At 53.0% G+C, this 279,053-nt stretch overlaps 6 protein-coding genes and 1 non-coding gene across 9 annotated transcripts; 6 read left to right on the top strand and 1 right to left on the bottom strand.

The window, feature by feature from the left end:
• Nucleotides 1-4,588: 4,588 nt before the first annotated feature.
• On the top strand, nt 4,589-31,600 carry ULK1 (unc-51 like autophagy activating kinase 1). Its single transcript, XM_064379540.1, has 28 exons — nt 4,589-4,699; nt 5,234-5,326; nt 5,409-5,450; nt 16,687-16,719; nt 17,489-17,525; nt 18,608-18,781; nt 18,860-18,933; nt 19,426-19,527; nt 19,839-19,897; nt 19,970-20,052; nt 20,240-20,290; nt 20,688-20,776; nt 21,552-21,690; nt 22,760-22,820; nt 23,030-23,119; nt 23,589-23,714; nt 24,241-24,389; nt 24,493-24,579; nt 24,914-25,182; nt 25,419-25,612; nt 25,952-26,061; nt 26,137-26,280; nt 27,132-27,307; nt 27,529-27,701; nt 27,802-27,920; nt 28,273-28,430; nt 29,597-29,732; nt 29,801-31,600. The coding sequence occupies exons 1-28, from the start codon at nt 4,589-4,591 to the stop codon at nt 29,854-29,856; spliced, it is 3,135 nt and encodes a 1,044-aa protein (XP_064235610.1). The 3' UTR covers nt 29,857-31,600.
• Nucleotides 31,601-37,505: 5,905 nt separating this feature from the next.
• On the top strand, nt 37,506-55,737 carry PUS1 (pseudouridine synthase 1). 2 transcript variants are annotated; one of them, XM_064379538.1, is made up of 5 exons: nt 37,506-37,727; nt 41,348-41,485; nt 47,856-47,958; nt 53,425-54,116; nt 55,220-55,737. In XM_064379538.1, exons 1-5 carry the CDS (start codon nt 37,506-37,508, stop codon nt 55,265-55,267), a joined length of 1,203 nt encoding a protein of 400 aa, XP_064235608.1. In that variant the 3' UTR covers nt 55,268-55,737. The 2 variants fall into 2 exon arrangements, with proteins under 2 accessions (XP_064235608.1, XP_064235609.1); XM_064379539.1 differs by lacking the exon at nt 37,506-37,727 and adding an exon at nt 38,912-40,064 and having other exon boundaries at nt 55,220-55,734.
• Nucleotides 55,738-62,686: 6,949 nt separating this feature from the next.
• On the top strand, nt 62,687-197,891 carry LOC105705166 (E1A-binding protein p400). The gene is made up of 53 exons (XM_064379537.1): nt 62,687-62,755; nt 72,325-73,694; nt 99,187-99,277; nt 100,772-100,879; nt 101,368-101,753; nt 103,974-104,270; nt 105,493-105,678; nt 107,966-108,106; nt 108,622-108,700; nt 109,387-109,436; nt 109,817-109,874; nt 114,730-114,819; nt 123,342-123,449; nt 125,497-125,687; nt 126,071-126,248; nt 130,696-130,832; nt 132,192-132,361; nt 132,636-132,810; nt 132,924-133,060; nt 137,090-137,276; nt 137,763-137,929; nt 140,121-140,290; nt 141,169-141,411; nt 144,184-144,348; nt 145,957-146,115; nt 147,731-147,825; nt 148,267-148,538; nt 149,988-150,190; nt 150,278-150,447; nt 151,929-152,125; nt 157,430-157,541; nt 157,726-157,869; nt 163,098-163,256; nt 163,443-163,526; nt 163,901-164,035; nt 164,405-164,449; nt 164,534-164,687; nt 164,978-165,219; nt 165,374-165,547; nt 168,722-168,858; nt 168,998-169,054; nt 170,814-170,892; nt 171,010-171,264; nt 172,533-172,578; nt 172,658-172,767; nt 178,996-179,209; nt 179,348-179,520; nt 181,372-181,590; nt 183,853-184,048; nt 184,432-184,556; nt 186,862-187,008; nt 193,696-193,773; nt 194,570-197,891. The coding sequence occupies exons 2-53, from the start codon at nt 72,360-72,362 to the stop codon at nt 194,840-194,842; spliced, it is 9,303 nt and encodes a 3,100-aa protein (XP_064235607.1). The 5' UTR covers nt 62,687-62,755; nt 72,325-72,359; the 3' UTR covers nt 194,843-197,891.
• LOC135276273 (small nucleolar RNA SNORA49) lies at nt 151,504-151,639 on the top strand. The gene has a single exon (XR_010343849.1). It is a non-coding gene; the product is annotated as a small nucleolar RNA SNORA49 (small nucleolar RNA).
• Nucleotides 197,892-203,873: 5,982 nt separating the features above from the next.
• On the top strand, nt 203,874-221,659 carry LOC105705170 (putative EP400-like protein). Of its 2 annotated transcripts, XM_064379535.1 has the most exons (6): nt 203,874-206,327; nt 212,942-213,115; nt 213,308-214,240; nt 218,310-218,420; nt 219,557-219,617; nt 220,888-221,659. In XM_064379535.1, the coding sequence occupies exons 2-6, from the start codon at nt 212,966-212,968 to the stop codon at nt 221,055-221,057; spliced, it is 1,425 nt and encodes a 474-aa protein (XP_064235605.1). In that variant the 5' UTR covers nt 203,874-206,327; nt 212,942-212,965; the 3' UTR covers nt 221,058-221,659. The 2 variants fall into 2 exon arrangements, with proteins under 2 accessions (XP_064235605.1, XP_064235606.1); XM_064379536.1 differs by lacking the exons at nt 219,557-219,617; nt 220,888-221,659 and having other exon boundaries at nt 213,497-214,240; nt 218,310-218,636.
• Nucleotides 221,660-249,924: 28,265 nt separating this feature from the next.
• DDX51 (DEAD-box helicase 51) lies at nt 249,925-255,520 on the bottom strand. Its single transcript, XM_064379472.1, has 14 exons — nt 254,921-255,520; nt 254,002-254,152; nt 253,575-253,720; nt 253,249-253,320; nt 252,980-253,086; nt 252,631-252,739; nt 252,407-252,552; nt 251,981-252,170; nt 251,776-251,891; nt 251,581-251,697; nt 251,408-251,509; nt 251,183-251,246; nt 250,959-251,093; nt 249,925-250,681 (listed from the first exon to the last, which is right to left on the bottom strand). Exons 1-14 carry the CDS (start codon nt 255,518-255,520, stop codon nt 250,655-250,657), a joined length of 2,082 nt encoding a protein of 693 aa, XP_064235542.1. The 3' UTR covers nt 249,925-250,654.
• A 165-nt stretch (nt 255,521-255,685) lies between these two features.
• NOC4L (nucleolar complex associated 4 homolog) lies at nt 255,686-261,472 on the top strand. The gene is made up of 15 exons (XM_064379534.1): nt 255,686-255,830; nt 256,081-256,201; nt 256,743-256,849; nt 257,843-257,950; nt 258,188-258,337; nt 258,431-258,530; nt 258,623-258,657; nt 259,167-259,217; nt 259,297-259,408; nt 259,854-259,914; nt 260,241-260,351; nt 260,457-260,617; nt 260,716-260,798; nt 261,043-261,156; nt 261,319-261,472. Exons 1-15 carry the CDS (start codon nt 255,714-255,716, stop codon nt 261,436-261,438), a joined length of 1,551 nt encoding a protein of 516 aa, XP_064235604.1. The 5' UTR covers nt 255,686-255,713; the 3' UTR covers nt 261,439-261,472.
• Nucleotides 261,473-279,053: the final 17,581 nt, after the last annotated feature.

Raw genomic sequence — 279,053 nt, 5'->3', positions numbered from 1 at the left:
CCGCCTCCTGGGTTCAGGCAATTCTCCTGCCTCAGCCTCCTGAGTAGCTGGGATTACAGGCACGTGCCACCATGCTCAGCTAATTTTTTGTATTTTTAATAGAGACAGGGTTTCACCATGTTAACCAGGATGGTCTCGATCTCTTGACCTCGTGATTCACCCGCCTCAGCCTCCCAAAGTGCTGGGATTACAGCCCTGAGCCACCGCGCCCGGCTTAAAGAGTTTCTGTACAGCCTACCAGGCCCGAGGCTGAGTGCTGGCAGCCCAAAGATGGGTAAGACTCAGTCCTTGCCTTGGGAGTCTGGAGCCTCAAGGAGGACCAGGAGTGAGTGCTTCCAGCTTCACAGACGGCCTGGCTTAAACTCAGAGGGGCCACTTCTCAGCTGTGTGACCTTGGGCAAGTCCCTTCACCTCTCTGGCCCTCAGTTTCTTCTGTTAAATGAGAGTGAGGAGAGGAACAGGCCTCCTAGGATTGATGTGGGTCTAAGAGTTGCTTCCAGGCCGGGCGCGGTGGCTCACGCCTATAATCCCAGCACTTGGGAGGCCGAGGCCAGCAGATCACCTGACATCAGGAGTTTGAGACCAGCCTGGCCAACATAATAAAACCCTATCTCTACTAAAAGTACAAAAATTAGCTGGGCATGGTGGCAGACACCTGTAATCCCAGCTACTCGGAGGCCGAGGCAGGAGAATCACTTGAACCCAGAAGGGGGAGGTTATGGTGAGCCGAGATTGTGCCACTGCACTCCAGCCCGGGTGACAAGAGGGAGACTCTCTCTCAAAAAAAAAAAGAGTTGTTTCCTACGAGAGTGTGGGTTGGTGCACAGCAAGGACAGCTGATTCTCATCAGTTGCGGCAGATGTGCTACGAAGCTACGAGGTTTCCAGGAACGCTGAGTCGTCCCTGCTCCTGGGGAAATACAGGCTCAGGTTCCAGCTTCCAGCGGCACCCCCGACCCCCATCACGTTCTCATAAACCCATCCATATAGAACCTTGTTCTGTGCGTGTGTATCTTTGTAATTTATTATTCATTTATTTTTTATTATTTATTTGAGATGGAGTCTTGCTCTGTCACCCAGGCTGGCGTGCAGTGGCACAATCTCAGCTCACTGCAAACTCTGCCTCCCGGGTTCAAGTAATTCTCCTGCCTCAGCCTCCCGAGTAGCTGAGATTACAGGCGCCGGCCCCACACCAGGCTAATTTTTGCATTTTTAATAGAGACAGGGTTTTACCATGTTGGCCAGATTGGTCTCGAACTCCTGACCTCAGGTGATCCACCCGCCTCAGCTTCCCAAAGTGATAGGATTATAGGTGTGAGCCACCATACCCACCCTCTTTTTCTTTAAATTTTAATTTAGTTCCTACTCAGTGAAGCCAGGTATGCCTATTTCTATTCAAAAACACATTCTGAGGCAGGGCGTGGTGGCTTATGTCTGTAATCCCAACACTTTGGGAGGCCGAGGTGGGAGGATCACTCGGGCCCATAGTGAGATGTCATCTACACAAAAAATACAAAAATTACAAAAATTAGCAGGGTGTGGTGGCATGCTCCTGTAATCCCAGCTGCTTAGAAGGCTGAGGCGGGAGGATCGCCTGAGCCCAGGAGGTCAAGGCTGCAATGAGCCAAGACTGTCCCTGCACTCCAGCCTGGGTGACAGAGTGAGACCCTGTCTCAAAAAAAAAAAAAAAAACGTGGCACATATACACCATGGACTACTACAGAGCCATGTAGAAGAGTGGGGCCGTGTCCTCTGCAGCATCACGGTTGGCTCCGGAGGCCATCAGCCCTAGTGAACTAACACAGGAACAGAAAGCCAGACACTGCATGTTCTCACTTAGAAGTGGGAGCTAACTATTGAACATATATGGACACAAAAAACAGGACAAGAGACACCGGGTCCCACTGCAGGGTGGAGGATGGGAGGAGGGAGAGAGAATGGAACAACTACCTATCAGGTGCTATGCTTCTTACCTGGTGGTGATGAAATAATCCGTTCACTGAGCCCCTGTGAGACATCATTTACCTATATAACAGACCCGCACATGTACCACTGAACCTAAAAGTTAAAACAAGAAGAAAAACTTAAAAAGACCGGCCGGGCGCGGTGGCTCACGCCTGTAATCCCAGCACTTTGGGAGGCCGAGGCGGGTGGATCACGAGGTCAAGAGATCGAGACCATCCTGGTCAACATGGTGAAACCCTGTCTCTACTAAAAATACAAAAAATTGGCTGGGCACGGTGGCGCGTGCCTGCAATCCCAGCTACTCAGGAGGCTGAGGCAGGAGAATTGCCTGAACCCAGGAGGCGGAGGTTGCGGTGAGCCGAGATCGCACCATTGCACTCCAGCCTGGGTAACAAGAGCGAAACTCCATCTCAAAAAAAAAAAAACACATGAAACAAAAAAGAAACGCCTTCCTCCCTCAATGGGCCTAGTCGCGTTCCTGTCTTTCCATCCTACCCTCTCCTAAACTCTTCCTGGTTCTTTCACTGAGTTTGGGGTGAAGACCCTCTTGGCCTGGCTCTTCAGGCCAGGGCGGGCTGGGCTGGGCTTCCCTGGGCCTTTCCAAGGGCACAGGCTTTGCCACCTCTAGCAATCTCGGCCGTCACGGTCTGCCCTAATCACCTCAGCACTTAGTCACCTGTTCACACACGTTTCTGTTGCAGTTTTGCCACGGGTGGTGCAATTGTTGCTCCCCTTGTCCCCCACCTCTGACCGCTGGAAGCTCCTGAAGGCGGGGCTTGCCCTCGCTGTGGCAGGCCGGCTGCAGTAAGCGCTGGCTCAGCAAACCAGGACGTGAGTGAACGCTGTGGCTGACCACAGGGCAGCGGGGACCTCCTCATTCGGAAAACACGTGGTGGACCAGGACACCTCTTGTCCCTTCCAGCTCGGCGGCCTCTGGCCCCCGTCCAGGGTTGGGCACCCGTGTGTCCTGGGGCCTGGAGGATGAGCTGGGTGCAGGTAGAAGGCATCCAGGACTTGCTGAGCCAGGTTCCACCCAGGGCATCAGGCTGTCCCGTGCTGGGCTGCTCTGGGAGGCAGCATGGAGGCTCCTGGCTGAATGTTTCTGACCTGTTACTTTAGGTGTGTGCTGAAGGCTGGGGTGGTGAAGATTGTTTAGAATTCTGCATTTGCAAAAGCAGTGCTTGCACGTGCTGAAAGCCATTCAAACTAGCACACAATGTGTACGGCGAACAAAACTCTCTTCCTCAGTTCTCTCTCCCAGCGCCATCCCTGGACACATCTCTAATTTTTCTGGGCCTTGATTTCCTCATCTGTAAAATAGTGATAGAATAGCAAGTGCCTCGCGGGATCACTGAACGAACGCACTGATAGCTGGAAAGCGCAGTACTTGGCTGTTGCTCTAGGTAGGAATGACTATGTACACACAGGCATCACACACACACACACACACACACACACACACACACACAACTCCGACGGCTTTCTGAAAACGACAGACGGTACAGTGCGCCGTTCCACATTTTGCTTCCACTTAATTGTAATCTTTGGAGAACTCGCCCTTGAGTCCAGGTATATTTATCTCTGTGCGCCGTTTCCTAGGACCGAGGCCCGGCGATCAAGCTAACCTTTCCTCCCTAGCCGATTTATGGGCTATTTCGTAGGTTTTGGTGACAACTTTTTGGTCTACAAGTTTTTGGTTTTGTTTTACAATTTGGCATTATGGAACGCAACTAAGAGTGTAACCTGTAACGTAGCCATTCTGCTTCTAAGTATTAATTCAACGCAGTCCCCCGTTTTGAGTGCATTTCTCACGTCTGGTCTCAGTTCTCCTGCAGAAGGGGAACGGAAGCGTGGTGGGAGGGAGGGGAACGGGCGGGGGGCGCAGCAGGGGGCGGGAGGGCAACAGAGAGGGGGGCACGGAGGGAAGGAATGGGGGGGCGGAAGGCGGGGGAAGGGGAAGGGAGGGAGGGGAACAGAGAAGAAGCGAGGCGGGGGAGCATCGCGGCGCCCCGTGGCCCGCGCCGCAGTCAGCGCGGCTCTCTGCTCTCACCGGGGCGGGTCCGCCGTTGGCCCCACCCACTTCCCGCCCACGCCGGCCCCGCAATGGCCAGGCCCAGCCGCCCAGCCGCCCTCCAGGCCCCGCCCCCTGCCCCGCCCCCGCCAGCTCGTCACGGCTGGGCTCTGCCGCCTCGCCCCGCCCCGCCCCTCAGGCCCCGCCCTCATCCCGCCCCCGGCGCGGCGCGTAGTGCGGCTGCGCCGGCGTCTCAGGCTCCGAGGCCCGGGCGCCGCGGCTCTTTTGTTTCTCCGCCGGGGCCGAGTCCGGGCCTCTGTTGGAGCCGGAGTCGGAGTCGGAGTCGGATCCGGAGTCGGATTAGCAGCCCGGGGAGAGTGCCGCGGCACAGACGCCACAGGGAGCGCGACCCTCGGACCCCGCCTGGCCCGCGGGGCTGGGACCCGGCCCCGGCCTGCCCGATGGGGCGCGCGGCCCCGGAGATGCGCCCTCGCCTGGCCCCGCGCCCCCGGCCCCGCGCGCCCGGCCCGCCCGCCCCGGCCCGCGCCTCCGCCTGAGCCCCTCGCGCCCCGGCCCGCCGCCCCCCGCCCCGCGCCACCAGCCCGCCCGCGCCATGGAGCCCGGCCGCGGCGGCACCGAGACCGTGGGCAAGTTCGAGTTCTCCCGCAAGGACCTGATCGGCCACGGCGCCTTCGCGGTGGTCTTCAAGGGCCGCCACCGCGAGGTGAGGCCCGGGATCTCCTGCCCCGGGACCCCAGCCCCGCGATTCCCCGCCTGTTCTGGGACCCCCGCTCGACCTTCCAGGCCGACCCCCACTCTAGGATCCCCACCCCGGGACCCCCGGCCCGAATTTCCAGTCCGTATCCCCGCCCCTGGACACGCCGCACCCTGAGACCCCCAGTCCGGCTTTCCAGTCCATACCCCCGCCCCGAGATCCGCTGCTAGGCTTTCCAGGCCGACTCCCAACTCAGGACCCCCTGCCTGACTGCAGGCCAGGTCCCCACCCTGAGACTCCCAGCCCGGCTTTCCTGTGCAAATCCCCACCCTGGGACACCCCGCACCCGGTCCCCCAGCCCGGCTTTCCAGGCTGGATTCCTACCCCAGGACCCCCCAGCCCGATGCTCAACCTTGCTCCTCCCTCGGCCTTCCAGTCCCGTGACCCCCAACCGAGATCATCTCAGGGCCCCACCTGCGTGGACTGGGGTCTGGGGAAAGCCTCGAGGGCAGCCTTGGCTGAAGGGGCACGTTTGGCTTTCAGAAGCACGATCTGGAGGTCGCCGTCAAGTGCATTAACAAGAAGAACCTCGCCAAGTCTCAGACGCTGCTGGGGAAGGAAATCAAGATCCTGAAGGTGAGCTGGTGCTGGGGGAGGGGCGGGGGCAGGGGCGAGCCCCTCTCCCCACACCGTTAAGAAACTTGGGTTTCTGTCCTAGGAACTGAAACATGAAAACATCGTGGCCCTGTACGACTTCCAGGTAAGGTCCCTGGGCTGCTGTCTGCTGGGATGGGGCTGGAGGCCCGGCCCCAGGTGCTGGATACCCTGGTCGGTAATGGTGTTGAGCCTGTCCAGGCTGGGGTCTACTGGGCTCCTGGAGACCCCACCCTGGTTCCAGGCCTGGGCTGGGCCGGCTGTTGGCAGTGGCTTCTCCAGCTGTGTGACTGGGGAGGGGGTGTCTAGGCCGCAGGGCAGACTGAGGGCCAGGCATCTCCTCCCCCGCACTGGGGCGCCAGCCCTTGGGGCCTGCCTGAGTCCCCGGCAGGCCCGGGCAGCACTGCTGGCCTGGCCCACCTGTCTGGGCCGTGTGTTTGTTGACATTGCTTCTGTGGCTGGCATTGGCCAGCCTCTCTCTGCGTCAGACGGGGCGGGGGAGGGGCCGCCGGAGACTCCTGCTCGCTAGCAGTCAGGCCCGGCCTGGGTATAGTGGGCTGCCGCTGGCTGGCCAAGGAGGTGACCTCAGGCCCGGCTGGCCCCAGGATGCAGGTAGTGGGACCGGCTGGCTTCGGTGCTGCCCCTATGCCCTGGAACCCAGGGCTGGCCGGGCTGGAGCTGTGGGAGCCAGGACGTTGGACTGGGAACCTCCCACCCGCCAAAGTGCTGACTAATGGCTCTGCGACCTGTTTACTGAGCCCAGGGCCCAGCCCCTGGCTGAGGGAAGGGCTGGCCGGCCAGCCGTGTTTTGGTGGCCTTCTCCCTCCGCCCAGCAGGGCTTTGCTGTGGCCTTGGGGACCGTCACAAGGTGCCGGGTGGGGAGGGCCCAGGCCAGCGTGACAGGGAGTACCTGGAAACCCAGGCACACCATGTGCTGCGGCTGGGCTGCCCCTCCTGCTGCTTTTCTGCCCTCTTCCCACCTCTCCCCACCCCTCCTGTCCCTGCTTTCCTCCCTCCTTTCCTCCTCTCTTCATCCGCCCCACGTTTGGAAGCCTCCTGCCCGAGCCACAGCCTGGACGTGCGTCAGGGCTCTGGGAGCCAGCAAGGAGTAGACAGCTGTCCCTAGCCAGGCAGCGACTCCGAGAGGCTACCCCCAACCTCCGGACTACACTGCCTGCTGCTCCCCACCCCCAGGCTCCCCAGGTCCAGTCCTGGGCATCTCCAGGCCAGGCCCCATCACTGTCTGCACGACCCCCACAGACCCACAGCCTGTTCCTCCCGTCGGCTGCACACACCTGGTTGTGGGCATCTGCCGCTTCCTCCAGTGCTAGGAACACTGCGGCTTCCTCTACTCTGGAAGCACTTAGAGACACCGGCTGCAGGCGCTCCTGGCTCCAGCTCCAGCCCCTGCCCTTGCCCCACAGGTGCGGCATTGCTGCCCTGTGGCCATAAGGCTGTGTTTGAGGCAGGTACCCAAACCCAGAAAAAAAGAATTGGCTTTTTTTTTTTTTTTTTTGAGATGGAGTCTCGCTCTATAGCCCAGGCTGGACTACAGTGGCGCAATCTCAGCTCACTGCAGCCTCCATCTCCCGGGTCCCGGTTCAAGCAGTTCTCCTACCTCAGCCTCCCAAGTAGCTGGGATTACAGGCAGGAGCCACCACACCCAGCTAATTTTTGTATTTTTTAGTAGAGATGGGGTTTCACCATGTTGGCCAGTCTGGTCTTGAACTCCTGACCTTGTGATCCACCCACTTCGGCCTCCCAAAGTGCTGGGATTACAGGCGTGAGCTACCGTGCCTGGCCAAGAATTGGCATTTAAAAATGCGTAATGAACAATTTGGCTGATAAAAGAAAATCCACAAACATCACAGGTGACAGCCCAGCCCTGCCCGATGGAGTCCCGCTGTTCTCCACGCTCAGGCACCTGCCTTAGTTGGTTCTGGGCCACAGGACAACCGTCTTTACAAGGGGATGTGTCCACCCGTGTCCTGCCCCACCAATCCCACTCTTTGTGCCATGAATTGAGTGTAGCTTGCTCTCCATCCAGCCTGGGCGACTGAGCGGTACCCTGTCTCTAAGAGTACAGCTTGGGGCACGTTCTGTGCTGACTCAGTCCAGATCAGAATTTACCCCTCAGCCAGGCGCAGCGGATTGCACCTGTGACCGCAGCACTTTGGGAGGCCAAGACAGACCAGCCTGGGCAACGTAGCAAGACCTGCCCTCTCTAAAAAAAAGAAAAATTAGCCAGGCGTGGTGGCATGTCTCAGCTGCTCAGAAGGTTGTGGGAGTATTGAGTGAGCCCAGGAGTTTGAGGCTGCAGTGAGCCGTGATTGTGCCACTGCACTCCAGTCTGGGCAGCAGAGTGTGACCCTGGCTCAAAAAAACCTCAAAGTTTATCCTTCTCCATTAAGGGCAGTGGTTCAGAGCCAGGCTGCCACGTGCACGGACGGCTTCTTGACTTTGCGGCCCTATTTCTTCCTCTGTGAAGGGTTGTAAGAGAGAGCGCTCTCTGGTTGTGGGAACCATCGTGGGGGTGCTAGCTGCTGTGCTGATCAGGGCTGTGGGGTGATTTTCAGCCGCGGGCTGCCTGTTGCCCGAGATCCTGTAACCGCTTTCACCAGGGCCTGTAGGTGGGACGTGAGGCTGTTTGGGAAGCGGGTGCGTCCGTGTGGTTGTGACTGGATCCCTAGAAGTAGACTCCTTGGGCAGGAGGGATGCCTGCTTTGAGTATATTGCCATATCTACCTCCAGAGAGGCAGTGCCAGCGATCTCAGCCGCCTTCCAGCACCTCCCAGGAAGGTGGCCCTCAGACGCTTCCATCAAGGCCCACGTGAGATGTGGAAAATGACATCTCTTATGGTTTTGTTTTTCATTGATGATAAATGAACTTCACTATTTGAGCAATGGAATGTTAGAAATACCACCTGTTGCTGGGTGGATGGCTCACGCCTGTAATCCCAGCACTTTGGGAGGCCAAGGCAGGTGGATCACGAGGTCAGGAGATCGAGACCATCCTGGCTAACATGATGAAAGCCTGTCTCTACTAAAAATACAAAAATAAACTGAGCATGGTGGCGTGTACCTGTAATCCTAGGTACTCAGGAGGCTGAGACAGGAGAATCACTTGAACCAGGGAGTTGGAGGTTGCAGTGAGCCGAGAATGTGCCATTGCACTCCAGCCTGGTGATCAAGCAAGACTCCATCTAAAAGAACCATCTGTTCTTTGTACAGTGAATTTCTTTTCTTTTTTTTTTTTTGGGTAAGAATTTCACTGTTTTTTTTTTTTAAGATGAAGTCTGACTCTGTCACCTAGGCTGGAGTGCAATGGCGCGTTCTCGGCTCACTGCAACCTCCACCTTGCGGGTTCAAGCATTTCTCCTGCCTCAGCCTCCTTAGTAGCTGGGATTACAGGCGTGCACCACCTTGCCCGGCTAATTTTTTTACTTTTAGTAGATGGGATTTCACCATGTTGGTCTGACTGGTCTTGAACTCCTGACCTTGTGATCCACCTGCCTCTGCTTCCCAAAGTGCTGGGATTACAGGACTGAGCCACCATGCCCGGCCAGAGTTTCGCTCTTGTCACCCAGGCTGGAGTGCAATGGCATGATCTTAGCTCACTACAACCTCTGCCTCCCGGGCTGAAGTGATTATCCCACCTCAGCCTCCTGAGTAGCTGGGATCATAGGTGACCATCACCATGCCCAGCTAATTTTTGTATTTTTAGTAGAGTTGGGGTTTTGCCACATTGGCCAGGCTGGTCTCAAATGCCTGACCTCAGCCTCAGCCTCCCAAAGTGCTGGGATTACAGGCATGAGCCACTGTGCCGGCCTGCGCAATGTATTTCTATATATATATACGTATATATTTTTTCTTTTTATTTTAGACGAAGTCTCGCTGTCTCACCAGGCTAGAGTGCAGTGGCACAATCTGGACTCACTGCAACCTCTGCCTCCCAGGTCCTGCCTCAGCCTCCCGAGTAGCTGGGACTACAGGCGCGTGCTACCATGCCCAGCTAATTTTTGTAGTTTTAGTAGAGATGGAGTTTCACCACGTTGGCCAGGTTGGTCTTGATCTCTTGACCTCGATCCACCCATCTTGGCCTCCCAAAGTGCTGGGATTAAAGGTGTGAGCCACCTCGCCTGACCTTAATAAAGAGACCGGGTCTCTCTTGCCCAGGCTGGAGTGCAGTGGCACAATCATGGCTCACTGCAGCCTCGAACACCTGAGCTCAAGGGGTCCCCCTTCAGCCTCCCAGGTAGCAGGGACTTCGGGTGCACACCACTGTACCTGTTTGGGCCCATGCTTCTGGCGAGCTCTTCGTCCCTTTTGTGCTGAGGCTGAAGGGTACCGTGCTTGGCGCCATGGCCCCGAAGCATCCTGCCTTTCTCTGTGTCCTACCTCCAGTGTTTATCTGTGTGATGTTGGGCAGGTAGCCTCCTGGCACCTCGATTTTCTTACCTGTCAAAAACTGTTGTGGTTGCGATGGCAACTTGCGTATGTTGTTCTTAGCGCTGTGCCTGTCGCTTTGTAAGTGCTCTGTAAATGCTCTTGATTGGCAGGTGCCTTTTCTGTGTTATGGGAAGTCGCCCGTTTGTAATAGGTGGCAGGTCCTTCCCTCCGTGTTGTTCGTTGCTGTTGAGATGGTGGTTTTGTTCTTAGTGTGTTGCGTTTGTGTACTGGGTTTCTTTTGCAGCCATACAACATGGTGAAGATGTGAGTGCCTGGGAAGTGTGTGCCTTGGCTTATGCCGCTGGAAGGCAGCTGCAGCCCCTGGCCTCCTCACTGGGGATCAGTGTCAGCATCTGGACTTGCCTGACCCCAAGAATCAGGGCATGGGGCTGTGGAGCCAGGCCTGGATCCTGCCCAGCGTGCCCTGGGAGGAGGGCTGGCAGTGGCCCCCCTGGCCAGCGCGCCATCTGACCGGTCCCTTGCAGCTAAAGGCCTTGCTGGGCTGCCCAGCTGTGACTCACTCAGGCCCTGCAGACAGGGCCCCTGCCTGTGAGTTATGTGCGGTGGAGACCCAAGTCAAGAGGTGTGCTCCCCAGCCACTGCTGAGGGGCGTGGGATACTGTGGGCCCAGGCAGTCCAGGCTGGCATGAGACTGACTCCGCCCCAGAGTGAGGAGCTGCCAGCAGTCCTGGCCTGGTCTGGCGGGGGGACAGTCTGTGGCGTGAGTTGGGGTAGGGTACAAGCTAAGTGGAGACCCGTGGCTACCCAGCTCCCGGGCAGGAATGTGTGAGGCAGCCCCCAGGGCCTAGGCATTTCTGGAATTACCTGCAAAGGTGCTCACTTTTCTTTGTTTGTTTATTTATTTATTTTTGAGGCAGAGTCTCCCTCTGTCGCCCAGGCTGGAATGCAGTGGTGCCATCTCACTGCAGCCTTTGCCTCCCAGGTTTAAGCAGTTCTCCAACTCAGCCTACCGAGTAGCTGGGATTATAGGCACGTGCCACCACGTCCGGCTAACTTTTTGTATTTTTTAGTAGAGATGAGGTTTCACCATCTCTACTCTTGACCTGGCTGGTCTTGAACTCCTGACCTCATGATCCACCTGGCTCAGTCTCCCAAAGTGCTGGGATTACATCTAACTTTTATTTTATTTTTTATTTTTTTGAGACAGAGTCTTGCTTTGTCGCCAGGTACCAGGCTGGAGTGCAATGGCGCGATCTCGGCTCACCGCAACCTCCGCCTCCTGGGTTCAGGCAATTCTCCTGCCTCAGCCTCCTGAGTAGCTGGGATTACAGGCACGCGCCACCATGCCCAGCTAATTTTTTGTATTAGTAGAGATGGGGTTTCACCATGTTGACCAGGATGGTCTCGATCTCTTGACCTAGTGATCCACCCGCCTCGGCCTCCCAAAGTGCTGGGATTACAGGCTTGAGCCACCGCGCCCGGCCTATCCCACGATTTTAAAAGTTAGATGTAGGCCGGGCGCGGTGGCTCAAGCCTGTAATCCCAGCACTTTGGGAGGCCGCGGCGGGCGGATCACTAGGTCAAGAGATCGAGATCATCCTGGCCAACATGGTGAAACCCCGTCTCTATTAAAAATACAAAAAATTAGCTGGGCATGGTGGCGTGTGCCTGTAATCCCAGCTACTCAGGAGGCTGAGGCAGGAGAATTGCCTGAACCCAGGAGGCGGAGGTTGCGGTGAGCCGAGATCGCGCCATTGCACTCCAGCCTGGGTAACGAGCGAAACTCCGTCTCAAAAAAAGAAAAAAAAAAAAAATCGTGGGATAAGGCCAGGCGCAGTGGCTCATGTCTGTAATCCCAGCATTTTGGGAGGCCGAGGCGGGTGGATCACTTGAGGTCAGGAGTTTGAGACCAGCCTGGCCAACATGGCGAAACCCCGTCTCTACTAAAAATACAAAAATTAGCCGGATGTGGTGGCGGGCACCTGTAGTCCCAGCTACTTGGGAGGCTGAGGCAAGAGAATCACCTGAACCCGGGAGGCAGAGGCTGCAGTGAGCTGAGATCGTGCCATTGCACTCTAGCCTGGGAGACAGAGCAAGACTCCATCTCAAAAAATATAAGGGATAAAAATACAGGAAAGTGCAGAACAGCTGACAAGATGCGTCACAGCAAGCCCTGGAGACGGAGAAGCCTGCCTGCGTCCCGGGCTGCTCTCCTCCCTCCCGCCAAGGGCACGGCCATCCTTCCGAGTGCCCCTGCTGTGCGCAGTCGTTCTGCACCGCAGCGTGGTTCCTGGTGCCCAGAGGCAGGATCTCAGCCGTGGGTTTGAGGGGTGCTGTGTCTCCGTGGGTGACAGGAGTTTTCGTTTCTGCGTGGTACGCTGTTGTGGAACTGTAACCTCGTATCAGTATCTGTCCACGGTGGCTAGGGGTCGAGTCTCAGTCACCTGAAGTACAGAGCTGCTGGGAACAGGTTTCACAGGGGTGTGCACCAGCTGGGATGGCCAGGCCTCGGGAGGAATGTGTGGACTCGGTGTCTTCCTGAGGGTCTCTGCAGCTTACACCCCGCTGCCTGCACTGGGAGTGTGCCCTGCTCTTTCCAAACAAGACTGTGCCCTCAGAAGGGTCGGGCCACCCACCCCTGCCCCGCTGCATCTAGGGACCTGCCTCAACCCCCTGAAGCTGAACTCCCGGATAGTCAAGACCCCCCGGCCCAGCAGGCGGGGCACAGAGGTTAGTCAGCCCATGCTGCAGCCCAGGAGACCCACACAATGGGCAGCTGCAGCTGGTTCCTTGGGCCCAGAGGGGTGGAGCCAGCATCCCTTCCCTTCTGGGAGCTGTGCAGGAGAACCCCGCCTGGGGTGCAGAGTGGTTCTGTCCGGCCACAGCTGTGGCTTTTGCCACTTTCTGGAGCCAAGAAGGGCAGCTCTGGAGGCGTGAACTAGGTCAGTGCCTGCTCACCAGGCGCAGCCCAGGATCACCAGACAGGAGCAGGGCTGGCAGAGGGTGGGAGCCTGGATCCTATTAAGTAAAGCACCTTAGCACCCTGGGGGTGGGGCGGCCTCCTACGTGCCCAGACGCCCGTGCCAGGCTGCCTGGGACACCTGGCTCTGGCCAGCCGTACGTGCGTGCAGGGTGGGGGCCTGGCCTGCCGGGGTGGTGCTGTCCCGGGTCCCTTAGGCAGGCCGCCCAGAGACAGAGGGGTGTGGATTTTGCTGCCTTTTTAAAGGTGTTCTGAGCCTTGGCTGCACGTGTGGGGATTAACCATCCCCCCTTTCAGGGACAGCCTGTGGAATGGTCAGCAGCCCTTCCGTTTCTCCCTTTAAATAGGCAACAAGGTGGGACTCACCTCCTGGGGTAGGGGTGATGGTTCAGGGAGCCAGGTGTTTGGTTCGGGTGTGGGCTGTGTGGCCACTGCTGTGTGTGTCATGATGGGACGAACCCCTGGGCCGTCCTTGGAGAGGCGAGCTGCTCTGCCTTGGGTGGCTGGTTCCCTCCCCAGAGCCCAGGGGGGCAGCCATGGCCCTTTCTGCTGTCTAACTGGGTGGCTTGGTGCTGGGAGCCTGCCTGGTCCCCGCTCCCCAGGGCAGCTTGTGAAAACCAAATTTAGCTGCAAGGCAGAGGTGGAACCCGATGCCCTGTGTGGGTTCTGGGTGGGCCCAGGCTGGGCAGGGGAGGTCAGCTGTGGCTGGTGAGGCTGTACTCTCACCTCTCCCGCTTCAGGAGCCCCAGAGAGTCACTGCTGCCCGTGGGAAGGGTGGGCAGGCCCAGCTGGGGGCCCCCATGAGTTGGGGGTTGCGGTGTCAGGCCTGGGCCTGCAGCTGCCCTGGTGAAGCTCCCCAGCCCTGGTGGTGGGGGGTGTGGACCGGGGCTTGTTTGTCCTCACTCCTCATCCCTGACTCTGCCAGGGCTGGCGGCTGCAAAGCTGGGTCCTTCAGGACACGAGGGTTACTGGCTTCCCATTGGCATGGGCAGAGAGTGAGGACGGGACTCCAGCCCACCTGCTTGGGCTGCCCTGCCACTTCCCAGCCTGGGCACGTCTCCCAGCCTCCAGGGCCTCAGTGTGCTCGTCTGGAAAGTGGGCTGGTGACAGCCTGTTGCCTGGGCCGTGCAGGGCCGGTGGAGTTCAGTTCACAGGAGGCTCTCGGAGGCGCGGGGAAGGGCCCTGCTGTGCCCCCGACGCCCAGCTCAGGGACTTGGTTGCCCACAGCCCTGAGGGCCCGTCAAGCTGTCATTGTCCCAGGGCAGTTGGGGCGAATGTCTGCGGTGAGGTGGATGCCCCCAGACAGGCCCTGCAGCCCCACCCCCACTGGCCCTGAGTCCCCTGCTGGGGAGGACCTTTTGGGAGGGAGGCTGAGCTTGGGCCTGGCTGTGGTTTCTGCAAGGGACCATCTGAAATGCAGTGAGGAGGCTGGAGATCTGCTGGCCCCACAGCCCGCCGCCCACTCCCTTCTGGTAGTCGGTGCTCCAAGATTTTGGGGACGGAGGAGGTGGCCTGCACAGTGGGGAGGGTAGAAGGGTCTCGGAGGGTGACATGGGGGTGACATCTGTGACTCTGGGGCAAGGCCAGGGTTCTAGATGCGTCAGTAGCGAGGTGGATCCCAACACCCATGAGGCCAGTGTGGCTGGAGAGATGGCAGGGCCAGGTGCCCTGGGTAGGGGTGCTGGGGACCCTCGCTGGAGTGTGGGCAGCAGATGAGGTGGGGAAGAGCCTCCTTGCCAGGGTCCCGTGGGCCCAGGGCCAGTCACTGGCGCCACAGGGATCTCCCTGGTGGGCCTTTGCCTTGCCTTTTTTTGAGAAATTGTCACATCACTGGAGTGCAGTGGCGCGATCTCCCAGCTCACTGCAGCTATGGCCTCCGGGGCCTAAGCCATCCTCCCACCTCAGCCCGGAGTAGCTGGGACTGCAGGCCTGCAGTGTCACACCTGGATAATTTTTATATTTTTTTGTAGAGATGGGGTTTTGCTGTGTTGCCGAGGCTGGTCTCAAACTCCTGGGCTCAGGTGATTCTCCTGTCCTGGCCTCTCAACATGCTGGGATTGCAGGCATGAGCCATCGTACTGGCCAGGCCTTTGCCTTTCTAGGGCTGAGGGGTGGCTGCCTTAGGGTTTGGGGGTGGGAGGAGGCTGCAGGGCTTCAGTCAGCACCCCCTGCCCAGAGGGAGCCCCTGCCCCACACAGCCCAGTCCTGGGTGAGTGGCTGGAGGATGGGAGGCTGGGCCCCGCTCTGCTCACTGGGCGTTCCCCCCGGCAGGGTGCCTCTGTCTTTGACACATCCCTACTTGTCCTGGCTTTGCGGGTGGGTCTGGAGCTCTGGTGAGCAGGTCACGACTTGGGGAGCCCCTGGCTGTGTGATCCAGGGCAGGCGGCCCCCAGAGAGGGGAGGAGAGGTGTAGGCACTCCCTGGAGGGGTCGTGGGGAGGGTAGTGGCAGGCCCAGGTCAGGGAGTGGGCATTGCTGTCCTGAAGTTATTTCTGGGTCCCGGCTTCTGCCTGGCACTGTCCCTGTCGTCACGTCCTGTGCCCCGCCCAGGGGGTCATTTCTCCCCATAGCTGTTGGGGGGCTTGGGGTGCACAAGTTGTGGGTGCAGTGGGCCAAGGCCCACCTCATGGGCCGGTCCCACCAGGCTGTGCCTGGGCTTCTGGATCTCCCTCTGGCCATGCGGTTTCTGGATCCTGGGGCCTTAGCCGCCCCAGAGCACTCTCTCCTGAGTCTGCCCCTGCTGGGACACAGGGACTTCTCCCGTTTACGAAGCAGGTGTCAGAAGCAGGTGTCACCAGCGGCTTTGTGGATGTCCCCTCACCAGGGGTGCCTTCTGATTGGTCGGGGCCTGCTGGGGCTGGGGTGAGCAGAGCCCTGTCAGCCGTCCTGTGTGGGGCCCGGCTCCCGCAGGCACAGAGCGCTGTTCCTCCTGCAGCCCCCTCCAGGTGCAGCTCCCCCTTGCTTTCAGAGAGCTTGGGGCAGCTTGGGGTAGAAGTGGGACAGCCATTCAGCAGGGTGTGGATTTGCTTCCCTGCGAGCACCCGGGGCGTGTGGATAGGTGCAGGGCAGAGGGAGAGGCTTTGTGGGGAAAGGGCTTCTTCTTCCTGTTCTGAGGCCCCAAGTGGGGGTGTGGGGGCCTCGATCGTCCAGCCCAGCCTCCTGGTTTGATGTGGCTTCCTGGGCCTCACTTTCCTCATCTGTGACGTGGGGGTGATGAGGGCTCACCTGTGGCTGCGAGGAGTGGTAGGCCGCAGGGAGGGCCCCGGTCCCAGGCGAGGGTGTGCGTGCTGGCTGTCAGGGTGTGTGCTGTGTCTGGCGCTGGTGCCTCCCTCTGAGATTCATGGGGCAGGCAAGGGCGGGTGCACGTGGCACCCGGGTCAAGTCTGCGTTTGAGCTGAGGGCCGAGCAGCTGCTGGCCAGGCCTTGCTGGCCCTGCAGTGGAGGGGGTGGCTGGGATGCCTTCGACTGGAAGCACTGGGGCCACGTGTGGCAACCCGAGCTGCTGCCAGGTTGGGGTAGGGTGGAGGCCCGCAGGCCTCTGGGTCAGCGTGGAAGCACCAGTCTGCAGTCTGTTGGTGTCTTTGATTCTGGGCTCAGGAGCTGAGTTTCCATGGCCTGAGGGTCAGGGCCTGCCCACACCCCTGGCCTTCGCCCTTCCTGCTAGGGGGTATGTCCTTGGCCAGGAATCGTCACTGGTATGGGGGGACCAGGGACCTTTACCTTGATCATGATGGAGCCCTGAACAGCCACGAAACGCAGCACTGTAAACTCTTCCCCCTACGAAGCACATGGCCCACGGGCATCTTCCTCTCTTGGACGCTGGCTGACCAGCTAATTCCTGGCACTGTAGGGCCTGCCCAGGCCGAATTGGGGCTGAGTGAGACTCCCTGCATTAGGGCTGGGTGCGGACAGGGGGCACGGGGACCTCTCACAGCCTCTTTTCTGTCTTGCAGGAGATGGCCAATTCTGTCTACCTGGTCATGGAGGTGAGTGCCTTGTGGGGCCAGGACAAGCACAGGCTGATGGCCATGGCTCTGGGAGCCCCAGAGGGAGGGATGTGGCCAGGGTGGAAGGTCATGAGCTTTTTTTTTTTTTTTTTTTTTTTTGAGACAGAGTCTCACTTTGTCACCCAGGCTGGAGTGCAGTCACGTGACCTCTGCTCACTGCAACCTCCACCTCCCGGGTTCAAGTGATTCTCCCGCCTCAGCCTCCTGAATAGCTGACATTACAGGTACCTGCCACCATACCCAGCTAATTTTTGTATTTTTATTAGAGACAGCATTTCACCATGTTGGTCAGGCTGATCTCAAACTCCTGACCTCATGATCTGCCCACCTCGGCCTCCCAAAGTCTGGGGATTATAAGGCGTGAGCCACCGTGCCTGGCCTAGCCTTTTTTTTTTTTTTTTGAGATGGCGTCTCACTGTCACCCAGGTCAGAGTACAGTGGCATGATCTCGGCTCACTGCAATCAATTCTCCTGCCTTAGGCTCCTGAGTAGCTGGGATTACAGGCATGGGCCACGACGCCCAGCTAATTTTTGTACTTTTATTAGAGACGGGGTTTTGCCATGTTGGCCAGGCTGGTCTTGAACTCCCGACTTCAGGCGATCCACCTGCCTCGCCCACCCTAGGGTGGATGGATGCCTGAGGGTCCAGGGAACGCTGTCCAAGTGTGAAGGGTGGAGAGGCTGGGCAGGGCTGGGCGGTGGGCCCTGGCCCCCCGCTGCAGCCTGATGTGTGTCTGCTCTTTCACAGTACTGCAACGGCGGGGACCTGGCTGACTACCTACACAGTGAGTGCACCAGCACACCAGATGGGCTGCCAGCCTGTCCCACGGGGCCCCACCTCAGGGCTACCCCGGCCCAGCCTGGGAGGCAGCCTGGCTTGGGGGGGTCCCTGGCTGATTGTGAGACCGGGTTTCTTGTCCCCTGGGGCTCCCGAGTGGATGCGGGAGGCTGAGCTGCTCCGGATGTTAGGATGCCGCCCGTCTGCGCACCTCCCCCTTGCTTGGGGAGACAGCTGTGACCAGCATAGTGCCAGGCCTCTGGTGGAGTGACGGCCCTGGGAGCGGCACAAGGGGAGCAGGGCTGGTCTCCATGTGGCCGGAAGGCGGCTCTTGGCCCACCCAAAATTAAGCCATGCGGCCAGGGCTGTCGGGGGAGTGGGCAGGACGGCAGGTGGCGCCGCCTGTCTGTTCTCAGGCTTCCCGAGTGGGTCCGGGCCACAGGGCCAGTGCCCGTGGGGGCATGTGTGGTGCCGGCAGCTTCTGGGGTATCCTGGGGGTCTGGAGGGGACTTGGGCCTGGGCACCTGGGAGCCGGCCGGGCCGCTCTCAAACCTGCTCAGCTGTGCGTGGCCCTCAGCGCTGGGGTGGGAGTGCGGGCGCGGCTCCCCCGAGGGCACAGACCCGCCGGCCTCCTCGCTTCCCCGCTGGGAGGACCCCACCATCCTCGCCCTGGGAGACAGACGCTGAGGCTGGGCAGAGCTGAGACGAGCTGACCCGGGGACTTGGGCTGCGGATCAGGGCTGCTCGGAGCTGGCCTTTGGATGCCGGGAAGGGGGCATGGGCGGAGCTGCGGGGGCGCGGAGGGGCTGCTCTCTCCCGGGCCGGGCTCCCAGCACGTGTCCGGCCGCTGTGCCCTCCAGGGACCAAGTGGTTCCCGGCAGCGCATGCTGCCCGCGCGGTATGGAGGACGGAGAGGAGGGCGGAGGGCTGGGCGGCCGCGTCGCGTCCCTGCAGCAGCTGCAGCCCCGGGGCTCCGGGTGCGCCCCGTGCCCCTCTGGACCCGGCTCGCCTGCCCCCGCCCAGGGCTGGGTTTCCTCTCGGCCCGTGTGGCCGCCCGGCCGGCCGAGCCCTGAGCCGCCTCTCCCACAGCCATGCGCACGCTGAGCGAGGACACCATCAGGCTCTTCCTGCAGCAGATCGCGGGCGCCATGCGGCTCCTGCACAGCAAGGGCATCATCCACCGCGACCTGAAGCCGCAGAACATCCTGCTGTCCAACCCCGCCGGCCGCCGCGCCAACCCCAACAGCATCCGCGTCAAGATTGGTGAGCGCCTGGCGGGCAGGCGGGCAGGCGGGCACGGTGGGGAGCCCCGGCGCCCGTCCTGACGTGTCTCTCCCGCAGCTGACTTCGGCTTCGCGCGGTACCTCCAGAGCAACATGATGGCGGCCACGCTCTGCGGCTCCCCCATGTACATGGTGTGTTTGCCCTGGCCGGGTGGGCGCCTAGCTGGGCGGCTACTTGGCTGTGGTGTGGTGGGCTCTGGTCTGCTTGCTTAGGGCGGGAGGGCTCTGCTCTGATTGACCAAAGCGTGGCAGGCTCTGCTCTTGCCTGGAGCCTGGTGGGCTCTGCTCCGATTGGCGAGGGCGCGGCGGGCTCTGCCCCGGTTGGCGAGGGCGCGGCGGGCTCTGCCCCGGTTGGCGAGGGTGTGGCGGGCTCTGCCCCGGTTGGCGAGGGCGCGGCGGGCTCTGCCCCGGTTGGCGAGGGCGCGGCGGGCTCTGCTCCGGTTGGCGAGGGCGCGGCGGGCTCTGCTCCGGTTGCCTAGGGTGTGGTGGGCTCTGCTCCGGTTAGCGAGGGCGCGGTGGGCTCTGCCCCGGTTGGCTGTCGCCGGCGGGCCCCTGTTAAGGTCGGCGTGCTCCGCTCTGGCGTCTGTGGGGGCCTCACCCTGACCTGAGCTTCTGGTCGCGCAGGCCCCCGAGGTCATCATGTCGCAGCACTACGACGGGAAGGCGGACCTGTGGAGCATCGGCACCATCGTCTACCAGTGCCTGACCGGGAAGGCGCCCTTCCAGGTAACTGGGCGCAGCCCTGTGCCCCGGGCCGCACCTTCCGCTTGAGCGTCCGGCGGCCGCGGTCAGACACCTCACGGGCTCCTGGGTCCCGGCGGGGCGGGCTCTGCCGTGCTTGGCCATGGCGCGGGGCGGGCGTCCGGGGGTGCGGAGGACCGGGCCTCGGTGTCCCCCAGGGAGGGCGGCGCCTGGGCGGGGGCTGGTGGGAGGCAGGGGCGGTCACCCCGAGAGCCTGTCGCGCCCGCACCTCTAGCAGTGGGTCCCGGGCCCGGCCCACGCCACGCCCCCGCGCTCAGGCCGCCCCGTCCCCGCAGGCCAGCAGCCCGCAGGACCTGCGCCTGTTCTACGAGAAGAACAAGACGCTGGTGCCCACGTAAGCGCGCTCCCCGCCCCTCCCCGCGGGTGCCCCCGGCTGGCCCTGCCCACACCGGCCTCTTCTCCGCAGCATCCCACGGGAGACCTCGGCCCCGCTGCGCCAGCTGCTCCTGGCCCTGCTCCAGCGCAACCACAAGGACCGCATGGACTTCGGTGAGCGCCGCTGCCTCCGGCCCGCTTCGCCCCAGCCCCACGTGCACGCTGCGCTTCCGGACAGCCAGCGCCGGCGGGGGCTCCACGGCCTCCGTCTCCCCGGGCAGGTGCCCCGCAGCCGCTGGAGCTCGGGCTCTGGGTTCAGAGTCGGGTCCTCCTGAGGCCTCACTCCTGCTTTCTCCTGCAGATGAGTTTTTCCATCACCCTTTCCTCGACGCCAGCCCCTCAGTCAGGAAGTGTGAGTGGGTCTTGGGGCTCCGGAGGGGTCTGCGCATCTTCCTCCCTGGTCTGGTTAGACCCTGAGCATGGGGCAGAGGGAGCAGCCCTTGAGCTGAAGCTGGATCCCAGGGAGGGCAGGGCACCCAGCTTCTCCATCTGCTGCAGCAGGGACCCCACGGCCAGGGGCGGGCCTCGTGCCGCGTGCTTGGGAGGGCATGGGGATGGGGCGTGGGAGAGGCTGGTGCTGCCCTGTGACAGTCGTGGGTGCCTCAGGAGGAGCTTCTCCCCTTCCTGCAGGTCGGGGTGTAGCGGGAGGTGGAGGGGACGTGGTGGAGTTGGTCCAGTCTGTGGGTTGGCTCAAGAGTGAGGAGCGGGTGGGAGGATAGCACAGACTCGTCTATGCACTTTTCTCTTAGCCCCGCCTGTGCCTGTGCCCTCATACCCAAGCTCCGGGTCTGGCAGCAGCTCCAGCAGCAGCTCCACCTCCCACCTGGCCTCCCCGCCGGTGAGTTGCTGCCCCAGGGGCGTGACAGCTTCTCCCTCCACTTGGCAGTCAGGGGCTCCAGCCCTGGGCCGTCCATCTGTCCATCTGAACAAGCGCCTGGCTCTCGGGCATGGTGTTTGTGGCTGGTGGTGACGAGTTTGTGTCTGGGCTTTCCTGGCCTGGCCCCCTGCTCTGTGACTGGACTGGACCTCTGAGCTTGCTTCTCCACCTGTTGATAGCCAGAAGCTCAGGTGTGGCGAGGGGAGTGTGGCCGCGCCGTGGTGGAGGGAGGTGTGGCCCTCTGCAGAGCAGCCCTGGGACACGTGGCGCTTCAGCCACCACCACGTGGATGGTGTGTGCTTGGCCTTAGCATGGCGCTGGCCTCAGAGCAGGGCCCACCAGTGGTGGCAGAGGCCTCCACACTGGACACGCCCCCCCACAGCACCTCGTTTTCTTGGCTGTCAGATGGACAAGTGAGGTGCAGGAGCAGGTGGTGAACAACTCCCCAAAACAGGACCTTCCAGAACTGCTGGGAGCTGAGGGCTTCTACCCACCCAGGCAGCATGGTGGGAGGGCTCGTCAGGGGGACTGTCCCTGTAGGCTCAAAGGCCAGCCTGTGGGTGGAGTCTTCTGGAAGCACAGAGGAGAGTAGAGCTCCAGGAAGATGCACCCAGCCCTTAGCCCAAGCACCCTGATCTTTACTGGGGTTCCAGGCTATCCTAAAGGAGGGGAGATCTGCTCTTCTGAGTATCTGGGTCCCTGAGACCTGCTCACCAGCCCCTCTGTTGACCCGCAGTCCCTGGGCGAGATGCAGAAGACCCTGACCTCCCCAGCTGACGCCACTGGCTTCCTGCACAGCTCCCGGGATTCTGGCGGCAGCAAGGACTCCTCCTGTGACACAGACGACTTCGTCATGGTCCCCGCGCAGTTTCCAGGTCAGGGCGCAGAGGTGCCGGGGGGAGCCCGCATTGCACTTGTTGGGAGTACCATGTAGCCCATCTCCACTCAGGGCAGTCAGGACTGGCCCCCGGGGGCACCCGCATCAGCTCGGCTTGGTTGGAGAGGCCGTCTCTGGGGAATCAAAGCCTGGTCCTCCCAGTGGTCGGCCAGAGGCCATAGGCCTGGCTCCCCAGGCAGCGCTGCTCTGCTAGTTGGGTGGTGGCCGCTCACCTCGTGCCCCTTCTTCCTGCTGTCACGTACCTCCTACCTTGCTTCTCAGCAGCTTTTCTGCCCCCACACCCTGCAGATGGGTTCAGTCCTTAGCTTTTTGGGAACCTCTCCTCCAGTGTCCAGGGACTGCCTACATGTTTGTTGAATCAAGGCGCCTAAACTTTTGGAGCAGGCCTGGGGTCTGTGGCTCCTCCGAAGACCCCGCACTCTGTCCCTGGATGTCCTGAAGCTCCTGGAGGTCTGGGTTGGCACTGGCTCCTGTGTCCACCAGGGACACAATGACCCATGCAGAGCTCTCTGCATCTCCCGTCAGCTTGGCTCCTGTGGGGGTGGTGAGGCCTGAGCCAGGCCCCAGACAGACCTGGGGATGGACCCAGGGAGGGCCTTGGCCCTTTGCCAGCTTTCAGGGCAACATGAAGACAGAGACCAGGGGCAGGCCAGAGCCTCCTTGGGGGCGGGAACCTGGGCATTCCTGGAGGGGCCTGGACCCAGACTAAGAGCTATGGACGCTTGACCTCCCCAACCCGTCCTAGGGTCTGTTGAAGGCTGGGGGGCACGGGCCCAGGGGCCTCTGGGGCTGAGGACACAGGAGACAGCAGGAAGCACAGTTCAAGTGTGGAGAAAGGGAGGCAGGTGGTGCTCTGGTCTCCCGGGGCTGGCAGGGAGGATGTAGCCTGGACGTGCCGCCCCGGCTCTGCACCCTGCAAGGCTGCTGTACACACTGAGGGCCCTGCAAGGTGGAGGGTGTGCGGGGGTCCAGCAGGGACCCTCAGTGGTGTGGGAGGCCTGGGCAGGCTGTAAGGGCTCCAGGCCCAGGCTTGTCTTCCCCTGCAGGTGACCTGGTTGCTGAGGTACCCAGTGCCAAGCCCCCGCCAGACAGCCTGATGTGCAGCGGGTGAGCCGCCCATCCCTCAGGCCTGTATTTTAGGGGAGAAAACCTGTGGTCTTGGAGGTGGCCCATGTCACCCCTGCCTGGAGTCATCAGGCAGCTCGGGGAGGGCCGAGACTGCCGAGTCCACTGCAGGCGGGACGATGGGGCACAGGGCAGGCCGAGCTCTGTGCCGCGTGTGGCTGGAAAATGCCCTTGGCCTCCCTTCTCCACAGGAGCTCGCTGGTGGCCTCTGTGGGCCTGGAGAGCCATGGCCGGACCCCCTCTCCATCCCCACCATGCAGCAGCTCCCCTAGTCCCTCAGGGTAAGCAGGGCCAGGCAGGGTGGGTGGGTCTGTGAGCAGTCCTCCAGCTGGAGGTTGGGCCTCCTGTGTGTCGAGGCGCCCCGCCTTCTCCCAGGCCTCGCAGGACTGCAGGGTCTGCTGGGTCATTCTGCAGAAGGGACTGTAGTGGGAGGCGTATTGGCAGTAGGTGAATGAGGACCAACCAGGGGTCCAGGGCCAGCACAGCCCTATCGCAGCCCCTGAGCCTGTAGGGCCAGCAACGTTCAGGGCGGCCTCCCACTGGCTGGGTCACGCTGGGAGTCCAGGTGCCACTGTGTTGGTGTGTGTAGAGGCACAGAGGCCAGCTCTTCAGACCTGGCATGGAGCCCAGGGTGATCTCTGTCCTAGCTAGCAAGTCTGGGCTTATGCTTTCTTCCGGTGGCCCGGCTTCATGACCTCACCCTCTTGTGACCCCAGTGTCTGTGGTGACCCTGACCTCTCTTTGCCACAGCCGGGCCGGCCCGTTCTCCAGCAGCAGATGCGGCGCCTCGGTCCCCATCCCGGTCCCCACACAGGTGCAGAACTACCAGCGCATCGAGCGAAACCTACAGTCACCCACCCCGTTTCAAACGCCTCGGTGAGTGCGGAGTCCCCGGTAGCCAGGCGTGGCCCGGGGTGTGTGTGGCCGGAGTCCTTCCCCAGCTCCCATGGAGGGACGGGTGGTCACGCACGTGCAGCTGTGCAGGCTGCGCCCGGGTACTCAGCACCCCCGTTCACCCTGTTGATTTCTTTGCTTTCTAGAGTTATTTTGACAGTTTTCTGATTGGCAGAACGTCTTGAGTTTATAAAACCAGTGTTGACTTTGGTCCGTTTTAACAGAAGTAAACAAGGGGAGGGAAGGGTACCTTTCTCTGAGCTCACAGAAGGCTGTGTGGGCCAGTAGGCGTCTGGCAGGGGGCAGAGACTTAGGTGAGGGTGACTTGGGTTGGCGCCCTGGGCAGGACTGCTGAGGGGTCATCTCCTCCCACACACCCACTGTGCGGCCAGTTACCTGGACGGAGTGCAGCAGAGGGTGAGCCACTTGTCAGCACCGTAGCCACTTGGCATGGCATGGGGCCCTGGGCCGCTGGGGCCTTCCCTCCTAATACCTGACTTGTCCCCAGGTCCTCTGCCATCCGCAGGTCAGGGAGCACCAGCCCCCTGGGCTTTGCACGGGCTAGCCCTTCACCCCCGGCCCACGCTGAGCATGGAGGCGTCCTGGCCAGGAAGATGTCCCTGGGTGGAGGCCGGCCCTACACGCCATCCCCTCAAGGTGCGCCTGCAGGCGGGGGCCTGGGAGGGGCGTCTGGGCGGTGGGGAGGAGGCACGCCGTCGCTGTCCCTGCTTGACTCTGGCAGATCTCTCTCTTCCGCAAGTTGGAACCATCCCTGAGCGGCCAGGCTGGAGCGGGACGCCCTCCCCACAGGGAGCGGAGATGCGTGGTGGCAGGTCCCCTCGTCCAGGTGGGTGCAGTCTGGGGTGAGGGGTGGGGAGGCCAGGCTTCCGTTGCTCGGGTGGTTGTCCTGGTCTAAAGTCCTTGCTTTTTCCTAGTGGAAAGGAGTGGGAAGGAAGCTCATGGAACAGAAGCCAGCTGCCTCTCCAGCTCCTGGCTGTGTGAACTGGGCAGGTTGCTCAGCCCCTCTGTGCCGGTCTACTGTGCTGGCTGGGGGTCAGGTTTAACAGCGGGCTCTAGAGCTCGGCTACCCCAAGGGGCCTCCGTGTAGCAGCAAAGGGATTGTCCAGGGCTGGGTCCCTAGACCGGGAGTCGGAGGAGTGACGAGGCCTGTCTCTCCCTAGGCTCCTCTGCGCCCGAGCACTCCACCCGCACTTCCGGGCTGGGCTGCCGCCTGCACAGCGCCCCCAACCTGTCCGACCTGCACGTTGTCCGCCCCAAGCTGCCCAAACCCCCCACGGACCCCCTGGGAGCCGTGTTCAGTCCTCCACAGGCCAGCCCTCCCCAGCCGTCCCACGGGCCACAGTCCTGCCGGAACATGCGGGGCTCACCCAAGCTGCCTGACTTCCTGCAGCGAAACCCCCTGCCCCCCATCCTGGGCTCCCCCACCAAGGTAACAGGCACTGCCGTGTGTGCAGGGGCACAGAGCCCTGGGGAAGAGACGGGTGAGGGTGGCCAGTCCTGAACAACGACCAAGGAAGGCAGCTCTGTGCCTCTGACCCCCGCCAGGGCTCATGCTCAGGCCACTCCCACGTGCCTTGCTGGTTTCCGCAGACGCGGCTGCCTCCCCCAGGCACTGGGCCCTGGGGCTTCGGATGGGTTAGAGTCACCCCATCTCTGTCCTCCTAGGCTGTGCCCTCCTTCGACTTCCCAAAGACTCCCAGCTCCCAGAACCTGCTGGCCCTCCTAGCCCGGCAGGGCGTGGTAATGACGCCGCCTCGAAACCGGACACTGCCTGACCTCTCTGAGGTGGGACCCTTCCACGGTCAGCCGCTGGGCCCTGGCCTGCGGCCAGGCGAGGACCCCAAGGGTCCCTTTGGCCGGTGAGTTGGGGAGATGCACTGCCCCCAGCCCCCTGCATTGTCCTGCTGTGTACTTCTGGGGGGGTGGAACAGGAAAAGCCTGGTCCCCCGCCCCCGTGGGTACCCAGTGTGGCTGGGTGCCAGAGAGCCTGGCCCACCTGTGGCTGGGCCTAGGCCCCCAGCAGGCTCCATCCTGAGCCTCGGCATGCCTCCCTATAAGCCGGGGTGACCGGAACGCCTGCCTCCCGAGGTGGCTAGGGGCCCGTGCATCCTATGTGTCTGGCCTGCAGAGGGTCCCCTCGAAGTCCAGTTAGGGTGGGGTGGGCCGGGCCTCCAGCACGGCCCCATACCCTCCCACAGGTCTTTCAGCACCAGCCGCCTCACCGACCTGCTCCTGAAGGCGGCATTCGGGACGCAAGCGCCGGACCCTGGCAGCACAGAGAGCCTGCAGGAGAAGCCCATGGAGATTGGTGTGTGGGCGGGGCCCGGGGGCTGTGGGGGGAGGGGCGTCCAGGACACTCCTGAGACCCTCCTTGCTCTCCCAGCACCCTCAGCTGGCTTTGGAGGGAGCCTGCACCCAGGAGCCCGTGCTGGGGGTGCCAGCAGCCCCGCCCCGGTAGTGTTCACTGTGGGCTCTCCCCCGAGCGGGAGCACGCCGCCCCAGGCACCCCGCACCAGGATGTTCTCAGGTGAGGGCTGGCTGAGCTGAGGCCCTGTCCCTTTTGGGGTGGTGGCAGCACCCTAGGGGAGGGGGTGTCAACTTGGGTCACTGGACTGTGGTCCCCCAGACCAGAGCCTAGGGGTGTCTGAGGAAGCAGCTCAGGCCCCTGAGAAACCCACGCTCTGTCTCCCCATATGCAAAATGGACATGGTTCTGGTACTGCCCCCAGGCCTCCCCTGCCCCTCAACCTGTGAGTGAGAGGTGCTCATTGCCATTACCCCCAAAACGAGCCGAGCAGGGATGGTGTCTGGCTCTTGGGCTACGCGGTGTTGGTTAGGAGTCGCCCTGATGGGCACAGGCCACACAGACAGGTGTGCCCTCGGTTCCCCAGCCAATGGTGTTCGGGAGCTCTGGGCCTGGGGCCTGGCTGGGTTCCCACTGTGGGTTCTGCCTGGGGAGGGATGGGCTTGTGGGGGTCTGATCCTGGCCAGAGGATGCCATTGCTGGGATCACTTCCCAGCTCCACAATGAGGGTGGGGGCTGCCTTTCCCTTTGAGGTCCTTTCGGCCCTTAGGCCCACCTGTGGGGCACAGTAGCGCACCGGGCCACCCACCTACCCATCCCAGACGGTGGCAGCTGCTTTCCTCCAGGCAGACCTGCACCGGGGGTCGGGATACCCAGAGGGTCCCTTGATGCGCACCGCAGCCCTTGGCCTGAGGGGGGGCTGGGGACTTGGGGGCTGTGGTAAGTGGCTAGAGGTTGAGCAGGGGCTCTAGGAGCCTGTCGTGCTTCTCCTGTTAGAGCTCAGCCTGGGGGCATTTGGGCCGTGGTGTCTGCTCATCCTGATTTGCCTTGCCCCTCACTGCCTCCTCCCTGCAGTGGGCTCTGCTGGCTCCTCTGCCCGCCACCTGGGGCCTGGAGCCTGCAGTGAGGCCCCAGCCCCCGAGCTCTCTGCTCCAGGACATGGCTGCAGCTTTGCTGACCCCATTGCTGCCAACCTGGAGGGGGTCGTGACCTTCGAGGCCCCCGACCTACCCGAGGAGACCCTCATGGAGGTGAGGGCTGGAGTGAGCAGAGGTTTCCATTCTGGCTCGAGGGTGTGTGGGGCCTTGCAGGGCCCAGGGGTGTCGGGTGCGGTCCATGCCAGCTGCCCAGGCTGCAGCACGGGAGGGGACCCTGCCTTGCCCCCCCCCAAGGTGACATCAGCGAGTCTCAAGGGAGACAGGCGCCTCCCCAGTGGGGCCGCGTGTGCCAGGCTGACAGCCACCTCCCACAGCAAGAGCACACGGAGATCCTGCACGGTCTGCGCTTCACGCTGCTCTTCGTGCAGCATGTCTTGGAGATCGCGGCCCTGAAGGGTAGTGCCAGCGACGCAGCCGGGGGCCCCGCGTACCAGCTGCAGGAGAGCGTGGTGGCCGACCAGATAAGCCTGCTGAGCCGAGAATGGGGGTGGGTGCTGGCGGGGGCTGGCGGGGCTGGCGAGGCAGGGCGGGTGATGGCCTGGGGGCCAGGACCGGCCTGCCTCCTTTGATCTGCCTGCCACCCCCAGATTTGCAGAGCAGCTGGTGCTGTACCTGAAGGTGGCCGAGCTGCTGTCCTCTGGTCTGCAGACTGCCATTGACCAGATCCGGGCCGGGAAGCTCTGCCTGTCGTCCACCGTGAAGCAGGGTGAGGACCACCCACGCTCAGCCCACACGGCAGGTTGGGGAGGAAGCCTGCCTGGCAACTCTGGAGACAGGGTGACACAGAGGCCGCTCAAGCAGGCTCTGGCCGGGTGGGCAGCAGCCAGAAAGGGTGGTGCAAGGCCTTGGGGCCTGGAGCATGCAGAGCATGGAGGCCATGGGGTCCAACGGCATCCGGGACGAGCTGCTGAGCCTGGCCGCACACTGAAGGCCGCAGGAAGCCAGGGCTGTGGCAGGGAGGGAGGGACATGACGCTGGGTGCACGTGGCAGTTGGTGACCACAGCAGCCCTGCCCCATGTCTGCTGCAGCCTGAGCTGACCGCCCTTGTCCTCTGCAGTGGTGCGCAGGCTGAACGAGCTGTACAAGGCCAGCGTGGTGTCCTGCCAGGGCCTGAGCCTGCGGCTGCAGCGCTTCTTCCTGGACAAGCAGCGGCTCCTGGACCGCATCCACAGCATCACTGCAGAGAGGCTCATCTTCAGCCACGCCGTGCAGATGGTACGGGATGGGCAGACACCCGCGGGGCACGGGCTGGAACTTCAGGCCGCCTGTCTCCACTGGGCGGGGACGTTGGTGCCCACAGCTTGGTGAGACTTTGGGGGAGTCACTTCTGGAGGTCTCTGGAAGTGACAGCACGATGCCCCCGGCAGGCGCTCAGAGCTTGTGCATGCTTGATTGCACGCGTGCCACGACCCATGTGCATCCTGCCATGCCTCGCCCTGAGGCTCAGCTTCCCCAGTTGTAAAATGAGAGACTTGGTCTTCAGGCCTTGCAGTCGAGTGTCAGTCTCCAGCAGCAGCACCCGGGCCAGGATAACCCGTCTGGAAGTGTGGTGTCCTCAGGCCGCCCAGCGGCACTGCGAGCACAGGCTCCCTGCTTGGGCTCTGAAGAGCTGTCTCTGAGCTGGGGCCCTTTCTTTTTTTCTTGAGACAAGAGTCTCTGTTGCCAGGTGGCACGATCTCGGCTCACTGCAACCTCCAGCTCCCAGGTTCAAGCGATTCTCCTGCCTCAGCCTCCTAAGTAGCTGGGACTACAGGCATGCACCACCACGCCTAGCTAATTTTTATGTATTTTTTAGTAGAGACAGGGTTTCAGCATGTTGACCAGGATAGTCTTGATCTCTTGACCTTGTGATCCGCCCACCTCGACCTCCCAAAGTGTTGGGATTACAGGCGTGAGCCACCACGCTTGGTCTTTTCTTTTTTTTTAAGAGAGGGTCTTGCATGCTGCCCAGGCTGAAGTCCCGTGCAGCGGCTGTCTCCCGGGCTTAAGTGATCCTCTTGCCTCAGCCTCCCAAAATGCTGGGATTACAGGCATGAACTCATAAGTGTCTGAGTCTCCTTTTTAAAGAAAAATGATGCATGTGGTAAAGATCCAGTCTGAACAAACAGGAAAGTCGGCCCGCCTTCTGCCCCTGCTTCCCCACCGGGCCGGCCAGGCGGCCGCAGTCATGACACTGAGTCCTGGGGTGAGGCCAACAGCGCCAGCTGGGGTCATCCGGTTCCAGCCCTTGTGCACAGCAGGCGGCATCAGTGCCCGTGCCCCCATATGTTGCTGCCCTCAGCGCCTGTCTGCCACCCCTGGGTGCCGCCGTTGGTGCAGGGAAGCCGTCGCGGGAGGGGCTGGGTGAGCTGGCCCTGTGCAGCCTCTGCCCTCGCCCCCAGGTACAGTCGGCCGCCCTGGACGAGATGTTTCAGCACCGCGAGGGCTGCGTGCCGCGCTACCACAAGGCCCTGCTGCTCCTGGAGGGGCTGCAGCACATGCTCTCGGACCAGGCCGACATCGAGAACGTCGCCAAGTGTGAGTGCAATGCCAGGCTGGGGCTGGGGGCCCTGGGTGTCTCCCTCACGCTCCGTCTCCCTCTGCAGGCAAGCTGTGCATTGAGCGGAGACTCTCGGCGCTGCTGACTGGCATCTGTGCCTGACCTTTCTGGCCTGGCTGGGCTCCGGGTCCTGCCGAGACCTGCGGGGTGGGCTCTGTGTGCTGGCAGGACTCCTCGAGACAAGCCCATGGCAGCGATCACTGGTGCCGAGCCCTGCCCGGGGCCCCACGGACAGTCAGCCTGCCAGACTTTCTGCAGGTCACAGGGCGAAGCCGGCACATCGGGAGCCACACAGCTTGTGGGCTCACCCATCTTTTGCAGGTGGGGATCACAGAACTTCTGCCCCTCCAGCTGTCTGGCACAGCAGGCATGGTTGCCACCACCCTCTAGCCCCAAGGCAGCCCCAGAGGACGGGCAAAGGGCCTGAGACCGCTGCCGACTCGAAGCCAAAGCGAGCTCCTGCTCAGGCCAGGTCAGCAGTCGCTGTGCCCAGGAAGAGCCTGCGGCCTCGGCATCCCCGTCTCCAGGAGCCTCTCCCTCCGAGACATCCACCCAGCTTTGTCAGTCACCCGAGCACTTTATGCAGACAGAGACAGAACCTGGACCTCACCAGCGACTGCTGGGCAGCGATTCCTGGCAGTGGCCTGGTGTTTGTACATAACACATACGTGGACACACATGCCGGGGCCTCCAAGCCTGAGCACCGGCCACGGAGCTGCCCGGGCCTGGACCTCGGGAGGAGAACGGGCTCCGGGCGAGTGGGGCCATGCGCTGGAGGGAGAGGCACTTCTTGTTTCAGGTGCTCCTCTGGGGACCAGCAGCGGCACCACGTTCTCAGCCCTGGAAACGTCTTGTCATTTTTCACACTTTGTTCCTAAAATGTGTCTTATTTTTATGCAGCTCATTTTTTCTTTAAAGGAGAAAACTTGTAGGTGTTTAAGAATTGGTTTTGGGAGGGTGAGGACTGGGTCAGGTTAGAGGCAGAGGCCAGGGGTGTGGAGGGCGGGGAGGCTGCTCTGTGCGTACCTGTGTCGGTGACTGTCCCCTGCAGGACAGGTGTGTGCCCAGCACCCTCCCCACCTGGACCTGGGGGCAGATGAGGGGAATCCTTCAGGCAAAGAAAAAATAAAATATGCAAAAGCTCCCGTCCAGCTTTGACAGTTTTGATGTCAGCTCCTTGGCAGGGTAGGCCTGATGACAGCCCTGTCCCTGCCTGCCTCGGCCTTGCCCAGGGCCACCGATGGTGTCCACAGAGAGGCCTGCCTTCCGGATTCCAGGCGGGCATGCGCTGCAAACCCCGCCTGGGCTCCCCTGGTCTGCCCAGCCCTCGGTCAGCCTTGCCTGAATCTACTTGAATGAATCCCCAGTCTGCAGGAGGCAGCGGTGGGGCCATGGACCCACGCGGGGGTTCCAGGGTCACACGCCACATAATAGACAAAAATACACACACGTGTGTTTTTCTTTGCAATACTTGAAATATTGCCACTGTGCTTGGACTTCGAAGAAGAAAACCCCCGTGACTTCTTCCTCATCACCCTAATGGCTTTATTCTCACGTTGTGGGGCATGTTCGTATTTATTGCTTCATGGCCGACTGGAATCCCGAGTCCTGGGAGGCTGGCGCTGCGGGGATCCTCCCCGGGGCCCTGGTCCTCTGGCTTCCGTCGCGGCCGCGTGTGCGTGTGTCCGAGCAGGTTCTGGGTGCCTCGACTCGGGAACGCTGCTGCTGGTTCTGTGTCCTCCACCTGGTCGCGCTGGACCATTTGTCTATTTTAAAGGAAATTTTGTGTGATTTCCTGCCCTTTGCGTTGTATTGTGTAATAAGGAAATAAACCTTTGAAATTGTTGGGCTCTTGTCGCCAGTTGTCTTGGTTGGCTTGTCACTGTTTTCAGGGTTCTGTCATTTTCCTCAGCTGAGGCACAGGAGCCCCAGGGCTCTCCATGAGTGCCCATGGTGGCTGGATATAGCCCCAGGGCAGAAGCTGGACATGCCGGGGCACAGCGCAGACCCTTCCGCTGTGGGAAGCCTCTCCCGCCAGGTAGGGGTCCTGAACAGAGTGAACAGACCAGGGGCCAGGGCACCGGCTTTGGGAAGCTTTGGACACCTTCCTTTTTTTTTTGGAAACGAGTCTCGCTCTGTCAGGCTGGAGTGCAGTAGCACCATCTCGGCTCACTGCAACCTCCGCCTCCCTGGTTCAAGTGATTCTTCTGCCTCTGCCTTCCTAGTAGCTGGGATTATAGGTGTATACCACCACGCCCAGCTAATTTTTGTATTTTAATAGAGACGGGGTTTCACCATATTGGCCAGGCTGGTCTTCAACTCCTGACCTCATGATCCGCCCCCTCAGCCTCCCAAAGTGCTGGGATTACAGGTATGAGCCCAACCAGCCTGGGCACCTGCTTTGACTCCTGTAGAGCTCTAACTTTTTTTTTGAGACAGAGTGCAATGGCGCGATCTCGGCTCACCGCAGCCTCCGCCTCCTGGGTTCAGGCAATTCTCCTGCCTCAGCCTCCTGAGTAGCTGGGACTACAGGCACGCGCCACCATGCCCAGCTAATCTTTTGTATTTTGAGTAGAGACGGGGTTTCACCATGTTGACCAGGATGGTCTCGATCTCGACCTCGTGATCCACCTGCCTCGGCCTCCCAAAGTGCTGGGATTACAGGCGTGAGCCACCGCACCCGGCCGGCTCTGCGTTAACTTTTAAGAAGCCTTAGGCAGTTTATTCCCCTGCTGCCTCGGAGCAGCTGGGCCTCCAGGGCGGTCGCCTTGTGGTTTTGATTTGCATTTCCCCAGGGGTCCTGACGTTGAGCATCACAGGCACTTGGTGGCCATTTGTGTGTCTGGAGGAACATCTAAATCCTTTGTCCTTTTCTTTGTTTTGGAGACAGTCTCCCTCTGTCACCGAAGTTGGAGTGCAGTGGCACGATCTGGGCTCACTGCAACCTCCACCTCCTTGGTTTAAGCGATTCTCCTGCCTCAGCCTCCAGAGTAGCTGGGACTACAGGCACGTGCCACCACACCTGGCTAATTTTTTGTATTTTTAGTAGAGACGGGGTTTCATCGTGTTAGGATGGTCTTGATCTCCCGACCTCATGATCTGCCCACCTCACCCTCCCAAAGTGCTACAGGTGTGAGCCACCGCACCCAACTAATTTTTGTATATTTGGTAGAGACAGGGTTTCACTATGTTGGCCAGGATAGTCTTGATCTCCTGACCTTGTGATCCGCCCGCCTCAGCCTCCCAAAGTGCTGGGATTACAGGTGTGAGCCACCACGCCCAGCCTTTTGTTTTGTTTAGTTTTGTTTAGTTGAAGTGGTACAATCTCGGCTCACTGCAACCTCTGCCTCCTGGGTTCAAGCAATTCTTCTGCCTCAGCCTCCCGAACAACTTGGACTACAGGCGCGCGCCACTGCGCCTGGCTAATTTTTTGTAGTTTTAGTAGAGACGGTTTCTCCACGTTGGCCAGACTGGTCTTGAATTCCTGTAGGGTTTGCATTTTTTAAACTACGTATTGTTTTCATTAGATAAAAATAACTTGCTAAAAACTGCTAACCCTAATGAGAGAAGTAAGAAGTGAAAGTTCATTGAGAGGCCAGTGTTCTCGAGGAAGGGGAGGCGGAGACCTTGATGTCCGAGTCCCAGGAGGACCTGCTTCCAAACGGAGCGTCCTCAGACAGGAACAGCTGCACTCAGCATTGGTGTGGAGAAGCAGCTGCCAGGCTGTGGGCGCACTGGTCCTCCTGGTTCGTCCGTACATAAAGAAATGCCCAGACAGTCACTACAAACAGGGAATTTTGTTCGTGTGAACATTGTTTAGAGCAGTTTTCTATCTGTAGGAAAACAGCAGGAAGTATGGACCCGTCTGCCCTGTCCCCGTCAGTAACACGTCACTTTCGTGTGATGCCTTTGTCGCTGCTATTGAACCCAATGTTCATATTTTAGATTTTTAAAAATCATGGACACTTATAATACCACAGGTTCTGTATTACCCCCCTGAAGCCTGTAGTTCACATCATGGGGTCACTCTGGGCTTTGCAAAGGTGTCGCGCCACACAGCCCCCTAATGTTCTCGGGGCTCCACCTGCTCCCCTCTCCCCGCTAGCTCTGCTGCTGGCCCCTGGTCTTCTGTCATCATAGTTTTTCTTCTTTCAGAATGTCCTGTTGTTGGAATCATGTATTATGCCCATGGCATGGGAACTCATTCCCGGCCCCGCTCCTTTATTTTTTTTTGAGACAGTCTCGCTCTGTTGTCCAGGCTGCAGAGAAGTGGCGGGAACTCCGCTTGCTGCAACCTCCCCCTCAAAGGTTTAAGTGATTCTTGTGCCTCAGCCTCCTGAGTAGCTGGGATTACAGGTGTGAGCCACCCCGCCCAGCCCGGCTAATTTATGTATTTTTAGTAGAGATGGGTTTTGCCACGTTGGCTAACTTGAAAAATGCAGGAATGCAGTTATACCTGCAGATGGTGCAGTTTCAGGGGAAGGAGCGGGTGTGAAGGGTCGAAGGGTCGCAGACATGGAATGCGGTCTCCATAGGTAGATAAGGGCTGGGTGTACGGAGAGGAAGGAGGTCTGGCCTTGAAAGCAGAGAGCAAAGCCAGGATGCTGAGCAGGTTAACCCTTCGAAGAATAACCCTTTATTTAATTTTTTTGTGACTGGGTCTCACTGTGTTGCCCAGGCTGGAGTGCAATGGCAGGATCTTGGCTCACTGCAACCTCAGCCTCCCGGGTTCAAGTGATTCTTCTGCCTCAGCCTCCCGAGTAGCTGGGACTACAGGTGCACCACTGTGCCCAGCTAATTTTTGTATTTTTAGTAGAGATGGAGTTTCAGGCTGGGCATGGTGGCTCACGCCTGTATTCCCAGCACTTTGAGAAGCTGATGTAGCCCAGCCTGACCAACATGGTGAAAACCCATCTCTACTAAAAATACAAAATTAGATGGGCGTGGTGGCGCTTGCCTATAATCCCAGCTACTTGGGAGGCTGAGGCGGGAGAATCACTTGAACCCAGGAGGCAGAGGTTGTGGTGAGCAGAGATTGTGCCACTGCATTCCAGTCTGGGCAACAAGAGCGAAACTTTACCTGAAAAAAAAAAAAAAAAGATGAGGTTTCACCATATTGGCCAGGCTGGTCTCAAACTCCTGACCTCGTGATCTGCCTGCCTCAGTCTCCCAAAGTGCTGGGATTACAGAGGCGAGCCACCAGGCCTGGACAGAGCTGTTTTTATATCTAAGAGCCAGGCTGGTCTCAAACTCCTGACCTCGTGATCTGCCTGCCTCAGTCTCCCAACGTGCTGGGATTACAGAGGCGAGCCACCAGGCCTGGAGAGAGCTGTTTTTATATCTAAGAGCCAGGCTGGTCTCAAACTCCTGACCTCGTGATCTGCCTGCCTCAGCCTCCCAAAGTGTTGGGATTACAGGCGTGGGCTCGGCCTCATTTCTTTTTCGGGCTGAATAGTATTCCATTGTCTGGAGGTACCACAGGGTTTCCATTCACCTGCCGATATCTCGGTTGCTTCTGCGTTTGGGTAGTGGAGAATGAAGCTGCTGTAAAGTCTGTGTGCTGGAGCCAGGTGGTGAGGGTGGGCCCAGGGGACGAGGCGGCAGTGCGGGAGGGACTTCACCCCTGCCTGCACACACCGGCCACGTGAGGACAGGGCTCCCAGCCAGGGGACCAGGCCTTGGTCCCCTGCCACACACTGCCACAGAGCTGTGGCCCCCTGGGTGCCTGGCCAAACCCCCAGCCTCAGTTTACTCTCAGAGAGCCGGAATGCAAGCTTGGCCAGCAGGGGGTATGGGAGCAGGGAACAGTTGTGGTCGGTAGGAGCCTCCATGTGTCATTCCTCCTTGTGGTGGCAGATGACCTTCCCTCACTCCTGGAGCCGGGGTGGTGGAGGGGCGCTCTCCTGGCGGGCCATTTGGCACAGGCGAGCCACCCTCCCACCTGGACAACTGAATCACCCTCCAGCCTCCCCTTCCTGCCTCGGCCACCAGCTCCTCACAAGCCCTGCGCAGCCCACTGAGCGCCCCTTAGGAAGGGGTGTCCGATCGGGTTCCCGGGGTTCCCATCTCAGAGCCAACGCCAAGTCGTCGGTGGCCCACGAGGCCCCACACGACCTGGCGCCGTACTCCTCTGTCCTCTTTTCCTGTCAGTGCCTCTTATGCCCTGTGGCTTCTCTACCTGCAGACTTTAGGCGGGCACAGCGCCCAGGCCCCGCTGAGTCCGCACCTGCAGGAGGCCGCGCAGCCCCTGGAGGGCGGGAGTGGGGCTGCCGCAGCCGGGCTGGCTCCTGCCTCCGCGGCCCTGCACTGCCCGGGTCGCGCTCTCCCCACCACCTGCGGGGCTCACTCCCCGAATTCAAGCTTGTGCTTGGCTGAATCCTGGCCGCAGAGATAGCACTAAGGATTTTGAGATTATTCCAGATTACCTGGGCGGGCCCAGGGTCATATGAGTTCGTCTAAGGGAAAGCGGGAGACAGGAGGGGAAGCGTGGGAGAGGAGGCAAGGACGCGGCGGGGCGGCGGGGCGGCGGCCGCGCCCGGAATCCCAGCACTGCGGGAGGAGAGGCGGGCGGATCGCAAGCGCTCGGCAGTTCGAGATCTGCCCGGCAACACAGTGAGCCGGTCTTTAAAAAAAAAAAAAAAGAGAGAGAGGCCACTTTTCAGGAGACCGCATTTCTCCAAAAAATAAGAAAAAATTAGCCGGGCGTGGTGGCGCGCGCCTGCGAGGACCGCTGGAGGCCGCGGGCGGGGGCTGCAGGGAGCGGGGACCCCTCCACTGCGCGCCGGCCCGGGAACGGGGACGGGGCCCGGGGCTGGGGCCACACGAGGGCCGCGCAGGGCGGGCGCCACAGAGGGTCTGGGGGCCGAGCCCGTGGGAAGGGACCGGGCAGCGTGGCCGGTGCGGGTCCCGAGCCTCCCCTGGCCGCGGGGCGGGCGACAACACCCAGGAAGCGGCGGCGGCGGCGGCGCGCTCACAGCTCGCACGTTTCGCGGCGCCGAATGCTAGAGGGCCTGGCGCCCCCGCCTCCAACACCCCAATTCCCGCCCCGCCCCGCCCCAGCACCCTAATCCCCGCCCCAGCGCCCAATCCCCGCCCCCAACACCCCAGTCCCCGCCCCCATCCCGCCTCTTTTCCCCAAGAATTGTCCGCGCTCGGCCGCCGTCCAGCCGCTCGCTCCACTTCCGCCTTCGCCCACGTGGTCCGGCCCCGGCTCGGTCCGCCGCGTCGTGAGTGGGGTCTGGCCCGGGGCGCGCCTCCGTGGTTCCGATGCGGGTGGCCCGGGCCTCCTCGACTCCCGAGGAAAGCCCACCAGGCGGGGCGGGAGGTGAAGGGACTGGGGAGGTCAGAGGTTAACCTGGGCGTCAGGGGACGTCGGAGTGGATCCGTCGGGGTCCCGGGGCGGTCTAGGACAGCAGGGGCGGGGCTTCGGCGCGGGGTCCGAGAGGTCAGGGGTCAGCAGGAAGGGGGCTCCAGCGTCAGGGTCCCCGAGGTTAGCGGTCGGCAGACGTGGGGCCGGGGTCAGGGGTCAGGGGTCAGGGGTCAGGCCTTGGTCGGTGCCCGGGTAGCCTGCGCATGGGCCTCCCGCTGCGCGCGCTGTGGGGAGCCTGCAGACGGTGGATCGTGCACCTAGGACCGCGTCCACCCTGGTAATGACCGCGACGCCGGGCGACCCCGCCACGCCAGCCCAGCCCACCCCGCGCAGCGCCCGCCGGGCCCCATCCCACGCTGCCCCTCTCCGCAGCTCGCTGCGCATGGCCGGGAACGTGGAGCTGCCCTCTCCCGCCGGATCTGCGCGCCCCCAGGACCGGAGGCCCCGCAGCGGCCGGGCCGGGGGCGTCCGCGTCTGGGAGGACGGGGAGCATCCGGCGAAGAAGCTCAAGAGCGGCGAGGACGAGGAGCGGCGCGGGAAGCTGCCCAAGCGCAAGGTCGTGCTGCTCGTGGCCTACTCGGGCAAGGGCTACCACGGCATGCAGGTGCGGCCGCCCGGGAAGCGGCGGGTCCCGCGGCATTTCATTGGTCCTGCTGCACGCGAGCTCCTTCCACCAGGTCCGGCCCTGCCGCTAACCGCTGTGATCGGGCGCAGGGTTCCCTGGCTGCGTGCCTTGGTCCTCATCTCTGGGGTGGGAGTGCTCACAGCACCTGCTAAACAGGGTGCGAAGATGAGCTAGGCGTGCTGAGAGCTCAGAAGAGCCTGCTGTCGTGTACCGCAAGGGGACGGAGCTGAGTCAGCTTGTGAGGATTCTCTACTCAGCCCGCCTCGTTTTCTGGAAGGTAGAGGGTGTGGGTGCATTCAGGGAGACAGTTTTTCTGTTTTTTTTTTTGTTTGTTTAATTTTTGAGACGGAGCCTTGCTCTGTCGCCCAGGTTGGAATGCAGTGGCGCGATGTCGGCTCACTCCAACCTCTGCCTCCTGGATTTAAGTGATTCTCCTGCCTCAGCCTCCTGAGTAGCTGGGATTACAGGTGCCCATCACCACACCCAGCTAATTTTTCTATTTTTAGTAGAGACGGGGTTTCAGCATATTGGCCAGGCTGGTCTCGAACTCCTGACCTCATGATCCACCTGCCTCGGCCTTCCAGAGTACTGGGATTACAGGCATGAGCCACCACGCCTGGCCATGTTTTTTCTTTTTGAGGCAAGGTCTCCCTTTGTGGCTCAGGCTGGAGTGCAGTGATGCATGCACGGCTTCCTGCAGTCTCCACCTCCTGGGCTCAAGGGATCCTCCCACCTCAGCCTCCTGAGTAGTGAGGATTGTAAGTAAGTGCTCGACCCCACAACCTGGCTAATTTTTAAATTATTTATAGGAATGGGGTCTCGCTGTGTTGCACAGGCTGGTCTCAAACTCCTGGGCTCAAGCGATCCTCCTGCCTCGGCCTCCCAGTGTTGTGATTGCAGGTGTGAGCCACTGTGTCTGGCCTCAGGGAGACATTCCTTGTGTTTCTTGTAGTTAACACTATGGCTTTGCCTTTGGTTCTGTGTTCTTTTTTTTTTTTTTTTTTTTTTTTGAGACGGAGTTTCGCTCTTGTTACCCAGGCTGGAGTGCAATGGCGCGATCTCGGCTCACCGCAACCTCCACCTCCTGGGTTCAGGCAATTCTCCTGCCTCAGCCTCCTGAGTAGCTGGGATTACAGGCACGCGCCACCATGCCCAGCTAATTTTTTGTATTAGTAGAGACGGGGTTTCACCATGTTGACCAGGATGGTCTCGATCTCTTGACCTCGTGATCCACCCGCCTCGGCCTCCCAAAGTGCTGGGATTACAGGCTTGAGCCACCGCGCCCGGCGGTTCTGTGTTCTTTAAACATCTTTAAACATATCCACAGTAAGAAGTTCACGCAGTGCAGAGTGTCTGACTGAAACAAAAGATTAAGAAAATAATGCTTAACTTCGGCAGTTGTAACAACTTTTATGGTGAAAGTTATAAGTAATGGATGACTTTTTTTTTTTTTCTTCCTTTGGAGACAGAGCTTTGCTCTGTCACCCAGACTAGAGTGCAGTGGTGGGATCTCGGCTTACTGCAACCTCTGCCTCCCGGGTTCCATTGATTCTTGTGCCTCAGCTTCCCAAGTAGCCAGGACTACAGGTGCCCACTACCATGCCTGACTGATTTTTGTATATTTAGTAGAGATGGGGTTTAACCATATTGGTCAGGCTGGCCTTGAACTCCTGACCTCAGGGGATCCTCCTGCCTCGGTCTCCCAAAGTTCTGGAATTACAGGCGTGAGCTGACCAGCCCAGCCAACCACTGTGCACTGCAACCTCTGCCTCCCAGATGCGAGCAATTCTTCTGCCTCAGCCTCTTGAATAGCTAGGATTAAAAGTGCACTGCCATGCCCAGCTAATTTTTTTTTTTTTTTTTTTTTGAGACAGAGTCTCCCTCCGTCACCCAGGCTGGAGTGCAGTGGTGCATTATCATATCACTGCACCTCTGATTCCCAGTTTCAAGCAGTTCTCCTGCCTCAGGTGCTTGCCACCACACCTTGCTAATTTTTTTATTTTATTTTTGAGACAGAGTCTTGCTCTGTTGCCCAGGCTGGAGTGCAGTGGCACAATCTCGGCTCACTGCAAACTCTGCCTCCCGGATTCAAGTGATTCTCTTGCCTCAGCCTCCTAAGTAGCTGGGATTACAAGAATGCGCCACTGTAGGGCTGAGGGCCTCACAGGAGTCGTGGGGTGTCCCTTATGCTGTGCTGAGGTGCAGGATCCGAGAAATAAAGAGACAGGACACAGAAGTACAAGGAAAACGCAGCTGGGCTCGGGGGGCCACGCCACCTATAAGCAGAGTCAGGCGAGGCCCCGAATGTCCAGAAGCGTGAGTATTTATTGTGTATAGGTTAGGGGGCAGGGCAGTGAGTGAAATCATCTTTAAGGATAGTGATGGGGTCGTGAGCAATAAAACAAGGGGTCCACCCCCATTGGGTCACCTAGGCCGGGAGGTGGACAGTGCGCAGCAAGGGGCCCGTTCTCATGAAGGCAAGGGCCGTGTGCAGTAAGGGGTCCAACCCATTAAGTCGCCGAGGCTTGAACGTGGGCCGTGCGCAGTGAAGAGGGTGCAGTGTGCAATACCTCTATCTATGGGCAAACTACTTCTAAGAAGATTTATGGGGGGGATGCTTTAAGTCACACAGCAGTGACAGAGCTGTCAGGGTTACCACCACCTGCTAGTTCGATAGGAAGATGCTTTTCGAGCAGCACAGTAGCAAGAGCTGATAAAGTTCACAGTCACCAAGGTGGATTGCTGGTCTGAGGGCAGCCTTCCACAAGAACTGGAGCAAGGTCCTACAACTCCTTTATCAGGAGGAGTGGCTCTCGCCCCAAGCCTGCCATACAGCGGGTGTCTTTACGATACTGAACGCTGCCACCTGGGCCATGGATTCTTGTCCTGGTGTAACTGTTTTCCCTTAAATCATGCTCTGCACCGTGTCCGCTCTAGGCATTCCTCCGATTATGAGCTAAGGCATAGTTACATATAAAAGGAAATAACTTGAGTGGTAACACTATAAACTGAGATATTCTCCAGGCCTTAGTTATGCCAGGATTCTGCTTAGCTCTCCCTCCTCAGTACCTATATGGGGGGTTACCCACACACTGCCACGCCCGGCTAATTTTTGTATTTTTAGGAGAGACGGGGTTTCACCATGTTGGTCAGGCTGGTCTCGAACTCCTGACCTCAAGGTGATCCACCCGCCTCGGCCTCCCAAAGTGCTGCGATTACAGGCGTGAGCCACCGCACCCTGCTGTGGATTACTTTACATCCGATTTAATTTTTTTTAAGTATAGGTAGCATCCATGGCACTGATTTTTTTTTTTTTTTTCTGCTTTGGCACTGATTTCTTAACTGACAGATGGTAGAAGCAGGTGTGCGTTCAGGTTCAGTCAAACCTGCGTTTTGATTTCTCTCCACGCTACCCGTCCCCTAGCGTGGAGCAGCCCGGGTCCAGGGCGAGTGAGCAGAAAGCAGTGTTTTCACACGAGTGTGGCAGCTCACACTTGTAATTGCAGCACTTCAGGCCAGGAGCGTGAGACCAGCCTGCGCAGCGTGGCGAGACCCCCTTTCCGTAAAATATAAACCCTGTTTTTGCCTCCTTTTTCCAGAGGAATGTTGGGTCCTCACAATTCAGAACAATTGAAGATGACTTGGTGTCTGCCCTCGTCCGGTCAGGCTGTATTCCCGAAAATCACGGCGAGGACATGAGGAAAATGTCCTTCCAGCGCTGCGCCCGGACTGACAAGGTGGGTGGCGCCTTCTCCGCCCCGCCCCCGTGGGTAGGAGCAGCACCCGGCCCACCTTCTGGCCCAGCGTCTTGGTTTGTTAGGCCTCTTCTGAGCACGTATGAGGTGCAAGTCAGACCAGCCCACACCTCGCGCAGCTGAGGCGTCCAGGAGCCTGGCCAGCTCAGGTATAGCTGATCTAGGTGCTCCCTGCCAGCGGGACTGTGTGTGGTCTCTGGTCTTTGCTTTCTCTTGTGTTGCCTGTGTTCTCAGGGACACACATTCCTGCAGGTGGCACAGTGGTGGCCGCAGCGTCTGCCTTCGACCCTCCGCTCAGGCTCACTCTGAGGCAGATGTGACCATGTGACTGCAGGGCGGAGCGTCACACCTATATGATGCAATGTTCTGTTTTCTTTCTTTAGTTTTTTAGAGTCAGGGAGGGTCTCATTCTGTTGCCCAGGCTGGAGTGCAGTGGCATGATCACAGCTCACTGCAGCCTCGAACTCCTGGGGTCAAGCAGTTCTCCTTCCTCAGCCGCCTGAGTAGCTGGGTGTTTCCGTCTGTTTTCACACTGCTGTAAAGAACTGCCTGAGATTGGTCAATTTATAAAGAAAAGAGGTTTCTGCCAGGGACGGTGCTCACACCTGTAATCCCCGCACTTTGGGAGGCTGAGGCCAGTGAATCACGAGGTCAGGAGTTCAAGACCAGACTGGCCACTATGGTGAAACCCCGTCTCTACTAAAAAATACAAAAATTAGCTGGGCATGGTGGCTTGTGCCTGTAATCTCAGCTACTTGGGAGGCTGCGGTAGGAGAATTGCTTGAACCGGGACCCGGGAGGAGGAGGTTACAGTGAGCTGAGATCAGGCCACTGCACTCCAGCCTGGGCTACAGAGAGAGACTCCATCTCAAAAAATAAATAAATAAAAGAATAAAGGTTTCATTGACTCAGTTGGCTTGGGAGGCCTCAGGAAACTGATGATCATGGTGGCAGGTGAGAGGGTAAGGAGGGTGGTGGGAAGGGCCCCTTAGAAAACCATCTCACTATCGCAAGGACAGCATGGGTGAACCGCCCCCACCGTCCAGCCACCTCCCACCAGCTCTCACGCCAGACACATGGGCGTCACCATTCAACAGGAGGTTTGGGTGGGGACACAGCAAAACCGTGTCACTGCCACTGCAGGCACTCCACCGTGCCGGGCTACATTTTTTTTTTTTTTTTTTTTGGTAAAGACGGTGTCTTGCTAGGTTGTGCTGGGGTCTCAAACTCCTGGGCTCCAGTTACCTTCCCACTGGAAGTCCCAAAGTGCGGGGAGGCACAGGCATGAACCACCACGTTTGGCTTGCGGTTATTGTAAACTCAGTGTGTTGAGGATATCCTCGTCTCAGCGCGGGATCAACGTAAGGCTCTGTTCGTGGGATGCGTGTGCCGAGTCCACACCCTGGCCCTGCTACGCGGTCTCAGCTGCCCGGGCTGGTGACCCACCTCTGTCCGTTCAAAAGCACAAGGCTGAGCACCCGTTTCCAGTTGGTTTTTGCACCCACCCTGGACGCTGCTGCTGGTCTGTGACGCCACATTTCCGTGCTGAACCATGGGATGAGCTGGGGGGAGTGGCGCTGTCTCTGAGGAGGACCCAGCGTTGGGCAGGTGGGGACAGCAGAGCCTGAGGAACAGGCAGCTTTCGTGTTTGTTTGTTTGTTTTGAGTGGAGTCTCACTCTGTGGCCCAGGCTGGAGTGCAATGGCGCCATCTCGGCTCACTGCAGCCTCAGCCTCCTGGGTTCAAGTGATTCTCCTGCCTCACTCAGCCTCCCCAGTAGCTGGGATTATACGCACCCGCCACCATGCCCGGCTAATTTTTGTATTTTTAGTAGAGTCGGGGTTTCACCAGGTTGGCCAGGCTCGTCTCGAACTGCTGACCTTGGGTGATCCACCCGCCTTGGCCTCCCAAAGTCCTGGGATTACAGGCGTGAGCCACCGCACCCGGCAACAGGTAGCTTTTCTGTAGCAAATAGCAGGCATCAGCGAATGGGATTCCTTCATCCTTGCCCTCCCGAGTGCCTGGCCCTGTCACACGGCCCTCAGGCCACCTGAGGGGACTAGGGGTCTATCAGAGGCCTCACTTGTTACAGCTCAGGGTCCCCCGGGAATCCGAATGAAGCTATGGCTCTCATTCCCACAGACGCCTAGTTTCAGGGGCACACAGATCCCTGGCGAATCCAGGGGCCTGTACTGGAGCCATCGTCCAGAGGGGAGAACAGAGAGAGACCACACGTTCACTTTTAGTAGCTGGCGTGTGTGGCAGCACGTGCCACGTGGTCCATGATGCCACACTCCTGTTCACTTCTGGTCAGTGGTGATGGCGCATGTGACGGCTCGAGGTGGAGAGTTCTGTGGGCCTTGCTTCCTGCTTTCCTTCTTGATTCTTGCCTTTACAGCTCTCTGGCTGTTTTCAGGGAAGAAGAAAAGTAACAATTTGTCCAAGCCGATGAAGGGAGCAGTTCACAGTCGGGTCCTCGTATTTGTTTTAATTTCTGCTGTTCCAGAGATGGTGTCCTTCTGATAAGTTTTCTCACTTGCAACTGGAAACCCTACAGGAGTGGACCCACGAGGTTGACATGGCCACACCCGAGTGCCCTGCCCTTCAGATGAAAACACAGCAACATTGAAACATTGGTGTTACTTATTTCTTTGTGTGTATTTTTGCCGCTTAACATTTTGTTAGTTTTTGTTTTAGATTTTAAAAATAGCTTTGTTGAAATATAATTCACTCTTGGCCAGACGCAGTGGCTCACGCCTGTAATCCCAGCACTTTGGGAGGCCAAGATGGGCAGATCACCTGAGGTCAGGAGTTCAAGACCAGCCTGGCGAACATGGTGAAACCCCATCTCTACTAAAAATACAAAAATTAGCTGTGCGTGGTGGCTCGCGCCTGTAATCCCAGCTACTCAAGAGGCTGAGGCAGGAGAATCATTTGAACACAAGAGGTAGAGGTTGCAGCGAGCCCAGATTGTACCATTGCACTCCAGCCTGGGCATCAAGAGTGAAACTCCGTCTCAAAAAAAGAAAAGTGTGCAGTTCAGGTTGGGTGTGGTGGCTCATGCCTGTAATCCCAGCACTTTGGGAGGCCAAAGTGGACAGATTACTCGAGGCCAGGAATTCAAGACCAGCCTGGCCAACATGGCAAAACCTCCTTTCTACTAAAAATACAAAAATTAGCCGGGCATGGTGGCACACACCTATAATCCCAGCTACTTGGGAGGCTGAGGCACAAGAATCTCTTGAACACGGGAGGCAGAGGTTGCAGTGATCGAGATCACGCCACTGTGCTCCAGCCTGGAAAAAAGAAGAAAGTATCCAGTTGAGTGGTTCCAGAATATTCACAGAGCTGCGCACCCATCAGCACAGCCGGCCATAGGACAGAGGACATCCCGAGGGACCAGGTGTCCTTTAACTGTTGTCCCAGCCCCCAGGGTGTCACTTCAATGTGTTGTCAGTACAGTGGTGGCGACGAGGTGTATTTTCTTTCCCTTCTTTGGTGCTCAGTCTCTGGAATCTGTTGGGGAACCTTGTTTGCTGCAGTCACGTTCCAGGCGTGGATCTGGCCAGTGGAACATCTCAGCAGTTTATTTCAGTCTCTCCAACTTTTTGTTTTGAAAATTTCATACCTTCATAGAAGTCTTAGGAATAATGCCATGAGCACCCACATGGTCCCCCATATTCACCAGGGTTAGGTTTTCTCCATATTGTCATAGTTGGTTTTTTTCTTTTATCTTTCTTTCATCTTTTTTGAGACAGGGTCTTGCTCTGTTGCCCAGCCTGGTCTTGAACTCCCGGGCTCAAGCAGTCTTCCCACCTTAGCCTCCCAACGTACTGGAATTATGAGTGAGAGCTACTGCACCTGGCCTTTTGTTTCTTCAAATGGAAGCATGTGAGAGTAAGTTGCAGACATTGTCAGCCTTTGCCCTGTGACGTGCTAGCGTCAGTCTCCTGGGGACTGTGCCGCCCTCCAGCAGCCTCACCCTATGCATTATCACCCGTGCGAAATTCAGCGTTCGCAGAATCCTGTCGTCCAGCGTGCTGTCTAGAGTAGGAAATGGCCTTTTTCAGCTTCTTTGATGTGGTACGCCTTTTCTTCTTGTTAACTGATCTGGGATCTAATCTAGGATCATTTTTGGCATTCGGTTGTCATGTCTCTTGAGCTTCCTTTAATCGAAAATGATCTCCTTGGCCAGGCATGGTTGCTCATGCCTGTAGTCCCAGGACTTTATGAGGCTGAGGCGGGAGGATCACCTGAGGCCAGGTCTGGGCAACATGGCAAGATGCTGTCTCTACAAAAAAAATTTAAAGATTAGCCAGGCATGATGGTGTGCCTGCCTGTAGTCCCAGCTACTTGGGAGGCTGAGGTGGGAGGATTGTGGAACCCGGGAGGCAGAGGCTGCAGTGAGTTATGATGGCACCAGCACGCTCCAGCCTGGGCAACAGAGTGAGACCCTGTCTCAAGATAAAAACCCAAAAAACAAAAGTAAATAATCGCCTTGCCTCCTTTCCGCCCTTCGTGATGTGACATTTTTGGGCAGTTAAACCAGTTTTGAAGAATGATCTCCACCTGGATATCCCTGGTTGTTCCCTGCGATTAGATTAGATTCAGATGAAAAATGTTGGTGGCAGGAATGCTGAGTGTGTTATAGTAGTCTGTTTTCTTTGCATGCATATTTAGAAGCTTTTTTAGAAATGGTGACTGAAATACATAGACAAGTACACGTAACATCGGCGTAAGGTAAAACATGACGCTAAAGTGAGCAGCTGGGTCGTTTCTACTGCGATCAGCAAATAGGCCCTGGCCAGCGTTCCGGAAGCTCCCATCCGGCCTCCCGGTCACGTCTCTTCCCTCTCCCTGGAAGTTACTGCCATGTGGACTTGGATGAAAACTTGATTTAGGCTCGGTACGGTGGCTCACGGCTGCAATCTAGCACTTTAGAAGCCTGAGGAGCCTGGGAGGTCGGGGCTGCAGTGAGCCAAGATGGCACCACTGCACTCCAGCCTGGGTGACAGAGCAAAACCTTGTCTCAAAAAAAAAAAAAAAAACCCAATAGCCAGGTGGGAGGCTCACGCCTATAATCCCAGCACTTTGGGACGCTAGGGCGGGCGGATCACAAGGTCAGGAGTTCAAGACCATCTGGCCTATGTGGTGAAATCCCGTCTCTACTAAATCACACAAAAAGTTAGCTGGGTATGGTGGCGAGTGCCTGTAGTCCCAGCTACTTGGGAGGCTGAGGCAGGGGAATCGCTTGAACCCAGGAGTCGGAGGTTGCAGTGAGTGGAGATCGCACCGCACGGCTGCACTCCAGCCTGAGTGACAGTGAGGCTCCGTCTAAAAAAAAAAAAAAAAACCCAACAACAAACCTATAGAAACTTACTTTTAAAAAAGGTGTGATATACAGACAGTGAAGCGTGCTGCTCTTAGATGGAAGCTTGATCAGTTTTTTTGTTTTTTTTTCTTTTTGAGTTGGAGTCTCACTGTCTTACTCAGGCTGGAGTGCAGTGGCTCGATCTCAGCTCACTGCAACCTCTGCCTTCCAGGTTCAAGCGATTCCCCTGCCTCAGCCTCCTGAGTAGCTGGGATTACAGGCATGAGCCACCACGCCGGGTTAATTTTTGTATTTGTAGTAGAGACAAGGTTTCACCATGTTGGCCAGGCTGGTCTCAAACTGCTGACCTCAGCCGATCTGTCCACCTCAGCCTCCCAAAGTGCTGGAATTACAGGTGTGAACTCCTGTGCCTGGGCGGGAGTCATTTTTTTTTTTTTTTTTTTTGAGATGAAGTCTCGCTCTGTCATTGGGCTGCAGTGCAGTGGCACCATCTCGGCTCACTGCTACCTCCGCCTCCCGGGTTCAAGCGATTCCCCTGCCTCAGCCTCCCAAGTAGCTGGGACTACAGGCACCTACCACCAAGCGCAGCTAATTTTTGTATTTTTAGTAGAGATGGGGTTTCACCATGTTGGCCAGGCTGGTTTCAATCTCGACCTTGTGATTCGCCTGCCTCGGCTTCCCAAAGTGCTGGGATTACAGGCTTGAGCCAGTGCGTCTGGGCGGGAGTCATATCTTATGTGGGACTTTGTTTCTGTCTGCACAGAGTCATATTTATGCTCCTCATTTAATGGTTTTTCTTGGGCTTTGAATTCATTTGTAATAGTTTATTTCATAAGTGTTCTTGCACTCAGCCCACCGGTATAGAGCTTTATCTTCGTGTCGGATTATTCCCTCCAGATGCGTTTCTAACAGCAGAACTCGTGTGAAACGACGTAAGGGCCGTGTAGTCCTTCTGTCTCAGAGACCAGTGTGCAAGGCCCGAGGTATCGACCTTTCGTCGCACGTTCTGCTTTCTTTACAGGGTGTGTCCGCAGCGGGCCAGGTGGTATCCCTGAAGCTGTGGCTGATTGACGGCATTCTGGAAAAGATCAACAGCCACCTTCCCTCTCACATTCGGATTCTGGGTAAGCCTTGCAGCGCAGGCGGCCGCGCTCCTGGTTGTAGGTGGTCTTGGAGAGACGTGAGGCTCCGCGTGCCGCTGCCTTTCCCAGACGTCTGGTGCAGAAGTGTCGTCAGAGTTGCTTTGCAGTTGGTTCTGACCTTCAGAAACAGGAGCGGCGAGACGGGAGTGGGAGCCTCTCATTTGCAGTGCTTGTTGCTACACGGGTGCCTTGCTTAAGCAACACGGGATGTAAAAATCCAAATTCACGGTTAAAATGGGCAGTGGTTCCCTTTTACTGCAGGACCGAGAAGTGGAATTTTTAGGCCTTCTTGAAATGTGACTGTCTGCCTTTAAGTGGCAAGTACAGGCAACTGACATAGATTTATTCTTTCATTCAGTTTGTTTTTTGAGAGTCTCGCCCTGTCACCGAGGCTGGAGTGCAGTGGTGCGATCATGGCTCAGTGCAACCTCGACCTCCTGGGCTCAAGTGATCCTCCTACATCAGTCTCCAGTGTAACTGGGACTACAGGTGTGTGCCACCACACTTAGCTAATTTTTGTATTTGTAGAGTTGGGGTCTCATTCTGTTGCCCAGGCTGGTCTTGAACTCCTGGGCTCACTTGGTCCTCCTGCCCTGGCCTCCCAGAGGCCACTTATACTTAATGTAATTATAGATGTGATTAGGTGGGAATCTGTTGTCCACATGGGAATCTGTTGTCCATGTGGGAATCTGTCGTCCATGTGGGAATCTGTCGTCCATGTGGGAGTCTGTCGCGTGCGTGGGAATCTGTCGTCCGCGTGGGAATCTGTCGTGTGCTTGGAAGTCTGTCGTGTGCGTGGGAGTCTGTCGTCCGCGTGGGAATCTGTCGTGTGCGTGGGAGTCTGTCGTGTGCGTGGGAGTCTGTCGTGTGCGTGGGAGTCTGTCGTCCGCGTGGGGTCTGTCGTCCGCGTGGGAGTCTGTCGCGTGCGTGGGAGTCTGTCGTCCGCGTGGGAGTCTGTCGTGTGCTTGGGAGTCTGTCGTCCGCGTGGGAGTCTGTCGTCCGCGTGGGAATCTGTCGTGTGCGTGGGAGTCTGTCGTGTGCGTGGGAGTCTGTCGTCCGCGTGGGAGTCTGTCGTCCGCGTGGGAGTCTGTCGCGTGCGTGGGAGTCTGTCGTCCGCGTGGGAATCTGTCGTGTGCTTGGGAGTCTGTCGTGTGCGTGGGAGTCTGTCGTCCGCGTGGGAATCTGTCGTGTGCGTGGGAGTCTGTCGTGTGCGTGGGAGTCTGTCGTCCGCGTGGGAGTCTGTCGTCCGCGTGGGAGTCTGTCGTCCGCGTGGGAGTCTGTCGTGTGCGTGGGAGTCTGTCGTGTGCGTGGGAGTCTGTCGTCCGCGTGGGAGTCTGTCGTGTGCGTGGGAGTCTGTCGTCCGCGTGGGAGTCTGTCGTGTGCATGGGAGTCTGTCGTGTGCGTGGGAATCTGTCGTCTTGCCCTCTGTTTTCTTTTCCTTTTTTTTTTTTTTTTTTTTTTTTTAATCTAATCCCAAGGAAACAGAGCTGTTGTCTGCCTGACTGCTCTGCTTGGAGAGGTGTTTTTTTGAGACAGGGTCTTGTTCTCTTGCTCAGGCTGGAGTGCAGTGGTGCGATCACAGCTCACTGTAGCATTGACCACCTGGGCTAAAGAGGTCCTCTCGCCTCAGCCTGCAGGCTGGGACTCCAGGCACACGCCACCACGGCTGGCTACATTTTTAATTGTTTTGTAGAGATGGGGTTTTGCCGTGTTGCTCAGGCTGCCCCCAACTCCTGGGCTCTGTCAGTCTGCCCGCCTCAGCCTTCCTAAGTGTCGCGATTATAGGTGTGAGCCACGGTGCCCGCCCCACAGCCTGACTGTTTTCAGATTCGTCCTTGCTGTCGTGTGCATCAGCAGTCTGTTCCTTTTCGTTGCTGAGAGCTGTTCCATTCTGTGTGTGTGCTACGGATTGCTTGTACGCCTACCTGCTGATGGACACTGGGCGGTTTCCAGTTCTTGGCTCTCGCAAGTAAAGCCTCTGTGAACGTTTATGTACGAGTCATAAATAGTAATCCTTGTTGATTTTGCCCACTGTTAAGTGTGTGTTTATTTGTTTGTTTTTGAGATGGAGTCTTGTCTGTTGCCCAGGCTGGAGTGCACTGGTATGATTCGGCTTGCTGCAACTTAGACCTGCCTCCTGGGCTCAGGTGATTCTCGCACCTCAGCCTCCTCAGTAGCTGGGACTACAAGTGTGCGCCACCACGCCCGACTGATATTTGTATTTTTAGTGGAGATGGGGTTTCTCCATGTTGGCCAGGCTGGTCTTGAACTCCTGACCTCAGGTGATCTACCTGCCTCAGCCTCCCAAAGTGCTGGGATTACAGTGGGAATAAATAAAACTATCCCACTGCACCCGGGAGTAGTTTTATTTATTTATTTATTTTTATTTACTTATTTATTTTTTTTTGAGACAGTGTTTCACTCTTGTCGCCCAGGCTGGAGTGCATTGGCGCGATCTCAGCTCACCACAACCTTCGCCTCCTGGGTTCAAGTGATTCTCCTGCCTTGGCCTCCTGATGCAGGCACCTGCCACCACGCCCAACTAATTTTGTATGTTTTTTTTTTTTTTTTTGAGACGGAGTTTCGCTCTTGTTACCCAGGCTGGAGTGCAATGGCGCGATCTCGGCTCACCGCAACCTCCGCCTCCTGGGTTCAGGCAATTCTCCTGCCTCAGCCTCCTGGGTAGCTGGGATTACAGGCACGCGCCACCATGCCCAGCTAATTTTTTGTATTTTGAGTAGAGACGGGGTTTCACCATGTTGACCAGGATGGTCTCGATCTCTTGACCTCGTGATCCACCCGCCTCGGCCTCCCAAAGTGCTGGGATTACAGGCTTGAGCCACCGCGCCCGGCATTAATTTTGTATTTTTAGTAGAGACGGGGTTTTACCATGTTGGTCAGGCTGGTCTTAAACTCGTGACCTCAGGTGATTCACCCGCCTTGGCCTCCCAAAATCCTAGGATTACAGACGTGAGCCACCGCGCCTGGCGATTTATTTATTTTTTTGAGATGGAGTCTCGCTCTTGTTGCCCAGTTGTGAGTGCAGTGGTGAGATCTCAGCTCACTGCAACCTCCGCTTCCCAGATTCAAGTGATTCTCCTGCCTCAGCCTCCTGAATAGCTGGGATTACGGGCATGCACCACCACGCCTGGCTAATTTTGTATCTTTAGTATAGACGGGGTTTCTCCATGTTGGTCACACTGGTCTCGAACTCCTGACCTCAGGTGATCCGTCTGCCTCGGTCTCCCAAGGTGCTGGGACTACAGGCGTGAGCCGCCCACTGGGCACTAGTTTTGTTTTTGCCATGCTGGTCTTCCTCTGCCTTGTGAGGGTAATTCCCTCCTGAGAAGCTTCCCATAGAGTGAGTCCTGAAAGTCACGTTTGAGGTCTCGCCATTCATTTGCATGGAAAACATCTGAGTGTCCCGTAGATGAATCCCCGTCACGCTGAAGTGTGTAGCTGAATCCCCATCGTGCTGGCCCGTGCCATGACCTGTGCAGTTGTCGGGTAGTTGCTGTCACCCACACGCCACGGTGCCGGCCAGCAGGGTCCTCCCCCAGGCCTGCAGCATGACCATCTGCCAGCACTTTTCAGCCTTACATAGCAGTTACGTTTTGAACAACGACAGTCACGCTTGCAACGCATCCTCGTGATGTTCAGTGTTTATGAAATGGGATCTTTAAAACCAAGAAAACAAAAAGACCACTCAGAAATCCAACGTGACCAGAGACAAAAGCATGAGGCGTGGGCGGCAGTGCTCACGGAAGCCGCGTGGCGAGCGGCCTGGGCCGGGCAGGCTGTGTGGAGGCGCTCGGCGCTGCTTGTGAGGCCACAAGGCCCAGGCCAGTCCTTGCAAATGTGAAACTATAGTTGGGTATTATACTCCTGCCTGGGTGGGTGGCTCACACCTGTAATCTCACCACTTTGGGAGGCCGAGGCGGGTGGATCACGAGGTCAGGATTTCAAGACCAGCCTGACCAACATGGTGGAACCCCGTCTCTGCTAAAAATACAATTAGCTGGGGTGGTGGTGTGTGCCTGTAAGCCCAGCTACTCAGGAGGCCAAGGCAGGAAATCGCTTGAAGCAGAGAGGCGGAGGTTGCCCTAAGCTGGGATCGCGCCATTGCACTCCAGCCTGGGCAACAGAGCGAGACTCTGTCTCAAAAAAACATCAAACTCCTGAGGTGAGGTGGACTGCAGCAGCCGGAGGGACCTCCTGTGGCAGCCACCGTGGAAGGTCCCGGAGGAGGCGTGCAGCGCAGAGCCGTGTCCAGGCACAGCTTTCTCCACCCAGGCCCTGCAGTCGGTGCCCTCGGCGGGGGTTCTTCCAGAATTCTTCCATTTAAACGTAGATGTCCATGACAGATGGGATCCCCCTGCATGTAGGTCTTCATTTGCCTTTAATCTTTGCTGAATCAATATTTAACAGATACTCACAGCACCTGTGAGGTATGGCTGGCCCTCAAGGCGTCACGGAGGAGACGCGGCCTCGCTTCTTGGAGACTTGTTCCTGATCTGCGGGGCCGCGTCCTCCTTTGTCCCGCGAATATTCTAGATTAGGTCAGTCTTCAGTTGCTGGTGGCTTCCAGTATCTTTTGATTGCTGTTGAAAATAGTGCCAGCTGCGTGGCTTTCACAGCAGGGTTCATTCTGGCCTCTGGGCTGGGGCTGCACACATCTCATCCATCTGCTGGCGTCATCCGGGGTGTAGGCTGCGCCTGTTCACCCTGGACCCTTTGCCAACACTGCTTTGTTGTTTGGTTTTTTTTTGAGATGGGGTCTTCCTCTGTCGCCCAGGCTGGAGTGCAGTGGCACGATCTCGGCTCACTGCAACCTCTGCCTCCCAGGTTCAAGCGATTCTTCTGCCTCAGCCTCCTGAGTAGCTGGGATTACAGGCGCCTGCCACCATGACTGGCTAATTTTTGTATTTTTAGTAGAGACAGGGTTTCACCATGTTGATCAGGCTGGACTCAAACTCCTGACCTTATGATCTGCCTACCTCGGCCTCCCAACGTGCTGGGATCACAGGCATGAGCTGCCATGTCTGGCTGCTTTTATTATTTTCAGTTCACACATAATAATTGCACATACTTACATACAATTATGTGTGATATTTCCAGTAATGTGTAGTGATCAAATCAGGGCAATTAGTGTAATATATCCATCACCCCAAGCATTTCTCATTTTTCTGTGTTGGAGACATTCCATATCTTCTCGCTATTGGAAAATTACACTAAATGGTTGTAAATTGAGTCACATTACAGAGCCCTGCACCTGTCCCTCCTGTCCACTGTCCTCCTGTGCCCATTCCCCAGCCTGTGGCTGTTCCCTCCCCAGAGAAGCTGGTGCTCGCTGGAGCTTGGTCGGGGCTCACCGTGCTCAGGCTGCTCCTGGTCATCAAGGCGTTTCTACTCACCTGCCTTTGTCCTCCCTGGCCGCCTCTCCCCTAGGACTGAAGCGGGTCACGGGCGGCTTTAACTCCAAGAACAAATGTGACGCCAGGACCTACTGCTACCTGCTGCCCACGTTTGCCTTTGCGCACAAGGACCGCGACGTGCAGGACGAGACCTACCGCCTGAGCGCCGAGACGCTGCAGCAGGTTAACAGGCTCCTGGCGTGCTATAAGGGCACGCACAACTTCCACAATTTCACCTCGCAGAAGGGGCCGCAGGAGCCCAGCGCCCGCCGCTACATCCTGGAGATGTACTGCGAGGAGCCCTTTGTGCGAGAGGGCCTGGAGTTCGCCGTGATCAGGGTGAAGGGCCAGAGCTTCATGATGCATCAGATCCGGAAGATGGTCGGCCTGGTAGTGGCCATCGTGAAGGGCTACGCCCCCGAGAGCGTGCTGGAGCGCAGCTGGGGCACAGAGAAGGTGGACGTGCCCAAGGCGCCAGGACTCGGCCTGGTCCTGGAGAGGGTGCACTTCGAGAAATACAACCAGCGCTTTGGCAACGATGGGCTGCACGAGCCTCTGGACTGGGCGCAGGAGGAGGGCAGGGTTGCAGCCTTCAAGGAGGAATACATCTACCCCACCATCATCAGCACCGAGCAGAACGAGCGCTCCATGGCCCAGTGGCTGAGCACCCTGCCCGTCCACAACTTCAGTGCCACCGCTCTCGCTGCAGCTGGCACAGGCGGCGAGGTACGGGCATGGTCCCGGCAGTGCTCAGCAGAGTGTGGGCCCACATTGCCCCCATTGTGCACAGTGAGCTGAGGCACAGAGAAGGGCGTCACTTCCCCCAAGCCACAACGGGTGCCTTTCGACTGTGGGAGGGCCACTCCATGGTCAGGCTGGCTGCCAGCACTCCTTCTGTGGACCTGGCACAAAGCGTAACCCGTGGCTCTACAGCTGCAGAATGTAGCTCAGAACTAGAACATACAGGATTGTGGTGTGGGAGCGAAAAGCCAAATGAATGAAATTGTCATTCTCAGTTCTTTGCTCTGGGGTGAGACTTCTTTCATGGTGGTCCAGGGAGGTTTCAAAGGGTGAAATTCCCAGGCAGGGCAGAGGGAGATTCTTCGCGTCCTCTAGAGATCTGAACCCGGAGTCCTTCCTGCGCACCTGGGTGGCAAACTCAAGTGTGTGCAGGCGAAGGGCCAGGCGCTTGGTGGGCAGTCATATAGGTGGGGCGATGAGAGGCCCCCAGCCCGGGGGTGGCAGGGGGTGGGGGCCCAGCGGTGGCCGGGCGCCCTCTTGTTTCCTCTGAAGGGGGGTAGTCGCAGCTCAGTGGCAGCTGGTGGTGGCCATGTTGGAATATGACGGTGACAGCATGCTTGAATGTTGTCAAGCAAGAGAAACCAACCTTGCATGCTCGTGGGGAATCTTCCCTTTTTAAGTACTGGTGGTTAACTGTCCCAAGCCCGGTGCAGGGCGGGCCAGCTTGGCCTGGGCCGGATCGCACTGCTGTTGACCCCACTGAGAGGCCTAGATGCTTCCAAGGTGCTGCATTTGCTGTTGCCAAATGGCCCCATTGTGTTTTCCCCTGTGCTCGCTGCGGCCTGTGAGGATGGGAGGGAGCCTAACGGAGGCCCCACTAGTGTCCCCAGCCCTTGGCTTTCCCTGCGCAGGTTCCTGACCCGGGTAAGAGAATCACCGAGATGAATGCCGGCCTCTGCTCCTCATGAGGGATGGGTGGGGGCGAGGCTTCTGTGCCGAGCCTGTCTCGGGCACCTGTGGGTGTTCCGGAGCAGCCCCCGTGAGTGGGGACAGTGCTCGCCTCTCATTCTCCGTCTTCTGCTCCACAGGTGCCCAGTCCCCTGGAAGGCAGTGAAGGGGACGGAGACACCGACTGAGGTGGTGGGAGCTGCCAGCCAGAGCGCCTCTGAGCAGCTCACAGTCTGTGCCCGGGCGCGCCACCCCAGTGGGCAGCAAGAAGCTGGCATCGCTGCAGCTGTGTTTCCTGGCCGTGGGAGCCGAGGCTTCTCAGGCGTGCCTGGCAGATGTGGCCGGCATTGAAACCTCAGGACCTTCCCTTGTAGGAACAGCCTTCTCCAGTCTATTTTCGGCTTTTGCATTGCATAGATGAATTTCAGCACGTAAAGAACTATTTTTTTAAAAAAGTGATTTTCTTATTAAACAAGTACACATTTTGCTTAGTGAATCCTTCGTTCGCCTTTCTCTTAGCCTCTTTTTCACATTTTTCCGTCCAGAGAGATGAGCAGAGCATGTTGTCCTGTTGGGAATAGATATAGCTGAAGAAGGCAGGCAGGCAGGCGCAGGAGGTGGCTCAGCCTGTAATCCCAGCACTTGTGGAGGCCGAAGGGCAGATCGCTGACTTCAGGAGTTCAAGACCACCAGCCTGGGTAACGTGGCGAAACCCTGTCTTTTCAAAAAATTAGCCAGGCTTGGTGGTGCACCCCGTAGTTCAGCTGCTCAGGAGGCTGAGGTGGGAGGATCACCTGAGCCTGGGGACGTTGAGGCTGCCCTGATCGCCACTGCACTCAAAAAGAAACCACCGTGGCCGGCTTTCTGCAGGGTGGGGCTGTGGGGGGCTCTGGAGCAGAGGCCACACCCACCCACCACACCCCTGAGGCATGGCAGCCCCGGGCTCCTCTTCCTAGATGGCTCCGTGCATATGGCCTTTGCCCTGGCTGAGGTGGGCATGTGCCTCTGCACTGTCCAGGTGCCAGCCGGGTGGGGGCAGAGGGCAGAAGGAAGGGGTGCATGTCGGAACAGGCCCCTAGTTCAGCTTTCTGGAAGACACCACCAGCAGCTTTACGTCATTGGCCACAGGTGTGTCAGCCTCCCTTGCAGCTACCGTCCCTAGCCACAAGGGAGGCTGGGGAAGACTTCTTTTGAAGTGTTGCTCAGTGCAGAACAAAACACCTTGCATTATCCAGGAGCAGGGGATCCTTGGCAGGCGGGCTGCCAGGAGCCCGGGGAGGGGCTGAGTGGGGGAAGTGCCATGCACACGTGTGGCCTCCCAGCCTGCAGCACACGGACACCCGTGACCAATGCGCTGGTGCCCAGCGTCCCAGTGGCGCATGTGACTGATGTGCACACACCTGACGTCCCAACGGTGCACATGACTGATACGCAGGCGCCTGTTGCCCCAGCAGTGCGTGAGGGCACGTGAGTGACGCATGTGCCTGTGCCCACGACTTGGCGGACGCCTGTGGGTGGAGAGCAGTGAGGCAGGACAGGTAGGATCGGCAGATGCTTCGGGCAGTGAGCTCCAAGGCTGAAGGGTGCCCAGCAGAGCAGAGCCGGTTTGAGGGGTTTTGGCCAGAGGAGCAGCGGGGCTCACTGGTTTGGAAGCCAGGGAGTGCAGGTGTGAGGCCCACTGGGCTTTGGGTTTGAGGGATGGATGAACTGGGGCCGTTCACTGGAACGGGAGACAGGGAAAGGAATGGGTTTGGAGAACTAGCAGGAGCTTGGTTGTGAGCGTGTTAATTTTACCTGTAATAGACAGGACTTTATTACTTTTTAAATTTTTTTTTTAATAGAGACAGGGTTTTACCCTGTTGGCCAGGCTGGTCTTGAACTCCTGACCTGAGGTGATTGGCCCGCCTTGTCCTCCCAAAGTGCTGGGATTACAGGTGTGAGCCACCGCACCCAGCTGGACTTTTTTATTTTTTTGAGACGGTGTCTTGCTCTGTCACCTAGGCTGGAGTGGCAGTGTCGCAATCTCAGCTCACTGCAACCTCCGCCTCCCAGATTCAGGCGATTCTCCTGCCTCAGCCTCCAGAGTAGCTGGGACTACAGGTGCGCACCACCACACCCAGCTAAGTTTTGTATTTTTAGTAGAGACGGGCTTTTGCTATGTGAGCCAAGCTGGTCTGGAACTCCTGACCTCAGGTGATCCATCTGCCTTGGCCTCCCAAAGAGCTGAGATTACAGGCGTGTGCCTCCGCGCCTAGCATGGGTGACCCATTTAAATCACTTTTGATGATCCTGGGGTATGTGATATTTTAAAATAATACGTATACATGGAAGGAAATAAAAAAACATAAAAAAGGGAACTTGCCTTTCATCCTCTAATTCCCAGTATCCCCGTCCAGAGGCCACTGCTCTCGCCAGTGTCCTGTGGCTTCTGGAGAGTTCCGTGCATGTATAAGCATGCCTGAACTTTTGCAAGGATGGCAATGCATCTCCAACAAACCCGGGATAATGTTTTCACTGCTCTGTGGTCGGCAAAAGGTTTCTTTTTCTTTTTTTCTATTTTGAGACAAGGTCTTGTTCTATCGCCCAGGCTGGAGTTCAGTGGTGCAATCATAGCTGAGTACAGCCTCCGCCTTCTGGGCTCAAGCGGTCCTCCAGTGTCCCAAGCAGCTGGGCCTACAGGCGTGCCACTCTGCCAAGCTAATTAAAAAAAATTTTTTTTCTTTTTTGGAGACAGGGTCTTGCTATGTTGCCCAGCTGGTCTCAAGCTCCTGGCCTCTCGTGATCTTCCTGCCTCAGCCTCCCGATGTGCTGGGATTGTGAGCTACTGTACCGGGCCCAAAGATTTCTTAAGATGCAAAAAGTGAAAGAAAAAAAGGATACATTGATTTTCACCAAAATAATAGCTTCTCATTGAAACGGCCACTCTGAAAAATTTGCTGAACCCATCATTTCACTTAACTGCACCCGGTATTCCATGCCCGGGAGTGAGGCAGGAAGTCAGGTGGGGACGGGCATGATGATGGCTTTCTCAGCGCAGACGAGCGCGGATGGAAACGTCCACTGTGCGGTGATGCTCCGTGTCCCCGCTGGGCAGCAGCACCTGGAACGTGGGCCTGAATCCTGCACTCGTGGCTGAGTTAGCGCTTCACATCACCGACTCCTCTTCTCCTTCAGCCGCTCCATCCTGACTGCCCCGCCTGGATTCCATAGTCCACCTCTTTCAGGATTCTGTGCCTCCTTGAGACGGGGCCGTGGCACGAACGCCCCTAGCCGTGGTTTCACCCAACTGATGGCCTTTTTATTTTTTTGTAATGGTGTCTCGCTCTGTCACCCAGTCTGGAGTGCAGCGATGCGATCTCAGCTCACTGCAACCTCCAGCTCCTGGGCTCAAGTGATTCTCGTGCCTCAGCCTCCCGAGTACAGTTCAACGGTCACCCGGAGTTTCCTGCCAGACAGTCCCATGGCACTTCCCTAAATCAGTGCCTTTTCACCAGCATACCCCGTCGCCTCCACGCTCCTCACACGCTCTCAGCAGATGGGTCACTCCCACTCCGTGAGAGAATGGACTCCAGGAAATGCAGCTCCCCACCCTCTTGTCCCCACCCAGGCTCGCGCTGCCTGCTTTGCAGTGGAAGAGGCTCCCTTTCTAGTGCCACTGTCCTGCCTGCTCAGAGCTCGCACTTGGAATCTCTTCTCCTGCACCTTCAGCATGTCTGCCGCCTCATAGCACTTGAACACACGGAATCACTCCTCTCCGTTACCCAACTCACTTTATCCCCTTCAACCTCCCTCTGCCTCTTCCCTTTTATAGCCAATTTTTTTCTCTTTAAAATTTTCAGTTTACTTTATTTGTGTTTTGTGGAGGTCTCCCTATGTTGATCAGGCTGGCCTTGAACTCCTGGGTTCAAGTGATCCTCTCATCTCAGCCTCTCAAAGTGCTGGGATTGCAGGTATGAGACACTGTGGCCAGCCAGAACTTTCCAGTGTGTTGAAAGTTAAGCATTCATCGCTTCACCTTGCAGCCCACATTTCTTTTTTAAAGAATAAATTTAGACATAATTCACATGCATACCATAACATTCACCCTTTTAAAGTATACAATTCAGTAACTTTCTTCTTTTTGAGTTGCAGTCTAGTTCTTGTCATCCAGGCTGGAGTGCAACCTCCACCTCCCGGGCTCAAGTGATTCTTCTGCCTCAGCCTCCCCAGTAGCTGGGATTACAAGCACCTGCCACCACACCCAGCTATTTTTTGTATTTTTAGTAGAGACAGGGTTTGACTGTGTTGGCCAGGCTGGTCTTGAACTTCTGACCTCGTGATCTGCTTGCCTCAGACTCCCAAAGTGCTGGGATTACAGGTGTGAGCCACCATGCCTGGCCAATTCAGTGACTTTTAGTAAATTTATAAAGTTGTGTAGCCATCAACACTACCTCATTTCACAACATTTTTATCAACCCAGAAAGGAGCCCTCCCATTCATTTGCAGGCACTGCCTGTCCTCTCCCCACAGCCCCCCGCCCCACACCCACTAATTAAGTGGTACTTTCTCTTTTTTATTTATTTTTGAGATGGAGTCTTGCTCTGCTGCCCGGGGTGCAGTGTAATGGCTCAGTCTTGACTCACTGAAACCTCCACCTCTTGGGCTTAAGCAATTCTTGTATCTCAGCCTCCCATTTGGCTGGGATTACAGGCATGCACCACCACGTGCAGCTAATTTTTGTATATATATTTTTTGAGACAGAGTCTCACTCTGTCTCCCAGGCTGGAGTGCAGTGGTGTGATCTTGGCTCTCTGCAACCTCTGTCTCCTGGGTTCAAGCAATTCTCCTGCCTCAGCCTCCCAAGTACCTGGGACTATAGGCACCTGTCACCATGCCCAGCTAATTTTTTTTTTTTTTAAGTAGAGGCGGGGTTTCATCATATTGGCCAGGCTGGTCTCAAACTCCTGACCTTGTGATCCGTCTGCCTTGGCCTTCCAAAGTGCTGGGATTACAGGCGTGAGCCACCAGACTTGGCCAATTTTTGTATTTTCAGTAGAGATTGAGTTTCACCATGTTGGCCAGGCTGGTTTTGAACTCCTGATCTCAAGTGATCTGCCTGCCTTGGCAAATCCCAAAAATGTTGGGATTACAGGCGTGAGTCAATGTGCCTGGCCTAATCTACATTCCACCTCTATGAATTCATGAATTCTGTAGATTTTATTATAAAAAATGGAGTGAAACAGTCTGTGGCCTTCTGTGTCTGCCTGGCTTTTCTTTCAGGATGACGTTTTCAAGGTTCATCCAGGTTTCATCCTCGGTCAGCGCTGCCTCCTTCCCGGCCCTTCTTTTGTGCCGGGTAGCCTTTCATCACATGGATGTACGACATCATCTGCCGCTGGATATTTGGGTTATTTCCACTTTTCGGCTATTCTGAATAATGCTCCTAAGAACATTTGTGTACGTACTTTTCTGTGGACACGGGCTTTCCCCTTGGGTATAACCTTACGAGTGGGATAGCTGGGCCATGTAGTAACTCTATGTTTAACTTTTTTTTCAATAGTTTTTTCTGAAACACCATGTGTGTTTAACTTTTTGAGGAACTGCCACCCACTTTCCAAAGTGGCAGTGTAAGAGGGTTCCGACTTCTTCACAGTCCCACCTGCACTGCTGTTACCTATTTTTTCCCTTGAGTCAGGGTCTTGCTCTGTTGCCCAGGCTCGAGTGCAGTGGTGCGATCACAGCTCACTGCAGCCTGGAACTGCTGGGCTCAAGCCATCCCCTTGCCTCGCCCTCTCAAGCAGCTGGGAGTGCAGATGCGCACCAGCATACCTGGCTGATTTTTAAATTTTTGTTGAGATGGGGTCTTGCTACGATGCCTGGGCTGGTCTTGAACTCCTGGGCTCCAGTGATCCTCCCTCTTTAGCCTACAAAAGCGTTGGGATTACAGGCGTGAGCCACCATACTTGGCCTGCTACCGACTTTTTGACTCTAGCCATCCGAGTGGATGAAGTGGTATCTGGTTGTGGTTTTCATTTGTGTGTCCTTAATGTCTAACGACACTGAACATCTTTTCCTGTGCTTGGTCATTTATACAGCTTTTGAAGCATACATATTCAAGTCCTTTGTCCATTTTTAATTTTTTTTTCTTTTTTTGTGACAGAGTCTCACTCTGTTACTCAGACTGGAGTGCAGAGGCATAGTCATGGCCTCCCATACCCTCAGCCTCCTTGGGCTCAAGTGATCCTCCCTCCTCAGACTCCTAAGCAGCTGGGACTACAGGTGTATGCCACTATGACTGGCTAATTTTAAAACTTTTTGTAGAGGTGGGGTCTCTCCATGTTGTCCAGGCTGGTCTTGAACTCTTGGGCTCAAGGGATACACCTGCCTCAGCCTCTCAAAGTGCTAGAATCACAGGCAGCAGCCACCATGACTGGCCTGTCTTTTAATTGCTTTGTTGTAAATCCTTTATTTTGGACACAAGTTCCATGTCAGACACATGACTTTCAAGTATTTTTTACTGTTCTGTGGATTATTTTTAAAAAATGGTGTCATTTGCAGCACAAAAGTTTTTAATTTTGATGATGTCCAATGTACCTATGTTTCTTTTGTTTTGTGTTTTTAGTGTGATATCTAAGAAACCATTTCTTAACCCAGAGCCCTGAAGATTCACGCCTATGTATTTTTTTATTTGGAGACAGTTTAGCTCTGTTGCCAGGCTGGAGTGCTATGGCATGATCTCGGCTCACTGCAACCTCAGCCTCCTGGGTTCAAGTGATTCTCCTGCCTCAGCCTCCCAAGTAACTGGGATTACGGATGCCCGCCACCAGGCCCAGCTAATATTTTGTATTTTTAGTAAAGATGGGGTTACACCATGTTGGCCAGGCTGGTCTGGAACTTTTGACTTCAGAAGATCCACCCACCTCAGCCTCCCAAAGTGCTGGGATTACAGGTGTGAGCCACATCTGTTTTTGAGAAAGAGTTTTATCGTTTTTGGCTGGGCTTGGTGGCTCATGCCTGTAATCCCAGTACTTTGGAAGACTGAGGCAGGCGGATTGCCTGAGGTCAAGAGTTCGAGACCAGCCTGGCTAACTTGATGAAATTCCGTCTGTACTGAAAATACAAAAAATTAGCCGGGCGTGGTGGTGCAAGTCTATGGTGCTCCCTACTGGGGAGACTAAGGCAGGAGGATCATTGGAGCCCAGGAGTTCGAGGCCAGCCTGGGCCACACAGGGTTTGGGGTCTTCCATGTGAGCCTGGTTCATTTGGTGAATCTGCAGAGAGTGTGAGCTGGCAGGCCACTTCTGTTCCACGTGGGCTCGTTTCCCGAACTGCACCTGCAAAAGCCGGGCTGCTGTGCCTCCGTCAGTCTCCGCCCCAGCCCCGTCAATCTCGGCCCCGCCCCGCCTTCATCAGTCTCGGCCCCGCCCCCTTCCGTCAGTCTCGGTCTCGGCTTCGGCCCCGCCCCCTCCCGCCCAGAGGAGCGTCGCGGCACCTTGGTTCTCCTGCGCCCTCGCGCGGTCAGTTCGGCGCCGCGGAAGCGCAGCTACGGGTGCGGTGACGCGCGTCCCTTCCGGCTCGCCGTAGCAGTCGCGCCGCCGCTTCCTCCCGCCGCTGCCCCGGATGCTGCGAGCGGCTGCGGCGCCGCTTCCAACCTCCAGCCCTCCTAACGCGGCCGGAGCGCAGCCCGCAGGCCCAGGGTGAGTGAGGGCGGAGGCGCGGGGCGGGCGCGGGAAGCTCTCCGGGAGGCGGCGCTCAGGGCCCGGGGTCGCACAGCCGCGGCCGCCGGCGTACAGGGCCCGCTCGCCGGCCGGCCTCGGGCGTCGCGTGGGGACCAGGCCGTGGCGGCTGCCGTGTGCGACCCCGGACGGGCGGCCGGTCTGAGGGCCACGGGCTCGGGCTCTTGCGTCGTAGCGCCCGCCGCCGAGAGGTTGCGCGTCCGCGCCGGTTTCCCTGGGCCCGCGGGCTCCCGGCCTGGGGGCGTGGCCGAGGGCAGCTCGGCGCGGCGGCCTTGCGGGAACCCGGGCGTTCCGGCCCGCGCCTCCTGGTTCTCGGGGCTGCGGGGGTGGCAGTTGCCCCTGGTGAGCGCGCGCGCTTCCCCCGCGGTCACGGACGCGGCGCTGAGGAGCGGGGATGGGGCGGCGGGGGGAATTCACCCAGAGCCTGAGGACCCCGCGCCGCGCGCGACCCGGAACGCGCCGCCGCGGGGGCTGCGGGACGGTCCGAATCCGCTCCTTGTCGGCGGAGACGCGCCTGGCCCTCCCGGTCTCCTTGGCTTGCCGCCCCGTCCGCTGGAGCGTCTTCCGTCACACACCCCGCTCAGCCGCCGCCTCGTCGGTGGCAGGAAAGTAGCGCGTCCCGGTGCGTGGTTTTGCTGTTTGAGACGGTGTCTCGCTGAGCGTCAGGCCGGAGTGCGGCGGCGCGATCCTGGCTCGCTACAGCCTCCGCCTCCCTGGCAGCTGGGACCACAGGCGTGGGCCTCCATGCCCGGCTACTTTTTTTTTTTATTTGTTTATTTTTTGGAGACGGAGTCTCGCCCTGTCGCCCAGGCTGGAGTGCAGTGGCGCGATCTCGGCTCTCTGCAACCTCTGCCTCCCGGGTTCAAGCGATTCTCCTGCCTCAGCCTCCCGAGGAGCTGAGATTATGGGCGCACGCCTCCGCGCCCGGCTAATTTTTTGTATTTTAGTACAGACGGGGGTTTCACTGTGTTGCCCAGGCTGGTCTCGAACTCCTGCGCTCAGGCAGTCCTCTCGCATCAGCTTCCCAAAGTTCTGGGATTACAGGCGTGAGCCTCCACGCCCGGCCAAATTTTTACTTTTTGAGATGGGCTCTTGCTGTGTTGCTTAGGCCGGTCTCGAACTCCTAAGCTCAAACAGTCCTCCCTTCTTGACCTTCCAATGCTGGGACTGTAGGCGCGAGCCACCGCACCTGGCCACGTTAATAGGGCATCTCTGGGTTTATGGATGAGTTGCATTCTTTTTTGTTTACTTGTGTTCTCTGTTCTTTTTTTTTTTTTTTTTTGCAGAATATGTGCAATAAAATGATTTTTGTAATTTTTCTGTGGGACACTCAACAGCTGGGAGAAACAAAAAAATGTTTAAAAAAATTATAAGTCATTCTACTATCCAGAGATAAGTACAACTAACGGTTTCCTTATGCCTTTCGTTCTAATTTAAGTAATTGGGATCGTGTGATACGATTTCTTGTGCCTTGAAACTTAGAGTTGGCACAATCATGCGCCATTGAAGTCTCTCCATGGACGTTCGTTGGTGCTGCTCTCTGTTATCTCTTGTATTGTCGGGTCAGCTCTTCCTTGCCTACTCAAGGCCATAGCCCTAATATTCTTCAGTCTTGCCTTCAGCTTACCTTCTCTCCAGAGAATTCTCATTCACAGGCAGACCCTTGACCCCACACGGCCCCCCCAGCTACCCTTTTGAGGTCTTAGCTTTCCATTATACCAAGATCCAGGACTGTGTGTCACCACTTCCTCCTCTCCTGGTCTCTTAAACCAACTTCATTTAAGCTTTTGGTTCCTACCCCTCCACTGAAACAACCCCTTTGGGATTCTGGTGCCTCCACGTTGCCAGGTGCCCCTTCAGCAGCCTCTTAACAGCAGCTCGTGGCCTCCTTAAAACATGATCTCCTCGAGACCATCCTGGTCAACATGGTGAAACCCCGTGTCTACTAAAAATACAAAAAATTAGCTGAGCATGGTGGTGCGTGCCTGTAGTCCCAGCTACCCAGGAGGCTGAGGCAGGAGAATTGCCTGAACCCAGGAGGCGGAGGTTGCGGTGAGCCGAGATCGCGCCATTGCACTCCAGCCTGGGTAACAAGAGCGAAACTCCGTCTCAAAAAAAAAAAAAAAAAAAACAAACCATGATCTCCCTCAGGCATGGAGACACCCCTCTTGAACGGTTCTCCACTTAGCTTACTGGCTGCTACCCCAGTCTCCTAGTGGGTCCCTTCTTATCTCTGTTCCCAGTAAATGCTACACTGACTCAGGGCCATCCTCAGATCCTTTCTCTGGTCTGTAAGTCCCAGGTGATATACCCATGTATCATGACTGAATATAGCATGTTGGCATGGCCTGCGTTACATCTGGCTCGGTCTTTCCATCCACACTGCCACTTGTACGTGACCTCAGTCAGGGGCAGCTTTGCTCTTCCTGTTGCTCTGGTTACAGCACTTTACAGTGAACTGTGCGTTTCTTCCGTGTCCTAAATCTGACCTGTCGGTGCTTTCTAGAGTGCTCTCAAACCTGACTTCTCAGTTGACTCTCAGCACAGCAGCTGGGTGATGTGTTTACACAGACATCGCATCATGTACTTCTCTGCACCCTTCGTGGTTTCTCATCTTCAGACCGAAGGTCAGAGTTCCGAAGGCAGTTTCTGGAGGCCATTTGTGACCAGGCCTCTGCTGTCTCTATGGCATTGTGACCCAGCACCCCACTCCTCACCTTATGGCTCCAGCCACTCTCCTTGAGCCACCATCCGCACCTGGCTCATGGCTTGGGCACATGTTGCTTCTGCCTAGCACATTGGGCCCTACTTGGGCATGGGTCTCACTCTCACCCAGTGTGTTCTCCTTTCAAGTTCTCTCTTCAGAGAGGCCTTCCCTCGTTGCCCTGTGTAACAGCAGCTGGCCGGCTCCCCGCGGTAGCTCTCCCCTCTCTGCAGTCTCTTCCATTGCACTTGGTACCTGGCGTGGGCCGCTTTGTCTTGTTCACTCTTAGATCCCCAGTGTGTCGGACAGTGTCTGGCATAGTAAATGCGCCGTAACTATTTGTTGGATAAGTAGATTAATGTAAAAGTTCTTTGTTTTTTGAGATGGAGTTTCGCTCTTGTTACCCAGGCTGGAGTGCAATGGCGCGATCTCGGCTCACTGCAACCTCCGCCTCCTGGGTTCAGGCAATTCTCCTGCCTCAGCCTCCTGAGTAGCTGGGATTACAGGCACGCGCCACCGTGCCCAGCTAATTTTTTTTTTTGTATTTTTAGTAGAGACGGGGTTTCACCATGTTGACCAGGATGGTCTCGATCTCTTGACCTCGTGATCCACCCGCCTCGGCCTCCCAAAGTGCTGGGATTACAGGCTTGAGCCACTGCGCCCGGCCACAAAAGTTCTTTTTTAAAAACAGGTGGATTTGGTAGGGACCTAGGCATACAGATGGGATTAATAATTAGAAATGGCACTTCAGCCGGGCTCGGTGGCTCAAGCCTGTAATCCCAGCACTTTGGGAGGCCGAGGCGGGCGGATCACGAGGTCAAGAGATCGAGACCATCCTGGCCAACATGGTGAAACCCCGTCTCTACTAAAAAAATACAAAAATTAGCTGGGCGTGGTGGTGCATGCCTGTAGTCCCAGCTACTCGGGAGACTGAGGCAGAAGAATTGCTTGAACCCCGGAGGCGGAGTTTGCAGTGAGCCGAGATTGTGCCACTGCACTCCAGCCTGGCGACAGAGTGAGACTCTGTCTCAAAAAAAAAAAAAAAAAGAAGTGGTGCTTTAGTCCTGGCTTGGAATGCTCATGAGTTAGAGGAGGGAAACAGCCCGCAGCGGGTAGGTCATCCCGTAGGTAGATCTCGGACTTTGGGAGGCAGAGATGAAAGGTAAGGGAGTAGATCGAGTCAAGCTGCAGGTGGGGCTGTTTGGGAAGGATGTAGTTACCAGGTCTTGCCTTCCGTTTTTGCAAGGTTTGGCATCCTATGCTGGCTGCCATGGTGTCTCTTCGTCAGGACTGTCCACACGTGTTGTCCATCATTCTGTTTCCTTTCATTGAAATTCTTCTGTTTTCTCTCTCTGTCCCCTTGTCCCTCGGCTTTGTTTTAGGGCTTCTTTTGTATGGGAATTGAACTTTGCCTTCTCTGTCCCAGCTCAGCCTCTGGGGTCCTCAGTGGGAAATACAGCATCTTATTTCCATTGAGGCTCCACAGTAAGTCTCAGTGCTGATGACAGTGTGTGCTTGGGTGGACCTGCTTTGCAGCTAGTGGCTGGCTGCAGCCTGCGGTAGGCTGATAGAGCTTTTGAGCCTTTTGTTTTTTTGAGACGGAGTTTTGCTCTTGTTGCCCAGGCTGGAGTGCAATGGCGTGATCTCGGCTCACTGCAACCTCCACCTCCTGGGTTCAAGCGATTCTCCTGCCTCAGTCTCCCAAGTAGCTGGGATTACAGATGCCCACCACCGCGACTGGCTAATTTTTTTTTGTATTTTTTAGTAGAGACGGAGTTTCGCCATATTGGCCAGGCTGGTCTCTAACTCCTGAATCAGGTGATCCACCTGCCTTGGCCTCCCGAAGTGCTGGGATTTCAGGCGTCAGCCATGTCGCCTGGCCTTTTTAGCCTCTTTTTACTAAAAGAGGAAGTGGAAGAGCAGTGATCCAGTCCCTGGTTTCCCTTGGGGAGCCTTGCTTCTCAGTCGTCTGTAGAGGTGTTTGTGTACCCATTGCCTTTAGGAGTTGAAATCCTGGTTTTCAGTGTTTTCTTCTGGACCCAGCATCTGTTGGGCCTGTAATCTCAGGCTTTCCTTCATGGGTTTCTGCTTTATATCTAGTCAAGGGATGTTTTTTATCTTATTTTGGTGCATTGTTTTAAAAATAAAATTTTAAAATCATTTATGTTCAGAGTGTAAGGGTAGGTCTTTGCATATCCTCACTCCCATCTTATTTAACTTTTTTTTTTTAAACAGAGTCTTGCTCTGTCGACCGGGAGTGCAGTGGCGCTATCTCGGCTCCCTGCCTCCTCTGCCTCCCTGGTTCAAACGATTCTCCTTCCTCAGCCTCTGAAGTAGCTGGGACTACAGGCACCCGCCACTGCGCCTAGCTAATTTTTTTTGTATTTTTAGTAGAGATGGGTTTCACCAGGTTAGTCAGGCTGGTGTTGAACTTCTGACCTCTAGTGATCCGCCTGCCTTGGGCTTCCAAAGTGCGAGGATTACTGGTGTGAGCCACCACGCCCAGCACTTAATTTATTTTGATGTATGATTTGTGATGAGAGTTTAAGCTAAATTTTCTCAATTCATTAATTTGTTTTTGTAACATAACTTTAAAATTCCCAATTCTTACCTTTCTCCTGGATTTGTGAATTACTGTATGTGAGAGAATTTCTTTCCAGCCCTCATTTTCTTTTATTGATCTCCTTTGACATTCTGGGGATGTTTTGTGAGGAAGTAATCCTGAATATACTCTACCTATGTTAATTCAGCTTTTGTGCCAGTTTCACACTAATCTCCTGTCATAATGCTTGTTGAATAAGATCAGAAACAGAAGCTTGTTTTGAAAGTAATAGGCACTGTTGGCCAGGTGTGGTGGCTCACGCCTGTAATCCCAGCACTTTGGGAGGCTGAGGCAGGTGGATCACGAGGTCAGGAGAGCGAGACCATCCTGGCCAACATGGTGAAACCCCGTCTCTACTAAAAATACAAAAATTAGCTGAGCATGGTGATGTACGCCTGTAGTCCCAGCTACTCAGGAGGCTGACGCAGGAGAATCACTCGAACCTGGGAGTTGGAGGTTACAGTGAGCTGAGATTGTGCCACTGCACTCCAGCCTGGGTGACAGAGCGAGACTCCGCCATCTCAAAAAAAAAAGAAAGTAATAAGCATTGTTAACTGCCCCCACCTCGAGCTCCTGTCCCCTGCACCCACTCTGATGGGCTCTCTGCTGGATGGTGGGAGGGGCGTGCTCATGGGTTTCTCTGTGGTCGTGCTCCTCCCTTATGCACTTCTTAAATGTTTGTTAGGAATATACTTGTGCATTTATAAATTCTGTAGTTTTTTATTTCATATATACATGTATTTTAGCCAGGTACCTGAAACTCGTAAGAGCCTTGTAAGTTTTATTATTTTTTATTTTTTTTTATTATTTTATAGAGACAGGGTTTCACCATGTTGGTCAGGCTGGTCTTGAACTCCTGACCTCAGGTGATCCACCCGCCTCAGCCTCCCAAAGTGCTGGGATTACAGATGTGAGCCACCACGCCCGGCCAGAGCCTTCTAAGTTTTAGAACTTCTTTTTTTGAGAAGTTCTTCATTGCAGCATCAATTTCCTGGGCTCAAGCTATCTCCTCCTTCAGCCTCCTGAGTAGCTGAGACTACAGGCTACCACACTGCGACCATGGCTGGCTAATTTTTGTATTTTTCTTGATGGGGTCTCACTGTGTTGCCTAGGCTGGTCTTGAACTCCTTACCTCAAGTGATCCTCCTACCTCAGCCTCCCCAGGTGCTGGCATTACAGGTGTGAAGCATGCCTGGCCTTTTTTTTTTTTTCTTTTTGAGACGTAGTCTAGCTCTGTCGCCAGGCTGGAGTGCTGTGGCGCAATCTCGGCTCACTGCAACCTCTGACTCCCGGGTTCAAGTGAGTCTCCTGCGTCAGCCTCCTGAGTAGCTGAGACTACAGGCGTACATCACGCTCAGCTAATTTTTGTATTTTTATTAGAGACGGGGTTTTGCCATGTTGGCCAGGATGGTCTCGATCTCTTGACTTTGTGATCTGTTGTGGGGAGACCCCATGGGAGACCCCACAAGTGCCAGGGCAGGGTCTGAAGCCTCAGCCTGTTCCCATATGAATACAGAACAAGAAAAGAATTAGAGATAGAGTTACATAGTTATTCCTATATATAATCATAAATAATCATGTAGTTATTCACATGTAATCACAGAAATATATGTGCTCAGTATAACCTTTTAATTTTACTGATTATCAGGTTATGAAGCATAGAACTGAGGTGGCATTGTGATCCTAAGGCAAGATGCTCTAAGCCCTCTGTCACGCCCACATAAGGGCTGTTGGAGGGCGCCTTGGCTGTGCGGGAAAGTGCCCGCCGTTCAGCCAGCTAGGGAAGGAGACGTCCAGAACATCCAAGACGTCTCCTTCCTCAGGGGAGTTAGGAGAAAACTCCGCTCCTACAAGCTCTTGGGGTGGGCCTGACGTCTGTCAGGTAGGGCTGCAGACATCCGAGGGCTTAATTATCTCTGTGTGATGCTGTGCTTCGGTGGTCACGTTCCGTGTCTACTTTCATGTTCTGATTCTGCAGCTGGTATCTCTCTTTCTTAGAGGATATAATCAGTAATAGTAACAAATCTTAATGCCTTTGTTCTTTCTTGACAAGCATGAGAAAAGTGCTGGCGCGTGAGCTTTTCTCCTCGATTCGGCTACTTGGAAGACCTGGGCCCCTGTCTCCAAGACACGCGATTTACCTGACCCTGTCACTGACCACCATTACCTCACCCTACCTACCCTGCCCTCTGCTTTGTACTCAATAAAAGTCAGAGCGTCCAGGCACTCGGGCCACTGCCGGACCCTGCGCTTTGGTTGGCGGTGGACCCTTGGGCCCAACTCCGTTTTCTCTTTCTTGGTGTCTGTGTCTTTTATTTCCACCGTTTCTCATCTCCATACCTGTAGAGAGGGGCTCACAGGACCCTGGAGGGCTGGACCCTGCAGTGATCTGCCCGCCTCGGCCTCCCAGAGTGCTGGATTACAGGCATGAGTCACCGTGCCCGGCCATACCTGGTCACTTTTCATCTTCTTTAGGTTCATGATTTTTAAAAATCCATTGTACATTTTCTCATAGAGATAAGCAGCGATGCCCTTTTGATGAACGGGGGTCTTGATTGTCTTGGAGGAAGCAGGAAGAAGGTCTCTGATAGCTGTCCAGCCAGCACCCCGAGAAGACAAAGGCAGCTGGGTGTGTCTAGCAGGACTTGAGAAGTCTTAAATGGTGGTACCCAGGCCACGGTGGCTTATGTGGTGGGCCTGAGTGTGAACCAGAATATTGGGGGTGGTGTGGCTTCTGACCCACTGACTCAGTGCTAAACTGTGCCACCAAGAGTCAGTTTTTCTCCATCTACTTCCCTTGAAAACTTGAATGAGATTTTTGCTACTTTATGACAGAAATTAGCTATTAAATAGATCCAAGCAGCAGCTGCCCCCTTGCTGTGGGACAGTGTCCCGCATCTCCTCTTGGAACACTGGCACTGAGTTGGGTGGCAGGCCCCACTCACCCCTGCATTTGCACCCTTGCTTTTCTTAGGGGAGAAAGGGTGACCACAGTGGGGAACAGATGGGGTGAGGTCCTGCAGTGGTGGGGCTCACTGCTTACCTTTAGCCCTCCTTTCCCCTGTAGACACTGGAGTCTAGCCCAGGCTGACTCTGTCTCATCCCAGGATTACCCTTGTCTGCTCCATCCTCTGCTTCGTCCTGTCCTGAAAGCTGACTTCTCGGTGGTCCCTTCTGCTCTTCCACTGCTGTTTCTCGTCCACTTGTGCCCAGCAGCGTTTGGGTTACAGCTCCTTTGAGATTATACTACAGCCTCACAGAGAGTTTGCAGAGCCAGAAAGGCAACTCACCCCAGAGTGAGAGCCAGGTCCTGGCCATCTCCCTTCTCTCTCCCTTGAGACCTTCTCACGGTTTCTTCTCTTTGTGTGCTCTTACGGAGAACATTGAGATCTGAGGCCATTCCCTACTTTCCACTCCAGGACTTGATGTCATGTTTTCTCCTAGCTCCTGGCATAGGGTGGCAGCCTCCCCAGGGCAAGGACTGTGTTACCTATGTCTGTCTCTACTCTCTACTCTCCAGCAGTAGCACAGGGCCTGACACACAACTGTGGCTCAGTGTCTTTCGACTGGATTTATAAGAGGAGAGTTTGCAGTTGAGGTAGTCTGGAGGTTGATAAGAACTGCTGGCTGGGGAGGGCTGGATATTTGCTTTTGGCGAGGTGGTGCTGCACATCTTCGTTCAGCAGGAGTCACAGAATGCCTCCTGGGCACTGGGCAGCAGTGAGCAGGGAGCTGTCCCTGCATAGGAAGAGGTGGGCAGAGGCTGGAAAAGGGCTTATGGGTCACAGCGTGAGCGTTGGCTTCAGACCTTGCCCTTGTGCCTGCTGGCTTTGTGGCCTTGAACAGCTCACAGATACTCCTGTAGCTCTGTCTCCTAGGCCTTCAAATGGGGTATGAGTGGTGCCTACCCCACAGGGCGGCCGCGAGGCTTTGAGGGTTGGCCTGGTCTTACCAAGCGCCTGCACAGGTTAGCTGTTGAGGTCAGCGACGTGCACTACATCCCGCAGTAGGTGGTTTAGATGACCCACCTACTCCTGTGGGGCCCACCCCAGGTACAGCAGTGACTGAGGCCACGTTTCTGTAGCTGTGCTGTACTGAATGTTAGTCAGCTCTGTCATTTGAATCAGACGTGGTGAAAACATACCTTCAAAGTACCTTTTCAGTGCTAAGTGGTAAACAATTACGTTTGCCCTCGAGTAACTTGATTGTAATTGTAATTTTTAGGAGAACGACACGTTGGATACAGAAGGGAGGTGATCATGCACCATGGCACTGGCCCTCAGAACGTCCAGCATCAGCTACAGAGGCCCAGGGCCTGTCCCAGCAGCGAGGGTGAGGAGCAGCCGGCCCACCCCAACCCGCCCCCGTCCCCCGTGGCTCCCTTCGCTCCCTCAGCCAGCCCGTCGGCACCCCAGTCTCCCAGTTATCAAATACAGCAGCTGATGAGTAGGAGCCCTGCCACCGGGCAGAATGTGAACATCACCCTGCAGAGTGTGGGCCCTGTCGTCGGGGGAAACCAGCAGATCACACTGGCCCCATTGCCGCTCCCCAGCCCCACCTCTCCAGGCTTCCAGTTCAGCACTCAGCCTCGGCGGTTTGAGCACGGGTCTCCGTCGTACATTCAGGTCACGTCCCCCCTGTCCCAGCAGGTCCAGACCCAGAGCCCCACGCAGCCCAGCCCTGGGCCGGGGCAGGCCCTGCAGAATGTGCGTGCAGGTGCCCCTGGCCCCGGGCTGGGTCTCTGCAGCAGCAGCCCCACCGGGGGCTTCGTGGATGCCAGTGTACTGGTGAGGCAGATCAGCTTGAGCCCATCCAGTGGCGGACACTTTGTGTTTCAGGATGGGTCAGGACTCACCCAGATCGCCCAGGGGGCCCAGGTGCAGCTCCAGCACGCGGGCACACCCCTCACGGTCCGAGAGCGGAGACTCTCCCAGCCCCACACACAGTCAGGGGGCACCATCCACCACCTGGGACCCCAGAGCCCTGCGGCTGCTGGCGGGGCCGGCCTCCAGCCCCTGGCCAGCCCAAGCCACATCACCACGGCCAACCTGCCGCCTCAGATCAGCAGCATCATCCAGGGCCAGCTGGTCCAGCAGCAGCAGGTGCTGCAGGGGCCGCCGCTGCCCCGATCCCTGGGCTTCGAGAGGACGCCCAGCGTGCTGCTGCCTGGGGCTGGGGGCGCAGCCGGGTTTGGGATGACCTCCCCACCCCCGCCCAGCAGCCCTTCCAGGACTGCCGTGCCCCCAGGCCTTTCCAGCCTCCCACTCACGTCTGCGGGGAACACGGGAGTGAAGAAGGCTCCCAAGAAGTTAGAGGAGATTCCCCCAGCTTCTCCGGAGATGGCACAGATGAGGAAGCAGTGCCTGGACTATCATTACCAGGAGATGCAGGCTCTCAAGGAGGTCTTCAAGGAGTATTTGATTGAACTGTTTTTCTTGCAACATTTTCAAGGGAATATGATGGATTTCTTAGCTTTCAAGAAGAAACATTATGCCCCATTACAAGCGTATCTTAGGCAGAATGATTTGGACATTGAAGAGGAGGAGGAGGAGGAGGAAGAGGAGAAAGAAAAATCTGAGGTTATCAATGATGAGGTAAGAAACAGGAGTTAATTTGCCTAGTTCAAATCTTCTAGATTGTCAGAGTCAATGCAACAGTAAATTAAATAATAATTTACTGAGCCTGTGGTATTTATAAGGTTTTGGTTTCACAAGGATTTGATCCATAAGTAAAAGTGAAGAATGGGTTTGGCCTCTTCATGGGAAGAGCTGTTGACCGTGGAAGTGTGTCAGGAGGAAGGGCCGGAGCTGCGCTGTGATGAGTGTGTGTTCAAGATCCAAGGTTTTCATCGAGCACCAAGGATTCATCTCAGGTTCAGAGAACTCAGCAAGTGTGTCCGTTTTTTTTCGCCTTGTATCTGGGTTTGTGGTTCATTGGCTGACGCTGACAGCTGTCACCAGCCCAATGTGTGAAAGCACAGCACCCTTTGTTTGGTCTTCCAAGTTTCACATTTTACTTCTGTAGCTCTCTCTGTGAAAACACCATCAGCATAGTTTTCAAACAGATGGAAGTCACCAGCTTGTTATAATAACCAGCCATACGTCACTAGATGTATTTATATGGGATCTTCATGCAGTTATGGCAGAAAACTATGTATGAGAAGTTACTCAATTTTTAGATGTTGTCTTAAGATTTGAGGTCATACTTTAAACTTATTTTTACAAATAACTGTTGAGTGATATTTAGGAGTGACTCTGTTTTAGAGAGTATACTTTTTGGGTGCCTGGAATGGCACATAATAAACCCCCCAACAGAGATTTCTTAGTACCGTGGTGAGTCAGACTTCCAGAAAACCAGGGTGAGAGTGAATTGGACTGTGACGCACTGTATTTTGTGCCTTCGTGTTGTGTAGTGTTTACTGTGTTGGTGGAGCTTACTTTGTTTTATGATATAACAAAATAATTTAAATCTGTCAGCCCTTCTGCAAAGAAATCTGCTTTTGGTGAACAAAAGCTAGTCTCGTTGCTCAGGCAGTCCTTGCTGATACCTGTGGATGTATTTGTGTGGCTTTGCCCTTTTGTGTTTTCTTTAACACCTTTTCCAGGATGGACCATTTTTGTTTTTCAACAGGTTTATATGATTATTTTGAGGATTTCATCTCTATTGTCCTGAAATAGTAAAATTCATGTCTCTTATGTTTGTATACCAATGTTGTCTGTAAGCTCAATCCCCCTTATCTGTGCTTAGAAAGAAAAATAAATTCGTTTTTCTAACTTCCTGCTGAAAAAGACTTTTGCTGTTCTGACCTTATAGATAACAGAGTGGCTGTTCTGCAAATTTCCTGTGTAGTTGTTAGGGCTTTGTTAATTGAAGTCTGTCTGCCATATGCATTTTCAAAATTTGAAGTTGCAGAATCTAAGGATATTGCACTTTGACTGAAATTGGAGTTTTTGCAAGGTTTGTAGTTTGAGTTGGGTTGTTATGCTATAAATCTGTCAATTCAGTATCCTTTTACAGGATTTGATACAAAAACTTTCCATTTTTAAACCCCAAATGTCAGTGAGCTATCAGCAGTAAAATTTTAACATAATTTTGAGCAGTTTTAAAAATTATGTTGCCTTTTTTTCTCAAAATATTTCCTCTCAGGTAAAGGTTGTGACAGGAAAGGATGGGCAGACTGGGACTCCCGTTGCTATAGCAACCCAGCTTCCGCCAAAGGTTTCTGCTGCTTTTTCATCCCAGCAGCAACCATTTCAGGTACTTTTCGATGGTTCTAAAATGTAGTATCATCCCAAACTTTTCCTTCATCCAGATATTTTAACCTTCAATATACTACTTCTCTTCAGCATTTTTTTCCAGAGCCCATTTCTTATTTTTAAACAGTAAAAAATCTTCCTGCATATAAAATTATAAAATTAAATTGCATGAGTTAATGATGATACAGATCTTAGTGCATTATTTCCTTTCGTATCCCTGTAATGCAGTAGTAGCTTTAGCATGCATGTCATCTAATACTTAGTCCTGTTGAATGTATGCTCAGGATTCCTTGTGTGCTGTGTTGTAAATGTTGGTTCTTTCTTGTGTCCTTTCTTTGTGTTTTGAGAACAGTGCAAAACAGAAAAAGAAAAAAAAGATTCAAGCAGATGATAAATTGGTATTTTCCATAGTTAGAGGAAATGCTGAAGTGAAATACACTTCTGAAATCATCAGGACCATAGGCTCCTAAATGGATGTTAAGTGAATGCAAACTGATTATTTTTAATTTTTTGCAAATTACTCAGTGTTAAATTAATAATGTCAAGAATTTAAAAATATGGGTCACTCACGCCTGTAATCCCAGAACTTTGGGAGACTGAGGTGGGTAGATTACCTGAGGTCAGGAATTCCAGACCAGCCTGGCCAACATGGTGAAACCCTGTTCCTACTAAAAATATAAAAATTAGCCAGGCTTGGTGGTGCACGCCTGTAATCCCAGTTACTTGGGAGTCTGAGGCAGGAGAATCACTTGAACCTGAGAGGTGGAGGTTGCAGTGAGCCAGTTGCGCCACTGCATTCCAGCCTGGACAATAGAAGGAGACTCTCTCGAAAAAAAAAGGTCAGAATTTTACTAGCTTTGGAATAGATTGTGCTGGGTTGTGAAAGCAGTTTCATCCTTGGGATTTTTGTTGTTATTTTAAATTTTGATGTAATTTCAAATGTACATGATGGTTGAAATAATTATTTTAAAAAACCCCTTTTGCCCTTTACCAAATTTACCAGTTGTTTTTGCCTCATTTGCATTATTTTTATTCTCATATATACACACACACATACATACATATATAAAACATCATATCATACTCCTTTATCTGTAAATACTTTAGCATGGATTAGATAAGGTTATTCCCTTACCTAAGCACAGTAGAGTGATAAAAATCAGGAAGTTTTACAGTAATACAATAATATATTCTAATCCATAGTTTATATTCAAATTTCATCTTTTGTCTTGAGGCTGTCTTTCTTAGTGTTTCTTTCCCCCAGTCCAGTATCAAGTTGTCTTGTCTCTCTGGCCTCTTTAATCTGGGCTGGTTTCTCAGTCTTTCATGACCTTGGCTTTGGCTTTGGGCTTGGCCTGGGCCTTGAAGAGTATAGACGAGTTATTTCGTACAGTGTCCTTTGATGTAGGATTGTCTGATGTTTTCTTGTGTCATGTTTGGATCATGTGTTTTTGAGAAGAATGCTGTAGAATTAACGATATGTCTATTTCAATGTGTTTTATCAGAAGGCCGTGATGTCACTTTGTCCCGTAACTAGTAATGTTAACTTTGACCACTTCGTGAAAGTGATTTCTAGTAGGCCTGTCAGTGGAAATTTATTTATTTTTCCTTTTGTAAATGATGGGTAATTTAGGGGAAAATTCTTTGAGAGTATGTAAATATCCTGGATCTCATTAAACTTTCGCCCACTAGTTCTAGCATCTATTGATGAGTCTTGCCTCAATCAGTTGTTACTATAAAGAGTCCATGATGGGTTTTCTAACTCCATCATTCCATCTACATTTATTAGAATCAGTAGACTGTAATGTATCACTATCAGTGTTTGCTTATGTTTGTTTAAACTTACTTAATTTGCATCCAGTAAAATGCGCTGTTTTTTAATCTGTACATGTGAATTTTGACGACTCCATTGAGTTGTGTAGCCACCACCACAGTCAAGAAACAGAACAGTTCCCATCAGCTCCCATAATGTTCCCTCGTCAACCCTTCGAGCCTCCTTTGACCTTTGTTCTCCATCTCTAATGATTTTGCCTTTTCTAGAATGAGTATCAGTGGAATCCTAGTCTCGGTTGCTTTTCAGTCTGGCTTTTTTCACTTAATGCATTTCGGATTCATCTACTTTATTTGCCATTAATTTGTTCTTTTTATTGCCGAGTGCTGTCCCATTGTGTGAATGTGCCCTAGTTTGTTTATTCATTCACCTGTTGAAGGATATTTGGGTTGTTTCCAGTTTTTAGAATTTAGGAATAAAAGCTGTCATAAATAACACGTACAGTTTATCATGTCAACATAGGCATTCATTTCATTTGGGTAAATGCCTAGGAGTCAACGAGTCTCTCTGAAACTATTCTCCTTTGGGTGACTGCCTGATTAAAAAAAAAAAACAAAAACCTAGGGGTCAGATTTCTGGGTATGTTGAACTTTATTAAGAAACTGTCTGGCCGGGTGCAGTGGCACACACCTGTGATCCAAGCACTTTGGGAAGCCAAGGTGGGAGGATTGCTTGAAGCCAGAAATTTAAGACCAGCCTGGGCCAGGCAGTGTGGCTCACACCTGTAATCCCAACAGTTTGGGAGGCCAAGGTGGGAGGATCACTTGAGGCTGGGAATTTAAGACCTGCCTGGCCTAGGTGTGGTTGGTCATGCCTGTAGTCCCAGCACTCTGGGAGGCTGAGACGGGTGGATTACCTGGTCAGGAGGTAGAGACCAGCCTGGCTAACATGGCGAAATGCTCTCTCTCCTAAAAATACAAAAATCAGCTGGGCATGGTGGCACATGCCTGTAATTTCAGCTTCTTAGGAGGCAGGAGAATTGCTTGAACCCAGGAGGCGGAGGTTGCAGTGAGCTGAGATAGCGCCATTGCATTCCAGCCTGGGCCACAGAGTGAGACCCTATCTCAAAAAAAAAGAAAAAAAAAAAAGACCATCCTGGGCGACACAGTGGGACCCTGTCTCTACTAAAAATAAAAAAATTAGGCTGGGCATGGTGGCTCACACCTATAGTCCTAGCACTTTTGGAGGCTGAGGCAGGCAGATACCTTAGGTCAGGAGTTTGATACCAGCCTGGCCGACATGGTGAAACCCTGTCTCTATTAAAAATACAAAAATAATCTGGGCATGGTGGTGGGAGCCTGTAATCCCAGCTACTTGTGAGACTGAGGCAGGACAATCGCTTGAACCTGGGAGGTGGTTGCAGTGAGCCGAGATTATGCCATTGCACTCCAACCTGGGAGACAAGAGTGAGACTCCCTCTCAAAAAAAAAAAAAAAAAAAAAAATTTGCCTGTGTGTGGTGATACACACCTGTAGTAGCACCAGCTAATTGGGAGGCTGAGGTGGAAGGATTGCTTGAGTCCTGGAGTTCGAAGCTGTAGTGAGTCGTGGACATGCCTGTGCAACTCCGTCCTGGGCCACAGGGCCACATATTGAGACCCTGTCTCAAAAAAATAAAAAGGTGGCTGGGCGTGGTGACTCAGGCCTGTAATCCCAGCACTTTGGGAGGCTGAGGCGGGCAGATCACCTGAGGTCAGCAGTTCGAGATCAGCCTGGGCAACATAGCAAAATGCTGTCTCTACTAAAAATGCAAAAATTAGCTTGGTGTGCTGGTGGCGTCTGTAATCCCAGCTACTCGGGAGGCTGAGGTAGGAGTATTGCTTGAACCAAGGAGATGGAGGTTACAGTGAGCCGCGACTGCGGCACTGCATTCCAGCCTGGGAGACAGAGTGAGACTCCATCTCAAAAAAATAATAATTTAAAAAAGGCTGGGCACAGTGGCTCACGCCTGTAATCCAAGCACTTTGGGAGGCCGAGGTGGGCAGATCACTTGAGGTCAGGAGTTCAAGAACAGCCTAACCAACATAGTGAAATCCTGTCTCTACTAATAAAAGAAAAAAAATACAAAAAATTAGGCAGGCGTGGTGGTGTGCCACTAGTCCCAGCTGCTTGGGAGTCTGAGGCAGGAGAATTGCTTGTACCTGGGAGGTGGAGATTGCAGTGAGCCGAGATGGCACCACTGCATTCCAGCCTGGGCGACAGAATGAGACTCTCAAAAAAGATTAAAAGAAACTTACCAACTTTTCCCAAGTGCCTGTACCGTTTTGTGTTCCCAGTAGCATCGTATGATAGTTCTCTTTGTTTCGCTTCCTCCCTAGTACTTGTGATTGTCAGTTTTCTTTTTTAGTCCTTCTGGTAGACGTGTTGATTCTAATTTGGATATCTCTGAAGACTGATGAAGTTGAGTGTTTTTTCATTTGCTGTTCGTATGTCTTTGACAAAGTATATGTTCATGTCTCACTCATTTTTTCATTGAGTTATTCTTACATTTGAAGGTTCCTCACATAATATGGACATGTTTTTTGTCAGCTACATGATTTGCAAATATTTTTTCCTGTCTTTAGCTTGTCTTTGTCTTCTCTTAACAGTATCTTTTCCAGAGCAAAAGTTTTAAATTTTGTGGGAGTACAATTTATCATTTTTTTCTTTTATGGATTTGCTTTCGATGCCATATCTAAGAACTCTGCTCAATCCAGGGCCAGAAAGATGTTCTTTTATGTTTTCTTCTAGAAGTTTTATAGTTTTACTTTTAGATCTATGATTTATTTTGAGTAACGTTTTGTGTAACATGGCAAACATAAGAATAGTCATTTGCATGTGAATATCCAGTTGTTTCAGCACCATTTCTTAAAGAGAGTATCCTCTGTATGTTGAGTTGACTTGCATTTTTGCCAGAGATTAGTTGACCCTATTGGTATGGTTTTGTTTCTGGATTCTCTCATCTTCCCTTCTCTTTAACTATGTGTTTTTCTCTCTGCCAGTGCCACACTATTGTGATTACTATGGTTTTATATAAGTTTTGAAGTCAAGCACTGTGAGTTTTCCAAGTTTGTTCTTTTTTTTTTTTTTTTTTTAGAAAGAGAGAGTAGGAAGGAGGAAAAAGGAAGAGAGAGAGAGAGAGAGAATGGGGAGGAGAGAGAAGGAAAAGAAAGAGGGAGAGAGAATGGGAGTATTGCTTTCTTGCCCAGGCTAGAATGCAATTTAGTAATGGGTATTGAAAACCTCTTTTATACTGATAATTATACTTAATGATGTAGTCAGGAAGGAATAAGGGAAGAAGATAACAAACAAACAGCCAACCAATATTTAATTTAAACCTATGAAATGCTATGCGATTACTGAGGAGTGATTTACTTCCAATTATATAGTCACCTTTGGAATAGGTGTGAGGTGGTAATGTATGTTTTGTGTATTTGAAGTGGAGAGTTCTATAAATGTTTATTAAGTTTACTTGTTCCGGGTCTGAGTTCAAGTTCTGAATATCCTTGTTAATTTTCTATCTCGTTGATCTATAGAATCATTAGCTCTTCTTGTTGCATTGATCCTTTTGCCATTATGTAATGTCATTCCTCGCCTCTTTTGATCTTTGTTGCTTTAAAGTCTACTTTATCAGAGGCGAGAATTGCATCTCCTGCTTTTTGTTGATTAGTTTATTTTTACTCTCTGTTTGATTAGTAAATCTTCCTCCTTCTCTCTGAGTCTTTGTGTATTGTTGGATGTAAGATGGGCCCGGATGCAGCATACCGATGGGTTTTGGCTTTTTATCCAATTAAAATATATATAAGTTTAATACCGGCGTTTGATGCTAGCTGGCTGTTTTGCCCATTAGTTGATGTGAATTTTTTATTGTGTTAAAGTTCTTTGCTTTTTGATATATTTTTGGAAAGGCTGATATTGGTTGTTCCTTTATATGTATAGTGCTTCTTTCAGAAGCTCTTGTAAAGCAGGCCTGGTGGTGGTGAACTCTCTAAGTACTTGTTTGTTCGCAAAAGATTTAATTTTTCCTTCGCACATAAAGCTTAGTTTGGCTGGATAGGAAATTCTGGGTTGAAAGTTCTTTTCTTTAAGGATGTTAAATATTGGTCCCCACTCTTTTCTGGCTTGTAGGGTTTCTGCTGAGAGATCTGCTGTAAGTCTGATAGGTTTCCCTTTATGGGTAACCTGACCTTTCTCTCTGGCTGCCCTTAGTATTTTCTCCTTAATTTCAACCCTAATAAATCTGGCGATTATGTGCCTTGGGGTTGGTCTTCTTGAAGAATATCTTTGTGGTGTTCTCTGTATTACCTGGAGTTGAATATTACCCTGCCTTGCCAGGTTGGGAAAATTTTCCTGAATGATATCCTGAAGAGTATTTTCCAACTTGGATTCATTCTCTTCATCACATTCAGGTACACCTATCAAACGTAGATTAGGTCTTTTCACATAGTCCCATATTTCCTGGAGACTTTGCTCATTCCTTTTCATCCTTTTTTCTGCATTCTTGTCTTCTCGTTTCATTTCACTGAGCTGGTCCTCGACTTCTGATATCCTTCCTTCTGCTTGATCAATTCGACTGTTTAAACTTGTGCATGCTTCGCGAAGTTCTCGTGTTGTGTTTTTCAGCTCCATCAATTCACTTATATTCTTCTCTAAATTGTCCATTCTCGTTAACATTTCGTCAAACCTTTTTTCAAGGTTCTTAGTTTCTTTGCATTGGGTTAGAACAAGTTCTTTTAATTCACAGAAGTTTCTTATCACCCACGTTTTGAAGCCTGCTTCTGTTATTGGAACACACGTGTAATCTATTAAGCCTTGTTCCGTTACTGATGAGGAATTGCGATCCCCTGTAGAGGGAGAGGCATTCTGATTTTGAGTATTCTCTACCTTTTTACGCTGGTTTCTTCCCTTCATTATATATTTGTCTGTCTGTCGTCTTTATAATTACTGACTTTCTAACTGGGTCTCTGACGTCCAACTTGTTGATTCCTTGCGCCGAAATCTGAGCAATCCACTGAGCCGGCCACAACAGCGGTGTTAAGATTGATGGTGCTTTTCTGCCCGGGAATCTCCAGACTCTGCACCAAGAACTGGCGTGCTAAGGCACCAGCAAAACCGCCACGCTGACCACAAGAGTCGCCCTGGCAACCCGTGGAGCTCCTCCACCGGGAATCTCCTGGTCCGTGAGCAACCAATATTTGTCTGAAAGTGTGGCGTCCTCTCGTTCTCTGTGCTTTCACTGGGAGGTACGTGCCCGAGCTGCTAATCATCAGCCATCTTGGATCTCTCTCTCTTTTTCTTTTTTTTTTCCCACTTTTTTTTTTATTGTAGTTTAGGTTCTGGGGTACATGTGCAGATTATGCAGGGTCGTTGCATAGGTACTTATGTGGCAAGGGGGTTTGCTGCCTCCATCCCCCCATCACCTATATCTGGCATTTTTCCCCATGTTATCCCTCCCCAACTGCCCCACCCCCTGCTGTCCCTGCCCAGGCCCCCGAACAGACCCCCGTGTGTGATGCTCCCCTCCCTGTGTCCATGTGTTCTCATTATTCAACACCCACCTATGGGTGAGAACATGTGGTGTTTGATTTTCTGTTCTTGTGTCAGTTTGCTGAGAATGATGGTTTCCAGATTCATTCATCCCTGTCCCTACAAAGGACACAAACTCATCGTTTTTTATGGCTGCATAGTATTCCATGGTGTATATGTGCCACATTTTCCTTGTCCAGTCTATCACTAATGGGCATTTGGGTTGGTTCCAGGTCTTTGCTATTGTAAACAGTGCCGCAGTGAACATACGTGTGCATGTGTCTTTATTATAGAAGGATTTATAATCCTTTGGGTATATACTCAGTAATGGGATTGCTGGGTCAAATGGAATTTCTATTTTTAAATCCTTGAGGAATCGCCACACTGTCTTCCACAATGGTTGAACTAATTTACACTCCCACCAATAGTGTAAAATTGTTCCTATTTCTCCACATCCTCTCCAGCTTCTGTTGTCTCCAGATTTTTTGATGATCGCCATTCTAACTGGTATAAGATGGTATCTCAGTGTGGTTTTGATTTGCATTTCTCTAATGACCAGTGATGATGTCATTCTGGTTCCTTTTTCATTTTGTATAAATTTTAGAATCAACTTGTTGGTATCTATAAAACATCCTGCTGGGATTTTGATTAGAATTGTATTGAGTCTTATTGACCTGTTTGGGGAGGAGTGATATCTTAACAATATGAGTCTACTTCAAGGCTTAGCTTTAAAAACAACAGCAACAAAGACAATATGAGTCTTCCAGTCCATGAATATGGTATATCTCTCCATTTGTTTCAGTTTTCTTTGATTTCTTTTGTCAGCATCTTGTAACTTTCAGCGTACTAATTCTACATATATTTTGTTAGATACATACCTCAGTATTCCAATTTTGGGGGATTTTATACATAATACTTAAAAAAATTTCCAGCTGTTTATTGGAAGTAGATATACAGTTGATTATTTGAACCTACATTCTGCAACCTTGCTAAACTCATTTATTGGTTTTAGGACCTTTTTTGTAGATTCCATGGGATTCTCTGTATGGAGAATACTGTCTGCATATAGAGCAGGATTTTTTTTTCTTTTTCAATCTGTATTTCTTTTTTTTTATTTTTATTTTTAATTTTAATTTTAATTTTTTTTAGAGATGGGGTTTCACTATCTTGGCCAGGATGGTCTTGATCTCCTGACCTCGTGATCCACCCACCTCGGCCTCCCAAAGTGCTGGCATTATAGGCGTGAGCCATTACGTCTGGCCTCAATCTGTATTTCTTTTCTTTTTATTGCATTGGCAAGGACGTCCAGTACGATCTTCTTTACAGTCTTAGGGCGAAAGCATGTAGTCTTTCACCGTTAAGATGTTAACTGTAGATTTTGCAGATGTTCTTTATCAAGGTAAGAGAATTCCATTTTACTCCTAGTATATCATGAATAGATGTTGCATTTTGTCAAATACATCTGTTGACAATGATACGTGGTTTTTCTTTAGTTTGTAAAAATGGTAAATTACATTAAATTGAGGCATGCTTTAAAAGCAGAACACACAGATCTTCAGTGTCAGCAGTTTGCAGAGTTGTGACAAATGCATACGCCCATGCAACCCACACGATGGTCACCGTGTCTGTTTCTCAGGAAGTTGCCTGATGCTCCTTACCAGTCCTTTGCTCCCCAGCCCCCTCCTGGTGGTTTTCTTATTATTTATTTTGATGCTCTGGTTATCTGTGATTGACCAATTGGTGCCTCTTCAGTCTAGCTCTAGTATACTTTCGACATACCTCTCTTCCTTTCTGAGTACTTCTTTATTTTCTGGCACAAGCTGTTTAAGGTTCATTGTGAATATTCTTTGATCTAGCCCTGGAATCAGTCATTTCAACAAAGAGCCTGGTTCCTTTCAGTGGGGAATAATAATTTGATTCTGCTATTTAGGTACTCATTGTAATGAGTTTGATGCAGTTGAAGGTAACTCTTGGCCGAGTGCGGTGGCTTACACCTGTAATCCCAGCACTTCGGGAGGCTGAGGCGGGCAGATCACCTGAAGTCAGGAGTTTAAGACCAGTTCGGCCAACATGGTGAAACCCTGTCTCCACTAAAAATACAAGAAAATTAGCTGGGTCTGGTGGTGCACTTCTGTAGTCCCAACTAAGGAGGCTGAGGCACAAGAATTGCTTGAATTCGGGAGGCAGAGGTTGCAGTGAGCTGAGATTGTGCCACTGCACTCCCCTGGGTGGCAGAGCAAAACTCTATCTCCCCGACTCCCGGAAAAAAAGAAGATAACTCTTGAGTTGGAGATTATCAGGAAATTTGTTAGTGGGGCAACTTTACTGCTAATGCCTGGAGAAATATAATATGTTAATGCATTTAGAGACCACATTGATAAATATCTACATTAGAACAGTAGAACAGTAGGCCAGGCGTGCCCATAAACACATGAAAAAGAGATGCAGTCTTTACAGTACAAATTAAACTGCTTAGACTCTGTTAGACTCACTAGATTGCCAAAAATTAAACTGAGAGACTCCGTTGATACAGAACTCATCTGCTTTTGATGAGAGTGGAGCTTGATCTAGTTATTTGGAAATGTTTCGCATCATCCGAAAAAGGTAAGCAGAGAGCATACTCTGACCCAGCACAGTGCTCTGGAGAGACTCTTGTATTTGTGCACCAGAAACACATGTGCAGTAATGTTCTTAGCAGCACTGGGTTTGGCAGCCCCCAGTTGAAAAGAACCAGATTGTCCATTGGGCGCAGAATGAATGGGCTGTGCAGATTCCTGGAAGGGTGCTAATAGAGCAGCCAGTGCGTACCAGCGACCCTGCCATCGTGCGCATGGGTGTGGGTGTAAGCAGAAGCAAAGAACACACACCCATGGGTGATGACACTGGAAGGAAACACTTTTTTTTTTTTTTTAGGTTTATTGAGGTATAATTGGCAAATTGAGTTTTATATAAAATGTACGACGTGTTTTGATGTAAGGATAGTGAGGTGATTACCACAATCAAATTAATTAAGTTACCCTTTCTTTGTTTTGCTTTGGTGAGAATGGTTAAGATCTACCCTTTAAGCAAATTCCAAGTATACAGTGCAATTTTGTTATCTATAGGCTGTGTGCTGTGGCTCACACCTGCAATCCCAGCACTTTATGAGAGGCCGAGGTGGGAGGGTCGCTTGAGACCACATGTTCAAAACCAGCCAGCAGACACCATCTCTACAAAAACATTAAAAAATTAACCAGGTGTGGTATATGCCTGTAGTCCCAGCTGTTCATTCAGAAGGCTGAGGCAGGAAGATTGCTTGAGCTCAGGAGGTTGAGGCTGCAGTGAGCTGTGATTGTGCCACTACACTCCAGGCTGGGCTATAGAGCAAGACCGTCTCTAAAAGCAAAATTCCACGTATAAGTGATGCTCTGCATTTGTCTTTCTCTGGCTTATTTCAGTTAGCATTATGCCTTCTAGGTTCATTCGTGTTGTCGTAAATGGCAGATTTCCTTACTGTTTATACCAAATGCTATTCCATTGTGTGTGTATATTATCTTGTCATCTGTTGATGGATACTTAGGTTGTTTTCAGATCGTGGCTGTTGTGGACAGTGCTGCAGCGAACACAGGAGTGCAGATACCTCTTTGAGATGCTGATTTCTTTTCCTTTGGATATGTACCCAGAAGTGGGATTGCTGGATCACATGTTCATTCTATTTTTAATATATTGAGGACCCTCCATACTGATTTCCATAAAGGCTGTAGGAATTTACATTCCTACTAGCAGTGCACAAGGAGGGTTCTTTTTTTTTTTTTTTTTTTTTTTTGAGACGGAGTTTCGCTCTTGATACCCAGGCTGGAGTGCAATGGCGCGATCTCGGCTCACCGCAACCTCCGTCTCCTGGGTTCAGGCAATTCTCCTGCCTCAGCCTCCTGAGTAGCTGGGATTACAGGCACGCGCCACCGTGCCCAGCTAATTTTTTGTATTAGTAGAGACGGGGTTTCACCATGTTGACCAGGATGGTCTCGATCTCTTGACCTCGTGATCCACCCGCCTCGGCCTCCCAAAGTGCTGGGATTACAGGCTTGAGCCACCGCGCCCGGCCTTTTTTTTTTTTTTTTTAAATTTCCCATTCACCTAATACACTTACAGGTTCTTTAGGGGATGTTAAACATAGAGTTTGTGTAGTAAGTACCTTGGTGGGAAGGGAGTGTATGGAATTTTTAAGGGATAGGTAAATTTTTCTTTTTTTCTTTTTGTCCTCCAGTATAATCTCAAGAGCCAGCATTTTTATTTCTTAATGCATGTGATGAGTATGTGGGGACTGCTTTATTTTTTATATTATTATTATTACTGCTTTAAATCGTACGTACGTATCTTTCCATTTTCCTCCTCAACATGGTATTACGAACATTTTCAAACAAGCTGAATGGATTGTTTAGTTTCGGTTAATTTTCCTGTGCTTTGAGAACCTTATGTATATTTTATAGTTTCTTTCGTATGTGTGATGTATCTCCTAATAAAAAATTAAAAGACTGAAAGGTGAAAACCAAGGAGCCTCCATTTTAAGTACAGACTTTTGAAGCAAATAACAATGGATAGCTGTCTAAGAAAATAGAAAAGAGTTTAAAGTGAAGAAAAAAAAATTCAGCATGAATTTTGTTACTTATAGCCAATTGTATAATTTTTGACTACTGAAACTCTGGAAATAAATTCAGAATTTTTTATTTTATTTTATTTTTTCTTTATATTTTATTTTTTATTATTTATTTATTTTTTTAAAGGCGAGCCTTGGAGCAAAATTCAGAGCTCTTTATTACATATCTACTAATTTCTGTTTCCAAAAGACTTTTAGGTGATATTATTCAGTGCCGAGGTGTTATATATAAAATACAGACAGATACACGTTTGTGAAAGGATAGAAAGAACCATTCTAAATAGAAATTTTTCATCATTTTTCTTTTAGAGAAAATGAATAATTACCCATAATTTCATCATCCTAACACAATGATTTTTTTTTTTTTTTTTTTTTTTTTGAGACGGAATCTCACTCTGTTGCCCAGGCTGGAGTACAGTGGGACAGTCTTGGCTCACTACAGCCTCCACCTCCCGGGCTCAAGGGATTCTCCTATCTCAGCCCCTTGAGTAGCTGGGATTACAGGCACCCGCCACCACACCCAGCCAATTTTTTTTTTTTTTTTTTTTTTTCGAGACGGAGTTTCGCTCTTGATACCCAGGCTGGAGTGCAATGGCGCGATCTCGGCTCACCGCAACCTCCGCCTCCTGGGTTCAGGCAATTCTCCTGCCTCAGCCTCCTGAGTAGCTGGGATTACAGGCACGCGCCACCGTGCCCAGCTAATTTTTTGTATTAGTAGAGACGGGGTTTCACCATGTCGACCAGGATGGTCTCGATCTCTTGACCTCGTGATCCACCCGCCTCGGCCTCCCAAAGTGCTGGGATTACAGGCTTGAGCCACCGCGCCCGGCTTTTTTTTTTTTTTTTTTTTGAGACGGAGTTTCGCTCTTGTTACCCAGGCTGGAGTGCAATGGCACGATCTCGGCTCACCGCAACCTCCGCCTCCTGGGTTCAGGCAATTCTCCTGCCTCAGCCTCCTGGGTAGCTGGTATTACAGGCACGCGCCACCATGCCCAGCTAATTTTTTGTATTAGTAGAGACGGAGTTTCACCATGTTGACCAGGATGGTCTCGATCTCTTGACCTCGTGATCCACCCGCCTCGGTCTCCCAAAGTGCTGGGATTACAGGCTTGAGCCACCGCGCCCAGCCCCAGCCAATTTTTTTATTTTTAGTAGAGACAGGGTTTCACCATCTTGGCCAGGCTGGTCTCGAACTCCTGACTTCAAGTGATCTACTTGCCTTAGCCTCCCAAAGTGCTGGGATTACAGATGTGAGCTACCACGCCTGGCTGATTTTTTAATGTTATGTTGCATATATACCAGTTGAAATAAGCAAATTTATACTTTTTTGATTTGTTATTTCATTTAACAAATAATTATTTTAGAGGGCCGGGAGTGGTGGCTTACGCCTGTAATCCCAGCACTTTGGGAGGCCGAGGCGGGTGGATCACGAGGTCAGGAGATTGAGACCATCCTGGTCAACATGGTGAAACCCTGTCTCTACTAAAAATACAAAAAATTAGCTCAGCATGGTGGCACGTGCCTGTAATCCCAGCTACTTGGGAGGCTGAGGCAGGAGACTTGCCTGAACCCAGGAGGCGGAGGTTGCGGTGAGCCGAGGTTGCGGTGAGCCGAGATTGCGCCATTGCACTCCAGCCTGGGTAACAAGAGCAAAACTCTGTCTCAAAAAAAAAAAAAAACAAATAATAATAATAATAATAATAATAATTATTTTTTTTTTAAAGAGAAAGAGAGAGAATAGGAAGGAGAAAAAAGGAAGAGAAAGAGAGAGAGAGAATGGGGAAGAGGGAGAAGGAAAAGAAAGAGGGAGAGAGAATGGGAGTATTGCTTTCTTGCCCAGGCTAGAATGCAATTTAGTAATGGGTATTGAAAACCTCTTTTATACTGATAATTATACTTAATGATGTAGTCAGGAAGGAATAAGGGAAGAAGATAACAAACAAACAGCCAACCAATATTTAATTTAAACCTATGAAATGCTATGCGATTACTGAGGAGTGATTTACTTCCAATTATATAGTCACCTTTGGAATAGGTGTGAGGTGGTAATGTATGTTTTGTGTATTTGAAGTGGAGAGTTCTATAAATATTTATTAAGTTTACTTGTTCCGGGTCTGAGTTCAAGTTCTGAATATCCTTGTTAATTTTCTATCTCGTTGATCTATAGAATCGTTAGCTCTTCTTGTTGCATTGATCCTTTTGCCATTATGTAATGTCATTCCTCCCCTCTTTTGATCTTTGTTGCTTTAAAGTCTACTTTATCAGAGGCGAGAATTGCATCTCCTGCTTTTTGTTTATTAGTTTTTTTTTACTCTCTGTTCAATTGGTAAATCTTCCTCCTTCTCTCTGAGTCTTTGTGTATTGTTGGATGTAAGATGGGCCCGGATGCAGCATACCGATGGGTTTTGGCTTTTTATCCAATTAAAATATGTATAAGTTTAATACCGGCGTTTGATGCTAGCTGGCTGTTTTGCCCATTAGTTGATGTGAATTTTTTATTGTGTTAAAGTTCTTTGCTTTTTGATATATTTTTGGAAAGGCTGATATTGGTTGTTCCTTTATATGTATAGTACTTCTTTCAGAAGCTCTTGTAAAGCAGGCCTGGTGGTGGTGAACTCTCTAAGTACTTGTTTGTTCGCAAAAGATTTAATTTTTCCTTCACACATAAAGCTTGGTTTGGCTGGATAGGAAATTCTGGGTTGAAAGTTCTTTTCTTTAAGGATGTTAAATATTGGTCCCCACTCTTTTCTGGCTTGTAGGGTTTCTGCTGAGAGATCTGCTGTAAGTCTGATAGGTTTCCCTTTATGGGTAACCTGACCTTTCTCTCTAGCTGCCCTTAGTATTTTCTCCTTAATTTCAACCCTAATAAATCTGGCGATTATGTGCCTTGGGGTTGGTCTTCTTGAAGAATATCTTTGTGGTGTTCTCTGTATTACCTGGAGTTGAATATTACCCTGCCTTGCCAGGTTGGGAAAATTTTCCTGAATGATATCCTGAAGAGTATTTTCCAACTTGGATTCATTCTCTTCATCACATTCAGGTACACCTATCAAACGTAGATTAGGTCTTTTCACATAGTCCCATATTTCCTGGAGACTTTGCTCATTCCTTTTCATCCTTTTTTCTGCATTCTTGTCTTCTCGTTTCATTTCACCGAGCTGGTCCTCGACTTCTGATATCCTTCCTTCTGCTTGATCAATTCGACTGTTTAAACTTGTGCATGCTTCGCGAAGTTCTCGTGTTGTGTTTTTCAGCTCCATCAATTCACTTATATTCTTCTCTAAATTGTCCATTCTCGTTAACATTTCGTCAAACCTTTTTTCAAGGTTCTTAGTTTCTTTGCATTGGGTTAGAACAAGTTCTTTTAATTCACAGAAGTTTCTTATCACCCACGTTTTGAAGCCTGCTTCTGTTATTGGAACACACGTGTAATCTATTAAGCCTTGTTCCGTTACTGATGAGGAATTGCAATCCCCTGTAGAGGGAGAGGCATTCTGATTTTGAGTATTCTCTACCTTTTTACGCTGGTTTCTTCCCTTCATTATATATTTGTCCGTCTGTCGTCTTTATAATTACCGACTTTCTAACTGGGTCTCTGACGTCCAACTTGTTGATTCCCTGCGCCGAAATCTGAGCAATCCACTGAGCCGGCCACAACAGCGGTGTTAAGATTGATGGTGCTTTTCTGCCCGGGAATCTCCAGACTCTGCACCAAGAACTGGCGTGCTAAGGCACCAGCAAAACCGCCACGCCGGCCACAAGAGTCGCCCTGGCGACCCGTGGAGCTCCTCCACTGGGAATCTCGTGGTCCGTGAGCAACTAATATTCGTCTGAAAGTGTGGCGTCCTCTCGTTCTTTGCGCTTTCACTGGGAGGTACGTGCCCGAGCTGCTAATCATCAGCCATCTTGGATCTCTCTCCTATTTTTGTTTTATTCACTTCTAATCATTCTCATTTTAACAGCTGCTACTGCTTCATTATTTTGAGGACCTGTAATTCATTTAACCACTTTTCTAATTTTAGATTATGTCTGTTCTATTTAGAGAAACTCTTAGGAGTGACACTAGTGAATCAGGAGAGTGTAAGTCGCTTCCTGGTACCCACCATATATTCACTTTGTGTTTATCTGAAAGTGCTGCTAGATTGTGGCCCCAGTTTTATTACGGCTTTGCAAGCCCTGTTAACCATTCTAAAAAGAGTTTAAACTTTGGGGAGGCTAGAGCCGGTAGATCACTTGAGGCCAGGAGTTTGAGACCAGCCTGGCCAACGTGGTGAAATCCCGTCTCTACTAAAAATACAGAAAATTAGCCAGGCATGGTGGCGTGTGCCCGTAGTCTCAGCTACTGGAGAGGTTGAGGCAGGAGACTTGCTTGAACCCGGGAGGTGGAGGTTGCAGTGAGCCGAGATTGCGCTGCTGCACTCCAGCCTGGGCGACAGAACAAGACTCTGTCTCAAAAAAAAAAAAGTTAAAGACAGAGTTTCAGGATGAATTTTATTATTTGCAGCCAACTGTAGGCTTTTTATAATACTAATCTATGCTAGTATGCCAGTTAAACTCCAGAAATAAATCCAGAATACTCAGCATTGCATGTATTTCTCTTTGTTTTCTGAAGGTTTTGTGGTGGTTTTGAGTGCAGTCATAATATACAAAATAGTACTAATACTATTATGGTTATTTATGTCTTATGAAACCCTCCTGATTGGAGCATTTCTTCAGTGATTGTCATGTTAGAAAAAATGAATAATTATTTATGGTTCTGTGATCCTAACCCAACTGTTGTTTCTGTTATATTTGTGTTCGTATTTTTATGTGTATGGTTAACAGTTTATAGGGGCCACCACAGTGGCTCAACGGCTGTAGTCCCAGCACTTTGGGAGGACCGAGGCAGGGAGATTACTTGAGCCCAGGAATTTAAGACCATTCTGGGCAACAGAGCGAGACCCTGTCTCAATAGAAAAAAAAGTGTATAGATATGAAGTGGAATCTTGTTTTAATATACATACTTTCAAAAAAGAAAGCATGAAAGGTTTTTTGTTTGTGCTTTTCTCAGATCCTTATCCAAGGTTAAGCCTGGGGAGACTTCCTTTAGAAGCTTGAATTAAGAGAGACCTCAGTTCACCTACTCCTCTTCACTTAAAAGTATTATCATTTTTGGGCCAGATGCGGTGGCTTGTGTCTGTAATACCAGCACTTTGGGAGGCTGAGGCGAGTGGATCATGAGGTCAGGGGTTCAAGACCAGCCTGACCAACATGGTGAAACACCATCTCAACTAAAAATACAAAAATTAGTCAGGCGTGGTGCTGTGTGCCTGTAATTCCAGCTACTCAAGAGGCTGAGGCAGGAGAATGTTTTGAACCTGAGAGGCAGAGGTTGCAGTGAGCTGAGATCACACCACTGCACTCCAGCCTGGGTGACAGAGTGAGACTTTGTCTCAAAAGAAAAAAAAATATTACCATTTTTTTTTTTTTTTTTTTTTTTTGAGACGGAGTTTTGCTCTTGATACCCAGGCTGGAGCGCAATGGCGCGATCTCGGCTCACCGCAATCTCTGCCTCCTGGGTTCAGGCAATTCTCCTGCCTCAGCCTCCTGAGTAGCTGGGATTACAGGCACGCGCCACCGTGCCCAGCTAATTTTTTGTATTAGTAGAGACGGAGTTTCACCATGTTGACCAGGATGGTCTCGATCTCTTGACCTCGTGATCCACCCGCCTCGGCCTCCCAAAGTGCTGGGATTACAGGCTTGAGCCACCGCGCCCGGCCAAAAAATACTACCGTTTTTTTCCCCCTAGAGACAGGGTCTCATTCTGTTGCCCAGGCTGGAGTGCAGTGGCACCATCATAGCTCACTGTAACCTTGAGTTCCTGGGCTCAAGCCATCCTCCTACCTCAGCCTCCCAGGTAGCTGGAACTACAGGTGCACGTCACCATGCCTGGCTAATTTTTTGTATTTTGTAGAGATGGGCTGTGCTGTATTGCCTGGACTAGTCTTGATGTTCTGGCCTCTGGTGATTCTCTTGTCTTGGTCTCCCAAAGTGCTGGGGTTACAGATGTGAACCACTGTGCCTGGCCAAGTATGACCTTTTTAGGTACTCACTGTCTGCTGCTTTGACTCCATTCTGTCTTTTCAGTGACTGGACACTCAGTCCTAAGTTTATACTTTCTTTTCTCTTTTCTTTTTGAGACAGAGTCTTGTTCTGTCACCTGGGCGGGAGTGCAGTGTGGGAATGTGGCTCAGTGCAGCCTCGACCTAGTGGGCTCACGGGAACCACCTGCCTCAGCCTCCTGGGTAGCTGGTATTATAGGCTCCTGCTAACACGGTCAGCTAATTTTTGTGTTTTTAGTAGAGGCCAGGTTTTACCATGTCGGCCAGGCTGGTCTTGAATTCCTGACCTCAGGCGATCCACTTGCCTCGGCCTCCAAAAGCGCCTGGCCAATATTTTGACTTTTTTGTATAAACAAAGGTCTCACTTTGTTGCCCAGGCTAGTCTTGAACTCTTGGGCTCAAGCAATTCTGCCTCAGCCTCCCAAAGCGCTGGAATTATAGGCATGAGCCACCGCACCTGGCTTTATAGTTCATTTGTTTGTTTTTTAAATCGGGTAGAAATTTTCCTCCTGGTAGCTGCCAGCTACTACTGGTCTTAATTTCTCCCTTCAGAATACCCTCAGTCTCTCCTTTTCGCGGCAGATGTTTTGTGAGCTTTCTCCCGCTCTTTTTGCCTGGTGTCATTTCAGGCTCCCGGTAGGTTAGAGTAGGTCTTCCATGGATAAGCTCTGTTTTGCTGTTGTCTCTCCTAAATGGACACCCAGAATTAAATTTCCTTCAGAGTATTTTTTCTTTGTGGGAATTTCTCTTTTTTAAAGAATTGTAATAATGTTTTTTGATCAAAACAAGGTTGTATTTTAAAGACGAGTATCTTTACCAATAATACTTCCATGGAGACAGAATAAGATAAAACTAAAAATCATTCTGAAAACCAAGGCTGAGTATCTGCTATGCCTGTTAGAGTTCCTGTGTCTTCTGTAGAGGGGCAGTAAGACCTCTGCGTCCTGAGTCCCCTGGGAAGCAGCCCGAGTGTCAGCCACAGCTGGGAGCAGTCAAAAGAGCACACAGTCCTCCCTGCCAGTGCATCTCGAACAGTGTCTCATTTTAATGAAGTCCATTGTATCGATGTTTTCATGTAGATACCCAGTTTTCTAGCACCATTTGTTGAAAAGACTTTCTTTTTCCCATTGGATTGCTTTGGAGGCTTTGGAACGTTGTGTGAGTGTGTGGGTGTGAGTCTGATTCTTGGTGCGCGGCTCAGTTCTTTTTATCTGTGTGTTGTTCCTCATGCCGGCATGGCACGGCACCGCACTGCACTGTCCTGCTTCCCGGAGTCTTGGGCTGTGTCCTAAAGTCAGGTCCTTTACTTGCTTCTTCGCTCTCAAGAGTCTGTTTTCAGGCTCACTGATTTTTTAACTCTTTTTTTTGAGATTGGGTCTTACTCTGTCACCCAGGCTGGAGTGTGGTGGCACTGTCTCAGCTCACTGCAACCTCAGCCTCCAGGGCTGAAGTGGTCCTCCCATCCCAGCCTCCCAAGTAGCTGGGAATATGGGCATATGCTACCATGCCCAGCTAATTTTTGTATTTTTGTAGAGATGAGATTTCGCCACGTTGGTCAAGCTAGTCTTAAACTCCTGAGCTCAAGTGATCTGTGCACCTTGGCCTCCCAAAATGCTGAGAATTCAGGCATCAGCCACTGCGCCTGGTCAATTTAATTTTTTTTTTTTTTTTGGAGACGAGGTCTCACTGTATTGCCCAGGCTGGTCTTGAACTCCTGACCTCAAGCAATCCTCTCGCCTTGACCTCCCAAAGTGCTGGGATTACAGGTGTGAGCCACTGCGCCCCACCTGATTTTTTAACATCTCCACACTGATGTTACACCTATCCAATGAATTTTTTAATTTCAGATGTTGTATTTTTCACTTCTAGAATCTCCATTTGGCTCTCTATTTTAATAGTTTTGTTTTGTTTTTTTGTCAAGATTTTTTCTTGTTCTTTATTGCAGTATATATATTTTTTATGTCCTTAGGCATGCATATATATATATATATATTTTTTTTTGAGTTGGAGTCTTGCTCTGTCACCAGGCTGGAGCACAGTGACGCAATCTCGGCTCACTGCAACCTCCGCCTCCCAGGTTCAAGCGATTTTTCCGCCTCAGCCTCCTGAGTAGCTGGGACTACAGGTGTATGCCACCACGTCTGGCTAATTTTTGTATTTTTAGTAAGAGACAGGGTTTCACCATGTTGGCCAGGATGGTTTCCATCTCTTGACATTGTAATCTGCCTGCCTCGGTCTCCCAAAGTGCTGGGATTACAGACGTGAGCCACTGCACCCGGTGTCTTTGCGCATACGTATTAACGTCACTTTAAGATTCTTGCGGCTAGGCGCGGTGGCTCACAGCTGTAATCCCAGCACTTTGGGAGGCCGAGGCGGGTGGATCACGAGGTCAGGAGATTGAGACCAGCCTGACCAACATAGTGAAACCCCATCTCTGCTAAAAATACAAAAATTATCTGGGCGTGGTGGCACACGCCTATAGTCCCAGCTACTCGGGAGGCTGAGGCAGGAGAACTGCTTGAATCCAGGAGGCGGAGATTGCAGTGAGCCGAGATCGCGCCGCTGCACTACAGCCTGGGCAACAGTGCAAGATTCTGTCTTTAAAAAAAAAAAAAAAGGCCGGGCGCGGTGGCTCAAGCCTGTAATCCCAGCACTTTGGGAGGCTGAGGCGGGTGGATCACGAGGTCAAGAGATCGAGACCGTCCTGGTCAACAAGGTGAAACCCCGTCTCTACTAAAAATACAAAAAATTAGCTGGGCACGGTGGCGCGTGCCTGTAATCCCAGCTACTCGGGAGGCTGAGGCAGGAGACTTGCCTGAACCCCGGAGGCGGAGGTTGCGGTGAGCCGAGATCGCGCCATTGCACTCCAGCCTGGGTAACAAGAGCGAAACTCTGTCTCAAAAAAAAAAAAAAAAGATTCTTGCCTGTTTATTCTAGTATGTGGGTCATCTTGAGGTTGGTTTCTGAGTATGGCTCATGTTTTTTGTTTGTATTTTGGAGTAATTTTGTAATTTTGAATTGGATTTTGGACAATTGTGCATGGCATGTAGAAACCCTGGGTTCTGTTATATTCTTCTGAAAAGTATTGATTTGCTTTAACACTTAGTTAACTTGATTGAATTGAAACTGCACACACTGGCCAGGCGCAGTGATTCACGCCTGTAATCCCAGCACTTTGGGAGGCTGAGGCGGGTGGATGCCAAGGTCAGGAGTTCGAGACCAGCCTGGCCAATATGGTGAAATCCCGTCTCTCCTAAAAATACAAAAATTAGCCAGGCATGGTGGCGGGTGCCTGTAGTCCCAGCTGCTTTGGAGGCTGAGGCAGGAGAATCGCTTGAACTAGGGAGACAGGCTACAGTGAGCCGACATCCACCATTGCACTACAGCCTGGGTGACAAAGTTAGACTCCGTTTCTGAAAAAACAAACAAACTGCACACTCTTTCTCCTTTGTGGTAGGAGGTACCTGAAGACTCAGTTCTGTACTTGGGCCTTTGCTTGGATTCTGTTGTTTGTGTGCATGGTTTAGGTGGAGGTTAGGGAGGGAATTGGGGCCTCCTTTTCTAGCTGTCTCCTGCTCTTTGTCTTGTTCAAGCCAGTGAGACGCTGTGTGCCTTTGGGTTTGAGCTGTTCCATTGAGCACAGACTGGGGCTGCCCTCGTGCCAAATGCCACGAAACTGGAAGCCTTGCCGTGTTTTGTTCCCTTCGTGCAAGTATCATTTCCCTTCCTGTATCATCTGCCCACCTTTTCATATTTTTTTGTATTTCATCTAGAGTTTATGGTTATTTGGATTTTGTTTGACCTGATAGGAAGTACTTAGCCATTACTGGACACAGAGGCTTTTGTCAAATTCTTTTATTAAAAAATATTCTTTTTAAAAATTATATTAGTCATAAATGCTCATTATAGAACATTTGGAAAATACAGAAATGCACATGCTCACAAATCATGTCTCCTGTGATGCTGCCCCAGAGGTGACCACTGCCAGGCCCTTGTTTTCCAAAGCGTTCTGTCCTTTCTTTCCTCCCTCTCTTTGGCTATCCCCTCTGTCCCTTTTGTCTGCTTTCCTTCCCCATCTTGGTTAAATGTAAATGGCAGTGCCATCCTGCTACATATGCTGTGTTGTGGCCGATTTTTCCTTTTAGTAACTTCCTAAGCCTTTTCCCGTGTGGGTACAGTCTGTGGCATAGCTGGTGGTGGCTGTGTGGTGGCCCTTGTGTGCCAGTTGGTTCAGATAGCTCCCTCTCACTGAATACTTTGTTTAGGTATCTGTAACTTTTACATTTAAAATGTAAGATACGGATATTCACTAAGTAGAGTGAATATAATTGAGTGATTTAAGGAATAATTTAACAACTAGTGATTAAGTCCTTCACATTTACTGTAACTTCAAGGATGGCAACTAGATGGAAAAGAGCTCGGGTTAAGTCTGTGCTGACCAAGAGTTGGCTAGTTTCTGTCTTTGTAAAATAACATGCCAATAGCTTCTCATGTAAACTTTTTAAAAAGATGACTTTTTAAGAGCAGCTTTAGGTTCACAGCAGAATTAAGAGGAAGTAACAGATTTTGTACGTACCCCACGCCCCCCCGACATGCACAGCCTCCCTTATATCTGCGTCACCCACCAGAGGGCGCATTTGTTGCACTTGGTGAAGCTCCAGTGCCGTGTCCTTAGCATAGTACTGTAGTTTCACTGCCCTAAACATTTCCTACGCTGCCTGCTCACCTCCCCCGCCACTGTGCACCTGGCAACCACTCAGCTTTTTGTTGTCTCTATAGTTTTGCCTTTTCCAAGACGTCATAGAGTTAAGATCATGTAGCGTGTCACCTTTTCAGATTGCCTTCTTTCATTTTATTTTTTTTTAAAGATGAGGTCTTGCTCTGTTGCCCAGGCTGGAAGGCAGAGTGCAGTACACACTCCTAGATCACTGCAGCTTCAAACTCCTGGGCTCAAGTGATCCTCCTGCCTCAGATTCCCGAGTAGCTCGGACTGCAGGTGCGCATCACCATGTCTGGCTACTTTTTAAATTTTTATTTTTTTGTAGAGAGAGGATCTCACTGTGTTGCCCAGGCCGGTTTTGAACTCCTGGCCTCAAGTGATCCTCTCACCTCAGCCTCCCAAAGTGTTGGGATTACAGGCGTAAGCCACCACGCCTAGTGATGGCTTTTTTCACTTTAAACATTTTAAATCTACTATTTATATCTCTATATGTCTCATATATTTATATATCAAGTAAGGCGCTAGCTATAAAAGCATCATTTTAAAGATCCAAGTTAATTAGGTAGTTATTAATTGGGGTTTTAATGTCATTTTTCAGTAGAAAGACAGTTTAACCTTTTTATTAGTCGATGTTTTTGGATGTGAGGTTATGCTGGGCAGTGTGACTGGTCGGGTCGGCTGAGCTTCGTCCCAGAACCGAAACTTGTGTTTCCCAGCATTAGGCCTCTTGTCGTCATCCAATATGCAAAGCTAGTTAGGTTCCCAAGGACTGTAGGTTTGCATTGATTTGAAATTCCATTAAAACCAGAATAATACATCTTTTACAAGTCTTTTTTCCTCTAGAGGTAAGTTAGAACTTTAAATTGTTTGTTACACATAAGTGTACATTACAGATGTATATTTAAAGACATGGGGTAGATAACATTTCTGTTATTGAAAAGGAATGAGGTTGATGTTTGGGATAATTGTGATAGTTTGGGTTTATTCTTGTAATGGGCTTCAGTGATCAAAATCTCATTTTTTCATCTTTTTTCCCAGCAGCAAGCCCTCGCAGGGAGCCTGGTATCAGGGGCCGGAAGCACAGTAGAGGCGGACCTGTTTAAGAGGCAGCAGGCGATGCCCCCCGCAGGTATGGCAGCTACGTCAGGGCACGGCTAGCGTGGCCTCAGGAACATACCCCTCTCCTTGGGCTGTTGAGGTAGAGTTGCCACGAGTTTCTGAAGAGCAGTTGCTAAACTTGGTTTCTTCCTACTTTGAAAATTAATTTTTCTTGAATTTTTCCGTGTCCTGAAGTGAGGAATTTTTCAGTTGAGCGGGCGTATTCCGTCTTGGTTTTCTGTGCGCATTTGTAGGCTCTTGAGCCACCGTGGTGTGATTAAACACAAAATCATCTGCTTTCTGAAGTTGTCATATTTTTTAAGCTGATTTTTTTCCAAATAATAAACAATATCTTTTTGTGTAAAAGACTAAAGCATATATATGTTTTTATGTCTAAGGATATTAACTGAAGAGGCCATCTCTTCAAGTCGTAACTCCTCTCTCAGTGGGATGGTTGGTTCTTTATCAGTCAGATCCTTGTCAGTGTTCGTCTGTTAGTGCCACCTTTTGTCTGTTACAGTGAACTGAGGACTGAACATGGAGTCTTCTGTTTTTCCTACATGTTTGTCAGTATATCTATCTATCTATCTATTTATTTATTTTTTGAGGTAGGATCTGGCTCACCCAGCCTGGAATGCAATGGCATCATCATGGCTCACTGCAGCCTCTACCTTCCAGGCTCGGGCGAATCTGATGCCCCAACCTCCTGAATAGCTGGTACTATAGGCTCATGCCACCATGCCCAGCTAATTTTTGTATTTTAGGTACAGTCAGAGTCCCACTATGTTGCCCAGGCTGGTCTTGAACTCCTGGGCTCAAGTGATCCTCTTGCCTCAGCCTCCCAAACTGCTGGGATTGTAGGCATGAGCTACCATGCCCAACTGTTTGCCAATATAGCTAAAGGAAAAACTCCTAGAAATGAAATTACTAGATCAAAACACAGGTATGATCAGCTGATGATGGTGCTCAGTTGCCCACCAAAAGGACAGGGCTAGCTTTCACTGCCGTCGGCAATTTCTAGCTCTTTCACATTTTGATGACTTTGTTAGGTATAAGTCTTTTAATCCTCGTTGATGTGATGGGTGGAAAATCCGTCGTTTCAATATGGGTTTCTTTAGCTTTGAGCACGCTGTGCAGCATCATTCCGTGTGTCTTGGGCATTTGTGCGTCTGCCCCTCTGCCTGCTCTCCATGCTCTGCCCACCTCGTCCATCTGTTTGTGACGCTTCTCATGTTCGCCTGTGGTTTCCAAGTGCTAAGCTAGTCTACCTCTATCCATCACACGTGTTGCAGTGTTGCCTCTCGGGTCGTTGTTGTCCTTGGCCTTTTAATGATGCTTTTTCTTATTTGGCAACATTTTAATGAGAAATTGTATTCATCAGCCTATCTTTTATGGCTTCTGGATTTTAGTATGTGGTTAGAAAGGCCTCCCTTTTCAAAGATGATAAAAATACACATGTTTTTCTCTACTATTTCTCTGGTTTTATTTTTACATCAAACTGCACCTTTTTTGAAAATTATTCTAGAGCAGTCTAAGAGGCCTCGCCTTGACGTGGGTCACCAAGGGGTAGTTTTCCAGCACCCGGGGGCGGATGCAGGCGTTCCTCTTCAGCAGCTAATGCCGACTGCACAAGGTAAGGCCCAGCAGCAGAGCCAGCTCCCAGCTAGGAGCAGTCAGTGCACTGCAGTTCCAGAAACCAGCACCAGACTCAAACTTGGGCAGTGGAGGTAGCGTGTTTGCAGTGGGTGCCTGAAATTGGGATCCTTCTGAGTCCCAGTTGATACCATATGCAGACCCCCTGGAGACACGTTCTTGCCACACTAATGGGAGCCACATGTCATATTGCCATTGTGTCTTTCGACAGTTTTTACTCCTGTGTTTTTTCTAATTGCTGCTGTCGTGGGGGTGCCCTGTGGTGATCTGGTGCTTGTTTTGCTTGAAGCTGACTTGCAAAGGTCAAGTGCCTCTCTTTCTTTGTGTGTGCTCAGTTGTGACTGACCTCCTGTGTGAGTGTGGCGGGTCTTGGACAAGCACCGGGGTGTCAGACCTCTCCTTGTGACTCATTGGTAGAAGCTGCCACACTTGGGAATCAGTGCTCTTGGCGCTTTTCTTATTTTGCAGGAGGGATGCCCCCCACGCCACAGGCTGCACAGCTCACTGGACAGAGGCAGAGTCAGCAGCAGTACGACCCCTCCACGGGGCCTCCTGTGCAGAACGCCGCCAGCTTGCACACCCCACTGCCTCAGCTGCCCGGGAGGCTGCCCCCAGCTGGCGTTCCCACCGCAGCCCTCTCCTCTGCGCTGCAGTTTGCACAGCAGCCGCAAGGGGTGGAGACCCAGACACAGCTCCAAATCCCAGTGAAGACTCAGCAGCCCAGTGTTCCCATCCCTGCACCCCCCACCAGCCAGCTCCCCGTCCCTCCCTCACAGCCGGCACAGCTGGCCCTCCACGTTCCCACGTCTGGGAAGGCGCAGGTGCAGGCCTCTCAGCTTTCGTCCCTGCCACAGGTATGAGAAAAGATACAGGAAACAAAAATGGTTTGCGAGATTGGCTGGCTGCGTGTGTGTTAGGCAGGGTGTCAACACCACACTATCCTTTGTGTATTTTCTCTTAGCAGCTTGCTCCTCTGCTTTAGAACAGTTAGTTAATTCAGTACTCGCAATATAGTTTTATTTGGCTCTGTAATATTATCTTCATTAAAATAATAGAGAATGGGCCGGGCATGGTGACTCATGCCTATAATCCTAGCACTTTGGGAGGCAGAGGCAGGTGGATCACCTGAGGTCAGGAGTTCAAGACCAGCCAGGCCATCATGGCGAAACCACATCTCTACTAAAAATACAAAAATTAGCCAGGTGTGGTGGCGCATGCCTGTAGTCCCAGCTACTTGGGAAGCTGAGGCAGGAGAATCGCTTGAACCCAGGATGGGAGGTTGCAGTGAGCTGAGATTGCACCGTTGCACTCCAGTCTGGGTGACAGTGTGAGACTCCATCTCAAAAAAAAAATAGTAATAATAGAAAACTATTATTATTGTCACTCTTAGTGCCAGGGCCCTCTCCCTACTCACTTATATGCTGTGCGAAGGGCATGGTGTCATTTATCTCTGTAATCTGCCCAGTAACTCTCAGGTAGGTGGCAGCGACCCATTCTACCAGTGTGGAGACAAATACTCAGAGCTTCTGGGGCTGGCCGCAGGTTACGTGGTGGTGAAGTGACGAGCGGGGCTCAACCCTAGATCCATGTGAGTGCAAAACCACGGCGCAAACCACCCACCGGCTATGCTGGGTGCCTGCTTTGCTTCTTTTGGGATGCTGTGTGCTCTGCAAACGTGTAAGGCATTACTGATCCACCTTGATACACATTTCAAGTAGTTAAATTGCCCCTTCTCCACTGGTTAATTTTACCCAGCTGCATTTTTGGAATGTTCACAGTAAACTGGTTTCAGTTCCTAAGGAGTAGCGAAATGCCACAACCTGCGCGCCAGCTGTCAACAGGGTACTGATGGGAGGCCGGGGAGGGCTCTCAGCCACCTTAGTTCTCCATTGTTTGAAGCACATCAGAGTGTGGGGAGCCCATTGCAGAGAGTCTTCCCTTCCTTTTACCCTCTCCCTCACTAACAAAGGAATTTCCTATGTAGGCTTTGAGTTCAGAGTTTTTGTTTGTATTGAAACATGGTCTGGCTCTGTCACCCAGGCCGGAGTGCAGTGGCACGATCTCTGCTCACTGCAGCCTCTAACTCCTGGGCTTAGATTATCCTCCTGCCTCAGCCCCCCGAGTAGCTGGGACTATAGGCGCACACCATGACACCTGGCTGATTTTTGTATTGTAGCAGAGACGGGATTTCGCCATGCTGCCCAGGCTACAAAATCAATTTTTCTATTTTTTTTTGAGACAAAGTTTCGCTTTTGTTGCCCGTGCTAGAGTGCAGTGGTGCGGTCTCTGCTCGCTGCAACCTCCGCCTCCCAGGTTCAAGCAATTTTCCTGCCTCAGCCTCTCAAGTAGCCGGGATTACAAGCACGCGCCACTGCGCCTGGCGAATTTTGTGTTTTAAGTAGAGATAGGGTTTCTCCATGTTGGTCAGGCTGGTCTCAGACTCCTGACTTCAGGTGATCCGCCTCCCAAAGTGTTGGGATTGCAGGCGTGAGCCACTGCACCCAGCCTGAGGAGGGCTTTTTAACCCTTGCAGCTTGTCTGCCAAGAGAGAAGCACATTGAATTTGTTTTTTCTTCTTTTTTTTAAGAGACAAGGTCTTGCTCCGTTGCCCCTCACTCCAGCCTCAGCCTCCTGAGGTGGCAATCCTGCCACCTCGGCCTCCCATGTAGCTGTGATCAAAGGCACATGCCACCACACCTGGCTGATTTTTAAATTTTTTATAGAGATGGGGTCTTTGTTGCCCTGTCTCATCTCAAACTCCCAGGCTCAAGCAGTCCTCCCACCTCAGCCTCCCAAAGTGTTGGGATTACAGGCATGAACCACTGGGCATGGCTTAAAGGTAGTTGATAACGAAAGCTCCTATTAGGTTTTGGGAAGTAGAAGGATGTGTTTTTTTTTGGTGGACACATTAATGTTGGGCTGTGGATGTGATGTGATTTGTTTGCTCGCATTGTTGTGGAGAGGAAGGTACTGGCAGCGCGTGTCTCTGGTGCTGTGGGTGCTCTGGTGTTTGGCACCGTGGCCTGTCCTGACATCTTGTCTTCACCTTGCTCCACTTGTGCTCTGCCTGTTAGACAGTGGCATCGACAAGGCTCCCTGTGGACCCTGCCCCACCCTGCCCACGGCCTCTGCCCACCTCCTCCTCTACCTCGTCCCTCGCACCTGTGAGTAGCTCTGGCCCAGGACCCTCCCCTGCTCGGTCCTCTCCAATAAACAGACCCTCCTCAGCAACCAACAAGGCACTGTCTCCAGTCACTTCCCGGACCCCAGGGGTGGCGGCATCTGCCCCCTCCAAACCACAGAGTCCCGCTCAGAATGCCACCTCGTCCCAAGACAGTTCTCAGGATACGCTGACAGAACAAATAACTCTGGTAAGCATGCTTAAGAAAGTTGTAAAATGTACTCCAGTTAGTGAAGCACATTTGTTTTTGTTTGTTTTTTGAGGTGGAGTTTCGCTCTTGTTGCCCAGGCTGGGATGCAGTGGTACTCTCTTGGCTCACTGCAACCTCCGCTTCCTGGGTTCAGGTGATTCTCCTGCCTCGGCCTCCTAAGTAGCTGGGATTACAGGTGCCCGCCACTACGCCTGGCTAATTTTTATATTTTTAGTAGAGATGGGGTTTTGCCATGTTGGTCAGGATGGTCTTAATCTCTTGACCTCATGACCCGCCTGCCTTGGCCTCCCAAAGTGCTAGGATTACAGGCGTGAGCCACCAGGCCCAGCCACACATTTGGTTTGAATTGTTAAGGATGTGATAGCATGAAACTGAATGCCTGGTCAGTTCACCATGGCTTGGGAAGTGCGTAGACAAGTCGAAAACCAAGGGTTAGCCTTTTCTATTGGAAGCAGACTCGTGGTGAAAGCCTGTTTTTTTTTTTTTTGTGGTAAAGTCTGCAGTCTTGAGCTGCTTTATAGGGGCAGTAGACGAGGGGTGGGAGAGCTTGATGTGTCGGGGTCAGGCTGAGAGGGACAGGCTTGAGCACTGGTGCCTTGCAGGCTGTGAGGCTCCTGAACCCCCCGGTCTGCAGCCCTGTCCTTGAGAGTCACTGCCTAGCCCTTAGCACTTACTTTGGGTTGGATGACTAAGTGTTTATTTTGTTCAGCTGCATTAGGGGAATTAAAAGAAACGTGTATCAAAATAGAGTGTCACAAACCCCATGTTCCCCATTATCTGATTTTATCCTAGTGACAAATAGCTGCATATCATAGTATGCAGCTAGTCTCATTTCATCCATTCCACTCCCTTCCAGATTATTCAGAAGCAAATTCCAGGCATCATATGGGTTCCCTGGTAAATACTTTGGTAGAAGCATGAGGTTTTAAAGTTTTAGTCTGTTTTATAGAGATGAGACAGGATTATTGCTCCAGCTTCTAAGGCTCCTGGGAGGGCCACATGCTCCTAGACCTCTTCTAGAGCCACTCTGACCTTTGTGTCCGAGTCTTACCTTTGATATTAAACTGGGACCTGAGCTTTCCCTCTTCCTTAGTGCCTAACTGAGCCTGTTACGTAGTAGGGCTTCAGATTTCTGGGGTCTGAGTTGGTGGAACACACTCATCACATGCCGACGCCACGATCCACCGTGTATCCCCCACAGGAGAACCAGGTGCATCAGCGCATTGCAGAGCTGAGGAAAGCAGGTCTGTGGTCCCAGAGGCGTCTGCCAAAGCTGCAGGAGGCCCCCCGCCCCAAGTCCCACTGGGACTATCTGCTGGAGGAGATGCAGTGGATGGCCACAGACTTTGCCCAGGAGAGGAGGTGGAAGGTGGCTGCTGCGAAGAAGGTGGGTTGACACGCATGCAGCTGCTGTGCTGTGCTCATTGGTGGGGTTGGAGTTTGCAGTGCTGTAACGATTGGCAGGACTCCAGACCCACTCTTTTTTGTTTTTTTCAGATAGGATCTTGCTCTGTTGCCCATGCTGGAATGCCCAGCTAATTTTTGTGTTTTTTTGTAGAGACAGGCTTTTGCCATTTTACCCAGGCTGGTCTTGACCTGGGCTTAAGTGATTGCTCGCCTTGGCCACCCAGAGTGCTGGGATTGCAGGCATGAGCCACTGTGCCCGGCAGACTAAGTCTAAAGGCCTTGACTTATGAAGTCTAAAAAGGATACTTCTCTGTTGTTTGGAGAAGAACTGTGCTGTATACTTGGTCTCTGAAATGGTGTGTTCAGAGCCCAGCATGCATGGTTGGGATCAAGCCTGTGCTCCCCCACTGCTACACTGGGATGGATTTAGCTTCCTTCTGTTGCCTGGCTTTGTCTGGCAGTTGGAGTTAGGATACCTCCAGTGCCACAGGTCCAGGCTGGTGACTGGAGCTGTTCAGGGGGCTGAGAGGCTAAGAGTTAGAAAGGGCCTGGTGCCAGTCGAGGGGCAGCAAGGGGCTGTCGCAGGCTTTCCTGCCTGCCCACACCGGCTCCTGCTCTTCCTCCTGGACTCCTGGTCTAGCTCTCTCTTTAGTTCCAGCTGAGAGTTTATTTTCTCCTAACTGTTGCCTGCCCACACCGGCTCCTGCTCTTCCTCCTGGACTCCTGGTCTAGCTCTCTCTTTAGTTCCAGCTGAGAGTTTATTTTCTCCTAACTGTTGCCAAAGGTGCAGAGTCCTTGGGAGACTCTCTGAACGCCTTACTGCTGATACTGGAAAAGTAAGACCAAGTGGTAGATTTCTAGAAACCTCAGGCCTCGGGGGAAACAGCTGTGCTTTCACTGTATGGAGAGCCACGGGCCGCCTTTGTCCTCCTTATCACTGTGTCTCAGCCTCTGTTTGTTGGGCCCTAGGCTCTTCGTTCCTATTTTCTGTACTCTTAAGGCTGTGGGCCAGTCCTGTGTCCCCTGTCCTCTCCACTCCCTTCCCTGAATTCTACCCCTTGCTGTCTTCCTGTAGGTTAGGCAGAGAAAAGCTGAGACCACAGGGTGAGAACTCTGGGGTTCTGAGAGTCAGGGGTCTCAAGTCAGATTGACAGGCATTGCAGAAAAACCCAGATTCTTCCTCAAACCAGCCTTTCCACAAAGAAGGTAATCCTGAACATGGTGGATACCAGGCTGGACAGGGCAGGAGGCCGGAAGTGTAGATGCCAGGCTGGACACGTAGACCTGGGCTGGACAGGGCAGGAGACTGGACGTGTAGACGCCAGACTGGACACGTAGATTTGGGCTAGACAGGGCAGGAGGCTGGAAGTGTAGATGCCAGGCTGGACACGTAGACCTGGGCTGGACAGGGCGGGAGACTGGACGTGTAGACGCCAGGCTGGACACGTAGGTTAGGGCTGGCTGACAGGCTGGAGTGGGAGCTGGTGGGGGGGTTGACTGAAGAGCAGTGCAGCATCTATGGGGTATGGGCCGGGGCCACTTCTCAACAGCCACGTGTTGCACCTGCAGCCAGACCTGCCCTTCCCTGTGCCTCCTGCCTCTCCTGGGGCAGATGGGAGAGGCCGCAGAGCCTGATCAGCGCCTGTGTTGATGACAGTGAGCCCAGATCTACATTGGAGGCTGAGTGGGAGCACGGCCTGTGTGCAGAGTCCCTGCGGCAGTTGAGTGCATTTCCATCCCTAGAACGGGTATGGGGGTGACAGCCATTGTGTTCTCAGGGCTCCAAAGGTTTTCTCATCTTAATTCTCACCACCTATTTGAGGTTCTGTTGGTGGGTATGTGGAGTGTCTGAACTTTTGAAAGCAGTTTGGCAATTTAAAGCAAAAGCCTTAAAATGTGAATTATCTCAGCCCAATAATTCTTACATATGGTGTACCATTCATGAGATGAGATACTGATCCATGTTTATTGAATGAAGAGATGTTAATCATGTATTACACGGGGAAGGAAGATTGTAGCACAATGTGATAGTTTAGTTTTGAGAAAAATATATTTAGTGGGAAAAAAACTACTTTCAGGAAAAGTCAAGCAAAGTGTTGGTGGGTTTCGCTTGTACTCTTGTTTCTCCTAGTGTGCCCTGAGAGCACATGAGGATGTATCTGACGGTGAGTTGTATGTAATTTTAGCCTGAGAAGATGTAAAAAAGTTACATATCCTTTTTTTTTTCCAGCATAACAACATATAATTCTTGTACTTTTATTCACCAGCTTGTTAGAACTGTGGTGCGCCATCATGAGGAGAAACAGCTCCGTGAGGAAAGAGGGAAGAAGGAAGAGCAGAGCAGACTGAGGCGGATCGCCGCCTCCACGGCCCGGGAGATAGAGTGCTTTTGGTCGAATATCGAACAGGCGAGTGCTGCAGTTTTCACGGGGTCGTAAGAATCAGCCACTTCCTGAGGCCAGACCTCGGGCTCCTCGCCGAGGAGGCTTTCGGGCGCCCCAAGGTCCGGCAGCGTGCGCACTTCCCTGGGCTTTTGCTCACTGGCCTTTGAATGGTGGCGCGTGCCTGTGTCTGTCTTGCACAGAGATGGACCTCAGCTGTGGCCGCGCTCCGAGGTGCTTCCTGCCGTGGAGGGGCTCTTGGGGTTGTCGTTCCAGGGTTAGTGCGGGTCACCACACACGGTTACTTCTAGAGCGGCTGTTGGCTCTCTCTGTTTCCTTCCCTGAAATTTTAATTCTTATCTCACCACCTAGTAGAACCTGGGCAGGATGTAGTTAGAATGAAATAAATGAGAAAGCACCAGGCTGACGTGGCTGGAAAACACTTACTCGACTCGGCTTACGTGTTGTAGTGTTTCCTGTGCAGAACCTCTGTAATTCCCATCCTTAGTAACATGCTTATTCGTTTAATCCTTTGCATTTAGGTTGTGGAAATCAAACTACAAGTTGAATTAGAAGAAAAAAGGAAGAAGGCCTTAAATTTACAGAAAGTTTCCAGGAGAGGTATGATATAAATAAAGAAAAGCCTCACCACTGCTTGGGTGGTACTTTGTGATTCTTTTCTCAGCAGGCAGTCTCCTGGTGCTGTGGCTTCCCACAGGACGTTTGCTCATCGGCCAGCTGCCTGATTGTCACATTTCTCTTTGTGTGGCCATCCTAGTTTTATGCTTCAGTGCTTTTGAGATGTGTTAGAGTCAGGTTGATAAACTCTGGAACACAGAACTGGAGTTGAATCCCTGGAGAGTGAGTGAGGAGTTCACTGAGGCATTTGCCATGCAAGAGGACCCCTGGGCGTTGGGCTGTGTCACACCTCCCTGTCACCCTTCCTTTGGTAGTTCTTTGGCAGCTGCCTCCACTTACTATATGCCACTCCACTTAGGACCTGTCTGGCACCAATGGTGGCAGCATTCACTATTTCATTTGCCTCTGAGGATACCCCTGGGAGGGGGGTCATTGTGCTTCCCTGTTATCAGTGAGGAAACCGAGGCTGAGAGGTGGCTGCTGCTGAAGTTCATAGAGCCACAAATTAGTAAAAACCACTGCCCTGCGTCATGAGGGGGAGGAGGCGAAACTTACGTGTCCCTCTTTTCCCTGCACGTGGGTGGAGGCAGCAGGGGCCCCGCCTGCAAAGCAGAGATGCCCTCCCCATGGGGAGCCTCAGAAACTAACTGCGTTCCTTGTCTCTCTAGGGAAAGAACTGAGACCCAAGGGTTTCGATGCGTTCCAGGAAAGTTCTCTGGTAAGTCTGGGTTTGTTACTGTGCTGTGTGAGGAGTGGAAGCTGCTCCAGTAGAGTGAGCCTTTTCTTTCTTACCTGGAGGAGTTTGTAGGCTGTGACTGTTACTCCCTTTCATTATAGACTCGGTCTACTTTGAAAATAAACTGGTGCGTTTTAGCCTTAGTCTCATGTGGGGTATTACTTTGGCAGGGACAGCTGATCACGGTGAGCATCCGTCATGTCCTCGCTCCCCCACTGCCCTGCCCTGCCTGACCCCAAATGGAGGCTGAGGGCGGCCCAGCAAGCTTGCACCAGGGCTCCCTGCTGTCTCCTGGACTCTTCTGCCTTGGTTTCCCATTCTCAGTATTTGGATCTCATGCTGGTGGTTTTTCTTCCTTTCAGGATTCAGGAATGTCTGGAAGGAAAAGAAAAGCCAGCACATCCCTGACTGATGACGAAGGTCTGTCCCCCCACAGTGCCATCTTCGTTGTCTGCAGGGCTGCCGATGAGATCACACAGACCTGTGGCCACTTGCAAGGGCTTTAGCCTTGCCATGTTCAACTGGTTGAAAGTTCAGCCTTTGTATTTATCCAGATGTCTCTCAGTGTAGAGAGCACTTTTTGGTGTCTGTGGAGGATTTGGAATGTCTTCTGGAGCAAAATGGTCGTATGTGCTTTTGTGAGGTTTGGAAACTTGGGTGCATCTTGGAGAGTGTTGGGGCCCCGTACTCATATGGCATAGGGCCAAGCCTATTCTTGTCCTTGAGAGGTGGCCCTGGTATGTCCAGTGGTAGACCCATGGTTGCCAGCCAGTGGGATTTCAGGAGAAAGTCATGTGAATTTTAGATGTTGGCACTTCATTCAGATGAGAACAGGTATTTGAGCACTGGGTGTGTATGAGCTGGGGCCAGTCCATGGCCACCAGCTCACGACCTGTTTCCATACCCATGTGGATTGGGTGTAGAAATCCTCAGGACTAGTCTGGATTTTTAGAGACGGAGTGGGGAGCTGGAGTGGGGAGTTTGGAGAAGCTTTCCTGGGTGTGGCAGTTCCCGTCGGGTACCGGGTCAGACCTGTGTGGCAGCTCCTGTCGGGTACTGAGACCTGTGGCTTCTCCGTTGGCTCTTTGCTCAGCATCACTTTGGAACTGATTGGCTTGATTTGGTGAAGTGTGCTAACTTTTCCAAATTTTTGAACATTGATGTTTTGAAATTGTTGATTTTTATTTGGAAGTCAACAGGGAGTTTGGCTAGATTGTTGGCATAAAACTGTCGGTATTCAGTTCTGCTGCATATGACAGAAAGAAAACAGCAGTGGTGCTGATGAGCGAGGAGCCTGGGGGCACGTGGTGCAGCACTGCTACGGCATTGTGGTGGCGTTCTTAGGCCCCGCCACTCCTCTCTTCTGTCCTGTGCCCAGTCTCCCCTTCAGACGTTCTCCTGGGTTGGGTGGCTCCTGTAGCTCCAGCTACTCTCCTGTGGCAGGTGGTCCTGTAGCTCCAGCTACTCTCCCGGGGCAGGTGGCTCCTGTAGCTCCAGCTACTCTCCCGGGGCAGGTGGCTCCTGTAGCTCCAGCTGCTCTCCCGGGGCGGGCGGGTCCTGTAGCTGCAGCTACTCTCCCGGGGCGGGCGGGTCCTGTAGCTCCAGCTACTCTCCCGGGGCGGGTGGGTCCTGTAGCTCCAGCTGCTCTCCCGGGGCGGGCGGGTCCTGTAGCTCCAGCTGCTCTCCCGGGGCGGGCGGGTCCTGTAGCTCCAGCTGCTCTCCCGGGGCAGGTGATCCTGTAGCTCCAGCTGCTCTCCCGGGGCAGGCGGCTCCTGTAGCTCCAGCTACTCTCCCGGGGCGGGCGGGTCCTGTAGCTCCAGCTACTCTCCCGGGGCAGGTGATCCTGTAGCTCCAGCTGCTCTCCCGGGGCGGGCGGGTCCTGTAGCTCCAGCTGCTCTCCCGGGGCAGGTGATCCTGTAGCTCCAGCTGCTCTCCCGGGGCAGGCGGGTCCTGTAGCTCCAGCTACTCTCCCGGGGCGGGCGGGTCCTGTAGCTCCAGCTACTCTCCCGGGGCAGGTGATCCTGTAGCTCCAGCTGCTCTCCTGGGGCAGGCGGGTCCTGTAGCTCCAGCTGCTCTCCCAGGGCAGGTGATCCTGTAGCTCCAGCTGCTCTCCCGGGGCAGGTGGTCCTGTAGCTCCAGCTGCTCTCCTGGGGCAGGCGGCTCCTGTAGCTCCAGCTTGCTGTCTTGAGCTGGTGGCTGGTGGCTCCTGGAACTCTTGCTACTCTCCTGGGGCAGGCGGGTGGCCTCTGCAGCTATAGGTACTGTCATCAAGGCTGGAGGAAGGGTGACTTACAGGAGTAGAAAAGGTGCTTCCAGGCCAGTTGCTTGTTGAAAAATCCTTCTGGAGGGGCCTAAGCAGGGATTCTGCTTGCATGTCACCGGCCAGGCTGCTGCTGATGGTGAAGCTGGGACCCGTGCCTCTCAGTGTAGGGAACAGTGGGCTGCGGGCAGAGTGGAGTTGTTTCCTGAGGAGCGAGTGGAGAGGAGATGCTTTTGGGCAGTTTGCAGTCTTGCTCACATACAGGCATGTACAGTTATTTTCTTTATAGGGTTTTTTTTTTTTTTTTTTTTTTTTTTGAGTGACGGGAGTCTCACTCTGTTGCCCAGGCTGGAGTGTAGGGGTACAATCTTGGCTCACTGCAACCTCTGTCTCCCGGGTTGAAGCAATTCTCCCTGCCTCAGCTTCCCACGTAGCTGGGATTACAGGAAGCCGCCAGCACGCCCTGCTAATTTTTATATTTTCAATAGAGATGGGGTTCCACCGTGTTGGCCAGGATGGGCTCGATCTCCTGACCTCAGATCATCTGCTTGCTTTGGCCTCCCAGAGTGTTGGAATGACGGGTGTGAGCCACTGCGCCTGCCATCTTTGTAGGCATTTAACTGGTTAGGGAGCGCCTAATGGAAGATAACTTAGTTTGGGAAATTAGGGAGGCTCAGTAAAAACTGTCTTGCATAATGGGCATGGGATGAGGTCAGTTTTGACATTATTTTGTGGGAGCGTGTATTCTTTTCTTTCCTGACACTGTTCAGTTTGTACTGTTTATCTCGGTCTTACAAATAAAAGTACAGTTGATAACCGTCAGCTCTAAAGCTGTGTGGTCATGTCCCCTTCTTCACTCCATCTTTTCACCCAAACACACATTATCCAGTGAAGACAGGCAGTGATTCTTTTTTTTTTTTTTTTTTGGAGATGAAGTCTCACTCTGTTGCCCAGGCTGGAGTGCAGTGGCATGATATTGGCTCACTGCAACCTCCACCTCCCGGGCTCAAGCAGTTCTCTGCCTCAGCCTCCTGAGTAGCTGGGATTACAGGTGCCTGCCACCACGCCTGGCTAATTTTTATATTTTTAGTAGAGACGGGGTTTCACCATCTTGGCCAGGCTGGTCTTTAACTCCTGACCTCGTGATCTACCCACCTTGGCCTCCCAAAGTGCTGGAATTACAGGCGTGAGCTACTGCGCCTGGCCTATTTTTTCAAACAAAATCTCGCTCTGTCACCCAGGCTGGAGTGCAGTGGCACAGTCTCGGCTCACTGCAACCTTCGCTTCCCGGGTTCAAATGACTCTCCTGCCTCAGCCTCCCAAGTAGCTGAGACTGCAGGCACAGACCACCATACCCAGCTAATTTTTGTATTTTCGGTAAAGATGGGATTTCACCATGTTGGCCAGGCTGGTCTTGAACTCCTGACCTCAGGTGATCCGCCCACCTTGGCCTCCCAAAGTGCTGGGATTATAGGTGTGAGCCACCACACCCTGCCTGGTGCTGAATTCTAGACAGCATCATTCTGCAGTGGGATGAATTGAACTCTGGCCTTTCGACAAGAGAAGCACAACAGAGTACAGGAGGTTTGTGTTTTTCTTGTTACCTGGAAAAGAATTAGGCCATTTCTTCATGAGGAACACCTTGTCTCTGACCTGCACTCTGGTAGCTGTTGTTGGCTTTATGTAGATTGACCTCTCCACTTTTCCCTATTTTCTCACATTTTCCCAAGCACATTTCTGTACAGGCATGCGTTTCTTAACGGCAGGGATATATTCTGAGAGATGCATTGCCGGGCAATTTTGTTGTTATGTGAAAGTACAAAGGACTCACTCAGACCTAGATGGTGCGGCCTGTGCCTCCAGGCTGCAGACCTGCGCACACGTGACTGCTGAGTACTGTGGGTAACTGGACACGGTGGCACTGGTGCATCTAGACATACCTTGACATAGAAAAGGTAATGTAAGGATACAGTATGACAGTCTTACGGGGTCCCATTGCACATGCCTTCTGTTGTTGGCAGAAGCGTCACTATGTGGTGCTTAACTAGATTGAAACAGACTTTTGTTTAATGCCTAAAGATGCCTTAAGGTAACTCAGAGAAGGTCAAATTAACCACTCCAGGTCTTCTTCACTTTTCCAAAGCTCTCCACTCTGGAAACCAAGTGATCAGAGGGCAGAAGGAATGGCAGAGGTGTTTCCAAGAGGAGGGGTCGGCCGGGCCTGTCGCGAGCCAGCAAGGTGTCGAGTAGTCAGGAAAGACAGCGCCTGGAGGCCCAGTGACTGGTGTGGTTGGGGCAGGTGCCTGAGCCTCCTTGCTGGGCAGTGGGGGTCTTGTAGTAAAGAAATGAGTAGTTTGGATGGTGGGAAGGGAGAGATACAGATTGTGAGAGGAGAAAAGAGCCAGCTGAGAGGAGAGACGGTGCAGGTCACTTTCAGGCCCCCAGGTGGGCTGAGAGTCCATGGACAGGGGGGTTTGGCTGTGGAGCTGCTGGTGGCTGCTCTTTTCTCTGCCAGGAGCCAAGACCTCTATGGCGAGTGAGGTGTGAGGTTCAGGGCTGCAGGTCTGAAGAGAGTGGAGCTGACGTGCGCTGGTAATTGTGGAGGACAGGAGAGCCAGGGAGAGTGTGAGCCCGATGTGGCTGGGCCTCGTGACATGGATGATGATGAGTTCACGGTGATCCCAGCTGGCATGCTTGTGGGCTTTTCCACAGTGGCACTCTGCAGGAAGGTGGGAGGGTTGACAGCATTCTGTGTGTTGGTCTGAAGAAGGTCTGCTGTGTATTGAAAAACCAGGGCTGTAATTCATAGCCTGAAATGGAAGGGGGAAGATGGTTTCAGTTTCCTGCTCACTTAATTAAACGATCATTTCCAAATTAAACCTGAGAAGTTTAAGAGCTCAGTTTCAATTTCTTTAATAGCGATGCAAAGTAATTCTCAAGCTTTATAGTGTGTAGTGAGTAGCAGACACTCGAGTGGTGTTGCCTCTCAGTGATGCTTGCCGATGACCGTTTTAGTGGATGACGAAGAGGAGACGATTGAAGAGGAGGAGGCCAGCGCAGGCGCCGTGGACCACCAGGCAGAGCTTTCCAATCTAGCCAAGGAAGGTAGGCTGTGGCTACCTCATTAAACATCTGGGAGGTGCACAGAAACACTTAAAACCTGTGAGACGTGGAGCACCAGCAGCACTGCCTGGTTTATGAAAAACTCCCTGTGTGCCTCCTGCTGCTCTCTCTCAGGTCCTGGAGGTCCTGGCCCTCCTGGATTGTGTGTCGGACACTGCCCTGTCTTCCTTCCCTGCCACCTGCGTGTGTCTCCCTGAGTGTACTGCCCATCTTGAGTGTGTGAGAACTTTACGAACGAACCCGGCACGGCTCCATGGGCTTGCCTCTCCACTCTCTGTGTCCTGAGTTTCATCCCCAGTGTTGAGTGTTGCTGTCAACGCATTCATTGTCATTGCCAGGCAGTATTCTTTGTGTAAATATGTCAGCGACTATTTTTTGTGCTGTTGGTGGCCATTCAGCTGGTTCCCTGTGTTGACTGTGAGCATTCTCCTATTCCCCAGGCATGTGTGCATGAGTGGCTTGCCTGTGCTCAGGGGAAGGAGTGACTGTGGTTTAGAGTGGGTGTGCCAAGCTCCACATCTCAGGAAGGAATACTCTTTTAAAAAAAAATTATGTATTTTGAAATTGTATTGCCATTCTTTGATTGCTGTAGCACATCTCAGAGACTCTTGCTGTTTGCCACTCGGGGTAGAGTGGTTTCTTCTTGTGGTTTTCGGTTGCAGTTCCCTGATAACTGAAGTGAAGCATCTTTTCATGTTTCTTCTTTTGTCTGTGTTTGGATCATTTTGGTGATGAGTTTTCTTTTCTTACTGACTTGTCGGTGATGGTCTTTACATATTCTGGACATGAATTCTTCGTCAGTTCTGTGTTCCAGTCACATTTTCCCAGTTGGTGGTGTGTCTTTTCACTCTTTACAGTACTTTTTGATGAAAGGCATTCTAAATTTTAGCATACAGCAAGTCCTCATTTAATGTTGTCAATAAGTTCCTGGAAACTGCAACTTTAAGGGAAATGATGTTACATTCCTGTTGTTTTATTACAGCCATGAGGAAAAAAATTGGTTTTGTTATAGTTGACCCTTGAACAACGTGGAGATTAGGAGTGCCAGCCCACCCCCGTGCCTGCTCTGTCAAAAATTTGCATGTAGATTTGGACTCCTCCAAAACTTAGTACTAAGAGCCCTGATAGTCCACTGTTGACGGGAAGCCTTATCAATCACATGAAACAGTCTATGAACACATATATATTTTTTCTTTTTCTTTTTCTTTTTTTTGAGACAGAGTCTCATTCTGACATCCAGGCTGGAGTGCAGTAGCGGAATCACAGCTCACTGCAGCCTTGACTTCTTGGGCTCAGCCGATCCTTCCACCTCAGGCTCCGAGTAGCTGGGACTATAGGTGCATGCTACCACATCTGGCTAATTTTTGTGTTTTTTGTAGCTAGGGGATTTTACTGTGTTGCTCAGGCTGGTCTCAAACTCTTGGGCTCAAGCAAGCCTCCCATCTTCGCTTTACAAAGTGCTGAGTTTACAGGTATGAGCCATCATTCCTGGCCTGTTTTGTATGTTATGTGTATTTAATATTATGTACTGAGTTCTTTTTTTTTTTTTTTGAGACAGAGTCTTGCTCTGTCGCCCAGGCTGGAGTACAGTGGCATGATCTTGGCTCACTGCAAACTCTGCCTCCTGGGTTCAAGCGATTCTCCTACCTCAGCCTCCTGAGTAGCTGGGACTACAGGTGCGTGCCACCACGCCCAGCTAATATTGTTTTGTACTTTTAGTAGAGACAGGGTTTCACTATGTTAGCTGGGATGGGCTTGATCTCCTGACCTCGTTGATTTGCCGACCTCGGCCTCCCAAAGTGCTGGGATTACAGGTGTGAGCCACCGCGCCTGGCGCCTGCATTCTGACAGTAAAGTAAGCTAGAGGAAAGAAAATGTTGCTAAAAAAACAGAAGAGAAAATACATTTACTATTTGTTAAGTGGAAGTGGATAATTACACAAGTCTTCATTCTGGTCATCTTCACGTTGAGTAGGTTGAGGAGGCGTGGTGAGGGGTTGGTCCTGCTGTGGATAAAATCTGCATGGAAGAGGACCCTCACAGTTCCATGGGTCAGCTATACATCGTTTTGCTCAAATTGTCACAGTTTCCAAGAACCAACCTATTGATGATGTTTGGTGAGGACTTACTCTAGTAGAATTTGTCAGTCTTGCTCACAAGGATGTATCATCTAAATTTTGTTGTTTTTACTCTTATATTGTGAAATGAATGCAGTTTCCTTTTTTCCCTCATGTCTATTTGGAAAGCCATATTGAAAAGCCTATCTTTTCTCCACTGATCTTCAATGCCAGCTCAGATGCAAAACACGTTTCCTTTTATGCATGGCTCCTTCTGGGATCTTTATTCTCTTATTGGCAAATGTGTACCGATCTGTACTAATGCCACACTGCCTTTCTTACTATTGCTTTATAATAGTTCTTGATGTCTGCTTAGGTCAGTTCTTCTGCCTTGCTCTGCGTTAGGAGGATCTTGTCTATTTGGGGACTGTTTCAGATGCGTGCTAGAATCAGTTCATCAAGTTTCACAGAAAAACCTATTGGAAATTTTGATTAGAATTTAATTGCATTAATGGATGTTTTGTGAGAATTGCTGTCTTTATGAATTTCAGCCTTTCCAATCTATGGTCAAAATAGAGTTCTCCCTTCACTTGGGTCTTCCTAAATAGCTTTCCATAAAATTTGATGATTGTGTCTCTTCTGTTAGATTTAATTCTAGGTACTATGTATTTTTAAAAGTTGTGCTAAATGGTATATTTTTAAATATTATATTTTAGACATATTGCTGGTATGTGTAAGTGCAGTTGATTTTATTTATTTCTCTTATACTCAGCAACTTTTCTGAACTCTGTTAATTCTTTGTCTACACTGACTTCCTCTCAGAAGAAAGAACTTTCCTGTATAACCCTTCTTCCTTTCATGCTTCTTTTTCTTGTTGTTTTATGCTAGGTGGGACTTCAGTAAAGTGTTGGATTGGTGCCAGTGCTGGGCAGCTTTGGCTTTTTCCTGCCTTGAAAGGGAGCACTCTCAGGCAGGCAGTGTGTTAGAGTGCTTGGGTCATAATCGCAGGCTCCAAACCTACTGTTGCTTCCTGCTGACCCCGTGACCTCAGTCAGGTCGTCTGAGTGGTGTTTTTCTCAGTGTTGTTCTGAGGAAATACAGTACATGGAAGCCTTGGCCTGATGTGTCCTAAGTGCTCTTAACTGCTGCTGTCAGGACAGTTATGCTGATACCTTTAATGTTTCATTAGTGGACATGGTATATATATATATATTTTTTTTTTTTGAGACGGAGTTTCGCTCTTGTTACCCAGGCTGGAGTGCAATGGCGCGATCTCGGCTCACCACAACCTCCGCCTCCTGGGTTCAGGCAATTCTCCTGCCTCAGCCTCCTGAGTAGCTGGGATTACGGGCATGCGCCACCATGCCCAGCTAATTTTTTGTATTTTTAGTAGAGACGGGGTTTCACCATGTCGACCAGGATGGTCTCAATCTCTTGACCTCGTGATCCACCCGCCTCGACCTCCCAAAGTGCTGGGATTACAGGCGTGAGCCACCGTGCCCGGCCTATTTTTTATGGGTAGTGAAGTTCGAGGCTATTCTTCAGTGTTTCTCTTGTAGGTGGATATTGCATGCTATGTTGTTTGTTTGAGATGGAGTCTTGCTTTGTCACCCAGTCTGGAGTGCAGTGGAGCAATCTCTGCTCACTGCAACCTCTGCCTCCCGGGTTCAAGCGATTCTCCTACCTCAGCCTCCTGAGTAGCTGGGACCACAGGTGCCTGTGACCACACCCAGCTAATATTTGTATTTTTAGTAGAGACAGGGTTTCACCATGTTGGCCAGGCTGGTCTCCAACTCCTGACCTCAGGTGATCCACCCGCCTCAGTCTCCCAAAGTGCTGGGGTTACAGGCGTGAGCCACTGCGCCCAGCCTTCATACATTAAATTGAGGAATATGACTTTTTCTTTTCTTCATAGTCACATTTTCTTAGAATTTCTTTATTTCATCTAAATTTTAAAATTTATTGGCACACGTCAATAATTTCTCCTTACAGCGTTTCCCACCTCGGCTGTGTTTGTACGTCTGTCCCTTCTTTCCCCAATGCTGTGTATTTAGGCTTCTCTGTTTTCTTAATAGTCTTGTTCAAGAGTTTTTTTTTAAACTGGAGCCTGTATATTGTTTTCTGTTTTGTTGTTTCTGCTCTTATTTCTTTTTTAAAAATAATGTCTTTTTCTGAGTTTTTAACTTGGATGACTAGCTTACTAATTTTCATTAGCTCACTAATATAAACATTTAAGGGTCTAAATTTTTCTATAAACTGCTTTAGCTGAATCTCATGTTTATTATTCAGTTTTAAATATTTTCTGATATCTCTTGTATATATTTTTTATTGACTCATGAGTTATTTAGAAGGATGTTTCTTAATTTCCAAACTATACAGGGTTTTCAATATATATTTTTATTATTATTCTATATTAACTATATTTTCGATCAGACAGTGGATTTATGGGATTCTCACTAACCTGGATTTTGTTGAGGTGGGTTTTGAATGGACCTGTTTGTGAACATTCCATGTATGCTTTAGAGCCTCATGCCTTCGTCAGGTTCTGGTGCAGTTTTCCCTGAGTCCTCCAGGTACAACTTGTGGATTGCTTTATCCAGGTCTTATCCTTACTGATGATTTTTGTCTTTTTGCTCTGTCGGTTACTGAGAGAGGTATGCTAAGATTTCCCATATGATAATGAGTACCTGCTTCTCCTTAAATTTATGTCAGTTTTCATTTTATATATTCTGAGACTGTATTAGTATGTGCATATATAGATTGAGAATTGTTATCCTATCACTTCATCATTTTTACTTGATTCTAGATAATTCCATCACATCTGTTTTCTATTTTATGAATTCTCTTTTCAGTTTTTCCTCGTCTTTTGTTAACCCATTGATTGTTAAATTCCAGTTACCAGTTTGTTTTAAGACATTCCCAGTGGTTGTTTTAGAAAACCTACATGGAATTGAAAAATTATCTCTGTATTCACACTTTCGGTCATCTTTTCTGTTTCTTCAGATATAAAATTTTATCATCTGTGCCTGATAACTGCAGGGGTGATGTTTCTGCAGGTCTGATCCTGCTGTCATTTATGAATCCTGGTTTCTGCTGATGGTGCATTGTTTCCTAGTGTACCTTGTGAGTTTTGACAATTTATTGGAACTTTGTTGTGGCGGTTACTTCAGGCCTGACACTGAGGGAGCTTCCTCTGGAGAGAGTTTCTGTTAACTTCTAATCTGTGTTCTTCTCTTTGTTTCTGAAATGGTCCAGGTGCGATGTGCTCTTCTAGGAAGGATGTCTCTTGTAAACAGCATTTAGTTGGTCTCTTTTGCCCCTCCCGTTTACTCTAACATCTTTATGTCTCTAAATTGGAGTGTTTAGTACATTTGTATTAAATTTAAGCCTGTTCTATTAATAGTTGGGCCTAGATCTCTCATAATTTTAAAATTTGTTTTATATTTTCTCCCTGTTATTTAGTCATCTCTTTTTTAAGTTACCTTAAGCATCAGTCAGGTATTTACAAATTATTTCATTTCCTCTTCTCCATTAGCTTTCTGTATTCTTGTTAGTGGCTATCTGGTTATGGCATGCATTCTTGACTTACTAGAGTACCTGTTAAATTAGCTATGTAGTAGTCTCTGTGGGCAGAGTTTGGGAGCAGCCTTGCTGGGTGATTGTGGCCCAGGTCTCCTGTGAAGATGGTTTTCAGAAGGCTTGATGTGGCAGGCTGGAGGATGCCATTCCAGGCTGGTTCGTTCTGCCAGTTGATGGGCTCTGGTTGCATGCTGAGGGCAGGTTGAGTGTCCTCCTGACCTGGGGCTGGTATCCCCAGGTATCCATGAAGGAGCAGGGTGGACACTGTCGTATCTCTTATAACTGAGTCTTGGAAGTCACATGCTGTCATTCTCACATATGGTGGTCACACCAGTCAGGCCAGGTCAGTGTGGGAGAGGCCAGGAGTGAACAACTGGAGGTAGGGTTCCTGGGCATCCCATTGTCTTTTTTTTTTTTTTTTTTTGAGACAGAGTCTTTCTCTGTCACCAGGTGCCAGGCTGGAGTACAGTGGTGCGATCTTGGTTCACTGCAACCTTCGCCTCCCGGGTTCAAGCAATTCTCCTGCCCCAGCCCCCCAAGTAGCTGGGACTACAGGTATGCGCCACCACACCCAGCTGATTTTTGTAGTTTTTAGTAGAGACGGGGTTTCACCATGTTGGCCAGGATGGTCTCAATCTCTTGACCTCGTGATCCGCCCGCCTCTGCCTCCCAAAGTGCTGGGATTACAGGCGTGAGCCACCGCGCCCGGCCCATTGTCTTTATAGTATCACATTGAATCCATGAACAGAGAGCCTCTCATTGGGTCAAGGCTTCTTTCGTGGTCTTCAGGAACTCGTTTGAGCTTTCTTCACAGAGATGTGGTGCATTTTTGAAAGTTTAATTCTAAGTATGTTTAGCTCTTCATATCCATGGGTTTTAATATTTACAAAAAAAAGTGAAAAATAAGAATACAGCTAGGTGTGGTGGCTCACACCTGTGATCCTGGCTACTTGGGAGGCTGCGGCAGGCCTATCACTTGAGCCCAGGAGTTCAGGTTCAGCCTGGGCAATGTAGCAAGACCCCATCTCTAAAAATAACTGAACAGCCAACCAAAAACCCCCCACACCAAACAAACCCAAATAACAGTACAACAATTAAAAAGATACCAAAAAAATAGCTTAACAACTGTTTACATAGCATTCACATTCTGTTAGGTGTGATAAGTAATCTAGAGATGATTTGAAGTATATGAGAGGATGTGTGTAGGTTACACGCAAATACACATACTTTTACTTAAGGGACTTGAGCATCCTTTGATTTTGGTATCCGAGAGGGGCCTTGGAACCAGCTCCTCAAGAATTCTGAGGGATGACTGTATTGAATTTTCTGTCTAAATGGTTTTTTTTTCTTCTGTTGCATTTTCTAACTAGTTTATATATGTGGAGGCTGATTTCTGTGTATTGTTTGTTCTGAGACACCTTCCAGAATTATCTTGTTATTGGAAGTTTTGGTTGGTTAGCTTGTTTTTCCTACTTACGTATAGCATCATGTGCTGTAGGGTGCATCCCAGCATTTTGCACTGGAAGCATCAGACAGGAAAGGTGAAAGCACCTTGTTAGGAGCACCATGGACGCACTTCCTGGATTCTACAGCCAGCATTTCCTTTCACTTGGCTCCATTACGTCTCTGTCCATCAAGCCAGTGTGGCGAATATTTGACATCCTGAGCAAATGAATTCAAAGTCTGCTTGGTAGTCTTGAGTGGACAGTGCCTTTAATGTGGTCCTTGTGGGCTGCTCTTCCGTGGCGTTTGTTATTTTGGCTCAGCAGTCTTTGTTGACATAAAATATACATGCAGACAGCCTCACATATCACAGGTGCACAGCCCAGTGAAAGGGTTTCCCCTGTTACATCCGCCACTGTGTGAACATTCTTTGAACAGGAATCTGGGTTTACATTGCTGTCGTTTCTCAGGATAGACTCACTAAAGTGGGAAATGGTGGGGTCGAGGACATTGGATTCCAAAGCCCTTCAGCTTTCCTTGTTGATTTCTAGAAGAATCCAGCCAGTTTATACCATTATGAGCAGTGTGTGGGAGTATCTACTTCATCATAATTCCCCAGGGTTTTGATTTTAAGATGGTTGGTGATTTGATAGCAAACAAACTGTGCACTGATTTCCAGGGATGATCAGTGAAGAAATACCTTTAAGATGCTTGTGTGTGTAACAGCTTCCTGTCCTTTGTCCATTGCGATTGGGGTATTTAAGCAATTAGGGTGAGTGCTTTATAAAGGAAGCTTAACTATGTTTTATCATCTTTTTGAACGTTTTTGCTGTTTTTTATTTGATGTTTTGTATATTTTTGTGTCATCTCCATTAGTTATTTCCTATCAATGGTGTTCATTTTTTACATTTTTATTTATTAGTCTACAGTGTTACTGTTCATTTAGATTATTTCAGATATTTTAATTCTTATATGAATAAGATTGAGTTTCTTTTATTCCAAAGATTCTCATCTTTATAGAGAGAATATTTTATACATTTTTAAATTTGCATAAATTTCAGGGGAGCAGGTACGGTGTTGTTCCCTGGCTGTACTGTGTAGTGGTGAAGTGTGGGCCTTTGGTATGTCCATGACCCAAATGTGTATTGCACTAAGTAATTTCTCATCATTCCCCTCCCACCCCTCAAGAAATATTTTAGACCTTTTATCAGTAATGGGCAAACATTTTAGTTTTTAGAAAAGCAAATGTGCTTTTAGACAATATAATCTTTTTCCACGGAGTGATCTAAAGTTGGAAAAGGAATACATGTGTGAGAGGAAGCCCCTTGCCCTTCTTATTGTGATTCTTCCGGCCACTGCTGCTTCCCAATTTAAATGACAGTTGTTGTTATAAAGTAACAGCCCTTCTGCTCACAACCCTCTGCAGCTGAGCTGCCCCTCCTGGACCTGATGAAACTGTACGAAGGCGCCTTCCTGCCGAGTTCTCAGTGGCCCCGGCTGAAGCCTGATGGCGAGGACACGAGTGGAGAGGAAGGTGCGCTCTCAGCCTTTGGAAGAATTCAGGGTTCAAAGTAGAGACCAGAGTACTTACTGTAGGGCTGAGGGCCCCACAGGGTCGTGGGGTGTCCCTTATGCTGTGCTGAGGCACAGGATCCGAGGAAGAAAGAGACAGGACACAGAAGTACAAGGAAAACGCAGCTGGGCTCGGGGGGCCACGCCACCTATGAGCGGAGTCAGGCGAGGCCCTGAATGTCCAGAAGCGTGAGTATTTATCGTGTATAGGTTAGGGGGCAGGGCAGTGAGTGAAATCATCTTTAAGGATAGTGATGGGGTTGTGAGCAATAAAACAACGGGTCCACCCCCATTAGGTTACCTAGGCCGGGAGGTGGACAGTGCGCAGCAAGGGGCCCATTCCCACGAAGGCAAGGGCCGTGTGCAGTGAGGGGTCCACTCCATTAGGTCACCGAGGCTTGAAGGTGGGCTGTGTGCAGTGAAGAAGGTACACTGTGCAATACCTCTATCTATGGGCAAACTACTTCTAAGAAGATTTATGGGGGGGATGCTTTAAGTCACACAGCAGTGACAGAGCTGTCAGGGTTACCACCACCTGCTAGTTCGATAGGAAGATGCTTTTCGAGCAGCACAGTAGCAAGAGCTGATAAAGTTCACAGTCACCAAGGTGGATTGCCGGTCTGAGGGCAGCCTTCCACAAGAACTGGAGCAAGGTCCTACAACTCCTTTATCAGGAGGAGTGGCTCTCGCCCCAAGCCTGCCGTACAGCGGGTATCTTTATGATACTGAACGCTGCCGCCTGGGCCTTGGATTCTTGTCCTGGTGTAACTGTTTTCCCTTAAATCATGCTCTGCACTGTGTCTGCTCTAGGCATTCCTCTGATTATAAGCTGCTTATTCCTTAATTCGTGCTCTGTACTGTATCTACTCTAGGCATTCCTCTGATTATGAACTAAGATATAATTATAGGTATATATGTAGGGAAATATTCTTTAGGCACTCATACTATCAACTATTATATGATTATACATAGAGGATTATATAAGGGGAAATAGCTGAGTAGTAACACTGTAAACTGAGGTATTCTTCAGGCCTTAATTCTATAAACTAATATATGATTATATAAAGAGTTATATAAATGGAAATAGCTGAGTAGTAACACTATAATCTGAGGTATTCTTCAGGCCTTCATTGTGCCAGGGTTCTGCTTAGCTCTCTTTCCTTGGTGCCTATATGGAGGGTTATCCACACTTACAAAGACTTAAAATAAGATTTAGAAAATTTCTTTTAGTTTGATAAAAGAAAAAATTAGAAATATTTAATAAGTAACTTTATATTGGATAGAATTTTATTAAGTCTGTGCTTTTAATTTATTAACCTGGCACAGTTATTGGGGCACTTGATTATGTTGTGAAGGATGTAGAAATATTTTTCTCTAGATTTATAAACATCATTGATTTATGGACCTAGATATCATGTTTATTCATGCTGTGCTGTGTTTAACACAGCAGTTTTGAGTAGTTTCTTTTACTTGTTATTGGACCTTCTAAACGGATGCCTAGAGCACCAGAGAAGGTCTGCGTTTCCTGCTCTTGTTGCAGCTGTTGGGACTTAGACACCAAATGTGAGTCGCGGAGGGGCCCTAGGAGCCCTGCGGGGGTCAGGCCTCACCAGACCCCAGGCTGCCAGCAGGACCAGAGGAAGGAGAGGCAGGTTCAGCCTCCTCCTGGTTTCCCATGTTTTTCTTTCTTGATAATAGAGGGGAGATCCCTAAACCCTGAGACACCTATACGTATCGCCCCGTGATACCAGCTCCTAATTGCTATGGAGACATTTTCCAAATACTTGGAGGGCTTTCCAGAGTAGTCCTTGGTTTGATAGTTTCATAAGGGTTCTTGCCCATTTATCCAGATGGCATTGTTAGATGTAAAATGGATTACAAACAAAAAACTGTCGCCTAATTCTGTTTTCGAAGTCGTTGGATTCTATAAACTTTTCTCTGTTTTAAAAACTGTTTGGGTTTATAAAGCCCTCTGAGCAGCCCCCGTTTCCCTTGTTTTCTTGTTACAGATGCGGACGACTGCCCGGGCGACAGGGAGAGTTGCAAGGACTTGGTTCTCATCGACTCGCTTTTCATCATGGATCAGTTCAAAGCTGCAGAGAGAATGAATGTTGGGAAACCCAACACCAGGGATATTGCGGAGGTCACTGCAGTGGCTGAAGCCATCCTGCCCAAGGGCAGTGCTCGGGTCACAACCTCGGTGAGGTGCTGGGCTTTCAAGTGTGGGATGAGACAGAGCGCATAGCATAGTGAGTCATGAGAAAAGCTTTTCCTCTTTCCAGTGACATGCTCCGTCCCAACTGCAGAAGTTGTCAGAAAAAGCAATTCTTCATGTGCCTGTAGTGCCAGCTACTCAGGAGGGTGAGGCAGGAGGATCTCTTGAGCCCAGATGTTCAGGTATTCAGGACCAGCTTGAGTGACATAGCGAGATCCGGTCTCCAAAAGAAGCAGCTCTTCCTCTTCCTGTTTTTTGGAGATCACTTTCTAATTAGTTTATCATGTGACTGTCGATTTCAGTCTTCAGAAAAAGTTGGGGTGATTATTTTGACCAGCAGTCATTCTTTGATTTGTTCATCACTGCAGGTAAAATTTAATGCTCCATCTTTATTGTATGGGGCTCTCAGAGATTATCAGAAGATCGGCCTGGACTGGCTGGCCAAACTCTACCGGAAGAATCTCAATGGCATATTGGCAGATGAAGCTGGGCTGGGTAAAACAGTGCAGATCATTGCTTTTTTTGCCCACCTAGCTTGTAATGAAGGTAAGAGTTTGCTAGTTTTTTGAACAATACCAATTTGCTAAGCCTTACTTGTAAGCCCTTGTGTTTGTTGGGAGTGTAGGGACTTGGCCATCTTATCTACTTAGCTTCTGTCCTTTGACCTGAGCAAATTGAAGCTCAGCAGTATTCATTATATGAATGAATAAAAAACTTGTTCACAGTTAATTCAGTAATTATTAGTGAAAATCTAATATATTACAGAGACTTGTGAAGCTGTGACTGAACCTTGTGACTCCAGGGTGAAGTCACCCTGCAATATGTGGCCAGCAGAGCAGGTGGTCCACTTCCTGTGCTGCTTCTAGACTGCCGTGAACCCACCATTGGACTCTTAGCCGTGTGGGGTGGTTTGTGGCACGCATCCTGGCTCAGTGTATCCTCCTCATGTTATCTTGTGCCCGCTACCTCTCGTCTCTCTTGCTGGAATTTCACCTGTCAGTGGGGCAGCATTTCCAGTCCACTGGTCGAGTGCCTCAGGAAATGGGCCTGGGTACCCTGTGTGGGCTCAGCCTCTATGTGGCAGCCCTGGCTGGTTCCTCACCCTCCTGACTCTTCTAGCCGGTGCACAGCTCGTGTAGACACTCACCTCCCTGACTCTTCTAGCCGGTGCACAGCTCGTGTAGACCCTCCCTCTCCTGACTCTTCTAGCCCGTGCACAGCTCGTGTAGACACTCACCTCCCTGACTCTTCTAGCCGGTGCACAGCTGGTGTAGACACTCCCTCTCCTGACTGTTCTAGCCGGTGCACAGCTCGTGTAGACACTCCCTCTCCTGACTCTTCTAGCCCGTGCACAGCTCTTGTAGACACTCCCTCTCCTGACTCTTCTAGCTGGTTTTGTATTTTTAGTAGAGATGGGGTTTCTCCATGTTCGTCAGACTGGTCTCAAATTCCTGACCTCAGGTGATCCACCCTCCTTGGCCTCCCAAAGTGCCGGCGTTAAAGGCATGAGCCACCTCGCCTGGCCCTGAACCCACCTGTGGTTTGTGGCACGCATCCTGGCTCACTGTATCCTCTTCATGTTATCTTGTGCACGCCCCGTCTCGTCTCTCTTGCTGGGTTCTTCAGCTGTTAGGAGAGTTCTTGTTAACAACTCCCCTCTGTGCTGTTGCATAATTTGCCACAGCATTGCTGTTGAGCATGTCTTCCTTGCCTTCTGTTTTGAAAAGCTTGCTGGGTCTCATGATCAGTTTTGTTTTTTTTTTCCAGTAGGGACGGGGTTTCGCCATGTTGACCAGGATGGTCTCGATCTCTTGACCTTCATGATCAGTTTTTAAGCATGAGCAGATCAACTTCTGAGCTCCATCTTTTCTCCCATTATGTGTTTCTGTCTTGGGCTCATGTCACGTGGTCATATGTAGTGCTTTGGCATACATCATATGCATAGTTACTTCCAGATGGAAAAACCACCTTGCCTTACTATTTTATTAGTTAGGTGAAAAGAGAGTTCACTGTTACAATAGTAAAATGTTGGAAGCAGCCCATACTTTTTTTTTTAAGACGGAGTCTCTTTTACCCAGGCTGGAGTGTAGTGGCATAATTTTGGCTCACTGCAACCTCCGTCTCCTGGGCTCAAGTGGTCCTCCTGCCTCAGCCTCCAGAATAGCTGGGACTACAGGCATGTGCCAGCATGCCTGGCTAATTGTTTTGTATTTTTGGTAGAGAGGGGGTTTCATCATATTGTCCAGGCTGGTCTGGAACTCCTGAATTCTCGTGGTCTACCCACCTCAGCCTCCCAGAGTGCTGAGATTACAGGCATGAGCCACCGAGCCCAGACTTTTTTTTTTTTTTTTGAGGCGCTGTTACCCATGCTGGAGTGCAGTGACATGATCACGGTAGCTTACTGCAGCCTTGACTTCCCAGGCACAAGGGATCCTTCTGCCTCAGCCTCCTGAGTAACTCCTTAGGAGGCTGAGGTGGGAGGATCACTGTGACTGCACAAAAGACTGACTAATTTTTGTATTTTTGGTAGAGATGGGGTTTTGCCATGTTGCCAGGTTGGTCTTGAACTCCTGGGCTCAAGCTATCTGCCCCTCTTGCCCTCCCAAAGTGGTGGGATTATAGGCGTGAGCCGCTGTGCCCAGCCTGGCAGTAACCTATGCTTCTAAAACTAGGGGATTGTACTTGATCGGTTGACAGATGAGTTCAGCCAGTTGGCATTCATTCATCTGCTTTTTACCTGATGACTGTCACAGACTCCAGGTACTTTTCTAGGTCATGAGGGTGCAGTCCTGCCCTCAGGAACGCCACACTGATACAGATGAACCTGGAATAAGGAGCCTTGAAGTGGGCTGATGACCCAGCAAAGTGACAGAAGGCTGGCCAGCTGGAGCAGGGTTTCAGACAGATTGGGTAGCTGGGGTAGGGGCTGCAAGTACAGCTTACATGTCCAGGAACAGCACCAAGGCTGATATGAGGGTGAGAGGATGCAGGGGGACGGGAGAGAAATGAGGTCAGAAAGGCTGGGGCCAGCCGCGATAGAGGCCTAGCAGGCCCTGGAGCTGGTGTGGCTTTGCCTTGGTGTGTGGTCTGCGTCGGTGCAGGTGTTGGTACAGGTGTCTGTGCAGGCTGCAGAGCAGTGGTGTGATCATGGCTCACTGCAGACTCAACCTCCTGGGCTTAAGTGATCTTCCCACCTCAGCTTCCCAAGTAGCTGGGAATACAGGTGCATGCTACAGTGCTTGGCTAATTTTTTTTTTTTTTTATGTAGAGATGAGCTCTTACTATGTTACCCAGGCTGATCTTGAACTCCTGGCCTCAAAAGATTCTCCTGCCTTGGCTTCCCAAAGTGCTGGGATTACAGAGATTATAGCTGCAAGCCACTGTGCCTAGCCAGCTTTTCTTTAAAAAAAAAAAAAAAAATCTTAAATTAGTCAGGCATGGTGACCAGGTGCCTGTAATCCCAACTACTTGGGAGGCTGAGGTAGGAGAACTGCTTGAACTCAGGAGGTGGAGGTTGCACTGAGCCGAGATTGTGCCGCTGCACTCCAGCCTGAGCAACAGCAGAGTAAGACTCCGTCTCAAAAAAAAAAAATCTTGTTTTTCACTGGGATTTAAATACCATCTGGATTTGATTTGTTTCCTTACTCCTGAGGTTGTTCACTGTACAATAGTAAGATACTGAAAGCAGCCTATACGTTTTTTTTTTGAGATGGCATGTCCCACTGTCTCCCAGTCTGGAGTGCAGTGGGGTGATCTCGACTCACTAATTAGCTCACAGCTAATTTTTTTGTATTTTTAGTAGAGACGAGGTTTCACCATCTTGGCCAGGCTGGTCTTGAACTCCTGATCTCATGATCTACCCTCCTTGGCCTCCCAAAGTGCTGGGATTACAGGTGTGAACCACTGCACCTGGTTGGTTGTGTTTTTTAGAGTTTATTGTCCTGTTATATTTTTTCTTTGTGAAATTTCTGTTCGTATTATTTTTCTATTGTGTGGTTCTTTTCCAGGATCAGCAGGAATACTTTACATGTAAGCAGTAATGGCCATAGATGGATATATTGTAAATATTTGTTTAAAGTCTACTACGTCTGCCTTGTAACTTGGTTTATGTTTCATTTTTAGCACAGAAGTGGAAATTTATATGTATGTATTACTCTAGTAATTTTTTAAAACCTTGGTTTTCTGGCCAGATATGGTGGCTCATTGCCTGTGATCCCAATACTTGGGGAGGCTGAGGCAGGCGGGTCACCTGAGGTCAGGAGTTCGACACCAGCCTGGCCAACATGGTGAAACCGTGTCTCTACTAAAATACAAAAATTAGTTGGGCATGATGGTGTACACCTGTAATCCTAGCTGCTTGAGAGGCTGAGGCAGGAGAATCGCTTGGACCTGAGAGGCAGAGGTTGCAGTGAGCCAAGATCGCGCCACTGCATTCCAGCCTGGGTGACAAGAGCAAAACTCCATCTTAAAAAAAATAACCTTAGTTTTCTGAAGGGTGAAATTTGAAACAATGTATTTTAGGGTGGTTTGGATGTGCCCCGGACTAGAGCTTCGGAAGCAGTGATGGACCCTTGGCTAACGAAACACAAGTTAGGTGCCTGGTGCATGGAGGCCTGGCTCGTGGGAAGGACTTGAGCCGGGCCTGGGGCTCTCTTAGTCTGAGCCCTCTTGGGCTTTTGAGTGTCACTTGTTCCTCCTGGGCTCTTGGAGGAGTTCACTGTGATTTGAATGAATACCAGTGTCTTCTTGGGACTGCTCATTCAGTGTGTGTAACTGAGGCCCCCTCTGGGCCAGGTTGATGCTTGTGCAGCAGCGCCCTGGGGGCCGAGGAGCAGCTTCTAGGCAGCGTGCACTTGTTCTCAGACAAGTCTGCCTCAGTCGTGCAGTGGTTTATTTGACACATACTGATGAAGCGTCTCTGGTCAGACACAGTGCTAGGTGCCTGGACATGACAGATATTTCAACGTGGAAAATTCTGTTTTTTCCTCTGTAGGTAATTGGGGCCCCCATCTTGTTGTTGTGAGAAGTTGTAACATACTCAAGTGGGAGCTTGAATTGAAACGCTGGTGTCCCGGGCTCAAAATCCTCTCATATATTGGCAGCCACAGAGAACTCAAAGCAAAGAGACAGGTAATTTTTTTTTAAAACATAAAGCTAAACAGAAAACCATCTTAATTTTTATAGAAAACACATTCAAAAATGTGAAGACGTGCTTATGGATATAATAATTAAAAATCACTCATTCGTGAGATAGCGAACCTTTACGTTGTTCCCCTTGAAAGCATAGACAATACCACACCAGCCTGGCTATTCCCTGCGAGGAGGGCTGCACACTCGTAGGCCCAGGTGACGTCTCTTATTTTTCTGAGCACGCTGCGCAGAGCTCAGTGTTACCACGCAGAGCGTGGGGCAGTTTCCTCCGGAAATGATTCTCTGGGGCACTGCAGCACTTTACCCCGGAGGCCCTTCTGGCTTCCACAGGCACAGAGGAGGAGCCGGGTGCCCCCAGCTCGGAACGTGAAACCCATAGAAGCATTTCCACGACGTGCAGAATAGACACGTTTCAGGAACAAATTTTAGCTTGTTAAAGATTTTCGTCTGCCCTGTAGTGTCTAGTGCCAGGTCATTAGGGGTAGATTGGTCACAGTTTTCCATTGACGTCACGGTGTTGAGAAGTGTTTACTGAGAAAGTAAGCTTTGAGCAGTATTTTGTTTTTTACTGTTTTAGTCTGTTTTTGCTGCTATTAAAAAACGCCACATACTGGGTAATTTATTACTATAGAAATTTATTTCTCACAGTTCTGGAGGCTGTGAAGTCCAAGATCCAGATGCCAGCAGATTTAGTACTGTCTGGGGAGGGCCTGGTTTTTACTTCCCAGATAGGGTCTTGCTGCTGCATCGTTTGGAGGGGACCTGGGGGAAGGAATGAAAGGGCAAAAGGGTCCAAGCTGGTTTCCTCTAGCCCTTTCTGAAGGCACAAATTCATCTGTGAGAGCAGAGAAGTGAGAGCACTTCTCAATGCTACCACCATGGCCATTGGATTTCAGCATGAATTTTGCAGGGAACATGTTGAAGCCGTAGCACTATATGTAGCTTTTGGTTTTTTAAAAATGTGTGATGCGGGCCGTTGCAACGCAGATGCTGACGTCTCTTATTTTTCTGAGCACACTTCCCGTTGTTTCGATTAGATACTAGAAGAGCTTGCCCTGCAATCCTCTGCCATAATCTCAGTATTTTCCAAATGGTAATTGTCAGCGCCTGCAAAATGGCTTCTTAATTTGTCAGCGAAACTGCTTTAGACCGCTAGAGGAAGACATAAAAACCTAAACGCAGCCATTTTCTGTGTGGAAATAGCATGTTGTTAAAAAAAGCGAGTAAAATTGTAGGTGGGTGTGGAGTCGCTGGGTGGTGAGCTTTGGAAAGTGTGTGTCTCAAGGTGATTCTGGGAAACAGTGGTGCGAAGGCACTGAGCCATCCTCTGTGCTGCAGGAGTGGGCCACGCCCAACAGCTTCCACGTCTGCATCACGTCCTACACGCAGTTCTTCCGGGGCTTCACTGCCTTCACACGAGTGCGCTGGAAGTGCCTGGTCATCGACGAGATGCAGCGGGTGAAGGGCATGACCGAGAGGCACTGGGAAGCGGTCTTCACGCTGCAGAGGTCTGACCCCTTCCCCCAGTGCTGCATGTTACTTGCTTGTCATTTAGTGTTCTTGGTTGTTGATGTGAAGGATTCTCTTGAAGAAATCTGCGTAATTGCAGAGAATTGCTTTTTACCTTCATCCCAGCGTGTGGGCCAGAGAGCCCTAGAGCTGGGTCAGCACAGCCCCTTCTCAGTCATGTGCATGCTGAATTCGCAGTGCCAAATCACCGTCCCTTTTCTCACACCTTGTTGGGGCAGTAGAGTTCCAGTGTTGCTTTCATCCCGTTTGCAGCCAGCAGCGCCTGCTTCTGATCGACGCGCCGCTGCACAACACCTTCCTGGAGCTCTGGACCATGGTGCACTTCCTGGTCCCGGGGATCTCCAGGCCCTACCTCAGCTCCCCGCTGAGGGCCCCCAGCGACGAGAGCCAGGACTACTACCACAAGGTGGTCATAAGGTTACACCGGGTAGGTCGGTTCTGCCACTTCAGCTGATGCGTTAAACATGCACATGCCTCATTGGAAATGTCTTCCAGCAGCATTTTCGGAAAGAAAAACAGTAAACAGTTTTTTCTTTTCAGGTGACACAGCCATTTATTTTGAGGAGAACTAAGAGAGATGTGGAAAAGCAACTGACAAAGAAATATGAGCATGTTTTGAAGTGTCGCCTTTCAAACCGACAGAAAGCCTTATACGAGGACGTTATCCTACAGCCCGGGTGAGTGTGGGGTCTGGGCGTGTGCCCCCGTTGCTGTCCCTGCCTGTGAGGGACAGAGGCCTTTGCTGTGGCCTCAATGGAAAGCTCCTTTCCGTCAGAATTGGGTGTCTGGAGCTGGAGGCGAGGCGCTCTCCTGGGGGCAGCAGCTCTGTGGCCTCAGGTGTTTCCAGCTGCCTCAGGCTTGTGCCAGCCCTGCAAGCTTCCTGTCTCAGAAGCCCCAGTCCTGTGCAGCTGCCCACGTGCAGGGCGATGTCCTGTTGCTGCTCCCTTTGTTGCCCAGATGAGTATTAGTTTTGGAGAATTTTAGTTTCCATTCATCCTGGAGAGGCGGTGATTGAGCAGCTTGCCTCCCACAGCCAGCTGGAGGCCCCAGAACCTGGGTTTGCTGCGGCCCGCAGGAGGTGGCATGCTGGTGTCTGCGGTGCAGCAAGTGGTGCGCTGTATGGGGTGGAATGTCCCATGCAACGCGCACCATGTGATTGCTGGCAGCTGTGCCTCTGTCTGGCAGGGACCTGCTGGTGCCAGAAGCTGTGCCCCTTGAGTTGACCCAGACCGTGGGGTCCCCCTTGAACCTCTGAGGTCTTCAGATGTCTATGGTTTTGGTCTTTCTGTCATGCTTTCCATTTTCCTGAGTTTAGATGAAAGAAAACAAACACAAAAAAACATGGAAATCAAGTTTTGGAGGATTTGAAATTTATTTGTGTTTAGTCATCACATACCTCAGTCTCTGGGGTCGTGCCACCTCTGCGTCCCTCACAGGCCACAGTTGGATACACTGGGTCAGGTGACCCCACACCTCCCCCAGCTCACGTGCTCATGTGCTCCCCTCCTTATGGGATAGGACATGGGGACCCCAGTGAGATGCTGTAGTAGGAGCAGACACCAGGCGATCGTGTGAGTACCCTCCCTGGCTGTGGGCACAGCAGACTGTGGTTTGTGGAGACTAGGGGTGAGGCCATGCTGTCCATGCCCCCCCGACCCTCTGGCCTGAGTCTCCCTCTCTGTGCCTCATCCTCTGCTCTGCAGCTGGAGGGCGTGCACTTGTGGGCTGACTGGAGTTCTCAGCGTGTGCGTGTGGCACCTGGGCACCTTCAAGAGGTGGGTGCCTGTGAGTGCCGCATGTGTAAGGAATTTCTCAGTCTTACAAGAAGGACGCTGACAACACAACTGTCCTTTCTCCAAGAAGCAGAGCATTGGAGCAGCACCTCACCCCACACCACTAGTGGCGACAGACTTGCCAAGCACTGTAGAAACTTTGTATGTGTGGACAGGTAACGCTTTGCCACATCGCTGAAGCTCTGGTGTCAGATTTTTTAGTAGAATACTGATCAGCCTCTGTCAGCTTTGGTAACACACTAGTTGTAATTTGGGTAGAGAGGACTCCCAGCTTATGCAGGATTTGGGTGCCAGTGTGTCCAGGAAGTCGACTGTGCCCCTCGTGCAGAGACCGACTCAGGGAGTCTGATCCATTGCCCTTCTGTGGTCATGCCCACGGAACGTGGTTGTTTGCCTTCAGGGTTGCAGTGTTGTCTGAGGTGTGAGGCTGGCGGCCCTGGGACCTGTTGAGGAAAAGCATGTCTTACTCTGCTGGTCTTAGGTTGGCTCTGTGGCGTCTGCTCCCTGGGCGGGATGGCAGGAGGGCACTCCTCTTACTCCTCGTGCGTGTTTTCTCCTTTCTTTCCCAGCCTGTGAAATCAAACGTTAGTGCATTAGGTGTGCACACGCCTTGCCCCCACTGGGGCACCTGGGAATCAAGTGTTTTGGTGCTGTCCAGTGCTCTATGGGATCCTCGATGGCCCAGGAGCGTCCTGTCCTGGTCAGTTCCTCCCTGCTCAGAATTGCAGGGACCATGCCATAGCTGCTACCATGAGGGCGGCACTCGTCTTAATGTACTGTGAGCTCCAGAGCTGCCAGACTGGACTCCCTACCTGCCCAGACCCCCTGCGCTGTGCTGGCCTCTCCTGCTCCTGTTAGCCAGGGCAAGTTGCCTTTTTGTTATCAGCCCCTTCATGTGGGCGCCCGGTCCCATTTCTTCTCTGGAACCATCCACCTTTTCAGCCTTTCTTTTTGAAGTGTGCTTTTCCCCCAGCCTTGTGAAGGTGTATATCGCTCGTCTGTAAGTCCTTCCCTGGTCTCTTTTCCTTCCTGCCCTGCTCTCCAGAGCCAGGCTCACAGGAGCTCTCCCGATGCTTGTCTCCATTTTTTGGGCTCCACTCATTTCTTAGCTCCTATGCAATGTGGTTCCCTCACATCAAGGCCTGGCTGTGTGGGGACTCTGGACTCTGGACTCTAGGTGCCGGCTCCCTGTGGAGCCCTCCTGCTTGGGTTTTTTCTTTTCTTTTTTTTGAGATGGAGTTTCACTCGTCATCCAGGCTGGAGTGCAGTGGTGCAGTCTCAGCTTACTGTAGCCTCTGACCTCTGCCTTCCAGGTTTAAGCAATTCTCCTGCCTCAGCCTCTCCAGTAGCTGGAATTACAGGTGCATGCCACCACATCCAGCTAGTTTTTTTGCATTTTTAGTAGAGACGAGGTTTTACCATGTTGGCCAGGCTGGTCTCGAACTCCTGACCTCTAGTGATCTACTCACCTTGGCCTCCCAAAGTGCTGGAATTGCAGGCATGAGCCACCGCGTCCAGCTCTGCTTGGGTTCTGTGGTGCATGCTGCTGTCATGGCGGCTCCCGTCACCTGCACTTGAGCTGTCCTTCAAGCTCCTCCTGTCCAGCATGGCAGAGCTGAGCTCGTGTTTTCCCAAGCCTGGTTCCCTTCCTGCTCTTCCCATTTTAGGGTGTGCGCCACCGTCGATGCAGTTGTTTGGGTTGGAAATTTGCCATTGCTCTCTCCACCCTCCTCTTCCCACGAGTCTGCCATCTCCTTCCTGAATCTCTCTCCAGACCAGTTGCCTTTCGTCACCTCCATCCGGGTTTCCTCCCTCAGGCGTCCTGGTGTTGAGATTGACTCAGGGTGGCTGGCAAAATATTACAGAAAATATTAGGGAAAGTTATAGATTAGTCTCAAACCTTGGAAGGCCGAAAGGTTTTGTGGGGTCAGCAGAAGGCTGTCTGTCCGTTATGTTAGGGAAAAGATAGGGATGATGAAAGGCTTTCCCAGTTTACATCCCTTTGTCTCTGCTCTGTTTCCTCATGTAGACTTTGTGCTGGATGGCCCTCTCACAGGGAGATCAAAGGGGAATTACCCGTTAATAGTGTTTACTCTGGACCCGAAACCTAAAGCTTTTATTATTCGCAAAACCACTCTTTTAACCATGTTAATTATCCACAAACGTGTTAACTTAAAATGTCTGTTATAAAATTCATACTGAATAAATGTAAGGACGGAGAGGGAGTCTTGGTCGATGGGCTGCATTTCGGCCTCTGAAAGCAGCCAGTGCCCATTTCTAACCCACTTGAATCACTGAACCAGGTGTGAGAGTGCATTCATTCATGGTGATAAACATCTCAGGTGGTGACCCCCATGTGACGAGGTCATAGTCTGGTGCACTGTGCTCACCCTCGAGGGCCACTCCACACCATGGCCCATGTCCTGCCTAGCCCTGGTCCCAGTGTGCGTCGTAGGTCTTTCTGTCTGCTCCCTTCCCTGGGTGGCAAGCTGCGCAGGGCATGGACCTGGGCCCTCGCCCACCACCGTGCACTCCTGCCGGGCCAGGCGTCAGAGCTGCTGAGCAGGTGCATGAGGGGCTTTGTGCTCTGCTGCACTCACCCTGCCCCTCACTTTGCTCATCCCCCTTCTCCTTCACAGCACTCATTATGGTTGTGAATGAAGTGGAGTGGCTGTCTTCCTGTCAGCTCTGGCGGGCGGACGTCATTCTAAATGGGGATGGCGAGTGAGTGCAGAGGGACCTGCCTGGCACGTGGACTTGAATGGTCGCTCTGTCTGACTCATGAAGAGGACCTAGAAAAATCTGTTCTTGCCCGCCTTTCTGGAGTTGCCAGTCGATTGTGAGGGTTGGCATGGTCATTGTGTTCGTGTGGCAATTGGATTGAACGCTTCATGTTTCTTCCTCCACGGGCAGCACTCAGGAGGCCTTGAAGAGCGGGCACTTTGTCAACGTCCTGAGCATCCTCGTGCGGCTGCAGCGCATCTGCAACCACCCTGGGCTCGTCGAGCCCCGGCACCCGGGCTCTTCCTACGTGGCGGGGCCACTGGAGTATCCGTCCCCGTCTCTAATCCTGAAGGCACTGGAGAGAGATTTCTGGAAGGCAAGTGGAGGATCCAGAAAGCAGAATTACTGTTTGATGTCTTTTCTAGGCACATTATAGATAAACCATCCTTGGAAATGGGTTCTCAACCAGCTCTTCTCTGCAGTTGCCATTGCAGCTCCACGATATGTGGCACTGTCTAGCAGCACTAATGGCCTGCCACCCCAGCTGGAGTGTTCCACCTCCAGAAACTTACCGAGGGAGACAGGCTCACAGAGTGGAAAGATGCAGAGGGTGGGCTTTCTTGGCGTTATGTGGACTGTGGGCTGTGAGAAGCAGCCGAGTGTGCTTGGTGTATCAGCAGAGCTTCTCCAAGGGCATGGCCACACCTGTGTGGTGGCATGGAGCAGGGTCTGCTTGCCGAGCGGCCGCCACGGGGGTGGGTTTGGATGCCCACCTTAGGGCCCTGCCATAGAAATAGGTTTTGATTCTTAGGTGCTTTTCTGCCACCTCATGCAGCAAGACTTTTTTTCTTTTTGTCTTTAGGAAGCGGATCTTTCTATGTTTGATCTCATCGGGTTGGAAAATAAAATCACTCGCCATGAGGCAGAATTGCTATCTAAGAAAAAGGTACCACAGAAACTCATGGAGGAGATCTCCACTTCACCAGCCCCAGCAGTCCGGCCAGCAGCAGCAAAGCTGAAGGCCAGCAGGTGTGTGCACCCCAGAGGCAGCAGGGAGGGTCGGCTCCTAGGACCCAACAGCTGACCCAGAATATGCGTGGTGAAAAGAAAGGCTGCTAGCCTAGTGCGTTATCTGCTGCTCTTGGGAACCTCACTGACGTCCTTGGCTGTGGTACACGTGGCTCTGCAGAGGCCTTTTGGGCCGTGCAGTGCAGTGCAGCTGCTTACCTTCCTGAGCAGCAACCTCCTTGATTGTCTGCAGCAATTTTAGGGTAGGGTGCGGGTCAGGGCTGCATTTAACCTGGTGCTTCCTGTGGGGGCGTATGGTGTGGCTAGACCACACATGTGTTGTGAGTGTGGCGGGCAGAGGGCTCCACCCTCACGGTGATGTCATTGTCTTACAAGTGACATCTGAATCATGTCTGAAGTGATGCTTCGGCCGGTGTCATGAGGCTGGGAGGGACAGACATTTTAGATGGTTAAATCAAGGTATAAATGACTCAGCCTAAATCTAGCAATTAGAAATATCCACAATCCTACGTGCTTGGGTTAAAAAGAAAAGAGAGAAAAAGGAAAATAGTTATTTTGGAGATGACGGGGCCAGTTCTGCAGACAGGCCTTTCCTGTTGGCACTTCTGTATTTGCCTCACTGGGGACTTTGGCTCAGCTTCCCCGCATCAGTACCAGAGGTTTCTGCTTGGCCTGAGGACTCAGGAACCAGCAGGCTGCTCCTCGGGGAGCCTACAGCCCCCAGTTAAATGAACAGCACCCACTCCAGTAGGTGCTAGTCTGTCTTTTTAAAATGGCTTTTTTAAATAAAAAAATCTATAAAAGTTTTTAGGCCGGGCGCGGTGGCTCATGCCTGTAATCTCAGCACTTTGGGAGGCCGAGGTGGGTGGATCATGAGGTCAGGAGTTTAAGACCACCCTGGCCAAGATAGTGAAACCTCATCTCTACTAAAAATACAAAAATTAGCTGGGCATGGTGCTGGGCACCTGTAATCCCAGCTACTCGGGAGGCTTGAACCTGGAAGGTGGAGGTTGCAGTGAACTGAGATCGGCCACTTCAGCCTGGGTGACAGAGTAAGACTTTGTCTCAAGAAATGAGCAAAAAAAAGTTTTTAATAGACACAGGGATCTCCCTATGTTGCCAGGCTGGTCTTGAACTCCTGGGCTCAAGGGATCCTCCTGCCTCGGTCTCCCAAAGTGCTAGAATTATAGGCGTGAGACTGCACGCTTGGCCTAACAATGGCTTTTGACAGCCATCTCTGCTTGTTACGTTGTATAGCGGTTTTGAAAGTGGCCAATAAGGTCGGGCTCGGTGGCTCACACCTGTAATCCCAGCACTTTGGGAGGCCGAGATGGGCAGATCGTGGGTCAGGAGATTGAGACCATCCTGGCCGTGGTGAAACCCCGTCTCTACTAAAATACAGAAAATTAGCTGGGTGTGGTGGCGTGCACCTGTAGTCCCAGCTACTCAGGAGGCTGAGGCAGGGGAGTCACTTGAATCTGGGAGACGGAGGTTGCAGTGAGCTGAGATTGTGCCACTGCACTCCAGCCTGGCAAAAGAGCAAGACTCCGTCTCAAAAAAAAACCAGGAAGTGGCCAATATAGTTACCAGCTTAAAGAAAAGAGACCTGTCATTGTGGCTCACCCCTGTAATCCCAGTGCTTTGGGAGACCAAGGTGGCAAGATCGCCGGAGCCCAGAAATTCAAGACCAGCCTGGGCAACATAGTGAGACCCTGTCTCTCCAGAAAAGTAATAAAATCCAGGTGTGGTGGTGCGCGCCTGTATTCCTAGCTACTTAGAGGCGGAGGCAAGAGGATTGGTTGAGCCCGGGAGTGTGAGGCAACAGTGCGCCATCACTTGAACCGCCATTTTATCAGACTTCTGTCAAGTTGATGTTCTCCTCACCCCCATTAGCCCTTGTGCTGTCATAGATGCACTGTTTTCTAATCTACATTGATAGGATCGTGGAAGTGAAAGCAGCACTGCTCTGTAATTCCCAGTAATCAGGGCACGTGTGCCCTACCACTGTGGTGTGCTGAGTCTTGTCAGCCTCTCCGCGGGCTTGGGTGAGCTCACCTGGAGCAGTGCCTAGGCGTGCTGGCCCCTGAGCTGGCTTCCCGTAGGCAGCGGTGCACCCCGGCTCCGGGAGGTGGCCTGTCCTCTCTGTGGTCTGATACTCTGTATCTTCTTGCCTGGACCAACGGGCATCTAGGTTGTTCCAGCCTGTGCAGTACGGCCAGAAGCCCGAGGGTCGCACCGTGGCTTTCCCCAGCACGCACCCACCCCGGACGGCAGCCACCACGGCGGCCACTGCTGCTCCACAGGGCCAGCTTCGAGGACGGCCGCCCATCGCCACATTCTCTGCAAATCCAGAGGCAAAAGGTAGACTTCACGTAGTTGTGTGCTCTCTGCCTTACGGAGGTTTTTCTGGACCAAGTTCATGGCACTTTCTTCTTGTGCTTCTGGACGCGATAATCACTCCTGAGTGGGAACAGGCGTCACCCGCTGGCTCTCTGAAGGTGCCTTGTTCAGTTCTTGATGAGTTTTAGAATTTTTTATTGCTTGTAATGGGTGTTTTCCCCTATTGGGGAAGTTTCATTGCTGGGTGAGTGAGTGAGGATCTGATGCTGCCAGCCACTGGGCAGGCTGTTTCTGTTGACAGAGGTGCATGCGTGCAGTCATCTAGGAGACTCCCGAGAGCGTCTGCTCATGTTATATTTTGTGCTGCCACTTAAACGGGATGATTATTTTTGGGAAGGATAGGGTTAAATGGTAGAAAAGGTCATCAAAATAGTTAAAAGTAATATTTCACCACTTGGCCAAAGGGGCCCTCCAAGCCGTGTCCATTCGGGTTTTCTGAGCTAAAAATCAGTGCTCAGACCTGCATTGTTGCCAGCGTTCTCTATTAAAGACATGAGTGGAAGCTCTGTTGATACTTTTTTTGTGGTGTTTTCGGAAATAGTTCCTAATCGATACTAATGTTTGATTGGGCTGACTTCTAATAGTTTCTGTTTACTCTGAGCAATGCACCACAGAGTACCGTAGCTCGAAATGAAGATGATCAACAACATGACAAATTACATTTCTCACCCTGTGGATACATGGCCCCTCCTTTTTTTTTTTTTCCTTAAGCCAGGGCATCTCATTTGAGACATAGTGTGAAATGATGTTTATTTTATTTCTTTAAAATTCGGTTTAAAATATTGTATTTTATTAAGAACCTCTAACAGCTTTGCACAAACAAACCTTATCGATTGCAGCAGCAGCAGCCCCGTTTCAGACCTCTCAGGCTTCCGCCAGTGCTCCACGACACCAGCCCGCCTCGGCCTCCAGCACAGCCGCTAGCCCGGCCCATCCTGCGAAACTGCGGGCCCAGACCACAGCACAGGCCTCCACCCCAGGCCAGCCCCCGCCCCAGCCCCAGGCCCCCTCGCACGCGGCCGGGCAGAGCGCGCTGCCTCAGAGGCTGGTGCTCACCTCGCAGGCCCAGGCCCGCTTGCCCAGTAAGTGGCCTCACCTTTCCAGGTTTCTGCCATCTCTCTACCCCAGAGGAGTTGTGCTAAGAACACGGGGATGTTGGAGGAGCCTTGCTGTCTACTCCTTTGTCTTTCCCCAGCCCCACGCCCAGCGCTGCCTCTCACCAGTGCAGCTGCCTCCGGCACGAGTGTAGCAGGGAGGGCCTCTGTAGAGGCCGCCTTGGCCTTCTCCTGTCTGTGCTGTCTCTCCTCACCCCGCCGTCCAGCTCTGCTTTCCTGCTGCGCTCACTCACTGCTTCGGTGCTGTTGACGGCACTTCCCAGTGTTAGCCCCGGGCTCGTTCCACCAGCCATACAGGTGCACTCTGGGGGAGCAGACGCTCCTGGAGCAACAGCGACTGCTTTTGGGAAGGTCGCTTCCTTGCCAGTCATGTCAGCTAGCTTTAGGTTCCTAAAAAACACGAGCTCTTTTTCAGTCTCTCGCTTGTTACCAGATTTAAACTTGGGATGAGTAATTGGTCAACCAGGAAAACTTTGTCATAATTTAATGACTTTAAAAATACAGTTACTAATTTTTTTAATCTAGAACATTTTGCTGTGTCCAGTGGGATTAGCATGTTTTCAGACCTTACATGGACCCTATTCATTCCGTGGTGGAGATTATCCTGACTTAAAGTATTACATTAGTTCTCAAGTGCCACCTCAACCCATGTTTTGTTGGTATAGCAAAATCTTGTAGAGGCCTTTCTGGAAAGATGGAGACGGGAGAGGTGGTGATGCAGAGAGACACTGAGTTCACACTGGTTCTCTTTCCTTACGAGTCTCTCTCTCCCATCGCCCACAAATGAAGAGGACTTGTCCTAGTTAATTGCCCTAAGGGAGAAAGCAGTTGCATATTTTACCTCTTTATCAGACTAGACACTGTCTTGTGTGGGATGAGAGTCGTGTTGGTGGTTGCCAGAGGAGCTGTTCTTTGGGAGATCTGTGAAGTGAGCAAAACCGCTTTTCCTGTGGGTCGGTCCTCACTTGCATATGGAGCAAGGAGGATTGTTGGGAGATTGACACTTCTGTGCACAAATCTCTGTCTTCTGTTTTCATTTCCCCTCCTTGTTCACAGTTATTCTGTGGGCAAGATATCTGTAGACAATTTTTGTAGTCTCTTACTAACTGTTCTTTTTATCACTAATAATTCTGGCATGGATTTCTTGGGAAGAACATTTAGACTCAAGTATCAACCACTGGGAAATAAACCTTTAAACCTGTTCAGTTATAGCTGGAAGGTATTACCTTTTTGAGTTGGGAGCAAATGACCACATCTGAATTATGTTGTTGTTGTTTTAAAAGTGTTTTAAACAATGCTAAGTTTTACTGTTTTTTTGAGACAGAGTCTTGCTCTGTCGCCCAGGCTGGAGTGCAGTGGTGCGATCTCGGCTTACTGCAGCCTCTGCCTCCTGGGTTCAAGTGATTCTCCTGCCTCAGCCACCTTAGTAGCTGGGACTACAGACGTGCGCCACCACGCCCGGCTAATTTTTGTATTTTTAGTAGAGACGAGGTTTCACCATGTTGGCCAGGATGGTCTCAATCTCTTAACCTCGTGATCCACCCGCCTCTGCCTCCCAAAGTGCTGGGATTACAGGTGTGAGCCGCCGTGCCCAGCTACTTTTTTTTTTTTTTTTTTAACAGTAAATGTTATAGATTGACTCTTACCATCTAATTCAAATTAGTATGAAACTTCATATCTTAAAGCTTTATTTATGTATGTGATGTATTTAGAGACATTGCTAGATCTTGTAGGTGCTGTGGCTCACACCTGTAGTCCTAGATACTTGGGAGGCTGAGGTGGGAGGATTGCTTGAACCCAGGAGTTTGAGGTTGCTGTGACTTGTGATCCTGCTACCACACTCTAGCTTGGGTGACAGAGCCATACCCTGTCTCTCAAAAAAAAAAAAAAAGTAAATAAATAGATAAAACTACATTCCTAGATTTTGGAGCATTTTGGGTGTCACCGAAGCTAGTAATCCTTTATATTTGTGATGATGTAACCTGTCTTTGTGAGCTAAATTGGACACGTACTTTTTCACTTTTTTAAAGTTCTGTGAGGTTTAGGTTCACATGTGAGTTTCTAAGTGTATTACACAAAGATTTCTACTTTTTTTTTTTTGAGGTGGAGTTTCACTCTTATCAGCAAGACTGGAGTGCAGTGATGTGATCTCAGCTCACTGCAACCTCTGCCTCCTGGGTTCAAGCAATTCTTTTGCCTAAGCCTCCTGTGTAGCTGGGGCTACAGGTGCCCACCACCACACCCAGCTAAGTGTTTTGTTTTTGTTTTTTTTTGTATTTGTAGTAGAGACGGGTTTTCACCATGTTGGCCAGGCTGGTCTCAAACTCCTGATCTCATGTGATCCATCCCCACTTGTCCTCCCAAAGTGCTGGGATTACAGGCATGAGCCGCTGCACCCAGCCGATTTCTGCTATTTTTGATGTTTGGTGTTTTTTTTTACTGTTTGGGTAGAAAAGTAAAATGTTCCTTAATAGCTTCGTTAATAGTATCGATATCTGATATCTAAAATCCCAACCAGTTATGGTTAAAGTTAACCATTAAAATCTGACATTTTGTTTTCTCTTTTTTATTAAAGAAAGGATTTTTAAAACGTGGTGGAAAGCACTACCTGATAAATGTTTCTGTGGCGCTTCAGTTTATGATAAATGGCCGTGATGTTCAAGAAACGATTGTCAGTATGACACTCCCAAACTTAGTCCAAGATGGTCTGAATTCACCTTTTCCCCTACGTTTCGGCAGGTGGAGAGGTAGTGAAAATCGCTCAGCTGGCGTCCATCACAGGACCGCAGAGCCGCGGGGCTCAGCCGGAGACGCCAGTGACCCTGCAGTTCCAGGGCAGCAAATTCACCCTGTCACACAGCCAGCTCCGGCAGCTCACGGCTGGCCAGCCGCTGCAGCTGCAAGGTAAGGCCAAAAATGACAGAGCGCCTCACTGAGCCCTGCTGCCTGAGGGCCTGTCTCGTGCGTTTAAGCTTCAGGCTCTTCCCGTGTCCGATGATGCTCTCACCTCATGGGGTCACGGAGGACCAGCGAGACGACTTTCATTGCCTGCGCGTGATGCATGCCAAATAAACAACAGGCACTGTTGTTACCAGCATCTGCCCTTTGAAGAGAGCTTTGTATTTTGTAGATTAAAGTAGAAATATCTGGCCAGGCGTGGTGGTGCTCTCCTGTGGTTCAAGCTACTCGGGAGGATGAGGTGGGAAGATTACTTGAGCCCCAGAGGTCAAAACTGCAGTGATCATGCCGCTGCACTCCAGCCTGGGCGACAGAGCAAGACTCCATCTCTAAATAATAGATAATAACAGATAAATAACAGAAATATTTGCTGCTTTCTAATATAGGTGTGAGACAAATTGTCCCCCAAACGCCACAGGATTAGTAATTTATGTATGAGAAATTATTTTCTTCTCTAAACAGACTTAATTTTAACTCCCAGACCCAAAGCCCAGACCTTTGGTGAAGGGCAGTGTGTTTATATAGTAACTGCTCTTTAAAAAGAGTGAGGGAGAGGAATTGAGTGGCCCCTTGTCCCAGTGGTAGAGTCATTTACTCCCTGTGTTTTAGTTTAGGGCTCAAGGAACACCCACAGCAGCCTTCCCTCACCTTCCCGGACAACAGTAGGCTGCCTTCCCTCCACTGTCCCTGACAGTAGCCCCGGCAGCCACCCTTCCCCATCTTCCCCAACAGCAGCCATGCCCCGGGCAGCTGCCTTCCCCCACCTTCGCTGGCAACAGCAGCCCTGGCTTCCCCCACCTTCCCCCGAAGGCAGCCCCGGCAGCCCCGGCCCCTGCCTTCCCCCAGTGCTTTCTTCATGATTGCTCCCTGTGGCACTTGTCAGGGTAGAAGGTTTTGTCATCAGTGGGATGAGCCCACTGGCCGCCTTGGAGAGGCACACACATCTCAGCAGAATGAGGCCTACTACAGAGAAACCATTCTGTTTTTTTACATTTTTTGGCCCACAGAGGAGGGGCCACTTGTTGGCGTCTCTGATGGTCACCAGTTTTCGTAGCGTGTGACCTGGGAAGCTATCTCCAGAGTAAGAGAAGTCAGACAGATGCAGTCACACAAGATCCAAAGTGCCATCCAAAGTGCCAGCCTGTTTAAAAAGCAGCAGAAAAGCCACAGGCTTCTGGGCTAAAACCAGGGTTTTGTTCTATTTCTTCATTCTCCCTGAATGCTATCAGGAGTGCCTGCGGGGATCTGGGAGCGGGGATGTCCCCACAACGGCTCAGTACCTCCAGCAGCACGGCAGGTGCTCAGCAGCTACGCGTCACACACCTTCCAGGAGGGACAGAGGGCGCAAGCAGGAGACCTTGTCTCATTGCATCGCTCACTGTCAGTGATGGGTTGCCACTATTCTCACAGTAACTGATCTTGCGTGATTTGTTTCTGTAGATTTGATTTTCAGTTTGTCGCTTACGTTTGTACTGTTGGGGAGTGCCTGGAGTGTGTGGCTGTGATGCACACGTGCCTCTCATTGACACCTGGCGGACCTATGATTGATTGCAGGCAGCGTCCTTCAGATTGTGTCTGCCCCCGGGCAGCCCTACCTTCGAGCCCCTGGCCCCGTGGTGATGCAGACCGTGTCTCAGGCAGGTGCTGTGCAGGGCACCCTGGGAAGCAAGCCCTTGGCCGGCGGCCTCAGCCCTGCACCCTTGACCCCGCAAGGTAGGGTGCTCTGAGCAGGAGGGAGACTTGGCTTGGAAGCTTCCTTCTTCCTCTTCCTTCTAGGGCGAGTGGAAGGCATTCATGTGTCTTTGTATCTCAGAACAGCACAGTCTAGTGTGTGTCCATCTCTGATTTCCAGAGATGTGTCATAGTGTCAGCCTGATTTATTTTCTTTTCATTGTGCTTTTAAAGGTAATGGTTGGATATAACCAGCCTCTGCTGTCCTTAGGTTTTTGTTTTGATTTTGTTCTCATGAGAAATTTGGAATCATGGGAAATCTTGCTTGTTGGTTTCTTGCCAACACATTGAGGGTGCTCAGTTTCCCCTGGGAGCAGGAGCATGCGGCTGCCCACACAGGGTCTGGGTCCTCGTCCTGCCGGAGCTGCGACTCCTCATCCTGTCTCGTCGCCTGCCTTGCCTCACCTCCAAGTCCCTGCTCTGTGCCTGTTAGCCCCAGGTCTCCTTGGACTTGCCCTGTCATGATGTGGTATGTTTTCAGGAGCCCAACGACCCATAGAGGCAGCTGGGAGCCTAGAGGGGTGAGGCGCTTTCCTTGGGATGGAGCCCTTGTCCTGGTGGCCGAGTGGGTGTCCATTCAGTTCCAGCCCCACCTCTGCCTAGTGGGCTTGATGCTGGGTGGGCCACTGCCAACCCGTTAGGCTCTGCTAGGCATCAGAGGAGGCTGGAGTGGGGAGGGAATGTGGCTGCTTCTTCAGTCCTGTTATGTTAGCGTCACCTAGCAGCAGGCCTGCATGCTGGCATGGTCGTCAGTTCCACTCGCCCCTACCCTCGGAACCAGGCCCCTTGGAGATTCTAGAATCAGCTGTTGCATCCGCCTTTGGGGGCTGATGAATCGCTGTCCCATGGAAACCCTCCTCAGCTCCAGAGGCCCCAGTACCAACTGGAGTCCTGGACCCTGAGACTCTGAGCCTAGACACCCCCTCCCGCAAGTGCTGAGTTCTGACAACCTCAGCCTCTTCCCTTGTTTCCCCTAAGGTGACTCTTACCCCTGGGCCCCTTTTCAGCACTCAGATGCCTCTTTGACCACATCTTTTAGGACAGTCTGCCGCACTAAGTGGCTTGGCTTCTGCCTTCCTGATTGGCCCTGGCTGGTAGCAGGTGTCATATCAGGAGCAGCTCCAGGGAACGGATATGAATCTGGCACTGGCTTGCTCTGTCGCAGTCATGAGGACTGTGTGGACTTCCTGCTGGGGCTGGGCTGCTCATGGCAGTCAGTGGCCCCACAGTCATCAGGTTGTCACCTGGGCTAGGAGATGGCCACGTGTTGATGGTGATGGGGCACCCAGGGCCTCGGAGGTGTGCTGAGAGGCTTCTGGGTGGTGCTGGGGTGCTGCTTCCCAAAGGAAAGGGAAAAGCCCCTGTCTCCACTCAGCTCCAGTCATGACCTGGGAGACAGCATGCTTCTGTAGCATATCTAAAGCTTTTAAGTTTGAGCCACACGCATGGGGGTGGAGGATGAGGCCTTGGGCTCACGCTGTTGCAGACTTTCTGCAGAATGTGCTGGCGGAGGGTGAGGTTCCGTGGAGCATGCTGGTGGCAGATGAAATCCTGTGACCCTGGCACTCCTTCTTACCTCTTCCTTATGCATTTGTAGTGGGTGTTCCCGGCCGCCTGGCGGTGAATGCCTTGGCTGTAGGAGAAACCGGAATGGCCTCCAAACCAGCTTCTCCCATTGGAGGGCCAACCCAGGTAAGCACCTGAGCCTGAGACCCCGGTGCAGTTGGACAAGTGGCTTTCCAGGAGCCGTTCGTTGTGTGTGTTTGTGATATTTAAAGGCCCCTGTGAATCCTTAAGTTATGGTACTGAATTCTTATTTTGAAACATAAATTTCCTAATAAAACAAATGAAACTGGATTAAGACTGCCAGAATTTTTTTTTTTCTATTTTTATGTCCTTCTGAAAGTCTGCCTGGGCATTAGAATTGCTCACTTGTGTCTTGAGAAGCACTTCCCGTCTTGGCAAGAAGGAGGATGCTTGTGCTCTCCTCTTCATTTCTGTCTGTGTTTCCTGTAGCACAAGACTGCGGGTATTGAAGTGGATCTTGTACGTGGGAAATGCCAAGGGGTCTGGTGAAGAAGTAACTTGCCGTTCTATTTCTCAAGTAACTGTTTTCATCCCTTTCTGATAAAGGAGGAAAAGATCAGACTCTTGAAAGAGCGCCTGGATCAGATTTATTTGGTCAACGAGCGGCGCTGTTCTCAAGCTCCAGTCTATGGCAGAGACTTGCTAAGGATTTGTACCCTGCCTGGCCACGGAACGCTATGGTGGCATGGGTCTCTGGATGGCCGTCGTGGGAAGGAGCCCGGGCCAGTGTGCAGTTACGCTTCACCTTCAGAAAGTCCAAGTGAGCTGATGTTGACGCTTCGGCAGTGTCGAGAATCCCTGCAGGATGTTATTGACAGGTACCGCAGCCCGGTCCCTGCAGGATGTTACCGACAGGTCCTGCAGTCTGTGCGCAGACCTCGTGATCTTTTCGGGGCTCTCTGGCTGCATTGTGCTCCGGGAAGACCGCTTCTTGTCTCGTGGATGTTCGTCTTATTTCCATCGGCTTCTCCCCATGCTGTCGCTTAGAGATCTGTTTTGAGGTCACTCTTTGGGGTCTTCAGCTTTGGGATCAGATGGTTTTGTTATCTCGGTCTCTCAGTGCCACGTGCAGCTTCTGAAGGAAGTTGGCAGCCCTGGGGGCAGAGCCACAGCCCTGAGTTCACACTGTGCTTGGGGACAGATCGCTGTGTTGCTAAGCACTTTCTTCATTTTACTCCTTCAAAAAAGTCGTCGTATTAAAAGAGCCACATGAGTGTGTTAACATCACATGATGAGAAATGTATGCACCAGTTGAGCTCAGAACATGCTTTAATGGAGAACAAGTCCGAGCACTTGGTGGGCACCTGCCGCTCTTCCCGAGCTGGCTTTCAGTAGAGCGCGTTACCCTGTGTGTAGGTCCATCCTCTGCTTGGACCTGTCTCCAGGCGCCGCGTCAGACCTGTTTTCTCCCCTTCTTGGCAGCTGTTGTATTTCTCACAGTTGTCTGCTTGACAGAGGGAAACCTGGCTTCTCCCTGTGCCTTGACCCAGCTTTCAGGATCGACCTATTTTAGATCTTTCAGATCAGGAAACACAGTTAACGGAGGAAAAGAAAACCGGGAGTGCTTCTCCAAGGCCGAATAAGCCACCTCTGGCTTCTCCTGGTCTGTGGGTGGCTAAGTGAGTGCCCTCGTGCTCCTGGAGGTTTTCTTTCGGTGCAGATTTGTCTTTGGTGCTCCTCTCATGGAACATCAGGGTGGCCATTTGTTTTGAATACAGTTGGGAGTGAGTCATAGCTGATGTCCGTAGGAAGGGCCTTCTGGTGCAGGTGACCGCCACAGGTTGGAAGGTGGGCCTCAGGTTGGCTGTGTGAGCTCTGCTATGTTGTCATTGTCCTGCTGTCTGGAAGGTTCCTTCACCCCTAAGTCTGGTCCCCATCCTGGTGGCACAGTGGCTGTAGCAGTTCTAGTGTTCACGAGACAGTGCACCTTTGTCCCAAAGTTTCCAGGTGAAGACAGTCTAGAAACAGAATGGCTCACCTCTGAACTAGTGCCTGTGGTCTGGGGAATCCACCCCCACTGATCGTTTAGCCCCGGACTGTCTGAATTAGTCCCTAAGGTGGTGGTTGGTGGCCAGAACTGGTTAGGATCTGCCTCGTGGGGCCTCTACCTGTGTGCCAACAGCCACGTCTCCATGTGACTGGGTTGGGCCCTGCTGTTTCCTGGGACTTGGACTGTCAGAGGTCTCTGCCCCATCTTTCGGGAGCCCCCATGCTGGGTCAAGGTATGTGGCTCCTGCTGGTGACAAAACTTGCTTTCTGCTCCTCAGGGTGGCCTTTGTGATCCCTCCGGTGGTGGCAGCACCCGCCTCCCTACGGGTGGCACGGCTGCCACCCCTGTACAGCCACAGAATGAAGATCTTCCGGCAGGGCCTGAGAGAGCACGCTGCCCCTTACTTCCAGCAGCTGCGGCGGACGACGGCTCCACGCCTGCTGCAGTTCCCCGAGCTGAGGCTGGTGCAGTTCGATTCAGGTATGGGGGAGGTTGGCGACACAGCCCGTTGTGTGAGCTGGGCTGGCTCTGGATGATGAGGCACTGTTGATGTTATTCATTTCCCAGGAAAGTTGGAAGCTTTAGCTATCTTGCTTCAGAAGTTGAAATCTGAAGGACGTCGGGTGCTGATTTTATCACAGATGGTTCTTATGTTGGACATTTTAGAGATGTTCTTGAACTTCCATTACCTTACCTATGTAAGAATCGATGAAAATGCCAGCAGTGAGCAACGGCAGGTGAGAAGCACAGTGCTTACCTCGTCCCTGATGGTTCCGTCACCGTAACTCAGTCACCGGCTTTTAACCTCAAGTCTAAGTGCTGTGTAGATTCAGTGGTCTCATGACCCTTCTAAGTGAAAGGGGAAGGATTTAATGAGCCTTCGAACTTTATAAGTCTCAGTACATCCTTTGATATGTTCTGTTAAAAGCCAGGTTGTTAGGTAAATGCAGTCTTGATGTCTCAGGATAAACGCTGGTGACCCGCAGTCATCGTAAGACGACACTGGTGCACTTCAAGAGGTAGCTATGGGGTGGAAATACGAAAGCAGTTCCAACCAATTTAGAATGAAAGGAAATCCAGGTTAGGATAATACGCCCATTGTTTCCTTACTGGATTTACCAAGGCCGTTTTGATTCCATCAGGCACAGTGAGTCAGACACTCTCATATCCTGCTCCTGGAAGCATAGCCTAGTATGCGCTCTAGAAAGTAGCCTGGCAACGTGGATTTGAACCGTAAGGGTGCTGCGTGCTTGAGTCTGTGTTTAGGATCTTTACTTACATGACAGCAAACACACCACGTAGAGATCTGTCTACACAGTTGTTGTTGAAATGTTTACGGTAATCCACGGTTGGGAAGAAGGTGTTCAGCAGAAGAGTGAGTGCATAGGGCTTGTCCATGGGCCCTGTGCCCTGGCAGCTTCAAGAGCATTCCACGTGCTGCGCTAGGTCCTCGTCAGCAGCGTTTCAGAGCCAGCTTTAGCAGCACGGTCCAGTGTTCCCCAGCGCAGAACCAAGATGCTGCCCTGTAAGTCACACGACCTGCTTTATTTTGCACACATGCTCATGCACACGCTGGAGAGGCCTAGAAAGGAATAGAGCAAAAGGCAATTTCACAGGTTTTCTTGGTAATAATCTAATAAATTATACGTGGAGTGTTTTGAGGGAAGATAGTTGGTCCACGGATAGGTTTTGTTTCGGCACGGAAGTGATTATAGAAGAGAAGTGTTCACGCCTGTCACTGCGTGGTCCTCGGTGAGGTTAGAAGAATGTCCTTCACAGCTTTGTTTTTCCTGTGTCCTCAGCCTTACTCCAGGGGCTTTTTGTTGCCTGTAAAGTGCCCTGGCATTGCCTGAGGATAGATGAGAAAGCACATATCCCTCCCCAGTAAGACACTGTTTTCTTCTGGGGCCTACAAGTTGAGCTGACAGTGAATGCAAGGTGGAATCGAATTTCTTCCTTCTTGTCACCATGGCTGCGATACTTAAGCAGTTCTGAGGGTGGTGGCGGTGGGTGCGTGTAAGATGCTGGCGACTGCACGGAAGAGCTGGAGTACAGCGCGGGGACCTTGATGTGCCTTTAGCATGAGCCTCGCGTTGCATGGAATACAAACCAAGCACTTTTGCTATGCGATAATTCCTAATTGATAAATGTCGAAACGTGTTAAAGGTTTCCCAGCAATTTCCACGAATACTAACTCAAGTGTTTTGTTTCATCTTAGGAACTGATGAGGAGTTTCAACAGAGACAGGCGGATTTTTTGTGCCATTCTCTCCACTCACAGCCGTGCCACAGGTATAAACCTTGTGGAGGCAGACACCGTCGTGTTTTATGACAATGACCTAAATCCAGTGATGGATGCCAAAGCTCAGGAGTGGTGTGATAGAATTGGGAGATGCAAAGACATCCACATATATAGGTGAGGACCTGCGGGGCGGCCGGGTGGACACGGATGGGATGAGAAGGCTGGGTGGGCGCGGGTGGGGTGAGAAGGCCGGGTGGGCGCGGGTGGGGTGAGAAGGCCGGGTGGGCGCGGGTGGGGTGAGAAGGCCGGGTGGGCGCGGGTGGGGTGAGAAGGCCGGGTGGGCGCGGGTGGGGTGAGAAGGCCGGGTGGGCGCGGGTGGGGTGAGAAGGCCGGGTGGGCGCGGGTGGGGTGAGAAGGCCGGGTGGGCGCGGCTGGGGTGAGAAGGCCGGGTGGGCGCGGCTGGGGTGAGAAGGCCGGGTGGGCGCGGGTGGGGTGAGAAGGCCGGGTGGGCGCGGCTGGGGTGAGAAGGCCGGGTGGGCGCGGGTCGGGTGAGAAGCTTTGCGGGAGGTGTCGATGCAGGAAGCACCAGTGCAGAAACAAAAGTAAAACTAAAGACAGTGTATGGTGGCTTAATTTTCAACCATGTTTTGTTTGTTTTCCTTCAGACAGAGTTACATTTCTGCTGTTTTATCTATTCCTTTTATTTACACTCAACATCTGCTTGAAATTGTAAGTCAGTGACGCTGCTCAGACAAGTCATCTTGCTGCCCTCAGTTTTAAACGTGGTGCCTCTTCTTCCAGAATACCTCAGTCTTAGAAGTACAATTTACATTTCGGGTTGTTGTAATTATTATGAACTATAAATTACCTGTCAGTAAAATGACTATTGAAAGAATGGTCAACAGCTGTGGGAAAAAAGAAATTTAAATTCTTTTTTTTTTTTTTTTTTGAGATGGAGTCTCACTATGTCACCCAGGCTGGAGTGCAGTGGCGCGATCTCGGCTCACTGCAACCTCCACCTCCCAGGTTCAAGTGATTTTTCTGCCTCAGCCTCCTGTGTAGCTGGGACTACAGGTGTGTGTCACCACACCCAGCTAATTTTTGTATTTTTAGTAGAGATGGAGTTTCACCATATTGGCCAGGCTGGTCTCAAACTCCTGACCTTGTGATCCGCCTGCCTCAGCTTCCCAAAGTGCTAAGATTATAGGTGTGAGCCACTGCACCTGGCTAAAATCTATTATTATCTTTAAGGATAAAAACTGTAACTATCAAAACATAATTGAGGGAAACGGAGAAAGGTTACTGTATACTTCTGAATTTCCAAGTGTTGCTGTTATAGGGTAGTAGGAAATTTAATTTCTCTTTGCTCATTTTGTGCCTGGTTGTGTGTGAGCACAGCGTAGGCTCCCTCTCATCGTGACTTGTCAGTTTCCAGAAGGGAACCTGTGACTAGACCAGTATGGTCTCTGCATGAGGCCTTGTAGGCAGTAGCTGACCCTGCAGCTGAAACCCTGAAGTGTGCTCTTAACCTCTTCTTCTTATTATTATTTTTTGAGACAGGGTCTCACTTTGTTGCCCAGGTTCACTGAAACTCAGCCTCCTAGGCTCAAGTGATCCTCCCAGCTCAGCCTCCCAAGTGGCTGGGACTACAGGTGTGCAGCACCACGCTTGGCTAATGTTTGTATTTTTTGTACAGACAGGGTTTTGCTATGTTGCCCAGGCTGGTCTCGAACTCCTGGGCTCAAGCAATCAGCCCATCTCAGCGTCCCAAAGTGCTGGGATTACAGGTGTCAGTCACTGCACCCAGCCAACCATTTGTTTTTAATGAAACAGTTGGTGTTATAGCAATTCAATGCTGTATTTAAATAGTTTTATTACTATTTTCCTTGCTATAAATGCATAACATGTTCCTCGAGGAGAAAAAGGAAAGCCTGTAAAGAAAAACAAGGATCCTCTAGCGGCAGCAATGCCCAGCATTTAGACGTGCGTCTTTCCAGACGTGTTTCTCACTCTGTAAGAAGGCTCACACTGTGTCTTGTAGAGGCAGCAATGCTTAGCATTTAGACGTGCGTCTTTCCAGACGTGTTTCTCACTCTGTAAGAAGGCTCACACTGTGTCTTGTAGAGGCAGCAATGCTTAGCGTTTAGACGTGCGTCTTTCCAGACGTGTTTCTCACTCTGTAAGAAGGCTCACACTGTGTCTTGTAGAGGCAGCAATGCTTAGCGTTTAGACGTGCGTCTTTCCAGACGTGTTTCTCACTCTGTAAGAAGGCTCACACTGTGTCTTGTAGAGGCAGCAATGCTTAGCGTTTAGACGTGCGTCTTTCCAGACGTGTTTCTCACTCTGTAAGAAGGCTCACACTGTGTCTTGTAGAGGCAGGAATGCCTAAGAAGTGCGTCTTTGCAGACGTGTTTCTCACTCTGTAAGAAGGCTCACACTGTGTCTTGTAGAGGCAGCAATGCTTAGCATTTAGACGTGCGTCTTTCCAGACGTGTTTCTCACTCTGTAAGAAGGCTCACACTGTGTCCAATTTGTAATCTTTTATTCTTTTAACAGTACGTTGTGCGTACATTTGCCTGGTGATGAGTGTAAGTGTGGTGCATGGTTTGTGTTGAGTGGATGAGGACTTAGTGTGGAATCCCTTCTGCGTTGTTGGCCCTTTAGCCATTATTCGCTAGAAATTGGAAAAGCATTTTACTCTGAGTAGCAGGAAAGTCTCAGACGTGGACTCAGCAGTGCAGGAACAGAACCTCCAAAGAGAAGCGTGAGGTGACCTTGAAGGATGCGGGATGAGCTGTGCTGAGTGTGAAGACGCACTTTGTTCTCGATTGGGTAGACTTTGTTTATGAGCATGTGAAGTTTTCGCCAAGTAATCCTAAAACAGTATTTCTGTGAAAACCCTCATGGGTGTGAGGGTTGGATAAGGTGCTGCTGGTGGTGCCAGCGTCGGGATGTCTTGCAGTGCGGACATCCTGGTGAAGCCCAGCATTGTGGGTGGGAGTGTGCCCCACCGTGAGCTGTGGGAACCCCCAAACGACATAAGGGTGCTGTCAGTGTTGGGGCAAATGGCCCAGCACCCATGGGGATTTAGCATGTTACAAAGGTCGGCTGTCACAGTAACTGGAGGGCTTTTATGTCATGAATGTGCCACACACCTGGCTCTCTACTAGTGAGCGGAGGGGCTTGGAGTGCTGCTCCCACGCCTGACCAGAGCAGAGTCCAGATGAAGGGCTTGAGTGTTAACTGTGGAGCAGCAGCATTAGAACACTCTTGAAGAGACAATACCTGTGGCCGAGAGCTGGAAGGGGCCCCCTGACCCCCACAGACCCCGAAGTCAGGGGAGAGAGGCACACTCAGCTGCAGTGAGAGAGGAAGCCGAGCGTCGCACAGATCGATGAGCCCAGTAGATAGGCGGTTGATAGGGTGGGGAGACGATTGGCCATTCTCACTGCAAATATAGCTCTTAAAAATCGAGAAGACACATAAAGACCCCCCGCTTACTTTTAAAAAGGAAGGGCCTATGAATATGAGCAATCCATCCCAAGTAGCCAAAAAGTATGAGAAGCTGCTCCAGCTCACTGATCTGGTGACCCAAGTACCAGGTTAAGACACAAGATCTCTATTCCCGTGCCCCGGAGAGGTGAGCTCCTAAGGGAGTGAGCACGCTCAGCCTGACACTGAAAAAGGGGACGTCCTCATGTTGATGGGACGTGGGATTGCTTTAGCCATTTTGGGGGCAGCTGGGCAAGGTCTCTTGAGAGGAAAATGGTGCATGACTTTTGCTCCCAGCACTGCCATGCCTGAGACTGCATCCTGTTACATAAAGATGTGTGTTGCAGCTTTGTCACATGGCACAAAGCAGGAACTGGGGCATGCCTGTCACCGGGACACAGCCATCCCACTGTGTTGAGCAGCCGGGTGGAAAATGAGCTCATGTGGAGGGACTTCTGTAGTATACCGTTTGGCGGGGACAGCGAAATGCAGGGAAGTAGAAAGTGAGGCAGACATTTCCCCACACAGAATGTGGTGTGAGCACACACCCAGGTTCACACTGATGCAGCTGCTGGGGTGGGGGCAGCAGAGGCAGGCTGCCGTCCCTGAAGCAGCCGTGAGATATGCCTGTTAGGAGTGTGCCCGCGGAAGTGCACACTGTCACACACGTGCAGCGGCACATTTTGGGAACCACATGGATGAGGGTGCCATGCCCACCTTTTTTAATGCTTATCTCAGGGTGGTTGGAGTCCAGGTGATTTCGTTTTGTTTCTTACACTTTTATGGAATCAAATATATTACCATGAGCATGTGGTAATATAATCGGGAAAGGCCACGAAGGTCTTCCCAGGTGGCTTTGCTGTTCATGACGTTGTCCGTCCGCCCTTCATGTTGCTGTTCTCTTTATTCTGTACTTAGTTCCTTTGTATGTGTCTGGGTTCATATCTTCACTCTCTGTTCTGTTCCCTATGATTCTTTGTATTTAATATCTAGGCTCCTTTTAATTTGGAATTTTCTGAAAGGAAGTTGTTTTCATCTCTCTGAAAATTATGCTGTGAAAGCTCTTTAATTTGAGCTTTTTTGGGGGTTAGCATTTAGCATTTTACAGGCAGATGAGCCTTATGGGAAGGCGACAGACTGCATTGTCTTTTCTGTGTCCCCAGTGACACAGTCTTAAAGAAGCCATGTTTCCCTGCACTGTCTGTCCAGTGGGGTCACGTCTGCAACTCACAGTCTTAAGTGAGCGTCTGTTGTGGATCTGGTAGTGTACAGGAGTTAAAAAGTTGAAAATGTGGCCGGGTACAGTGGCTCACGCCTGTAATCCCAACACTTGGGGAGGCCAAGGCGGGTGGATCACGAGATCAGGAGTTCAAGATCAGCCTGGCCAACATAGTGAAACTCCATCTCTACTAAAAATATAAAAATTAGCCAGGCGTGGTGGCAGTGCCTGTAGTCCCAGCTACTCAGGAGGCTGAGGCAGGAGAATCGCTTGAACCCGGGAGACAGAGGTTGCGGTGAGCTGAGATAGCGCCATTGCACTCCAGCCTGGGCAACGAGAGCGAAACTTTGTGTCAAAAAAAAAAAAAAAAGATGAAAGCATCTATAATTACATGAGAATGAGATGTCTTATGAGAATGTGTTCACAAGCTAGTCCGTGAAGTGATCAGTTCTGGCAGCTGGGCTCAGTGAAAGCTTCAGAGAAGACAGATGCTGGAGGTACATCTGGAAGGACCAGGTGGGACATTTCCAGGTTGAGACTGGTGGGAGAAAAACAGGATGGCAGGTGGAAGGATGAGGTGGGACAGCGATGAGTCTTCCGCAGGGACCTGCTGTTGGCTGTCTGAAGGCGGGAGAGCTGAGATTGGGGGGCTGGCTGAGAGCGGCCTTTGGCACCCCATGAAGGCATGTTCCAAGCAGGGCTAGACCCACATGTTGTCACCGTGTTTCCAGGTGACCGACTTCACATTTTGCGTCTTCTGTTTGCAGACTTGTGAGTGGCAATTCCATTGAAGAGAAATTGTTGAAAAATGGAACTAAAGATTTGATCCGAGAAGTGGCTGCTCAGGGAAATGACTACTCCATGGCATTCTTAACTCAGGTACTCCGTGTTCGATGAGAGTCCCTGAGATGAGGTCCACCGAGCGGCGCGTGGAATTGCATGGTGCTCATACGCTAGTGGGAAGCAGAGGCCTGGCGGCTCTGCGAGGGGCGTGGGTCTCCAGCTCAGGTCAGATGCGCACTCGAACCTTGCTACTGGGAGTAACACACATCTCTGTGTTCAGCGAACCATCCAGGAGCTGTTTGAGGTTTATTCTCCCATGGATGATGCTGGCTTCCCAGTCAAAGCCGAGGAGTTTGTGGTGCTTTCTCAGGAACCTTCTGTCACAGAAACCATTGCACCTAAAATTGCAAGACCTTTCATAGAGGTAAGAATACACTGAATCTGGCTGGAGAGTTATACAGTGGGAACCGTCGGAACACCCGTGCCCTCCTCTGGGGCTCTGAGCGCTCAGTCCCCCACTCTTCCCTGGCCTGAAGCCCTCCTCCCCTGTCCCTGCTTTTGGAGCCTCCCTCCTCCCTTCTTTCTGTCATGGGGATTTTGAACTGTAAATACAAGTGAGGGGAATGGGGGCAAAGGTTGTGGACAGCAGGCCTCTGTCACTGGAGCAGTTGCCGCCGTCTTCCTCTGTGCTTTCCCACAGTCTCGGCTCCTTCCCCTCCCTGTGGAAGTCCATCCCTGCCTCATTCTCTGGAGGCTCTGCTGGCGCTGTCCCTGCTCCCCTCCAGCTGGCTGCACTGGCCTCTCCTCCCTGAGCAGAGCAGCCAGCAGCCTGCACTCAGGTGTGGCGTGTCAGGTGCCGGTCAGTTGTGCAGACCGAGTATCAGAAAGAACACGGACTATCACGTTGGTTCTTTGGAATGTTGACTACCTGTTGAAGTGATAATGTTTTGGCTGTCAGGTTCTGTAAATATTTTACTGTTTCAGTGTGGGTACTAGAAGATTTTAGAGACCACGTGTGGGTTCTTTGATTTCCCTTTTGGAGGTGCTGCTGTGTAGACACATCACAGACCCGTCAGGGGGCTGCTGTTCCTCCCTGTCCCCGCAGCTCCTGCTAAAGCCCTGCTGCCTCATGTCCTGGAGATGAAGGCCTTCAGCTGCCTTTGCTCTGAGTCCCCTCCTCCTTCCTGTGGCCCAGCCCCTCTTGTGGGCTGAGTTCATGTCTTCACTCTCTGTTCTGTTCCCTATGATTGTTTCTATTTAATATTTAGGCTCCTAAATATTAACTAGAGCTTCTTGTGGGGTGCCCATGTCTGTGCCTCTTAACTTGGGAGGAGTTGGCATCCCTGTGCATCCTTTCTCCTGCCCTGTTTGACTGCATTGGCTTCTCTGTATGTTTTTCTTTTCTGTGAAAGCGTTAAAGACCAGACCAGGCACACTGCACAGCCCCCTCAGCACCTGCCTCCCGACAGCTGAGATATGGAGCCTCCCGCCCTCGTGGTGGCAGCCCCCTCCTCGCCTGTGCTCAGCTTGTTCTCACCAACTCTGGTGCTGTCTCTTCCATTTCTAAACATTACTCAGTTACTGAGTAAGTAAGAAATACTTGAGATACGACTGTCTTAGTCCGTTTGTGTTGCTGTAAAGGAATACCTGAGACTGGGTAATTTATTTTTAAAAGGGGTTTATTTCGCTCTTGATTCTGATGGCAGCAGAGTTCAGGACTGAACATCTGTCTGGCGAGGGCCTCAGGCAACTTCTGTGGTGGTGAAAGGGGAGGGGAGCTGCATGTGCAGGCCATGGGGCGAGACAGGGAGCGAGGGGGGCAGGCAGCAGGCTTTTTTTAATAGATTGGCTCTCACGGGATGAGCAGGGCGAGGCCCACTCCCCCAGCCCCAGAGCGTGTCTGTTCCTGAGGGATCCACCCCTATGACCTAGACCTTTAAGAATTTATAATGAAAAGCCAGTCTCTTGCCCTGCCCTGCCCCCCTGCCCCGTTTCTCACATTTCTTCCAGAGATTGTCTGTGCATCATTTCCTTTGCATAGAAACACCTTACAGATTGTTACGTATCAGGAGATACGGATCAACCTCGTTGTGTTCTGAGGAGGTAATACATGCATGACATTGAAACAGGAAACATAAAAGCGTAACTGGGGCCAGGTGTAGTAGCTCAGGACTGTAATCCCAGCACTTTGGGAAGCTGAGACTGGAGGATGACTTGAGGCCAGGAGTTCAAGACAGGCGTGGGCAACATAGTGGAACCCCATCTGTACAAGAAGAATTGTAGAAATTATGAGTCTGGTGGTGAGCACCTGTACTCCCAGCTTCTGGGGAGGCTGAGGTGGGAGGATCACTGAAGCCCAGGAGGTTGAGGCTGCTGTGAGCTACGATCACGCCACTGCACTCCAGCCTGCGTGACAGAGCGAGACCCTGCCTCAAAGATAAAATAAAAATACACAAAGGATCTGAATCTGCATCTGAAAGGAAAACATATAAGTGGCCGATGTATGTATGAAATAATGTCCAACATCACTAATCCTCAGGAAAATCAAAACCACATGAGGTATCAGCGGGCACCGTTAGGATGACTGTCATCAAAACGCAAAAGAGAGCGAGTGTTGGCGAGGACCTGGAGGAAAGGGGGCTGTTGCCGGCGAGGGCGTGGAGGAAAGGGGGCTGTTGCAGTCTGTTCCTGGGAATGTCATTAGGACAGCCGCCATGGAAGACAGCGGGGGGGCTCCTCCCAGATGATCCAGGAATCCCACTGCTGGGTGTTTATCCACTGGGTTGAAATGAGCGTGTGGAAGAGGTGAGCACACCCTCGTGTCCATCATGGCACCGTCCCAGCAACCAGGATGCGGGATCAACCCACGTGTGCCTCAGCAGTTCTGGAGAGTTCCATCTTGGCTTTGCTGTTCCCCAGCAGCACAGTATTCCAACATGCAGATTCTTTTGAAACATACTTGTTGATTGTCTTACTGTGTGTCAGGCACTGTTCTAAGCAGTGGGGATATGGGAGAAAGTCTCACCTTTCATGAAGCTGTTGCTCTAGTAAGGAGACAGGCAGAAACCACGCTAGTGACTCAAGCGTGTGATTCATTTTCACGAGGAGGTATGAAGTGCTGAGTCCAGGGGAGAATTTGTGGTCACCACAGCAGACGGGTCGGTGTGGCTGAGGGGTGGGGAGGGTGTGACCAGTGGGGCCTGACTGAAGGGAGCCCTTGGAAGCGTTGGAGTCGGGCTGTGGTGAGGTCGCTCTGACTCCTATGTTGAGACTCAGTTGTAACAGGGCAAGGGGGATTCTTGGGACCAGTTAAGAGGCCCAGAGCAGTAACACCGGCGAGCAGGGCTGGCGAGGACAGCTGCGGGACGTGGAGGGCAGCAGGGAATCTTTGGAAGATAGAGCCAGCAGGACTCGCTGCAGTGGGTGTGCCAGGAGGGCAGCTGCTCCTCGCTGGCTTGACTGGCCCCTGGAGACAGAGGTAGGTTAGCCTTGGCCTTTTGCCAGCAGAGACGGATCCACATTAGCACGCAGCGCTCGTGCCTGCCGCACAGGACTGGGCTTTCTTTTCCGTACTTTGGCTATAAGATTGTTGTGTTGGTGGCAATGCTCATCAGAAGATTTGTGCCTGAAAAATGGTGCTAACAAAAGTCCTTGTTGACATACAAAAACATACAGAAAAGTGTGCACACTACAAAGATTCCAGCTGGAGAAGCGTTCGTTCAGTCGGTAGACACACCCAGTAGCCGGCATCCAGTGGAGGAGGAGGATGCGGCTGGCTCCTCAGAAGGCCTGACCCCCAGCGCTGCTGCCTCTTGTGCATCTGGACAGCACCGCCTGCTTTTGCACTTTGTGTACGTGGAGTGCTCTTCCTTTGCGTCTGGCCTCTTGTGCGTAGCAGTCGTGAACTGCTCTCTGCTGTCTAGAGTTCTGTGTGAATATACCGCAGCTTATCAGAGCTGCAGCTGGTGGACGTGATGGAGTTGTTAATTTGAATTGTGCTCCTGTGGATGGTTTTACCCATGGCCTTTGATAAGCACGCGTGCGCCGTTCAGGCTGCATATGTTTGACTGCAGTAGGTGCCGTGGCTGTGCCGGGGATGCTCCTGCTGTGGGGTTGCTGCGGGTGGTGGTGTGCAGGCTTTCACTGTAGCTGCTGGTGGATGTGGGATAGTCTCATTGTGGTTTAATTTGTAGTTTTGCTGCTGACTGATGAGTTTGAGTGCCTCTTCATATGTTTACTGGCAGTTTGGGTACTTTTTAAAGAAATGCCAAGAGCTTTCTCAATTTTTTTTAAATTGGGTTATCTCTTTTTTTTTTTAACGATGGAGTCTCACTCATCGCCCAGGCTGCAATGCAGTTACGTGATCTTGGCTCACTGCGACTTCTGCCTCCTAGGTTGAAGTGATTCTCCTGCTTCAGCCTCCCAAGTAGCTGGGATTACAGGTGCACACCACCATGCCTGGCTAATGTTTGTATTTTTAGTAGAGATGTAGAGATAGGGTTTCACCGTCTTGGCCAGGCTGGTCTTGAATCTCTGACCTCAGGTGATCTGCCTCCCTTGGCTTCCCAAAGTGCTGGGATCACAGGCGTGAGCCACTGTGCCCGGCCAGCTGTCTCTATTTCTGAATGACTTGTTGGAGTTCTTTATTCCGGATAAAAGGCTTTTCTTGGATACACATGACGGATCTTTCCCATTCTGTGCTTTGCCTTTTTAAACGCTGCGTGCTAATGAGAAGTTCCTACTTCTGACACCATCCAGGGCCCACATCCTCTGTCTTTATAGTTGGTGCTTTTTGTGCTCTTCTGAGGAGATTCCCTGCCGTCCTGAAGGCCACCATGCACCCTCCTCTTATTTCTTCTACATGTTGCATTGTTTTATGTTTGCTGTGGAGGTGCACCCCCTGTCTGGCAGTAACTTCTGTGTACAGTGTCAAGGTAGCGTTTTATAACTTTGTGTGTTTTCCAGATCGCCCCGGAGCAGATTGTACCCGTTTCTAGTTTATATCTTCTAACTAAAAAGCATTCCTCCATCTCAGATGTCTTTTGCCCACATCTGCTGATAACTATCAGATGTGTGTTCCTGACTGTTTTGGCAGATGAACGGGAGCAGCTCCTCATCCTACGCGGCATGTCTTGCACTGTGATAAAGCTGTCTTGTATGTTTCTAGTTATCCATGCTGCATTTCGCTGTGGACTTTCTCTGGCTGCCATAACATCGGGCTGTCCATCTGCTGTCTGTTTCCTGGACAGCAGCCTCTGTCCTGTTGTGTCTGTCAGGAGCTGCAGGCAGTGGTGTACAGCGGGTCAGAGATGGAGCCTTCTGGGCCTTTCTTGGTCTCGGAGCTTCACTGGCCCTGGGCACCCTGGCATGCTTTGTCTTCGTCAGTTCTCAGCAATTCCGTGGGGCCTGCCTATCCAAGTCAGTACTAAGATCAGGAAGGCTCAGGAGGTTTCCCTCCTCATTTTTTGTATTCCCTAAGTACCTTATCATTTTCACCTGTAACAGGACCTCAAGGGAAGGAGTGAGTTGCCTTTATGGAGCCTGACTGATTACAGTGCAGGCATCTCCGTTAACTTTACATAGGATAGCTCTTTTTCAACTCCCCTCATTTTAAAAGTCTATCAGGGCAGTCTAAACATAGACTTTCCTTAGGCCCTGAAGAGTATTGAGTATCTGGAGGAGGATGCCCAGAAGTCCGCAGAGGAAGGGGTGCCGGTTCCACACGCTGATGCTCTGTCATCAGACTCTGAAAACTCGCGATGTGATGAAGAACCATCCCAGTTAGAGGAACTGGCTGACTTCATGGAGCAGGTTTGGGCGTGTTTCCCTTTACAACTAGATATTTTAAAATTTGACCCTTCTATGAAATATTTATGGTTTACTTCAACCAAGAAAAATCAATTTTTTGATTCAAGTGTTGGTGAGTGGGTTGTTTAAGGAACTTGATTTTTATTAACTTGCTATTAACCCTATTCAAAAAATATATTTTTGGAACAGCTTACACCAATTGAAAAATATGCTTTAAATTACCTGGAATTATTTCATACTTCCATTGAGCAAGAAAAAGAGAAAAACAGTGAGGTAAGAGAATGAACTTTGGTCAGTAAAAAAAACTCAGTATTTTCAGAGTTAAATTTGATTTGAAGTAAATGTGACTTCATTAAAGTCACAAAAGCCACCAGTATGGAAACTAGCTTAAAATGAAGGGTCTTGAGAAGCCCTTAGGGATGGTGGCACCACCTGTGCTCCCCTCCTGGGGACCGTGGAGCCCGTGCTCCCCTCAGTGTCTTTGATTTGATTTGCAGCAGGCTGTTGCTTGTGGGGTGATGGGTTGCGGGGCAGTATGTGTAGAGAACCTGTGGCTCTGAGACAGCAGGGAGACCTGGAACGGGGACTCGGGGGCTGTGCCGAGCTGCGGTTCTGATCCTGAAAGTGCCTGCTGCTCTCCCCATCAGGATGCAGTGTTGACTGCAGTGAGGGCGTGGGAGTCTTGGAACCTGAAGACCCTGCAGGAGCGGGAGGCCCGGCTGCGGCTGGAGCAGGAGGAGGCGGAGCTCCTGACCTACACACGAGAGGATGCCTACAGCATGGTACCTGGCCCCGGGCCTCCTGCCCTCCTGCTGAGAGGCACTAGTTCGGCCTTGTTTGGCTTATTCAAAGTCTGTGCGCACTGACATGAGAAAGCCTAGGAGTTTTTACCCCCTCATACCAAAACAACCTCGCTCATGTTCTCAAAGCATCATTTTCTTAAAAACTGACACTTTGAGATTGTCAGTTAGATACTGACTTTTCCTTGATTTATATTGCCAGGTCTGACTAAAACACATTATAAGTCTTATAAATAGTCATGTCGATCAGACTTATTTGGAAGACTTAATAAGTATGAAGGTAAATGGTTTATGGCTTATAACATGAAACTGAGACTTAGTGGAAGTTAAAGCTTGCCATGTTCCCTCCAGGAGTACGTCTGCGAAGATGCCGATGGGCAGACGGAAGTCATGCCGGTGAGTGCTGCCCTCTGTCTTTGGGTCTGCATGGGCAGCTTGCTGTGAGTTCCACATCTCATGGGCCTTCCTTTCTCCTTGCAGCTCTGGACCCCGCCCACTCCGCCACAGGATGACAGCGACATCTACCTCGACTCGGTCATGTGTCTCATGTATGAAGCCGCTCCCATCCCGGAGGCTAAGCTGCCTCCCGTGTATGTCAGGAAGGAGCGGAAGCGGCACAAGACAGACCCCTCAGGTGCGCACCCGGAGGTTGTCGCATGACCTGGGTGACGCTGGCCTGCGGAGTCCCCGCACGTCAGTCACTTTCTGCTGTCTGCCTGTCTGCTTCAGGGCCACATAGGTTGTGTTTGCGTTTCGTTCTAATTGGCCGTGAAGGCCCAAGGGCGGTACTGTCTTTGGCAGATGCTTTCTGTGGCCTCTTTGCCCAGGCACCTGCAGACTTGCCCGACTGTTTCCTTTGTGTTTTGCCTGCCACTGTGGAATTCCCTGGTTTACTGTCTTGCTGAAGACAGCCTCTCTGCTCAGCTGCAGGCAGGAAGAAGAAGCAGCGTCACGGGGAGGCGGTCGTCCCTCCTCGCTCCCTGTTTGACCGAGCAACACCAGGCCTGCTGAAAATTCGCAGAGAGGGCAAGGAGCAGAAGAAGAATATTCTGCTGAAACAGCAGGCGCCATTCGCCAAGCCCCTGCCAACTTTTGCCAAACCCACAGCCGAGCCTGGTCAAGACAACCCCGAGTGGCTCATCAGTGAGGACTGGGCGCTGCTGCAGGTGAGTGGGTGTGGTCTTCGTGCGAAGAGTCACGACTGGTCATTTTTCTCCCCCACGTCTGCTCATCCAACTCAATACGAGGGAAGTTGGCAAGAGGGAAGACCTTCTGACCTGATGTGTATTCACCTGTTTTACCTGAAACCTCGTTCTCTAGGCTGTAAAGCAGTTATTGGAGCTGCCTTTGAATCTTACAATCGTGTCACCTGCTCACACACCTAACTGGGATCTTGTCAGTGACGTCGTTAACTCCTGTAGCCGAATCTACCGCTCTTCTAAACAGTGCCGGAATCGCTACGAGAACGTCATCATTCCGCGAGAGGAGGGAAAGGTGAGCACGGCCTCGTTTGTCTCCGAGGAGAACACAGGCAGGTGCGGTGGCCTTGGCCTGCAGTGTTGGCTCTGGTCTGCTCTTCAGTGACTGGGCTTCTTCGTCCCCATGAGTCTGTGGTGAAAGTCCATCTCCGAGGTCAGATGTCTGCACTGTGCCTTGCCTGTGGCATGAGCAGTGCTGGAGGTGTTCACGTAGTGCTCGCTAGGATCATGCCTGGTGTTGGCAGCAGGCCTCATACCTGATGTTTTATCTGATACCAACATTTGCACTGCCATGGTCATTTCTAAGATAGTGAGGGTGTCATCCTAATACTTGGTCGTGTGTATATCCATTTCCAAGGAGGTTTTGGATGAATGAAAAGATAAGACCTCTCGCTTTGTTTTGACCATGGCTGACTTAAAGAAAAGTTAGTTAGTATTACCTCTGCTATTTTGGTGCCAGATGACTAGTTTGCTGCAATATTTTGACAAGCATAATATTCTCTGTTCCAGGGTTAACTATAAGTATTGCAGGTGTTATTTACATGTAGTATAGTCAAGTCATTGGTCTTTCATGTAAGAAGTCAGCTGTGTGGTTTATAGCTTGACCGCAGAAGAGGCAAGGTGGCTGGTCAGTAACATGCAGGCGTGCTGCGGCGTGCCCTCCCTCGAGCTGAGTCATCCCTCTCCGTTCTGCATCTGGCTTTCTTCAGGCACCTCCTTCTTGTTACTTGGCTGCCTTTCTGTCCTCAGGACAGCATCCAGAGCCCCGACACCAGCAGCCCCTGCATGCTCTGCTGTACTCACGTTGCTGGTATCCACACCCCTCTGGGGACGTGCTGCCTCACTTGCAGGACAGATGTTGTGCTGGCCTGTAGGGACCACCGCCTTTCAGTTCACCTCATGGAGCCCATCCAAACAGGAGCTGTGGCACGTCTTCTGGCGTGGGACAGGGTGGGGCAGGTACCATAGAGGCGAGCTCTCTGCACTTTTGTCATTTTCAGCCTTTTATTTCTAATTTGTGAGAATTGCATTCTCTCCGTAGGAGCCAGATCCATCCTCAGGATGCGAGCGTCACGCTTCATTTATTTCTGTACCCATGCTTTCAGTCACCTTGGTTTTCCTTTTTCTAAAAACACTTATCTCAAACTGTTTGTTTATTTATTTTTGTCGAACGTAGAAAAGCAAGTTTTCTTTGTAATACCCCTTTCTGGTGCCTTCACCAAAAAGACTTCCTGGAATCTTGCATTAGGTTTTCTGTGTTCTTGGCATTAGGTTTCTATGTTTTGGAAGCCTTCATAATAATAGCCATTACCTTATCATGGAAAAAAGTAAAGCTAATGTCTTTTTTCTCTTATAGCTGACTTACGAAGCTAATCCAAAGAAGAAGGCGAAAATATTTATAAGGTGTGGGGGTGATTTTTTTTTTTTTTTGAGACGAAGTTTCGTTGTTGGAGTTCAGTGGCATGATCTCAGCTCACTGCAACCTCTGCCTCTTGGGTTCAAGTGATTCTCCTGCCTCAGCCTCCCAAGTAGCTGGGATTATAGGTGCCTGTCACCATGCCCGGCTAATTTTTGGATTTTTAGTAGAGATGGGATTTCGCCATGTTGGCCAGGCTGGTCTCGAACTCCTGACCTCAGGTTATCCACCCGCCCCGGCCTCCCAAAGTTCTGGGATTATAGGCCTGAGCCACCTCACCCAGCCGAGGGTGATGTTCTGAGTAAGTTGGAGCACTTTGTTAAGAGCCTGTGCAGGGAAGCATGGAGTAAGATTCAGTCTTAACCTGTATTTTAGGAATCAACAGAAATCTGAGACCTAGAATTTTCTCCAGAGCCTCTCATTCTGTATGTAAAAGATGAGCGTCTTTGCATTAGAGGACCCCACAGTGACTTGCCGAGCCCCCTACAAGAGCCTCTGTGTCCCTCACACCCTGTGGAAGCCTGTGACAGTGACAGTGGTTGGATGGATGTGAGTGGGACAGCCCCACCTCTCAGAGCCTGCGGGGCTCCAGCGTACCACGTGGGTAGGGGCATTCATGCCAGTTAGAACCTGCACAGCAGCTCCGTTTCCAGACACACAGTCTTTCTGCCTCTGGCCTGGCTCAGCTTAGCTGTCCAGCGTCATGTGTGATAGGCCTGGCCTTGCTCTTACGCACCCCTTCTTCCTACTTCCCTTTGCTTCCTCCTAGGCTGACAGACAGGAGGAGATGCTTCCCTATATAGTGCAGTGTTTGGAAGCAGACTGACGTGATGTGGCGTTGCATGCTGGTTTCTAGTTCTGGTTGTCCTTGGCGTTGCCTTCAGAATTTAGGGCATTCCTCTAACAGTGGAGGATACGTGTGCACACAGACATGTATGCGTGTGCATGCGCAGACACACCCGTACCTGGACCTGTACTGCTGTGGCATATGAGAGTCTTGGTTTTCGCCTTGGCATACTTTCTTTGACGCCTGTTCATGAGAATGACGAGTTTAGAGGAGCACGGGGGAAGAGCCCTGGGTGAGGAAGGAGGTGCTTGAGCTCTGGTCTTGACTTTTCGCTGCCTCTGTGACCTTGACCTTGCACAGACAGCATCCCTGGGATAGTTGTTCACTTCACAGAATAAGGAATTGCTTTAAAATTCTGCAGGATGCTAAGATGTCTTGGGAGTAAGCAGCCCACATTTCAGTGACCCATTGTTTAGCTGTGCAATTTGTGAAGGAAAGACTGCCAGGCACAAGCATGACTAAAGACCCCCAAAAATGTACTTTGAGATACCACTGAGTGTGCACCAGCTTCACTGTCCACCATGGACAGAGGACAGTGGTGTCCAGGGCGGTCTGCACTGCCTCTTGGTGTTAGCAGGTGAAGGCTCACAGCCCGCTCCACACGGTCACCTGCTGTGTGACCTCGGGCACTTTGCACACCTGTTTTGTTCCCTCAGCCCACAGTGAAGACCTTCTCTCTTTTTGGGTGATTATGGGCCTTACATGAGAGAACACCCGGAAAGAGTTAGTATGGGCTGGGGAGCGTCGTAGCAGTCTGCAGGGACACCACTTAATGCTGCTGCTGTCGGGTCAGGCCTGCACTTGGAAAGAAGGACTAAGAAAAGGAAGTTCGTGTCAGGCTTTTCCCACCCACGAGCCCTGTGTCCAGTGCTACCATCTGTCCTTGCTGCCTAATTTGGATGGACTCTTTGTCATTTTCGTTTCAGAGTAAAAACAACCGTCCTCTCCGTACGAGCCAGATCTATGCCCAGGATGAGAATGCCACACACACCCAGCTGTACACGAGCCACTTTGACTTAATGAAAATGACTGCGGGCAAGAGGAGCCCCCCAATCAAACCTCTGTATGTTTCCCAAGTGCGCATGTTACATTAATTATGACTGAGTAGATTGTGTGAAGCTTGGTTTTGATGTGTTTTTAACATACTCTTCTTCAGATGTTTTCTTTATTTAGTAATTGCTGTCTCACCATCTATACCACAGGCTTGGCATGAATCCCTTTCAGAAGAACCCCAAGCACGCGTCTGTGTTAGCAGAAAGGTATTTCTCTGTTTGTGACACATTTGTTACTCTTGGGAAGGATTTCCTTCCAGTGTCATCTGAGTTGAGTGAGTTCAGCAAATCGTTATGCACTTAGCATATTCAGGCATCAGCTGGACGTGGCATCTCGCAGAGCCCGAGGGAGAGACGGCACTTCTCCTGCTGTGGGCTGGGGTGTGCGTGGGACGGCCCCTGCCCTGTCTCTGTGTTATGGGCATTGTCCCTGCCGGCCCTCGGTAGGGAAAGATGCTGACAGATGTGCTGAGTGTGCCAGGGCTGTGCGGTCCACCACAAGGGGCTTTCTTCCTCGCACCCTGCCTCTCAGGCACTGATTTTCTTAGCCACATCTTTTTTTTTTGAGGCGGAGTCTTGCTCTGTTGCCCAGGCTGGAGTGCAGTGGCGCAATCTCAGCTCACTGCAACCCTCACCTCCCGGGTTCAAGCAATTCTCCTGCCTCAGCTTTTCGAGTTGCTGGGATTACAGGCACCTGCCACCACGCGCAGCTAATTTTTGTATTTTTTTTTAGTGGAGATGGGTTTCACCAGGCTGGTCTGGAACTCCTGACCTCGGGTGATCTGCCCACCTCAGCCTCCCAAAGTGCTGGGATTACAGGCATGAGCCAGTGGGCCCATCCCAGCCATGTCTTAAGAACACGTCACGCTTAGGGGTGTGTGAACTTCCCTGAAGTTCTATAGGGGAAATGCCAAGAGGAATGGATGGATGGGTGGATGCCAGAAAGTCCATGGGGTGAGACTCGGATGGCGGAACCCCAGAGTGGAACCCTAGTGCCAGGCACGTGGGTATCTGCAGTGTTTCTGACCGTTTGACTCTTCCCATAAAACGTTGGAAAGGAGATCTGCTCTGATGAAACGGTGTGCGTCTGGTTTAGGCACTGTTGCCACACAGTGGCGGTTTGAGGCTTCCTCATTCTGTGGCCCCCTTTCCACACAGTGGCAGAGCGGTCCTTGTCAGAGGGCGTCAGCTCACAGCCCATCTCCCAGGACTCCCTTCTGCCCATGCTCTGCAGTTGCCTGGGCCTGACTTTTGGCCCCGGGGTGCTTCCAGAGTGTGCTGGCAACGGTGCGCCAGGCTTCTCTGACCGCCCTCCATTTTCAGAGCACACTGTTGAGAGTTGCACCCCTGCCCTGCTCTTTTCCTTCATAGCAGGCAGTACATCTTCAGACCTACTGCACACTTGACCTGTTGGTTCTCTGATGTGAGTGCTGTGGTCACTGGGACTCTACTAGTGCCTAGACGCCCAGACCAGGCATTTGATTCATGTTGTCAATTAAATGAAGAGTGAATTCACCGGACTAATATTTATTGACCTGCTATGAGCCTGCACGGTGTGGAGGCTGGGCACTCCGTGGGGAGTGAGAGGCGCAGTCCCGCCCTCCCTTTACCTCACTGGAGATGAACTCGAGGGCGTCCTCCCAGCGGTGATAGACGGTGATTTTCCAGAGTACGGTGCAGACACATGAGGCGGGCTGTGGGTGTGGGGGCTGCTGCAGGTATGCTGGGGATGCGTTCAGAGATGCTTCTCCCAGAGAGCGGGCGAGCTCGGCCTCAGGAGGAAGAGGACTCGGCGCCAGGCTGAGGACGGGGTCCAGGCGGCTTCATCTCCTGCAGGGCTCGCTGGGCACCTGGCTTCGTGTCCTCATCTCTTGAGCTGCCCCGGCATGTGACAGCATGGGTGTCTAGGGCACTTGTCCACCTTAAAACTTGCCTATATGTTTTAACCTTTTCATCTGTCTTTCAGTGGAATCAACTATGACAAGCCACTGCCTCCTATCCAGGTCGCATCTCTCCGTGCAGAGCGAATCGCAAAAGAGAAAAAGGTAGCCGTCTGGGCCCTTCTGCTTGAGTGGGAAGATCTGGTGGCTGTGACTTCATCTAGGGGGTGTGTAGGCCGGGTTTGCCCCTCCAGTGGCTCCTCTTCCTTCCCGGCCCCTCAGGCTCTGGCTGATCAGCAGAAGGCACAGCAGCCAGCCGTGGCCCAGCCGCCCCCACCCCAGCCGCAGCCCCCACCACCCCCGCAGCAGCCGCCGCCACCACTGCCACAACCACAGGCAGCGGGCAGCCAGCCGCCAGCAGGGCCGCCAGCCGTGCAGCCCCAACCCCAGCCGCAGCCCCAGACCCAGCCGCAGCCTGCGCAGGCGTCAGCGAAGGCGCAGCCCGCGATCACAACGGGGGGCAGTGCCGCCGTGCTGGTGAGCAGGGGCCTCCCCACTGGCTTCCTCTCCTCGGGAAGTCACCCACACGCGCACTTGCTTCAAGTGCTTTTTGTTAAAACGGAGACTTGTTGCCACGTTTCCAGCCTGTAGGCCTTCCTCTGAAGCAATGGGAAAGGCTCGGTCTCACCCCATGGGAAGTGTGTGTTTTCATCCAGATTCTGCCATTTCTCTCCTCCAGGGCTTTTGTGGGCTTAGTGGTTTCATTGGATGTGGCAGGTAGAGGTGGCTCCTTTCAGTGGAGGTAATTGGGAAGTTTGGAGTTGCCTGGTTTTGTAAAACATCCCCGCGACGCATCCCCTCTGTATTTCCTGCACACTTAGAGAGCAGGTACTGCTGTGCTGGCGTCTCCCAACAGCATGGCCCCTTGTGCTCACCCACACACATCAGTCTTTAATGCCTGTTGTAGAAAAGCTGTAAAGCGCACAAGAGGCATAGAGAAAAGAAAGGCAGGGTGAGGACCTGCAGACTGCGGCTGCGCACCCCATGCTCTGTGCGTCTCCGAACTGTGTGCGTCCGTGTGCCACACAGACACCGAAATCACATGCACAGAATCACACCTGCAGAGAACAGGAGCTGTGCCACATTCGGGAAACCCACACTCTGGACTACCAGGCAGGCATAAAGATTTTTTTGTGACGTGGAACCATTTCCTGCAATAGTTTTTAAAAATCGTTTGCTGTAGTGGAATTTTTATGTGTACTTGGGCAACTTCATTCCTCATTTATTCGAAAGATGTCTGTGTGAAGACCGCCTGGTGCAAGCTGGGCAAGATGGGCAGTGCCCACGCGCCAGAGCTGTGTCCCACGGGAGGGAGGCAGCTAAAGAGGTCATTTTAAATACTCTCGGGAAGGAGTCAGGGTGGCACACGGCGGAACTGGCTTTTTAGGAAACACCTTTCTGAGGAGTTGGCATTTGAGCTAAGGCCTGAGTGACAAGGAATCGGTCGTGAGAAGATCAAAAACAGCAAGTACAGAGGCCCTGAGCTTGGCCGACCTGGGGCCGGAGAGGCCTGCGTGGCTGGACTCGCGGCGAGGGACAGAGCGACGGAGGGACAGTGGGGTGGGGGCGCGGGGACAGCCAGCTGGAATGAGCTAGGGAGGCTGGGACGGGGGCCAGAGTCAGCCTGGGTGGCTGTGTGGACGTGGTGGAGTTTGGATTTGATTCTGAGTAAGTGGGAGCCTTTGGAGAGTTTACGCAGGGGAGAGCCTGACATGAAATTCAAGTGAATTTTCTTTTTTCAATAGGCAGGAACCATTAAAACGTCAGTTACTGGGACGAGCATACCCACTGGTAAGACAAATACAGAAATGCCAAACTGTGGACTCGGTTTCTCCTGGCGCTGTTGCCTTACGCCCGCCTGTCTCCATAGGCGCCGTGAGTGGAAATGTGATCGTGAACACCATCGCAGGGGTTCCAGCCGCCACCTTCCAGTCCATCAACAAGCGCCTGGCGTCGCCGGTGGCTCCCGGGGCCTTGACTGTGAGTTGCCCTCCATCTGGCTCATGCACCATGACTGCATTCTGGGGAAATTATTCGCTTGTCTGTTAATTCTTCTTCTTTTTAAGTATTCCATTGGTTAAAAAACTGCTGTCGAGTTTGAATTTCATAAAATAAGTAGATTAGTATGTCAGTTTCAGAAACATTCAGCCATTTGGGGGATGGTTTCCATTTTGTCTGAGGGATACAAATGAGGTAGTTGTGTGTTTCTGTGTATGTACGGCTGTGTGTGTGTGTGTGTGTGTGTGTGTGTATAGGGGGTGTGTGTGTGTGTGTCCCCTCCCTGTAGGATGATTTTAGAGAGGAGGTCGGTGGGATGTGAGGATGTGCTGGGGGGTGTGTGTGTGCGTGTGTAGGTGTGTGTGTAGGGGTATTTAGGATGATTTTGGAGAGTAGATAGGTGGGATGTGAGGATGCGCTGGGGTATATGTGTAGGTGTGTGTGTAGGGGGGTGTGTGTGTGTGTAGAGGTGTTTAGGATGATTTTAGAGAGGAAGGTGGCATGTGAGGGTGCACTGCTAATTCTGTTGCCACAGATGCCCCCCATGTGCTTGTCACCGTGTGCATGTGGGGAAACCGAGAGATGCCACCTCTTGGGGACGTGGTTTCAGGGGAGGGAACACGGCGTCATATGAGGGCATGGCTGGGTGTGTGCAAGGAGCAGGCAGGCACGGGAGGAGTGAGCAGTTTTTACGGAACGTGGAGACCCGAGTGTGGGAAGAGGTAGGTGCAGCCCACCCAGGCAGAGAGGAGACACCTAGGCAAAGGTGCAGAGCCCTGCCGCGCCCTCGGACCACCTGCTGCTCTTGCGTGTTTTATCATCAGAAGCAAACACAAGTGAGAACGAGGAGCCCAGAATTGTATCTCCATTTTCCGAATAGTTACAGACTCAGGGCAAATACCTGCATGAGAAGAAACGACGTTTCAGAGTCAGTGGTGCTTTGGCAAATAGAATGCAGTCTCTCTTGGATTTGGAAAAGCATCTTTCCTGTGAAGATGTTGTTGCTGTAGTAGTCTAGATGGTGGGGCTTGGGCAGGACAGATGTGTAGATGATGGAATTGGATAGAGAGTCCAGAGATAGACCCCCCCACACACACATATATTTTCAGTTGACCTCAACAAAAGTGCCAAGGGAACTCAGTGGCGAACAGACTGTCTTGTCAGCAAACGATGCCGTAACACTTGGGCAGCCGTGTGCAGAACAAGGGGCCCTGGCCCAAAACTCACGCCGCATGTGAAAGTCACTCCACGTGCACCACAGGCCTGCATGTAAAAGCAGACGCGGCACTGTAAACCAGAACAGTCACGTTTCCAGGAGAAAGTCACACCACATGTGAAGGTCACTCCGCCTGCAGCACAGGCCTGCATGTAAAAGCAGACGCGGCACTGTAAACCAGAACAGTCACGTTTCCAGGAGAAAGTCTTTGCTACTAAGAAAAATTAATACATTAGACTTCATCAAACTTAAGAACCTCTTCTCCTTGAGCAATATTAAGAAAACAAAAAGCATGGACTGGAAGAAAATATAAAGCTTCTTCAACTCAGTAATAAGAAAATGAACAACTTTATAAAATGGGCAGAAGATTAAGCAGTCACTTCACCAAGAAGATAGAAGAAGAACAAATAAATACTCGAAAAGCTGCCCAGCGTCATGAGTCTTCAGGGGAACGCGGGTTTCACAAGCACAACGATCCATTGTGACGTGTCTAGGAGAGTGGCTTCGGAAACAGAAGGCTGGCGGTCACGAAGCAGCTGGGACTCTCGCACAAGCTGTGGGAATGCAGAACAGACAGCCACTTCCAGAAACAGTTTCTTTCTTTCTTGGAAAGCCAGGCATCCCCGCACCGTGCGTTAGGAGGCCTGCTGCTGGGCATTTCCCCAAGAGAAGTGAAAGCGCCGCGGCGAGAGCCCTCAGCACCAGTTTTTATAGCGGCTTTATTTGGAATTGCTGAAAAAGGAAACAGCCTAAATGCCCTTCCGCTGGTGAATGGGCTGTTAAACCATGGTACATTCGTACAGCCCAATCCTACCAAGCAATACAGAAGCATGATCCATGCTGCATTTTGCAGCTAAGTGAATGGTTTCATAAGGCTTCATATGCTGTATGACTCTGCTTAAATAACATTATAAAACTGGTAAAACTAGAGAGACGGAAAACAGATGAATGATTGCCAGGTGCTGGAGGTGCAGGAGGGGCTCAACTACAGGGAGGAACGTGAGAATGTTGGGTGTGGTGCGTCATGGCAGTAGCTACGTGAAGGTACCGGTCCATCAGAATTCACAGAACCACATACTGTACTGTCTGTAAATTATCCTTCAGTAAATCCGTTTAAAACACTGAGTAGTAGAATGTCTGTACACACAGGTTTTCTAGTATGTGACTGCAAGGTGATTTCCCTTTTCTTTCTGCTTTGCAGTGAACAACTTCAGGCTTAGTCACCGCAGTAGACAGCGGAAGCTGTGAGGCCTAGGCATTCGGAACATCCCACTGTTTCTGTGAGGCACCAAGCCAGAATCACTGCATTTAGCGTTTTGTTTTGAAAAAGACCTGCTTCTTTGTGGCATTTTAAAATGTAGAGAATTTCATTCACGACATATTTTTGAGTGGCTCTTGATGGGCAGGCGCTCTTCCTGGTACTGTGGGCATAGTGCTTTGGCTCCAGGACACGGGGCGCTTTCACGGGGCTCTTAGAGTTCTGTGGCTGGAACACGAGAGAGGTGCAGATAGCAGTGGCGAGCTTGTTGGTGATTTGACTCGGGGGACTCGGAGAAGGCGCTCAGGAGAAGGTGGTGTTGGCTTCAAGAGGACAGGCAGTGCGTCATCCACAGAAGTGGCCCTTCTGGAGGCAGGGCTGGTCGTGTCAGCAGAGGGTTGGGGGAAGGGAATGGTGTCCATGGAGAATGGCGCGTTCTATTGGGAACACAAAGGATATTGTGAGAATATCCTTTTTGAATGGAACACGAGGGATATTTGAGAGAAATAGTGGTTCCCTGCCTTTAAAAGGTTTTTATTGAGTGGCTGCTGTGAGCTTGGCACCTTGTAATATTGAGGCTAGATTGTCTTGGGGTTTGGATGTTGGGCTAAAGACTGTGGGTTTTATTTACCAGGCAGTGGGGAGCCCTTAGTGGTCTTAGAGCAGAGAGATGTTCTAAAAAAATTAATGCGATGCTACATCTGTAGAATTGATTAGAGCAGAAGAGGCTAGGAAGAAAATGATTTCTTCTTCCTCCTCCTCTTCCTTCTCTTCCTCTTCTTCCTCTTCTCTCCCCCTCCCCTTCCCCCTCTTCGAGACAGCATGTTGCTGTTGCTCACGCTGGAGTGCAGTGGTGCAGTCACAGCTCACTGCAGCCTCACACTCATAGGCTTAAGCAGTCCTCCTGCCTCGGCTTCCTGAGTAGTCGGGATGAGAAAACTGTTTAAGTAGTCCAGAAAAGGGCAACTTCTGCTTCTGGTAAAAAGATGAGTTATTTTTATACCACCTCTTAATGAAAAGAAATAAAGTTATTGGATAGGAATTTTTAAAACTTCAAGGAACTGACAAGAATAAATAATTATCAGGCCCAAATCTGAGGGAGGGAAGAAACTCAGAGAGAGAAACAGGATTCGTTGAAGTTATGTTTGCCTTGAAAATAAATTTCAGCTCGTGGGATGAGGGAACTCAGGTCCAATGCTGGGCCAAGGTGGAGAGTCTAAAAAGGAAACTGTTGATGCATCGAGGTCGGCCCCCAGGTGGCTAAACCCTTAGGCCAAGGAGGAACCAGAAGCAGATCCATCTGCCCTTGGCCTTCAGGGGTCAAAAGGAGAGTTGCCCTTGGATTGAGCCAAGGAACCTGGTGGGGACTGTCCTTGAGAGGCTGAAGCCCTGGCTCAGCTCTGCGATCAGTTTGCAGCTCAAGTTGATGCTACCTTCAAAGTGTCTCCCAAACTCCCTCACATCAAGTGCAGTAGACCTGGGTGGGCGTGTTCCCGGGCAGCTGACCCCCAGGAGCAAACACGGATTCTCTCTGGAGGATTGTGCTTTCTTGGCTTCTGAGAATCTCCGCCAGTAGTTTTCTAGTATAATACAGTACAGCACGATACAACAAAACACAGTAGAAACAAGGCATTGTGAGTAAGCATCAGCAGAACAGTGGATAGGCCTGTAAAGATGTATGGCGTTGGGATTATCAGGTTTAGATTATAAAAGTTATGCTTTCAGGCCGGGCGCGGTGGCTCACTCCTGTAAGCCCAGCGCTTTGGGAGGCCTAGGCGGGCAGATCACCAGGTCAGGAGATGGAGACCATCCTGGCTAACACAGTGAAACCTGACCTCTACTAAAAATACAAAAAAAATAAGCCAGGGGTGGTGGCGCGTGTCTGTAATCCCAGCTGCTCAGGATGCTGAGAGAGGAGAATTGCTTGAACCCGGGAGGCAAAGGTTGCAGTGAGCCGAGATTGCACCACTGCACTCCAGCCTGGGCAACAAAGATTGAAACTCCGTCTCAAAAAAAAAAAAAAAATATGCTTTCTATTTTAAAGAAATAAAAGAGAAGATTGAGAATATCTGTAGTCAGGAAACTATACTGAGAATATAGAGAACTTTTAGAAAAGTCTAATTACCAAAACTGGGGGGGAAAACCCCAAGCTTATGAATGAGCTTAACATCACACAATTGAGGAGAAAAATTAGTGAAGTGGAGGTGAAATCAGAAGACATCCTCCATGCCACGTGGGGTGACAAGATGAACACAGGGAAGGTATAGTGACAGGGTCTAATAGGTGGTTACTGACCGCCAGAAAATTGAGCAGAGACAGTGTTTGAAGATGGAATCATTTTCCAGGACTTAGTAATAAGACTGATGCATATATGCAGAAAGTCTCATACCAGTCGAGGATGAGAAAAAGGAATTCCACACCTGCATAATGCCAGTGACCAGGAGGCCTTTCGAGCAGCCATAGGACAAGGCAGATCGCCTTCCACGGTGGAGCGGTGCATTCGCCAGCGGCAGCAGTGAGGCCAGGAGCCAACGGGTGTCATCCGGCCAGTGAAAGAAAGTCGCCGCCAGCCAGGGGCTCTGCATCTCTTGGAAATATCTTAAAGAACAGCAGCAAAATAAAGACATTTTCACCTTTTGACTTTCACTGAATGATAGGCTTTAAGCAGAAGGAAGGTGTCCCCAGCTGGAAGTGGTGACGAGGTAGACTCGTGGATGGACGCAGGAGCTCAATGGGTTAGAAAGAGGAAATGAATACCCAGGATAACAGCATGCGAGCTGGGCAGGCGCAGAGGGGCTGACCTGTGCACACATCTCGTTACTGTCCAGCAGGAGCAGGGACTGTTTAGGCTTGGGCAGGTATCTGTGGTCATTCCAGAGGAACCACCGGAAGAGCCAGAGCAGAGTGAGTTGCTCCCAACCGTGGCAGGGGACGTTGGTGAGGAGAGAGTCATCCGAGAGGAGGCAAGAAAAGAGATGAAAAGAAACATACAGTAGCTGGGGCGAATGGAAAACATGGAGTATTGAGCTTGATTCCATCCATGTGTGAGCAGTGAGACATGAAAGGATCAAGGCAGACTAAAGCACACTGCACGTCGGAACCAAGGGAGTGGGCAGAGGCGGCACTGCTGCGTTTGTCTTCCAGCTTATGGCGGGACGAGGAAGGGCGGTGGGGCAAGGCGGGATAGGGTGAGTGGGCCACTCCGGCTGCCACTTCTGCCTGAGGGCCAGAGGGGACTGCAGGAGACAGCGCAAATGCTCTGAGTTCTAGGCAGGATGAAGGTAAGATGCCACAGACCCCAAGCACGTGGCGAGAGACTCAGGGCTGTAGTTTCGGCACAGATGGGGACAGCGGTAGAGAGCTAGGGCTGTGGGCTGGTGTTTATGGGTAGCATGGGTGCCTCAAGGACAGTCGTTATGTTCCTGGGGTCTGAGAGGTCTTTGTACAGAGAGGGAGGGGCAAGACAGCCTTTTCACAGGTGCACGGGCGTGTCGTCATCTGAAACGTGTTTCTGTGGGTGATGCGATCCGCTGTCAGAAAACGTTGCTCTGTAACTCCAGGCACTTGCTTTTGAATTTGCACATGAAATCAGTAGTCATCAAAAGACTGAGCTGTAGCGTGTGTTTCACTTGCTTCGCCTCTGGAGTTGGGTGCTCTTGTCTTCCTTGCTCTGAGTGTGAACAGCCCTGAGTGCCACGTGAAATGTTTGATGAGGTCCTCTGTTTGCCTTTTCTAGACACCGGCAGGCTCTGCTCCCGCCCAGGTGGTGCACACCCAGCCCCCGCCACGGGCAGTCGGCTCCCCAGCCACGGCGACCCCTGACCTGGTGTCCATGGCAACGACTCAGGGTGTTCGAGCGGTCACTTCTGTGACAGCCTCGGCTGTGGTCACTACCAACCTGACCCCAGTGCAGACCCAGGCGCGATCTTTGGTGCCTCAGGTGTCCCAAGGTAAAGGCAGGCTGGGAGCTCCCTCTGGCACATTTCCGCTCTGGAGCGTGTGAGGGCTGAGCCGCTGCTTGCTGAGAATGAGGATCTGAAGGTGGGCGAGTATCCCTGTCGAGACCTAACAAGCAAACCTCTTCATAGCTGCAGGTGTTCAGCTCCCTGGAAAAACCATCACACCTGCACATTTCCAGCTTCTCAGGCAGCAGCAGCAGCAGCAGACGCAGCAGACGACGACCTCTCAGGTGCAAGTTCCACAGATCCAGGGCCAGGCCCAGTCCCCGGCACAGATCAAGGCTGTGGGCAAGCTGACGCCGGTGAGCATTTCCCAGAGGACTGCTGACGTGGGTGCCTGTGGTCAGCCTCGCGCCTGTGAGATGGTGCCCGGTTGCATGGTGCAGTCCAGAGTGTATTTTGCAGAAGTCCAGCACTACCTTTTTGTAGGACGTGTGCTTCGTTTTATTGACCTAAGACTTCCCATGTCATAACGCTTTGGTCATGCCTTAGAGGAGCATCTTACAGCACATTCAGAGCACTTTGGAGGCGTTAATGCCCGTGGCACGCAAATGCGTTTTCCTGCATGGGTGTCTGGTGCCTGGTGTTCAACATCGGTCTCTAGGGAGGACTAGGGGGCCCACTTGGTTTGGTTCTCGACCAGAGAAAGCGCTGGTGAGAAGGTATTGCTCAACAGTTTTGGGAGAGCAGGCGAGGGACGCTGGGTCTGTGTCGGTGTGGTTCACGTGCAGGATTGTTCCTCAAAGGTGGTCACTGGAGTACTGATGAACCTGATTTTTGCCAACCTTTGTACCAGCTTTGCTGTTCTTTATGTAAATATATTCATTTTAAAAGGAAATGCTGGGCCAGGTGCAGTGGCTCACACCTATAATCCCAGCACTTTGGGAGGCCGAGGCAGGCAAATCACTTAAGGTCAGGAGTTCAAGACTAGCCTGGCCAACATGGGAATCCCTGTCTCTACTAAAAATAGAAAAATTAGCCAGGCGTGGTGGCAGGTGCCTGTAATCCCAGCTGAGGCCTGAGAATCGCTTGAACCTGGAAGGCAGAGGTTGCAGTGAACCGAGATCATGCCACTGCATTCCAGCTTGGGCAACAGAATGAGACTCTGTCTCAAAGAGGGGAAAAAAAAAAAAGGAAATGTTATATCCCTACCATAAATGGAAGACCATTAATACTTGTCATAAAAAGTAACCAGAAAAACATACGGAATAAAGACAAGACTATTTTGAAGTCTCAGCTCACTGTGGGCCTGCCGGAGTGCCTGAGCCTAGGCCTCTCCGTGGTCTGGAAGGGAGGAGGTGGACTGCTGGAGACGCAGACTGAGCTGAGGGCCCGTCCGGGGGCCGTTGGGAGGGCTGCCAGTGGAATTTAGACATTGAGCTCATCCTGTTCCTGTCACACCAGCCATCTCTCGAGGGCTCTGTGGCCATATGTGGCTGTGGCTGCCGCCTTGGGCAGTCCCCATCTAGCCCACTTGTGTCCTGCAGGAAGTGCCACTGGACAGTGCTAAATTAGAACCCTGTGCCCAAGAATTCCTGGGCCCAGCAGAGGCACCTATCAAGGAGCCAGAACTGGGCTTTGACCCCCTGGCTCACAGCCACACAGGTGCCTTGTCACCTGCCCTGGTTCAGCCACTGAGACACAAGGGCCTTCACCGTCATTCCCACCCCCTTGCTGCCGGGAGCCCTGCATGCCAGCTGTTTGCCTGGCTCCTTCGTTCCTCACTCTGCTGTCTCCCAAATCCATTTCAAAGCTAGTTTCACGTCTGGCATTTCAAAAGAGGCTTGATAGTCATGATCAACTCAGTATAAGTTTTCTAAAAAGATTTTTTGAACTTATGTTATAAACTAGTAAGTTTGGTTGGTGCTACAGATTTAAATTGATTTGTTTGTGAGAGATAATATAAATTTTGCTGTGAACTCATCAGTCAAATCCCTGTTTGTAGCTTTCACTGATGAAATGCTCATTTTTAATAAATGAACACCTAAAAAATACGGGGCAGATCCTGCAAGGTGGTCTGGATGCTGCACAGTAGCAAGTGTCTGCTTTGGTATTTAATGGGCAGTAGAGGGGTGGCTTAGAATCAAGATGTGTACCTAGAAAGAATGGGGCATAGTCAGTGTTGAAGAGGAGATACTTTGCTTGTATTTTAGGAACACCTCATCAAAATGCAGAAGCAGAAGCTGCAGATGCCCCCGCAGCCACCACCGCCACAGGCCCAGTCTGCGCCCCCGCAGCCAGCAGCCCAGGTGCAGGTGCAGGCCTCGCAGCCCCCACAGCAGCAGAGCCCCCAGCTCACGACAGTCACGGCCCCAAGGCCTGGAGCCCTGCTGACGGGCACCACCGTGGCCAACCTCCAGGTGGCCCGGCTCGTAAGTGTCAGTTTCTGTTTGTTTTCCAAAAGCAGCCTCTTTCCGTTTTCACAGAGCTGTTGCCCTTGCTCGGGTGCGTGTCATGTGTTACAGGAGTGAGTGTGAGATGGGATCTTTTCCCCGAGAACTTAGTGCCCCTTGGACAGAGGATAGGCCCCACTGCCTGTGGAGCATGAACACAGCAGCAGCTCCCAGAGCCCATCCAGGCATCAGCAAGCTTCTCAGGGCCTGGACTGTGGGTGGGGGAGGAGAGTGAGGGGAGTGAGGTGCAGCCGGCGTGGTGTCCTGTGCTGCTGAGGGAGTGGGCAGGGACCAAGGCCCGTGCGGCTGGAGCAGAAGGCGCCATGCATGTGAGCCATAGGCATGACAGGTGGCCATCTCCAAAGCCTCTCTCAGGTGACTGCTGTAGGCAGGGAGAGCATTTGGAGATTTCAGAAGGGACTAGCATCAGATGCAAGTGTTGTCTGGGAAGATAGGCACTCAGCAGTCGCCAGCGTCCCGGGGCAGGCGGCATCACTGCAGGGTGACCGGAGCTCAGGTAGAGGTGCTGGTGACAGCTGTCCTGACGGAGCCTCCCCCTGAGTCAGACTTTTCCCTTTGTTCTCTTGTGTCTTTCAAGAGACACAGTGCCCAGCGCTCATGGACTGGCCCAGCGCTCACGGGCTGTCCTGAAGCAGGGATAAGGCTCTTACTATTAGCTCCATTTTGCGGTTAAGAAACTGAGGCACATAGGCTAAGTTCCCACCCAAATTCCGCAACCAGTCAGCTGCACTCGAGCTAGGATTTGGGGACCCAGGTGCCCAGGCTCAGCCATGTGAGTACTGGACCCCCACTTGGGGTCTTCCCAGGGAGGGGCTAGCCCTCCGCAGCAGGGTGAGTAGAAGTGATGAAAAACTACAGAAGGGTGCTTGGTTTAGCCACGTTCACAGAAATGCAGACTCAGTGAAAAGAGTGCTAACACCTAGTGGTGGCCAGGGCACGAGGGACTTGATGGACAGGAGTCAGTGGCCTCTTTGTGGGAGAGGATTTTGGTAATGAAGCTATAAAAATGTACAAGCTTATTTAACTAAACTCTCCTCTTATGTCCTAGAGAAATAACAGAACATTTACAAAGTGATGAATAAACAAGTTAGTTTGTTTCATGAACGTTAGAGGAAATTAATGTCCATTACTAAGAATTTCATTAAGTAAATTATATAGCATCCAAACAATGGAATATTACGCAACTTTGAAAGTGATTTTTGTAAAGAAGAGAAACATTTCAAAATACTTATAATTCATGTCATTTTTGCATCCACGGTGAACCACGCAGATATGAACAGTGGCCAAAGGCTAAATACCAGTTTTAACGTTCACATGTGGGTAGTTAGAGGAATGTGGGTAATTTTTACTTTGTATTTTCTTATGTAATCGTAGTCTTTTTTTTTTTTTTTTTGAGACAGTTTCACTCTGTCGCCCAAGCTGGAGTGCAGTGGCACAGTCTTGGCTTACCACAGCCTCATCCTACCAGGCTCAAGTGATTCTTCTGCCTTAGCCTCCCAAGTAGCTGGGATTACAGGCATGCACCACCACGCCCGGCTAATTTTGTATTTTTGGAAGAGACGGGGTTTCTCCGTGTTGGTCAGGCTGGTCTCAAACTCCTGACCTCAAGTGGTCCAACCTTTTCAGCCTCCCAAAGTGCTGGGATTACAGGTGTGAGTCACTGCACCCCGCAGTACTCTTAGGCTCTATACACGTAAAAATAGAACTATTTCCATTTATCATTTTTAAAATGGTAATTTAAGAGAAGATGTGCTTGGTGGCAGTGTCGTCGATAGTAGGAAGGCAGCATCCCTGGTGGGCTTCAGACAGGAGGTCGTGGCCGTAGTTTTGAAGTGAGGATGGGGCTGATGTTCAGTGATCACTGAAGGAACAGGAAGCAAAGGCTTCTGTGGGAACTGTGGCAGGATGCGGTCACTGGTGAGGTGCAGGAGACGGAGGGGAGTGAAGGGGATGTTCTGCGACGTCACCGACATCTGGGCGCAGCAGCACGTGTGATGGGCCTGCAGGTCTCGCGGGAGCTTCAGAAGCACGGGCTGACCTGCGACTCCACGTTTCCCTGTGGCGTGTGCATCACTTGGTTTTCCTTTAATGTCACGGCTACTTTCAACGTTGTTAATCTTTGTAAATTTTCTCATGGCATGACCTTTTGTGGAGAAGTGTTTGGAAAGACATACCATGTCCTGAATTTCTCTGGACTCTCCCGTTATTTCTGCTGTTTAGACCCGGGTTCCCACTTCTCAGCTGCAGGCGCAAGGGCAGATGCAGACCCAGACACCCCAGCCAGCTCAGGTGGCCTTGGCGAAGCCTCCGGTGGTGTCCGTCCCGGCAGCCGTGGTCTCCTCACCGGGAGTCACCACCCTGCCCATGAACGTCGCGGGGATCAGCGTGGCGATTGGGCAGCCACAGAAGGCAGCAGGTGCCAGCCCCAGCACACCCTCCCCTCCTGGGCTCGAGCCCTGTTTCTCAAACCCTTCTGGTGGCAGTGGTTGCCAGCAAGCTGTGTCCTTTCCTCACACCCACCCACTTGAGTGTGCCACCACGTCTTCTGGCACAAATGTGCCTTGACACTTTCCAGCATAAGGCTTGGTCCTCCGTTGAACTGTTAACATTCTAAAATTTCTGTCTTTATTTAAATGTAATCTGTGAACCCTGAAACATTTTAATGTAGTGAAGGGATGGCTTATCTCCATAGAGTTTCATAGTTCATTATTTTCTGTAGAGCTCAGTCAGTTGGAACAGAGCTTGGCATGAGCCTCCAGCTTTTTTCCGTGTGCTAAGCGGCTTGCTTGCTGCCTGCAGGACAGACAGTGGTGGCCCAGCCCGTGCATGTGCAGCAGCTGCTGAAGCTGAAGCAGCAGGCCGTCCAGCAGCAGAAGGCCATCCAGCCCCAGGCCGCCCAGGGCCCAGCAGCCGTCCAGCAGAAGGTACCAGGGCTGGGGAATTCTCACCTCTGGGTCTGCGCCGAGCCAGGGCTGGTTGCCGGAGGAGAGGGTCCTGAGCAGACAAGGCCCCATGTTGCGGCCCAGCCTTCTCAGAGGGTGGCTTCGAGGGCTAGAGGTGCTAGTGTGGTCGTCCCTGTTGGTTTTTCTTTCCTTTTAAAAGTGAATGCAGTGTGTGATGTGCCAAGTGAGGCTGAGGTCTCGGTAGGGGAGTGGAGGGGGTGTGGTTTGTGAGGATGGCTGGGTGCTAGGTAAGAAGCCTGCATGGCATTGGGGTGGACACAGCGGGTGCAGTTGCATGATGGGGGCCAGAGGGCTCAGGGGAGCAGGTGCAGCTCACACCACAGGACCCACGTGCACTCCTAATGGAGGACAGGGACACCACATAGTCTGGATCCCAGACAGAGAATGTGGCCTCTGTGCACATTGGTGGGGGAAAGGGGAGAATACACGCCAGGGCCCGACATGGATGGGAGCGCAGCAGGGCACCGGGCTCCAGGGCATCTGCAGGCTCAGCCAGCTCTCTGAGACGACACCTGTGCCTCTCAGCAGCCAGTGCTGTGTTTAACGACATGAGGGACACGCAGTGGTGAGACAGCTCTGCCTCCAGGGACTTCTGCTCATGGTGGTTCATTGGTGGTACCTAGCCCAAGTCCCAGGCTCCAGATGGCCGGTGTGGGCCCTCAGACCCCACGTTCTGTTGGCTTTGCTCTCTGGCTGGAGCTAGAAGGCGAGCTCTGATGGGAAGTCACGTGGCTGTGCAGGGAGCCGCCGGGCCTTTCCTCCCTGTTCCCTGTGCTATGCTGGTCCCCTGCAGGCAACTGGTGCTTATCCTCAGGACAGAGGATGTTGTTTTGAGGAAACAGGCTCAGAGAAAAGGACTTGCCGAGATCACAGGGCCAGTAAAAGGCGGCTGGCTGACTCCACCGGGCCCAGGGTCCTGTGTGCCACCCCACCTGAACACTGGCTGTGCTATGAGCCACTGCCCCGTCCTGCAGAAGATCAGTGCTCGGGGACCCTGGGAGTGAAGCCCTGCTGGTTGCAAGCAGTGGCGTGCCTTGTGGGGAGCTGGAAGCAGAGCTGTCCTTTGGAACCCAGCGGGAGACGGAGTGAGCACTGAGGGGACACAAGGCCAGGAGGCTTAGGGTGTCTGGGTAATGCCACCAGCTCCTCCGTGGCCGGGTCCTGAAGACCAGCCTGCATCCCCTCTCAGCATGGCTGCTGCAGGGAGGCGTGTGTCCTTCGGGTCGGGATGGTCATCTGAGTTTACCTCTGGGAGAAGGAGGCGGTACCGGGACTCACCTCCCAGGTCTGGTCAGCGGCCCCTGGGCACGTCACGGTGGGCCGTGGGCAGACACGGCCATGCTGATGTGCAGGTGGGCGTGGTCCCTCAGGCTTGGTCTGTGCTTGAGGGAGCAGTGGAGTACTGCAGCTGAAGTGCTGGGCTGTGCGTTCCTATGACTGGACAGAAACGTCCTTAGATGTTAAAAACCCGTACTTGTGATGGCTCACATCTGTAATCCCAGCACTTTGGGAGGCTGAGGTGGGTGGATCACAAGGTCAGAAGATTGAGACCATTCTGGCCAACATGGTGAAACCCCATCTCTACTAAAATACAAAAAAATTAGCTGGGCTTGGTGGCGTGCTCCTGTAGTCCTAGCTACTCGGGAGACTGAGGCAGGGGAATAGCTTGAAGTCGGGAGGTGGAGGTTGCAGTGAGCTGAGATTGCGCCACTGCACTCCCGCCTGGCAACAGAGCAAGACTCTGTCTCCAAAAAAAAAAAAAAAACCCTGCTTATTCACAGCATGGCTGATAAAGCAGATACGTAAACTTCAGATGTGCACGGGAAGTTGATTTAATATGCACAAATTGTGCATACTGGTTTGTTACCCCTTCTGCTAAATATGTTCTCGATGTCTGCCAAGTTCTTAAATCAGATTTGAGACGTTGTGATCGCTTTCAGTCACCTAAGTAGCAGCCCCATGCAGGTGTGCCAAGGGTGTCAGGGCTCCTACCAGCCCAGCTATGCAGGGAGCAGCACCCTGGGTGGGGTAGGGTGCAGGGAATGGCCGGGCCTCCTGGAGGAGAAGCTGGCAGCCAGGCCGCATGGGCAGGGAGGCAGTGGCAGGGATGGGACAGAGGGCAGGGTTTGTGAGTACACACAGGGTTGGTCTGGGAGGTGGGCTGGAAAGGGGCTGGGTTCTGCCGTGGGGCCCAGAGTGGGCAGGAGTCCCAGGAGTCTTGAGCGTGGCCTGGTCTCTGTGGCCCTAATTTCCAGTGTCTCCCTAGATCACTGCTCAGCAGATCACTGCCCCTGGCACGCAGCAGAAGGTGGCCTACGCCGCGCAGCCAGCCCTTAAGACCCAGTTTCTTACCACACCCATCTCCCAGGCCCAGAAACTGGCCGGGGCCCCGCAAGTGCCAACCCAGATCCAGGTGAGTGGGGAACAGGGTGAAGGCCCAGTGAGGGTACCGAGCCTGGCACAGGCAGAGCCATGGAGTGCCCGAGCACCGCTTCCCATTGGGCGGCCATGTTCCCGCCACCGCCACAGGGCTCTGCTGCTGCATGCTGGCCTACTGGCCACTGGCTCCTGGGAAGGCTCCTCTCTGCTGGTGCCTGTTCCGGCTGTCGCCAGCTTTGCCTTCGTGTCCTGGGTGTTGGTCTCCAGCTCTGTGGGTACAGCTGCCTTCCCCAGTTCTAGGCTCCTCTTCTCCCTTTCTGGTGTCTTTTTTAAAAATAGATTTTGGCCGGGCGCAGTGGCTCACGCCTGTAATCCCAGCACTTTGGGAGGCCGAGGCGGGCGGATCACGAAGTCAAGAGATCGAGACCATCTTGACCAACATGGTGAAACCCCATCTCTACTAAAAATACCAAAAGTTAGCCAGGCATAGTGGCGGACACCTGTAATCCCAGCTACTCAAGAGGCTGAGACAGGAGAATTCGCTTGAACCTGGGAGGCAGAGGTTGCGCCTCTGCACTCCAACCTGAGTGACAAGAGCAAAACTCCATCTCGAAAAACAAAAAAACAAAAAACATATTTTATTTTATTTTTTGATATTTCTTGTTGGTCAAGTTCTACCTGGTGTCTTTTGGAGAACGGGAGTTCCTGATTTCATGTGCGCCACGTGCCCTCCTTTCTTCCTCTCTGCCTAGAGCTTTTGTGTCCTGCTTCCTCCCAGAGCTTATGGAGTCATCTCCCTGCATCTTCCTCTAAGAGCGGGGGTTTTACCTTCTCACTGCTCTTGCACCCTCCTGGAGCTGGTTTTTCTGTATAAGATAGAAACAGGAATTCAGTTAGAGCGGGGGTGTTTTACCTTCTCAGCTGGTCTTCTTTCCTCTGGGAATTGGTTTTTGGGTCTGAGATAGAAACGAATTCAATTTGATGTGCGCCATGATACCCTGTTCTCAGTCCTATTTATTAAAAAGCCCATTCTGTCATCCATCGATTGCAGTTCCGCCTCCACTGAGACCCTGTCTCAGAGGTTGTGCTGGTCCCGCTTGGTGTCTGGAGGGTGGGTCCCTTGACCACACCCTTCCTTGGGTGGAGTGGAGGGCGGGTCTTAGCTCTTCCCACCTCCGTGTTAATTTTAGTTAGCTTAGTTCATACACTACAATCAAAACTGCTGAAAGTTTCTATTAGAATTGCATTGGATCTGTAGCTCTGTTTGGGGGAGAGTTGATGTCTTTCCAGTCTTGGCTTCAGATTCACCAGTGTGATACATCTTTTGTTACTTAAGTCTTTTTAATAAAGTTTTCTGATTTTTGTGAATAGTTTTGTTCTTAAGTAATCAGTATTTTTTGATGCTTTTGTAAATAGTATGCTTCGCAGTTTCTATTTTCTATCTCTGGCTGTTGTACATTTTTGTACGCTGGTTTTTGATTCTGGCTGCCTTGCTAGATTCTGGTTGTTGGAATGATTTGCCTTGGGGTTTGGCTTGGTTTCGTTTTGTTGCATTTCCTCTGTATGTAGTTGTATCGCCTGTAAATCGTGACGGTCTACTTCTCCCATCCTAAACCCTTGCTTTCTCCTGCTTTACTGTGCTGGCTGGGACCTGCATCGCAGGAGTGAATGTCAGAGTCCAGGTGTCACTGTGAAGTAGGATGTTTGCTGTGTTTTTGTCAGAGTAAGAAAATTCTCTTCTTTTCTACTTGGCCAGAAGTGTTTGTTCCTCTTTGTAAATGGGGCTGTTTGTCTTGTTTCAAGCCCATCTGTATGGATGCCCTCCCTTAGACATCTCCTTTAGCCTCAAGCTTTTTTTTTTTTTTTTTGAGACTGAGTCTCGCTCTTTCACCAGGCGCCAGGCTGGAGTGCAGTGGCACGATCTTGGCTCACTGCAACCTCTGCCTCCCGGCTTCAAGCAGTTCTCCTGCCTCAGCCTCCCTAGTAGCTGGGATTACAGGCACGTGCCACCACGCCCAGCTAATTTTTGTATTTTAGTAGAGATGGGGTTTCACTATGTTGGCCAGGATGGTCTTGATCTCTTGACCTCGTGATCCGCCTCGGCCTCCCAAAGTGCTGGGATTACAGGCGTGAGCCACCCTGCCCGGCCAGCCTCAAGCTTTAAGTCCTGTCTTGGTGCGAATGATTCATTTCTGCGGCCACTTACCTCCCTGCCTTTGACAGGTCTCCAGAGATGTCTGATCCCTCAGGCGCCTCAGGTGTGTGTGCCTGACCTGCTCCTGCCAGAGGCTACTGGCTCAGGAACGGCAGCTGTCTCTCTAGACCTTTGGCCTTACTTGAGAAACCCCTGCAGTCATCTGCACAGGGCCAGCCTGTTGGCAGGCAGTTCTGTGTGCTTGACTTCCAGAAGATTCCTGGCCCAGCCACTTCCTGTTTCTACTGTCTGTTCCTCCTCTGCACCCCTTCCCTGGTTGTCATCATCTCTGCTGCTTCCTCTTTGCCATCCGTCCCCCAGGAGACTCTGTGGGTGTGGGGGGCGGGAGGTGTGTGTCTCCTGCAGAACCCCGCTGCCCACGGCTCCTGGCCTGTGCACCCTTCTGCTCCTGCACCCCTACCAGCCCCGCTCACAGCCCCCATTCCTGTTCATCTTTTCTGCTCTCTGTTTCTGTAGTATCATCTTCAACAAATACCGTCATTATTTTCAGGTGATTTTGTGTCTCCTCCAGTAAAGCAAGCCCGTGAGTACAGGCGTGCCCGAGGGCTGTTAGTACAGTGGACGGTTGGCCTGTTGGAGTGGGTTTTAGTCCTTGAATCTTGTCACGTTAATCGTCGTGTTCTGGGGCGGCTCGCCGGGTCTGCTGGTATTTGTCGTTTTGTGTAGACGAGCTCAGTTGCTGCTCTCGTGTGTGCCGCCTCACTGCGTCGGGGTGGCTCGGCCTCGTCCGTGTACCCTGCTTGCTTGTCTGGTCTGTTTCTGAGTTGGGCTCCCAGGCTGGCCTCGAGCTCCTGAGCTCAAGCAGTTCTCCCTCCTCAGCCCCCGGAGTAGCTGGGGCTGCAAGTGTGTGCCACGGCACCTGGCTTTGGTCGGGGATTTTACTTCCTTCCTTTTACGTCTTTTATTTTGCTCTTCATTTTCTAACTTGTTACGATGGCGTACCACTTGAGCTTATTTCACAAATTATTTGGTTTTCCTTCAGTCCTAAATATTTTTGAATTTCCATTTTGATTTCCTCTTTAATGCTTGGGTTCTTTTTGGAAGTGTTTCTCTTAATTTCCAGTTACTTTTTATTATTGACTTAAAAAAAATCGTCGTATCAGAGAATGAGGTCTGAATGATTTCAGTCTTTGAAGTTTGCTCTCTAGTCTGAAATACAGTCAGTTTTAAAAAACGACCTATGTCCAAAGCAAGCCACCTTCAGGGCAGGTGCAGTTGTGAGGTGATTTTGCTGTGACTGGGTCAGGTTCATTGTGTGGTTTCGGCCTTCTGTGTCCTCCCATCACTTGTGTCACTGGTTACTGAGAAGGCGCGCTTAGATGTCCCGTTCTGAGTCTGCATTTACCTGTTTCTCCTTACGTTTCCCTCTGGATTTTCATTAGCTACATTGAAGTTTAAACTTTTAAATGTTGTTATTTGAATTGACTCTTACTGTCTTCAGTAGTGTCTCTGGTCTTGAAGCCTGTTCACCTCATGTGAGTAAAGCGCCACCCTCCTGTTAGAACGTTTGTTTCCCTCCTTGTCTTTAGCCGTTCCGTGTGCTCCTCATCACCTGTGAGCGGCTCGCAGGCAGGTCCGGGGCCGCTGCTGGGCGCAGGTCTTGCTGTCTCTGTCTCTTACCTGAAATGCGTGTCTGCTTGTCCGCTTTAAGGGCAGATAGATTTGAATTTTTGGCTTCTCTTCTGTTTGGACTCTGTTTGTCCTGCTTGTTCTGTTTTCTCTTACCTCTCTTCCTTGCCTTCTTTTGGACCTTACCTTCTTTTTTTTGGTCAATTTTTGCCCCTCTGCTAGTGAAAAATTAGATATTTTCTTTCTGTCCTTTGCATGGTTACCCTGAAATCTCCACGTGATGGTTGCCTCCACCCTGTTCTCCAGCAGTGACATTCTCACACAGTAGCTCAGTTTATCCTTCTCAAATGCTGCTGTTAGCGTGTGTTTTAATGCTGTCCCTTTTCATCTTTGACTTTTTATATGGAATGACTTTCTTTCCACTTAACCCATCCTTTGGAATTTCCTTTTGTGCTTGAAAATGCCTGTGTGTCACTCTCGTTCCTGACAGTTTTGCTTAGTACAGAATTTCCGATTGGCGGTGGTTTGGTCTTGTTTTGTTTTTTGTTCTTTTTGTTTGTTTGTTTTTTGAGATGGAGTCTCACTCTGTCACCCAGGCTGGAGTGCAGTGCCACGATCTCAGCTCACTGCAACCTCTGCCGCCCAGGTTCAAGTGATTCTCCTGCTTCAGGCTCCTGAGTAGCTAGAATTACAGGCGCGCACCACCACGCCCGGCTAATTTTTTTATTTTTAGTAGAGACGGGGTTTTCTGTGTTGGCCAGGCTGGTCCCGAACTCCTGACCTCAGGTGATCTGCCTGCCTCAGCCTCCCAAAGAGCTGGGATTACAGGTGTGAGCCCCCGCACCCAGCTAGTGCTGTTTTCTGAGTGCATTCACTGTATCATTTCTTCTCTCTGGCTGCTTCTGTTGTTGAAGAGGAGCCGGCGTCTGTCCAGCCTGTTGGTCTCTCCCCACTCTCTGCCTGCTGTTGGGACGCTGTCCTGTGTCTTGGTGCTTTGCAGTTTCATTCCGACGCTCCAGCTTCTTGAATCCGGGGCAGTTTCTCTCATCTCTTTAGGAAATGAGCAGCCACTGTTTATTCAGATGTTGTCCTGTCCTCTCCCCTCTGCCCTCCGAGTCTCAGCAGCGTTTCTGTTTTCTGCGTCTCTGTTTCCTTGTGCTGTGTTCTGCGTCATATCTTCCACCCCGTCTCTTCATTCACTCATTTTCCCCTTGGTTAGGTCAGATCTGCTCTCAAGCTTGTCTGTCGAATCTTTATGTTGATTGTTTATTTTTTTATTTTCAGAAGTTCCCAAATGCGCCTGGTCTTTGTTTATAGTCTCTTACTTCCAGGCTTCACAAGTGAGCATAGTGTTTTTCTGGAGCTGGTGATTTCCCCGTCTGAAGTGTGCTGCGTCTGAGGGGACTTGCAGCCTGGGGCAGAGGGTGCCGTCAGGAGCACTTCTCAGTGTGCGGCCCAGGCTGTCGCGGCTCTCGGGCATCGTGCATCTGGCCTCTGAGTCTGTGTCTCCTCCTCTCTCATACCTGGCACTGAGGCTCAGGGCAGCTGCTTTTCTTACAGATGCCACTGGAGGAAGGGGGTGCCTTCTTTGCAGTCTTTGGGCACCTCTGTAAGGGACAGGATCTCCCTTCAGGACGGCAGCTGGCAGTAGCACGGGACTCTTTTGCAAGCTCCCCAGCTGGTGTCTGGTCGGCTGTGTCCTGTGTGACCCTGGAGACCACGGGCGCCTATCCACGTGGCCGATGTCCCTGGGAAGAGGTCGTGCAGCTTATCTGCTCGTGGCTCGTGGTGCCCGCCTGTGCTTAGGTTTGGGGACTGGCAGTTCCTGACTCTTTGCAGGTCCTTTGGTACATTTCAGATTTCTTCCTAGTGCTTTATTTAAGACGTCTCAGGATTTTCGTGCTGTGCCAAGTAAGTCCTGGACCACTGGAGTCTTGAGATGGGCCCAGGAGCACCGGCTGCACCTTTGTTTCCCGTCAGTTCTGCTGGGGGCGCTCAGGGGCGCCTCTTATCTTAGTGACTTATTTATCATTTATTTTAAGCGACAGTAAACTAGTAAATGCCTTTTGATTGAGTTTAATTTTAATAAGGACTAACATTTATTTGGATCTTTGTTCATCTATGGCTAATCATCTAATTTCACATTTTTCCCAGAATTATCTTGGGAAATATTATTTTCATCCGTCTTCTATAAGTAACAGGACCCGCCAAGAGACCAGGGCCCATGAGGGCTTTGTGCAGGGAGGGCCCTTGACATCAGCACACTCAGCAGCTGCCCACGCTGGAGCCTCTCCGTGCACTGGGTGCAGGCCCTGATGGTGCTGATGGGACACACAGGCGGCTCAGAGCCGCTCACTGCATCGAGACATCGGAGAGGCGTGCGACAGCAGGCTCACAGAAAGTGAGCACAGGGTGGAAAGTGTTGCTTTATAAACAGTCAGGTCTCAGTCATGACTAAGAAAAATGTAGGAAAATGATAGAATTACCATTCTCAAAACCTTGGGGCATCTCCTGGCTCCCCGCTTCAGCTGGCCACCTGAGCTGCACCGTGCAGCTCATACCTGGAACGCCGTCCCAACCTGTCACATGCACAGCCCTTGGGACTCACAAGACACTCAGAGTACTTACCATCCTCAGTCTGATTCTTTCCTGTAAACTTGCAGTCGTTTTTGTGAAAAGAAAAACTGTGTCTGAAATATGAGACCAAACATAAGCTGAAATTATGGTTGATGGCAACCTGGGGAGGCGGGCAGTCCTCACCGTGAAGTGGAGTGGCTTCTCACTCGGCACTCCAGGTGGGCACACTGCGAGAATCGCTCTTTTGTGTCACCTGGCCGTTGTGTTTTGTATTAACTGAGGAGGACAGCAAGGGAGGAAAAATCTTTCTGTGCACATACTCCTTTGAATTCTATGTTTGTTTTTTTTGTTTTGTCAAAGGTTGCAAAACTTCCTCAAGTTGTTCAACAGCAAACACCTGTGGCCAGCATCCAGCAAGTTGCCTCTGCTTCCCAGCAGGTAGGACGTGTAGACACAGTGTGACCCTCACATTTCCCACGTCAGAGGAAGGGTTGTTTCCATCCCGAGGTCATAACTTGAGAATCACTTTTGGTCTTTGTGATACACACAAAAACATTAACTTCAGGGGAAAAACTGGATGCGCTTAGTGATAACAGTTTCTGGGTGTCGTGTCAGCCACACTGAGGGAGCCTCACCTTGGGCTCACTCCCAGGACCCTTCATTCACAGATCGTCGCAGGTGTGGCCTGTGAGTTGCAGACGCTGCCCTGTGGTCTTAGGGAGGCACAGGCCTCAGGCAGGCAGGCTCCGCTTAGGGTGGCCTGCCCTTGAGCAGAAGCACCGTGGGCACAGCGGCCCTGCCTCCACCTTCAGGTGCTTTTGCAGCCGTCGCTGATGCGCCACGGTGTGACTGCTTAGCACGGTGCTCTCATTGCAGAGCAGCGCTTTACAGTTCCTAAATTTTGTTCAAAGTCACACTAGCATATAGATTCCAGAAACCAAATTGTATTAAAAGGTTTACTACTGCAACAAGAACAAAATCAGTCCTTGACCCACGCTCACCGTTTTCCCCAGAGGCACTGGTTTTAGTCTAAAAGCAACCATATTTTAATTTTCTACTTGTGTTTAGTTAGAAACCCTAGGTCATATTGTTGGATGACTGGTCATTCTTCCATGTCATAAAAGCATAGTCAGTGAAGTTTCTCAAGCCCTTCCCCATCCCAAAGAACGCCCACTGGCCTGGCCCTGGACTGAGTTTCCTGGGTGACGTGTGTCTTCTGACTCTCTCGGCTCAGGCTTCTCCACAGACTGTGGCGCTCACGCAGGCGACAGCGGCAGGGCAGCAGGTGCAGATGATCCCTGCAGTGACCGCAACCGCCCAGGTGGTTCAGCAGAAACTCATTCAGCAGCAAGTGGTGACCACGGCGTCGGCCCCGCTCCAGACCCCAGGCGCTCCGAACGCAGCCCAGGTCTCCGCCAGCTCTGACAGCCCCAGCCAGCAGCCTAAATTACAGATGAGGGTCCCTGCTGTCAGGCTAAAGACGCCCACGAAGCCTCCGTGCCAGTAGTCAGGGCAGCAGGGCCGCGTCTCACCTAAGGCAAAACTACCTTTCTCACAGAAAACGGTTCGTTTATTTGTGAACCTCAGGACAGTGTCATGCAAGGTACTCGGCACTGGGGAAGGTAGAATTGAAACATGGTAGTGTAATCGTTTATGAGAATGCGCCCTGCACTGCAGGACGTGTGGTCCTTACGAAGCGCCCCTTCTCTGTACTGTGTGACTCATGGAGAAAGCGACAGCGCGGTTTCCTCGAAATCATTTCACCTTTCAGTCCCTTCCCCTGCTCCCTCTGTCCCCCAGAGCTATAGTACTGTGTTCTGAAAGCCATTTCGAATTTTTTTGTGAGCGTGTAGTGCTTTGCGCGCCACAGAAGCCGTCTGCAGTGTGTGAAGAGCATACGGTGGGCTCTCTGAAGATAAGACGTGGGCTTCGCAGTGTCTGCCAGAGTGTAGTTCTGTATACCTTACCGAAAAACGCCTCATGGTCTTTATCGAGGAGAAGGCCCGTCTAAAGTAAGTCATCCGAGATTGGTTTTCCATCCAAAGAAAGCCAACATGGTTCCTTCCTTCCCACCTCAAATGTGACTTGACTTTTAAGAGAAATGTCCTGACACCCACCTAAACACACAAGGCGCGTTCCTGGCTCCCGTTCAAGGGAAATGATGAGTCACTGCATTGTTATTCCAAAGAGCGGCCAACAGCGGCCTCCCCAGGCCCTGCCCCGCTGTGGGATCAGCTTTCACTTAACAGAACTTCTGGGACTGATGCCCGGCTCAGTGCACTCGGGACACGTTCCCAGCTTTTGGAGGAAGCTGGTGTTTGACGTAGAGTGCTAAACAGCTCCTGAGAGCCTTTGGGACGCTCTGCCTTGACTGGCCTGTGAGGCCCAGGGGACCACGCCGAGGCAGTGGTAGTAGGGGTGTCACGGCTGAGGGTCCGATGAGGCCGGGGCTCAGTGAGCCAGGATGAATGCCAGACACTCCTTGCTGCCACCGCCAGCCCTTTGATGAAGGCTGGTTCGTGATTCTCGAAGTATTGGCCAAAGCATGGGCCTCGTCAGCTCTTCCTTGTGAACTTGTGACACGAGATTGTCTCTCAGATAAGCGTGTGTGGTTCTGCCAGAGAAGCAGAGAATCACCCGTGCTGTTTGTGGAAGGCATGCCATTGAGGGGGAAAGGAAGCCCAATATTTGTTACTGTTTTTCCTTTTTTACTATGACAAGAAAATAAATGCAATTTTAGTGGAATTGACTGGCTGACAATGTCTCCTTACTTTGAAGTTTCACCAAAGCAAAAAGGCACATATCCAATAATACCCTTTGTGCTATGGCTGGATTTTGGCCTATTTCACATGATTTGGTCTAGGAAATTAGGTTATATTAGTTTTTTTGTATACTAAAAATAAGTTATGGCATAATAAAGATTTTCCATTTTTAAATTGTATTTCCTCTGCCTCCCCCCCCAATTCTCTCTCTTTGCGTGGACATTAAGGAAGGTGTCTGTCCCACAGGTTTCTGTGGACAGTGATTCGGCAAGGTTAAGTGAAGTCACCCGGGGAGCTCGCTTTGCGTTCTTGATGAGAAATGGGGGGAAAGAAAATCAAGTTTTGAAAAAACAGAAGAAATGAATGTTTTAGTTGGTTGAGCATATCAAAGCAGAGGACTGGAATCCGTTTCTAACCAAACCCGTTCACCCTGGCTCAGCGTGTGCCGTGAGAGCCCAGCTTGCAGGAGAGAGGGCTGCCTCGTTAGCCTCGCATCTGGCTCCCAGCGGAGGTTTTTACTCCTCCTCATCCGCAAATGTGCAGAACTGAAGTGTTCAGGAATTCTGCTTTTGTCACTTGTTTTAATTTGTGCGCCCTCTTGGTGTTTCTGTCCTTCCCAAATCTTGGTAGTCTCCTTCTAGATGATGATGACATGCTGAGTGCTCTTATTTTAGAATGTCCTGGACATAACTGTCTAAGGCAAAGCCCTCTGTTAATCTAAAACATGAGAAGAGAATATACCAGCATCTTTCAAAAGCTATTTTGGAGAGCCTAACAGGGATTCTGAATATTTGCAACATGGCATTCCCGTCCTGCTCTTATGTCACTGAGGGTCTCCTGTCTCTGAAACGTGTTTCCTTTGGCTGTTCCCCAGTACAAAGTGTGGACATATTTTTACACGTAGCACTCAATTTAGTAATTTCTAGATGCTACCATTGACTGAGTTCATTTCACTTCGTCATTTAAGTAAAAATTCTCCTTTCAGTGTATTGTTTTCTTGGCCTTCCATTTTACAGGTTAAAGTTTCTAACAAGAATTAAGTGGCTGGACGCAGTGGCTCACACCTGTAATCCTAGCGCTTTGGGAGGCTGAGGCGGGCGGATTGCCTGAGCTCAGGAGTTCGAAACCAGCCTGGGCAACACGGTAAAACCTCATCTCTACAAAAAAATTAGCCGGTCATGGCGGTGTGTGCCTGTAGTCCCAGCTACCTGGGAGGCTGAGGCAGGAGAATCGCTTGAACCCGGGAGGCAGAGGTTGCAGTGAGCCGAGATTGTGCCACTGCACTCCAACCTGGGCGACAGAGCGAGACTCTGTCTCCAAAAAAAAAAAAAAAAGAAAAAGGTTAAGTACGTGTTCAGGAAGCTGTTGCCAAGGCCTTCCCCTTGTGAATCAGGGTTCATTTCAGTGCGGCAAGTAAGTCAGAAACAGAAGGTGGAGTATAAAGGCAGCAGCCCAAAGTGTCAGAAACAGTTGCCCTGTTAATCTTTTAAAGAAAGACGTTTATTCTAATGAAAGCCGGACTGTTTTTAAAGCATCTGGCAGGAAGGAGAAGGTTGGATCCAAGCCCTCGTTCAGATTTGGTGCCTGCTAAGACAGGGTTTCTCTTTTTGCGACCTTTATTATTGTTTTGTTAAGTGTTGTAACCAGATAGCTGTTGTGTTTTAAGATAGAAAGGAACAAGACAAACTGTAAATACTTTGTAAACAGAAGCATTTGTACTTGAATAGTAGGATTTTAAAGGGCATTGACAGCCTACCAAACAAAAGGCAAAATAAAATGACCTTTTTATATATATTTTTCATTTTGTCGTTCATAGAAAATTAGTATTTAAGTTAAAATGAGATGCCAATTGGGGTTTATTTGTGTGACAAAAAAACAAAACCGAGCAAATAATGTTGAAGCCAGAGGTGTTCCCCTCACCCACTCCTCCGCGGCCACAGAAGGACCCGGAAGGAGCAAGCATGCCCGAGGTTTCCCGGGAAATCACATCCACCGAGGTGCCGCCCTGCCCCGTGTGGCCGGCCAGCCTCACAGCACCCGTCACTGTCCTTCCACGCCCCGTCCGTGCACCTGAGAAGGGTGGGGCGACCTCCCGCTCGCATGTGCGCGCCACTGGAAACGCCCCTGAGCTGCCGGCCAGGCGGCTGTTGCTTCTCTTTTTCTTCTGCTTGTGAACTTCTCTTTATTGTTTTTAATCTGATTACAAAAATCAATGCCTACTTTTAATTGGAAATGCATACGTCATGCACAGTAAAGAAGCATCCCAGAAGCCCCCGGCTGCTTTCGGTGTCTTTTCTTCTCCCACCGCAGGAATGGGGGTGCCCGGGGCACATGGCCCTGCAGTTTTGGGCTTCCACCTCGTGTCTTCCGGATTGAAAGCTCCCAGGCTCTGGTTGCTCACTTGGTGTCTGCAGGTGATAGTCCAGATACCAGGGTGGGCGGGAAAGCCAGCTGTGCAGCCCGGCTAGTGCTCCCTGGGCCCTGGGGGTCTGTACTGCAGTGCCCGGTGCCCATGCACTCCGTGCCTACCAGCCGCTGCCTCCAGGGCCTGTGTGTCCCCAGGTCCCCTCTCCTAAGGTGACTTGAGGATCCCGTCCCACGCTGGGTGCTGCACTCACTGTCTTGTCTCTTTTACGCTCAGTGGAGAATGCGGGTTTTGCAAAGCCTACTGTTTCTATCCTCACCCCACCCCCACGTCTTTGCCAGGTGTGCCTGTGGCAACAGGCCCTAGGGCGGGCTTATCTGGCCTTGAGGCTGCATTTTTGTTTGCTGTCTGGTGGAGACCAGGGCCCAGTGGGTGAAGTGATTGTGCCTACACACAGCTGTCAAGACCCTAAGGGAGCCTCTCAGCCCAGGGTGTGTCATGCCACCTACTCAGATGTCAGTCTTGTGACGGCTGCCACCAACACCCAACATCCCGGAGTTGGGCATTTTGATCCAGGGCAACGGGAGGGGAGATTCCTTTGCCATAGGGTGCCCTACCATACTGTTGCTGCAGCATCTATTCCCCCATGCCAAATTTTTCTAAAGGTCCCGTTTTACTGGGCAGATTATGCTATATACATTCGGTGCAATGCAGTGCAGCCACGACAAACAACTGCAGCCGTGTGTTCTGCTGGGGATGTGACTGTGAAGTAGGCTACCGGGATGGAACTGGTGGTTTGCCTGGAAGTTCATTGAATACCCTCAAAGTATCTGGCCCTGCATTTGGTGGATTCTACGTCCATGAGTTCAGCCAACCAAGGATCGAAAATATTCAGAAACAAAAATGTGTCTCTGCTGGTCACGGTGGCTCACGCCTGTAATCCCAGCACTTTGGGAGGCCAAGGTGGGCAGATCATCTGAGGTCAGGAGTTCAAGACCAGCCTGGGCAACATGGAGAAACCCCATCTCTATAAAAAATAAATAAAAAATAAGCCAGGCGTGGTGGCATGCACCTGTAGTCCCAGCTACTTGGGAGGCTGAGGCAGGAGAATGGCTTGAACCTGGGAGGTGGAGGTTGCAGTGAGCTGAGATCGTGCCACTGCACTCCAGCCTGATTGACAGAGCGAGACTCCATCTCAAAAAAAAAAAAAAAAAAAAAAAAAAGTGTCTCTACTGAACATATACAGACTTTTTTGGCGGGGGTGGGGTGTCATTATTTCCTAAACAATGCTATGTAAGAACTATTTACATGGCATTTACATTGCATTTAGTACTATAAGTAACCCAGAGATGATTTAAACTATACGGGAAGATGTTTGTGAGTTATATGCATTTTGCATCGGGGCTTGAGCCTCTCTGATTTTGGTCTCCATGGGAGGTCCTGATGTTGTGTTAGCACCTGCCTCCGTGGAAGTAGAGACTGGGGTACAAGGATCAAGCGCTGCTTACTCTACACTGTTTTGCACACTTAATTTGTTTAGGTAGTTTGCCAAGTGCATGAACATTTTTGTGCGTGGTAGGGGCATGGGGACGGAGTCTCTGTTGCCTGGGCTGGAGTGCAGTGGCGTGATCTTGGCTCACTGCAACCTCCACCTCCCTGGTTCAAGTGATTCTCCTGCCTCAGTCTCCTGAGTAGCTGGGACTACAGGCACGCATCACCACGCCTGGCTACTTTTCGTATTCTTAGCAGAGACGGGATTTCGCCATGTTGGCCAGGCTGGGCCCGAACTGCTGAGCTAAAGTGATCCACCCACCCCAGCCTCCCAAAATGCTGGGACTACTGGCGTGAGCCACCGTGCCTGGCCATGAATTAATTTTTAAAATAAGGCCCTATCAGCTTTTTTGTCACATGGTCCACTCCTCGGGAACCTTTATTCAGACGTCCTGCCTGATCCTGTGTAGCCACCTGCACTCTGACGGCCCCCAGAGCAGCATCACTCTGCCCCTGTTCAGCCTTTCCTGTCTCCCTGACTTTGTGCTCTCTTCTCCTTTGTTGCAAAGTATTTCTCGTCCTTTGAAGACCACCCCGCATAGCTAAGCGTGCATTAATTCATTCATTTCTCCCCAATGTTCTGCTTCTCCAGTAGTACCTTGGGCTGAACAGTAGTATTTGTGTCTTATTTCTCCAGCTGTAGTGTGGTTCTGTTTTATCCCTATTCAATGAATATTTAATGTAGCATATTTCATGACAGCTTTACCACTAGTGCTGGGGTGGGGGAAGATCAACACTTGGCTGTTCAAGAAAATCAAAGCTGATCAGAGAGTTGGAAGAATTATTGGTTTATTCAGCTTTTTATAGAGTGCATACTATGTGGCAGTTTAGACAAGTAGGCTATAGCTGTGAGCAAAATAAAGAAGCGGGTTGCATCCTAGCAGGTGGGCGGATAAGTGCTCCGGGTTTCACTCTCAGTAGATGGGCAGGTTACGCGGGGGAAGGCTGCCATCATGATGCTCCGAAGCTCACCTGTCTACAGTGGACACGATGAAACCAGGGACATGTCCCACCATTGCAGTGGTCACAGGCAAGAGAAAGGGCTCTTGTGGATCTTCGGATCCCAGGTCACATCTCACTTCCTAGGCACCCCGACTCCCCTGCCCAATTTAAAACCGGCCTCAGCCCGCCCCACCCGAGCTGCTTTGCCTGGTGCTCTTCTAACTGCCTGTTTATCTACCCTCCCCGCCTAGATTGTAGGGCCCACGAGGGGGGCGGCCAGCTGTGCCTGTCAGTGTGGCCGGCGCTCAGCAGGTGTCCAGCGGGCGGGCAAATACAACCCATTGTCCACGTGCGCTTGAATGAACCAACTAGATCCGGGCGGCCGCGGGGGTCGAGAGCCCAGCGCGCTGCCCCGCCCCCCCTCCGGGTCCTCTCCACGTCGATTGGTCCGAGCTGCGCCTGCGTAGTGCCGGCCGGCTGCCGCGCGTGCGCACTGGCTCCGCGTGGGCGGGCGGGCCGGCCGGTTTGGTCCGGTGCGGTAGCGTCGCCGCCCCATCCGCCGTCGCAGCGCTCATCCGCGCCGGGAGCCCTTGGCCGCGTCACCCGCCAGCCACGGTGAGTGACGGCCCGCGTATCCGCTGCTGGGACGAGGCGGGCGTGAGGGGCCTGGCCTACGTTCACCCGGCAGCGCGCACCCGCCGGTTGCCCTCAAGACTCCCCGGACGCGCGCTCCCCTCTCTCGGTCCCATCCTTCGGTGACTCCCGGCTGGGCGAACGCCCACCCCTCCCTCAGTGACCCCTCCGCCCCGTCACGACCCCCCATGAACCGCCACCTTTCTCTCAGTGGCCCCTCCCCCCGTCACGACCCCCCATGAACCGCCACCTTTCCCTCAGTGACCCCTCCCCCCGTCACGACCCCCCATGAACCGCCACCTTTCCCTCAGTGGCCCCTCCGCCCTGTCACGACCCCCCATGAACCGCCACCACTCCCTCAGTGGCCCCTCCCCCCGTCACGACCCCCCATGAACCGCCACCACTCCCTCAGTGGCCCCTCCGACCCGTCACGACCCCCCATGAACCGCCACCTTTCCCTCAGTGACCCCTCCCCCCGTCACGACCCCCCATGAACCGCCACCTTTCCCTCAGTGGCCCCTCCGCCCTGTCACGACCCCCCATGAACCGCCACCACTCCCTCAGTGGCCCCTCCGCCCTGTCACGACCCCCCATGAACCGCCACCCCTCCCTCAGTGGCCCCTCCGACCCGTCACGACCCCCCATGAACCGCCACCTTTCCCTCAGTGGCCCCTCCGACCCGTCACGACCCCCCATGAACCGCCACCTTTCCCTCAGTGACCCCTCCGCCCCGTCACGACCCCCCCATGAACCGCCACCCCTCCCTCAGTGACCCCTCCGCCCTGTCACGACCCCCCATGAACCGCCACCTTTCCCTCAGTGGCGCCTCCGCCCTGTCACGACCCCCCCATGAACCGCCACCCCTCCCTCAGTGACCCCTCCGCCCTGTCACGACCCCCCATGAACCGCCACCCCTCCCTCAGTGACCCCTCCGCCCCGTCACGACCCCCCCATGAACCGCCACCCCTCCCTCAGTGACCCCTCCGCCCTGTCACGACCCCCCATGAACCGCCACCCCTCCCTCAGTGGCCCCTCCGCCCCGTCACGACCCCCCATGAACCGCCACCCCCTCCCTCAGTGACCCCTCCGCCCCGTCACGATCCCCCATGAACCGCCACCTTTCCCTCAGTGGCGCCTCCGCCCTGTCACGACCCCCCCATGAGCCGCCACCCCTCCCTCAGTGGCCCCTCCGCCCTGTCACGACCCCCCATGAACCGCCACCACTCCCTCAGTGACCCCTCCGCCCCGTCATGACCCCCCATGAACCGCCACCTTTCCCTCAGTGGCCCCTCCGACCCGTCACGACCCCCCATGAACCGCCACCTTTCCCTCAGTGGCCCCTCCGACCCGTCACGACCCCCCATGAACCGCCACCTTTCCCTCAGTGACCCCTCCGCCCTGTCACGACCCCCCATGAACCGCCACCCCCTCCCTCAGTGGCGCCTCCGCCCTCTCACGACCCCCCATGAACCGCCACCTTTCCATCAGTGGCGCCTCCGCCCTGTCACGACCCCCCCATGAACCGCCACCCCTCCCTCAGTGACCCCTCCGCCCCGTCACGACCCCCCCATGAACCGCCACCCCTCCCTCAGTGACCCCTCCGCCCTGTCACGACCCCCCATGAACCGCCACCCCTCCCTCAGTGGCGCCTCCGCCCTGTCACGACCCCCCATGAACCGCCACCCCTCCCTCAGTGGCCCCTCCGCCCTGTCACGACCCCCCATGAACCGCCACCTTTCCCTCAGTGGCCCCTCCGCCCTGTCACGACCCCCCATGAACCGCCACCTTTCCCTCAGTGGCCCCTCCGCCCTGTCACGACCCCCCATGAACCGCCACCTTTCCCTCAGTGACCCCTCCACCCCGTCACGACCCCCCCATGAACCGCCACCCCTCCCTCAGTGACCCCTCTCCCCGTCACGACCCCCCATGAACCGCCACCCCTCCCTCAGTGGCCCCTCCGACCCGTCACGACCCCCCATGAACCGCCACCTTTCCCTCAGTGGCGCCTCCGCCTGTCACGACCCCCCATGAACCGCCACCTTTCCCTCAGTGGCGCCTCCACCCGTCACGACCCCCCATGAACCGCCACCTTTCCCTCAGTGGCCCCTCCGCCCTGTCACGACCCCCCATGAACCGCCACCACTCCCTCAGTGGCCCCTCCGCCCTGTCACGACCCCCCATGAACCGCCACCTTTCCCTCAGTGGCCCCTCCGCCCTGTCACGACCCCGCATGAACCGCCACCCCTCCCTCAGTGGCGCCTCCGCCCTGTCACGACCCCCCATGAACCGCCACCACTCCCTCAGTGGCCCCTCCGCCCTGTCACGACCCCCCATGAACCGCCACCTTTCCCTCAGTGGCCCCTACCTCCCAACATACCCCCCTCCCGTGTACGGCCACCCCTCCCTCAGGGACCCCCAGCTCATGACGCACGACGACCCCCTGTGAACGCCCTCCTCTCCTTCAGTTACCTCCCCTATGACCCCCGCCGTGAACGCCAACCCCTCCTCCTTCGACCAGGTAACTTCCCCTTCCTCCTCCTCCTCCCTCCCTGCCCCCGCTCTCCCGTCATCCCGTTTTCTGGTGACCGCTCCCCTCCCCCACCCCCATGACAGAAAACCCCCTGACCTCCCACCCCGTCCCTGGTGATGATCACCGTGAGTACTCAGCCGGTAACCGCTCCTCCCCCTCCGCCGTGACCCTTCACCCTGTCCCCTGGTGCCCACCCGTCACTGCCGCCAGCCTGGTTCCAGCCTCACGAGACTGCTGCTGCCGCCTCCCTCTCGGCCCCTGGTCCAGGTGTCCTGATCGCTGCGGTCGGGGCCGGTCTGCACTCCAGGAAACACGGGAGCGCTTCGCGTGTGGTGAGCATGAGCAATGAAGTGCGTTCCACAGAGTGCCCCCACTCGGCAGCCCCCCAGAACCGACCACGGCCCCTCCCCAGGTCCTGCTCCTGACAGAGGCCTGTGGGTACTGGGAGTTTTCTGCTAGCGGAAAGGAAGAGGCTAATAATACCACCACCTTTACAGTAAACATTGCAAATTGGCACCTTTTATAATAAAGACATTTATCTTGCCCAAGAGCTGGGTGAATATTTCCTCCTTACCAAAACGTTGGTTTACCTGCAGTTCAACCGGCTGAAAGTTCGAGTCTTAGGCTGGTTTGTACACTGCAGGCAGCTGCTTGGCTTTGGTTTCCATTGTCAAATGGATCGCAGTGCCACCGGCTGTTCCGTGCTCACGACCTGATAGTCTTGTCTGGGAACCACAAGTGCGTGTTGTTACCACAGCTCTGCAGCACCAAGGGTACGTCTCAGTCCACCTGCTGTCGCCCCCCACCCGTCTTCAGGGGATATGGTCCAGCACCCGCAATGGATGCCTGAAATCCAGGACAGTAGTGAACACTATGTATACTGTTTTTTCTTACACATCCATCCATACCTATGGTAAAGTTTGATTCGTTAACCAGGCACAGGAAGAGATTAATTGTAGGGTCAAGCCCTACAGGGTCGTGGGGTGTCCCCTATCGCTGTGCTGAGGCGCTGGATCCGAGAAGTAAAGAGACAGGACACGGACTAGAAAAGACAGCTGGACTCGGGGGGCCACACCACCTGTGAGTGGAGACAGGCGAGGCCCCGAATGTCCAGGAGCGTCTGTATTTATTGGGTATAGGTTAGGGGGCAGGGTGGTGAGTGAGGTCATCTTAAGGATAGTGATAGGGTCAAGACAATCACGTGAGCAGTAAACAAGGGGTCCACCCCCATTAGGTCACCCAGGCTAGGAGGTGGGCAGAGCGCAGCAAGGAGTCCACCCCAATTAGGTCACCGAGGCAAGGAGGTGGGCCGTGCGCGGTGAAGAGGGTGCAGTCTGCAATATCTCTTATCTAGGGGCAGGCCGCTTCTAAGGGATTCTATAGGAGGATGCTTTGAGCAGCGACAGAGCTGACCAGGTCTACCGCCACCTGCTGGCGGCTCCCAGTGATTTCTATAGGAGGACGCTCTGAGCAGCACAGTAGCCTCTAGCTGACAAGTTATACAGTCACCAAGGCGCGGTTATACCAGAGGGGTTTTAAGCCCTCGGATGCTCGCAGGATTGCTGGTCTGAGGGCAGCCTTCCACAAGAACTGGACCCAAGGTCCTACAACTCCTTTTTCAGGAGGAGTGGCTCTCGCCCCAAGCCTGCCATACGGCGGGTATCTTTACGATACTGAACGCTGCCGCCTGGGCCATAATTCTTGTCCTGGTATAACTGTTTTCCCTTAAATCGTGCTCTGCACTGTGTCTGCTCCAGGCATTCCTCCGACTGTGAGCTAAGATATAATTATATAGCCGAGTAGTAAGACATTCTTCAGGCACTAATTCTATAATATATGATGATATATACAGGATTATATAAAGGCAATAGCTGAGTAGTAACACTGTAACCTGAGACATTCTTCAGGCACTAATTGTGCCGGGAATCTGCTTAGCTCCCCTTCCTCGGTGCCCAGATGCGGGGTTCCCCACATTAATAATAGCTAATAATAAAATACAGTAACAATATACTGTAACGAAAGTCATGTGAAAGTGATGTCTCCTAATGTGTCTTTGCAGTGCAGTTCACTGAGGGTTACTGAAACCGTGCATAAGGAGAGGCTCACAGTACTTTCTTTTTCAACTTTGGGACTGAGACTTCAAAACTCACTAAATTGTTAGTTGAATGGAGTCGTCCAGGGTGAACAAGGTGACAGTTGCAGCACAAAGGTATTTCACTGACGTGTCTGTCATGTTTTTGCTAAACTAATACACTTTTAAAAATTATTATTTATGCTGTGTGCCTATAATTCCAGAGCTTTGGGAGGCCAAGCCGGGCAGATCACCTAATATCGGGAGTTCGAGACCATCCTGGTCAACATGGTGAAACCCTGTCTCTACTAAAAATACAAAAAATTAGCTGGGCGTGGTGGCGCGTGCCTGTAATCCCAGCTACTCGGGAGGCTGAGGCAGGAGAATTGCCTGAACCCAGGAGGCGGAGGTTGCGGTGAGCCGAGATTGCGCCATTGCACTCCAGCCTGGGTAACAAGAGCGAAACTCCGTCTCAAAAAAAAAAAAAAAAAAAAAAATCTACTCAGGAGACTGAGATAGGAGAATTGTTTGAACCCGGGAGGCAGAGGTTGCAGTGAGCCGAGATCATGCCATTGCACTCCAGCCTGGGCAACAAGGGCGAAACTCCATCTCAAAATATATATATAATTTATAAAAGTGTGTACTGCGTGTTGAGTCACAGTACAGACAAGTAGAGCTCCCTCCTTTAACGATCCCTAACGCTCAGGGAGAGACGGCCTTGCAGTCTTCCTGAGCTGCAGAGCTTTTCTGGCCGTGATTTAGGCACTCCTGGCTCCACCTCTTCCCCCTTGGCCATGGGTATGCTGTCATCTGATAACTGTTTTAGGACTTGAGTGTTGGTGATAATGGAATAATGGGGCTGGAGGATAGTGGGGTGCTGGCGCATTTGCTGGCTGGCATTCACATTTGAAAAAGCCCTGAAATGCATGATTTTGGGTGACGACTCTGAGAAATATGCGGCATGACCCATTTTGAATAGGAGAACAGAATGTTTTAAAGTGATTCTTGGTCCCCTGAGAGTTCAGTGACACCCCCCATGTAGAGGGAGAATGGCAGAGGAATGGGTTCTCTGCAAAGTCAGGTGCTAAGGCCATTCTCAGGAGGAAAAGCGAGTGCTCTTTCACTGTGATTTGCCAAAGTAATTTTTTGTACCTTGGAATGAGCCATATTTTTAATTTTTTAATGTTACAAAATGTACCCTCATAACAATTCAAACAATACAGAAAAATAAGAATTATTTTCAGCCCTTTTGTGCCGTAATCACACCCTCCACCTTTTTTTCCTTTTCACTTAGTAATATGTCTTCAACATCTGCTCATGTCAGGAAATAAATGTTTATTCATTTTATGTTTGCATAACAGTCCATACTGAGGATACAACGTATTTAGTCACCCACTCCCCGTTGATGGATTTCATTTTGTGCCTGTTACTTGCACAGTTTGTACTGAGAGGCGCATTCCTATGTGTGGCTCCTGGAACCTTCTTTGGTTTCGATAGGCTGGATTCCCCCAAATGGGAACTCAGTGCTGTTAGTGGGTCACAGGATATGCATATGTAACACTTAACTTTCAGTAGTTATTGACAGATCAATTCCCAGAAAGTTACAGCAGCTGACATTCCTGAAGCCATGAAGGGAAGGACCCTTTGCTCCCCTGTCTGCCGCACTGCCCGCTGAGTGGGGGGTGCTGTGTCCTGCTACACCGCGTGCTGCCCTTTGTGCCCTGTGGACCATTGGCGCCGCCGCCTCTTCTCTTCTGAAGCCGCCTCTTCTGACGCCGCCTCTTCCGGAAGTTTTCCATTGTGTTCCCCATTTCCTGGAGAGGTTTTCTTTTCTTTTCTATTCTTTTTTGAGATGGAGTCTTGCTCTGTCACCCAGGCTGGAGTGCAGTGGTGCGATCTCAGCTCACTGCAACCTGCCTCTCCTGGATTCAAGTGATTCTCCCACCTTATCCTCCCAAGTAGCTGGCATTACAGGCACGCATCACCACACCCAGCTAATTTTTGTATTTTTAGTAGAGATAGGGTTTTGCCATGTTGGCCAGGCTGGTCTCGAACTCCTGACCTCAAGTGATCCACTTACCTTGGCCTCCCAAAGTGCTGGGATTAGAGGCCTGAGCCAGCACGCCTGGCTGGTGATACACACTTTTAAATGACTAGGGCTTGTGAGAACTCACTGTTGTGACCAAGGGATGATGTAACACCATGAGAAACTGCCCCATGACCTGGTCACCTCCCTTCAGCCCCTTTTCCTCCCACACAGGACTACAATTCCACATGGGATTCGGTGGGGACAGAGACCCAACCATGTTATGTCTCTTCCTTACTTCTGTCTTAGAGGGAAGGCTTTCAAGGCTTTCAGTCTTACCATTGAGTATCATGTTAGCTGGTGGTTAGCCACTGATACTCCTTTTTTTTTTCTTTTTTGAGATGGAGTCTTGCTCTGTCGCCCAGGCTGGAGTGCAGTGGCGCGATCTCGGCTCACTGCAGCCTCCGCCTCCCTGCAGCCTCTGCTCTCCCTCCCGGGTTCAAGCAGTTCTCCTGCCTCAGCCTCCCAAGTAGCTGGGACTATAGGTGCCCGCCACCACACCCGGCTAATTTTTGTATTTTTAGTAGAGATGGGGTTTCACCATATTGTTCAGGCTGGTCTTAAACTCCTGACCTCAGGTGATCCGCCTGCCTCGGCCTCCCTAAGTGCTGGATTGCAGGCGTGAGCCTCTGCGCCTGGCTGCCCCTGATACGCTATCAAGTTGAGGAAGTTTTCTTCTTCCCAGGTTTTCTGTATATAGAACCAGACTTTCACCATGGACCTGCTTCCTTACTCCTAGGTATGTCCTTTAACATCTCCTGTACTGCATATCTGCTGCTGGTGAATTCTTTCCGTCTTGTACATTTGGAAAAAATTTATTTTGTCTTTTATCCTTTTTTTTTTTTTTTTTTTTGAGATGGAGTCTCACTCAGGCTGGAGTACAGAGGTCTGATCTCAGCTCACTGCAACCTCTACCTCCCAGGGGTTTGAGCAGTTCTCCTGCCTCAGCCTCCCGAGTAGCTGGGATTACGGCGTGTGCCACCACGCTCAACTAATTTTTGTATTTTCAGTAGAGATGGGCTTCTGCCATGTTGGCCAGGCTGGTCTCGAACTCCTGACCTCAAGTGATCTGCCTGCTTCGGCCTCCCAAGTGCTGGGATTACAGGTGTGAGCCACCGCACCTTGACGTTTTTTGTCTTTTGTCTTTGTTTTTGAAAGTCTTAGCTGGGTATAGAATTATTGATTGACAGTTGTTTTTTGGCTTAGTGGCCCCCAGGCCTCTACCCACTAGATGCCAGCCATGCTTCCACCCTTCTCAGTGTAACGACCAAAAATACCTCCAGACGTTGCCTGGTGTCTGCCGGGGGCACAGTCTTCCCAAGTAGAGAGCCACTGATCTGTCTTAGAAAGAGACTAGCGTCATCGCGTTTCCGTAGGAAAAGGTGTTCTGAGTTAGAAATAAGGTACAAATAAATTGTTGCCTCGTGTCTTCTGTGCATCTTCTAATTATTATTTTACCAGAGTAGAGTCCCTCATGTAGGGCTGTTGGCCCCACAGGGTCGTGGGGTGTCCCTTATGCTGTGCTGAGGTGTGGGGTCTGAGAAGTAAAGAGACAGGACACTGAAGAACTGGAGAAGAGCAGCTGGACTTGGGGGGCCACGCTACTTAGGAGCAGGGACAGGCGAGGCCCCAAATGTGCAGAAGCGTCTGCATTTATTAGGTACAAGCAGAGGACAGGGTCGTAAGTGAGGTCGTCATCTATAGACTTAGTGATAGGGCATACATAATCCTGTGAATAACAAGCCAGGGAGCCACCCCATTATGTCACCTGGGCAGAGAGGTGGGCCGTGCACAGTAGGGGGCCGTGCCATGCATAGTAGTAGAGGGTCGTGTACAGAAAAGGGGTCCACCCCCATTGGGTCACCGAGGCAAGGAGGTGGGCTGCGTGCAACAGGTGTCGTGCGCAACACTTCTTACCTGGGGACTGGAGACTTCAGAGGATTTCTAATAGAAGGATACTGTAAGCCAGCGCAGTGGGAGCTGACAGACTTGTGCTCTTCTCTTAAGATATTTATGGGAGGATGATTTGAGCCAGCACAGAAGGGAGAAAAGACTGACAGGGTGTACAGCCGCCGTGACTGGTCACACCAGAGGGGTTCTTCTTCCTCGGTTATTTGCGGGATCTCAGGCCTGAGGCTGACTTTCCACAGGAACTGGATGCAAGGTGCTACAACTCCTTTATCAGGAGGAGCGGCTCCTGCTCCAAGCCTACCATACAGCGTGTGCCCTTTCAGGCAGGGCCGCCACCGCCTGGGTCTTTGGTTCTCGTCCTGGTCTGGCTGTTTTCCCACGTGCTGCTTCTGTTCTGTGACTGCTCTGGGCATTCCTCCTACTACAGACGGCTATATGGTTCTATGGAAGGATTGTATAAATCAGCACTAAATGTGTCGGGACAGCTCCGACTACAATACCTATATGATTACGTAGAAAGATTATATGGGACTAAGTATGATTATATGTATAAGCCAGATATAAGTAAGCAGTGAGTTATATGATTATATAGAAAGATTATATGGGACTAAGTGTGATTATATGTATAAGCCAGATATAAGTAAGCAGTGAGTTATATGATTATATAGAAAGATTATATGGGACTAAGTATGATTATATGTATAAGCCAGATATAAGTAAGCAGTGAGTTATATGATTATATAGAAAGATTATTTGGGACTAAGTATGATTATATATATAAGCCAGACATAAGTAAGCAGCGAGTTATGCTTCAGGCACTAATTGTGCCCGGGGTCTGCACGGTTCTCCTTCCTCGGTGTCCCTGGGTGTTTCCTATACCTCATGTGCAAACTTTGTGTACGTGGAAGAAGAGTTTACTAGTAAGGAAAATCACTTTTTAAAAACATGGCTTTTTTCCCTGCGGATATAAAAATACCACATAGTAATTATAGAACATTTAGAAAGTACAAACAAGTATAAAAAGGCAAAGAATCAGGCCGGGCGCGGTGGCTCAGGCCTGTAATCCCAGCACTTTGGGAGGCCGAGGTGGGTGGATCACCTGAGGTCAGGAGTTCAAGACCAGCCTGGCCAACACCGTGAAACCCCATCTTAAAAAAAAAAAAAAAAAAAAAGGGAAAGAATCATTATCATCCACCTAACCCAGAGACCACCACCTGTGGACACATTTTGAGTCTTTTTATTAAATCTTTAAAATTATATAATTTTGTATCTTGAATTTTTCCATTTAAAATTGAACATAAACAGTGTATTTATCAAGCACTTTCTTTTTTGAGACAGAGTCTTGCTCTGTTGCCAGGCTGCAGGGCAGTGGCGCGATCTCTGCTCACTGCAGCCCTCACCTCCCAGTTCAAGTGATTCTCCTGCCTCAGTCTCCTGAGAAGCTGGGATTTCAGGTGTCCGCCACCATGCCCGGCTAATTTTTTTGTATATTTAGTAGAGACGGGGTTTCACCATGTTGGTCAGGTTGGTCTGAAATTCTTGACCTCGTGATCCGCCTGCCTTGGCCTCCCAGAGTGTTGGGATTACAGGCGTGAGCCACGGCGTCTGGCCTTATCAAGCACTCTTGATAACGGTTTTGCTGGTGGGCGTGGCCCGTGCATGCCTGGCTCGCCACACTTGTGCTTGGACGTGAGCTTGCACCGTTGTTCACGTAGGCTCCGTCTTCGGTGTCCCTGAGCGTCAGGCGTTAGGAGAGGCGGCTTCTGTAGTGGCTGGTATCTTTGCAGCTTTTCGAATGTTTCCCTTGAATTTCTATGGTGGTTATGATGGAAAAGACATCAGGTCTTGAGCCATGCATAAAATGCATTTGTTGATAATACATGTACTTCATTAAAAAACACGTGGCAGGTGGGAGCTGGACTCCCCTCCCCCCTGCCCCGGGGTCAGGCCACACCTGGAGTGCCCCAGATCCACTCTGCGCCTGCGTTTCCAGTCTGTCTCTGGAATGACTACTTCTGAAATGGATTCCCGTTGCCTTTTTCTACCAGGTAGTATGCACTGAGTCTTTCAGGACACATTAAATCCTGAAAACCATCAATAAACGATTCAGTCTTCACGCGGGATCAAATCCGTGGCACTGATGAAGTTTTAGCACGGGGGTGGGTAGTGTCCAAGTCTCAGATTCAGGGGCAGGCTCAGGACCTATCCAGAATGTTGGCCTGTAGTGACGCCCGTGGGCCTCAGAGCCCGTGTGCCTGGAGCTGGGACAGTGGCGCCACCACGTGGTAGCGTGAGCCAGGCAGCTCCTTGCTCCTTGCCTGTTTCTCTCTGTGTAAATGAGCTGTCAGTCAGAGTGACTTGATGGCATTGCTGTGAAAACTAAATGAGATCACATAGGGGGCTTAGATAACTGGCCTTGGTGACCCTGAGCCACCGTCTGCCTCCGTCTGTGATCCCGCTGTGCTGCGTGGCTGTCCCTTCTCCCGTCCCGTGCTCTTCACTGTCAGCACTGTCAGCCGCTCACAGTAGGGTTGGATTAGGCAGGTGTTAGTACTTCAGTGCATGACAAGTGATGACAAGCATCCCCGAGCATCTCTCACTGAGCAGATACTCTGATCTGAGCCTTTTCTGCCCTGGGTAGCAGTTTGGTGCCTGGGTTTGCTGGGCCCGCATTTCCAGACAGGGGTGCAGGCTCTGAAAGGCGCCCAGGCATGGAGCTCGCCTCACTCAGCTCTAACTTTCTGCATTTGTTTAGGGAGCGCTTCCTGAAGACGTGGCCATGCAGCATGTCAGCAGCTCCCAGAGCAGCCAACGCCACGTCCAGTGGCCCAGGGCCTGCCCCGGCGTGGGCGAGGAGCCACCAGCATGTTCCCAGCTGCCCCCACTCCTCACGCTGCCATCCCCCAGCTGCCATCTGCAGCCGCTGATGGTGAGGGGGGCCCTGCGGGTGGGCAGAACATGAATGTCGCCCTGCAGGGCATGGGCCCTGGGCTCGAGGTTTCACTGGCCCCACTCCGCTCCCCAGCCCACCTCTCCAGACTTCCAGTTTGATGCCTAGCCATGGCAGTTCTAGGATGGGTCTCCGTCATACATTCAGGTCACGTCCCCCCTGTCCCAGCAGGTCCAGACCCAGAGCCCCACGCAGCCCAGCCCTGGGCCGGGGCAGGCCTTGCAGAATGTGCGTGCAGGTGCCCCTGGCCCCGGGCTGGGTCTCTGCAGCAGCAGCCCCACCGGGGGCTTCGTGGATGCCAGCGTACTGGTGAGGCAGATCAGCTTGAGCCCATCCAGTGGCGGACACTTTGTGTTTCAGGATGGGTCAGGACTCACCCAGATCGCCCAGGGGGCCCAGGTGCAGCTCCAGCACGCGGGCACACCCCTCACGGTCCGAGAGCGGAGACTCTCCCAGCCCCACACACAGTCAGGGGGCACCATCCACCACCTGGGACCCCAGAGCCCTGCGGCTGCTGGCGGGGCCGGCCTCCAGCCCCTGGCCAGCCCAAGCCACATCACCACGGCCAACCTGCCGCCTCAGATCAGCAGCATCATCCAGGGCCAGCTGGTCCAGCAGCAGCAGGTGCTGCAGGGGCCGCCGCTGCCCCGATCCCTGGGCTTCGAGAGGACGCCCAGCGTGCTGCTGCCTGGGGCTGGGGGCGCAGCCGGGTTTGGGATGACCTCCCCACCCCCGCCCAGCAGCCCTTCCAGGACTGCCGTGCCCCCAGGCCTTTCCAGCCTCCCACTCACGTCTGCGGGGAACACGGGAGTGAAGAAGGCTCCCAAGAAGTTAGAGGAGATTCCCCCAGCTTCTCCGGAGATGGCACAGATGAGGAAGCAGTGCCTGGACTATCATTACCAGGAGATGCAGGCTCTCAAGGAGGTCTTCAAGGAGTATTTGATTGAACTGTTTTTCTTGCAACATTTTCAAGGGAATATGATGGATTTCTTAGCTTTCAAGAAGAAACATTATGCTCCATTACAAGCATATCTTAGGCAGAATGATTTGGAAGTCGAAGAGGAGGAGGAGGAGCAGGAGCACTCTGAAATCATTGATGGCGAGGTAACAGTTCTGGGTTTTGGTACTTGTCATGGGAAGCAGAGCTCAGGGATTCTGCTGCATGCAGGTTCAATGCAAGCCTTACCATCTTAGAGCATGCGTTCTAGGCACTTCACTGTTAAAACACACTGGCCGTGACCTTGATAGTGATTTAAAGATGCTCAGAGGCCCCCACATTTACAGATGGTGGTGCTGGGGATCCCAGCGCACAGCTGAACCCCCAGCAGCTCCCCTCTCTCCAGCGCTGTTTCAGTCAGGCACCTCTGTGGCAGGTGCTCACGGGAGCAGTGTCCTGGCACCTTTCTTGGAATGCCACCACATTTGCCTGCTCCCAAATGGTGGTGCTGGGCAAGGTGAGAATGCCCACAGTCCACACTTGCCAGCTGCCTGAGGTCAGGGCTGGCTGGGGCCAAATCCAGGGTTCCAAGATTCCTAAACACACATCTCAGTGTCAGAGTTTCTCAGCAAGTTATAGCTCTGACTTAGAATATAGAGAGCAAAAATTTATACAATTTATTTTTATTTTTTTGTGACAAAATCTCGCTCTGTCGCCCAGGCTGGAGGGCAGTGGTTCCATCTCGGCTCACTGCAACCTCCACCTCCGGGCTTCAAGCAATTCTCCTGCCTCAGCCTCTCTAGTAGGTGGGGCTACAGGCGAGCGCCACCAGGCCTGGCTAATGTTTTTGTATTTTTAGTAGAGATGGGGTTTCACCATGTTGGCCAGGCGTGTCTCTAACTCCTGGCCTCAAGTGATCCACCCTCCTTGGCCTCCCAAAGTGCTGGGATTACAGGCATGAGCTGCCATGTGTGACCTATTTACAGAATTTCAAGGGAGCAGTTCTTTTTTTTTTTTTTTTTTCTCTTTGAGATGGAATCTTGCACTGTTGCCCGGGCTGGAGTGCAGTGGCGTGATCTCGGCTCACTGCAACCTCTGCCTCCCAGGTTCAAGCGATTCTCCTGCCTCAGCCTCCTGAATACCTGGGATTAAAGGTGCCTACCACCACACCTGGCTACTTTTTTGTATTTTTAGTAGAGATGGGGTTTCACTATGTTGGCCAGGCTGGTCTCGAATGCCTGACCTCGTGATCCACCCAGTTTGACCTCCCAGGGAGCAGTTCTTAAATCCACAATCACATGAGAAGATACTCGCTTTCTTCTCAGAAAACAATAAGTAAATAAATGTAAGTATGTAGAACACGTGAACTACTCAGACTAACAATATAAATTAGCCTGTTTAACCGTGTAACACGCCTGTATGCGTGTATGTGTGTAAAAACTTTCAACAAAGAGGTAATTTTGTTTTGAGTACACATGGAGACTGTTTATAAACAGAAACCTCAATAACATTCACAAAATCAATTTTCTGGCCGGGCGCGGCGCTCACGCCTGTAACCCCAGCACTTTGGGAGGCCGAGGCAGGCGGATCACCTGAGGTCAGGAGTTGGAGAGCAGCCTGACCAACACGGTGAAACCCTGTCTTAACTAAAAATACAAAAAAATTAGCTGGGTGTGGTGGCAGGCACCTGTAATCCTAGCTACTTCAAGAGGTCGAGGCAGGAAAATTGCTTGAACCCAGGAGGCAGAGGTTGCAGGGAGCCAAGATCTCACCATTACACTCCAGCCTGGGTGACAAGAGTGAAACTCTGTCTCAAAAAAAAAAAAAATCAATTTCATTTGAACTGTCCTCTCCCTATAATGCAATAAAATGAGAAACCAATTAAACATGTACTATATTTGGAAACCAGGAAGCTTGCCCGTAAGGTATCCGTAGGTTGAGGAGAATGTCTTCATGGAGGCATCCTGAGCCGTGCCACAGCCTGCCGGTCTCGTGGGGTCCACTGAAGGTCTGCTTAGAAAGCTCCTCACAGTATTCAGTTAAACAAGAAATACTGAAGATAAGCAGCCGAATAGCTTTGATAGTCACATGAAGAGTGTGTTAACTGTTGTGTTAAAGTGTACTTCTAAATGATAGAAAGAAGTCTTTGTAGAATCTGACTAGCATCTTAGGAATTTATCAGCATTTGATAGGAAAATACTGGAAGTTTACTCACACTGTGGTTTTCCAGGAACGTTTTCCTCTGTGTGATGTTCGCGTTCCAGCTGCTGCTTGTGTGTTTCAGCCTCACTTTGCTAACATGATCCCGTTATCAAACTTCATTAGAGCTGTGAACTCTGTGGTGCCTAGTCAGTATTGAATTCATCCAAATTATTTCAACTAATTAGGTAAATTTGCCTATGGGTTTTTTACTTGAGGAATTGGTGCAAGTGAAAAACACACTTTTTAAGCCTTTGAACAAATTATATACGTAAGGCCGGTTGCCTCGCAGGGAGCTCGGACGCACCCCCCCTCCTTTTTTCCGAAAGCTCGGACAAGCTGGGACGTGCTGGGACATGCTGGGACGTGTTCCCTCCTCCCCTTCTCGCACAGCCTGGCCTTCAAACAAAGCCCTGTAACCATACCCAATAGTAGTCCTGCTTTGCCCACACCCTGCTCTCCCAAACCAATCGAGCTATTTCACTGCCTATAAAACCCCACGTCTGAGAGGAGTCGGTGCAACTTCTCCGGCCCCTCCTGTCGGACCGCAGAACCTCGCCTGGGAGCCTGAATAAACCCTTCGCATTGGATCTTCTTGTGCTGGCCTCAGTTTCTTCATTTTAAACCCAGCGAGAACAAACCTTACAATATACATTTGAAACCTTAATAATCATTACATCGAATTTTCAGGAAATTTTCAGAACTATTTAGAAGTCAGTGTGTAAACTGACGTTGATGTGTTAGTGCCTTGCTTCTCAGCATACTAGACTCTTCCTGCCGACGCCTTTGTGCATTTGCAGTTAATATATCAGAAATTGTGAGTGTCAAGAGAATGGCGCCTCCATTTCCCTTTGTTGATTTTTTCATTTATTTTTATTTTTTTAAGACGGAATTTCACTATTGTCAAACCAGGCTGGAGTGCAATGGTGTGATCTCGGCCCTCGGCAACCTCCACCTCCTGGGTTCAAGCAATTCTCCTGCTTCAGCCTCCCGAGTAGCTGAAATTATAGGCACCTGCCACGCTCGGCTAATTTCTGTATTTTTAGTAAAGACAGGGTTTCACCTTGTTGGTCAGGCTGGTCTCAAGCTCCTGACCTCGTGATCCGCCAGCCTCGGCCTCCCAAAGTGCTGGGGTTACAGGCATGAGCCACCTTGCCTGGCTGATATTTGATTTGTTCAAAAAATTCACTTGTGGTATCATATACAGAACGTAAGTTTTGCCGTCTGCCTTATTTAAGTATTTTTAAATTGTTTATTCCAGGGTACTGATGTATTACGGTTTGGTTTTGATTATTTGTGATGCTACGTGCTTGTATATAATTAGCCTTCTGGACATATTTAGCTGGAAGAACCTGTTTCTTTTCTTTTTTTTTTCTTTCCAGACTTGTCAGCCGGAAGTAAGACCCAGTTTCTTTTTTCTTGCATTTCTCTCTGTGATTTCAAGCTGTAAAGTGCCATTTGACTTTTGAGTTCATTTAATTCCAAGGGTATTCCCATTTGAATGCCCTGGACGTGAAGCAGTTAATGTCTCTGGAAAGATGCTTTGCTTTGCTTACTCTAAGAGGCTCTCCTTACGGAGATGCAGATTGACTTGTCTTTCTGTTTTATCAGATCCAAGTGTGTTTTTAAGAAATGCTACATTTTCAGTGGGAGTGGTTTTTGTCATTCTTCCCCTCCCCCACCATAGCCTCCCCAGGCATCTGCAGGCTCTGCCCCGAAGGGCCGGCCTCCGCCTGACAGCTGCCACTGGGTTCCCACACGTAGCTGTGTGGACACAGCCCAGGCAGCCCAGCCGCGGCTACCTGCCGGCCACAGATTGAGGTTTAAAGTGGACTTAAAACAGCTTCAGTGCCCAGGGCCAAATTTGTTCTTTCCAGCCCTGTGAGGACTTAAATTGCATCAGCGAGCCATGTGTTCCGTGACCCTTTGTTAGCGGCCAGGCTGCCAGCTGCGTGGGATGTGCAGGTGGTGATCAACTCTGTGAAATTTAAACGTTATTTTCCTTCTTCCTCCCTTCCCTTTGAATATCCTTCTCAGGTAAAGGTTGTGGCCAGAGTTCGCAGGCAGCCTGGCACTCCTGTGGCGATGGCAACCCAGCTTCCGCCAAGGGCTCCTGCAGCCTTTTCGCCCCAGCAGCTGCCGCTCGAGGTACTTCCCAGTGGCCCCACAGTGCGGGTCCCCAGACTTGCCTCTCTCGGATTTGGGGACTCAATGTTATGTGGCAGAACCCGGAGGTCTCCCAAGAGCCTGTCCTCCGTTGTTAAAAATACGTCTTGAGGCGTCTGTGTGAAGGCTCTTAGTTTAATGCATGACTGCTGTGACTCTACCCTCCTGTTACTGAAATTAAAAAGCGTTTGTCTCTGATCACTGGTTCTGTTAACTTTTCTGCTGGAATGTTTTCATTTGCGTTTGCTTTTCTGTTTGCATCTGTCATTGCTTCATTGCTTCCGTGTGATTGTGGCCTCTTCCCCCCCTTCTTTGTCTGCTTTTAAACAAGTACATTTTCTAATTGTTTTCTGGTTACAGGGATTTGATTTTGTTCTTTAAACATAGTTCAGGGGACGAGTAGCAAAAAACAATGATATTAAATTTCATAATACAAGGAAGTTACTGGAAACTGCAACTCAGTTATTACGTGTCTTTTTCTTTTTTTTTTTTTTGAAATGGACTCTCGCTCTTGTTCCCCAGGCAGGAGCACAGTGGCGTGATCTCGGCTCACTGCCACCTCTGCCTCCCGGGTTCAAGTGATTCTCCTGCCTCAGCCTCCCGAGTAGCTGGGACTACAGGTTCCTGCCACCACACCTGGCTATTTTTTTTTTTTTTTTGTATTTTTGGTAGAAACGGGGTTTCACCATGTTAACCAGCCTGGTGTTGAAGTCCTGACCTCAGATGATCCGTCCACCTTGGCCTCCCACAGTGCTGGGATTACAGGTGCCTGCCACTCTGCCTGGCCTAATTTTTGTACTTTTAGTACAGATGGGTGTCACCATGTTGGCCAGGCTGGTCTCAAACTCGTGACCTCAGGTGATCCACCCGTCTCAGCCTCCCAAAATGTTGAGATTACAGGCGTGAGCCACCGTGCGACATTTCTATACACTTCAAAATATGTTTTAAAAATCATGTTAAAATATGCGTGACATTTACCATTGTAACCATTTTTAAGCGTCCAGTTCAGTGGCATGAAGCACATTCGCATGGTGTGCAGCCGTCGTCCAGAGCATTTTCATCTTCTCAGACTGAAACTCTGCCCTATGAAATGCTAACTCCCCATTCCCCTCCCCCAGCCCCTGGCAGCACCACTGTACCGTCTGTCTGCGGACGGGAATCACTACTCCAGGGCCTCAGGTAAGTGGAATCACGGAGTCTTTGTCCCTCTGTGTTGTCGTCCTCAGCATCACGTCTTCAGAGTTCATCCACACCGGCCCCCGGAGCAGAACCACCTTCCTTTGTAAGGCTGAGTGTGTTACCTGCCGGGGGCAGACTGCGTGTGTTCCATCTGTGGAGCTGTTGTGAACCGTGCTGCCGTGAAGACGGGCGTACGGATCTCTTCGGGTTCCTGCTTTCCGGTCTCTGGGGCATATACCCAGAGTGGAATTGCTGGATCACGAAGTAACTCTGTGTTTAACTTGTTTAGGGAAGTCCACACCGCTTTCATAGTAGCTGCAGCACTTTACATCCCACCAGCAAGAATGAGGGTTTTCTTTCTCCACATCCTTGCCAACGTGTGGACATTTTTTTTTATAGTGGCCACCCTTACAGGTGTGCTGTATGCTTTATGATGTAATAGAAAAATATTACTGAATATGCATGTGTGTATGGCTGAAGACAGAGTTTGAGTCGGTCAGTCAGCACTGTTGATGGTTCAAAACTGACCAGTGAGGGAGGACGCATTTGAAAAAACAGCTTTAACTCACAGCACCAAATGGCATTGGTGACGTATACGGAATCCCATAGGAAGAGCGTGGAGGGATGGACGGGCTGCTGGGAGCGGGCTGCAGGCTGTGGGGTGGCGCAGTGTGCTCCACCTGTGGCCGGCAGCAAACGGAAGGACCCACACAGAAGGCAGGGCTGCTCCGCCCCACCCTTCCCCCGTCATGTTCTTAATGGTGAGAGCACAGGTTGAGTTCAGTGTGATTGTCCAACAAACTGGCTGTGGGCAGTGTGGCTTTTATTTATATATTCTTTTGAGACGCCCAGGCTGGAGTGCAGCGGCGCCATCTCGGCTCACTGCAACCTCCACCTCCTGGGCTTAAGCAGTTCTCATGACTCCACCTCCCAAGTAGCTGGGATTACAGGTGTGCACCAGCACACCCGGCTAATTTTTGTATTTTTAATAGAGAGGGGGTTTCACCATGTTGGTCAAGCTGGTCTCAAACTCCCAAGTAGCTGGGATGACAGGCAGGAGCCACCATGCCTGGCTCTTTTCTTCAATTTCTGACTGTGAAAAATTTCAATTACTCACAATTTTGAGAGTAGGCGGTGAACGGTGAACTCAGCAGCTGTTCACGTTCTCCACGTTTATGTGTTCTACCTGTGTGTCTCCACACATCGTGAAGTTGTCACGGTCGTGACTGTTTGTTTATTGCTGGGTCCTTTGTCGTCTATCTCCCAACAGGAACAGGTCCCAGGGGACCGCCATCGCCCACACCCCCAAGGCATGGTTTTCCTGCCTGCCTTTGCTTCTCCTTCTCTTACGACACTGGTATTTTGAAGCGCCCAGGCCAGTTGCTCTGCGGAGGCATCACAGCCTGGGCATTCCGTTTCTCACTGCTCATCTTAGGCTGAACATTTCTGCCAAGAATGCCATGGAGGCGGAGCTGTGCACGCATGCACTTCTCAACGAAGCCGTGCAGGCCGGTTAGGGAGATGCGGACGCCAGCGGGCCGGGTGCTGTGCTTCCTGTGGGAGGGTGTCCTCCGGGGACACTGGGCCGAGGTGCTCTCTGTCACGTGCTCGGCTTGGCCCAGGACTGAGGCTTAGCGGCAGGAGAGGCTGGCAGTAGGGCGTGGAAACCAAAACCCCAGCTTCCGCACGAGGCCACACGTGCAGCGCCAAGGCCGCGCCGGGTGAACTCCTGTGCCATGGGGCTGGGCCTGCCCCTGTTCACTAAGAGGATGAACACGGCCGTCTGCCTGACTCAGCCTCACATCTCCATGATATGTTAACATATTGGCTCAAAACAACAAATTTCCTTTAACATTTTAAATGAGGTAAAGAAACAAAAGTGGGCCAGGTGCAGTGGCTCGTGCCTGTAATCCCAGCACTTTGGGAGGCCGACGTGGGTGGATTGCTCAAGGTCAAGAGTTCAAGACCGGCCGGCCTAACATGGAGAAACCCCATCTCTACTAAAAATACAAAAATGGCGGGGGCCTGTAATCCCAGCTACTCAGGAGGCTGAAGCAGGAGAATGGCTTGAACCCAGAAGGCAGAGGTTGCAGTGAGCTGAGATCGCGCCACTGCACTCCAGCCTGGGTGACAGAATGAGACTCCACCTAAAAAAAATAATAAAGGAAAGAAAAGAAACAAAAGCAGTTTTTTTTTTTTTTTTTAATATGGTCTTGCTCTGTCACCCAGCCTAGAGTGCAGTAGTGCGATCTCGGCTCATTGCAACCTCTGCCTCCTGGGCTCAAGCAATCCCCCGGCCTCAGCCTCTCTAGTAGCTGTGACTATAGGCGCCACTATGCTCAGCTAATTTTTAAAAAATTTTTTGTAGAGATGGGGGTCTCGCTATGTTACTCAGGCTGGTCTAGAACTCCTGGACTCAAAGTGATTCTCCTAGTAATCTGTAGAACTCCTGGGCTCAAGCAATTCTCCTAGAAATCTCTAGAACTCCTGGGCTCAAGCGATTCTCAGTTTCCCAACTAGCTGGGGTTACAGGTGTGAGCCACCATGCCAGCTAAATTTTCAGTTTTTTATTAAAAAAAAAATTAATGTTGGCCTGATACAGTGGCTCACATCTGTAATCTCAGCACTTTGGGAGGTCGAGGTGGGTGGACTACTTGAGCTCAGGAGTTCAAGATCAGCCTGGCCAACATGGTGAGACCCTGTCTCTATCTACTAAAGATATAAAAATTAGCTGGTGGTGGGGGTGTGCACCTGCAATCTAAGCTACTGGGGAGGCTGAGGCAGGAGAATCGCTTAAAAACCCAGGAGGCAGAAGTTGCAATGAGCAGAGATCACGCCACTGCACTCCAGCATGGGCGACAGAGTGAGACTCCGTCTCAAAAAAAAAAAAAAAAGTAATGTTCTCCAGCCTTGAACTCCTGACCTCAGTGATCCGCCCACCTCGGCCTCCCAAAGTGCTGGGATTACAGGCCTGAGTCACCATGCCCGGCCTCCCAAAGTGTTGGGATTACAGGCATGAGCCACCACACCATACCATTCTAGTTTTTCTTTTTTTTTAATTTTATTTTTATTTTATTTTATTATTTTTAATTCAGATGAGGTTTCACCATGTTGGTCAGGCTGGTCTTGAACTCCTGACCTCAGGTGATCCGCCCACCTTGGCCTCCAAAGTGCTTGGATTACAGGCATTCTAGTTTTTCTCTGAAACTTAACATTCTGCTTGAAGAAGGGCTCATATATAAGGATACTGAAACAAATGTTGTTGGATATGATAATGGTGCTAGAGGATCAATACATACACATTTCATATCCCAATTTCCCACAAACAGCAATCAGTGTATTGACAGGTGCTGCAGATCACTCTGCTGGAGTTGATTCTGAGGCTGTCTTTGGGGACCAGGAGATGTGCTCTGGAAGTGACTGTCACAGACGCAGGATTCAGTCCCCCAGATGAGGCAAGGCCTGAGGGTCTGCGCTTGTGGGGGAAGGTTTGTTATGCCTTCTTCCAAGTAAACAGACACAAAGCAATCCCTAGAGCAGCTCTGGCGCATGTGCTGGACACCTCTGCAGGGTCTGCGTGGCTCTGCCCTCGTTTCAGTTAGAGTTGAGAGTACAACACGTTTTCATGTATGAGCTTTATAAAACCTAAGCCTGCTTTGTACTCAGTAAACATTTAGACGTTTTTCTTTTCACATGACTCTCCAGTTACTAAGATTTTGTTTGCTGTCAAATGTACACAAGCCTTCTGTTTTTGGTGAAGACATATTATGGACTTAGAGCTTTCTTTCTTTCCACAAATATTTTTGACATTGTAATTTTTGCCTTAGTTTATACAACTGTTTTTGTAGGCCCTGGTATCACATGGGTACCTCTGGGGACTTAATTCTGCTTCCATTTTTGGTTAGCAGTGGTGACTGGCGTTTCCTGTCGACATACTACTTCTGAAGCCTGGTTCCCTGTGCTGCCTTTAGCAAGTGGTACACAGAAAAGCACTAGGCGATGAGAAGAGTGTTTTTGTTCCTGTCAAATTCAAAGGCTAATACGGAGGGGTTTTTATGAGTTTATTTATGATCATTGGCCAATAGCCCTACGCTGTGATACCATGTTCTTTGTTATAGAACTCGAAGGGACAGTAGAGAGACCCTTATTTTAAAATCAGTGTGATGTAAGTCAATGCACGTTTATACTTCCTGTAATTTTTGTCTTCTAATAGCAAATACATATGGGGACTCCTGGACCTGGAGATGTGAATCCCATGAAAATGAAAGCGTTTAGGAGGCAGCGAACACTGGCTCCCACGGGCAGGTAGCAGTCACCCAGCATGGAGCCAGCTCGCAGACAAAAAGGAAACCACGCAAGCCTAGCAGTGCATTTCCCAACGTTTTTCATTTTGACTAAGTCAACGAGTGTGTGCCCAATGGCTTCTGTGGGCTCACGGGTCACCGCTGTGCCTCCTGTCACCTCTGGCTTGGAGGGAAGTGATTTTACACTCAGCTATCGTTTTGCCCAGTTAGTGCCTTGTGCTGGAGGCATGGGAGGCGGGCCTGGGAGGCCACGGCACTCATGGAGCGGCAGGGCCTGGGCCTCAGCTCTCTGCCCAAGAGCTTCCCCAGGCTGGCCAGGCTGGTCAGACTCTGGCATGTGAGTGTCCCCGCACTCACTGTCCAGCCACACCCCTCCTCCCCCATGGCAGGATCCCTGGGAGTAGGCCACTCGGCAGTGGGCATGGACTCAGAGCAAAGCTAGATGGGTGCCTCGAGCTTGGTCCTGCCAGGGCCTGAGGCTGCCTCCCTTCCTGGCGAGGATCAGAGACAGGATGCTCTGTCCTCAGTGCCTTTTGTGCTATTTCCGTGTCCTGCACCAGGGACAGTGTAGCATGGACTTTGAAGGAGGAACCTGGCCCACTGTGCTGTGACTGGATTTCATGTCACACTGTCTTTTGATGTCAGAGGCCTCACCTGGAAGTGGGCCCTCCTGGGATGGGTGTGCAGCACCCGGAGGCGGGATCAGGTGGCCTCTCCAGCAGCGAATGCCGACAGCACCAGGTATCTGTGTGCTGAAGCACCCGGAAGGTGCCAGTCCAGGAGTGGGCCGTGGGAGCCAGGAGCAAACTGAGGCTCTGGGGCTGCCGCACGCCTTGTCACCTGCTGATTGCTCCTGGGCGGAATGGGCCTTTGCACCTGTGTATTCACCCAGCCCTAGGCACAGGCTGCCAGTGTCTGCACAGACTCAGTTTATCCTCCAGGTGATTGAAAACCAAACTCTCAAGAGTTTTGATATATTTTCCTAACTTTTCCCAAGTAGAAGCATTCTCATTTTCTCTGTGATGATCTCACGTTGTCTTCACACACACTGTTGTTTGCTCTGTGGGGCCTGTGCTGTGATGCTCGGAGTGCGGGCTGCCGTGCGACTGGCGATCGGCCCTGCCCTCGCTGGCTCCGGATGTGGCCATGTGGTGTCACCTCACCCGTCTGTTGTCTCATCTGTAAGATGGGAGCAGCTGCGATGATCACACTTCTCAGGTCTGTTCTGAGGACTAATGCTGTTATACCTGAAAGGTGCTTAGCACAGCGCCACGCTGGAAGCACGCAGTGTCAGTTAATACCATACTAAAATATTAACATTCTATAAATGTAATGGCAAACTTTAATTTTTTAAACATATCCACCTTTTTGTTGTAAACTCAGGGGCGCAGGAGCAGCTCTGTTGCACAGACACACTGCGTGTGGTGACGCCTTGGCTTTCAGCGCCTCCGTCACCGGAATCACAAAACCATTCCCACTAAGAAATCTCCCAGCACCCGCCTTTCCCTCTCCCTGCACCGTCCGCGTCTCCGGTGTCTGTCATTCCACACGCCACGTCTGTGTGGACATGGAGTCAGCGCCTGCTTATGGTGAGAGTGTGCGCTGTCCTCCGGTGTCCGAGTTGTTTCACTTAGGACGATGGCCTCTGTTTCCATGCACGTTGCTGCGAAGGACACAGTTTCATTGTTTTTTACGGCCGGATGGTATTCCGTCGTGTATATGCACCACGTCTTTATCCAGTTGTCTGTGGGTGGGTGCTTAGGTTCATTCTGTGTCTTTGCTGTGGTGAATTGTGTCACAGTAAACAGGCAAGTGCGGAGATCGCTTCAGTAGGTTGATTTCTTCCCCTTTGGATACACACGTAGGAGCGGGACTGCTGGACTGGATGGTAGTTCTGCTTTTAGTTTTTGCCATTCTATTTTCCAGAGAGGCTACGCTAATTTACATTTCTGCCAACACATCCTTGCCAGCGTCTGTGGTTTTTTGCCTTTAATTTTTGGAAGTTTGCATTGCTAATAGAATATATTGTAGTTTTTACTTTTTTTGAGACGAAGTCTTGCTCTGTTGCCAAGCTGGAGTGCAGTGGCGCAATCTCGGCTCACTGCAACCTCCTTCCCCCGAGTTCAAGCAATTCTCCTGCCTGAGCCTCCTAAGCATCTGGGATTCCAGGCGCCTGCCACCACACTCCAGTTTATATATATACATATATAGTATTTTTAGTAGAGACGGTTTCACCATGTTGGCCAGGATGGTCTTGATCTCTCGACGTGATCCGCCCGCCTCGGCCTCCCAAAGTGCTGGGATTACAGGTGTGAGCCACCGCGCCCGGCCTAGAATATACCGTAGTTTTAAGGAAAACACATCGGAAAATACCGGTATTCGCATATGTACACGCGCGCATCAGTCTGTGCCTGGAGAGCGGGGACCGGGTCCATGATGACGAGTCACATCGACGCACCCCTTCAGCAGACAGTGACCGAGACGCGCGCGTGGCGAGGCCGAGCCGCAGAGATGCGTGGCCGCCACCCCCTGCCTTGCCCGGGCCACCTCCCGACCGCTCCCTTCTCTCTATTTGGGTCTCGGCTCTAAGCTCGCCTCGGAGAGGCCTCTGCCCCGGCGCCCGCCCCGCGCCGCCCTGGTTCTCTCCCCGTCCTCAGAGCGCGCACTCCGTCAAGCCGCCTGTGTCTGTGGCTCCCCGGGCAGGCAGGGCCTGGCGTGCCCCGCGCTCCGCTCTGCCCTCGGGACAGAGGTGGTCAGGGAGGGCCGTCCGTGTCCTCAAGGCAGAGGCGCCTCGCAGATGGCGCTGAGGCGGAGGAGCCGCAGCTGCTGGAACAGAGCGGGCGCTTCTGACCGCGCCGCTGGAGGAGGGCTGGTGGCAGAGGCTGCGCCAGGTCTATGCCCCGAGGCAGGTGGTCGTTGAGGCCTTCAGGCCGCAGCTGCTGGGCCAGGTGTGAGTGGGGAGCATTGCAGCTGCGGGGTGGGCAGGTGGGCGGAGGAGGAACAGCCGCCCCGAGGCGGGGCTCTCCAGTCGCCGGCCAGGGCAGAGGCGGGTGCCCACCAATCACAGTCATTGCAGAGGCGGGCGCTCTCCAATCACAGGCATCGCAGAAGCGGGCGCCCTCCAATCACAGGCATTGCAGAGGCGGGCGCTCTCCAATCACAGGCATCGCAGAAGCGGGCGCCCTCCAATCACAGGCATCGCAGAGGCGGGACCCTCCAGTCACAGGCATCGCAGAGGCGGGCGCCTTCCAATCACAGTCATCGCAGAGGTGGGCGCCCTCCAATCACAGGCATTGCAGAGGTGGGCGCCCTCCAATCACAGTCATCACAGAGGCAGGAGCCCTCCAATCACAGGCATTGTAGAGGCGGGTGTCCTCCAATCACAGGCATCACAGACGCAAGACCCTCCAATCACAGGCATTGCAGAGGCAGGTGCCCACCAATCACAGTCATTGCAGAGGCAGGCGCCCTCCAATCACAGGCATTGCAGGGGCAAGACCCTCCAATCACAGGTATTGCAGAGGCGGGCGCCCTCCAATCACAGGCATTGCAGAGGCGGGTGCCCTCCAATCACAGGCATCGCAGAAGTGGGCGCCCTCCAATCACAGTCATCACAGAGGCAGGCGCCCTCCAATCACAGGCATCGCAGAGGCGGGCGCCCTCCAATCACAGTCATCACAGAGGCGGGAGCCCTCCAATCACAGGCATTGCAGAGGCAGGTGCTCACCAATCACAGTCATTGCAGAGGCAGGCGCTCACCAATCACAGTCATTGCAGAGGCAGGCGCCCTCCAATCACAGGCATCGCAGGGGCAAGACCCTCCAATCACAGGCATCGCAGGGGCAAGACCCTCCAATCACAGGCATCGCAGGGGCAAGACCCTCCAATCACAGGCATTGCAGAGGTGGGCGCCCTCCAATCACAGGCATTGCAGAGGCGGGTGCCCTCCAATCACAGGCATTGTGGAGGCAGGACCCTCCAATCACAGTCATCACAGAGGTGGGCGCACTCCAATCACAGGCATTGCAGAGGCGGGCGCCCTCCAATCACAGTCATCACAGAGGCAGGCGCCCTCCAATCACAGGCATTGCAGAGGCGGTCGCCCTCCAATCACAGTCATCACAGAGGCGGGAGCCCTCCAATCACAGGCATTGTAGAGGTGGGTGTCCTCCAATCACAGGCATCACAGACGCAAGACCCTCCAATCACAGGCATTGCAGAGGCAGGTGCCCACCAATCACAGTCATTGCAGAGGCAGGCACCCTCCAATCACAGGCATTGCAGGGGCAAGACCCTCCAATCACAGGTATTGCAGAGGCGGGCGCCCTCCAATCACAGGCATTGCAGAGGCGGGTGCCCTCCAATCACAGGCATTGTGGAGGCAGGATCCTCCAATCACAGGCATCGCAGAAGTGGGCGCCCTCCAATCACAGTCATCACAGAGGCGGGAGCCCTCCAATCACAGGCATCGCAGAGGCGGGCGCCCTCCAATCACAGTCATCACAGAGGCAGGCGCCCTCCAATCACAGGCATCGCAGAGGCGGGCGCCCTCCAATCACAGGCATCGCAGAGGCGGGAGCCCTCCAATCACAGGCATTGCAGAGGCAGGTGCTCACCAATCACAGTCATTGCAGAGGCAGGCGCTCACCAATCACAGTCATTGCAGAGGCAGGCGCCCTCCAATCACAGGCATCGCAGGGGCAAGACCCTCCAATCACAGGCATCGCAGGGGCAAGACCCTCCAATCACAGGCATCGCAGGGGCAAGACCCTCCAATCACAGGCATTGCAGAGGTGGGCGCCCTCCAATCACAGGCATTGCAGAGGCGGGTGCCCTCCAATCACAGGCATTGCGGAGGCAGGACCCTCCAATCACAGTCATCACAGAGGCGGGAGCCCTCCAATCACAGGCATTGCAGAGGCAGGCGCTCACCAATCACAGGCATCGCAGAGGCAGGCGCTCACCAATCACAGTCATCGCAGAGGCAGGCGCCCTCCAATCACAGGCATCGCAGGGGCAAGACCCTCCAATCACAGGCATCGCAGAGGCAAGACCCTCCAATCACAGGCATTGCAGAGGCGGGCGCCCTCCAATCACAGGCATTGCAGAGGCGGGCGCCCTCCAATCACAGTCATCGCAGAGGCGGGCGCCCTCCAATCACAGGCATTGCAGAGGCGGGCGCCCTCCAATCACAGGCATTGCAGAGGCAGGCGCCCACCAATCACAGTCATTGCAGAGGCAGGCGCCCTCCAATCACAGGCATCGCAGGGGCAAGACCCTCCAATCACAGGCATCGCAGAGGCAAGACCCTCCAATCACAGGCATCGCAGAGGCGGGCGCCCTCCAATCACAGTCATCGCAGAGGCGGGCGCCCTCCAATCACAGGCATTGCAGAGGCGGGTGCCCTCCAATCACAGGCATTGCAGAGGCGGGTGCTCACCAATCACAGTCATTGCAGAGGCAGGCGCTCACCAATCACAGTCATTGCAGAGGCAGGCGCCCTCCAATCACAGGCATCGCAGGGGCAAGACCCTCCAATCACAGGCATCACAGAGGCAAGACCCTCCAATCACAGGCATTGCAGAGGCGGGTGCCCTCCAATCACAGTCATCACAGAGGTGGGCGCCCTCCAATCATAGGCATCGCAGAGGCAGGACCCTCCAATCACAGGCATCGCAGAGGCGGGTGCCCTCCAATCACAGGCATCGCAGAGGCGGGCGCCCTCCAATCACAGGCATTGCAGAGGCGGGTGCCCTCCAATCACAGGCATTGCAGAGGCAGGACCCTCCAATTACAGGCATCGCAGAGGTGGGTGCCCTCCAATCATAGGCATCGCAGAGGCGGGTGCCCTCCAATCACAGTCATCGCAGAGGCGGGTGCCCTCCAATCACAGGCATTGCAGAGGCGGGTGCCCTCCAATCACAGGCATTGCAGAGGCAGGACCCTCCAATTACAGGCATCGCAGAGGTGGGTGACCTCCAATCATAGGCATCGCAGAGGCAGGACCCTCCAATCACAGGCATCGCAGAGGCAGGACCCTCCAGTCACAGGCATCGCAGATGCGGGCGCCCTCCAATCACAGGCATTGCAGAGGCAGGACCCTCCAGTCACAGGCATCGCAGAGGTGGGTGCCCTCCAATCATAGTCATCACAGAGGCGGGAGCCCTCCAATCACAGGCATTGCAGAGGCGGGTGTCCTCCAATCACAGTCATCACAGAGGCGGGAGCCCTCCAATCACAGGCATTGCAGAGGCGGGTGTCCTCCAATCACAGTCATCGCAGAGGCAAGACCCTCCAATCACAGGCATTGCAGAGGCAGGTGCCTACCAATCACAGTCATTGCAGAGGTGGGTGCCCTACAATCACAGGCATTGCAGAGGCGGGCGCCCTCCAATCACAGTCATCACAGAGGCAAGACCCTCCAATCACAGGCATTGCAGAGGCAGGTGCCCACCAATCACAGTCATCGCAGAGGCGGGAGCCCTCCAATCACAGGCATTGCAGAGGCGGGTGTCCTCCAATCACAGTCATCGCAGAGGCGGGAGCCCTCCAATCACAGGCATCGCAGAGGCAGGACCCTCCAGTCACAGGCATCGCAGAGGTGGGCACCCTCCAATCACAGTCATCACAGAGGCGGGAGCCCTCCAATCACAGGCATTGCAGAGGCAGGTGCCTACCAATCACAGTCATTGCAGAGGCGGGAGCCCTACAATCACAGGCATCGCAGGGGCAAGACCCTCCAATCACAGGCATTGCAGAGGCGGGCGCCCTCCAATCACAGTCATCACAGAGGCAAGACCCTCCAATCACAGGCATCGCAGAGGCGGGCGCCCTCCAATCACAGGCATCGCAGAGGCGGGCGCCCTCCAATCACAGGCATCGCAGAGGCGGGAGCCCTCCAATCACAGGCATCGCAGAGGCGGGAGCCCTCCAATCACAGGCATTGCAGAGGCGGGTGCCCTCCAATCACAGGCATTGCAGAGGCAGGACCCTCCACTCACAGGCATCACAGAGGCGGGTGCCCTCCAATCACAGGCATCTCAGAGGCGGGAGCCCTCCAATCACAGGCATTGCAGAGGCGGGAGCTCTCCAATCACAGGCATCGCAGAGGCGGGTGCCCTCCAATCACAGGCATCGCAGAGGCAGGACCCTCCAATCACAGGCATTGCAGTGGTGGGTACCCTCCAATCACAGGCCAGCATAGAGGCGGGTCTCTCTCTAGTCACAGGACAGCGAAGAGGCGGGCGCCCTCCAGTCACAGCCATCGCGGAGGCGGGGCACCCAGAAAGGGTCAGTTTCAAAATAGAATTTTCTCGGGATGACGTCAAAGCAGAACGGAAATGTGCGGTCTTGCCTTTGCTTTCGCACCCGGACCTGCCTTTTGGCTTTGGCGTCCTCGGGGTCCTGTGACGTGCAGGTCGCGTCGTGTCTGATCAGTGGGACGCGTCCCTTGGGTTCACGCCCTCTTTCTGCGGTTCTAAAACCCTGAAAGCTCAGACAGCAGAAGGGTTTTGCTCACTCCGCGGCAGAGACTCGTCTTGCAGCAGCCCTGACCCGCGCCGGGGCAGGTGAGCCCCGCGGTCCCGGCAGGGGAGCTGCGCGCGTCTGGGGGCCGCTGCTGTGGAAGCCCCAGCGCGTTTGGTCGCGGGTGCCGGACTCCGCCCCCAGCACTTTCTCCAGGCCTGCCTGACTTACACCGTTACCTTCCTTCTCTGAAATAGTCTGAATTCCAAGCCCTGTGTGGCCCTAAGGATTTTGGATCAGGGATTATGTGCCTATAATATAAATCAGTCGTATTATTTACAATGATGAGTTTCTGAATCTTCCTTTTTTTTTTTTTTTTTGAGACAGAGTCTCACTCTGTCCACCCAGCCTGGAGTGCAACGGTGCGATCTTGGCTCACTGCAACCTCAGGCTCCTGGATTCAATTGATCCTCCTGCCTCAGCCTTCTGAGTAGCTGGGATTATAGGCACCCACCACCATGCCTGGCAAGTTTTTAGATTTTCGGTAGAGACGGGGTTTCACCATGTTGGCCAGCCTCATCTTGAACTCCTGACCTCAGATAATGTGCCTGCCTCGGCCTCCCAAAGGACTGGGATTACAGGCGTCAGCCACCACACCCAGCCAGAATATTCATTTTTAAATGTGCGTTTATATTCAGGTCACTTGGGATTGAAACAAAACGCTTATGAGACTTTATATTTAGAACTTCTGTCGTTTGAAATATGAACCTGTATCTGTTGTTACAGTGGCAGAAGGCTGTAGCACAATGCGTGATTATCGCGAAAGCTGTTAATTTTGTGCACATAAATAATTGTGAAGAACTTTCTAATAACAAAATACAGAAACAGGTGAACAGTTGATACAAATGTAAAAACGGACTGCATGGTTCCTAAAACATGTAAGCAATGATACCGAGTGTGGTGGGAAGATTAGATTAGAGGCAAATTCCGACCTCTGTGTTGGGCTGGGCTGGCTCTGGCTGCACTGTAATTAAGGACAGTGTTTAATTCTGTTGCTGACAAGTCTTTTAAGAAAAAGTACTAGTTTAGAAATTTTTCACAGATACAAATAAATGATCCCTACATTTAAAATATTATTTTAAAAATAAAATGTGAGATTTATTCCTTTGTCACACAGTTTATCCTGTTGAAGGTGATATTGGCTTTGGCTAATCAGAGACTTTGACACAGGCATCCAGCTGAAATGTGGCCTGGGGCACCCCAAGATGTGACTTTGTGCTGTAGAACGAAAACATTTTAAACATCTGCTTTATATCCTTTATCTTTCACATTTAATGGCTAAATTTAAAACACATATATTGGGTGTAATGGCTCATTCCTATAGTCCCAGCGCTTTGGGAGGCTGAGGTGGAAGGATTGCTTGTGGCCGTCTATCCGTCCAATCACCCAGCCACCCATCTATATAACCATCCATTCATCCACCCACTCACCCATCCATATATTCATCCATTCATCCACCCACCCACCCACCCACCCATATAACAACCCATCCATCCATTCATCCATCCACCCATCTATCCAGCCATCCATGTATCAACTTACTCATCTGTTTATCCATCTACCGATCCATCCACCCGTCCACTTATCCATCCATCCATCCATCCATCCATCTATTCTTAATCACCTACTATAAATGGAAAACTAACACATGCCCCTAGGAACTCATAGTCCTGGTGGTGAGTATTAGAAAGCATAGAGAGAGTGCCTGACCTTGGGAGAAGGGAGGTCATGTTTCGGCTGAGCCTTCAGAGCAAATAGGAAGTTCCTAGATGGTGACAGGGGAGGGAAAGATGAGGCAGCAGGAGTAGCACACACATGCGCAGTGACAGGGAGCAGTTCAGTGCATTCGGGGAGCTCGGGGCTGTGTGATGAGGACTCGGTGCATTCGGGGAGCTCGGGGCTGTAGGGTGAGGACTCGGTGCAGTCGGGGAGCTCGGGGCTGTAGGGTGAGGACTCGGTGCATTCGGGGAGCTCGGGGCTGTAGGGTGAGGACTCGGTGTATTCGGGGAGCTCGGGGCTGTGTGGTGAGGACTCGGTGTATTCGGGGAGCTCGGGGCTGTGTGATGAGGACTTGGTGTATTCGGGGAGCTCGGGGCTGTAGGGTGAGGACTCGGTGTATTCGGGGAGCTCGGGGCTGTGTGATGAGGACTTGGTGTATTCGGGGAGCTCGGGGCTGTAGGGTGAGGACTCGGTGTATTCGGGGAGCTCGGGGCTGTGTGATGAGGACTCGGTGCATTCGGGGAACTCGGGACTGTAGGGTGAGGACTCGGTGTAGTCGGGGAGCTCGGGGCTGTAGGGTGAGGACTCGGTGCATTCGGGGAGCTCGGGGCTGTGTGGTGAGGACTCGGTGCATTCGGGGAGCTCGGGACTGTAGGGTGAGGACTCGGTGTATTCGGGGAGCTCGGGGCTGTAGGGTGAGGACTCGGTGTAGTCGGGGAGCTCGGGTCAGTAGGGTGAGGACTCGGTGTATTCGGGGAGCTCGGGTCTGTAGGGTGAGGACTCGGTGTATTTGGGGAGCTCGGGGCTGTAGGGTGAGGACTCGGTGTATTCGGGGAGCTCGGGGCTGTAGGGTGAGGACTCGGTGTATTCGGGGAGCTCGGGGCTGTGTGGTGAGGACTCGGTGCATTCGGGGAGCTCGGGACTGTAGGGTGAGGACTCGGTGTATTCGGGGAGCTCGGGGCTGTAGGGTGAGGACTCGGTGTATTCGGGGAGCTCGGGTCTGTAGGGTGAGGACTCGGTGTATTCGGGGAGCTCGGGGCTGTAGGGTGAGGACTCGGTGTATTCGGGGAGCTCGGGGCTGTAGGGTGAGGACTCGGTGCATTCGGGGAGCTCGGGGCTGTGTGGTGAGGACTCGGTGCATTCGGGGAGCTCGGGGCTGTAGGGTGAGGACTCGGTGTATTCGGGGAGCTCGGGGCTGTAGGGTGAGGACTCGGTGTATTCGGGGAGCTCGGGGCTGTGTGATGAGGACTCGGTGCATTCGGGGAGCTCGGGACTGTAGGGTGAGGACTCGGTGTATTCGGGGAGCTCGGGGCTGTAGGGTGAGGACTCGGTGTATTCGGGGAGCTCGGGGCTGTAGGGTGAGGACTCGGTGTATTCGGGGAGCTCGGGGCTGTGTGATGAGGACTCGGTGCATTCGGGGAGCTCGGGACTGTAGGGTGAGGACTCGGTGCATTCGGGGAGCTCGGGACTGTAGGGTGAGGACTCGGTGTATTCGTGGAGCTCGGGGCTGTAGGGTGAGGACTCGGTGTATTCGGGGAGCTCGGGGCTGTAGGGTGAGGACTCGGTGTATTCGGGGAGCTCGGGGCTGTAGGGTGAGGACTCGGTGCATTCGGGGAGCTCGGGGCTGTAGGGTGAGGACTCGGTGTAGTCGGGGAGCTCGGGGCTGTAGGGTGAGGACTCGGTGCATTCGGGGAGCTCGGGGCTGTGTGGTGAGGACTCGGTGCATTCGGGGAGCTCGGGACTGTAGGGTGAGGACTCGGTGCATTCGGGGAGCTCGGGGCTGTAGGGTGAGGACTCGGTGTATTCGGGGAGCTCGGGACTGTAGGGTGAGGACTCGGTGTATTCGGGGAGCTCGGGGCTGTAGGGTGAGGACTCGGTGCATTCGGGGAGCTCGGGGCTGTGTGGTGAGGACTCGGTGCATTCGGGGAGCTCGGGGCTGTAGGGTGAGGACTCAGTGCATTCGGGGAGCTCGGGTCTGTGTGGTGAGGACTCGGTGCATTCGGGGAGCTCGGGTCAGTAGGGTGAGGACTCGGTGTATTCGGGGAGCTCGGGGCTGTAGGGTGAGGACTCGGTGTATTCGGGGAGCTCGGGTCAGTAGGGTGAGGACTCGGTGCATTCGGGGAGCTCGGGGCTGTAGGGTGAGGACTCGGTGCATTCGGGGAGCTCGGGGCTGTAGGGTGAGGACTCGGTGTATTCGGGGAGCTCGGGTCTGTGTGGTGAGGACTTGGTGCATTCGGGGAGCTCGGGTCTGTGTGGTGAGGACTCGGTGCATTCGGGGAGCTCGGGTCTGTGTGATGAGGACTCAGAAGCCAGAGAGAAGGTGACACTGGTCCAGAGCATGAGGGACTGTTGTCAGAGAATGTTGGGCACGTCCCCAAATCCGAAGTTCCCAGAGGCCGGTCGAGGGAACTGGCTGCAGTGTTTCTGAGGATGTCGTGTCTCTGAGTGGGCCTGTGTGTCATTTGCGAAAGCGTGTGTTGTGTCCTGTGAGTGAGAGGGAGCTGCCAGCGGCTCATTCGTAGGGGCCTAGGGCCAGTCAGGACGTGTCATTAGAAGCACGTGGCTCCTGAAAGCAAGCCAGTGATTGCAGGGATGCCGGGTGGCAGCGTCTGTGTGTGAGCAGATGTCCATATTTTGACAGTCTTTTTAAAAGGATGAGTGAAGAAAGACATCAACTTTTAGATCTGCGTAAGTGAGCTTGCCAGCTAAGGAAACACATGCGTATTGTCTGTATCTTCAGGAGCACGTGATTAAACCCCGGAAGCAGAAACCGCAGGTGCGCCCACAGCGCCCCCCACCGCAGACCCTGCCTGGGGCCCCGCAGCCAACCCGCCCCCACCACGGCCGCAGCCCCGAGCCCAGAGCCCTGCTGACGGTGCCGCCGTGGCCATGCTCCAGGTAGCGGATTGTAAGCGTTCTGTTATCATTGTTTTTAATATCTGAGGCGGGTTGATGCTTCTAACATCTGAGGACGGGTAACGTAGGGTGGCAGGGCGGGGCACGCGTGATCCTTGTTTCTTGTTATTGAGATTCGAGTTTCCACCCACACCTGGAAGACCCACGACTGCTGTCAGCACCGATGCCCCAGACCGTCCAGGCTGCCGTGGCCACCCCTCCCGTGGTGTCTATCACGGCAGCTGTGGTGTCGTCACTGGGGACACAGGGCTTCCGTCACTGTGACGGGGTCAGTGTCGCCATAGGGCAGCTGCAGAGTGCGGCAGGTAGACAGCCACCTTCACCTCACCAGGCTCGAAACAAGTCACTTAAATGAGTTGCATCAAGCCTTTCTAAATTTCTCATTCTAGAAGTTGCTGAGTTGTTTTGCCACGTGTTGATTTTTTAAGAAGCCTAATTAGAGCCTCGATCCTGGTGCCTTTCCCCTCTCAACAAATGGAGCAGAGACGGCTGCAGCCCTGGGGAGGGGTCTTGCTTCTGTAAAGGGAAGAGGCAGCATGGCGTCCATCCTCCTTAAGGCAGCAGGCGTTTCCTTCACTGTCGTTCCCATGCAGTTCGCTCCTCGGAGTGGGTCAGTGGCAGTGAGGAGTGTGAGGCGCAGCCCCTTGTCCCGCTGGCTCTGTGTGTCCCACGTTCTGTCTCTCTTGTCACCACGGGGGGCCGGACCGTGGTCACGCAGCAGCTCCTAACGCTCAGACACCAGCAGCAGCAGAAAGCTCTGCCGCCCTCAGCCACCCCGGGCCCGCGGCCGCACAGCACAGCACAGCACGTGGCCGCTCGGCTCTGTGGGAGCTGCTCCTCACGCTCATCGTTCGGGCCCCTTAGGCCAGAGTGGGGCTGGCCTCAGCTCCTTCCTCACAGAGCAGCCTGGTGACTGGGGCTGAGGGGGCTCCCTGCGCCCTGCATGGGCTCCCTGGGGCCGGGGCGCCGAGACTCGAGGAACTCTGACCCTGTGCTTTTTGCATATATTTGCTCTCTAGGGGAGTGCTTGGTTTGCTGTGTAGTATAATTGTTCGAAAAATCATTGTACATACAATGATTTCTGTGATCTGTGAATACGGTAGATTAAAGGCCCTGAAAATCTGTCCCAACAAAACATCTAAAAATGCCACGTTTTCAAAAAGTGCCAGATAAAATATATAAATCCGTGAGTAATTCTGCAGGACAGGGAGTTAGGCAAGGGCTGAGGTCTAGGGAGGTAGGTCTGTGCTGAAGACGCTGTGGCCTGGGTCCCTGTGGACCCAGATGACCTAGAACTTTGAGGTGAGTTTGGGGAGCAATCTGGAGACGCCTTGGGCCCAGGCAGGTGCCGAACCAAATTGGAGACCCCGTAGAAGGCTGGGCTCCCACAGGGATACGGCAAACACTTCCAGGAAACGGTGAAGAGGGCGAAGCAGTCCTCTAGGCTTCCCTGCAGGAACTGTATCTCTCCTGGCCATGGCTGTGGATGGAACTTCTGTAAAAGTCTCTCCTATTAACGTACTGCCCCTGGCTGGCACTCTCCACCACAGGTTCAGGGCCAAAGTTCGTACTATTTACATGTTCAAAAGAACTGCAAGCTGTGACTTAATTGCAAGCGTATCTGGAGCTGTAGTGACCCCAGGCTTCTGGTGGGAAGTAATGTACGTCCTTGCAGGAGGAACCCCCAGCGCAGGCCTCAAGGAATTCCAGCCAGCAGGGTCCCTAGACATGCGACAGAAGGAACCACACCTGCAGGGACTCAGTGTTAGGACAGGAGACGCAAGCATGTTTCCTGTGTGTGAAGAAGCTGGAGAGTGAGGATAAGCAGCAGGAGGCATCAGAGACGAGCAGACAGCAAGCGAAGCAAACCGGACGTCTACAGATGAAGAACGTAATAACCGGAACTCAGAGACTGGGTGGGGGCCGGGCGGGTGGCTCACACCTGTAATCCCAGCACTCTGGGAGGCCTTGGAGGGCGGATCATGAGGTCAGGAGATCCAGACCAGACTGAGCTGAGACTGTGGCAACGAGAGCGAGATTCCCATCTCAAAAACAAACGTCAAATTCAAAACTATGAAACATAGGAAAAAAGTTTTTGTGACCATAGGTTAGGTAAACATTTCTTAGATATGACACTCAAAAGCAGAGTCCATAAAAGGAAAAAATTGGCAAGTCGTACTTTAATAAAATTAAACCTTCTTGCTGTGTGAAAACCATTGTTAAGAGAATGAAAAGTCACTGGGAGGAAACCTTTGCCATTCGTGTAGCTGATTACGTGTGACCAGAACGTACGAAGAAGTGTCAACGCTTACTAATACAAAAACAATTATTTTGTCAAGCGGGGAGCAGATGTGAGCAGGCACTCCACCGAAGAAGCTCTCTAGGTGGCAAATAAGCGCTGTCCTCTGGGAAATGCAAATCAAAATCACAGTGACGAACTCCTGCATAGCCATGAGAATGCGTAAAGAAAAAGAGGCCAGAAGCAAGTGTCGTCAGGGTGTGGGAAAGCAAGTCCTCATACCGTGCTGGCAGGATGACGCCAGTGGAGCCTCTGGAGTCAGTTTGGCAGTTTCTTATAAAATAATGATCTCCTATATGAGCCACCCCCGCAATCCCACCCCTCGCTCTTTACACCAGAGAAATGAAGACGTGTGTCCACAGGGTAACCAAACACTGTAACCACAATGAAAACTAATGCACGTGTTCACAGCAGCTCTATTTATTAACCTAAAACTGGAAGCAGCCAGGCACGGTGGCTCACGCCTGTAATCTCAGCAAATTGGGAGGCTGAGGTGGGAGGATCACCTGAGGTCAGGAGTTAAGAGACCGGTCTGGCCAACACGGGGAAACCCCATCTCTATTACGAAGCAGCAGTCAGCAGGAGGGACGGCGGGGCGGCAGATGCTGGTGGCAGCGTGGATAGGCTTGAAATGTATCACGCAGATGAAAGAAGCCACACCCGGAAGGCTGCGATTTCCATTCACATGTGACGTTCTGGAAAAGGCAGCACCGTGGGGACGGAGAAGAGATCAGTGGTCAGAGGGGCTGGGGCAGGGGAAGGACTGACTTTCAAAGGGGCAAGAGGGAGTTCTGGGAGGCAGTGCAAGATTCTGTATTCTGATGCTGATGCTTGTTACACGGCTGCATGCGTTCATCAAACAGTATACATCAGAAACAGCGACTCGGGCTGTATGTACATTGTACTGCAGTTTAGAACACTTAATGGGAGAGGTAAACAGTACATCAGAGAATTTGTGAGCTGCAGAGAGATCTAGAGAAATAATCATATGTTAGCACAAGGAACAGGAGACAAGGGTGACACGTGGCAAGACAAAGTGGCCCAGGCCTGTGGTCCCAGCCCTGTGCTCCCAGCACTGTGGTGCCAGCACTGTGGTCACAGCACTATGCTCCCAGCATTGTGCTCCCAGGCCTGTGCTCCCGGCACTGTGCTCCCAGCATTGTGCTCCCAGGCCTGTGCTCCCGGCACTGTGCTCCCAGCATTGTGCTCCCAGGCCTGCGCTCCCGGCACTGCGCTCCCGGCACTGCGGTCCCGGCACTGCGGTCTCGGCACTGCGGTCCCGGCACTGCGGTCCCGGCACTGCGCTCCCGGCACTGCGGTCCCGGCACTGCGGTCTCGGCACTGTGGTCCCGGCACTGTGGTCTCGGCACTGTGGTCCCGGCACTGTGGTCTCGGCACTGTGGTCCCGGCACTGTGTTCCCGGCACTGTGGTCCCAGCCCTGTGGTCCCAGCCCTGTGGTCCTAGCACTGTGCTCCCAGCATTGTGCTCCCAGGCCTGTGCTCCCAGCACCGTGGGAGACCACTGTGGCTGGACTGTTTGAGCCAGCCAGTTCAGGACCCGTCTGAGCAACATAGTGAAGCCCCATCTCTGCAAAAAATAAGAAAATAAAAGAAGAGGGAGGGGTAAGAACTCTTAAACTGAGTTCCAGAAGAGAATGAAAAAAATTACTCAAAGAGTCAATGGCGGAGAATTTTCCAGAATGGGTTTAATTTACCAGTCTTAAAGATTGAAGAAATACAGCAAGTCCATAGCAGGATACAGATGAAGATCCTGTACCTGACACATCTGGGCAAACTGTAGTCAAAGCAGATGAGAAAACCATGAAAGAATCCACGAGGGAAACACATCACTTGCAAAGGAATGAAAGTCCCACTGACAGCCCCCTTCTCAGTAACTGTGGGAACCGGATGTGGCTTCAGAGTGCTGGGAAAAAACTCTTTCAAGGATAAGAGTGACACAGACATACTCAGACAAAACTGAGAACACTCGCCACAAACAAAGTCACCTTAAGAAGGCAAATGGCCCTCAGTGTGGAGAGCGACATGCGGGGCGCGGAGGGTGAGCTGGAGAGGAGGCTGTGGTGCCCACTGGAGGGTCCCCGGGCTGCCGCCGCTGCACACCCTGGAACAACTAGGGAGGGGCTGGGAGCCACCGTGGTGAGACTGGAGCGTCAGCCTGAGGACAGCAAGAGTCAGGCAACCACCCCAGGCTGCCAGGGTGCAGCTCCGAGCCTGTCTGACCACACCGAGCTGCCCCTCACGCTCAGCTGCCCAGATGCAAAGTCCCCCCAAACACAGTCCTGGGGCCTTGGGAGCATCTGCTTCTAGAGCTTCCGCCGTCATCCGGGTTCCTGTGCCGGCCGCCGCCTGGTACTGTCAGGGCTGAGGAGGCCGCTCCCATGTGCCACCCACGAAGCTGCTTGCAGGCTGGGAGGCTTCGGGCTTTCGGCAACATGTGAAGGAGAACCTGTCAAGCTCCAGCTGCTAAAGTGTTCGGACGGGTTCAGAGTCAAGTGGCAGAACTCCTGGTGCCATCTGCTTAATTATGGCCGTGGGTTTTCCATGGTGAAGGAAAAGCCCATAGTCATCCATCCATGAATATGAAAAATAAGAACAGCATTGATGCTGAATCTATGTCGCCCATGGATGGATGAACTGATTGAAAAAACATAACTCGGCCGGGCGTGGTGGCTCATGCCTGCAATCCCAGCACTTTGGGCGGCCGAGCGGGCGGATCACGAGGTCAGGAGATGGAGACCATCCTGCGTAGCACAGTGAAACCCCATCTCTACTAAAATCACAAAAAATTAGCTGGGCCTTGTGGTGCATGCCTGTAGTCCCAGATGCTCAGGAGGCTGACGCGGGAGAATCACTTGAACCCGGGAGGCAGAGGTTGCAGTGAGCCGAGATGGCCCCAGTACACTCCAGCCTGGTGACAGAGAGACTCCGTCTCAAAAAAAAAAAAAAAAAAAAAGAAAAAGAAAAAGAAAAAAGAAAAAAAATCAACTAGCCCCATCCGTCTCACTGGGTGAAATTTCACTTTTTATATTTAGTCACTGCCGTAGCTTGTAACATGCGTATGTTATGTTGACTACTTACGTACCAATAATAACCGTAAGGCTTCCTCGGTCCCGATTACTGTTTTTGAGCACCTGGAGCCTTGTGATCAATTTGCATGCACATTTCTGTTGCACAGAAGTATGTGGGCGCTGTCAAAGGATTCCAAGCACGAAATAGGTGAGGGCTGAGTCTGTGGGAGAATGGAATGGAAATGCACCATCAGGAGGAGCGTCGTGGGGCTTGGCTGATGAAAGGGCTGCTCAGTTGTGTGGAGTCGAGGCGCGGCCACGAGGCAGCCCGAGGAGCGTCAGGCTCCTCAAAGAGGCTTCCTGAGCTGCACTGCAGTCCCTGCTGGCTTGTTCGCGTATCCCAACGCACACTTCTGAACAGCACGCGCACGGCGGTCGGAGGCCACTGGCTTGGAGTACGAGCAGGGCTTTCGCCTTCTGCCTGCTGGCCCCCGAGCGGTGGGCCTGGTGGGCAGTGACTGTCTCCTACCTTATGGGAGGCGCTGTCACCAGCCACAATCCCCACTGAGAAGAGACCTGCAAGCAGCGGCAGGCGCATTCTAGAAGGTTCCGAGAGCAGGAGCAAGGCCTCCTGTCCTGCTCAGTCACAGGACAGGGGTACAGAGGCCTTTTCCCTGTTGTTTTTGCTGACGGTAGAGTCTCCAGGTGCGGACCAGGGGAGCTGCTCCCCCAGATGCCTCCCGTGAGCCCTGCAGCCCCCAGGCCTCCCTGGAGTGGGCACCTGGTGTCACCGCCCTGCCGCCCAGCACAGCCCCTGGGTGCAGGAGCCATGGGGACTGCTGGGCTGCCGTGAAGACGCCTTACGGGGTGTGCCAAGCCGCTGCGTGGAGCCTGGGCTGACTTCTGAGGGTCTTGGTGCCAATGGCCTCAGAGACGCCAGACCCTGGCCCACCATGGGGCTGCATGGGGCAGGGATGCTCGGGGAGCCGAGGGCGTGGGCCACCACGCTGCCTGCCCCCACCTGGTGGCCTCTCCATAGGGGAGCTGACGCTGGGACGCAGGCGCGGGAGCCTGGATGTGCCTCCTTCCTCAGCCACGGGAGGACGCAGTCCGGGAGCGCAGCGGGGCCCACGGGGCAGCACCTTTGGGAGTGGCGTGTCTCTGCCACCCGCACAGTGGCTTCTTTTGCTTCCCACACTCCCCACGGTGGTGTGGACGCCAGCAGTGTCATTGGCAAGGGAGGCCCCGCTGGACAGGGGTGTGTTCCTCCAGAAACGGGGCACGTTGTGCCTCTGAAAGGCCCAAGAGGCCACCCCCACCCTTGGCTTCTCTCTGCTTATTCAGTAAGGCCGGGAGGGTCCAGGCAGCCGTAGCAGGCAAGCCACACGTGGGCGGCACACCCGCCACCCGTCTCCCTCCGGGCTGGGCGGGCACAGCTCTGCTCTGGCGAGGCCGCGCCCTCCTCGGTTCCCCCACAGCCGTCCTTGCTCCGCGGGTGTGGTGGGGACAGTTTTGCTGGCTGTGCCGCCACCTGGTCTTGTGCCACCGTCCAGAGACATGGCTGCCACCCTGACCTGGGCGGGAGTGAAGGGGTGGTTCTGCCCTTGAGGCCTTGGCCGGGGCGGAGGGAGGCCCCTCCTGCGGAGACCGGGCCCAGCCGAGCCTGTGGCCCCACCTCTCGATTGCCCGTTTGCGTTATCCAGTGACAGGGACCATCTCCTTGGAGCCCGGGCTGATGGGGGCCTGCGACTGAGGTGCCTGGCTGTGGGCCTCCCAGAACCCTGCCTGCGCCCTGGCGGGTGGACTTGCTCTGCTTTCCTGAGATGGAGTCTCGCTCTGTCGAGCAGGCTGGAGTGCAGTGGCGTGATCTCAGCTCACTGCAACCGCCCCTCCCAGGTTCAGGCGGTTCTCCTGCCTCAGCCTCCTGAGTAGCTGGGATGACAGGCGGGTGCCCCCAGGCCCCGCTAATTTTTGTATTTTTAGTAGAGACGGGGTTTCACCATGTTGGCCAGGCTGGTCTCGAACTCCTGACCTGAGGTGATCTGTCTGCCTCCGCCTCAGCCTCCAAGAGTGCTGGAATTACAGACATGAGCCACCGCACCCGGTCTTGCTCTGCCTTCCTGACAGCGCAGACCTCGATCCTGGACTGTCTGGCTCGCCCCAGAGTCTCTCAACAGCTAGAACATGCAGGGCCTGGCGCACAGGCCATCTGAACACTCGCCTGAGCCGTGAAGGAGGGCTGGCCGCCCTCTGTGGCTCTGCGTCTTCCCCCTCCTTCTCTAAGGCCTGTCCTTTTAGTTCCTAGATGAACGCCCAGCAAGTCATGGTTCAGGCCCAGCAGCAGACCAGCCAACAGCCAGGAGCGGCCCACCCTCCGCAGCCCGCCAGGAAGACACCGTTCCTGCCGTCCCCCGCGTCTCAGGCTCCCGAGGCTAGTGCAGGCCACATGCAGGTAGGGGTGGCTCACACTGTGCCCTCACACGTGGCCACACGGGATCAAGGCCAGTGGCTGACGGGCTCCTTGCTGTCGCTGTCCTGTTTTTAAGGCCCACCCCTTCCAGAGAGGTAAGGAGACGGCAGTGCGTGGACGGCTCAGGCCGCGTCCGCATCCAAGTTCCCTCCCGCCTGTTCTCTGCTCCGTGAAGGTCGCAAGGAGCCCTCGAGGCCCAGCCGGTGAGTGCCCAGCACCCTGCACACCCCTCAGCCTCCCGCCCCCTCCCGCCTGGGGTGTCTGGTCCCCACTGTCACCGACAGTCTGTCCTCCTGTTGTCCCTCCCACCTCTTCCTTTGTTTGCTGAGCTGCCTCCGTCGGGCGAACTGCTTCCCTCCCCTCACTCACATCTCTTCTCAAAACCCTGGGGAAGGCTCCAGGCCCCTGGGCCCCTGTGGAACGCCAGGACCGGCCTGCCCGATGCGCCCCAGCTGCCCACGGAGCCTGCCCCTCCCTCCTCCCACGTGTGTGGCCAGGTCCACGCTTCGAGTCTGCATACCTAGTGGCATGGAGCCACTCAAACCCTCCAGAAAGAGCCATCAGAGTGAAGCTGCCTGGTTGTCTGGGGTAAATAACCAGGGTTCTCCATCTCACTGCAAAGGAGGCTGACGTCACAGACACACACGCACAGTGAGTCGGAGTAGGCTTTTAACAGGAAGAAGGAAAGATCAGCTGTCAGAGAGGGAGCTCCAGGGGGCGGCCACGTGGGAGTAAAAATGTTTTTGTAAATGGGCTAGTGAGGAGCGGAGGGCCTGTCCTCCCAGGCCTGAGGGTGAGGTGGGGGCAGGCGTGCCGTCTGTGTAGACGAGGCCTGAGGGTGAGGTGGGGGCAGGCGTGCCGTCTGTGTAGACGAGGCCTGAGGGTGAGGTGGGGGCAGGCGAGCCGTCTGTGTAGACGAGGCCTGAGGGTGAGGTGGGGGCAGGCGTGCCGTCTGTGTAGAGCAGCTTCCATCAGACTGTTCGTCTGTGTCGCTTTTCTGGGAGGGAGTTTCTGTGTGTGCTTCCAGATGTCTTCTCATGGCTGCAGGCGCTCCCCCGTCTGCTTAGTGCCCCTAAAGAGAGAGGAATAGGCTTCTTAGGACTCACTGTGTGGGTGTGAGGCCTGGTGATCAACAGGAGTCCCCGCACCTCCTCCTGTGCCCAGGGTGTCTGCTCTGTGACTTAGTGTCCTCTTTCATGCTGCTCGCTGTTAGCGGAGAAGTGTTTTCTTTGAACTGCCCGTGGAAAGGAAGCTATTTCTGAGCTGCGTTTGGTGAAAAGGGAAGTTTTCTGCCGGGCGGGACCGGCTTCACCTCGTCTACCTACATCATTTCTTTTGCCTCCTGTACCCGTTGCCTCTGTGCTCTGCTGGCAATTTAGAGCAGCCCAAAGGCTCAGCTGCCCCTTCAGCCAGCTCCCAGGCTGTTCCCTGGCATTCCTTCCACGCAGGCTGGGGTCTGAACTGAGGCCGGCCTTGAGTCTGCATCCTCACAACTCCAGTGAGCAGGGTGTGGCCGCACCCGCGTCTTCCTGGCGGTCGGTGATGTGTCAGTGTTCACTTTTAAACCGAATGCGGGGCTGAGAGAATTCAGGGTTTCCACCCAGTCCATGGTTTTTGGTAAAAGGTTTATAGAGGTGAGCAGCCATCAATCACCACATACAACCTAAGAACATGTTCATCATCCCGAAAACAAACTGCACCCCCCACCAGTCAGCATGTCCCCACCCCTACACCCCCCACGCCCCATCCCCTGCCCCCCGCACCCACTCCATGTCTGGCTGTGCCTGCCCAGGACACTCCCCAGCGGGAGCCTTCCTTCACCTTCCGAGTGTCGGCTCCATGTTTGGCCACGTGGTGGCTGTGCCAGTGCCTCGCTCCTTTCTCTCCTCGTGTGGATTTCCCGCTTTATCCATTGATCAGCTGACAGACATGTGGTTAGCTTCTGGTTTCTGGCTACTGTGAACAGTGCTGCTGTGATATTTGTGTATACGTTTCTGTGTGTACGTAGGTTTCCTTGATCTGGGCTGTACAGGGAGCCTAGGAGGGGAAGTGCTGGGTCATAAGTGACTCTGAGGCCCCGAGGCTTTGCCCTGCTGTATCTACATGTGACCTTCCCACCAGCAGTACATGAGGTGTCCACTGGACAATCACAAGGTCCACTCATCCAGGGAAGGAGAGGTTCAACGCAGCTTCAACGCAGATGGACAGAGCTGTTTCTTAGAAAGGGTTGTACCTTGCAGGGTGGCTGTCCTGTCAGGCTAGAAGGCAGAGCCTCCGGCAGAGACACCAGCAGGCACATTTGAGGCGAGGAGGCTGTGACAGGGCGGGTGCCGAACAGCCTGGCCAAGTGCACGTGCTCAACAGGCTGCAGGAGAGGCATGAATATTCGAGCAAACACACGTTACACGGCTCCCATCTGCACCAGGAGAGGCGTGAATATTCAAAAGAGGAACATGCATGTGCATGAGCAAACACACATGTTCCACGGCTCCCATCTGCACCAGGAGAGGCATGAATATCCAAAAGAGGAACACGCATGTGCACGAGCAAACACGCATGTTCCACGGCTCCCATCCGCACCAGGAGAGGCATGAATATTCAGAAGAGAGGAACACACACACACATGAGCAAACACACGTTACACAGCTCCCATCTGCACCAGGAGAGGCATGAATACTCAAAAGAGGAACATGCATATGCACGAGCAAACACGCATGTTCCACGGCTCCCATCTGCACCAGGAGAGGCGTGAATATTCAAAAGAGGAACATGCATGTGCACGAGCAAACACACATGTTCCACGGCTCCCATCTGCACCAGGAGAGGCATGAATATCCAAAAGAGGAACACGCATGTGCACGAGCAAACACGCATGTTCCACGGCTCCCATCTGCACCAGGAGAGGCGTGAATATTCAAAAGAGGAACATGCATGTGCACGAGCAAACACGCATGTTCCATGGCTCCCATCTGCACCAGGAGAGGCATGAATATTCAGAAGAGAGGAAGACACACACGCACAAGCAAACACACGTTACATGGCTCCCATCTGCACCCTGGGGTGAAACGTCACATTTGAAGGCATTATGAGTGAGTAATTAGGCTGTGCATGCCAAACGCTGACGTGGGGACAGGAAGGTGCTCTGCACAGCCTTGCTCAGCAAACCAGCCAGAGCCGTGCATGCGGGGTGGTCTCTGATCAGGAGAAAGCTGTCCATGCGGGGTGGTCTCTATCAGGAGAAAGTTACTGCCATCAGCCTCAGGTCCAACCGGGGCTGCAGTCATCTCTCGGGGAGCAGGGGGTCAGTGAGTCGCCGGCTGTGCGCTGGGTAAGCTACAGCTGCCTCCACGCTGCTCATCTCGAGGCCAGAGCTTGCTGAGCTGCTAAACACTGCGTGGCCTTAGAACACGGCCTATTCTCCAAGCGTCGGGTGTGCAGCTTAACCCCTGCACGGCCCTGCCTTAGCTCCTGTTTGTAATTTGGCATCTAATTGCCACCAAGAGTCTGTTCTATGAGTCTTAGGGTCTGTTTCCACAGAGGGTTCCGGTTTCTGCATCTCCACCCATGCCTGTCTTCTTGGTCATCCCCGTGGGAGTGAGGTGGATCTCACTGTGGCTCTGAGCTGCATTTCCCTGATGAGTGACATGGAATGTGTTTCCCTGGCCGCTGGCCACTGTGCCTGGCTGTGCCCCTGAGTGGAGCCGGTCGGGCTGAGGCGGCGACGGTGGGGTGGGCTGTAGCTGAAACGCCATGGTGCACTCCTATTCTGGGCTTGTTCCAGTGTCTGCTCCAAGCCAGTGTCCATGGCCTTCAGAGGCTCATGCTTTGCTGTCACCAGCCGGGGCTGCTGTGCTGTGGGGTCTGCGGGAATCAGTTCTCATCGACTGTCTTGTTTGACCAAAAATCAGACTATGTCAGTGGCGGCTGTGGATCATAAGCAGCATTTTGATAATTCTGGGTATGCTGGTTTCTAATAAATGAGAGAAGACCGATGTTCTGGGAATTCGCTGATCCAGGCTCTGCAGAGGCAGCATCTCTCATTTTGCTAAGGCTGCTTCAAAGGTCCAGGCCACCCTCAGAAAATGACAGCAGTGTCAAATTCTTTGTCAAACACAGAACCATCTGTTCACGCCCTTTAACACACACAGGTTCAGCGCAGTCACTGGAGATGTGTCGGACCACAGTGGCCAGCAGCAAGGGCATGGGCTTCATGCAGGCACAGCGGTGGCCCCTGGCAGCTTGGCACAAGTGAACACAGCAGTGTGTTGCCATGGCTGGCTCGCCACAGATGCCTGCACTGGGGGCGTGGAACCATGGGTAGGCTCTGGGAGCCAGCAAGGCTGGGTCAGCAGCCAAAGCCCAGATGCTGGCCAGGCACGGTGGCGCACGCCTGTAATCTGAGCTGTTTGGGAGGCTGAGGCAGGTGGATCACCTGAGGTCAAAAGTTCGAGACCATCCTGGTCTACATGGTGAAACAGTCTCTACTAAAAATATAAGAATTAGCTGGGCATGGTGGTGGGTGCCTGTGATCCCAGCTACTTGGGAGGCTGAGGCAGGAGAATTGCTTGAACCTGGGACAGAGGTTGCAGTGAGCCGAGATCGCACCACTACACTCCAGCCTGGGCAATGGAGTGAGACTCTGTCTCAAAAAAAAAAAAAAGCCCAGCTGCAGCCCCCGACCCCGGAGGTTCTAGGCCCCCGGCAGGTCCAGCTGAGGCAGGGGCAGGCAGTCCGAAGAGCTCAGCAGGGCAACTTCCTTGATGTGCGTCCAACCAGCTTCGGGATTCAGCACACGGTCCACAGTGTGGAGGGCGCCCCGGTTCTCATCCCTTTTGCTGCCGGACGGAGGTGGGAAGTGCGGGCTGTTGCTCCTTAGTTTTTATACTGGAAGCTCCCAGGACTAGGACTGGCCTAGAAGCCTCCTGGTACTGGGGCACCAGTGGCTGCAGCAGCTTGCTGGAGAGACTGTGTCGCCGCAACTCAGGTGCTCCAGCTTCAGCCAGCATCTGGAGAAGCCTCACTGGACGACCACAGCCGGCCCCACACTCCCAACACCGAAGCATGCCTGGTGTGCAGACGCTGCGCTCATATCCCTACAAAGGGTGCGCGTGCCTGGGGTGCGGACGCCGCGCTCACATCCCTACGAAGGGTGCGCGTGCCTGGCGTGCGGACGCCGCGCTCACATCCCTACGAAGGGTGTGCGTGCCTGGGGTGCGGACGCCGCGCTCACATCCCTACGAAGGGTGCGTGTGCCTGGCGTGCGGACGCCGCGCTCACATCCCTACGAAGGGTGCGTGTGCCTGGCGTGCGGACGCCGCGCTCACATCCCTACGAAGGGTGCGCGTGCCTGGGGTGCGGACGCCGCGCTCCTATCCCTACGAAGGGTGCGCGTGCCTGGCGTGCGGACGCCGCGCTCACATCCCTACGAAGGGTGCGCGTGCCTGGCGTGCGGACGCCGCGCTCACATCCCTACGAAGGGTGCGCGTGCCTGGGGTGCGGACGCCGCGCTCACATCCCTACGAAGGGTGCGCGTGCCTGGCGTGCGGACGCCGCGCTCACATCCCTACGAAGGGTGCGCGTGCCTGGGGTGCGGACGCCGCGCTCACATCCCTACGAAGGGTGCGCGTGCCTGGCGTGCGGACGCCGCGCTCACATCCCTACGAAGGGTGCGCGTGCCTGGCGTGCGGACGCCGCGCTCACATCCCTACGAAGGGTGCGTGTGCCTGGCGTGCGGACGCCGCGCTCACATCCCTACGAAGGGTGCGTGTGCCTGGCGTGCGGACGCCGCGCTCACATCCCTACGAAGGGTGCGCGTGCCTGGCGTGCGGACGCCGCGCTCGTATCCCTGTGAAGGGTGCGCGTGTTGGTGTGAGGTTTCTCGCCTGAGTCCCCAGAGCGTCCATCCTGCTCGTGGACTTCAGGTCTCCCAGCCTGTGGCTGCGGGAGAAGCGAGTGGATCTCGCAGTGAGCCTCGGTCTCAAGAACGTTTTCACACCGTCACTCACTGACGCGGGAAATATCTCCAGGCGGAAAAACCACAGTTCACTCGTTTTTCTGAAGTTTAATATCACAGAAAACTTTCAAAACAAAGCCTCCTCATGGACAGTGGTCAGTGCTTCCAAGGCATGTTTCCCACCATGTTCGCAGTGAGAACGTTTCATGCTGAGTTCACACCTGGGTGGGGACTAGATGCCGACCACACCACTGACTTCTTTGGTCTGTGACAATGGAAGCATTTCACGGGCAACGTCCCCTTCCTGGGGTCTGCGTGACGGGCCTGGGGAAGCATTTACCAGCGTTTCTCAGCGTTTGGCCTGTGGGCTCTCACCCACATGTGAGCGAGGGACTCGAGTGACCTTTCCGAGGGAAGATGGTGGATACGCTGGTGTTGCTTTAAGAACTAGTTTTATCACTAGCTCAGGGTTAATCCCCCCAACTCTTAGCCACAATGACAGGAGCCACGGCCTCTGTTTCAGAGTGCTTTCCAGTTTTACAAGGCTCCACTCCCAGCGGCCATCCTGACCTGGGGCCAAAACTTCGGTGGCTTCTTGCTGTGAAAGTGACAGCCCCTAACGCCTCCGGTCTGAGCCGGTGCCTGAGCTCTGACGCCCAGCTGCCTGGCACAGAGGACACTCAGGAGGAAGGCCATGTCCACTGGCTGCTTCCTCAGGAGCCCAGGGGAGTCCTGTCTTCACACACAGCATCCGGTGGTCAGGACCACACTGGGAGAGGGTAAGGGCGGCGGGCGTTCGGCCCCTCGGCCTCCAAGACCCAGCCTAGGCCGCCTTCTGCTTCCGCTCTTCCTGTGGAGCAAAAGGGAGGCTCAGCATCCACACTCCTTCCCCTCATGCCTGCGGGGCGCTGAGGACAGGAAGCGCCTGGCCCTGGCCCCACCGGAAGCCCTCCCTGGGCTGCGTATCTCCACCACGCCCTCAGGCCAGAAGTTGGAGGACACCTTGTGTGACCCTCTGTTCCCTTCTTGCTTTCCTGTTTGTTCCTCCTTTCTCCACCTGTGGTGGCAACGTCCTCCCTGCAAACGCCCTCCCCAGAGGGTCTCGTGCTGGGCCCTGCGGCCCTTACCTTGACGGACTCCTCCAGCTGGGACAGGGCCTCCTCGTACCTGGGCACCAGCGGCTGCAGCAGCTTGCTGGATAGCTCATGCCGCTGCAACGCAGGTGCCCCAGCTTCAGCCAGCATCCGGAGGAATCTCCTCTCCTGGAAGGAAGCAAACAGGTGGAACGGGGTTCTTGGACCAGCCCCTCGTCACCCAGGCAGCAGAAACACCAAGACCCCCGCGGCCTCACCTGCACTTTCAGGAGCAGCGTGAAGGCCTGTCCGGTTTTCCCAGCTCGGGCCGTCCTCCCGACCCTGGAAGCAAACACGGCTGTCTCCAGATGGGCCTGGGCCTCCCAGGGTCTGACCAGCGATGGCCTCTCCCCACGCCAACTCCACCCCAAACCAGGCAGATGGTCCCACATACGATGCCCAGGAGGTCACGAAGCCCCAGGCCCCCCAGTCGCCACACTCACCGGTGCACATAGGTTCTCAGGTACTGGGGAGCATCGTAGTTCACCACCAGCTCCACGCCCTGCACGTCGATGCCCCGGGCAGTGGCGTCCGTGCTGATGAGCCTGCCGGGACACGAGCACTGTGGCCCCCTGCGCCCACCCCACAGAGGCCTTGCCCCTGCCCAGGGACTCACAGCTGGATCTTCCCCTGTTCAAACTGCTTCAGGATCGCCCTCCTCTGGCCAGGCCCGTAGCGCGAAGAGAATTCGGCTACATCCACACCCCCAAAAGCTTGCACCAGCAGGAAGAGCCTAGGCAGAAAAAAGGCTGGAGCCTAGGGGTGCTGGGACCAGGCTGCCTCTGCCGCCCCCAGCCCAGCGGGGCCTCACCTGTGGGAGTTCTCTCGGGAGTTAGTGAAGCAGAGAACCCTCGAGAAGCCCATCTCCAGTACCAGGTGCAGGACGACCAGCGGCTTAGAGCTGAGGCTGCAGGGCACGTAGTGGTGCTGCAGGGACAGCAGGGGGTGGGGGTTGGGGTGGGGGTTGGGGCCCAGGCTCCTAGCACAAACCTCTGCCCTGCCTGCATCCTACTCACTGTGAGCCCAACAGGGAAGGCATACTTCCCTGATTCCCTGTCCCCGTCTGTCTCTTCCAGGCCCCTATGTGCCAGCCCTGTGGAGAAAAGCCGGGGCTGGTGGAGGCCCAGCTGCTGCAGCTTTTCGGGATTCTGGGTCAGAGTAGCTGAGAAGAGCAGCTTCTGCAGGGGCATCTGGGGACAGCAGGTGCTGGAAGAGAAGGGGGTGTTGCTGGCACTCTGCCAGTGGCCGTCCCGAGACCCCCGGGAATGGGATTCCTCACGCCATGTGGACCAGGAGCAAAATGGGTCTGGCTCACATGACAGAACGACACGGTTCTGAGCACTGGAGCTCCAGCCAGCCTTGTCTCCAGGTGCGGAAAACGGAGAGCTGTGCGCAGAGGCCTCTGCTAGGGGGAGCCAGCACCTGGGCGTGCTGCCGAATACCTGGCGGCTGTCACAGCCTGGGCCTGCCTCCGCTGGAGCAGGGCACAGGGGTCTGCAGGGTCCTCACTCTGGAAGGCGGCCGCCACCACCCGTGGCAGCCAGGACTGATGCATGCTGTCGATCATCCGGTCTGCCTCGTCAATGATCTGCAGGGAGACAGGGAGCCTGGGACTGGGTGGCGTGGCCCTGACCTCAAAGCCCAGGCCCAGGGGCAGGGGACCTACCAGGAAGCGGAGCTGCTGGAGGCTGAATCCTGGGGTCTGGTCTATGTGATCCACCAGGCGGCCGGGAGTGGCTACCACAATGTCAGCCAAGCAGCGGTACCCGTCAGCTCTACAGAACGGAGAGTGACTTGAAAGAAGGCAGCTTCCTCCAGGGATCTGGACAGCAAGATGCAGCCTCGCCCACAGCCCTGACTCCACCCCACAGGGGAAGGGGCGGATGGCAGCTCCTCCTCCTCACAGGAGCAGATGGTTAAACATGGCAGTCCCTCCTCTGCTCCTGTGGTTCCTCAGGCCACATGCAGGGCTGAGCAGGGCCCCCCTGAAAAACCCACATCCTGACACAACCTACGTTTTCTGGACAAGGCTCTCCTGCTCCTTGGCCAGAGACTTCTGTCCTGTAACCAGGGAGACTCTCAGGGGTGTAGCATCTGTGTAGATGTTGAAGACTTTGCTCACCTGCAGGAGGAGTTTGTCACTGGCCTGGAAGTAGCTAGTGTCCCCCCACTGCAGCAAAAAGAACTCCAGATCTAGTCTGGGTCACCCAAGGGCCGATCCCTGTGCACTCAGCAGGGAAGCTGAGGCTGGTGGTGCCAAGCTCCAGGTCTAGGGTCCTTGTACCTGCTGGGCCAGCTCCTTGGTGGGCAGCACAACCAGCGCACGAACATGGCACACCACTCTTGACAGCAGGGCCTACGGGGGAGGGGGCGCCCATGTCAGCAAGGCTGTTCCCTGCCCTCTGCACACCTGCTGCAGAGGAAGGGGACCCCCACACAGAGCTGGGGGAAGGAACACCTGCATCAGCAAGGCTGTTCCCTGCCCACTGCACACCTGCTGCAGAGGAAGGGGACCCCCACACAGACCTGGGGGAAGGATCGCCTGCATCAGCAAGGCCGTTCCCTGCCCACTGCACACCTGCTGCAGAGGAAGGGGACCCCCACACAGACCTGCACCACAGGGATGACGAAGGCCAGCGTCTTCCCACTGCCTGTTGGAGCAGAAACACAGAGGTCGCTAGGCCGGTAGCTGCCTCTGCCCACCAGGAACCCGCAGGCTGCACTCTCCAGGAGAGCAGGAATCACAGCTGCCTGCACTGGACGAGGAAGGTGAGAAGCTGTGTTTGTGCCTGGGCCTGCCGCCTCCCTGCCTGTGGCCTCTGCTCTGGGTTGCTCTGTTGGAGGCTGGGAACCACTCCCTGGAGGCTGGCACCAGGACCCCGAGCAGCACCAGCCTCAGGAGACCCCAGTGGGAACCGTGAGCTTGAGGGTGCTGAGACCACACTTGGCACCGCCGTGGCCTGAGCCGTAGCCACGCAGCCTCTTGTGTGAGTGCCCAGGGAGGTGCCCCTCATTTGCCTGGCTGGGGCTGGGGCACCTGGAAAGTAGGACGAGATGCCGTGTGCGCGCAGCTGCTTCTGCAGGTCAGGGTGGACCTCAGGGATGTCCTCAATAGGAATCAGGTCTTCGGTCACGTTCTTTCTGACACAGCTGGGCTCAGCCAGCCACTTAGGCAGGAAAGGCTGGACCTGTCACCAAAAGCAAAGAGACTAGGTGAGTGTTTTGCAGGTTCTCAGGTGAAGCCCAGGGCAGAAGAGGCTGTGGGAGGGAGGCCAGGGAAGCGTCCTCTCGAGTCTCCAGCTCCTCAGCCCCGAGAGATGCTTTCCATGCAGCCTTCAGAGAAATTAAACAGCAATAGCAGATGCCACCCCCTGAACACACTCAGCCAGTAGCCTCCTATCAACCCACGGTGGCACCCACCTGCCCGCACCCAGGAGACCCTGTGACCTGGCGCTCACCTGCCCCAGCCACGCCAGTGTCCCTGCCTCAAGGCCTCTGCCTGGCACCCCCAAACCCCAACCTTGACGTGGCTTCAAATTTTTGCTTCCAGGTCAAAGAGAACCTCTTCGACCCTCCCTAAAGTGCCCAAGCACTCTGCCAAACCTCTTGTTTTCTTCACCTGCCTCCCAGGTATCTCTACCTAAAGCCACCTGCGCTAAACTAAGCAAAAACAGCTGCCAGGGGTTTGTGGAACAGCCTCTGACTTGCTCCTGAGGCGGTGAGCGCACAGCAGGAGACCCCGCAGGTTCGCGAAAGCACACACCCTACAGGAAAGCTGGCGGGCGCCGCGGGAGGACAGAGCAACCGCGGAAGCGGGAGCTGCGTACGTGCAGACTCCAGACCCCTAGGGGAAGAAACTGCAGGCTCGGCAGCGAGGCAACACTTGCTCAACGAAGCCTCCCTGGGCGGCCGCCTCCACTCCCAGGCCGACCACCGTCCCGGCCGCCGCCGCTCACCTTCGGCGCCTTCCTCCTCCCGAATCCACCGAGCACCAGGCCGGGAGCCAGGGGTCCGGCCGCCTCCTCCGGGACCCGTCCGTCTGGAGCCGCCTTGGCGCAGGCGCCGCGCTCCCCCGGCGCCTCCTCGCCGCTCCCTGCGCCGCGCTCCCCCGGCGCCTCCTCGCCGCTCCCTGCGCCGCGCTCCCCCGGCGCCTCCTCGCTGCTTTCGGCCTGGCAGACACCTGCTGGGCAGCGCGTCAACATCGGGTCGCTGGCGCCTCGGAGGGAGCCCGCTCGCCCCGCGCGCCGCGGCCCACCTGCGCCCGCGTCCTCGCCGTCCGCCTTCCGCCGCTTTCCCCGACGCGTCTCCGGGCTCTCCGGCTCCGCGCCGTTCACCACCCGCCGCCGCCGCCGCCGGGGCCGCCGTCGCTTCCTGCCTGCCGGCTCGGTCGGCGCAGCCGCCTCGGTCGGCGCGGGCTCCCGCTGCCGCTGCCGCTCGCTGGCTCGGATCTGCAGCCGCTCGAGCAGCGTGCGGGCCCGACCGTGCGCCCCAACCTCCGACCCCGCATCTGCCGCCGTCTCGGGTCCCGGGTACCGCGCGATGTAGAACAGCGCCATGGCCAGCCGCACGCCTGGGACTCGGGCTCGGCGCGCGGTGATGACGTCGGCGGCACGCCTGGGACTCGGGCTCGGCGCGCAAAGGTGGGGTTTGGGTGTGGCGCATGGAGATGACGTCGGACTCTACGCGCGGCGGCGACGCCACGGGAGCGCCCGCGGCTCGGCATCCACGTTTTTCTGTGTTGGGGGCGTCATGGAGCGGGAGTCGGGCGCCGCGGGCGCTCGCCGGGCGCTGGGCCGCCGCCTGGAGGCGGTGCTGGCGAGCCGCAGTGAGGCCAACGCCGTTTTCGACATCCTGGCGGTGCTGCAGGTGGGTCCGGCGGCGTCGCAGGGCTGGGGTCGTAGCCCCGGAGGGGGACTTGAATGGGGGGCTGCGGCGGTAGGGCCCTGGGAGGTTCAGAGACGGCGTTGGCGGGTCAGGGTGGGAGGCGCGTGGGTCACGGGCCGGGGATGACGGGGCTGGCGTCCCGAGGGGAAGGGGAGCAGGAGTGGGGGGCGGCCTAGGCGGGGGCGAAGGTGACAGTTCCCGGCTGGGCACCCTGCCGCCGCCTTTCCTGCAGTCTGAGGACCAGGAGGAGATCCAGGAAGCAGTCCGCACGTGCAGCCGTCTTTTTGGGGCGTTGCTGGAGCGGGGAGAGCTGTTTGTGGGCCAGCTGCCCTCTGAGGAGATGGTCATGACAGGTAACCACTGGAGGGCCCCAGGGCTGCTCCTCCTCTTCGTCTGGGTCGGAGGGAGGCTTTATCACCGTGGCATGAGCGTCCCCGATCCTAGCACAGGCCGTGCAGGCCGGGGGGAGGACACACCAGACCCACCGCGGAGGATGGGCAGTGCCGCTGGGGAGGGGCGACATGGGTGCTCTGCAGCTGGGCTTACACGAATGCGTGTGTTTTATATCCCTTGTCATTTGATGTTGATTGATGCTGATACTGTCACTTAAAATCGGAGATTTAGGTTCCCATCCTGGGGACATCAGGTCTTAGAGTAAAGTGGGGGTGGGGATCCTGTCCCTGGCAGCTTGGCTGGAGCAGTCCCTGGGTAGGAGCTGCTCTTCCTGTTTGCAGGGCTCAGGGCATGTGCTGGTCCCAGCACAGGTCTAGGGGCCATAGTGACCTGTGGAGGGTGAGCAGAAGACAGTGGGAGGGTGGGGTCAGGCCTGGGACCTTGGGCTGGGCCCGGGCTGGCATATGTGGGCCTCATGGGGTCTGACCACCCTGTCTGCAGGGTCCAAGGGAGCCATGCGCAAGTACAGGGTGTGGATGAGACACCGCTATCACAGCTGCCGCAGTCGCCTTGGGGAGCTCCTGGGGCACCCCTCCTTTCAGGTCAAGGTGGGTCTTTGGGATCATTGGGCTGGCCTCATCCTCGTCCATTCCTTGCACCCCCCGCCCAGGCTATCCACAGAGCAGAGGTCTGGGGCTCCCACAGTTGTCCAGGGAAAGCTGCTTCCTACCTTTGACCAGTGTTCTGGTGGGCAGCCTCGTGTCACCCGGTTCATGGGAGTGTCACCTTGTGGGCGTTCAGTCCGGTTCAGAAGCATGGCTGTCAAGTCCCATGCTGAATATTGAAGGGGAAGAGTCAGAGCCTGTCTTCGCCTCCAGTGGTATCGACGGGGATCTGTGTGTTTGCATAGAACACACGCGCCAAACCTCATGCCAGTCCAGGCCGCAGATGTGTTTGCTTAGCCCACTGTGGTCTGCAGCCACGGGAATGAGTTACGAGCTTTCTTAAAAGCCGTACTGAGAAATAACTCATGCGCAGTTAGCACGTTACTACGTTCGCAGAGGCGTGCACTGGTCGCCGCTGTCCAGAATGTTGTCATTGCCCCAAAGGAAATCCTGTACAAATTATCACTCCCATGTCCCACGCATTCCTCACCCAGCCCTGGGCAACCACTAATCTACTTTCTGCATCAGTGGGTTTGCTTCCTCTACATGCTCCTCATGAGGGGGTCACAGGATGTGTGGCTCCTTCTCGACACCATGCTGGTGTCACACGCCTGTTTTCACAGCGGTTCCCGAGGGTTATGGTGGTATTGCCATGACACAGGTGACCAGAGAGCAGTCCAGTGGCTCATAAAGCAGACCTGGCCTATGTGCCCTTCCCTGGCCAGACTCTGTCTTTCACTCAGGATCTTGTCATCCCCACGTCATGGGTGGGATGTGGAAGCCTAGAGTGGCATCTGGCGGTGTGTGGAGCAAGAGAAGGCCGGTCCCCTGTTTCTCAGGGCTGGGCCTGGGTGTGAGGGCCTCCCTGACTGGGCTGAGCTCTGGGCCATCCGTGGGTGACGGCATTATAGCCCCTCTGCACTGCCCCCTTCCCAGGAGCTGGCCCTGGGCACACTCATGAAGTTCGTGCAGCTGGAAGGAGCGCACCCACTGGAGAAGCCCAAGTGGGAAGGCAACTACCTGTTCCCCCAAGACCTCTTCAAGGTGAGGGCCTTGCGGGACTCCCAGAGGACCTGGCTGGCCCGAGCCCAGGATGGCCCTGTTGTGGGGGCGGGGCCCACTGCGCTGAGCTGGGACCCTCCTGCGGCTCCTGTGCATGGGGGTGCCTCTCCTGGCCCACCTAGCCAGGAGTCTGGGCGGGGGGCTCGGCGGGGCGGGGCCACCTGCTTGGCCCATGCTGGCCTGTGCTAGGCCAGGCTCTTCACTGCTCCTTACCTCCAGCTGGTGGTGGGAGGCCTGCTGTCTCCTGAGGAGGACCAAAGCCTGCTCCTGTCCCAGTTCCGGGAGTACCTCGACCATGATGACATCCGCTACCACGCCATGCGGGCAGCCGTGGACACTGTGGCCCGGGTCACCGGTCAGCACCCCGAGGTGAGCGGCCAGGTCCTGTAGCCAGCGTCATGCTGGTGCCTTGAGGAGGCAGGGACCAGGGTGGCATCCAGACACTGAGTCCCGGCTCTGCAGGTGCCCCCCGCCTTCTGGAACAACGCCTTCACGCTGCTGTCCTCCGTGAGCCTGCCCCGCCGGGAGCCCACCGCCTCCAGCTTCTATGTGAAGCGTGCGGGTGAGTGTCCCGAGGGCTGGGGCGGACACGGCTGGGCCTTCGTCTGCCTCCCCTGCGGGTCAGGTGACGCCTTGCTCTCGCTTTCCCTGCAGAGCTGTCGGACACCTGGAAGGTCGCTCACCTGAAGGTCAGTTGCCTCTGGAGGGCCAGGTAACCTCCAGAGGTTTGGGGGTGCGTGTGGGGCATGGGTGTGGCCCCGAGGAGGCCCACTGCCAACTTCTTCACCTGAGAAAACCCCCAGGGCACAGGTGGCAGCTCGCACGGCCGCCGGCTCACTCACAAAGAAGCGTGGGAGGGGCCTCCCTCAGGTCAGAGCCCGTCACCTCTCGGGGTCTGGAGCCTCTGGTGCCACTTGTGGCCCCTGCGGGCTGTGTGGCTGCAGCCCCCCTCTTGGCCCTCGTCTTCCAAGGCCGCTTTCCTAGCTGTTCTGAGACCCCAATCTCAAGGGCCAGGCGCTCGTGACTTGCACCTGAAGATGAGAGCTTCTGAGCCCGCGACAGGAAGGGGAAGGCGGGGTCAGAGAAGGGGATCGGGCCTGTGCTGGATCTCAGGGCTGGGCTCTGGGGGACTCTGGCAGCTGCTTGGGCCCCGGGTCAGCGGTAGAGGGTGGTGAGTGAGGCCTGGACCCCGTTGCAGGAGCACAGGAAGGCTTTCCAGGCCATGTGGCTCAACTTCCTCAAGCACAAGGTAGGCCGGGTGGTGGGCGGGGCGGTGCCCGCTCTTCCCAAGCGGGGAGCCTCACCCTGACCTGCCTGCCCTTGCCCAGCTGCCCCTCAGCCTCTACAAGAAGGTGCTGGTGATCGTGCATGATGCCATCCTGCCGCAGCTGGCACAGCCCACGCTCATGATTGACTTCCTCACCCGCGCCTGCGACCTGGGTGAGTGCGGGCGCCTCGCTCACACACAGGGAACAGCGCCTCCCCACGCCCCGCTCTCCCCCCCGCAACGCCTCCCACCCCCGCAACGCCATCCCCCCCCGCTCTCCCCCCGCAACGCCACCCCCGCAACGCCATCCCCCCCCCGCCCTCCCCCCGCAACACCTCCCCCACCGCTCTCCCACCCCCGCAACGCCATCCCCCCCCCCCCGCTCTCCCACCCCCGCAGCGCCTCCCCCCCACTCCTACCTCCGTAGCACCTCTTCCCTGATCCTAACCTAACCCTAACCCTAACCCACGGTGCCTCTACCCCCCACTCCCCCACCTGGCATGTGGTCTCCAACTTCCGGCCCACAGGGCAGTTGGAGGGGACAGACTTACACCCAGTGTGGGCAGGGGGTGGGATGAAAGCGAGGTCGCTGCGGCTCCAGCCTGTGTCTGTCTGCAGGAGGTGCTCTCAGCCTCTTGGCCTTGAACGGGCTGTTCATCCTGATTCACAAGCACAACCTGTGAGTGTCGCGGGGGTGCAGGTCTTCCCAATCCGCCAGCCCCGCTCCCCCGTCCCCTTCCCACCTGGCCCTGGCCCCAGCCCCGCTCCCCCTGTCCCCTTCCCACCCGGCCCCGGCCCCAGCCCCGCTCCTCAGTCCCTTTCCCACCCAGCCCCAGACCCGCTCCTCTGTTCCCTTCCCACCCAGCCCTGGCAGGGTCCTTGCTCTCCTCACAGGCCATGGCGTTGGACCCCTGGGCAGGGGGAGGGGGTGCCGAGGGAGACCCTGGCCCCGGAGGCCGCAGTTCCAGGCCCGCTCCATTCACTGCTCGTTTCCCCGGCCTGCAGGGAGTACCCTGACTTCTACCGGAAGCTCTATGGCCTCCTGGACCCTTCCGTCTTTCACGTCAAGTACCGAGCCCGCTTCTTCCACCTGGCTGACCTCTTCCTGTCGTCTTCGTGAGTCCTGGGGCGCCTGGCCCTGCCTGGCTCCGTGTGGCTACAGCTGGGAGGGTGGTGGGGGCTCGCAGTCCCAGCCCTGCCTCACCACCACTGCCCTGCCAGCCACCTCCCCGCCTACCTGGTGGCTGCCTTCGCCAAGCGCCTGGCCCGCCTGGCCCTGACGGCTCCCCCCGAGGCCCTGCTCATGGTCCTGCCCTTCATCTGTAACCTGCTGCGCCGGCACCCCGCCTGCCGCGTCCTGGTGCACCGCCCGCACGGGCCTGGTGAGTTGGGGCTCTCGGAGGCTGGGTCGGAGCGGGGGTGGGGGTGCTGGCGTCCCGGGGAGGTGGATGGCAGACGAGGGCCAGAATCTCATTCCTAGAGTTGGACGCTGACCCCTACGATCCAGGAGAGGAGGACCCGGCCCAGAGCCGGGCCCTGGAGAGCTCCCTGTGGGAGCTTCAGGTGAGGGCACTGCTGCCATGCTCTCGGGCCCTCAGAAAGCCCAGCTCCCCTCCCCATGCCACTTCCCGCATAGCCTCACGCCGTGTCCCCCCGCACGGTCCCCGGGATTTGGGGGCGCATGGTGCTTGGCCTGCCCCATGGCTCTGCCCCCCTACCCACTCTGATTGGCAGCACAGGAGACCGTGGCTGGGGGCACAGGGCGGGGGCCCGGGGAAGCTGTTCCTTGACGGCCTTGCTGCCCCAGGCCCTCCAACGCCACTACCACCCTGAGGTGTCCAAAGCCGCCAGCGTCATCAACCAGGCCTTGTCCATGCCCGAGGTCAGCATCGTGCCGCTGCTGGAGCTCACGGCCTATGAGGTGCGGGGCCGGGGTGGGAGGGGCCGGGGCCGGGGTGGGAGGGGCCGGGGCCGGAGTGGGAGGGGCCGGGGCCGGGGTGGGAGGGGCCGGGGCCGGGGTGGGAGGGGCCGGGGCCGGGGTGGGAGGGGCCGTGCCGAGACTGAGAGCCACCGTCCTTTGCAGATCTTTGAGCGGGACCTCAAGAAGAAAGGGCCGGAGCCGGTGCCCCTGGAGTTTCTCCCAGCCCAGGGGCTGCTGGGACGGCCAGGCGATGTCTGTGCCCAGCACTTCACGCTCAGCTGACCCCGCCCACCTGTGAATAAATGGTTTTACAGGAGCGAGGCTCGGAGTGTGGGCCGGGTGGCTCGACGCCTCTGCGGGGCTGAGGGCCTCACATCTGCCTGGGCCCACCTGGCACACGGCACGTTGGGTCCCTGCCTCCCCCACGGCCTGGGGGGTGACGGTGGGGAACCTGAGGTGTGGTATTTCCCAGGGGCTCTGGGCCACCAGTGTCACAGGTCAGCGGCCTGCCCCCTACCCTGGGCCCTAGTGATCTCCCTGGTGCAGAGCTCGGGGCCTCTGCTGAGGTGACGCTCCAGACACCGGGAGGGAGCTGAGGGTTCTCTTCCTCGGTCAGTTGTGGTGGCCAGTGTGTGGTGACGAATCCGGGTGGGGGGGTGTGGGAGTGAATGGGGGTGTTGGCGTCACTAGGGGATTGGTGTGAGGGGGGTTGGTTAGGGGTGTGAGAGAGAGTGTTGGTGTGAGTGGGGGTGTTGGGAGTAGTGTAGGGCTGAGGGCCCCACAGGGTCGTGGGGTGTCCCTTATGCTGTGCTGAGGCGCAGGATCCGAGGAAGAAAGAGACAGGACACAGAAGTACAAGGAAAACGCAGCTGGGCTCAGGGGGCCACGCCACCTATGAGCGGAGTCAGGCGAGGCCCCGAATACCCAGAAGCGTGAGTATTTATCGTGTATAGGTTAGGGGGCAGGGCAGTGAGTGAAATCATCTTCAAGGATAGTGATGGGGTCGGGAGCAATAAAACAAGGGGTCCACCCCCATTAGGTCACCTAGGCCGGGAGGTGGACAGTGCGCAGCAAGGGGCCCGTTCCCACGAAGGCAAGGGCCGTGTGCAGTGAGGGGTCCAACCCATTAGGTCACCGAGGCTTGAACATGGGCCGTGCGCAGTGAAGAGGGTGCAGTGTGCAATACCTCTATCTATGGGCAAACTACTTCTAAGAAGATTTATAAGAGGATGCTTTAAGTCACACAGCAGTGACAGAGCTGTCAGGGTTACCACCACCTTGATCAGGAGGAGTGGCTCTCGCCCCAAGCCTGCCGTACAGCGGGTATCTTTACGATACTGAACGCTGCCGCCTGGGCCATGGATTCTTGTCCTGGTGTAACTGTTTTCCCTTAAATCATGCTCTGCACTGTGTCTGCTCCAGGCATTCCTCCGATTATGAACTAAGATATAATTATATATATGTAGGGAAATATTCTTTAGGCACTCGTGCGATCAACTATTAATGATTATAAAGAGATTCTTCAAGCCCTAATTCTATAAACTAATATATGATTATATAAAGAATTATATAAAAGGAAATAGCTGAGTAGTAACGCTATAAAGTGAGATATTTAAGCCCTAACTGTGTCCGGGTTCTGCTTAGCTCTCATTCCTCGGTGCCTATGGGGGGGTTACCCACAAGTGGGGGATTGGTGTGAGGGAGTGTTGGTGTGAGTGGGGGTGTTGGTGAGAGTGGGAGGTGTTGGTGCGTGTGGGGGTGTTGGTGAGAGTGGGAGGTGTTGGTGTGAGTGGGGGTGTTGGTGTGAGTGGGGGTGTTGGTGAGAGTGGGGGTGTTGGTGAGAGTGGGGGTGTTGGTGTGAGTGGGGGTGTTGGTGAGAGTGGGAGGTGTTGGTGCGTGTGGGGGTGTTGGTGAGAGTGGAGGTGTTGGTGCGTGTGGGGGTGTTGGTGTGAGTGGGGGGTGTTGGTGTGTGTGGGGGTGTTGGTGAGAGTGGGAGGTGTTGGTGTGAGTGGGGGTGTTGGTGTGAGTGGGGGTGTTGGTGAGAGTGGGAGGTGTTGGTGCGTGTGGGGGTGTTGGTGAGAGTGGAGGTGTTGGTGCGTGTGGGGGTGTTGGTGTGAGTGAGGGGTGTTGGTGTGTGTGGGGGTGTTGGTGTGAGTGGGGGTGTTGGTGTGTGTGGGGGTGTTGGTGAGAGTGGGGGTTGTTGGTGAGAGTGGGAGGTGTTGGTGCGTGTGGGGGTGTTGGTGAGAGTGGGAGTGTTGGTGTGAGTGGGGGTGTTGGTGAGAGTGGAGGTGTTGGTGCGTGTGGGGGTGTTGGTGTGAGTGAGGGGTGTTGGTGTGTGTGGGGGTGTTGGTGTGAGTGGGGGTGTTGGTGTGTGTGGGGGTGTTGGTGCGTGTGGGGGTGTTGGTGAGAGTGGAGGTGTTGGTGCGTGTGGGGGTGTTGGTGTGAGTGAGGGGTGTTGGTGTGTGTGGGGGTGTTGGTGTGAGTGGGGGTGTTGGTGTGTGTGGGGGTGTTGGTGAGAGTGGGGGTTGTTGGTGAGAGTGGGAGGTGTTGGTGCGTGTGGGGGTGTTGGTGAGAGTGGGAGTGTTGGTGTGTGTGGAGGTGTTGGTGTGAGTGGGGGTGTTGGTGAGAGTGGGGGTGTTGGTGTGTGTGGGGGTGTTGGTGAGAGTGGGGGTGTTGGTGTGAGTGGGGGTGTTGGTGTGTGTGGGGGTGTTGGTGAGAGTGGGGGTTGTTGGTGAGAGTGGGAGGTGTTGGTGCGTGTGGGGGTGTTGGTGAGAGTGGGAGTGTTGGTGTGAGTGGGGGTGTTGGTGAGAGTGGAGGTGTTGGTGCGTGTGGGGGTGTTGGTGTGAGTGAGGGGTGTTGGTGTGTGTGGGGGTGTTGGTGTGAGTGGGGGTGTTGGTGTGTGTGGGAGTGTTGGTGCGTGTGGGGGTGTTGGTGAGAGTGGAGGTGTTGGTGCGTGTGGGGGTGTTGGTGTGAGTGAGGGGTGTTGGTGTGTGTGGGGGTGTTGGTGTGAGTGGGGGTGTTGGTGTGTGTGGGGGTGTTGGTGAGAGTGGGGGTTGTTGGTGAGAGTGGGAGGTGTTGGTGCGTGTGGGGGTGTTGGTGAGAGTGGGGGTTGTTGGTGAGAGTGGGAGGTGTTGGTGCGTGTGGGGGTGTTGGTGAGAGTGGGAGTGTTGGTGTGAGTGGGGGTGTTGGTGAGAGTGGAGGTGTTGGTGCGTGTGGGGGTGTTGGTGTGAGTGAGGGGTGTTGGTGTGTGTGGGGGTGTTGGTGTGAGTGGGGGTGTTGGTGTGTGTGGGAGTGTTGGTGCGTGTGGGGGTGTTGGTGAGAGTGGAGGTGTTGGTGCGTGTGGGGGTGTTGGTGTGAGTGAGGGGTGTTGGTGTGTGTGGGGGTGTTGGTGTGAGTGGGGGTGTTGGTGTGTGTGGGGGTGTTGGTGAGAGTGGGGGTTGTTGGTGAGAGTGGGAGGTGTTGGTGCGTGTGGGGGTGTTGGTGAGAGTGGGAGTGTTGGTGTGTGTGGAGGTGTTGGTGTGAGTGGGGGTGTTGGTGAGAGTGGGAGGTGTTGGTGTGAGTGGGGGCGTTGGTGTGAGTGGGGGTGTTGGTGAGGGTGGGAGGTGTTGGTGTGAGTGGGGGTGTTGGTGAGAGTGGGGGTGTTGGTGAGAGTGGGGGTGTTGGTGTGAGTGGGGGGTGTTGGTGTGGGGGGGTTTGGTGTAAATGGGGAGTTCGTGTGAGGTGGTGTTGGTGTGAGTGGGGCTATTGGAGTGGGTGGGGGTTTGGTGTGAGTTAAGGGGGTTCCTGTGTCTGTGCCCAACCTTGGCTGTGTCCTGCTGATCCCCTTTGTTCTGGGAGTGTGAGGGCTTGGGTGGATGCTGGGTAGCAGCCAGGCAGCGTCTGGCCCCCTCTGGAGTCTTCCCCGCTGTGGGAGGCCCTGGTACAGTTGTAGGCACAGCCTTGCTATTGAGGTGCTTACTTTTAGGGAACTCAGTTTATACCAAACCAGGTTTTCTGTCTATCCGAGATGCCCAGTTTCCTTTTCGCAGTCTGCTTATTTGAGTACAGAAGGCGGGGCACTGGAACGGAGCTTGGTGCGTGTGGGTGTGGCTGGGGAGGGCAGGGAGCGGCTGGGCCCTGCTTGGGGGAGCCACCCTCCTGGCCCAGCATTGGTCTGGGACCCTGCCTGTGCCCAGCAGGGGTTTTGGGAGCAGTGTTGAGAGGACAGGTGCCCCTGCTCCCAGCCTCCCCATGGCTGCTGCCCTTCCCCCCAGTGGGCTTCTCAGGTGAAGCGGCCACTGCCCTGGGGACTTAGTGCCAGCCACAGCCGTGGCCTCTGTCGCTTTTCCCTGCTTGCCCTGGTTTGAGCGCCGCCGGCGAGGGGAGGCCTTCCCTGGAACCCTGTGTGTGGGCGAGCACAGGCACCCCCTCCCTCCCCCGAGTCGCACCCTCCACTGTACACAGCCTGTCCCACCCGTGGCCCCTTGGCTCTCAGACTGCAGCAGGGCAGACAGAGCCCGGCCTTGTGCCCTGGGCAGGCCGCCACGCCTGGTACCTCCAGAGTGCTGTCCCCCACTCCTGAGTCCTGGGCCAGGGCTGGGCCGAAGGCGCTGGCGTCCTGAGCTCGCACAGCCACCGGAGGCCGCTGCAGCCCTGCCCTGAGCCCATGGGAGGCGCTGCCCCGCCAGCTTCACCTCGCCAGGCCCTGCCGCCACTCCCACTCTGGGACCCAGCCAGGGCCTCCTTGCTGACACCACGGAGGGTTTGTGCTGGGCTTGGGCCGATCTCGGGTGACGGCCGAGGCCAGGGGGAGACCTGGCTGCGGGAGGGAAAGCGCCTCGCTGCAGGCGGACCCTCCAGGCCCCTCTGCTGTGTGCTCAGCTGGACCCCGGCAGATGCTCTGCTATCCTAGTGCCCAGGCCTGTCAGGCGTGCTGTCATCTGCAGATGGGATCGTCACAGAGGTCATCAAGGCTCTGATGCAGCTTGGTGGCTCCACACAGCCAGGGGGCCTGACAGGCCCAGGAGGGAGAGCCGGGAGGAACCCTCTCTGAACCTGGGACCTCAGCCTCTAGAGGGGGGCACCATGTCCACTTTCGGGATGCCTGGTCTGCACTCCTTGGTGACTGACGGCAGCCTGAGCTGACGGATGAACTGGCTGAGGCTCCTGGACTGTCACCCCGACCGTCTGCACCCCAGCGGTGACGTCCCCTCCTCCAGGCTCTCGGGCCCTCCCAGGGTGTGTTCTGGCAGGGATGATACGAGTCACATGGCTTCAGGGGAAGGGACTCCATTTGGGGGTCGCAGGTAACTTCAGGCACAGCTGGGTCTCTGCCCCTCAGCTCCGATGTTGCACCGAGAGTCCTGCTCTTGTGGGTGGAAGTGTCAGCCTGGCTCTGCGGGGCCTCCCTGCTGGGGCAGAGCTCGCCAAGGGTGGATGGAAACCGGCAGATGCGGAGGCTGGCTGGAGGCTGGATGCCCGATGCCCCACCAGATCTCTGTAGAAGCCAGGCAGGTGACAGGAGTGACGTGGGCTGGCCTGGGGCCACGGAAGCCAGGCCTGCTGAGCAGGAGCCGGTGTGTGGGGGCTCCGGGGCATGGGGAGGCTGTGGCACGGCCTGGCCGCCTCGTGTACTTGGCTGTTGGGAGCTGAGTAGCCTGGAGGAGCCAGGCCGGTGCTCAGGGCAGGAGGCTCCTGCCCTGCTGGTCAGAGCTCAGACTGGCAGCTGAGGGACCCCCACCTGGCTGAGAACAGCGGGTCCGGGCTGGGGCCCTGCTGTCACTGCTGAGGAAGGCTGGGCTGTCGTGAGGTCGGTGCGGTGGGTCCTCCCTGGCCGTGCCACCTTGCCCCTGTAGTGCCCTGTGTCACCCTCCCCCACTCTGCTCCAGGCCTTCCGTTCGCAGCTTTTGTCAAACAAACAGCAGTCCTGGCCCGGGCCTTTGCCCCACCGTGCCCTCTGCCCAGCGCCTCCCCTTCTCCCTGCACCTTCTCCTCCCTCCGGTCTGGGCTGGGGTCGGGGACTGCTGGGTTCCAGTAGAGGCCATTGCAGAGGGTCCTGCAGGGTGCCCACAGTGCATGTTAGCAGCGTGTCAGGATGGGGCCCCAGAGGCCAGAGGTTCCCATGCGCCCAGCGGGCAGGAGCCCGGAGGTGGGGGCCCGGCCACTTCCAGTCCCGTCGCCCTGGGGCAGCACCCTGCCGACCTCCCCGCCAGGCTCCCTTGCGTGAGGGAGAGAAATAGTGATTTTCCTCTGCATAAATAACTGCTTTTCCCTAATTAAAACAGGGCTTCTGCTTTATTTATCATTTTTAAATTACAAAGCAGCGTGAACCTTAAGATCAATGTTGACATGAAAGCCCCGCGCGCGGAGAAGCTGTGAGTAGCGGGCTCTCCGCAGACAGCCCCTTCCTGTTAGGCGTGAGCCTGGTTCCAAGCTTTGGCGTGTACCTTCTTTTTTCTATAACGTGTAAACTGTTCATTCCTTCCGAGCTTCAGTCTTCTCATCGCGACAATCTGCAAAGTGGGTGACAGGCCCTGCGGTGGCCTCTGAGGTGTGGCCGGGCAGAGCGGGCGGTGGCTTCCTCCTCGGCATCTCCTGCCGCCCTCCCTTCGCCGTGTCCAAACAGAACCCGGCCCAGCCACCTCGCCTGCTGCTGACCGAGCCTGACGTCCCCGTCTGCCGGCGCCACGAACGTGCCACTGCACCGGGACACCACTGTCTCCTGCCTCAAGTTTGGGTTTTTTTAAAAACCACTTCAGACAATTCCGGATAAACAGAAACATTTTAAATGCAAGGACGAGTCCCCCGTTGGCAGCATCGGGTACGCGAGGTTTAGAAACCAGGCAAAGCTCGTTATGTTCACCATTTTTTCTTCCTTGAGACGGAGTCTCTCTCTGGCTCCCAGGCTGGAGTGCGGTGGTGCGATCGCGGCTCCCTGCAACCTCCACCCCCCAGGTTCCGGCGATTCTCCTCCCTCAGCCTCCTGAGTAGCTGGGACTGCAGGCGTCTGCCACCACATCTGGCTAATTTTTGTATTTTTAGTAGAGACAGAGTTTCTCCATATTGCCCAGGCTGGTCTTGAACTCCTGACCTCGTGATTCGCCCACCTCGGCCTCCCAAAGTGCTGGGATTACAGGCGTGAGCCACCGCGCCCGGTGTCTTTTTTTCTTTTTTCGGTGCTGGGTGAGGACCAGCCCAAGTGTGTCCTCCCATTTACTTTGGGTGGTCCCTGGGGTGATGGGGTCACTCTTGCTTCTGCTTCTGCAGCTGGCGCCCCCCACAGTGTTGGCCCTGGGCCGAGGACCTCAGTGCCACCTCCCTCTGTCCCCCAGCTTGGGTGTGGCCTCGTTTTCCCCTCCCCAGATTAAATCCCACACCAAGCCTCCAGGCCTAGCCTGACTCTAACGCCCCCTCCCTCCCCGACACCGTCTGGCCTCAGAGTGCACATGCAGGCCTGGGCCGCGAGCACCCTGAGCTGACGCATTCCGTTTCTCCTCCGCGGGAGGACAGGCCAGAGCACTCGGAAGGCTGCGTCCCTCCCTGCGGGACTGGGTGTGCAGAGGACCTGGCTCCACGCGCGTCCGGCCGGCTCTATCCCGTTAGCCGGGCTTGGCCACTGTCGTCAGAGGGGCTCTGTGTCTGGCACCTCCACGTGCCCACGCTTGGTCCTCCGCTCCGTGTGTACCCGCGTGAGCCGGGCCTGGGCCTCCTTCCCGGCCCCGGGTTCCCCTTCCCTGACGACGGTGCCCGCCCTGAGAGCACAGGGGTCCCCTGGGCTGTGCAGGAGCTCGGGCCCTTGCAGATCAGCTGCCCGCCAGGCGGGGTTAGGGGCGCATCGTCCACGAGGGCGCTGTCCTTGGTAATGGGATTCAGGCCTTCATAACAGCGGCTTCTTCACGTGGCACGGAGCCGGCTGCTCTCCGGCCTTGGGTCTCCTGCCAGGGAGGGCACGGCCCGGAGGCCATCGCTGGAGGCTGGTGCGTTCATCCTGGACTTCGCAGCCCGCAGAGCTGGAGAGAGACGCTGCTGCTGCTTAGAAGTCACCTGCTTCGGGTGTTCTCCCCCAGTGGTGCAGACGCACTGAGGCACCTTCAGTTCCAGAGTCAGAGAAATTCCTGGGGCCTCTTCAATCACCTATGAGGCCCATCCCCAGCTGGCACCTGAGTGTGCCCGGCGCCTTCCAGGTCCTCACCGCGAACGAACAGGGAACACGCCTCACAATGGGGCCTCCCCCGGTCCTTCCCCCGCTCCCTCTCCCCGCCACCACTCCGCTCTCCTCCCCCGTCCTTCCCCTCCTCCCTCTCCCCCCACGCCAGCTCTCCCTCCCCTGTCCTTCCTCTGCTCCCTCTCCCCGCCGTCCCCTGACCCCCACTGACTCTCCCTCCCCGTGTCCTTCCCCCACCACCGACGCTGGCTCTCCCTCCCCCTGTCCTTCCCCACCCCCCCGCCGACGCCGGCTCTCCCTCCGTGTCCTTCCCCCGCTCTGTCTCCCCGCCGCCCCCCCACGTCGGCTCTCTCTCCGGGAGCTGAATGCGCTGCCGGACACTGAAGACACCAGGCTGCCTGGGAGCTGTGGGAGCGCGTCGGTGATGAGGGGCGCTGGAACAGTTAACTGGCATTAAGGAGTCAGCTGTGGAGAACCGCCCATCAGCCCGCGTGTTCCCGAGCGTCGGGTGTGCTGGGAGCTCTGGCAAAGGCTCCAGCCTAAGTGATTCTGCTGACGGTGAGGAGCGTGTCCCTTCCTGGGGTGCCTGGGTCTCTGCACTGGGGCCAGCAGCCCATGGTGAAGGCCATGCCAGTCCCCAACAGCGTGGGCTCCACTCCTGGCCGGGAGGGTGGCACGACCCCGTGCCTCAGTTGTCCCATCTATAGAGTATTCTGCCAGGGGCTGTGGCCGCTCAGAAATGGCTTCGAGACGCTCGGGTGTGGAGCTGCAGCAGCGCCGATGTGGCTCTGAGTCCAGCGTGGGCTTCATGGGGGCGGCTCGCCTCCGCTCCAGCTGGCAGGAGGTGGAGTTGGGCATGGGGGCTCGCGTTGTGGGAGCCTACCACGCACCACTACAACACACACACACACCCCTACTACACATCACTACACGCACACCGCTACACACACCACTACACACACACCACTATACACACACACATAACTATACATACACACCACTATCCAACACACCACTATACAGACACCACCACACACCACTATACACACCACTACACACACACCACTATACACACACACATAACTATACATACACACCACTATACAAACACACCACTATACACACTATACACACACCACTACACACACCACTGCACACACCACTACACACACACCACCACACACCACTACACACACACCACTATACACACACACCACTATACAGACACCACCACACACCACTATACACACCACTATACACACACACCACTATACACACACATCACTACACACACACATCACTACACACACAAACCACTATACACACACCACTATACACACATCACTATACACACACACCACTATACACACACCACTATACACACACCACTACACACACACCACTAATACACACACACCACTATACAAACACACCACTATACACACACATCACTATACACACACACCACTATACACACACACCGCTATACACACACACTGCTATACACACACCACCACACACCACTGTACACACCACTATACACACACCACTACACACACACCACTACACACACGCTATACACACCACTACACACACACCACTACACACACCACTACACACACACTATACACACACAACACTACACACACCACTATACACACCACTCCACACACACCACTCCACACACCACTCCACACACACCACTCCACACACACTATACACACACACTATACACACACCACTACACACATACCACTATACACACACCACTACACACACCACTATACACACCACTACACACACACCACCACACACCACTATACACACCACTACACACCACTACACACACACCACTATACACACACTATACACACACCACTACACACACCCACACACACCACTATACACACACTACACACACCACTGCACACACCACTACACACACACCACTATACACACCACTACACACACACCACTACACACACACCACTATACACACCACTACACACACCACTACACACACACCACTACACACACCACTACACACCACCACACACCACCACACAGCACTATACACACACCACTATACACACACATCACTATACACACACCACTATACACACACCACTATACACACATCACTACACACACACCACTACACACACACCACTATACAAACACCACTATACACACACATCACTATGCACACACACCACTATACACACACACCACTATACACACACCACCACACACCACTATACACACACCACTACACACACTACTACACACACTATACACACCACTACACACACACCACTACACACCACTACACACACACTACACACACACCACTATACACACCACTACACACACACCACTACACACACACCACTATACACACCACTACACACACCACTACACACACACCACTACACACACCACTACACACCACCACACACCACCACACAGCACTATACACACACCACTATACACACACATCACTATACACACACCACTATACACACACCACTACACACACATCACTACACACACACCACTACACACACACCACTATACAAACACCACTATACACACACATCACTATGCACACACACCACTATACACACACACCACTATACACACACCACCACACACCACTATACACACACCACTACACACACTACTACACACACTATACACACCACTACACACACACCACTACACACCACTACACACACACTACACACACACCACTATACACACCACTACACACACACCACTACACACACACCACTATACACACCACTACACACACCACTACACACCACTACACACACCACTACACACACCACCACACACCACTACACACACACCACCACACACCACTATACACACACCACTATACACACACCACTACACACAGGACACACACCCACACCACTCATACGACTACACACACACCACCACACACTATACACACACATTCCTACACTACACACAGCACACACACCCACAACACACACCACTACACACCACTATACACACACTATACACACACTACTATACACACACCGGCACACACCACTATACACACATCGCTATTCACACACCACTACACACAGGACACACACCCACACCACACACCACTACACACAGCACACACGCACACCACACACACCACTACATGCACACTACACACAGCACATGCACACACCACCACACATACACTACACACACCATACACCACTACACACACCACATACACTGCACACATGCACACACCACACACACCCCCACACCCACACAGAGGCCCTGGGCCCCCCTCCCTCAGCACCCTCCCCGCAGGTGTGACTCAGTAGCCCCGAAACACCTCTGTCCCCGCTGGTCTTCCCAGATGTTCTCCAGCAACTTTGTTGGTGTCTTGAGGGTGCAGGGCGCCAGCGGGGACCCCTCATCCCACAGCCTTCACGGGGGTGGGTTCACTTGGCTGACATGTGTCCCTCAGGAAGCCATGTGCCTGTGTGACCCGCAGCACCGGCGAGCGGACCTTGTTTGGCACTAGGGTTTGCAGGTGTGATTAGTTAAGGGCCCCAGCGGAGATCATCCTGCGTTCAGGGTAGGCCCTCGGTCTGGTGGCCGGTGTCCTTACGAGAGCAGGCGGCAGGCCGGAGTCAGAGGTTGAAGAGCAAGGCAGAGGCCGGAACGCTCCGTCGGCTCCAGGGTGGAGCAGGGGCCTTTGGGAGCCGGAAAGTGGGGAGCGGGTCCTCTGAGTCTCCCGGGGCCCCGCCTGCCCACACCTGCCCGGGACAGCATCTTGGACTCCTGGCCGCTGGACCGTGGTGAAGCCACGTGGTTCTCAGCCACTGGTTTACGGTCACTTGCTGCGGCGGCTGCAGGAGCTCATGGCAGCGCCTGTCTTGGGGGTGCTGGGCCGGACACCTTCAGGAGGCCCCTGGGGCCCTGCTGCCCTCCCAACACCTTGGGTCCCGGCGTCTCCGTGTGGGACCCATGCTGGGGACGGTGCTTCGTGGAGCCTCCGCCGCTCCTGTGTCCTCAGAGCCACGTCTCTCCACGGTCCCCTTCGAAGAGCTCGGAAGACCCCAATGCGCTGCCGCCCCCTGGGGTCCGCCCCCTGGGGTCCGTCCCCTGCAGCACCGGCCTCCGTGGGCTTGTGGTCTGAGTCCTGACACCACGGGCCGGGGCGCTCTCCAGGCCTGTGCTCCCACACCACGCTGCGGGGACGGGCTGGGATTCTTCGCAAGCCGCTTCCATCCCGAAGACACGGAGGCCGCAGGGCCGGGCAGGATGGTGTGTGAGCCTCCTCGCCGCGTGGCAAAGATGCAGGCACGGAGCTCCCAGCGCTGCAGCGTCATCTGCCCACGGTCTGGAGGCCGGGGGTCCACATGGCCTCCCTGGGCTTGCGCGGAGGTGTGGGTGCCGGGCGCCAATGGGGCCTCCGGGAAGACTCTGCCGCCTTCTCCGGCCTCCGGAGTCCGCTGCGCTCCTGGGCTCTGGCGCGGCCCTTGCTTGTCCCCCAACCTCTGCTGCTGTGGCCACCGCTCCCGCTGCCCCTCCTGCCTCCATCCTGTGAGGAGCCTGTGATTTCCCGGCCCGGAGTCATCCAGGGCAACCCCCGCTACATCCTCAGCCAGTCTCGCCTGTGGTGCCAGTTTTGCCCTGTGGGGAACGCAGCTGTGGGTTCCGGGGAACGGGACGTGAGCAGATGGGGCCGGTGGCAGCTGTGGTGGGACCCTTGGCGGAAACAGGTCGCTCTGCGGTGCCCTCCATCGGACCCTTCTTCGTTTCCCAGAATTTGGGCAGGGCCCACGTGGGTGTCCGGGCAGCCGCCCAAGTCCATGCCGGGTGAGCCCTCTCCATCACGGCTGGGAGTGCTTGGCTGGGTCCGACCTGCTCCCAGCCCTGCTCAGCCGGCAGCCGAGTGCTGTCGGGGCCACGGAGGCAGGTGACGGTGTTAGGGAAGGGGCTGTGAACCACCACAGACAGTGCCCCCCCTCGCCAGGTGGCCTTTGCTGCCTGGAGTGGCTGGCAGATGGCTGGCATGTGGCTGGCGGGCAGATGGGAGGCGGTGGTGTGGTGGTGGGTGATCCCGCTGTCATTCGGGTGCCACATTCCTGTTATATGTAAGTATGAAATTTACCGTCGTGACCATTTTGAAGTCTGCAGCTCCATGGTGGCAACATTCACATTGCTGGGCAACAAATTTTCAGAACTTTGTCACCTTGCAAAACTGAAATTCTGTACCCATGACGCTAACAGCGACGTCTCATTTTCACGAGTCTGCCCACCTCCGGGCAAGCACCTTCTCCTCTCTGTCTGTGAATGTGATTGCACTAGCTACCTTCTATGTGGAATCCTGCAGTACCTGTCTTTTTGTGACTGACTTCTTTCACTTAGCATAATGTCCCCAAGGCCCAGCTACTGTGTTGTCTCATTTAACTCTTAAGGCAGTCCTGGGAGATGGGTCTTATTTACAGATGAGCAAACGGAGGCTCCAACAGACGTCCAGTGTCACCTGACAATGTGCAACAGGTCAAGGTTTCAAATTCCAGTTAAAATCCCTGTGGCGGGGCTGGACACGGTGGCTCACGCCTGTGATCCCAGCACTTTGGGAGGCCGAGGCGGGCAGATCACCTGAAGTCAGGAGTTTGAGACCAGCCTGACCAACACGGTGAAACTCTGTCTCTACTAAAAGTACAAAAATTAGCCAGGCGTGGTGGCCGGCACCTGTAATCCCAGCTACTCAAGAGGCTGAGGCAGGTGAATCACTTGAACCTGGAAGGCAGAGGTTGCAGTGAGCTGAGATCACACCACGGCACTCCAGCCTAAGTAAATAAAGAATAAATCCCTGCTGCTACCTTGTAGGCCAGGGTTTCTCAAAGCAGAATCTGCTGGGGCGTGGGAGGACACTCCAGCATTTCCCGGAAGCTCTGTTGCTTTCTACAGTGTATGTAAGTTTTATTTCTATCTTGCTGGCTATCTTTTCCTTTCTGCCTTTTATCTGGGGGAGAGAGTTGGGCTGGCTCAGGTGCAAATACTTAATCACACTTCTCGTCTATTGGTGCAATCTCTCCTGTGATCCGTAGGAATCTGCGCTATTAATGTGTTTCCTTTTCCTCCCCCATCCGAGATTCATCCTCCTGCCGTCTTCTAAGGCACAGGTGTTGGCTGTAGCTTGAACAGGACAAATATCCTTATAAAGTCTGCCGTGTTGGCGTGTGCGTGCATGGGGGTGTGTGTGTGTTCCAAGCCACAGATTTAACTATTTGCCACTGTTCTTATTTTGAAATTTGTTTTGCATTGTTCTTAGTTATACCAAAGTTATTACTTTTCACATTTTGAGAATCAACAGGTCCACAGATGTGTAAAACATATCACAAAAAGGAGCAAATTCTGCTCATCCACTCCTCCTATTATTCTTTTCAGAGATGTTTTCAACACATTTAGCTGAGTTTTAGTATTTATCGTCAAATAGCATGTTTATCTTATTTCTGTTTCTATTTACTAAAATCATCTGTCATATCCCTAATAGTGCTGATGTGCCTTAAGCTTTCGTTCACGTCCGTCTTCCCTGTGTGAGCCCCTTCTGTCCCTCATTCCCACAATCTTTCTAACATACATTTCTTTAACTTGTATTTTAGGTTCAGGGGTCCATGTGCAGGCTTGTTATGTAGGTAAGTTGCATGTGACGGGGCCCTGTGTACAGATTATTTCATCCCCCAGGTGATAAGCCTAGTACCCGAGAGGGAGAGATTTCCATCCTCACCGTCCTCCCTTCACCCTCAGTTAGGCCCGAGTGTCCACTGTTCCCTTCTTCGTGTCCATGTGTGTTCAATGTCTTGCTCCCACTTATGAGTGAGAACACGTGGCACTGAGTTTTCTGTTCCTGGGTTAGTTTGTTTAGGATAATGGCTTCCAGCTCCATCCATGTCACTGCAAAGGACATGCTCTCATCTGTTTTTTATGTCCCTGTCATATTCCATGGTGTATATGTACCACGTTTTCCTCATCCAGTCTACCGTTGATGGACATCGACTTTAATTCCATGTTTTTGCTATTGTGAATAGTGCTGCGGTGAACATATGCGTGTATGTGTTTTTATGGTAGAATGATTTACAGCCTTTGGGCATATACCCAATAATGGGATTGTTGGGTCAATTGGTAGTTTTGCCATGCGTCCTTCTAACACACATTTTTCTCTATCAGTATTCTGCTAATTTTTACGAACATACAAGCCCTAAGCTGAAACACCTTTTGCTTCCTTGACTTTTTCTGCTTTCCCTTGAGCTAATAAGTGTTATGCTTTTATTTGCTTAGATATCGGTGCTTACGCTCACATGGTCGGAACAATCTGTTACTCTGTCTATGTTTGCTTCCTGAAGGAGCCTCCTGCTCTGCTGAGCTGCCCCAGCCTGGCTGGGTGCCTAAGGCCTGAGCGCCACTGCCCCAGGCTCACCCTTCACCATCTTCCCGGCAGCCCCCTTCCTCTCCAGGGCTGGATCCCCTGTTTCCCGTCTGCAGAGTCCTTCTTTTTCTCTGTTTGGTGAAGTGCGTTCTGCGCTTTATGCTGGGAATTGGGTATGTGACATTTCTTTCTTAGATTGTCATGTCTGAAAATGTCTTTATTCTTACCCCATATTTGATTAAACATCCCGTATGTTCAAATGCTAAACCGGCCATCAATCTTCATTTGAATTTTAATGCGCTGATCTATTATTTTGGAACTTCCAGTATATTATTGAGAAAATGGAAATTACTCTGATTCTAATTTTTTTAATGGGGTAGAAATGTACACCCCTGATTCAAAAATTATCAAAGATGTTGGTTTACTGCTAGAGGAAAAGAGAAAGAAATGCGATTGTCTCCAATCCCTAGTCTTCTCGGTACTTTAAAGTTTACCTTGGATTTCCCAGCACTTATTTTTAAAACGCATCTATGTGGTCACATGTGTATTATGTTTGTTACTTCTAGTGGCTACGTGGCATTCCACGGTAAGCACCTATGGTCATGTCCACACCCGTTCCTGATTGATGGAAAATTCAGTTGCTTCCGTCTTCCCGCTAACACGCACAGTTACTTACCCACAGCCCAGCATGAGAATGACCCTGGGTTATTTACCACACACAGGACTGCAGAGAAAGGACATATATATCTATATATTCACAATTTTATGTGATTCCACTAACTTGCTCTTTAGAATGGCTAAGCCAGATTTATTTTGCCCCCAGCAGTGGCAGGGATCCCATTATGTTACATCCTTACCAACTCTTGGAGTTAATCTCTCCTGCTCAGTGTCCCCACCTGGTGGGCATAAAATGGTATCACGTAATGCTCTCTTTTACATTCTTAGTTTAGTAGTTAGTTTGAATGCATCTTCAACTCTTAGGCTTCTCCTTTTGTAAGTATATTCCTAGGCATTTAGAATAATCCAAGTGGTTGCTTTTTACAAATGTTGTATTTTTAATTTTCATGGGTACATAGTACGTGTAAACAACGGACTGCTTTGAAAGAAAGTCGCATCTATTTCAGCATCTTTGCTAGTGTTGATATTCATCATTGTCTCAGCATCAGGTGGACTCTCAAACCAGGACGGCATTGCACAAATTGCGGGGTGTGGGCTCCTCTCTAATGTGGATGTGCTGGGAAGAGGTTGTGAGTGTTCGGTTTGAGAGTTCTGTTCTATCCTACACCGCATGAATAAAGCCAAGTGTAATGATCCGTGTTCACAGCAGTTCTAAGGAGGACTCCCTTTGTGATGGAACAGTGAGGAACAACTGACTGGAGAAGGAGGTCTTTGAGTGGCTGCTAATGGATCGGGAGGAATTCTTGTTACCAAACCGCCATCGCCGCAAAGCACATTGGTGAATGAAGCTAAGAATGGAACTCCATTAGACACGAAGAAGCTGATATGAGCACAAGGAAATGATTTACAGTCTGGGGAGGTAAATTAGAATATGAAAGCCTGTAAGCAAAGTAACTTAGACAATAAACAGGTACATAAGTTAGTGAATTTAAGCATAAACACCCTCTCCCAGCTTCCCAAATACCAACTCTTCCTACCACAGTTTGACATTTTTATTGTGATTTTTCAGAGTTTCTGGAAAATGAAAATAACCATCTCTATGTATAATGTGAAATTATTTGCATAGATCATGTTTACTAGTTTTAAGCACTCTTAGTAGCAATTAATTTTAACTTCTGTGCATGAAATTCTTAAGATAGCTGATATGTGTGCCCTTCTTATGGCTAATGAAAAAGTCAAAGCTTGTTAGAAAAACATTTCCTATTTTTGCTGAGTCATCTTTTCTATAAATGTCATCTTTTTCTTCTTGCAATAACGAAACTAACTTTTCTAATAGAAAAGCATAGAGTGGGCATGCCTGTCCCTACTTTGGCTCCAGGATAATGGAAAACTTGTATCCACGCAGGCTAAATGATCTGAGTCCTGTGGCTCAGCTGCAGAGACCCCATCACTCACATTGGTGGTGACACATTGCATCAGTGTCCCGATGAGCAGCCCTGCTGGTCTAAAAAGAGACCCTTTTAGTCCTTAACAATACATTAGATGTCAGTTATTTTATTTTTGAGATGGAGTCTCTGTCACCTAGGCTGGACTGCAATGGCATGATCTCAGCTCACTGCAACCTCTGCCCTCTGGGTCCAAGAGAATCTCCTGCCTCAGCCTTGCCAGTAACTGGGATTATAGGTGCCTGCCATTGCACCCACCTAATTTTTG

This window comes from Aotus nancymaae, unplaced genomic scaffold (assembly GCF_030222135.1).
Source record: "Aotus nancymaae isolate 86718 unplaced genomic scaffold, 86718_ANA_hifiasm-v0.15.2.pri h1tg000021l, whole genome shotgun sequence".
NCBI classification, from domain to species: Eukaryota; Metazoa; Chordata; class Mammalia; order Primates; family Aotidae; genus Aotus; species Aotus nancymaae.
Note: the sequence above shows the minus strand (reverse complement) of the source record. Positions and strands in the feature narration are given on the sequence as shown.

Excerpts from the sequence above, each read along its gene's own strand:
- ULK1 (XM_064379540.1), top strand. The coding sequence starts at position 4,589 with ATGGAGCCCGGCCGCGGCGGCACCGAGACCGTGGGCAAGTTCGAGTTC. Across the intron at positions 24,390-24,492 it reads CTACACGCCATCCCCTCAAG|TTGGAACCATCCCTGAGCGG; the intron begins GTGCGCCTGCAG and ends CTCTTCCGCAAG. Across the intron at positions 27,702-27,801 it reads CTGCTGAGCCGAGAATGGGG|ATTTGCAGAGCAGCTGGTGC; the intron begins GTGGGTGCTGGC and ends TGCCACCCCCAG.
- PUS1 (XM_064379538.1), top strand. The coding sequence starts at position 37,506 with ATGGCCGGGAACGTGGAGCTGCCCTCTCCCGCCGGATCTGCGCGCCCC. Across the intron at positions 37,728-41,347 it reads AGGGCTACCACGGCATGCAG|AGGAATGTTGGGTCCTCACA; the intron begins GTGCGGCCGCCC and ends TCCTTTTTCCAG. Across the intron at positions 47,959-53,424 it reads CTCTCACATTCGGATTCTGG|GACTGAAGCGGGTCACGGGC; the intron begins GTAAGCCTTGCA and ends CCTCTCCCCTAG.
- LOC105705166 (XM_064379537.1), top strand. The coding sequence starts at position 72,360 with ATGCACCATGGCACTGGCCCTCAGAACGTCCAGCATCAGCTACAGAGG. Across the intron at positions 130,833-132,191 it reads AACTCAAAGCAAAGAGACAG|GAGTGGGCCACGCCCAACAG; the intron begins GTAATTTTTTTT and ends TCTGTGCTGCAG. Across the intron at positions 184,049-184,431 it reads GCAGCCACAGAAGGCAGCAG|GACAGACAGTGGTGGCCCAG; the intron begins GTGCCAGCCCCA and ends TGCTGCCTGCAG.
- LOC105705170 (XM_064379535.1), top strand. The coding sequence starts at position 212,966 with ATGCAGCATGTCAGCAGCTCCCAGAGCAGCCAACGCCACGTCCAGTGG. Across the intron at positions 214,241-218,309 it reads CTGAAATCATTGATGGCGAG|GTAAAGGTTGTGGCCAGAGT; the intron begins GTAACAGTTCTG and ends TATCCTTCTCAG. Across the intron at positions 218,421-219,556 it reads CCCAGCAGCTGCCGCTCGAG|CCCCTGGCAGCACCACTGTA; the intron begins GTACTTCCCAGT and ends CCCCTCCCCCAG.
- DDX51 (XM_064379472.1), bottom strand. The coding sequence starts at position 255,520 with ATGGCGCTGTTCTACATCGCGCGGTACCCGGGACCCGAGACGGCGGCA. Across the intron at positions 253,721-254,001 it reads CATCTCGTCCTACTTTCCAG|TGCAGGCAGCTGTGATTCCT; the intron begins GTGCCCCAGCCC and ends TTCCTCGTCCAG. Across the intron at positions 251,510-251,580 it reads GAACAGGGGAAGATCCAGCT|GCTCATCAGCACGGACGCCA; the intron begins GTGAGTCCCTGG and ends GTGTCCCGGCAG.
- NOC4L (XM_064379534.1), top strand. The coding sequence starts at position 255,714 with ATGGAGCGGGAGTCGGGCGCCGCGGGCGCTCGCCGGGCGCTGGGCCGC. Across the intron at positions 259,218-259,296 it reads TCAACTTCCTCAAGCACAAG|CTGCCCCTCAGCCTCTACAA; the intron begins GTAGGCCGGGTG and ends GCCCTTGCCCAG. Across the intron at positions 259,915-260,240 it reads CTGATTCACAAGCACAACCT|GGAGTACCCTGACTTCTACC; the intron begins GTGAGTGTCGCG and ends CCCGGCCTGCAG.